Genomic DNA, 288,358 nt, shown 5'->3' with positions numbered 1-288,358 from the left:
CCAGTCCTGTGTATGAAATGCCACATCGTGGATCAATGAGTTGCTTTAGTGTGCACCGGTTGTACGCCTGGGATGTTGCGGGAGTAAGTGTGAAGGCCATTCCATGCAAGATAACTTTGAGCAAAGACTCCTGTGTGTGGGGTGTGTATACGTTGGTCTCTCGTCGGGCTGTGCATAGTGGGAGTCAGCATCAGCTGCTATAGTATCTGTCAGGGGTTGGCAGGCAGATGCAATTCCAAGGTCGGAGGTGCAGATGTGCTTCTGCCTGATATTTCAGACAAAGGAGCTTTCATCCCTAGTGTAAGTTTGGACTCTGCTTGCATTCATGAAATGTGAAGTGGCTTGTTGGGGGTGGGGTGGTATGTGTGTTGCGTTGCCTCACAGCTGCTCCTCCCTCCCCCGAACCTATTTACTTTTGTGCGCTGCGCGATTGCATCACTTGCATTGCTACAGCACAGTATTGTCATGCCTGTCTGCGCATGTCCACAAGCCTGACAACGACACTGCGATTTTGGCCGTTGAAGGTGGTGAGCCACATGAGTATAGGCCTATGGTAAGGATAGGACAGACACAGATGTAGAGTATATGCCTGGCTGAACTGGCGCAGCTAATGTGTCTAAACATTTGGCTCATGCTGCGGCGATACAGATACACACAACACTTGGCATGTATGATCCTGGACCCCCAGCGGTCTTGCGCTCCTTCATTACTCTATTCGTGCGAGCCCGCCATCGGGGGCATGCTACATTGCAACCTTTTCACTTACGGGGGGGAGCTTAGCTACATGTCCAAGCTCTTACCCACTGCCTGAGGTGACTTGGTCGTATCCACTCTCCACAACACTATAGACACCAGCAGTATCTGTCCACATGGACAGGTCTGTGCTCTGCATGCGGAGATCTGTCCAGCACATCACCACCACACTTGGCATTGTGTGCATTCTTAGTCATGGGTGACTTGCCTCCTTCAAACATTCTTGGTTCCCACCTCTGCCCACATTCTGCAACTGTGTGGCTGAGGGGCCATGCCGTTTTCGGAATGTCCGCTGTTCTGTTCTGCGCCGCCTGGGTGGTAGTCTGGGGGAGGGTTGATCCAGGGGGGCATGGGGGTGGGGGGCATGGATGTTGTGGACCTCTTCGGTCTCCGAGCTGCATGAACAGTGTCTCCATGCCATGTGTTGGTCTTCAGATGTGGCTCTGGGCTGGACTCCCTTTCATACTGCGGGTAGTCGTCCTGCTTCACACCAGTTAAAGGCAGGTGTTAAATCCCTGCAGCTAACGCGATCTGGCTGGTCATTGAGAATATCGCGAAGTGGTGTTTTCGTCTGTTTTTGCACGGGAACGCCTACTCTGCATATCATTAGCGTCAGTTGTCGCTCTCATCCAAAGGGAATGTTTTTGGCGGTAGCTATTGCTGGATAACTGGCGATATGGGCAGTTTGCACCAGCTTGAGAATGGGGGGATAATTCTTTCACTACTTTTGCTGCACTAAATTGCCGATAACTAGGCGATAAGTCCTTGAGAATATGCCCCTTGGAGTCTTGCTTGACTAACTTCAAGAAGTTTTGCTCCAATTCTGAACTCCCCAAATCATTCAGGCACCTTGAGTCTCTACTATTGGAAGGCAATATTAATATTTAGTCCCCTGACTGTAACCTGCTCATTTGGGGGCTACTTATGACCTCTCTATTTCCACTAGGTGGTAAGCAGTCTCATGATAAAAACTTACATGCTATTGTTAAATCTTTCATATATAAGTATATTTGGGAAAATGATACCTTGTCTTCCATAGGAATATGATGTTACCAGTCAGTTCAATACATATCGAGGTTGTTGCCACACACCAACTGCCTGTCAATACCTCCTAGATCAGAAGTCCGAAATACTTGCAGAGTGTTTTGTCATTTTGTCTTCTTAAAGGTAAGGAGTGGGGTTATTGGAGGAGTCCTTGGCATACATCCTGGTGAAATTCTGGCAGTACAGTATAAAAGTAATCACAAACATCATACGTAGAAGTCAGGTGGGTTTTGCAAAAATGAGAAATAACTCAAACAACTCAAGTTGTAGACTTGATCCTTACTTTGTTAGGGCTTGATGCTGAAAAGTCATTTGACAATATAAATTGGTCTTTTTTGTCAGAGAATCTCAAATACATGGACTTGATTGAGGCTTTACAGCAAGGCCCATAGAGAAAAGTAAAAACCAATGGTTTACTATCAGAAGAATTGGTAGAGCAAGACAAACAGGGCTTTCCCTTAGCTTGACATCAATTTAACATAGCGTGGAACTTTTAGCAATAGCCATACAAGGGATCAAGATTAGTTTGTAAAATTTAGGCATTTACTTTCTGCAGAAAATATACTGATTATCTTCTCTTCATCAGAATCTTCTGTACTGGCTCTCTTGGACCCTGGCTCAATATTTCGTTAATTTCAGGTTCCTACCTGAGAATAATCTGTGATCATGACAGTCTCATACATAGTCAGGAAGCTGGGCCATGATCTTTGGGCTTTCACGTGTAATCAAGGTGAAGATTATCTCGTAATTATATCATTAGATCCCCTAGTATTTTATGTTAAAATGTTTGGATTAAAATACATATAGATGTATCTGTCCAAAGATGGCTGAAACGTAATCTTAGCTGTTGGGGAAGGATAGATGTTTGGAAATGATTATTCTGTCATAAATGTGCTACCTATTCAGTAGCATTTCTACATAAACACATTCCAATACATTTAAAGTGCTCAAAAATATGGTTTCCTGTTTATTTGTCACTGCGCATTGAAGGGAAGGATTGTTACTGACAACATTAAAATTCTATTTGAGCAAGTTGGTTTCGGTTTCCAAAAACTGAAAGACTATCAATATTCGGTGTGGCTCTTGGAAGTTATGCAAAGATTCTACCTTAAGCACAGCAAGATTCCCTAATAGTTCAACAGTGAGCATTTGGAGGCATATCCTTTGCTCTCTTTTGTAGCCATTTGAATGGTATAGTGTTCACTTTAGATAGCAACACTTTTATTAAACAATTATTTGAAGGAATTATGAAACTATGAACAATATTATGCAGTGCCCTCCATCTGCTACTTGAAACAACCTGTTTATCACACATTCTAGGATAATGTCATTGAGTCGAACATGGTTTGATTGTGGGATCTTGTAATAGTATCTCCTAAAAATGGGAAGTAATTTGTTTCACTTCAGGTATTAAAGTTAATATATGACATGGAATTATAAAAGTTTGTAAAAACGTAAAATATTACTTCCATTAAACACATAGATAGAAAAGTGTTCTCGCAGGCTCTCAGCAATCAGTTTGTCATTATTAAAGATCTTAGACCATTGAATCTCTCAGCTATAGGTTAGGGGTGGGTGGAACTCGCAGAGTTTCACTCTGTGGAATTTGCCGAAGTTATATAAAAACCCTGTGAGATTCCACAGAGTTCCGTGAGCAGGCATAATTTGGTACATCTCACTGATTTTTAGCACCAGGCCATTGTTCACCAGAGTAAAATCAGCGTGAACAGCTCCATGCATCGCGTCAAAGGGCGCTGCCTCTTTCTGCTGCTCAAGTAGATTTCCTGCTCTAGCTGCAGCTTCCTCAACCCAAATGGTTGCTACCTGCCGTGACAGCCTGCATTGAGAAATCTTGCCCAGAGGCATTCTAGCACCCAAAAATCATGCTAGGGAATGCAAATTCTCACATGTGCTTGCCAACCTAATGTTGGCAGGCCACACACTACAAAATAATCCACCATGCAGTGGTTGGAGGAGTTTTGCTAGAACTCGGCACTCGAAGCAGAACTCAGAGTGGACAAAACTCTGAAAAATCCTCTGCTGGAGCTGAATTTATTTCTCTCCCCTACTATATGCAAGCAAATCAGAAAGTTTGAGAACAAGAACTGGATATAACAATATCAGATTGCCCCTGGAACAAGTTTTGTACCGGTACCACAAAATCGACTTTGAAACTACAAACTATCTATATTCAGCAAAGGATCCCATTACACACCTAATGGACCCCAAAGAAAAAGGGATTAGCAATGGAAACTGTTTGCTGTGTGAATCTCCCAAGACTTCTTTCCTTCACATGGAAGCAGAATATAGCAAGCTTACAAACTGGTGGTCTGATATAACAGAATGGATAAACCTTGTGACAAGTCTAGAGCAGCGGTTCTTAACCTTTTGACTTCTGTGGAGCTCACTGAATCATTACTGGAATCCGGGGACCACTGCTCTAGTAATAATTATAATCTATTATTATTTATAATCTATCATTTGAACTTCAAAATAATACACAAAAATGCAAAAACCAGTCTACACCCAACAGATGCTAAATTATTATTAGTTTGATTAATTTACAATTAACCATAAAAAAAGTTTCACATTTTCAATTTTGCTTCTTTATTTGTATATTATTTATTAATTTTAATTTATAAATTTTTATATAGTTTAATTCTGTAAAACAGTCACAGTCCCCCTGAGTAGGCATTGTTGAAAACTACTGCTCTAGAGAATAAATAAACCATATTAATGCTTGTGTTAATGATGACTCTGTTAGGGAAAGCTTTATCATTTCAAAAAATGGTGTACTCAATATTGCCTATGATGGCAAAACACCTTTCGTCAGGAAACAAAGTCATGAATCGCTCTCAATGTCAAAGCCTGGACGCAGAGGAGCTGTGTTTATTGTGATTGAATAATAGAACTTCACATTGAATAATGAAGAAGATTCTTTTATACAAGAGCTTTCTTAGACTTTTATTTATGATCTAGAATGCAATACATTATTGTCTAAATGGAGTCATTTACAATGGTATTGTGTAGTTCTACTGCATGCCCTTCACCTTTTTTATTTGAATGGAAATAATTTGTAGCTAGCCCGTTTGTTATGTGTGTGCACCTTATGTGTCTATTAAGTTCTTCACCAACATAAGATATTTTTTCTTGCTGTTACTTGTACTTAAACATTTCCGCTGTGCAGCTCTAATCAGACTGTATCTGTGGTTGATTAATGTGTTTCCTACCTTGCACCTTCCATGGTAATCCACACAGAAACACAGACAAATGATGTGTGGGAAACGATCAGACTTATTTTTTGTAGGAAGAAAATCAATGAGTCCCTACATGTGGGCACCTAGTCCCCAGGCAAGTTATTTACATTATTCAAATGCTCACCAAATCTGCCCCAATTAATTCACAATAGAGGTTTTTTATATTTTCTTTGATAATGAATAACATCATGTGTCTGTTTCTGTATGCTTTTGCCCAGATGGGTTAGGGTGATTAGGGTAAACCCCTGTTCTTTGTATACATTCCATGGTAATCCAGTCAGGAAACCTCAGTGACTATCGCCCGGCCCTAGACAGGGTCAGGTAAGTATCAGTCACTGTGACCTGGGAGACATCAATGCTGTCTTATACAATTAGAACAATTGAAATGTACTGTGCCCTGTTTGAAATTTTGCTAATACTAACATTGATGTTTCAGGGTCAATTCACAATTCTAATTTTCATTAGATCACAACAGCTGTTCCACTTTGAAAAGACCAGCCACTGGATGGGAAAGGTCGTCCTCAATTACTGAGGATATATTATTAGCAACATAATCACTGATTCTCCCACCTTAATTATAGTATCACGCTGTACTTGACCTTACAGGTTAAATATATATAGCGGCCCCGTTGCTGAATACTGAGTTCTTAGTTAATTTTAATAATTTCAAATACCATATCTCCATTTAACACAGAAATCTCAGCATTGTTTCTGACATCAAAGTTCACAGCATAAACTTGGCTTATTATTAGAAACAAAAGCAGCTGCCCCTGCATCTCAATCAATAATAATACAGGGCATATACCAGCACTTTGATGAAATGGTTAAACATGTAGCAATCCCACGCAAACATTGCAGTACTTTGGAAATAATTATTTTTTTGAAGTAATACTTCTTAAATCATTCCAAAAACTATTTTACATAACTACAGACAAAAGAAAACAGAGGTAATTGTATTGTCAAGTAACATGCTAGCATGAGAGCATATATGAACAAAGTCAAACTACTATTTTTGTCTGTATATTTAACATGTTTCCTAAAACATTTTTTTTTGGCTCAGTGTTTTAACAAACATAGCGACCAAATATTTAGTAGCAGCAAATAATGCAAAGTACTTCATGGAAGTGGTGCAGTGATTGCATTTCCTCTCCCCCACTTCACAGTAGAACTGTAATAAAAGACACATGCGTATTGTTTTTTGTTTCTTCGTGGACAACATCTGTAAATCATAATTGGATCAGCTGCTTTCAAATTCATCTGGTGTAATCAGTGGAACTAAGCCAATGTATGATTGATCTCAGTTATCTGATCTGTTTTTCATTGTGTTCATTTTGCTAATTTTATTTTGCTAATTCTGGAATGGGATCTGTCCTGTATTTGTGGAACTCAGTCTGGTCTAGTGGAATAACAAGTTCCAAATACCAACAAGCATTAATATATTGTAACTAAGAATTGTGTACCTGTTTGTAATATCACTATATCCCAAAAAGACCCCTTTACAATTTGTTTGCTTCTGCATAGTCCATATTAGAGGACAGTGAGAGTGCAATTCAATAGTGAATAACATACAATTGAGATTGCATTTTGTGAATGTAGAATCTGTAGCAAAAATGTGAATCTTTGACTGTAGAGATGAAAGAAAACTAGTGAGTGGACTCACTTCACTATCAATATAGTCTTTAGCTTCCTTCATCTTACGAAGTCAGTCATATGTCTCTGTACAACAGAGCTACCTTCCATATCCTCAGCAGCCAAACTGACATCCAAGAAACAAGTGGGAAGACTACATCCTATTAACATACAAAGGTGGCTATTCGCAGCAATGGTAAACATGCACATGAGTAAATCTACATGTGTTAGTTTACTTTTACACTTTGTAATACCTTTACTACTTTTGGCTATTCACCATTTATGGGTATACATTTACTTCACAGTGTGGACTTACATCTCTCCACCATCCTGAGACTAGGAGTGGAGCCTAAATCAGGAGTGCAAATTTGCTTCTTCTAATTTTCCATATATAGGGGGAGATCTTGGCATCGTGGGCAGGTTTTTCAGGAAGAGGAAAAGAAAATGAGTAACAGGTTTAGGGCCAGAGGGTACACCCTGAAGGTTCTCACTGCAGCATGTGGAAAAGCTGGCCTTCTCACTATAGACAGCCTCCTCACTAAAAGGATTAAGGAAAAACAGGACCCCAACCAGGTTAGGCTCATCACTACTATAAGGAACATGCTAGCCAGACATTAGCACTTGATCAAGTCTGACCCCGTGATAGGGAGTAAAGTGCCCGTGCCCCCTTTAATCACATATTGGAAACCTAAATCCATAAAGGATATCCTAGTACACAGATACACTGGTGCACAAGGCAGGAAGATTGGCTGGCTACAAGAACAGAGGGTTTTTTATAAGTGCGGTGGGTGTAAAGCCTACAAAGGAAGTAGCAGTCAGAGATCCTATCAGCTACACACGGGCAAAAAAAGCTACATTAACAAGTTTATTACGTGTGGCAGTGATTACTGAATGTCTGTTCTGGAATGCCCATGTGGCTACAGATATGTGGTCTGTACTATCTGCCCCACGAAGAAGAGGATTATAGAGCATTACATGGCAATAAAACACGATGATGTAAAGTACCCTGATGCCAGGAATTGGTTTAAGGTGAATAATCAGAAGCCTGATCATATGTCATTTTTTGGGACTGACAGGATCATGAGTAAACCTGTGAGGTGGGGAAAGAGAGAAGAAGCTCAGACTTCTGGAATCAGAGTTTACTATTCTGCTTTTCAGCAAGTCCCCAGGAGGCCTCAATGAGGATGAGGACCTTCATGAGCACATTGTCTGATGTGGACATTTGGCAGTGATGTTCCGTGCTGTTATATCTTTTTTCTTCTCCAAACCCACACGCCTCCCCCTTCTTTGTAGGGTTGGTTGTGGAAAACTTCTTTATTTCTTTGTTTTTGATGGAGTTTTACTAGATGTAGTTATATACATGTATGTATCCCGAATGGGGGTCTCTTTAAGTAACCTGATGTTCCTAGTTATTGGTTTTTTGGTTGACTGCTGGCTGCTGGCCTCAGCTCCTTTTGTCTCCCCACCACCATTTGATGCTTTAAAGCAAAAGCTCCCTTTGTAAGTGGGGTACTTAGATTTTTAGCTGTACCTCTGTTTTCCCGATAGTAATATATCTCTTTAGATGCACTCACTTTCATTTTTCATTTTTATTCACAAAATATTCATTTACATGTTTGTTGAGGGAGGATGTGATATGTCTGTGTGCTTGTAGAATCCCTCTTTGCTGGGGGGGGGGTCTTTGGGAAGAAACAATGAGACTTTTGTTATTCATCTTAGCTATGAGGCTTTTAACAAACAACAAAGGCATGAGATTACACTTGTAATTTTGGCCACTTGGCCTGTGATCTGCTCAATCTGCTAATACTAGAATTCTGTATATTGTTCAATACCTATAATACGACAATGACTATTTACCATTTGCTATGTATTTAATGCTTATTGTATTTCCTATTGTCTAATTCTAACTTGCAACCTGTGCACTTTAGCATTAAAATGGGTGTCACTAATAATAGGTATTATTGGTGCTAAATTAATTAAGTCGTATTTAAAATTTGATCTTCATTTTTTACACTTATGTTTTTTGACAATTTTCAGAAGTTGAAAAAAAAATTGTAAAGGCAAACTCCAATGGGGCACACATGTTTTCTATGTCTATGGTTTTGCATTTGTTTCATATTCCAGCTTATTCTCTCCCTCACAGATGAACCCACAGCCGCCAAGAGCAATTTCCACAACGGGATGAAGGCAGTCACCACCTGGATGAAGGACAGCTGCCTCGCACTCAGCTCAGACAAGACCAAAGTCTTAATCTTGGGCTCCACCTGCTCCACCTGTGACAACTTCTGGGGGCCAGCTGTGCTCAGGACCCCCCACACCCATAGACCATACACGAGACCTCAGCATTGTCCTGGACTCCTTGCTCTCAATGAACTGTCAAATCAACGCTGGTTCATCCTCCTGCTTCCACACACCCTGCCTGCTTTGTAAGATCTTCAAAAGGATCCCCACTGAGTCCAGGAAAGCGGTCACCCATGTGTTTGTCGGCAGCAGAGTTGACTACAGCAAGGCACTCTACACTGACATCACCCAGAAACTCCAATAGAAATTACAGAACATGCAGAATGCCCCTGCCAGACTCATCCTGAACATACAACACCAAATCCACATCACCAGCCACCTGAGAGACCTTCACTGGCTATCTATCAACAAAATAATTTAGCCTGGGCAAAGCACTACGCTACGCTCGCGTAGTTTGCGAAGTTCGCGCTACTTCGCACTACGCGAATTGCATGTAGCACAGTGCGAACACGCGTAGCGTAGTGTTGCGTAGTGCTTCGGTCATTTTTTGCTTGCTCGCGGTCCTCAACATCAAGTTGGCGACCGCGAGCAAGCAAAATGACATCGCGGCGAGACTTTTTCCTTGTTCGCGATCAGCAACATCAAGTTGGCGATCGCGAGCATGGAAAATAAACCTCCCGGCGAGATTCCCAACGCGAGTAGGTCAGGTTTCTCATTGAGAGTGGTCGCCTATGCTCGCGACCGCTCGCGATGAGAAACTACCAGTTCGTGTTGAGAAAGCTGCCGCTCGAGCAAAAATCTACTCGAGCAGCAGAAAACTACAGCTCGCACTGTGCAAGATGCCATTTTCAATGATTGCACAGTGCCGGTTGCTTGTCCGCACTGTGCAATCATTGAAAACGACATCTGGCACAGTGCGAACAAGGTACTACGCAGTTCGCGAAGTGCTACGCGTAGCTCACGTAGTGCGAACTGCACTTTGCGTAGCTTCGCGAAGTGCTACTTCGCGAACTACGCCCAGGGTTAAAAATAATTACATTCAAGGTCCTCATACATGCCTAAAAAAGCCCTCAACAACGCCGGACCTGCATACCTCAACCACCACCTCTCCTTCTGCACTCCCTCCAGAAATCTCTGCTCCTCCCAACTGGCCCTGGCTACCATTCCATGGATCCGCAAGACCACAGCCGGAGGAAGATCCTTCTTCTACCTCGCTGCAAAGACCTGGAACTCCCTGCCTCTGCACCTCAGGCAATCAATATTACTGCTGCAATTCAGGAAGGACCTCAAGACCTTTCTCTTTGACTGACCCACCCCTCCACCCCCAACACTCAGCACCGTGAGACCCTCACGGGTCAGGAGTTGGACTTTATAAGAATCCTGATTGAACTCAGATACTCACACACCAACTTATAGACACTGATGCACCCACTCACAGACAGAGTAAGACATTCATGCACTCACTCTCTGACCCTCTCAGACGGTCATGCACCCAGTCTTTGATCCACTCAGTCTCTCATGTTCTCATACAGAGACCCGCTCAGAGACTCATGAACCCACTCACAGATCGACTCCGAGACTTATTCACTCACTGACTGACCCACTCAAACACTCACACACCCAGTCAGAGACCCACTCAGAGACTCACACCCATTCGCAGACCCACTCACAGACCCATGCACCTACTCACAGACATACTCAGACACCCAGGCACTCACTCACAGACCCACTCAAACATCTATGCACCAAGTCACAGCCCTATTTAGAGACTTATTCATCCAGTCACAGACCCACTGTGGCACTCACACACCCTCTCACAAACCCACTTAGATACTCTCAGACCCACTCACAGACCCACACAGACACTCATGCACTCACTGACAGACCCAGTCAGACACTAACACACCCAGTCACAGACCTAATAACAGACTCATTCATCCAGTCACAGACCCATTCAGATACTGACACACCCACTCACTGATCTACTCAGACACTCATGTACCCATTCACCGATCAACTCAAACACTCATGCACCCACTCAGGCCCATTGAAACATTCATGCATCCAGTCACAGATCTACTCTGATTTTGACACACCCACTCACACAGTCATTCACCACCTTACAGATCCACTTGGAGACTCATGCACCCACTGATGTACCCAATCAAAAACTCACATACCCACACACTCACTAATCAAGAGACTCATGCATCATCTCAAAGATCCACTCAGACAGTCATGCGCCCACTTACAGACCCACTCAGACATTCATGCACCCACTCACAGACCCACTCAGATACTCACACATTCACTCAAATAACCCATCAGACACTCACTAAGCCACTTATGGACTCACTCACAGACTCATGGACCCACTCACTGACATACACACCCACTCACAGACTCATGCACCCATTCACAGATCCACTTAGACACTCATACATCCACTTATAGACCCCCTCAGACACTCACACATCCACTCACAGACCCACTCAGATACTCACACATCCACTCACAGACCCACTCAGACACTCAGTCACAGACCCCACTCAGACCCTTGTGCAGCAACTAGTGACCAGAACCTTCCCTGAGGCTAGCACCCTGCAGAGTTAGTATAGTTGTGTTTACCCCACCAGTGACCAGCACCTTTCCTGAGGCAGGCAACCAGCAGAGTTAGAATAGTAATTTTGCCCCCATCAGTGACCAGCACCTTCCCTGAGGAAAGCACCCTGCAGAGTTACAATAGTAAATGTTCCCCCCACCAGTGACTAGCACCTTCCCTGAGGAAAGCACCCTGAGGAGTTACAATAGTAAATTTGCCCCCCACCAGTCACCAGCACCCTCCCTAAGGCGAGCACCCTGTGGAGTTACAATAGCAATTTTGCTCCCCAACCACTAACCAGCACTTTCCATGACATAAGCAACTGGTGGAGTTACAATAGTAATTCTGCCACCCACCACTGACTAGCACTTACCTTGAGGTAAGCAACTGGTGGATTTACAATAGTCATATTGCCCCCCAGCAGTGACCAGCACCTTTCCTGAGGCTATCACCCTGCAGATTTTGAATAGTAATTTTGCCCCCAACAGTGACCAGCACTTTCCTTGAGGCAGGCACCCTGCAGAGTAAGAATAGTAATTTTACCCCACTAGTGACCAGCACCTTCCCTGAGGCAACCGCCCTGCGAAGTTACAATAGAAATTTTGCTCCCCACCACTGACCAGCACTTTCCCTGATGCAAGCACCCTGTGAAGTTAGAATGTTATATTGCCCACAACCAGTGACCAGCACCTTCTATGAGGCAAGCATCCTGCAGAGTTAGAATAGAAATGTTGCCCCCCACCAGTGACCAGCACCTTCCCTGAGACAAGCACTCTGCAGAATTAGAATAGTATATTTGCCCCTCATCACTGACCAATACCCAGTGACCAGCACTTTCCCTGAGGTAAGCAACTGGTGGATTTAGAATTGTAATCCCCGCACCAATGACCAGCACCTTCCCTGAAGCTAGCACCCTGTGGAGTTAGAATAGTAAATTTGCCCACACCACTGACCAGCACCTTTCCTGAGGGAAGAAGTCTGCCCCCAACAACTGACCAGCAGGAGACATCCATCACAGCGCAGGCATTACAACGCATTGCCTTTACAACGCAACTTTTACTTCGCAGACACCTTTACAACGCATGCTATTACAACACATATACTTTTACATCGCAATCCATTATAACGCATTGTAAGTATAGGATGGTGAGTGTTTCTTTTGTTGTAATTTGTTTTGATAATTTAATATTTAGGTAATATTATATTTAATATGTAATGGTAAAAGGATGTAAGTGTATATGTAAATAATTAGGTATAAAAGATTAGGAAAAATAGTTTATATTTAGTACAAAATAATACTCAGGTATTAATATTTATATTTTAAAACTAATAGTAAGTACAAATTAATTATGCAATGAAATTTAACAATAATAATAAATAGGTATAATCTACCATTTTTTATTTAAAAAAAATAATACTCAGGTACTAATATTAATACTTAATTTTTATTACTCACTATAAGTGGTATTTACTATTTTAAAGAACAACAAATAACACATGGGGCTGATTCCGATTCCGGCCGCAAAACGTACCGACCGTCACGGACTGAGAATGGAGACCGACCGACACGTACCGGCGCCGTACGACACGTGCCGTACAATGCAACGTGTGTGAATTACAACCGACACGTACGGAATACAAGCCGTACGACCGAGCCATAGGGAAACCAGTGATTTGCCCGGAAACGTGACATGATTCGCACTGACCGACACGCATCAGGAATGAACCCGACCAACACGTACCCGCGATGTCCGATCCGCGCAGTACGATGCAATACGTGTAAAACCAGACCGACTCACACGAAGCCCAAGCCACATGACCGTCACGCACAGAAAACAGGGACCTGAAGCAATAGAGATCCCCGCGACCGACGCGTATGAAACACAGAAGAAAGTCAGCGTGAAAGACCCAGAGAAGCCCTCACGAGCAACATCAGCGTCCGTCTCGGTCAGAAGAACGTCTCCTTCATGCCTAGAAAACCCAAAGGAAGAAATACAAAAAAAGGACCAAACAAGCAATGACAAAGTCAATAAATATCCAAAAAAAAAACTTGGAACAAAGACACACCCACAACTCCACCTATGTAAAAGGGCACCATTCACTACCATGATCCTTTGCAAATTCAAGAGAACAGCCAGCAGAGAACACCATCAGACAGCAACCACAGGCACACTCACAACTCACCCATCACACAACTTTCACACCATTAGCACCTCACCAAAAGCATTCACACATACACCTAGCAAAACTGACACTCACCCACCCTCACTTGCACCCTTACACACACATCACTCACCACCACCACCCATCACCATGCCCCCAAAGAAGAATCCAAAGTTCACAGATAGTGAGTAGGAAGTGCTGGCAGATGAGATCATCAGAGTAGAGCCACATTTGTTTGGTACATTGGTCCAAAGGACCCCCATGTCACAGAAAACAAAGATGTGGGTGAGGATCGTGGACAAGGTGAATGCACAAGCACCAATGTTGCGCACAAAGGATGATATCCAGAACAGATGGTATGACGTGCGCAGGAGGGTCAAGAAACTCATCGAGAAGGATCATGCCTTGAGTCAGCGCACTGGTGGTGGCCCTCCTGCCAAACCAGTATACTTCAGGTCCTGGGAGGTAAAGGTGCGGGAAATCCTACCACCAGACAGAGTCCATGGTCTATCAGACATACCAGAGCCTGGTTAGTACACAACCAATATACTCAATATTGTGTGGCAAGGGGACAGTGAAACCATGCACCGTTAGCAAAGCCACAGTAACCAATAGATAATCATCCCAAGATGAGTATGCTAGTCATACAAACACAATACCTGCCATCTCATAGTGACTTGTAACTGTGTCATGACATGTACAAGCCTACCAACAAATAGAGCAAGGCAGTGGCATAAAGCTAAATAAACACTGTCAGACAGTTTACCACCACAAACACACTACCTCACAGTGCAGCTGACTGACAGGAAGGAATAGTGGGTATGCAGGTGAAGTGAGTGTATCCAAAAGTAAGGGTGGGCGACAATTTCCGTTCCGCTCTCGGAAACTGCGAAATTTTGACATTTTCGCGTTCCGCGCGGAACGCGAAAATGTCGAAACATCCGCGATCCATGGCGGAACGGAAATATGCAGGGCAGGATTCATTCTGGCACGATGCTCCTGTCATTTTAAACCTCAACAGGAAGCACTTACAGATTTAAATAAAGCAGGTGCCCGAGTTGAAGGTCCAATTCAGTAACGCATTAATCAGCACAAAAGATTTGTGAGCACGGTGAAGGCTAGGCAGGTGTGCTTTCTCCCCATATCTACCGCCAACAATTTGCTGTAATCCTTGATGGAGGTCTGTGCATCCATGAGTTTTTCGAGCGCAATCCCCGTGTAGTTCCTGACACCAGGAGGTTCTGTCTCATCTGCTGCTCTGGTCGGTCTCTGACCCTTTATAAACAAGAAGCATGTGATCTGCATAGAAGCCCCGCCGTTTGGCCCCAGCCCACACACCAGCGGTGTGCAACGTCTTCCCGCCCTTTCCCCACTATGATGTACAGCTCACTCGAGGGACCCGGAGCCCATCAGCGCGGTGGCAAAAGTTACAGACACACATGGACGCTGGAGACAACTCTTCTGGCCCTTTACGCAGCTGTAGTGTAGGAAAAGCACTGTACATTTACCCACAAGGTAGCACTTACTGATTAGCCAGTAGAAAGTACTCCTGTTGAGTAGAGGTATTGCACAAAACGGTGGCATCTTCTTGGATAAATATCCAGGGCAGGATTCCTTCTGGCACGATGCTCCTGTCACAAAAATTAAACCTCAACAGGAAGCACTTACAGATATAAATAAAGCAGGTGCCCGAGGTGAAGGTTAAATTCAGTAACGCATTAATCAGCACAAAATCTCTGCGAGCACACCAAATTTTGCGCGTTCGCTGATATTTTTTGCCGTTTCGTGAAATGGGCACTTTCGCAAATTCTGCCCACCCTTATCCAAAAGCATGATGGGGTTTGTAGTCACAGATAATGCTCCCCCTCCCAATTGGCCCATCAAGACCTCTCTGAACCATGCCCACATCACAGGGAGTGGAAAATGACTGACAAGATGGCTGACACTGGGTCCTGCTGTGGGGAGCACAAGGCCTGGTAGGGGTTTGCGCAAATCAGAAGCAGGACACCACTGCCTGACATCGTGAAAGCCAACTTGCACGCCTTCCAATAGAAGCACGTTTCATGGTGGGATGTCTGGCCGGGTGGGAAGGAGGACTGACAGCTCTGACCATACTTACCAGCATGTGTAGACACACACACCCCTCAACACAAACTCCACACAACTCCCCGGGTATAATGCATTGATTCACACTGTAGTGAAATATCACCCAAAGATACACCGCACTGGGTTCTGTCGTGTGAACCACAGGGGCTCTCTTTGGACTTGTAGCCAAACAAACATCAGGACTTCACAGTCAGCCATCTTGCCATTGCTGTCACACTCCCTCACAGGGAAGCAGAGTCAAAAGGAAGGAAGTATGGGCATGCTGGGAAGGGGGGTGTAGCCAAAGCATGATGGGAGTTGCAGTCACAGACATTCCCCACCCACCCACATGGCCCAGCAAACTCACACTGTACCATGCTCACCTCACAGGGAGTGGAAATGAACTGACAAGATGTCTGACACTGGGCTCTGTTGTGGGGAGCACAAGGCCCTGCTGAGAACTGGGCACCAACAAATACCAGGACTGCACTGACTGATATCCTGAAAGTTAGCCTGCACCAACTGCAATGGTCATTAACCACCACAGGGGCAGCCCAAACCACCTGAACCAGGGGCATTCAATAATTATTCCAAACAAAGGGTTCAGAGTGTACAATTCGAAAACAAATATCCAAAAGCAGTAAAGACATGAATTTATATAAACAAAAAAAGGGGAAAGGGAAAAAGAAAAAGAAGAAAAAAGAGAGAGACCCTATTAGAAAAACATGCAAAATGTATTCAATAAAACAGCTCAGTGTGTTAAGCTGGTACATATAACATAAGAACATATACATGACCAGACAAGTGGCAGACAAGGAGATGATTACATAACAAGGGAGTTTACAAAACTTTTCATAAAACTCCAGTAAACAAAAAGTGTGTCCTCCAATAGTTGCGGCCACAATAGCGTCTACGGCGTTTCGACCTTTGGTGTTAATCCATGGTCATCTTCAGGACGTAAAGTATACTGAGCATCTTAAATAGGCAGTCTAAAATTACAAAAAATCCATAACATCATATAAATTTAAGGAAGGGCCAAAGAAACAGTGTTATTTTAAAAGAAGAGAGAGAAGAAAAGAAAAGAAAAACAAAGAAAAAAACAAAACATTTTGCAAGATTTTTGAGGAAAGAAACCCTCAACCATACCAAATTAGGAATTAATAGTAAAGAACCACCAGTGTACTTAAAATAATTATACTAGCCGTACAAGAGATACATAATAGCCGACTAGAAACCAATATGTGCAGTCAATTCATGCCACCTGTTAGCTTCAGGGCTTCAAAGATGACTTACTTCTATCTTAAACAAATTAGATACCGCTGTCAGTTCACTTCAGCAACCACAGCTTCAGAAGCCACTTAATAAATAATGGCTAGTTCAAAAGATCACTTCCAAAACAGCAGTTTGAAGAGCTCGTCAAAATGATTACAGTTTCAGGGGTCACGGAGCGAGCAAATCTTCCTCAACTTTTCCCCGTACTTAATCCAAGCTGACCAACAGAAAAAGAGGAGGGGGGGGAGGAAAAAGGGGGAGGAAAAGGGGGAGGGGGAGAAAGGAGGGAAAAGGAAAAAAGGAGGGGAGAGAGGGAGGGGGGGAAGGGAGAAGGGGGGGAAAAGGAGAGGGACAAACTTATTTAATGTCTAGCCCAATGTTTAACGTTCGTCAAGCAACGTAATATCCAACTTCAAATGTATGTAGAAACATTACTAGAACACAACTGGAACGCGAAAATGTCAAAATTTCGTAATTTCCGCGAGCGGAACGGAAATTGTCGCCCACCCTTACTTTTGGATACACTCACTTCACCTGCATACCCACTATTCCTTCCTGTCAGTCAGCTGCACTGTGAGGTAGTGTGTTTGTGGTGGTAAACTGTCTGACAGTGTTTATTTAGCTTTGTGCCACTGCCTTGCTCTATTTGTTGGTAGGCTTGTACATGTCATGACACAGTTACAAGTCACTATGAGATGGCAGGTATTGTGTTTGTCTGACTAGCATACACATCTTGGGATGATTATCTATTGGTTACTGTGGCTTTGCTAACGGTGCATGGTTTCACTGTCCCCTTGCCACACAAAATTGAGCATATTGGTTGTGTACTAACCAGGCTCTGGTATGTCTGATAGACCATGGACTCTGTCTGGTGGTAGGATTTCCTGCACCTTTTCCTCCCTGAAGTATACTGGTTTGGCAGGAGGGCCACCACCAGTGCGCTGACTCAAGGCATGATACTTCTCGATGAGTTTCTTGACCCTCCTGCGCACGTCATACCACCTGTTCTGGATATCATCCTTTGTGCGCAACATTGGTGCTTGTGCGTTCACCTTGTCCACGATCCTCACCCACATCTTTGTTTTCTGTGACATGGGGGTCCTTTGGACCAATGTACCAAACAAATGTGGCTCTACTCTGATGATCTCATCTGCCAGCACTTCCTACTCACTATCTGTGAACTTTGGATTCTTCTTTGGGGGCATGGTGATGGGTGGTGGTGGTGAGTGATGTGTGTGTGAGGGTGCAAGTGAGGGTGGGTGAGTGTCAGTTTTGCTAGGTGTATGTGTGAATTCTTTTGGTGAGGTGCTAATGGTGTGTAAGTTGTGTGATGGGTGAGTTGTGAGTGTGCCTGTGGTTGCTGTCTGATGGTGTTCTCTGCTGGCTGTTCTCTTGAATTTGCAAAGGATCATGGTAGTGAATGGTGCCCTTTATATAGATGGAGTTGTGGGTGTGTCTTTGTTCCAAGTTTTTTTTGGGATATTTATTGACTTTGTCATTGCTTGTTTGGTCCTTTTTTTGTATTTTTTCCATTGGGTTTTCTAGGCATGAAGGAGACGTTCTTCTGACCGAGACGGACGCTGATGTTGCTCGTGCGGGCTTCTCTGGGTCTTTCACGCTGACTTTCTTCTGTGTTTCATACGCGTCGGTCGTGGAGATCTCTATTGCTTCAGGTCCCTGTTTTCTGTGCGTGACGGTCATGTGGCTTGGGCTTCGTGTGAGTCGGTCTGGTTTTACACGTATTGCATTGTACTGCGCGGATCGGACATCGCGGGTACGTGTTGGTCGGGTTCATTCCTGATGTGTATCGGTCAGTGCGAATCATGTCACGTTTCCGGGCAAATCACTGGTTTCCCTATGGCTCGGTTGTACGGCTTGTATTCCGTACATGTCGGTTGTAATTCACACGCGTTGCATTGTACGGCACGTGTCGTACGGCGCCGGTCCGTGTCGGTCGGTCTCCATTCTCAGTCCGTGACGGTCGGTACGTTTTTCGTCCGGAATCAGAATCAGCCCCATGTGTTATTTGTTGTTCTTTAAAATAGTAAATACCACTTATAGTGAGTAATAAAAATTAAGTATTAATATTAGTACCTGAGTATTATTTTTTTTAAATAAAAATGGTAGATTATACCTATTTATTATTATTGTTTAATTTCATTGCATAATTAATTTGTACTTACTATTACTTTTAAAATATAAATATTAATACCTGAGTATTATTTTTTACTAAATATAAACTATTTTTCCTAATCTTTTATACCTAATTATTTACATATACACTTACATCCTTTTACCATTACATATTAAATATTATATTACCTAAATATTAAATTATCAAAACAAATTACAACAAAAGAAACACTCACCATCCTATACTTACAATGCGTTATAATAGATTGCGATGTAAAAGTATATGTGTTGTAATAGCATGCGTTGTAAAGGTGTCTGCGAAGTAAAAGTTGCGTTGTAAAGGCAATGCGTTATAATGCCTGCGCTGTGATGGATGTCTTCTGCTGGTCAGTAATTAGGGGCAGACTTCTTCCCTCAGGAAAGGTGCTGGTCAGTGGTGGGGGCAAATTTACTATTCTAACTCCACAGGGTGCTAGCTTCAGGGAAGGTGCTGGTCATTGGTGCGGGGATTACAATTCTAACTCCACCAGTTGCTTACCTCAGGGAAAGTGCTGGTCAGTAGGTATTGGCCAGTGATGAGGGGCAAATATACTATTCTAATTCTGCAGAGTGCTTGCCTCAGGGAAGGTGCTGGTCACTGGTGGGGGCAAGATTTCTATTCTAACTCTGCAGGATGCTTGCCTCATAAAAGGTGCTGGTCACTGGTTGTGGGCAAAATAACATTCTAACTTCACAGGGTGCTTGCGTCAGGGAAAGTGCTGGTCAGTGGTGGGGAGCAAAATTTCTATTGTAACTTCGCAGGGCGGTTGCCTCAGGGAAGGTGCTGGTCACTAGTGGGGTAAAATTACTATTCTTACTCTGCAGGGTGCCTGCCTCAAGGAAAGTGCTGGTCACTGTTGGGGGCAAAATTACTATTCAAAATCTGCAGGGTGATAGCCTCAGGAAAGGTACTGGTCACTGCTGGGGGGCAATATGACTATTGTAACTCCACCAGTTGCATACCTCAAGGGAAGTGCTACTCAGTGGTGGGGGGCAGAATTACTATTGTAACTCCACCAGTTGCTTATGTCATGGAAAGTGCTGGTTAGTGGTTGGGGAGCAAAATTACTATTGTAACTCCACAGGGTGCTCGCCTTAGGGAAGGTGCTGGTGACTGGTGGGGAGCAAATGTACTATTGTAACTCTGCAGGGTGCTTTCCTCAGGGAAGGTGCTGGTCACTGATGGGGGCAAAATTACTATTCTAACTCTGCTGGGTGCCTGCCTCAGGAAAGGTGCTGGTCACTGGTGGGGTAAACACAACTATACTAACTCTGCAGGGTGCTAGCCTCAGGGAAGGTGCTGGTCACTAGTTGCTGCACAAGGGTCTGAGTGGGGTCTGTGACTGAGTGTCTGAGTGGGTCTGTGAGTGGATGTGTGAGTGTCTGAGGGGGTCTATAAGTGGATGTATGAGTGTCTAAGTGGATCTGTGAATGGGTGCATGAGTCTGTGAGTGGGTATGTGAGTGGGTGTGTATGTCAGTGAGTGGGTCTGTGAGTGGGTCCATGAGTCTGTGAGTGAGTCCATAAGTGGCTTAGTGAGTGTCTGATGGGTTATTTGAGTGGATGTGTGAGTATCTGAGTGGGTCTGTGAGTGGGTGCATGAATGTCTGAGTGGGTCTGTAAGTGGGCGCATGACTGCCTGAGTGGATCTTTGAGATGATGCATGAGTCTCTGGATTGGTGAGTTTTTGATTGGGTACATCAGTGGGTGCATGAGTCTCCAAGTGGATCTGTAAGGTGGTGAATGACTGTGTGAGTGGGTGTGTCAAAATCAGAGTAGATCTGTGACTGGATGCATGAATGTTTCAATGGGCCTGAGTGGGTGCATGAGTGTTTGAGTTGATCGGTGACTGGGTACATGAGTGTCTGAGTAGATCAGTGAGTGGGTGTGTCAGTATCTGAATGGGTCTGTGACTGGATGAATGAGTCTGTGATTAGGACTTTGACTGGGTGTGTTAGTGTCTGACTGGGTCTGTCAGTGGGTGCATGAGTGTCTGTGTGGGTCTGTGAGTGGGTCTGAGAGTATCTAAGTGGGTTTGTGAGAGGGTGCGTGAGTGCCACAGTGGGTCTGTGACTGGATGAATAAGTCTCTAAATGGGGCTTTGACTTGGTGCATAGATGTTTGAGTGGGTCTGTGAGTGAGTGCCTGGGTGTCTGAGTATGTCTGTGAGTAGGTGCATGGGTCTGTGAGTGGGTCTGCGAATGGGTGTGAGTCTCTGAGTGGGTCTCTGACTGGGTGTGTGAGTGTTTGAGTGGGTCAGTCAGTGAGTGAATAAGTCTCAGAGTCGATCTGTGAGTGGGTTCATGAGTCTCTGAGCGGGTCTCTGTATGAGAACATGAGAGACTGAGTTGATCAAAGACTGGGTGCATGACCGTCTGAGAGGGTCAGAGAGTGAGTGCATGAATGTCTTACTCTGTCTGTGAGTGGGTGCATCAGTGTCTGTAAGTTGGTGTGTGAGTATCTGAGTTCAATTAGGATTCTTATAAAGTCCAACTCCTGACCCGTGAGGGTCTCAAGGTGCTGAGTGGTGGGGGTGGAGGGGTGGGTCAGTCAAAGAGAAAGGTCTTGAGGTCCTCCTGAATTGCAGCAGTAATATTGATTGCCTGAGGTGCAGAGGCAGGGAGTTCCAGGTCTTTGCAGCGAGGTAGAAGAAGGATCTTCCTCCGGCTGTGGTCTTGCGGATCCATGGAATGGTAGCCAGGACCAGTTGGGAGGAGCAGAGATTTCTGGAGGGAGTACAGAAGGAGAGGTGGTGGTTGAGTAGCACTTTGCAAACTGCGTAGTAACATGTTCGCACTGTGCAAGATGATGTTTTCAATGATTGCACAGTGCGGACAAGCAACCGGCACTGTGCAATCATTGAAAATGGCATCTTGCACAGTGCGAGCTGTAGTTTTCTGCTGCTCGAGTAGATTTTTACTCGAGCGGCAGCTTTCTCAACGGGAACTGGTAGTTTCTCATCGCGAGCGGTCACGAGCATACGCGACCCCTCGCAATGAGAAACCTGACCTCCTCGCGTTGGGAATCTCGCCGGGAGGTTTATTTTCCATGCTCGCGATCGCCAACTTGATGTTGCTGATCGCGAACAAGGAAAAAGTCTCGCCGGGATGTCATTTTGCTTGCTCGCAGTCGCCAACTTGACGTTGAGGACCGCGAGCAAGCAAAAAATGACCGCAGCACTACGCAACACTACGCTACGCGTGTTCGCACTGTGCTACGTGCAGTTCGCGTAGTGCGAAGTAGCGCGAACTTCGCAAACTACGCGAGCGTAGCGTAGTGCTTCGCCCAGGCTTAATTTTTACCCCCTCACCCCCCCTACCCCAACCTCCCAGTACCACCCACCCTTGCCCACCCCCAAGAAACCCACCTTCTATACCTGGCATTGAAACCGCCTATTGGGACCCCTCCCGGGAATGGCACAACATCTTATTCAAATAGAAAGCGAAGAAAAAAAATAAATCAAAACTCAAATTTCTATTAATATTACCCATTAACCATGGTGCACAAGGTTATCCAAATATCTAAAATACACAAACGAAACCCCTTCTTCCCATTTCCTATCTTTTTTCTTTTTTTTTGTTCCCCTCTTTTTCCTCCTCTTAATATATTCTAACTAGGATTCATCCAAACCCCCATCTTTCACCTATAATTGGTATTAACACTGGCTTCAAATACTAGCTTTCGGTGTATAACATACCATAGAACTCCTAACTACCCCCTCATCTGAGACAGAAGGGTATCTACGTCTTCAGGTACACTAAAGTTGTGCATCTTATTTTTCCACATTACTTTCAGCAATGCGGGAAACTTAATTTTAACCTGTGCCCCCAAACTCCTCAATTCAGGCATTCTGGAACCTAACTCCCACTGCCTTTGTGCTGTTCTCCTGCCTATATCTGATCGAATTTGGTAGGGCCCAGCCTGATGGTGCAAGGCCGGCCCTGCAAGGGACCTTCCCAAAATCAACTCTTTAACCGTATAGGTCTGAAAGTTGACTAAAATCTTTCTGGGGACCTTCCTATCAGGGTGTAACTTGAAAGGATCCCTGTGCACTCTCTGAATCTCTGCCTCTAAGTTAATATCCAGCCGGTCTTTCAGCACCCCCTCCCTCAACAAGTTACATACAAAACCCTTAATGTCCTCCTTCTCTGCCCCTTGTGGTATCTTAAGGATCCTAAGGTTGTTTCTACGGGCTTGCATTTCTAGCCGCTCCATATCCAGCTGTAATAATCGATTCTGGGCTTTTAAGATATCTATATCTTTTAAATTTCCCTGAACCGACTCTGATAGTGTTTTAACCTCAAGTTCAAGCGACCCAGTACGTGCACAGATATCATCTAGTTTTGACTCGAGGGCTTCACACTTATCATGAATTCCTTTCTGATTTGCTTCAGATATCTCAAATTTGGTCAACAGATCCCCCCTTAGTGCATATAGCAAGTCACCTAGCCCTTCCCTGTCAGTTTCTTTTTCACCAGACGCGTGTACCCTGTTGTCATTATGTCTTATCGAGTCTGAGGGACTAACCACGGTAAATACTGATGCCTGTGCGTGTGAGGTCTGTGGAACTTGTGTGATAGTATTAGGAAGAGAAGGGACCATGGTTGTATCAATGATCAGTGGTGTCAGTGATAGTATTAGGGCTGCCAACAGAATCCAAAAGAAGAGGGGTGTCATCAGAGGAGGTCACTGGTGGACTCACCGAGCCATCCGCAGTTATGTCAGGGTCCAAGATCTTCGTAAGGGGCAAGAAACGATTCTCCAGTAGAATTAAAGGGGCATCACATTGTGTGGCCGAAGCTAACTCCGTAGACCCTACAGCCTGCTCCATTATCTTGAAGTAAGCCTTAAGTGATGGAGTAATTTTTTGAGAGGGACGAATTCCTTTGGGTCCTTTCAATTTTTTAGTGTCACCGGATTTCACAGCTTTCCTTTTGCGTGGATTTATAGGAGCCACCCCTCCCGAGCCCTCTGTGGGGTCCACAATGCTCCTAGTTTTAAACTGACTGCAACCGCAGCTGGTATCTGTTTTTAATAGTGAAAGACTCCCTCCTCTGGGAGCCCTGCATGTGCACGCGTACTCCCACTCCACTTCCACTTCCACTTCCACTCCTCGAGGACCGTTGGACTGGGGTATCAGCCTCCCCCCAGGCGCTAGAATAGTTACAACTTCCTCAACTCCACCCCTCAAGGGGACATCTGGGCCGACAAGAGCGGAGTCTATTTCCATGCAGTCCCTGCAGTCCCTGCCACCCCACACACTCCCTATCGATAACCACCTTACCGGGTCTAAGCAAGATGCAAAGGGATGCTGGAGAAGTGAGGTAACTGCCAAATATTGTGGAGAGTCTCTGTAAACAAACCCTCGAAAGCTGACTCTCGCCGCTGCCGTCCGTGCCCGCGTCCAGAGCCTTACTCGGCGGTCTCCCGGACCATCGTATGCCGACTCCGCCTACCCGCCCATCCGTGGCTCCCGGTCCTACTGGCTACCACTGTTACTTTCTGCCTGTGGCCTTAAACATCAAAACATCAAAAATCTTCAATTCCTGGGTATCGTTACTCAGGGTTATTCAGGCATAATCTCTGCGTTTAGCTTAATTTTGCATCGTAGTTTTAGATGCCGTGCCGCCCCCGGAGCTCCCGCAACCGACGTCAGTCCGCCGCCATGTTCCTCCCTCCACCTATTGCGCTTAATTTGATCTACTGCAACTTACCTCTGTCAAAGAACAGCCTGGTTTCAAGATACTTCTACATGTTGGAGCTCTGAATTCTTTAAGAAGTATTAGCAATGTAAACATTTGACTAAACTTCTAATAAAGGAACTACTGATGAATATGCATCAGGCATCTGACATGCAATATAGAAATATTTTGGAGAATATTAGATTAGGAGTTTTGACAAAGGAGTTTTGACAAAGGAGGGGAAACGTACCTTAGAAACTCGACTTATCAGCAAACCTGTCCCTTCTAAGAACACAGCAGCACAGCTGATGATCAATTTAATTAACTAAGGCAAATCTAGAGTCTGTTTAATGCCCACACTTGAAGAGTGCTCAAATTTTAATGAACAATTACTAAAATTGGTGTAAGAACTTTTAAAAGTTACAGCTATTGACAAAATGGAACACTAGTGTGTAACAGTAGTGCTAACTGTAAAGCTGAAAACAAAATTGGAATTAATTTGAGAAATCTGCATCTAAGTCTGCAGGATAGAAAATTGTTTACATGTATGCAAAAACTGTAAAGTAATTTTGCATTGAAATTTAAGTGTTGAGGAAGGATTAGTAAATAGTGCTATGGGTATTTTTATTTTTTATTTTTATTTACAAAGTTTTATATAGCATGAATATGACCACCGATGGGATCAGAGCACTTTACAGTTTATGCACCAAAAGGGGTACAATCAAACAAAACAGAATCAACGAAGCGAAAAATTCACAGTCTTATAATGTCCGACAATCTCGTGAGCCAGGCAGCTGGGCCACAAATCAACGTCTATATCCCAGAATCAGATGGAGAGGCCTGATTGAGGCAGAAATGTCTTCATCAGGCGCTCTTTGACTTCATTTTTGAAGAGGACAGTGGAAGGGTTCACTCTGACTTCGGGGGGAAGGGAGTTCCAAATCCTCAGAGCCGTACCTGAGAAGGCTCGATTATAGGTAATTTTTTTTTTAATGTCGTGGTTTGAGCAAAACGGGCCTGGCACTTCTGGAAGGTCTCGAACCACATGAGAGCTCCAGTTTCTGAGCGAGGTACAGCGGGGTCTTGAAGTGGATGGCTTTGTGTGCCATTCATGCAATTTTTAACTGTATCCGAGCTTCATATAGCAGCCAATTCAGGGCCAGCAAGTTCGGGGAAATGTGGTTGTATTTTTACGTGGCTGTAATGAGCCTAGCCACGGAATTGAGGGCCACCCTAAGAGGAGCCATCTTCACTCTGGGCAAGCCGCAAAGTATTACGCTACCATAGTCCAGCTGTGAGATCACTACTGCTTGCACTGAAACCTTTAGGTCATGAGCAGGGAGAAAGGGTTTGAGCTTCCTTAGGATGCTGAGTTGGAAGTTCGCTCCCTAGGTAAGGGAACTGATGTGCTTCTGCATGTTCAGACTTTTGTCTAATATTATACCCAGAGAGGATGCTGAATCAACGAGGTTAGGTCTACAGTTAAGAGCAGTAAGCTGATTCAGCCATTGTTCCATCACCGGAGATTATTTGTGGGGTGAGATTAGGAGGAATTCCGTTTTTAGAGCATTTAGCTTCAGGTGGTTATGTGTCAGCCAGCTTTGTGTTTCCAGCATGTTAGACCTGCCAGCCTCTGGCTATTCCCTCCTCATTTTTTTTCCTTTTACCTTTTGCCCTCTAATTTTTCTGTCCATTAGTTTTTTTTGGGTGTTGACGTAGAGGCTCTGGGTGCCCCATTTTCACTAATTGAGGGTGAGGCGCAAGGTGCTTCTCTAAAATGGAGGGAGGGAGAGAGCTCCTCCACAAAATGGTGGACTGAACTGTTGCCTCAGAGCCTGGGCCATAGACTGTCATGAGGGGTTCCAGAACCTTCTGGACCACTCTGGCTAGTCAGGGCCCAGGCTATAAATAGAGGTGAGGTGCGTCGGCCATTTTGTAGAAGAAGGTGGGCTGTGAGGTAGACAGGAGAAAGGCACCTGAGTGGGGAGGTGGATGTGCCAGAGAGGGAAATTGACAGTTCTTAGGGTCTGCTTTTTCTTCCGCCTCGGCTGATACCACCCTCGACCTCTTGACCTGACCCTGCCCACAACCACTGACTCTGGGGTCACCTTAACCCTATGCGCTCTTGTTTAGTCAGGACCCCTGAAGGGAGACAGGGTAAAGAGTCACCATCTTTGGCCACATCCTCCATCTCCCTGCTGTTGCCTGGAATCTGGAATGACCACTACTCTTGACTGAACGGGAAGAGGATCTTCGCCATAGATCCAGGAAATTGCCTGACCGATTCGATTGCCCTGAGTGCAGATCACCCCCCCCTTAATTTTGGCCACCCCTGTACTGAGACCCCATCAAGAAACCCTCACCGCCGCAGCCCAGGGGTTAGAAGTTCGCTCCTACTGTCACCTGGGGGCCCGTGAGGAAGACCGGGGACCCATTGTGCTTGGATACGATCGCGCGGCACAGCCCAGAAGTGTGAGAAAGCCACCGCAGGGGAAGGGAAGCCCGCATCACTCAGATCACATGCAGGGGGGCGGGCTGTGGAGCGCCGCCCCCGCCATTGCCCGACTGTGTGAGGAGGCCGCGCCCCGGGAAAAGAAGGCCGGGTCAGGCCTTGAAGCCACACTCCTCGTATCACGTGCCGGGGGCGGACTGAGGAGCGCCGACCCCGCCGTTGTCAATTGTGTGAGGAGCGCCGCCCCCGCCGTTGTCGATTGTGTGAGAAGGCCGCGCCCCCGCAGGCCGCGCTGCTTCTGGCGGCTGCGGGCGCACCTCCCGGCAGTCACTGAGTCCGAGTGTATTGGTGCCTGGCCTTGGAGGGTGTTGTGTCCCGAGGACGACTCCATGTAGGCGTTGCCACCCCCAGGACACCGTCAGAGAGTGGGGCCTGCCGGTGTGTGGAGCTCTGAGGAGCGAGTCCTCAACCGGCTGAAAAATCCCGCAAGAGGCCCTGGACTCGCCCCTCCCCTGGGGGGGTCTCACCTTGAGTACGGAGAGCCCCCACTGCTCTGCAGAGAGAAGAACTCGGCTCCTGACCCTCAAAGCTCCCCTGAGGAAGACGTGGTACTCATATAGTAAGCCGGGCATTTTGGGGGTATACAGGAGGTTGTTAAATGAATGTCAGTTGATGTCCTGATAGACCAGTTTTCCTGCTTCACGGGAAAGCCATGTTATATGCTGCGAAGACCAGCCAGGCGTCGTGAGCATATATAAGATTATATTTTATGCATCAAAGTATTACAGAATTGAAGTGCCTTGTATAGTGCTTAATGTAAAAACCTGATCTCAAGCACATTGTGAGTTCAAAAGTATAGTGCTTAATGTAACAACCTGATTTCAAGCACATTGTGAGTTCTCAGTATAGCGCTTAATGTAAAAACCTGATCTCAAGCGCATTGTGAGTTCTAAAGTATAGTGATTAATGTAACAACCTGATTTCAAGCGCATTGTGAGTTCTAAAGTATAGTGATTAATGTAACAACCTGATTTCAAGCGCATTGTGAGTTCTGAAGTATAGTGTTTAAATATGATGACCTGATTTGAAGCGCATCATGTATGCTACTTGCAGCGCTTAATGTAATCACCTGATTTTCAGTGCAATGTAAATGTTATGTGGAGCGCTACGTTTGGTGACTTTATTCAATGCGCTATTGAGTTTACTCTGCTGGATTGGTTCACCAAGTGGCGCGCTTAATTTCCTGCCAGTCTGAAGTAGAATAGTACTGCTAATTTGGACACAATGACATGTTTTGAACCTGATATGCATTGGATAAAAATTGATTGACTTCATTCGATGAGGAAAGATAAAACTTTTCTACCTTTTCTAATTAGTTGGTGTAGCGTCATTTTTAGTGGTGGAACGCTGGAGTGTGAAGTGAGTGTGATGCAAGCACGACATGTAACTCTGGAGTAAAGCCTTTCTACCTGAGCCAAGCTACCCTAGGACTCTAGGTCCAACACAGCAGGTCTGAGTTGAGGGACTGGATGTCCTTGAGGGAGGCGATCTTCAAGTATAGTTGGGTATCGTCCGCATACATGTGATAGTGAATGCTGGATGATTTCAGAATTTCTGTCAGAGTCTCCATGAACGAGTTAAAGAGCGTAAGAGAAAGTGCTGAACCTTGAGGAACCCCCAGAGTGACCGTTGCAGGATGGGACAGGGATTGGTTCACCTTGAAGCTTTGGGATCTGTTCTGAAGGAACGAAGAGAACCTGTTTAGTACAGGCCCAGACAACCCCATCCTGTGTTCCAGGAGGTCAATTAGGTTATCGTGTTGACAGTATCAAAAGCTGGCGAAAGGTCAAGAAGGATCAATAGGCACGACTCATTATGATCCAACATTCTTTGCGCAACATCAAAAATGTGCGTTAGCGCAGACACTGTACTACGGCCCGGGCGAAAACCAGATTGGCATTGGTCCAGGAGTTGGAAATGGTAGATGTGGTTACAGAGTTGGGCGAGCACACATTTCTCCAGGAGCTTTGCCAAGGTGGGGATGTTAGAGATTGGGAGAAAGTTATGAAGGTCCGTGGGATCAGCAGTTGGTTTCTTTAGAATTTGACCCGATTATAGGCAGAATAGCACCTTGCCGAAGTGATGCATTGACGACCGTAGTCCACAATGTTAGTAAGGAGGATCTAACTTCCGGGAAAAGGTTTGAAGGCAGAGGGTCATTGTAGTGATTTGAATGTTTCAAAGTCAACAACATTTTGCATATAGTGCATTAACCCAAGGTTTGGAACAGACTCCAGGATGCATTGTTTGTGGGGAGGTAGAGCTGCACAGGGTCAGTGATATCCAAGCTTGGGGGACGGAGGATGATCAGTGGACTGATCGACAGGTGATCACGGGCAGAGCATGATTCAGTTTCAATCTTAATAGACTTATCTGTGAAGAAATCAGCAAATTCTTAAAAATCCGGTAATGTCTCTTGACCCAGTGACAAGAGGTTAGGATGGCTATTAGCTTGGGACTTGATGCGTTCAAACAATTTGAAAGCTGTGAAATCCGGTGACACTAAAAAATTGAAATAGTGCTTAATGTAAAAACCTGATCTCAAGCACATTGTGAGTTCAAAAGTATAGTGCTTAATGTAACAACCTGATTTCAAGCACATTGTGAGTTCTCAGTATAGCGCTTAATGTAAAAACCTGATCTCAAGCGCATTGTGAGTTCTAAAGTATAGTGATTAATGTAACAACCTGATTTCAAGCGCATTGTGAGTTCTAAAGTATAGTGATTAATGTAACAACCTGATTTCAAGCGCATTGTGAGTTCTGAAGTATAGTGTTTAAATATGATGACCTGATTTGAAGCGCATCATGTATGCTACGTGCAGCGCTTAATGTAATCACCTGATTTTCAGTGCAATGTAAATGTTATGTGGAGCGCTACGTTTGGTGACTTTATTCAATGCGCTATTGAGTTTACTCTGCTGGATTGGTTCACCAAGTGGCGCGCTTAATTTCCTGCCAGTCTGAAGTAGAATAGTACTGCTAATTTGGACACAATTACATGTTTTGAACCTGATATGCATTGGATAAAAATTGATTGACTTCATTCGATGAGGAAAGAAAAAACTTTTCTACCTTTTCTAATTAGTTGGTGTAGCGTCATTTTTAGTGGTGGAACGCTGGAGTGTGAAGTGAGTGTGATGCAAGCACGACATGTAACTCTGAAGTAAAGCCTTTCTACCTGAGCCAAGCTACCCTAGGACTCTAGGTCCAACACAGCAGGTCTGAGTTGAGGGACTGGATGTCCTCGAGGGAGGCGATCTTCAAGTATAGTTGGGTATCGTCCGCATACATGTGATAGTGAATGCTGGATGATTTCAGAATTTCTGTCAGAGTCTCCATGAACGAGTTAAAGAGCGTAAGAGAAAGTGCTGAACCTTGAGGAACCCCCAGAGTGACCGTTGCAGGATGGGACAGGGATTGGTTCACCTTGAAGCTTTGGGATCTGTTCTGAAGGAACGAAGAGAACCTGTTTAGTACAGGCCCAGACAACCCCATCCTGTGTTCCAGGAGGTCAATTAGGTTATCGTGTTGACAGTATCAAAAGCTGGCGAAAGGTCAAGAAGGATCAATAGGCACGACTCATTATGATCCAACATTCTTTGCGCAACATCAAAAATGTGCGTTAGCGCAGACACTGTACTACGGCCCGGGCGAAAACCAGATTGGCATTGGTCCAGGAGTTGGAAATGGTAGATGTGGTTACAGAGTTGGGCGAGCACACATTTCTCCAGGAGCTTTGCCAAGGTGGGGATGTTAGAGATTGGGAGAAAGTTATGAAGGTCCGTGGGATCAGCAGTTGGTTTCTTTAGAATTTGACCCGATTATAGGCAGAATAGCACCTTGCCGAAGTGATGCATTGACGATCGTAGTCCACAATGTTAGTAAGGAGGATCTAACTTCCGGGAAAAGGTTTGAAGGCAGAGGGTCATTGTAGTGATTTGAATGTTTCAAAGTCAACAACATTTTGCATATAGTGCATTAACCCAAGGTTTGGAACAGACTCCAGGATGCATTGTTTGTGGGGAGGTAGAGCTGCACAGGGTCAGTGATATCCAAGCTTGGGGGACGGAGGATGATCAGTGGACTGATCGACAGGTGATCACGGGCAGAGCATGATTCAGTTTCAATCTTAATAGACTTATCTGTGAAGAAATCAGCAAATTCTTAAAAATCCGGTAATGTCTCTTGACCCAGTGACAAGAGGTTAGGATGGCTATTAGCTTGGGACTTGATGAGTTCAAACAATTTTTTGGGACGGTTTTTTGCTTGGTCTAGTTGTGTTCTGAAAAAGGTGGCCTTCTAGCATCTGATGCATTTATTGTATATGCGTCTCAGAGATCCCAAGTGGTAGAGATGCTCAAGAGAGGGATAGGACTGCCACAGCCTTTCTGCAAGTCTTAAATTTCTTCTTTCGGAATTAAGACTATTATTGAACCATGGTTTGGAGAGTTTAGAGGAAATTCTTTAAAGCTGTAGTGGTGCAACCGAGTCTAGTACATAAAGCATAGAGTGGTTATAGTGGGCGGTAAGGTCGTGGACATCCGACATGTTCAATGGGGGGCAGGATTTTATCTTAGAGAGCAGTCAGATCTTGCAAGTTGATATTTCGTAGACATCTTTTCAACTGTTTTGTGTTCTTAGGCTGGGCTCTACTTGCTCTTACTGATTCCAGGACAAGGAAGATGCTTCAATAGTGGTCTGTCCAATCACATGGGAGGATCGAATCCAGGAGGATGGAGTTGGGTTTACCAATGACAAGATCTAAGGTAGTTCCTTTGAGATGAGTAGGGCTGTCACAGATTTGGATTAGATTGCGTTCAAGTAAGACAGATTTAAGGCTATTGACCACCACTTCATTTACATTATTCCAGTGTAGGTTGAAATCTCCCAGGAAGATCTGAGTACCATGGAAATCAGCATTGGCCGAGATAATGTCCATGATCTGTTCTGTGAAGGGAAAGTTGTCGCGAGGGGGTGGTAAAATGTGTGCAGTTTGCATGAGTGATTGTTGCAACCAGTCACTTCAATGCATTATAATTCACAGGATGGCAGGAGATCGGCATGTAGTACTTTCACTGTTAGATTGCTACAATGTAAACATTCGATGCCTCCACCTTGACCACTAGTTCTGTCCAACCTAATTATATCATAATTGGGAGGCATTAAAAAGTTCAGGATGGGAGCAGCTGAGCCATTTACTAATGTAAATTAGGTGGTTGATAACTATGTATTATATTACAACAACATATTGCCATTGTGTAAACATATGTATCGAATTGATGTGAAAATATTCTGCATTATTGGGATCTTAATGTTGTCGGAAGAAGTGGTTATTTGCATTATTTTGTAGCTACTGTACTGCGATGGAACAATTGACATCCACCTATAATGTTTAGCTTATTGAGAAATGCTTTAGGCTGGTTGAATGACGAAGGATTAACTAAACCATTGTAAGCAACGAATGGAACCTTATTCTTTTTGGCTTTATATAATAATGTTTAGCCATAGGAAGGTGTCTTTTCGTTTATATGTAATGCTGTAGTCAGATTTGCGGCACTGTGAGTATTTATTGTTACTTTATTGTATTATTTATAACAATAATTTGTTAAAAGATTGGATGACGAGGATTCAACTAGTTTGAGAAGATTAAAATGACTAAAATCTAATAATCCCCCTTTTTTATCTTTATTATCCCTTTTCCCTTTTTTTATCTTTAATTCTTTTGGTGGTGGTATTAATATTCAGTTTCTGTCCCTGCCCTTGTCTGGCGCTGGGGCTCAAAGAGTAGATGTGGATTTTCCTTCCCGTATAGTCATTTTTTATGTTAGCACTGCCACATTGGCGTCCCGAAAGCCTTGATATCTGGCAACTGTCCCTTGCAGCGTTGCGTTAATTGGTTGGCATTCGGATCTGAGTTTTACTTCCTCCCAATGGCGCTATGGTCCATTTCCAGTAGGTGCCTAAGTCCACTTTTTACTCCCTTCTTTAAACTCCTTTACAGTGCCTTCAACCCGGCACTGTTGTATGGAAGTCTTTAAATGCCGTAATCTGGCACTTTACGTGTGGTGCAATCGCGGTAAAATGAAATCAAAGGAAATCATTTTGGATTCGAGAAAATATCTTTTCAATATACGCTGCCATTTGCCTCGGTTGACATTTCACTCGAAGTTTGATAATGGGAATTAAGGATGTATGATTTACGAAATTAATCATTGATTTCGTGCGCTACGATACCATTCGTTTGATTTTGCCCGTTTCAATATGGCGCTGAGGTCCACTGCGGGAAATATGAAGTCCCTTTTCGCCTTCTATACCCCTCTACGGCGTCTTTAAACTTGGTGGAGACATTCTGAAGCACTGAAACGTCAACATTACAAGATCGAGATCCTGGACAAGGATGAGGTCGGCAATGTCAGCAACATGTTTAACAGCCGATCTACAGTTTAGGAGCACACATTTGAGTCTTATGTTGGTGTCCATTGGTGCAGGTAGAGTGGTGGTGACTCTCGTGAGGTTGTTCTCATTTAAAGTTCTGGTGTTTGGCCTAGGTTCCCTGAAGGGATCAGTGGGGATAGATTCAATTTGTTGCAAGTTTTATATGGTGGAGGGATGTGCCGGATCATATGAAAGTAGGAGAGAATGAATATCCCTATCCGACAGGGAGGCTCTACATCTGAAGGGGCGAGAAGTGTCATTAGAGTGCGGAGCGGAGGCCCACCTATGGGGTGTGTGGGTGATGTTGGATGGTGACCGCCGACTGTAGGGGGAAGGGAGCCAGGTACACCCGCTATTTGGGAGCGAGCGGAGATGGTGATTGTTCATAGTGGAGCAACTTAGTCTAGAGTAAGCTGACAGATCCTCAGTGATAAGTAAAAGACTGTGTTCCTCTGCCTTAAGTTGTTGTAGGCATAGTGCTATCTCGTTAAGTCGGCCATCCAATGAGGTGTATGAATGGGATTGGGAGGCTAGGTCCAGGGGACCCTGCAGAGGTAGAGAGCTTGTGGGGGAGGGGAAAAGTAGGGCAGGGGGTGAAGGAATGTGCCCCAAGGGAATGGACTCTGAGAAATGTAGCTGCGTGCTCGTAGGGATAGACGGATAGAGACTGTGGGAATATGTCGGCATTGCGGGTTGGGCTGGGGGAAGGCATCCTGGGGAGAATCAGGGCAGTGCTGTGAGCAGTAGGGCTAGGGGAGTTAAAGGTACCTAACAGTGGGGGGAAGCATGTGGATTAGCGTGATGATTTTGCTGTCACAGCTCGTTCACAATGGGCATTGAGGGGAAATTAATATTATGAGTTAAGGTAGATAGAAGAGGGCCCTTCGGCGCAGATGTGGGGTAGAGGATGGTGGTGGAGAGGTAGGAGATAAATTATGCAAAGACTGGGGGACCACTAGGGAACCAGCCCCTCCACGGGGGCGGAATTGCAGTTAGCCACTGTATTCAAGATGGTGGGGAAAAATCTGTCAAATACCCCTAGATTGTGATCTGAAGCTTGTATAAGGGTGGTTCCGTTATTGGAAAGGGAGATGGTGGCTTCAGCTCTGTAAGCTGAGGAGGACGCAACCATCAATCTAAGACCAAGTGGAGATCTTGAGCAGAGAGTAAATGGCCTTCCGCCATTGAGCATGACGTTTATAGTAGAAGATGAGATCATTTATGGTAACACCCTTTCTGATGGAGAAGAAGGGGTCTGAGATAAGGGTTTCGGGTGAGTTTTGAGTAGTCTGTGTTTGAAGTTTTTTGCAGCCGTTTTTGATAGGTTCGGGGGATATATGATTCGGAAAGGGTTATGGCCAGCCAGCTCCAGGTTGGGAGAGATGAGGTTCGAGGGTTTAGGATCCATACCAGCACACGTCTTGTCTCCGAACAAAGCGCAGGTAAGCCAAGAGTCTGGGTTAGAGGTCTGCTCCAACCAAAGGAGGTGTAGGTAGGCCAAGAGTCTAGGCAGAGGTCGGGGACGTGAAGACGTAGTTCAGTGTGATAGCAGAAGGAAGGTTTCAAGGGGTGAAGGTGGGGTGGGCAAATGAATCACACTAGCTAGCAACGCACCCTCTGGTTCCTTTGGGTAGACCAATAACATGAGAGCCAAATTAATTAGGGCTAACAAGGCAGGAGACTGGGCCATGATGACTTGAAGGCCATTCCTGGGATAGATTTACATCTTTCTATGGTAGACAGTTCAGACGGGCATTTAAAGCATACCCTTAAAGGAAATAACCACCTCAAACTGTGTGGTATTGGGGCAAACTAAGGCCCATGTGTGGGTTATAGGTAAAGTGACCTCTCCAAGATGGCCGCCATATGGTGGGTGTGGAGCAAGCTAATTTCTCTTTCCATGGCCTGCAGAGCATAGGTCCATAGTATAGATCCAGTAGTATTTTTTTCTTCTTCAAGGATCCGAGGGAGTTTAAAGATGGCCGCTTCTTTGTAAGGGTGTCCAGACTATGAGTCCTATTTCAGTTTCTATGATCATATGTAGCTTAGGCCTCTTTCCATTCTTGCTGCTGGCTAGCCCTGTGAAGGCCAAGGGATCATTCAGGGCCCAAATGCAGCTGCGCATTTAAAGTCTGATGTACTTCCATTCATTTAATTCAGCAGATTTGTGAGTAGCTCCAAGGTTAATTCATAGATTTGTTAGATTGGATAGTAGGGGTATTGTTAATCCCTCTACACTTTTACCATTTTCCTCACGGATCAATTCCAAATCAGGCACATACAATTGTGGATGTCTAAGTTGTCTGCGCACAACAGCTGATGACCCCAGTGGCATAAGGAAGCTTATCTCCAAATTAGTATCCAAATTAGTGGACGAGGCTCAGACCGTGAGCAAACCAGAAGCAAGCAGGCAGGCGGGGCCTGGCAGGGAAAAACATGGCACCGGGTGGAGGCCTCCAGCAGAGGGCCAGCCCAGGGCAATATTCCACAGGACTGAGGCAGCGGCCTCAAGCGATGAGAACAGCTTGTTCCAGGGCTGCAGCCGACCAGGAAAAATGAGAGACCGCCCCTCGGCAGAGTCTGCAGGCAGCCCACCCCAGGGTAGCACTCCGCAGAACAGAGGCAGCAGGTGGTGGCCTCAAGTGGGAAGCACGGCCTGTTCCAGGGCTGCACATGACCAGGGACAAGAGCTGTCACTCGGTAGGATCTACAGGCGGCCAAACAAGCGGTGCGATGGCCAGTGGTCACAGGAGCACTCAGCCGGTAACAGGCGTCCTTGTTCCTACGTCGCCAGCAGTCGAAACAACGCCACCAGCCCAACGCCGCAGGGGAGATCCGACGATCCAAGCTTCACCTTTCTCTCCAGTTGTACGACCCAGCAGCCGGCAACGTTGAGGAGGAGGCGATGCAAGACAGTCCCTGGGCCAAACCGGTATATCCAGAAGGTGAGCAGAGTCAGAGCAAATACTCAGCAGTATTGACATTGTAGGGGGAGAGTTGCAGTGAAAGCCCGGGAGGTGTATGGCAGGGTTGAACGGGGATAACAATCGATTCGGTTATCCCCAACCTGGAGCTCACTGGAGGGGCTCCTGTATGGCGACCATCTTTCTCCATCAACTAAAGGTATTGATTTAATTAATTTTCCAACTAGGAATGAAGTTGAACACCTAGCTATAAAATTTGATCAGATTGATGGCATCAAGCAGATTGGCCGATGTGGAGTATGTTTGTTTGCTAGTAAAATATTTATATGTCCGGCGATAGCAGTTCCCTTTGTCTCTAGTGTACGATGTAACTCTCCATAAATCTCAAGGTTTAAGTGCACACACAGCTTTTATTAATATTGGTAGTACTGTGTTTAAAGAAGGAATGGCATATGTTTTATTGTCTCGAGTGAGAACTTTGTCCGGTTTGTTTTTGGTTGATTTTGATAAAACAGGAACGTTCGTGCCGATGCAAGTTGTGTTAGTGTGTACAATCGGTTAAGAAGTGTGTATGATCCTCATTTAGGACAGTATGCCATTTATGAAAAATGTATAATTTGTCCATAGCGGAACCTAACAAAATAATTTAGAGATGTTGCTGAAAAGAAGGAAAAGAAGGATGACTAGGGAGATGTCAAGAAGAGAAAACTGGAGAATGAGAGAGAGATTGTAGATTACGAGTTGCCTAACACTTCTGGTGTCATCTGCAATGCAAATGTTATTCTCAATGTACTGTTTTAATTACCACCTCTTTTAAATGCCACAGAACAGGAAGCCAAGAGATTATGTTTGGCACTGTGTGCTTTGCAACAATGTTTACTTAGTAATAGGACTATAATACATTGTGCTTCAGGAATTCGAGATCTAGAAGATATAGGTGGTGGATCAGTACTATGTACTCAGAACACTCAACAAGATGCACCAGAATTTATAATGATCCGGTTTGGAGTTTCAAAAGATAAAGAAATATACATAGGATAATAATTTGGACTGAGTTATATACGGAACCATGACTGTGACATCACCAAATACAGATATGACCTGTCCAAATTGTAGGTCAGATGTTATGTCTGCCTTATAGGTACAAAAAAGCGTAAAATACCATCTATTAATGCGGCAAACTGTAGAGCATATGGACATAAATTGGAAACAGAAAACAAGCTTCAAAGCAGGACGAATATCGATTTATTGAAGAATCTATGCTGCTACGGCTATCGTCTTTCATGAAGGAGTTAATATAACATCTGGACACTATACAGTCTATTTAAAGAGTGGAACTGGATAGACAGAATGCAATGACAGCACCCTTAACCCCTTCCCCGCTCATGACGGAACCACTACGTCATGAGCCACGGTTGCGCTGTGCTCATGACAGAGTGGTTCAGTCATGCTACGGCCGTTGGCGGCCGCTCCGCCCACGCGGCGCTAATTCCTCGCCTGTGCGGGCGATTAGCGCAGTGGGCGGAGACGTGACGGAACCACTCCGTCATGAGCACAGCTCAACCGCGGCTCGTGACGGAGTGGTTCCGTCACAAGCACAGCGCCACCGCGCTGCCCCCAAACCCCCCCAGCGCCGCGGCGGAATTCCTGCCGCGGCGAAGGGGTTAAGTACACACCAAAACTGCCTTTCGAACTACAAAATTCTTACCTCTTGCTTCTTCAACCAAAGTTCTAAGGAGTACTTAAGGAAAAAAGTAATGGAAGCTGTTTTAACTACATGGATTGTCAGTGTTTTAGACATCATTAAGCCTATCAGGGGTGAGTGTTTTTTTTTCCACAAAGGAGTCAATATAATATCTGAATACTTCAGTGATTAATTAAAGAGGGAAACTTGATGGACACAATGCAATCACAGGAACAATACATTGAAACCAAAACTGCCTTTCAAACTACAAAACTGTACTACCTACTATTTATGGAAAAAACAAATGTATGGGATTTTGTCTAAATGGATAATTAGCATTTTAGACATCATTCAACACACCAGAGGTGATGTTCAAAAGGATTTGAAAAAAAGTATGGTTTATATTTATTAGTAGTATTGAACCAGCTATAATAATAAAACACATAGTTTTAATATATGTTTGTTTAGTGTACTAACTGCAAGTAAAACAACTGCTTAACGAATTGTAGTGAGTGCAATGCATAGTGTTAATAAATTACAGTAATATACTGTGCAGGTTTTTTTTCTACAATCTATATGATTGTTTTTTTCCCCACAAGGATGACGTTTCATACAGTACATCGTTTATAGTGAACAAGTGTGAAAGCTGAGAATAGCATAAAAGGGAAAATAAAATGATTTAGTATAATAGAAGAACTATTACAGGATAAGAAATGTCTGCTGTGTTTTTTTAAAGTTTATTATGCAATTTTGGAAAATGCAATAATAACTTATACTTATGTTTCTTTTCTTTTGAAACAAGTAAATGTCTTCCTATGTTGTTCAACAAACTTATATTGTCATGGTATACACTGAGCCACACAATGATACAGGTATTCACACACCCAGGCATACACTGCTACATATACTCACTTATCCTCTTACTCACCCATACATCCATTCGCAAAGACAATCACTAAGCCATACAGCCATTCAAACACCAAATCACTCACCCATACATCAGTGACACATCAAGTCACTCCCACATACACTGCTCATGTACCCAATCACTAACCCATACAGCAACTCACACACCAACAGACACATCCATGCATGTGCTCACATACCTACTCTGTCACCCATATATAGACTCCCACATGTATTCATTAACCCATACAGTGATTCACATACCCACTTACTCATCTATACATCCATTAATACATCTACTCACTCACATACCCATACAAGCACTGACACATTCACTCACTGATCTATACAGCCACTTACACACCCATTCACTCACTCAATCGGGCACTCACATATCCACTTACGTATCTATACAGTCACATACACTCTCACTCATACCACTTATAAACCTATTCATCCATAATGTACTAATGCACCAACTTACTCATCCATACAGCTACTAACACACCCAGTTATACATCCAGACAGCTCCTCACATACCCACTTATATCCCCATTCAACCTCATATGCCCACTCATATGTTCACACAAGCAGTCACAATACCCTTTCACAGACCCATACAACTATTCACACACCCACTCACTCACCCATACAGCCATTAACACGCCCACTCAATCATCCATGGAGCTACTCACATACCCAGTCAAACAACCAAACAGACACAAACACACCCACTCATACACCCATGCAGCCACTCGCACACTACTTCACTAACCTAGGAACGCAATTATACATGCACTCAATCTCCAATTCAGCCAATCACACTTAGTCGCACAACCATACATACACCTATACAGGCACTCACTCACCCATACAGTCAATGACATACCACCTACCAATAATCTACTCACACACCTACTCACTCACCCATACAATTATTCATACACCCTCCCACTACTCATACATGCACTTCCACAGGCACTCACTCACCCATAGAGACACTCACACAGGTACTCACATACCCATACAACCACTCATACATCCACTCACACACCCATACAGCTACTCAGATATCCACTCACTTATACATACAGCCACTCAATGATGGATTATTTGACCCATGCCAGCAGCCAGGCAGCCAAGTGACACATGCACTCACTAACCCATACAGCCACTGACACACCTACTTACTCACTGTTAAAAATGTGGGTCTCTAGTTTGCAATGGTATGTACCCTGTCCAAGCAGGGACCCTCCCTTCTAGTCAGGATAGCTTGGCACGAGCAATCAGGCCTGTCTCAGAGACAATGTGTAAAGTATTTTTACATAACACACTGACACAGTGAAAACACAACAAATGGACACCACACCAGTTTAGAAACAGAAAGTTTCTTTATCTGAACCAAATAAGACCAAACTAACAAAAATCCAATGTACAAAACTCAAAATATGACTTTTAAAAGGTTTCAGGCAATTCTGTCAATAGAACTCTATGGGTGCCGTGGTTTTATATAAAGTTCCTCAAATTCATCAAAATCCACAAGGCAATACTGCTGCAGAGGAGGGAAGCACAGCGATGCATCCCTGGGAAGCGAATCGTCAGTTCTACTGTATCCAGGAGAAGTGTTGCATCAAATCGGGACTGTGGGGGAAGCGATGCATCAAAATACAAGTTGGCTCTGGTTCCCAGCTGATGCCTTGGAAACCTGTTGCACAGGTGAGATGCGTGTAAGTCTGGACCCGCTGGAGATCGATGCGGCTGTGTCGAACAGGTGCTATGTCAGTTTCTTCAGTCCCGGTCCCACAATGTGTCCATCTTGTCAGCCCCACAGCAGGGCCTGCGGCGGATTTAGTGCGGTGGTCTCAGGCTTCAGAGACAGGGTGTGCTGATCTCGGGCAGCTGTGGTTTCTCTGGCTGCAATCAGGTGCTGGGTTGATTTCTTCAGCCACACGCCGGCAGTACATGGAAATGTTTCCCACACGGTGGTGATGCATTGGAAAAACCGGAACTATAAGGGCAATGCGTCCATTTTGATGGTTTCAAGCAGATCTTTGCAGCAGGAACAACCCCCTAGGGCCCAGAACTGGAATTGGCACCACTTGGCAGGTCATAACTCCCAGAAGTGGAATTCAACGATGCTGCAGATTAAGTCTTTCCTGGCCCTGAGACTTCTTAACAGGAGGCAAGCACACACAAGCCCTTGGCGAAACTTCAAAAGCTGGATGCAAAGCAAAACTCAGTCCTTTTCCTCTTCAAAGCAGAGACAGCAACTGCAGGCCCCCCAAGCAAAGCAACAGACAGCAAAGGGGCAGTACTCCTCCTCAGAGCTCTTCGGCTCTTCTCCTTGGCAGAGGTTCCTCTTGATCCAGAAGTGTTCTAAAAGTCTGGGGTTTTAGGTCCAATACTTATACCCCTTTTGGCCTTTGAAGTAGGCATCCATCAAAGGATCGTCTTTGTAGTACAAAGGTTCTTGTCCTGCCTGGTCTTGGCTCCAGTCACACTGCAGGGGGGGTGGATGGTAGGACAGGGACAGCCCTATTCAGGCGCAGGTAAAAGCTCCTCCCACCACTTTAGCTCAGGAAGGTCCATCAGCCTGGTGATGGGCCATCAGGATCTGCAGGGCATACCTCAACTCCCTTTGTGTGACTGTCTAGAGTGAATGTGCTAACAGGCTTCCGTCAGTTTGAACCAGACATTGATTCCACAGGCAGGCAGAGGCACAAACTGATTAAATAAGAAAATGCCCCCTTTCTAAAAGTGTCATTTTCAAACTCACAATTTAAAAAAACACCTTATCTAAAAGGTGTGTTTTTGAGTTCTGAACTTAGAGAGCCCACACTCCAATTCTCTAGCTGTTCTAAATTGAAAGTTGACCTTGCAAAATGTTACAAGGCAGCTCAGATGATAGCCTATGGGAGAGCTAGCCTTTGCCATAGTTCGTTCCGCTCACCCATAATTTAAATTCATCCATTGTGGGCAAAGCTCACAATTAAGATTCACTTTTCAACCATTAAATATTGAGACAGAGCTACATTCAAATTATGTGAAAGTGGCTCTTCATAGGCTCATGGGAAATATATTTTCAGAAATAAAAGGGACGAAAACTAATCACCAGAGGGAAGAGGTCATATCAATGATGCACTTGCACTGTGGTTTTTGGGCGCCAGTTTGCAATTTCAAATAGCAGTGACAACACCCACTGCCCTGGAACTGAAACCATGGTTGTAAAGAGCATATACTAAGATCCAAGACAGCAGTTTGAAAGCTTTTTTTAGAACTGGTGTCTAGATCTCCCAAGTGTGTGCATCACTGAAATGCTTTCTTTCTATGGACATTAATTTTTTACCTATTGTTCTGACATATGTATTTCATATCGAGCTATATGGAATCACTTTTCAATTATATAATTTTATTTAATGTCAGTGTTCAAGACTGGAACAGTAAAACCTTTTAATTCTAGTTAATACTACTACAGCTGGCATAAGGGATGCTGTCTAACACAGTTTAATCCACGTATTGCTCACCTCGTTATCAATAGCACACTCCAAGATTATACAGAATTGTGTCCTCAAACTGTGGCATTAAGCAGAGTAAACACACAAACAACACATGCACATACGCTCACACACATTCCTCTCCCTCCCTGCACCTGCACACACACACACACCGTAAGAATGCTCCTTTTGTAATAACCATTGAGATCTGAACCCTACAGAATCATAGCCCAACACACCACTAAATCTTCAGTACGGTCACACTCCAGGCAAACTTCCGACACAACACAAAAGACATGAAACTCAAGTACATCATCTGAACGATGCTTTCTCCCAAAAACGTCCCACTTCACCATTCTTCGATGCTGCAGAGGCATGGCATTCTGCCTAACACATTCAAAAATCATTTGAAAAAAAAGCAGCAGACTAATATTTTTATTACATGACTCAAAATGGTTAATTTGTTTAAAAAATAGTGACACTGTCATTCCAAAACACAGAGTCATTTATCAATCACCAATTACATGATTACCGCCAAACTCTATGTCCCACTTCTGATTAGGGGGGTGCATGTAATTTATGGGTGAAGATAGGCTCATTAATTTCGCTGAATTTCTTCTGGTGCAGTATTGTTCCCCTGCACTGAGGGAGTACTGGCCTGATACCACCATATGACCAAAACTTTCCCAAAGAATTTAGAACATAGAATAATAGATACACCCAGCTTTCTCTCTCTGCTCAAAAGCTATCTTGTTTTCAAATCCTCCGTTGCCCGGCTATGAATGCCTCTCGCTCTTCTTTCTGGTTGGGTCCTCTTCACACCCAGATCACTACCAGCTACTAGCTGCTTTCAATGTGATCGAACTATTTTTGGGTGGATGGGTTTAGTGTGTCCTTTCACTGCTAGGACTTCAGAGGAGGTTTATTTCAAATGCGAGCCTGCATGCTCACGGCTGTCATGAATAAACATAAAAGCAAGACGGAAAGTATACCAATCTCAAATTAACCAGTTAGGTGAGCGCGCCGGTAAGCTGAACTCCACTCCGCCGGCAGTTGACGGAGTTTTTTTTGCAAATCTCCACGCTCCAAGTGGAGCGAGGAGTTATCAAAACTCTGTGAACTCCATGGCGGAGCTGAGTTCATCGCAGACCCTTAACTTTGAGTACACATTCACATAGGATCTTTTCTTGTTGACCTCTCTAAATTTTGTTATTATATTTTTGGGCTGTAGAGATCAATGTGAGAATTACTTCATGACATATGACACATTTTCACCCCCTGTTTCATCTGGTTAAAATGTGCCTGCTAACATTTTGTTTGATGACATAACTCATTTTGAATCTTAGTGCCTGGTTCCTTTGAAATCTCCTTTTACATCTGGTTAACAGGTGTCTACTTATAGTTTGTGTGATGGCATAATTAATTTCAAACCATAATTCCTGCCTTTTTTTTGTCTCCTGTTGACTTTTTTAACCCCTTCAGTGCCCATGACGAGATAGTCTCGTCATGGAGCACGGTTGCGCTGTGCCCATGACGAGACTATCTCGTCATGAACCCCGCCCGCTAATTCAACACCCGGCACAGGGCGGGGAAAGGGCGGGGCACACAAGGGGTTAATGTTATTCAGTGGTGGAATTCCTTATAGAAAATCTCCATTGTTGATAGTACTCAATTATTCTGTTTATCCTTTCTAAGTTATTTTAGGCTCTCGATTTACCACAGGGATCTAAATTGTATACATTTGATCCAGCTTTAACTACTTTACCTCCAGTCTGCAATCAATGTCTAATAAGTTGTTATTCTATAAATGGATTGCAGAAACTGAATTCAATTTCAACGAAAAAACAACAAACTATTTAAATTCACACTAGTATATATTCTACTCTTGTGAATTTAAATGCTTAAATACTTTTGAAGAAGAGAGTCCTGAAGAATACAAACAATATTTTGAAGAACTGAAAATATCTAAGTTTTAGATGACCACTATTGTACTAATTTTATTTTTATTCATTTATTTATTTATAAAGTTTTATATAGCGAGAACAAGATCCCGAAGGATATCAGAGCACTTTACAAAAGGATGGAAGGAAGGTCATAAATGCAATATCGACATCAGTAAGAATACAAAACAGGAATAATCCCATAATTACAAGACAAATGATTTAAGGAGAGTAATTCAATAAACAGGTATATAGCGGGTTGCGAAGGAGGGCACACAATGAGGTAAAGAAGAGCAGCATCAAATGATGGTACAATGGTTGTAGGATCAATGACTACGAGCAGGTGAGCCTAGGCCAGTTAGGGTAAGAATTTGTTCATTAGGAATCTTTTGGCTTCCAGTTTAAAAGCAGTCGTTGAGGAGATTCTGCGTAAATCCGGTGGAAGAGAGTTCCATATCTTAGGGGCAGGATCGGAGAAGGCTTGGTGACAAGTTCTCTTTTTGCTAAGGATGAGTGGTTTCAGGAGAAAAGTGTTAGCGCTTCTTGAGGCTCTACTACCACTAATAGATTGATTGGCATATCCAACAGATAACAAATATACCTCTGTCCCAGAATCCTGTTGAAATCAGTACCACACAAGTCACTCCTCAAAGTATCAGTATATGAAAGATGAGGTTATCAATTCATTTGGTAACCATAGTGAGTAATTTTATGCTTGAATTTTTCATGTGGAAAATCCCTGCTCCCAAACAACAATTTCATTGTCTGAAATGATGGTACTTAAAGTACAAAAGTAGACACCAGGGGACAAAAAAGGGCAGACTGATCTTGGTAATTAGAAAGTACTGCATCGTATCATGGATTTGAAAGAGAGCAAAACTTGAAATTAATCAACTTTGACTGAATAAAAATGCTCCAACCTGCACAATGAACTACATACAAAGCATAATAACTGAAAGTGTTTAGAAAAGAAAAAACTATTTACAATACCAGTTACGGAGACATTTTGGTTCTTTTTCAAAATAAGAGCCTCTCTTAAGCTTCATGAGAGAGACCACATTTAGAGTGGTAAATATCTTTTTTACTGTGATGAGTTAAGTGAGTAGTAAATCATTTGCTCCTATTAAATTGCATTTACTACAGAGACATTGAGATTCAATGAGACATGGTGTTAACTTTTAGGGGCCTATTTATAGCTGGTTTGCGTCGCTCTTGCACCACGCAACGTGGTTCCATAAATCTGAAGTAAGGCAAAGCTGTGCAAATTGGTGCTTTGCCTTAATCTGCCCTGGGATGGCGTTCCATAGGTATTGCATAGGTGATCCCACGCAATGCCCATGGTTTTTGATGCATTCCCAGATTTACCAGAGCTAATAAACCTGAGACTGCACCATAAAGATACACGTTCCCAAGAGATGGATAACGTGGAGAAATATCTTTATCTCTCCTTGTTACATCCTCTTTCTATGGGCGCTGCATTCTATAGCACACATAGAAAGAGGAAATTGCCTCTCGATATTGTTTTTGTGCAATAGGTTGTCCCTTCCTGCACGAAAACAAACCTGCATCCAACAGAGACACCTTTGCACCAGGGTGCAAGGGTGTCTGCGTTAACACTAGGCTGCCAAAATGGCACCAGCACCCAGGAAAAGCTAGAAATGCACCATATTGCCTTAAATATGGTGCATTCCTGCTCTTTCCCTGTCACAAAGTACAGCAAAGCAAGGTGACTGCTGTGCTGCATTGCTTGATGCTTGACTATTTCATAAATAGGCACCTTAGTTTTTAGGTTTGGCGTTGGCCAAGACGTTGGAGCATTTTTATTCATGCTTGAGGAGGTACTACGCACTTCCATCTTTAATGATTTACTCAAGTTTTACCAAAAATGGGAAATAAATTGAGAGTCTTTGTCAGATATAATGATAGAAGGAATTCCACGTAAATGAATGATTTGCTGCATACATATCTGAGCAAATTCTACTGCAGAAGGAAGTTTCTTTAAGGGTATAACATGATCCATGTGAGTAAAATGGTCAATCACAGTTAAAATGGTAGTGTAACATGGTTTGGTATGAAGACGTTCCACAAAAAAATCAAGGGAGACAGTGTGCCATGGTTGTGGAGGTATCATTAAAGGACGTAATAAAGCACTAGGGGCTTGGTGTAAAGATTTATTTTGTGTGCATATGACACATGTGTCAACATGTTCTTGAATGTCATTAAACATGGAATGCCACCAAAATCTCTGTTTAATTAATTGGTAAGTTTTTGTGATCCCAGGATGTGCAGACAAAGGGGTATCATGATGTAATTGTATGACTTGATTTTGTAACTTTTTTGATGGTACAAATATTTGGTCATTCATTAACAACACATCATCTTTCCACTGGAGTGAAGGATACAATTCTTGTCATTCTAGTGCTGATTTTGTTTTTAATTCTTTTTGCATTTCTAATATAACATCTTTATTAGAGATGCTGGCTTGAAAGCAATGCGTGGATAGAATTGCCTGTTTCTCCTCGCGCTGTTTACAAATGTTATCATCTATGCCAATGCGTGATAAAGCATCTGCTTTATTGTTTTTTTGCCCTGGACAATATGTGATAATAAAATTTTATTAATTAAAAAACAATGTCCAATGAAGTTGACGAGCAGAGAGAGCTTTGTCAGATCGCAGAGTTCGGAGATTACAATGATCTCTATAAATCGTGATCGGATGTCTAGCTTCTAAGAAGAAGTGACGGCATTCTTCAAAGACAGATTTTATGGCCTACAGTTCCCTGTCTGCGATAGCATCATTTTGGTTAGCGGGGACAGCTTCCTGGAATAATAACCTATGGGATGCATTTGTCCAGTGTCTTTATACCTTTGTGACAGAATACCCCCTAAAGCGAACTGCGAAGCATCTGCCTCAACAATGAATGGGCGAGAAGGATCAGGATGCATTAGTATAGGTGCAGAAGTAAATTGTCTTTTTAACTCCTGAAAGGCTTTTTCTGCTGAATTATTCCATTCAAATTTCACTCGTTTGCGGAGAGGCTTAGTGATTGGAGTTAAAATCTTGAAGAATCACGGATGAATCGCCTATAAAAATTTGCAAATCCTAAAAAACTGGACTTGTTTAACAGAATATATGCTTGGCCCGGTAAGTACTGATTGAATCTTCTTTTTTGGGTCCATTTCTTTTCCTGAAGGACTAATGCTGTATCCCAAAAAGTCAACTTTAGAAGTGTGAAACATGCTTTTCTCTAAATTGACATATAAAGAATTTTGTAAAAGCTGTTGAAGAATGGCTCATACTTGTACATGATCAGTTACAGATTTGAAAGATATGTCTATATTGTCAATATAAACTACACAACAGATGTCTAAAAAGTCTCTCAATACTTCATTTATAAAAAATTGAAACGCAGCTGGAGCGTTGCAGAGTCCGAAGGGCATGATCTGATTTTCAAAGAGACCGAATTTTGTGTGAAACGCCGTTTTCCACTAATCACCCTCGCGAACTTGTATAAGATGGTATGCTCCATGCAAATCAAGTTTTGTATAAATTATTGCATCCTTTATTTGGTCGAACAAAGTTGGTAGTAAAGGAAGTAGGTAACGATTCTTGAAAGTTACATTATTCAAAGCGCGGTAATCTATGCACGAGCGTAACTCACCCCCTTTTTTGGGTATAAAAAAGAGGGGAGACGAGACTGGAGATTTTGAATGTCTAATGAAACCATTGGCAAGGTATTCATCTAAGTATGTTCCTAAATACTCATTTTCATTCTCAGTGAGGGCATAAATACGGCTGCATGGCAAAGTTGCCTAGGGCACCAAATCAATGTGACAATTGTAATCCCTATGCAGTGATAATGTGTTTGCCTTTTTTTTTATCAAAGACATCCAAGAGATCCGAATATTCTTTGGGAAAACCATCAAGGAGTAATATACTCTTGGAATCTTTTGGGAAATTGTAACCTTGTACAAGATGTTCCATTGCATGATGTTGAAAACAAACGTTACGACACCGATCTGAATTAAACAATACTGTTTTCTTTAGCCAATCAATCTTGGGGTTGTGTTGAACCAACCATGGAACTCCTAAAACGAGGCGAAACTGTGGTGCATCAATAACATTGAAAGTGATATGTTCCCTGTGATTTGTGGAACACATAATGACAAGGTTCGCAGTATGATGTTGTATTAATCCTGATGTTAATTCTCTACAGCTCTTACAATTTCTGGTATAGATTTTGGTAGTGTTTATATCCCTAAGTCCTGCAGAAACTGTGTGTCAATGAAATTACTGGTGGCACCTGAATCTATTAAGGCGTCTACAGACCATGAAAGGGCATTATTGTCTTGTGATTGTAATGTTACTCGAATACTAAGGGGATGAAAGGAGGTTTCAGGAGCTGTGGAGGCCAAACTAGAGAGTGCACTCGACAAACTGACCTCATCTTTCATCGAGCTTTTTAGTGTTCTGACTGTTATACAGCGACCACCTAAGAGGTCTTTGGTTTACTTTTATTTGGACAAGTAGGACATTCTTTTACAAAATACCCAGTCTTTCCACAGTAAAGACATTGATTTAATTGTTATCGTTTATCCTTTTCTTCTTTGGTGAGAGGTCCCCTAATTGTCCCAATGTGCATAGGTTTCCCCATATCAGGTTTACTAGTGTAATCACTTTTAGTACTATTCCTTTCTTTGATCAATAAGATCTTATGTTCTGTTCTACCTTGTTCACCTTTTCGTTCTGAAAAACGATGATTTAATTTTACCACCAAATCGATGAACTCACTACAGTCATCTGGTGAGTCTAAAATTTGAGTTACCATGTCTTATAGCTCCTCTCGTAGCCCTCTATAAAAGAGGGATTCACGTTTTTCTTCTGGCCATTCAGCTTCTATTACTAGCCTATTGAATATGGAAATATAATGGAGTAAGTGAGAAGAACCTTGCTTTAAATTAAGTAACTCATTGTCTGCAGATTGAACAAAAACATGTTTGGGAAACAGTTTTTTCATTGTGTCTTTGAACCATCTAAGATCGCATAAGAGTGGATCATCTTGCTCAACTAAAGGAACTGACCACAATGTTGCATCTCCTCCTAAATATGACAGAATAAATGCTACTTTGAGAAATTATCAGGAAAGGCTGTTGGCTTTGATATGAAATGTAAATGACACTGATTTAGAAAAATTGTAAATTTATTACTATCCCCATGACATTTTTCTGGGGGCGCTAAGGGAACAGAGACAAGGGTACCACTTGAATTTGTGCAGGTGGAGTAGCTGCAGTACTATTAAAACTCTGCATAACAGGCTGAAAACTAGGTGGCTTAAGGATTGGCTTTTGTGTTGAGAGAAAACTCGCTGAACAATCTTGCATATTACCTTGTAAAGCAGAGAGGTCTCTGCGTAGCACAGCATTTTCTGACTTAATGTCAGCTAATATGGTTTCAATATCCTGCAAAGATGTTTGCTGGGATTGATCCATAGCGTCTGGGCAAAACATTTTAGGTAGGCTTAGCCTTCTGTCAGACCAACCATGCACTCTTACCTGTTATGCGCACAGTTGAGTTTCGCAGACGTTATGGACCAACTTCCCAGTACCCTACCTCATAACCTGTATATCTAATCCCAATAGAGCTGTGCAGTAGGGTTCAGATGGGAGGGCCGGATACTGGACGCTGGAGGGCTCTTGTTGTTGACCTGCGAGGCAACAAGATTTAATTAAATTTGTGTTTTGTTGTATTTTTACACACAGTTAATTCCTTTCTTCCTATTTAAATGATCGCACTGTTAGGTATCTTTCCTACCTGCGAACTAGAGATGCTGTGCACCGCGTCCTAGTAGACTTGCGATGGTTTGATTTTCACTGTGTCGATTGTGGGGCGTGTTTTGGGTGTTCTTCAATTCTCTTCTCCTGAAGAAATAAACAGCAAAGTACTTCTATGCTCAATTACAGTAGAGTACAAAAATATACTAGGTTCTATATTTCTTCTGAATGTCGCCTTTTACGCATTCCATCACTAAGAAACAATATACAAATGAAGAAAACAAACAAACATTCTACATTTTACATTTGACAAGAATATTATGTCTTGATTGCTTAAAAAAGTATTTATCGTGAAATTGCTGCTCTTATTTTTGAAAGAATTTTGTCATCAATAACATGTCTTTCTTTACTTAAAAAGACTTTCCCAAAATTGTCTTTAAATTATTCATTCAAACGCTGTAGCTGGCATTGCTGTCTTGGGATGGGCGCCGTAAATGAAATGAATAAAGTCACTTAACATTTCTGCCACAGGTTTTCAGCTGAAATGAAGCCGAGATGCCACAGTGAAGCCGAGATGCCGCTTGCAGAGAAAACGGGAGCTGAAGAGATGCTGCATCGATTTCCAGGTAAGCGTCCCTGGATACAGATCTCGTCCTGAAAACAGGCGGAAGGCTAAGCGCCTTCTAGAAGTTGGGTGTGGCATTAAATAGTAGTGCCACACCCAAGATGGCCGCTACACCGACATACGCTCTACATGACATGGCATGCGGCATTGCTCAGTTCTTTTCTTTTCGCCTCAGCTGTGGAACGAACGCGGAGCTGAGTTCGCTCCGAGTCACAGCTTTCTTTTGCTTTGTGCATATTACTGAATGTGTTATTATTGACTTCAGCGTTTATAGCGAGTCTTTCAATCTGCTTCCTAAACATCATATGGCATCTAAAGTCCTCAATCATACCCTAATACAGGAATCTCCTATGTGAGTAAAACACTTGTGCTCATTACAATGCATAAACAGAACATGACGTACAGCGCTTGAACAGCCACAAGAATGTTTAAACATCACACATAAACCATAGATCCAGTTGTGCTGGTTGCATGGGATAGGGGAGGGTTTTTTATATAGTAACGACAATTTTGCAGAGAAATCATGACAGTAGAGGCTTTCAAAATTTCATAGGTTTTAGAATCCCATCAATATCTCCCCAACCAAATTCACATGGGTCTTTCTCTACATACGCATGATCCAAAACATTTACACATCTCCTTATCCAGTAGAATGCTATTTCAATGTCTTCATGGTAAACTAGCTGCCTTTGAGCAAAATGTTCACTTTTTCTGTGATCTCTGGATCGTATATTCTAGTTTCATATCTGGAGCTACAGCATTGAACCTTCCTTCTTTCTTTCACCACAAGATGTCTTTGGATTACTTTTCTTCAGAGGTATGGTTTTTCCACCTCTAGCTTCTTACCTCGTTCTAAATACCAGGACCCATAGCACAGGTAGCAATCAGTGACTCCACAGTCTTCACGTGCAGCTCCCAATCACCGTTCTGATCAGCATGTACCAAGTTTTTCACTAGAGCTATCATGTATAAAACATGTCCCAATACTTGCAAAGTTCTGATTTTTCTTCCCATTCTTTGTCAAACTTTATAAACTTGGTTTTCCAGTTTTCTGTTTCTTAACTGAGTGTATTGAAGATATCCTGGCTTTGAATTTTGTCTTTTGAATGTGATGCACCCTGTGCCTTGCTCACTCCTGAGATAAGATATGCAAAACCAAATTTGTCATTGTTGTTCAGGAAAGCATCCCAACGCAATGTTTCTATAGCCTCAGATATGATGAGCATACCATGTAACGAATTAACATAATGAGTTCCGCTCTATACTGACTGGACAATTTTGCTTCCATTGATTTCAGCCCCAATAAGTGAATTGTCTATGCCACATGTACTGAGATAACTTCCTGCACACTGCAACACAAATTTTGTCATGTGGAAAACACCCATCATTGATTAAAAATCATCCAATTCTATTGAATTGCTCATAAAAATGTCCGCTACAATACGGAAAACACTTCATCCCTGAAAATTGAAGATTAGGCTGGTCTTCAAGTGTAGGAGAGTAGGATCTGCACCTTATGTTGCCCCCACTTTTTTTCTGATGTTTACACTGGTTTCTGGCTATAGCCTGGTTGGGACCCTGCTAATCATGTTCTCTCTAAACAACTTGGAGTGCATATTAGGTGCACTAGTGATTGGATACAGTGGTACCTTATGAGCCCCTAGTATATAGTATCTTAGGTACCAAGGGCATAGGTACTTCACAAGCCTACCAGGGGCTGAAGCATGTATTATGCCACCTCTGGGAAGCAGACTAAATCTGACACCACAGGCCTACTACTGCAGCCTGGGTGAGGTAGTGTTAGCACTCCTTACTGAGATATAGGTTCACTATATCTCTCCCTGCAAACACATTTAAACCTATCAGTCACCCCTAAGGCAGACCCTATCAATCCTGAGGGCAGGGCGCTTGGTTTCCATGTGAGGGGGTGCATCTGCCTGAGCAGGGCCCCTCTGCAGCTCTCAGAGTCCATTCTCTGGGGCTGTTTGTGAATGAGGTCAAACCATATACTCTTAAGTGCATTATAACCTCGTGGTAAACGATAACTCTGGGATGGCTGCATCAAAACATGTCGTGTTTGGTGTCAAACGCTTTGGAATCATACCCCCACACCAGTGCAGACCAGAGTATGATCCCACCCTTCTAGAGGGATAGACATGTACCCACTGTGGAAACATGGTAGAATCCCGAAGAGCCCTGGCATCACAAAATGGATGCCACCAGTCACAGACACTGGGCTGTTCTCCTGCTGATGACCAAAACTCACTGTGGAGGAGGCCCAACAATAGGCATCCTGTCACAGGGAGGTGTGGTCACCTTCCAGGCTGGATTTAGTGTATTGAGTCTGGGTGGGTGCACTCCTAGAGTGCTTTGAAGTCCTGCACTGGGGGAGCAGTAGGCTCCTCTGTGCATACACCAGTTCAAACCGGCTCAGGGGCTACCTGCCCCTGCTCTGGTGCAAAACTGGACAAAGGGAAGTGGGTGTAGCCACCCACTCCCCTGACCCTCCCATAGTTGGGGTCATAGAGCTAGTCCCTCCCTTCCTTCTAGTATAAGTTAGGAAACCCTTGCCATTGCAAACTAGATATCCCTGGATGATGCTCTGAAGAAGAATCCTGGACCTTCGATGTTCCACTACCTCTGGAAGACGGAAGAATCTCCCTTGGAGTCAAGGAGTGACTCCCTTGCTTGGCAGGCACCCAATCTTGCAATCAACGGTCGCAAACAGTCCCGCTCCCTCTGGAGTTCCAAGTCCCTGCATCCCAGGAAGAGGATTTCCTGACTTCTCCAGGGCCATCGTGAGTCCCCAGTGACGCTGAGACAAGTGGACCCCACGAGTGATGAGGAACCGCAATCCCTGTGCACCACGCACTATTTTCGAGTGCAACCTCTTCACGACATTCTACGAATCTGTGCTTTAGACCACGTGTGGCCCAAGCCTCCAGCAAAATTTCCACTGAAGATCAGAGGACTACCTCATTCCGAGTGACCGTGGGCCCCTGTTGAGTGAATCCTCCCAAGGCATCTATGCAATCTCTTGCTGGTTGGCTTGTGGGTCCCCAGAAAACTTTTCTACAGTTCCAAAGGGCTCCCCTGATTGCTCCAGGCCTGCCCTGACTTACCTTCACTGGGTGAGTCCCTCAGACCTTGCTGGTCTGCACCGCTGACTTTTTACACTTTTCACTAGACTTGCTGTTGCCAAGGCTTTTTGGCTCCAATCTGGTCGCCGACATGACAGTAAGCTGCAGACTTTATGGAACACAGCGAATCCAGCTCCTGGTCATCATCGACATCTCCTGGACCTCGTGGCTAAAGAGTTAAGACACCAGTGGATCACCTGAAATCACCCGACGACTGTGGGCATCCATCTTCCTTGCCCCAGGTCACTGCAAAGTGACTTTGAACACTGTCCCCTCTGCTTTCAGGTCTTCCTTCTTCTGAATCCAGCCTTGGATTCCACCGGACACTTCTCCTGTCTCCACAAGCATCAAGTCTTCTTTGGCTCCCATTGAAAACGACGCCGCAACCCGACACCAAAAGACACCTATGCACCCGGCTTCCCTGGGTGAGGTAACTCCAGCACTACGGTGCTCCTGTGGGTGTTGGCTCTCGAACTACTTACCCTGTAAGTGACTTGCTTGTAGACTCTCCCGAAGTATACTAAAACTCTAAATTTCCAATTGCGACTTGCTCCATTGATTTCAATTGGGATCCGCGGCTGTGTTCTCACACTGCATGCATCTCCCGTGGGTCCTTTACAATCCTGCCTTGGGTGGATTAGTGAAACCCCAGCACCTCTGAAGGCCCTAGGCCTTGTCCCCTTGCAAGTCGTTATCTCTATGTCTCTTTTTTAGTATATGGTCTGGTACGCCCCAAGGGCGCAAGCCATATTTGTGCTTAACTTGTTGTGAAATGTTGATTTGTGCATATGTCCTTAACTTCTAATCTCATAAAGAGATTAGCAGAGAGTTGTTAGTAATAAATACATATATTTTATATAAATACCTGTGTGGTGTCCTTTCATTTAGTAATTCAAGAGATTATAAGGTAAAACAAGCTGCTTTACATTCCTCTAAAGACTTAGCCTGAAGGCTGCTCTCCACAGCCACCACTAGGATAGCTTTCTTTAAAAGTTTGTCTTAAACCTACTACCATAAGAGTCGAATTGTACTGGTGCAAGGTATCCACTTTAACTAGTGAAAAGCATATACCAGGCCAACTTCTCCCATTGGTGGGCAGAGCGTGGGATTACAGCTTGCCATTGTTTTACCAGAAAATCTCTTTTGAATTACTAACTGAAAACCACCATAGGTACTCAAGGTACATATAAAGTCAAGCTTAGTATCAATAAGTTCTACTGAACTTAGAGCTGTGTGTCAAGGGATAGCACACCCTTTCTACAGCTCAAGCTAGGATCAGTAGGCAACAAACTAGTGTAAGTAGTACATCACTGCACAACACTAGAATGTCCATAAGGGGTTGAACCAGTGGGTCCACCCAGCCTCAGTATAAGTACATGACTTTCTTTGACTTGAAAGCCATGTGTGCTGCAAGGCACCTGAGGATAGGTCCCTCCACACTAAACCTGATAGATCTGCTGACAGCAGATGATCTTAGATTAGCTCTAGGAGCTAATGGGTCTGAATCAGGGGGTGGGTCAATCACAGTGTCTGGGTCAGATGATGAAAATCAGGATAACCAGGACTCTGTGGTTGAAGGGCCAGACCCACAAGGGTCTGAAAAGGACAGAGGAATTCTCCCTAAGAGAACTGACAGAGTGGAGGAATGACCTAGGTCCCCTTCTAGGGAATCTGACCACTCCTATCACTCTGGCAGAGAATCTGTCCAGCAGAGGAACTCCTACCTTCCTAGCAGGGAGACTTCCTCTGACAGAATGTACAAACTGCTGCAGTATGAGGAAGTAAGATTTACCCTCAAAACCAAGCAGTTGGCATTAGACAGAGAAGCCTTTGAACTCCAGAGAGCTTCTAGAAGAGTGGGGTCAGAACCCCCTGGTGGCAGCAACAGTGTCCCTAGAGGTAGAGAATATATTCCAGACCATAGGAGCCTGAGAAAGGTTGTTCCTCCCTACCAGAGTGGGGATGATATCCACAAGTGGATAACTGCTATGGAAAGGGCCTATAGAGTACAACAGGTCCCCCAAAAGCAGTGGGCAGCAATCTTGTGGCTCTCCTTTTCAGATAAAGGCAGAGACTAGTTCCTCACTGTTAGAGAAGATGATTCTGATGACTATGAAGTCCTGAAGAGTGCACAGATAGATGGGTTTGGCTTAACTACTGAGCAGTACAGGTTGAAGTTCAGAGACACCCAGAAAGCACAGACTTAGGACTGGACTGACTTTGTAGATTGTGCAACCAAGGCTCTGGAGGGTTGGCTGGATGGCAGTAGGGTTACTGATTTCAAGGGATTGTATAATCTAATGATGAGAAAACAGATCCTTAATAATTTCCAGAACCTGTTGTTGCATCAATACCTGGTGGACTCTGATCTGACCTCTGCCCAAGAATTGGGAAAGAAGGCAGACAAATGGGTCAGAACCAGGGTGAGGCAGAAAACCAAGAACCAAGGGAGTGACACCAAGAAGCAGGATTCTAAGGGCCATGAGAAAGGTGGGGATAAGTCAAAAGACCAGAAGTCTTCACAAGGGCCCCAAAAATCTGCATCTGGTGGGGATTCACAGTCTAATAAGGAAACGGCCCAAAGAAGCCCCGGTGCAAATTCTGTAAACAGAAAGGGCACTGGACTTCTCACTGTAACAAGTCCAAATACCAAACCACCACCTCTCCTGCCCCTAAGGCACTTGTTCCCCCTAGTACAGCTACTGGTGGAGGTGGTACTCAGAATAAGGGTGTAGTAGGGTTGACCCTGGGTTCTGAAGTGGACTCTGGCCTAGTCAGAGTACCCACTCAGGCATTGCTGATTTGTGATGGAGACATTAATATGTCCTTCCTAGTGAGCCCCAGTAATCTGGGCAAATACAAACAGCAGCCTGTAATAAATGGCAAACAGGCTTTGGCATTCAGGGACACAGGTGCTAGTGTCACCATGGTGGCAGAGGATCTTGTGGACCCTGGGCAGATCATCCTGGGTGAAATGTATCAGGTTACCAATGCAAGCAATGTCAGGACCAGCCATAGTCTGGCAGTTGTGAATTTCTCCTGGGGAGGGGTAACTGGCATCAAGAAAGTAGTAGTCAGTGCAGACCTCCCTGTAGAATGTCTAGTGGGCAATGATCTAGAGACTTCAGCCTGGTCTGAAGTAGAGTTATGGACGCATGCTGAGATGTTGGGCATCCCTGCAGAGGTATTTGCTGTGACCAGGTCACAGGCCAAAATGCATAACACTGAACCAGCTCTGGATCCTGAAACCATGGACCAGGTGCTTCCCAAGAAGAGTAGCAGTAGGGTTAAGGCAGTGCCTTCCCCTCTGTATCAGATCACAGATTCACCTCTTGAGGGAGGAGAAGCAGATCCTGAAGAAGGAACTGCCCCAGAGGGATTTGAGCCTGATCAGGTTGAGTTCTTGGGGGTAGGGGGCCCTTCTAGGGAAGATCTGAGTAAGGAGCAACAGTGCTGCCACTCTCTTGAACCCTTCAGACAGCAGGCTGCTGCTGAGGCTGCTGGGAGGGTTAGTGGGTCCCATAAAGTTTATTGGGATGAGGGACTCCTATATTCTGAGGGTAGAGATCCAACCCCTGGAGCCACCCGGAGGTTGGTAATACCTCAGAAGTTTAGGGGGTATCTCTTGTACCTAGCACATGATATCCCTTTGGCAGGTCACTTGGGCCAAAACAAGACCTGGGACAGGCTTGTTCCACATTTTCATTGGCCACATATGTCAGAAGACACCAAGGAGTTTTGTCGCTCCTGTGTCACTTGCCAAGCCAGTGGCAAGTCAGGTGGCACAACAAAGGCCCCCCTGATACCACTACCTGTGGTGGGGGTACCATTTGAAAGGGTAGGGATTGACATTGTTGGTCCCCTTGACCCTCCAACTGCATCTGGGCACAGATTTATCCTGGTGGTAGTGGATCATGCCACCAGGTACCCAGAGGCAATTCCCCTGAGGACCACCACAGCCCCTGTGGTGGCAAGAGCCCTCATTGGAGTTTTCTCCAGAGTGGGTTTCCCAATGGAGGTCATCTCTGACAGAGGTTTAAACTTCATGTCACAATATCTTAAATCAATGTGGAAGGAGTGTGGTGTAACTTATAAATTCACTACTCACTATCACTCACAATGCAATGGGTTGGTTGAACGTTTCAACAAAACCCTAAAAGGAATGATTAAAGGGCTCCCAGAAAAGCTTAGGCGAAAGTGGGACCTTCTTCTTCCCTGCCTTCTGTTTGCATACAGAGAGGTTCCACAGAAGAGGGTTGGTTAAAGCCCATTTGAACGTCTGTTTGGGCATCCTGTAAGAGGTCCATTATGTTTTGGTGAAGGAGGGCTGGGAGTTACCTCTCAAACCTCCCAAACAGGATGTGATGGACTATGTACTTGGTCTCCGCTCCAGGATGGCCGAATACATGAAGAAGGCAACTAAAAACCTGGAGGCCAGCCAAGAATTACAAAAAACTTGGCATGACCAAAAGGCTGTGCTGACTGTGTACCAGCCAGGACAGAAAGTGTGGGTGTTGGAGCCTGTGGCCCCAGCAGCCCTCCAAGACAAGTGGAGTGGCCCCCATACCATTGTTGAGCAAAAGGGGAAGTCACCTATCTGGTGAATCTTGGAACTCCCAGGAGCCCCCTGAGGGTGCTCCATGTCAACAGATTGAAACCATATGTTGACAGGGCTGACATGGGCTTGCTCATGGCAACTGATGAGGAACAGGAGGAGGAGAGTGACCCTCTCCCTGACCTGCTCTCACAGAACCCTGATGACATTCCACTACCTCTGGAAGACGGAAGAATCTCCCTTGGAGTCAAGGAGTGACTCCCCTGCTTGGCAGGCACTCAATCTTGCAATCAACGGTCGCAAACGTTCCCGCTCACGCCGGAGTTTGAAGTCCCTGCATCCCAGGAAGAGGATATCCTGACTTCTCCAAGGCCATCATGAGTCCCCAGTAATGCTGAGGCAAGTGGACCCCACGAGTGATGAGGAACTGCAATCCCTGGGTAGCGTGCACTATTTTCGAGTGCAACCCCTTGATGACATTCTATGAACTTGTGCTTTGGACCACTGACAGATTTCCACCAAAGATCAGAGGCCTACCCCGTCCCGAGTGACCCTGGGCCCCTGTTGAGTGAATCCTCCCGAGGTGTCTTCGTGATTCCTTGCTGGTTTACTTGTGGGTCCCCAGAAGACTTTTCTACAGTTCCAAAGGGCTCCCCTGATTGCTCCAGGCCTGCCCTGACTTACCGTTGCTAGGTGAGTCCCTCAGACCTTGCTGGTCTGCACCGCTGACTTTTTACACTTTCCACAAGACTTGCTGTTGCCAAGGCTTGTTGGCTCCAATCTGGTCCCTGACACCACAGTAAGCTGCAGACTTCGTGGGACACACCGAATCCAGCTCCTGGTTGTCGTCGACGCCTCCTGGACCTCGTGGCTGAAGAGTCAAGACACCCATGGATCACCTGAAATCACCCGACGACTGTGAGCTTTCATCTTCCTTGCCCGGGTCACTGCCAAGTGACTTTGAACACTGTCCCCTCTGCTTTCAGGTCTTCCTTCTTCTGAATCCAGCCTTGGATTCCACCGGACATTTCTCCTGTCTTCACAAGCAGCAAGCCTTCTTTAGCTCCCATTGAAAACGACGCCGCAACCCGACACCAAAAGACACCTATGCACCCGGCTTCCCTGGGTGAGGTAACTCCAGCACTACGGTTCTCCTGTGGGTGTTGGCTCTAGAAGTACTTACCCTGTAAGTGACTTGCTTGTAGACTCTCCCGAAGTATCCTAAAACTCTAAATGTCCAATCGCAACTTGTTCCATTGAAGTCAATTGGCATCCGCGGCTGTGTTCTCACACTGCATGCGTCTCCCGTGAGTCCTTTACTTACCTGCCTTGGGTGGATTAGTGAGGCCCCAGCACTTCTGAAGGCCCTAGGCCTTGTCCCCTTGCAAGTCGTTATCTCTAAGTCTCTTTTTTAGTATATGGTCTGGTACGCCCCTAGGGCCCCAGCCATATTTGTGCTTACCTTCTTGTGAAATGTTGATTTGTGCATATGTCCTTAACTTCTAATCTCATAAAGAGATTAGCATAGAGTTGTTAGTAATAAATACATATATATTTTATATATATACCTGTGTGGTGTCCTTTCATTTAGTAATTCAAGAGATTATAAGGTAAAACAAGCTGCTTTACATTCCTCTAAAGACTTAGCCTGAAGGCTGCTCTCCACAGCTACCACTAGGATAGCTTTCTTTAAAAGGTTGTCTTAAACCTACTACCATAAGAGTCGAATTGTACTGGTGCAAGGTGTCCACTTTAACTAGTGAACAGCATATATCAGGCCAACTTCTCACATCAAGCTTAAAATGCACACTTTGCTAATGTTTTAGAGATATGCATACTGTAGCGTAGTTTATGACTGGAGATGCTGTTACTGGTAAAAACCCAACCTTCTTCAGTGGGAAGGTATTCTGGGAGATCAGAGCATGAATTCCAGCCCACGGAGGAACTGGCTTTTCTTCATCCTTCAGTACGCACTGAATAAGCTATACAATAAAGTCAGTTAAATCATCTTTGCGGACCGCAGCATCTGGTAGAAGAAGATCCATGCCCTCAGTCACTTTGAAAATTTCTGGTAGACTGGATGTGTTGATGGATTTTTGTGATGTTGCACACATCAGCAAGGCAGATGGGTTATACGTTTGTAGCTTCGTTTGTTTATGCCTCCATCTGACAACTTGTTTTCCAGCAACTACTTCATTGGTACAGTCTTGAAAAAGCACCATGGCTGTAACACATGTGCTGGATGTTCCAGACAAAAAAGAGCTGTCTTCAAAATCAAAATTATCAAGAGCAGCAATTGGAAATACTTTTCTGGTAAAGGGACTTGGGTGTGCTGTCTGATTCAGAAGATTTTACAGCAGGAGCTGCTAACAAGTTCCTGCTCTGTACTATGCCATTATAACTTGTTTACACACCAATCATCTTAATAGAAGTGATTAGCTCCCTACTTTTGCACTTGTCATAGATTGCGTGGTCAGTCATCATGTGTAGCAGAGTTTTCTTTTTGCCTTAATGTAATTCATAAAACATAATTTGATAAAGACAGTACAATTGCACTGCATAAACCTGTCAGTTCATGGGACTGTCTTCCACTTCTTTGCTTATATCTTCAAAGCCATCATCAATTCTGCCGGCTTCTGTTCCGAACTCAAAAACCTTAGTTTGTAACAGTTTTGCTTTGTTGATATTATACAATGATGTAAAAAATGTTAAGGCAACATAAGGCATTCTTGTTGACTCCCATGATTTGCTAGGCTCTGTGGAAGCACAAATGTTTTATTAAGTCCAAAATCTAAATCTTGCATGATGTTTCTTAAAATGGTTCCCACTGATTTTACTACATACTGTGATCTTTTGGCAGCAACAACTTCAGGAGTCAAATCAGCTGAGAACTAATTCTGTCATTGTACATTCTCACTATTATGGATCAATACAGTTTCATCAATGTTGACTATTATTTCTCTGATCTCACTGAGTGTGAACCTGTAGCCAGCACTCAGGAGGGGCTTTAAAACTTCAGGGCATATTTACAAGATAATGGCGGAGCATGGCGTTAAGGACACCTTCCTGCACATAAACAATCATTCATGGCAATTTGCTGTTTCTATGTGTGCTGCATTGTGTAGCTTACGTAGGCAAAAAAGTTAAGACCGTGGTTTTTTGGCGCTGCCCCATATTTATGGCACCCTTGTAAATAGGGGGCAGGGTTAAAAGCAATGGGTGTTGTGACAGAATGCTCACCACAAAACCCACTGCCCGCCCCTTTCACTCTGAGTGCTGTGTGAAAAGGGGCCTTATTCACATGGCGGTGATAAGCCAAATTAAGTGGCTTAATGCTGCTTTGTAAATAAGGCGAAGGGTTTATCACCTCAGAAATATCATAAAGATTGACATTCCTATGGCGATAAACTCTTGTACATATGCCCCTTCATTTGCTTTTTCAAGGAGTGCAAACTTAACTGAAGGCGGTAACGTTGCTGCTGGGAGCTCATTGAACATTCATATTTTCTAATGCATGGACGTATGCAGTTCAGGTGGGCATACAAATCTACGGCAAATACATTCACTTCGCTGTTTAGATCAACTACTTGGCTGAAAACTTCATCTTGGAAGAAACTAGCTGCAGATAAAAACATGTTTGCCCTTTGAGACTCACATACTTTTGGTCTTTGTGCTGGCAAAACCACAGATAACAAATTTAAGATCTTCTGCTTTCTGATCAGTTGTTGGAGGTGGATGAGGGGTAGCCATCGATCTTCTAAATGGGTGGGCAATGGGTTTGGTTTTGGTCGCTTTCTCTGAAGACTCGGATTCTTGCTGTGATTCACTGGCTTCTGCTACTTTTTTACACATTTTTTCTAGGCCTTTGCCAGTGTATACGACTTGTAGCACTTGTTGTTACAATGATAAAATATTTGATCCTCTTCACCCATCAGTTTACATTTTATGTGAACTTTTGTCTTGTTGAATTTCCACAGCATCTCAAACTCTCTTCTGTCCAGCTGCAGTTGATGTTAGATTTTCTTTCAGATTAGTTTGGCATATGACACAATTTTCTTTGTTGAAGGAGTCCTCAGATTTTGTAGTTAGCAACACTCTGTCATGAGGTAAAGATCCTCTGCTACCACCTGCTTTGATCATGTTTATGAATTTGAAACAACGGAAAACCTGAAGCAAAAACAATATTAAAATAAATTACCAATATCAAGGCTAAAACACAACATTATAGAGCCGCCCATTTGGAAAATGGCAAATGGGTTGCTCTTAGGAGTTAATTCCTGTCTCTATAAGACTACTTGACTCCCAAAACCTATGTTTTGACACCAAAATGAAGTATATAGGTCTCATGGTACCTGAAATATTACATCATCACTGCAACATATTTTCTATACATCTCTAATGATACAAAAACACAAATGAAAAATGAAAGTCTCTGGACAGCAATTTTCTTAAGGAGGTATATCAAGGGGCCAGAATTACTTCTTTCTTTCTTTCTTTCTTTCTTTCTTTCTTTCTTTCTTTCTTTCTTTCTTTCTTTCTTTCTTTCTTTCTTTCTTTCTTTCTCATTACTGGTTGAGGGGGGTGAAACCCTACTCAAGCAGCAACCACATTCTCTGTCAGGTTGAAACACAAGCAAACCCAAAATGAACCAGTGCTCAACACTCTGGTAGCTTGTCACAAAAGCAGACAGGCTTAACTTAGAGGCAATGTGTAAAGTATTTATGCAGCACATCAAACAGTAATAAAGTGAGAACACAATACAAGAAAAATACCACACCAACTTAGGAACATGAAGTAAAATGTAATACATTATTTGAGACCACAACACCCAAAATCAAATCAGTAGAACTGGAGATATGCAATTTTAAAGATTTCAGGTAAGTAGAGCACCTAAAAGCACAAGGCATGACTCACTGTTATCTGGTCGTGTGAGACCGCGTGAAAGTCACAAGTTCAGGCCGACCGCATGGAGTGCAGTCCAGATACAGGGAACAGGTTAGTTCTGCTGCAAGAGTTACCTTTTACAGTCCAGCATTAAGAGTTTCTTTCACTGTGGGGGGAACAATGAAGAGCAGAGAGAGTGTCGTTGATGGTTATCTCTGTGGCACGAAGAGTAGGCCGGGTGTCGTGAATGGTTGTTGCTGCAGCTTGAAGATCCTGTTGAATTGAATTGAATTGAACTGAAAAGACTCTTATATAGCGCATGGCTACTCGAAAGCATCCCAGCGCTCAGGAAAGATAACCAAGGGATAGTGAAAGAACCATTAGCTGATCTAAAATCTCTACTTTCTCGGAAAAAGCCATGTTTTTAGCTTCTTCCGGAATACAAGGAGAACTGGGCTCTTAACGAAAAGATAAAGGAAGAGAATTCCACATTTGGATACATTCAGTGAAAAGAGACGGCCACCAGAACGGGATCTATTGATTCGTGGGACCACTGCAAGATTCTGGTCGTTAGAGCGAAGGTTTAGAGAGGACTTGTAGGGCAATACCATATTTTCTAGAATGGGAGGGCCTTTCCCGTGAAAGATTTTATGTGCCATACACAATGACTTAAACTGGACCCGCTCTTTTACCGGAAGCCAGTGAAGAGCTTTTAATGCGGGTCTGGCTGATGTGCGATGGCTGGTGCCAGTGAGTAGCCTTGCCGCCGAGTTCTGAACTACCTGAACTTGTTTAGTCACAGAGACCGGGGCTCCTAAATAGATGCCATTCCCATAATCTAACCTGGATAAAATCACTGATTGTATTAAGATTTTTCTTGCTTTTTCCGGCAATAGAGGGAGGATTTTACGCATGGATTTCAGGAGTCCAAAGTAGGTTGCAGCTGTTTTTCGAGCCTGAGTTCTAAACGACAATTCTGCATCAAGCCAGAACCCAAGGCTTTTAATTTCAGACTTAGGGGAGGGGCCAGGACCCATACAAGAAGGCCAGAGAGTCGAGTTGTCAAATATAGCCTGTCGTCCCAACAACATCAGCTCCGTCTTTCCACCGTTCAGCCTAAGATGGGACTGATCCATCCAGCTTGCGACGGCTTCTAGGCAATTACACAGCTTCAAAGGAGAATGTGCAGTCTGATTCAAGGAGAACACCAGCTGGGTGTCGTTGGCGTAGCTCACCAAGTGAACCCCAAAGGGGGCCACTATCTCCGCCAGGGGTGCCATATACACATTGAATAGTGTGGGGCTAAGGGAAGACCCCTGCGGCACCCCACACTGCAACGGAACCGGGTGGGAGCAGTGATTATCCTCAAACACCTTAAAGAATCTATCTCCCAGGAAGGATTCCAGCCACTTGAGGGCCCTACCCGTGATTCCGATAATACTGAGGCGGGAAATAAGAATATGATGGTTGACCGTATCGAAGGCAGCGCTGAGGTCCAGGAGGATAATGGCCGCGCTGCCACCTGCGTCCAGAATCCTCCTGGCCTCCTCCACCACCCTCAACAGGGCTGTTTCAGTTCCCTGTCCTTTCCTAAACCCAGTTTGGGATGAATGGAGCAGATTATGTGATTCCAAAAAAGAGGCCAATTGTATGTTAACAAACTTCTCAGTCAATTTACTGATCCCCGGTAGCAGGGAAATGGGGCGATAGTTGGAGAAGTCCCCTGGGTCCAGGCTGGGCTTTTTCAACAAAGCCCTAACCATCACTACCTTCCACTCTCTAGGAACCACAGCTGACTCCATTGAAGCATTAACCACGTTCACCAAAGGATTACTAATGGCAGACAAAACTGAGTTTAAGATGTTCATCGGGGCAGGGTCAAGCGGTGAGCCACTCTATATGGCGTTCAGTAAGGGGGGTAGGAGATCCTCCCTAAGAGGAGAGAAAGAAGAGAGCCTAGGATGATCCAATTGATCCTGGATGGTAGGGATGGTAGATAATGATTGATGATCGATTAACGGTATTAAAGGAAACGTATCAATGATCTTTTGGATTTTTGTGCTAAAGAGAGTCGCCAAGTTGGGCGTTGTGGACGGTCATTGCTGGAGATTCGCGTTAACTCTCATTGGGAGCTGGTGAAGCTTTAGTGCGAAGTTCAGATCTCACGCGGCCATGTCGCTGGCGGTCACTGTGGTGCGAAGAATCAGGTTCACCTGAACTTCACATAGGTGGGCGGCAAGATCTTGGTGTGAACAGGCCCGTTCACGGACATGAACTGCTCAAAACTTCTTGATTTCTCCTTTTCTTGGTGACAGAGTACAACTGATGCCACACCAAGTGCTCAGAACCTGAGGGGCACCTCCTGGGGATCAGAAACTCACTCCAGCAGAGGACAGCAGGGCTCAGGCAGGTCCCATTGCAGGTCCAGGTAGCAAGTCAGCTGGGCAGGTGCAGGGGGGCCTCTGGAGCTTGTAACATCCCTGTTCCTCAAAACAAGAGATCAGTCAACTGAATCTGGGAGTCACTTCAGCTTGAGATGAAGGGTGCAGGCCCAGTTTTCCTTCACAGTAAACAGAGCAGCTTGCAGCACGGCAGAAGAGCAGGGTAAGGTAGTGGCGATCCTTCTTGCAGCAGCACAGCACAGCTGTCCTTCTTCTGTAGTATCCACAGGTCCAGAAGTGCACTTCACCATTAAAGAGAGTTTTAAATTATAATTCTTTAGACATCAAGTACAACCTTCCCACCTGCCCCCAATTGAGAGTACTTATTGAATGTAATAAGGTAACCCAATGTATCCAAAAGGAGAGCAAGGCCTTGCAGTAGTGAAAAACAAATGTAAGAGTTTTTCACTATTATGACATGTAAAACGTAAAAGTACATGTCCAACATTTTAAATCCACTGCACCCTGCCCTATGGCTGATTGGGGTCTATATAGGGGTGACCTCTATGTCTTAAAAAGGAATGTTTCAGCTTGGCAAAAGGTGGATTTTGCCTGGTCGAATTGACAGTTTAAAACTGCACACATGGACTGCAATGGTAGGCCTGAGACATGTTTAAAATGGCTACTTAAGTAGGTGGCATAATCAGTGCTGCAGGCCCTCTAAATGTTATTTACGCAATCACATGTCCTTGTAACTTGATCTATGTGGGGCAAACTACCCAAAAGATCAGAATAAGGATCTGCCAGCATAGAAGCAGGATCCGGTGCAAAACTGCCAATGCCCCAATCGTGGAACATTTCACAGCCTTGAGCCACACCGAAGATGAGCTCAGATGGCAAGTCATTAACGTGATCCAACAACCTGCCAGAAACACCAACATCGCAGCAATTTTGGACAAAGAGGAACTTAAATGGATAATTCGCACGGACAGCCTGCACACAGGACTGAACCGGTTGGAGGACTGGTCTAACTTGCTCTAACCTTTCATTATTGATGCCGTTTTTTGTCCTTGATCATTTTGTTCCCATTCCAAGCCCTCTGACTGTGCCTTGCATTGTTTATTGTGCCTTCTGCATTTGTCTCCCTATTTTCCCTTCCTTTCACCTTGGCCGACTTTTGTACTACTTGTTTCCCACTCCCTACCTTTCCTGTTCTATCCACTTGTTCCTCGTTATTTCGGCCCCCTTGCTCTCCCATCCCCCTGTCCCACTTACTTTCATTCTTACACATGGTTTCTATCCCCTCTTCCCATTCCATCATGGCTGCCCTCCTTCCTCACTTTACCGATTTGTCCCTCTTCTATTTCCTCTCCTTCACTCTTAACCCGCCCCTTCCTGCCTCATTCTCCCTCCACATCCTGCATCCTTGCACCGCCCTCCACGGCTCTCTTGGATCTGGCCTACGGACTGCCGTCCCTCGATGCCACTGCCGCATTGCTCCTTTCCTACACGAGGTAAGCACTCCTCCCATCGCCCCCCTGCCGCTAATCCCTTCTCGCAAACGCCGGTCCCGCGGTACATTGCCGCTTCTAACCCCTTCCCCCCTGCTCTCTCCCTTCCAGTGAGATAGGACATCGTCCTTCATCGTGCCCAGCAGTTCATGGAACCCTAATACCCAGGTTCCTTCCTTGCTGCTGCCTTTGCTGCCTGAACGGTGCGGATCGCCGCATTCTTACTCGCCTCCTGATCTCCCCTTGCCTTGCGAGGTAAGGATAGCTTCTCCCACTTCTTCGTCCATTCTGCTCCCTTGCCCTCTCTGCTCGTTTCCATTCAGTATTGATTTCCACCTTATCCTCCCCATTTTTTCACTGCAGCAACCAGATTACTCTGTCTTCTCGTGAGTCGGACTGGGCTCATCTCCTTACTCCCCTGGCCCCTGCGCCAACTGAGTGGCTGCTTCCTACCGCCCCTTACCGTGCGCATACCGAGTGACTGGTTCCTACCGCCCCTGACCGTGGATAGCACACCGGCATCCCCGGACCACTGCCGCTACCCTTATTCACCGGCTACCGCGTAAGTTCCCTTCTTATTACCCACACTTCACCCTTTCTTCTCTCTTTACTGCACATTATACGAGATATCTGTTCCCCCTTCCCTCCCCCTTTCCGCACTCCCTTGACATCTGCCCACCCTTATCCCTCCTGCTCCTTTTCACCTATCCGACGCTCTCATTACCCTTTCACTTTGCTACTTACCTTTTCCTGCCCCACTGTATATCCCCTCCCTTTACCCTCACCCTGTCCATCTCTACTCTTTCCCCTCCCCTCCACCCTTCTCTTCCCCCTTCTCCTGCTCTCCCCTTCCTCCCAATCTTTTCTTTTATTCTCCTTCATTATTGCTATTACTTTTAATTTTTTAACTTTTTATCCTTCCTTCCTCTCCCTTCCTCTCCCTCCCTCTCCCTCCTAGGCTACTTCCCAGGCACCCTTACTATTGCTTTGTCCTGATGAGATCCCGCTATTTATATAGGGATCGAAGCGTCGTCGACCGTCGTCTCTAAACTCATTTTCTCACTATATATTTGTTTTTTGAGTATGAGATGTTGATCTGACTTTTACATATTCTCACCCTTTACTTAAAGTCACCTTTTAGTCACAAGCCTGGGTTACGGAAATCGGCTGATTTCCTTTTAACCTCCGCACGGCTAGTTCACTTATTGTTGTGTTTATCATGCTTTGTGAAATTTCATCCTTGAACATTATTCTTCATAAAATTGTATTAATTGCTCCCTTGTATTCCGGTTTCTCATTTTAGAAATTGTGACAACTTGTTTTTCACCCTCCTTGTATGGGACCCTTGTTCGTTTATAAATGCAGACCCTCTAAAAGCATTACATTTACATGCCCTGGATACACGCAGTACCATTTTACTAGAGATGAACACGTAATTTAAATGCACCAATTGGGTGTAAACCAATTTCATCATGTTTTAGAGAGCGAGCACAGCACTTTAGCACTGGTTCAATCAATCAATCAAACACCATTTGTATAGTACAGCACTGTCACCCCTAGGGGTATTTGGGTGCTGTGCCTCTGTCGAAGAGCCATGTCTTGAGTCTCTTTCTGAAGTCTGCCAGCAAGGGGGATGTACAGAGTTGGAGGGAAAGGTCGTTCCACCTCTTGGCTGCTATGTAATAGAAGGAGCAGCCACCACCGTGTGCTTAAGGGTGAATGAAGAGGAGCGCAGGTGTCTACAGGTCTGGTGAAAGTTCAGTTAATGGTTGATGTAGTGGAGGTCTCTCAGGTGGGAGAAGATGTGGATTTGTTAGGGAGGTCCAGAATGCTTCTGGCTGCAGCGTTCTGTATAGTCTGGAGTCTTCTGAGGACCTGGGTGGAGATGTCGATGTGGAGGGTGATGCCATAGTCAAGGCGGCTGGTGATGTGGCTCTGAGTGACGGTCTTTCTGGTGTTGGTTGGGATCCATTTGAAGATTCTGCAGAGCATGTGAAGTGTGGTGCAGTAGGAAAGTGCACAGACTCCTAAGGCCAACAAAAATGAGATCATCAAAAATGGAGGAGAAAGGTAAAATATTTGAGGGAAGAACACCCTACGGCTGATAGGTCTAATATTGATTTTTTCCTTCTTTCTATCCTTTTGCCTTTTTTCTTCTTTCCCTTTTATTTCCTTCTTGTCTCTTTCTTTCTTTTTTTCCTCTTTGCTCTCCTTTCTTCTTTTTTCCTCCTTTGGTTCATTCATTCTTTCCTTTTGTTCTTTCTCTTTTCTTTTTTCCCCTTCTTCCCTTCTTTCTTTCTTTTATCTTTCTTTCCTTATTTCTTGCATCTTGCATCCAACTCAATGGACTCTGAATATGAGCTTATCTGTGTGCTCTATCTTTCCAACCCTAACTTTCTTTCTTTCTTGATTTGTTTCTTTCTTTTTTGCCTTCTGCCTCAAAAGTATGAGGCTAGCAGCCAATGCAAGGTCTGTGTTAGTCAAGAGCTTCTGATTATACCAAACTTATGTGTATAACATGCTTACTTTTAGGGATTATCAGACAGAATGTAACCATTAGTTTGTTGTGGCGTTCACATTTTTCTTTAATCCACGGCAGCATGCATTAAAGGGCAATGTGTCAGCCTATTTTGTCCATTGGCTGACTTCACTAATAATTATGGCATGCTGCCCTTTCCAAAAAGCACATCCACATACAAAGTAGTTCCGTTCACTGCTAGGGGGTAGAAATAGTAATGCCTACTATTTTGAGACCAAAAAATGTTTTTCCTTTAGCCATTGCGTTTTTATTTTTTTAGATTCATGTTGACCCGGTAGCTTTTGAAAAATAAAGCAGTTCGTAATCCATGACAGAAAACATAAATTGCCAGATGTCTGGTCACCAAAACCAGACCTATTGGCTTGCTTACCATGGGACATCTGCTTTGTGGATATATCTTCACATTAGATATGCAGGTAAATGGACAACCTCCCCTTTTGAGTTATACCCTCTTTGAGGTTATTTGGAAGGTGGGGATTTTAGACCTTATTTTGGGCCATTAGCGTCAGAATGGACCACCAAGCCAATAATGATCTAGTAACTTCTGTCTGATTACAGGATCTCTTAATGTACTTGGAGCTAGATGTACATGTGGAATTCTTTTTGTAATTGGGGATCTTATTAATTAAGGGGCATATTATCAAGGATGGCGTTAAAATTATCGCCACTATAGCGGCAGGAAACTGCCGCTAAAAGCGGCGATAATGGGCTTGATAATATGCCGCAGAGAATTCCACTAGAAGCCCATTGTCTGGCGTGAACATGGGCTTCTATTGGAATTCTCTGCGGCATATTATCAAGCCCATTATCGCCGCTTTAGCGGCAGTTTCCTGCCGCTAAAGCGGCGATAATTTTAACGCCGTCCTTGAGAATATGCCCCTAAGGGATCTTCCTCTAATAGTCTAGAAGACCATGCACGACAATTGGTATCCTAAAATACCAATTTGGTCTCCTTTCAACTGCTATATCTTGTGATTTACCTAATTAGGGGCAGAAATATTTACATCATATTCCCCAGAACAACATCAACAAACGTGGTAGCCTCATCGAACCTTAGCTCCATGTTATTAAGTGTTAAGGATTTCAGTGTTCCCACAGAGCCTAGATAGTATGAGTTTTATTGAGATTTGGGAGTAGGTTAATTCTTATAGTTGCCACATAGAGGTATTAACCATGCTGTGTAATGGGTGCTGTTGTGTGGCAGTTCTGTGTCCTATTGTCGAGATCTGAGATGAGAGATTGGAATGGACTTGTTTCCCCTTACATAAAAGGGCAGAACACTCCCTGTTTTGACAATCCAAATGCCATGCAATTAAGCTACATAACGCCTTCCAAAGTTTTGGCTCCCAGTGCCTGTATTATTAGGTGTGGGAGCTGGTTTGAGGCCTATGACATAATCACACTTTTGTAAAATCTGAAACATGAAGTTGGTGCCCCTAAATACTCCGGACAGCATATTCCGAGCCGGGTGTAAGGGTTTCAGAGTCAGCTTTGTTACGGAAACAAAAGGTTTCTACTTCCTGACATTCCATCGGCACAGACACAACAACAGAAATTATAAGGTTTAACAAATACTGCACAGGTTCCCCTAAAAGAGAATCAGCTGATTCACAAAACTGTTTATGAGTATGCGGAGTAGTACTAAAGGAGTGCCCTTTTACGTACTTGTACGTGCGTTTGGGAATTGGCCCGCAAAATGTCCAGCTCCTGATTAGTGAATGCACGAAGAAGACAGAGTCCTTTCAATATACACTAAGGGTCAAATTTATCAAATGGTTTCATGGCTCTTGCACCACACGATGGGGTGCAAGAGCAACGCAACTCTTAAGCTTGATTTATCAAGCCACTCAAGGGAGAAACGGCCTTTACACCGCGGGCTGAGCCATGTGTGGCATTTCCCTGCAAGCGTAACAACGCTTGCTTGAACCACGAATTTGCCTTAACCACGCATATAAGGCAGATAGCGGTCTAGTGTCCGGATGGGCGGGGAGAGGGAGGGTCGGAACAGGAAGCTCTGGATGAAGACATGTAAGTGGGGCTGGGGCCAGGTTTGGAGGGGGCAGTTTTTAGTGGTGGGGCAGTTTTAGGGCTCAGGATGGGGCTTTGGCGTAGTTTTTGGAAAGGGGCAGGGTTTTAGGGCCCAGGGCGGGGAGGGAGAGTCATGGTAGTTTTAAGAGCTGGGTCTAGGATTGGGGGTGTAGTTTTTAGGGGTGGGGTCAGTTTTACGGTTCAGGACAGGGGGCAGGTTTAAGGGCTCAGGGCAAGGGAGAGGTAGTTGTGAGGGCTGGGTTGGTGGGAGTTTTCAGGGGTGGGGGTCGGTTTTAGGGCTCATGGAGGGGGGTCAGGATAGTTTTTTGTACAGGGGCAGGGTTTTAGGCCTCAGGGTGGGGTAAGTGGCAGGGGTAGTTTTAAGGGCAGCATGGGGGTAAGTTTTAGGGCTCAGGGCGGGGGTTCTGTTATCGGGGTAGTTGTTGGTAGGGGGCAGGGTTTTATGCCTCAGGGCAGGAGAGGCAGAAGGGGTAGTTTTAAGGGCAGAGTCGATTTTAGGCCTTAGAGCGGGGGCAAGGTAAGGGGGATAGGATTTCATGGGGTAGGGCAGTGAGTGGGTCGGGTTAGTGGTGATCTTTAACACGATATCCCTTTATTAATCATGTCTTTACAAAGAAATTACGTGATAAAAGCATGCATGGTATAGACATGCATGGTTAAGACATGTTCGTAGTTCTGACTGCATTATAGAGCCACGCATGAATCAGCCATGTGCAGCCTCTGTCATACAACCCATGCAAGGCCAACTTGCGTGGCTTGATACATCTAGAGTAACGCACATCAGTGCAAGTCACTGTGCTCCATTAATCTGCCCCAGAGAGGCGTTCCATGGGTGGAATGTGGGTGTTCTCATGCATCCGCCCATGGATTTTGGTGCATTTCCAGATTTATCATTACTGGTAAACCTGGGAATGCGTCAAAATGCTACACCGCTCCAGGTGAGATGTAGCGAGGAGAAATATCTTTATTCTGTAGCGCACGTATAAAGAGGAAAAAGCCTCAGAGGAGTGTTTTTGTGCAGGAAGGTGTCCCTTCCTACACAAAACTAATTCTGATTACAACACAGGCACACTTGCACCATGGTGCAAGAGTGCCTATGTTGGTGCTAGACAGCACATTGTGGGCCAGCGCCAGGAAATGACAGAAATGCGCGTATATTGTTAAGTATGGCGCATTCCTGCCCTTTCCCTACCATGCAGCGCAGTGATTATTTGATAAATATTCCCCTAATTGTATAGAAATATTCACATTTTAAACGCATGTTAGGTGCTTTGGAGCCACTGCGCAAAGGCATGTAAGAGTACCTTAAAAAGTACTAATCCAGAACTTCTTTAGTACTCCAAAAGCCTCTATGAATAGGGCACATTGTATGTGACATTTGTGACATTAAAATGCTGGTAAAGGCCGGGTGGGGGGGAGATGGGGACCATTTCTTTGAAGCTAAGAGCAGTATTTTTGGATGAACTTTATAAACTTGGGGGCATATTATAAAGCAGGGCGTTAAAATTATCACCGCTTTAAAAGGAAGAAAACTGCCGCTAAAGCGGCGATAATGGGCTTGATAAAATGCTGCCGAGAATTCCCATAGATGCCCATGTTGACACCAGAACATGGGCTTCTATGGGAATTCTCTGCGGCACATTATCAAGCCCATTATCGCCGCTTTAGCAGCCGTTTTCTGCCGCTAAAGCGGCGATAATTTTAACGCAGTTTCTTGATAATATGCCCCCAAAGAGTTACACTGGGGCATATTATCAAGAAAGAGAGTGAATATTTTCTTAAATATTTGTTGTCTACGAAATACTTGGGTTTTAATCTTCCATTTTACTTAAGGTTGATGATGCAGTCCTCTATGTTGTTGCGAAACTAGAAGAACACGATACAGTTATTTGCCAACGCACGGAGAGGTATGAAGAACGGGCACCACTAATGAACTGCGGATGGCCCAGTATCATGGGGAGGAATGGACCAATAGGCAGCCTCCAGCTGCCTTCAACTAACAGTGTCACCGCTTTCGCGTGCTCCGAGTCCAGCCAATCACCAGCTGCGCAAGTCATGCAACGAGCCACATCTGTATACCTTGAAGGGTTTCCTGTCACATGCCTCTCACTCTGCAGACCATTCACAGAAACATTATGCGTGCAATAAACTTCCTACAAAGTCACAGTTGTTTCCCATTTAACCATTTAAAACGGTTACACGCATGTGCTTTCGAGTCAAGCCAAGTCACAAGGGCTTGATTTAAATCGCAAAACTGAAGCATTGTCTTGTTAATGAAAATGCTACACTGGAAACGCACGCTAAATTGAGCTTCCTATACAAATTGAATTGGGAAATGCACTGTACAATTCATTACTTTAAATTGACTCAGGGCCAGCTTCCTTTTGTACATAAACAACTTCAGTAGAGCATTTCCAAACTATGGCGCTAATTCACAGAAACATTTATAAATATGGGAAATAGTCCTACAGGCGTGGAGATTTTGAATTATTATGCCTCAGATTATAGTTTGCATTTTCAGGACCAGAAGACCCACACTTTAATCACTCTAGCAACTGAAATGAATGCCAAAAATAAATATGAAACTCAGCTCTCAGTTTAAGGGGATTGGCATTATCAACCACCATACATCAATCACAAAAAGTCGCCCTCAAGAGGAAATGCGGAGATGCTTCATAATGTATTGAACACTACTGTATCATGAAATAGGTTAGAAAATAATTATCTGATAGTTTTAGAAAGTACTATTGGGGATATTTAAAAGAAAATGCTGGAGCCTGGTGTTACAACGCTATATTTGGCAACCCAGCACGCCAACATTTTCAAAACGCAAGGATTCGCCGTATTTACAAAAATACGGCGCACCCCTCCGTTTACCTTAGCGCAAAAAAAATTGCCTAGTGCCAGCGCAGGCACTCTTGCACCTTGTTACAAGGGTGGCTGGGCTGCAGGGGCGATTGTTTATGTGCAGGAAGGGACATGGCGATTTGCTCTTTCCATGTGTGCTGCAGAATGATGATCTCGAGGTTGCAACTGGTTTGCTTTAGCTCTGCTAGTTCATCGATGAACCGCTTCTTGGTGGATTTTACGCCAAGTGTAAGATTTTTGGTTTTTGCTGGTATCAAGTTATTGGAATTATTATTGTACAAATGGTTCAGGGTCATCTATGTGCAGATAGTCTGTTTTGTTAGCCTTGTATATGTTGGTGTGCTGACATTTTGTAGTGTCTGATTGTTAAGGGTGGCAAGTCGTTTCTTTTGCAAGGAAGGGGCTGTAGTTCTGGTTTGAGGGGTAGCTGGGGATGAAAGAAAGATCTGACCAAGTTAATTGATTAAGTGACATTAGAGGACTCAAAATTGCACGTAAATACCAGGCCCAGTGCTTGTCTGGATGTGTCTGTTGTACTACTCACAGTTTAGTTGAAGCCTACGGTTTCTGTGTTTTCGAAAAAGTCCATTGCTGGTTTAGACTCTGGTTTACTGGCCCAGAAATAGAATCCACCCACTAACACTATTTATGTGTTCATGCAGAAATGATTAATTGTATCAATGGACTCAGTAGACCACTGCAATGACAAGGGTGCTTTAAGTGTTGATAATCCAGGGGGTGTTCATGCATTCGAATGAAGGGAAAATGTACGAGGTTGCCCTATGCAGATCATGACTAACCTGTCCTTTATATTAGCCTTACTATTGCAGTTGAAGATAATGTGGCCAGGAGAGAATAAGGCATCTGGGATGACTGTTAAAGTGTTACTGTAAGAAGTGCCTGTCAGGCTAACAGTGGCAGTTGGTTTCAGACAGGAGGAGGCCAGTGTATGAGTAATGCTTCTAGTCAGTGATGGTAAGACCCACTTTGCAAGGGGATCAGGGTCAGCTTGCCGTCAGTGGAGGTGACTGATTTTCTGGAGCTCCAGGTTATTTGGGGACATATTATCAAGGACGGCGTTAAAAATTATCGCCGGTTTTGCGGCAGAAAACTGCCGCTAAAGTGGCGATAATGGGCTTGATAATATGCCCTTGAGAATTCCAATAGAAGTCCATGTTCTGGTGTGCACATGGGCTTTTATTGGAATTCTCCAGGGCATATTATCAAGCCCATTATTGCCGCTTTAGCAGCAGTTTTCTGCCGCTAAACCGGCGATGATTTTAACGCCGTCCTTGATAATATGCCCCTTAGATGGGTGATATGGTGGGGTAAAGCTGGGCTGAGATCCCTGAAGATGAGAATTCAGCCCCAGAGGCTGAGGCTTGGACATTTTGTCTGAGAGTGCTGATATGGATGATGCAGTTGAGGCAAACGCCCTTGAGTTATTGACGTGTTGAAGGTAGAGGTAAGTGTCGGTGGACTGGAGACAGGCACAGCACAGAATTAAGGAATGACACAAAGACAGAGAAGGGGCAGTGTTCTGGTTTGTCTTTTTGAAAATTTGGACTTTTCCTTTGAAAGCCCTTTAGTTTATTCATTTCACGTGATGTAACAACTCATTTGGAGTAGATATTGATTGTAAATTTCTTGAAGGGTATGAGACTACAGACTGTGTTGATTCTAGCACATCCTTGGATTTCTAACTCCTGTTGGTGGTGTGTACATTTGGGAATAAGAACTTCCATGTTTTTTTGGCAGGTATAAGCATGGGTGATAAACGATTCTGGTACAAGTACTCCCCCCACTTGTAGTGGAGCTGACTGCCCCTACCTATTATGCTGGGTTAAGCCATGGTGTGGGATTGATGGTGGCCTTAGTGAGGTTTGGGGATTGAGGGTTTTATAAATGTCAACAGTTGAATCAATATATTGTCAGGTGAAAGACTTGCCAGTAAATAAAGGCATATAAGGTGCAGGAGACTCCATTCCTGTTAAGGTATCATTTTACAGATTAATGACATTCTCTCTTGTGGACTGATCATGCAAGATTGGGCCTTTTTTGTTGTTGCTGTCTAACTGAGAGCAGAGACTTCGCCCCGTGGGCGGAGAGAATCATCCAATCATGGGGGGGGGAGTGTGTGAAAAAGAGATACCGTTCATGTATTAAACCTGCAATGTGATATATGAACTGCATAAATATAAAAAAATATGAACTCTAATGTATGATACAAAAACATTCAATAAGCAAAATTACTATTAAAAACAAAAAAAGACCCCGTTTTAAACTCTTGGGCAATGCATTTAGGTTACATGCAATATGCAGTGTGAACAGAGGTGCCTCAGGATGGCATTTATGAACAGTGCGTTAAATGTCCAACATTTATTATTGACATTAGACTGCCGAACCACATAAAGGTGGTGGAAAAATTAGCAGCTCAAGAGAATAAAGAGTTGATCAGTTGATCATGCTTCTACAACTCGGATACCTGGATGAGGACCAATGTAAAGGTTCAGAGCAATCTGTAAGCCCTGTCATACTGCAAAGATTTACAACACACAACGGGGTACAATAATCTTGCACATGACTTCAGATGAGCACACCAGTACACTCCCTGTACTGTCACAACTTCCGAATTGTGGGGGGTATGGCTTGGATGGCAGAGCCGATGGCTACCTGATCCCGTCGCTCTGTCGGGTACGGAGCCTTATCGAAGGATTTCCCATAAGGATGTCATTCTTCAGTCTTGGCGTTAATGGTAATCGAGATCCAAGCTCTCCCGGAGTATGATACTGCTTCTATATGTTAGGAAGATTCAGGCACGAAGTGATGTAGAAAGATCCTTTATTAATAATACCAACACATGCTCCGACAGGGGAGGAGCGAATGACGACTTGCTGGATCGGCGATCAGCTGTCAACTGTCAAGGAACAGTTGGACAGCTGATGACCTCACTGGTATGGTGTCCGCGCAGGGACACATGGGTGGCAAACAAGAACGGTGTCCCAAGTGGAACATAAGAGGAACGTAACACATCTTCCCCCTTTGTAACAAACATTAAAGTCTGAAAACTACTGAAGGGTAAACAGGTCTCTGACAGGGTGAGGTTCACTCACAAACATAGTCTTTGAGCTTAACCGGTGCTCCCAACAACCTCCCTGCACGTGTTCTGCGGATTTGTGGTGAATTCCCTTCAAGCGGTGTGGGTGGTAACTTGCGCCGGTTTTCCTTAACAGCCTGATATTCGTTTGTTCTTATTGATGGTTCCATGGTGGTTCTTGTGTTGCTTCTTCCCACAGTCTTGGGTGTAGTAGGGAACTCATAGTCAGACTCGTAGTCCGAAAAGTCTATGGATGTCTTGTTGTCTTTGGCAGCTGTACAGTGATTGTCCATGTAGATCTCTGGACTGGGATCCTTCTTAGATTCTGCTTCAGTGTTTGCAGGATACTTGTGTGCCGACAGTGCTGAGAAGTGCCACACTCTTCCGTCGCTCAGACGTGCTGAGTTACCATAAACGTTCCTTACAGTCAAAGGGGGTGTATATCTATTCTGTGTTTTCCCCACATGACCACTTCTTCTCACCTTGACTAGATCTCCCACTTTGAGTTCTACATTTTTGCATCCGTGTTTTTTGTCATAGTATTCTTTTGTTTTGTGCTGGGCTTGCATAAGTCTCTCTCGGATTGTGTTGGCTGACCACTCCACTCTTTTGGCTGCATTTATCCAACCCACATTGTCTTTTGATAGTGGAGTTCTACCGCGCATAAGTTCAAATGGGCTATGCCCCATGGTGTCACTAGGTGTAATGCGGTAAGCCCACACAGTTTTTAACACTTCTTGTTTCCAGTCGAGATTATTGTTTGCAGCCAATTTGATAGTGCCCTTCAACACTCTATTAAACCTTTCGACTGCACCATTGGCAGCGGGGTGATACACAGATGTCGTCTTATGTTTAATATTGTGTCTTTGTATATAGTTTTGAAAAATGTGAGACATGAATTGTGCGCCATTGTCACTAATTATTTGCTTGGGAAGTCCTTCCCTGGAAAATGTCTCATCCATAAATTTCACAAGGTTTTGTGCGTCTGGCTTGCTGGTTATCTTTACTTCAGGCCATTTACTGAAGTGATCTTTAATAACTATCACATACCATTGTTCCTGTGCTTCCGTAATTGGTCCCATCACATCGATCCCTATTCTTTCCCATGGCATGGTGGGTGTGGTAATGGGTTGTAATGGTGGTCTGAACGTGACTTGTGATTTGTCTGCGTCCATGCACAATTTGCATTCTCTGATAGCTCTTTCAACGTCTCTGCTCACACCAGGCCACCAGTACATGTTTTTTACCCTGTTTTTCGTCTTAGCAATAACTAGATGCCCTTCATGGCATATTTTAAGAATCTCGGTGCGTAATGACTCAGGTGGTATGAATCTTCCACTTCTAATCAAAAATCCATCCTCCTGGCACAATTCATTCTTGACTTCCCAAAAATGTTTGAGTTTTTCTGGTAGCCTATTCTTTGCTGGCCACCCCCCATTAATTTTTCCCATTACTTGGACGATGGTGTCATCTTTCATCTGTTCAGCGAACCACTCATCTCTTCCAATCCTGCTGTCTTCATCAAAAATTTTGGCAATGCACATTTCTTCGTTTTCCTCATCAATCTGCTCCCTATTCTTCAAAGGCATTCTGCTGAGATAGTTGGCCACGACATTCTTCACCCCTGGTATGTAATGTACTTTGTACACAAAGTCAAATAAGCGTACAGACATTCTCGCCAACCTTGAGGATGCTGTGTATAATCCTTTCGTTGTCAGTACTTTGATTAGTGGTTTGTGGTCTGTGCACAGGTGGACCATCCTTCCCCAAATGTATTGTCTGAAATGCTCCAGTGCCCATACACACGCAAGTGCTTCGCGTTCAATCACGGAATACTTTTCCTCAGCTGGAGTTAGTGATCGCGAGGCGAAAGCCACTGTGTACTCTGTGCCCTTGGAGTCTTTTTGGGTTAGGACCGCGCCAATACCCTTGTTGCTGGCATCAGTTGTTAAATAGTTCTGCAAGGTTGAATCATATCCTTGCAATGGTAACGCCGTGCACATGTCGTTCTTTGGGTTTTGAAATGCAGTTTCACAGTCCTTATTCCATTCGAATTTGTTCTTAGTTTTGAGCTGTTGTCTAAGATCATAAGTTTTCAATGCAACATTTCTGATAAATTTGGAGTAAAACTCCACCAGTCCTAAGAATGATCTTACTTCATCCTTGTTGGATGGTACAGGGGAATCCTTAATAGCTTGTAACAATTCCATTTTTGGGCTAATACCATCACCAGTTATCTTATGGCCCAGGTAATTTACGGACTTACTTGCAAATTTGCACTTGGCATGTTCTGCGGTAAGACCTTTCCTTTCCAAAATTTCAAGAACTTGCTCAACCCTTTTATCGTGTTCATCCTTGGTCTTCCCCATAATCAGGATATCATCCCGAAATAGTAAAATACCTGTTACTCCCTTGAAGACATGGTTCATGAGTCTTTGAAACATAGCTGCCGCTGAGGCCAAGCCAAAAGGTACTCGGGTGAACCTGAAACATCCCTGTGGAGTAATGAAAGTGGTTAGTGACCTGCTGTCACGATGTAGAGGCACTTGGTGGTATGTGGACTTCAAGTCCACAGTTGAAAACCATTTTATATCCTTGGTGACAGCTAACATTTCGTTTATTTTTGGAAGTGGGTACTGTTCTACGACAATGTTCTGATTGAGGTCTCCAAGATCGACGCAGAGCCTCAATTTTCCGTTGGCTCGTTTGGCAATTACCAAAGGTGCAACCCATTCTGAGGCATCTATTCTTTCAATAATCCCTTCGTTTAAAAGTTGATTCAATTGAGATTCTACCTCCTCTCTGATGGCAAATGGGATATTTCTTGCTTTATGTATTACGGGTGTGTTAATTGGTTTGAGTTGTATTTTATGTTGATATCCTTTAAGTTCTCCTACAGTCCCACTAAATACTTTGGGGTATTTTTTGAGCAAGGATTCTGCGTAGTTTCCATCATCAAAAAGACTTAGAACGGGCTCCTCTCTGCTAGGATCAAGGATGATTCCCAGACTCCCCTGATCCATCCACCCCAAAACAGATGGACTAACTTCAGAAACATATAATTTGCTGTCTGAGTCACGACTTTTGTATTGGAAATTGAGTCTCTTATAACCACATACCTCAATAGGCTCTCCAGTAAATGACCTTATTTTTATATCTGGTTTCTCTAGGTCATTACCCAGTTTTGGTTCCAACTTATCCTTCCACACTTGTTTGTTGACTATGGTGTACGGTGACCCAGAATCTGCCACAATGTCAATATTTATTCCTCCAATTGTCATGTGACATATTGGTTTTCTTGTTTTGGTTATCTTTTTTGTTGTGTTTATTACATTTACGTTTTCGCAACTTTATTCATCAATATTTAGTACGTACACGTTAACGTCATCATAGTCATCTTCATTTTCACTTGAGTTCCCACTGTACTCAATCATTTTAATTTTTTGCGGTTTTCTTTTGTTGCAAGCCTTTACAAAATGACCCTTCACCCCACAATGCGTGCATCTAGTTTCTTTGGCAGGACATTTAGGATCATTTGCTAAGTGAGAGGGACTCAAACATCGATAGCAATGAATTCCGGTTCTGGTTTCATTTTTCTTGTACACCTTTCTATAGTTTTTTTGATTCACATTGGGTTTGTTATAGTTCTTTTTCTCAACCACTTTCCCAACGACATCACCTTTATTTTTCTCTTTCGTTTCCGCCAGAACTGCCTTGGCGCAGCGCCCTGTAAGTTCTGCCTTTCTGGCAATATCAATTATGTTCTGTAAAGGATACTCTCCTTTAGCCCACAGATTATCTTGTATGTTGGAATTAGATCCTTGCATTATTATCTGATCACGTATGAGTTCATCATGCAAGTCTCCAAAGCGACAATTTAATGCTAGGTTTTTCAATGCAGACACGTAGTCGTCAATAGATTCGTTGGCTCCTTGTTTTCTGTGGAAAAATTTGTAGCGGTCTACTCCGACGCATACTCTGGGTTTATAGTACCTATTGAGATCGTCAATGGCATTACTGAAAACGTCACCTTCATTTTCAGCCCTTATGTTTTTGTTTATAGCATTGTACACTTTTATGCCGCCGGCCCCCAATGAATGCATGAGTAGCTTATACTTCCTTTCGGGTTTAACCTCATCATCTTCTTCTAGTGTGGAAATGTAGTTTAAAAAATAATCTCTCCACTCTTCCCATCTGAGAACAGGCTCATCCCCTGCTCTTAAAAATGTCTCGGGAGGTGCAAGATTCCACACGTATCCTGATGCCATGACACTGAATATGTTAAAACTACTCAGTCAGAGTATGGCAGTGGAAGTATTAAGCAAGTACACGTGAAGAGAACTGGTACTGTGATCCTTCAGATAGGAAATGTGAAATGCGTTAATGGGATGTGCATCACAGTATCTGCCAAATGATATGGTGCAAAAGTGATTTACATAGTACACAACATGCCAGTGGATATTGTAAAATTTGGAGAATTGTAGAAAAAACCTACTACTTGTAATGTTCAGTTGGAATGTCCTCGTTACTCCGTGTCGATTATCCTTGAACACGCGCAGCACCGGTGAGGGTTTCGTTGCTAAATTCGGTGCGCGCGTTGAAGTTTGCTTGTGATACCAGGATCGTAGCGTAGAGCGTCGTAGACAGGACGATCGTCACGATGAAACACTAGACAGCGTAGTGCAGGAAGGAGGGTTTTCCAATATGGCGGCACGTATCACGTGAGAGCGTGATGACGTATGTTGCAGCTGAGATGGAAGTCCGTTGACGAATGACAGTTGACAGATGACAGTTGCAGCGGCTGAGTGAAACGTTGGATGCAGTCCATGAAAAGCTTGAAACGAAGGTTCTCCTCACAATCACTCAGCAACTACACGCTTAGTAGATCTGAAAGTTGTCAAACTTGCCAAAGATATATTTTTAAAGTGAAAGCGTCACATTGGCATATTTTCACTTCAGAGAAAGCTGAACATTCCTTGTTGTTGTTTTTTTAAACACGACCAAAATATGAATAAAGTTCACCGTGATGAAAGGTTTCTTCATTACCTTACGTACTGGGTGAATTCCTGTCGTAATTTCATTTAATTTATATTAGAATGTCCAATCCTTGAAACTGCAAGCCTCTTGTCAGAATAGTTATTTATTTCTTTTTCCGACGAACGTGGGTTCCGTGTTGGCACTCGTCGCCAAGTTGTTAGGAAGATTCAGGCACGGAGTGATGTAGAAAGATCCTTTATTAATAATACCAACACATGCTCCGACAGGGGAGGAGCGAATGACGACTTGCTGGATCGGCGATCAGCTGTCAACTGTCAAGGAACAGTTGGACAGCTGATGACCTCACTGGTATGGTATCCACGCAGGGACACATGGGTGGCAAACAAGAACGGTGTCCCAAGTGGAACATAAGAGGAACGTAACACTATATAATCTGGAAATTGGCAGAATTACGGTATCGAACCGTGTTTTGAGCTTCCTGGTGCGATGAGCTAAAATGGCGGACGGAGCGATTCATCGGAGAAAAGTTAGAGCGGCCAGTTGATAACAATTTGAGCCCTGCTGGGGATTGTCTCCACACTTCTGCAACTTTTGGAGAGGTCCGGTAAGACGCTTGTGGAATATTTATGGTCGAGGAGCTAATTTCGGAACTGCGCGTTACCCGGACTGACCCTAAAATGGCGGCATGATGCATTCGGCGAAACGAACGATCTGTGGCGCTGTGGTGGCTAACAGTGTGAAGGGCCCTTAATAAAAACGGAGTGCTGACAGAGAGCTGTCTGATGTGGGAGATGAGCGTGACACAATCAGAAGCGCCAGTGGTATTTCCAGAATTGAGGCTTCCTGAAAAACGGAAAAACGTGCACCAGAACGAAGATCTGTCCGGTTGGTAGAGGAGCATGGCGGGACAGCGCCGTGGGTTGCGGGCTTCGCGCTGGAGATGCAGAGGTCCTCGTAGATACAAACAAGTCGCAATGGGTGCCGATTGCAAAAGGAACCCCGCAGTTGCGGAAAGTTATGACAACTTCAGCAGAGCTGCAACGGGAAAACGATGTCTCTATTATCATGGAAGAGGTGTGGCTCAGCGGCCAGAGCGACTGATTCCGGAATCTGGGGATCACGGTTTGATCCCCAGTGGCAGATTAGCCCAGCACCATGTGATTCTGGGCAATAGCTTGCTTAATCTTCCCAACGGCGCCTAGAGACCCTTACGGGTGATTGTTTGCGCTTTACAAATGTGGATTATTATTATTATTATTATCATGGTGCATAAGTGGTCGGCACATCCCCAGTGTTAGCTGTTGGTGATTATCTTCGTTGGATTCAGGTTATAAGCTTTTCAAGGAAGGGTGGAACGATTTTTTTCTATTTCATCAGCGAGCATTCACAACTGAACATGAGCAAGTATTTGACTCTGACACAGTGAGTAGAGTTGAGAGGTGATGGTGCTGCTTAACTATGAGTACGGTCATGCTGCAAGTTAAGAAAATGGGCATGGTGAGATGATCTGGGTGAATACATGTTACGCACCAATGAATTACCTCTGGGAGGCTCCGCTTTGAGCACTCACTACTGCAATGTGGTCTAATGCTTGATTTGGACATGGTGTATTTACATGAGGCATCGAGACCGCATATTTCTTGCAGGCGGCCGTAACCAAGTGGACGAGTTGAAATAATCCAAAACATGGCTAGCAATGGTGATTGGCCTCAGATTTCACGAGTGCCGAGTTTTGCGCAAATGCTGAAGAAGAACTTGCCAGCCCAGACTTCTCAGACGACTGCCACTTTTACCACAGCAACTCCATTTACGTCTGCTTCTGCAGTGTCAAACGACGGAGCATCTAAACTAACACAAGTCACAGATACTGTGTACTGTATAGAGCTTCTGAATCTTTGATGAAGTCCAGAACACATGAAACGGTTATATATTGATGGGATCACGCAATATTTTACTGCCAAGCCCTGAAGAAGTCTCGATGTGAGACGAAACGCGTTGGCTATGATCTCTGGCTTCTTGAAAATAAAGAAAACTTTTTAAAGAGAAATAAAGAAGAAATTTATTTTATCAAGAAATGAAGACTCTTGAATACTTTATTCTATGATTGGAAACATGAATCTGGAATAACATATGTACATTTTATAGCGCTGAACCCTTTGTGTTTTTTGTGCTTATGATAGGACTTGTTCCTAAATAAGGAGTATAGAGGGGAGTACTCCTTGGTTCGTTGCGCTATTGTGTGGACTCAAAGACACCTGTCATTTGTTGGGTGCGGATTTTTATAGCCTCTGCCCTCTTTCTATTGTGTTTATATTTACATGAGGCTAATTGCTTGAAGCTCTTCATTCACAAATGGTGAGTTCACTTGTGCTTGATTCTTTTCGTGGCCAGCAAGTTCAATATTAAACCAGGTCCATGCTTCTGAATTGGAAGGGGATGCCGTTTTTGATTATACATTGTCTTCATTTTGGAACTTATGCTAAAATAGCCCTTGTTGTCTCTTACCCAATAAAGGAGGCCGACGGAGTTAGATCACCCCATTCTTGCTGATTTTCCGATTCAATGGGATACATGCTCCGAATAGTGGCTTTATTTCAGTAAAGTGATAATCTGATAAAGTAGGTACTGATCTGACACACAGGGCTTTATTAATACCACTCTGCTATTAGCAGTTTCTCTTGTGCGAATAAACCATAAGTTGAGGAGGAATTTTCCTTCCGGTTATCTTTTGGTATAATGGCTGAGAAAGTGTCCAGGGGGCAGTTAAAAAAAACCAAAGGGGAACCTTCACCATCTGATTCTCCTATAAAAGCGAAAGCTGACATGAGCAGTACGATGGATATGATTCTTAGGAAGCTCCCAGAGGTACATGACATCGCTAAATCCACCAAACTGAATACAGATTCTATGCAGCTAGAGCTTACAGCAATCAGAGCTGATGTGAGTGCAATGAACACCAAAGTGTTAACTATCACTAATGAGATGCAGAGTGGGCGTTCCCGTGCCAAAAGCCGCGACCACACCACTCCTCAACATTTTCAATGACCAGACAGATCTGCGATAAAAACACAAAACAGGCGATAAGGCGCGTTAGCACCAGGAAATCTGCACCTGCTCTGACCTGGTGTTAAGTCGGACGGCAGCCAGCACGACAAAAGGGAGACCAGCCCAGGGCCACATCGGAAGTGCAACAGATGTCAAGGAGCCACCCATCATGCGGCACGGACACCCAAGAGGGCCACAACACCCACCAACTCCACCCCAGTACCCCACCCTACACCCGGAACACCCCCTCACTGGACAACCACAGAGGCAGCGCAGACAAAGACAGCGGTACCCCAGGAAGTGTACCAGCCGCCCAGACCCAATCTTTGACAATGTCACCATCCACCACAGGCTGAAAGGGACAACCACCCCATGTATCCCGACCATCATTGCCCAACAGGCCTACGGCACCAACACAGCGGACAACCAACATCCCACCCCACACCAAGCTGCGGGCTTGGCTGCACCTGTTGGCCCCTGGCACCCCCCAACCAAAACCTGCCAGATTCAGAGGAGTCTTACTGCCAGCCACATCCAAGTCCCTCACACCTGTCCTGGAAATCACCATCACCCTGGTACCCCAGTCCCCATACATCTAACACAATGCGCAGGTCACGCTGGAGACCAAGCAAGGATCATACGCCATAGCAGGATGCACGCATGTGTTGGGGGCAATCCACAGCACACATGTCCCACCTGTGCCCCCTGGTGACACAGCACACAATCACCGCAATAGAAAGCACACGTCCCACCCCAATGTGCAGGCAACAACAGAACACCGTGTAACCTCCAACAATGTCGCCTTCAAATACACATCCAGTGTGCATGATTCCTCCATCCTTCGACAGTCCATCAGCAACCAGCATTCCCAGGATGGCACAAAGGGAAATGCACGGCCCCTTGGCAAGTTCCAAATGAACACTCCACTCACCTCAACTCCACAACCATGCAAATCACAACTCTGGCAATGCACACGTAATAAAATCACAACCAACATGCACAACAACATGCCCACCCACAAGACACGACAAAACAACTCACAAAGGTTACCTGGCCAAGCCGTGAACATGAGCCGTCAACGGCAAGGCACCTCAGCCACACAACAGCCGAATATGGTGAAAGGTGACAAACAGGCATGTGTGAAGGATGCAGTAGTACCTTGATTGGGAAAGTACACAATGCCAAGAGTGGTGGACATGTGCTGGACAGACCGCAGTATGCAACACACACCCATATCCATGGCAACATACACCTCTGGTGTATGGAGTGTAGTGGACAGTGGATGCAACCATGTCACCACAGCCAGTGGGGGACCTCAAGGAAATCTTGCCTGTTATGCCCCCCCCTAAGCGTGAACGGAGTGGGATGGCCCAGCATATGCCACACCAGTTTAGGGGTGTGAATAAATAGCACATTGCCCTGGGCGTGGTCCTCTTCCGGAAAGCCCAACATTTCTGCCAGGGCAGCGCCTCTTACCGGTAAACAACCTTTACAACGCAACTTTTACAACGCAATGCTATTACAACACATTTTTTACAACGCAAAAGCTTTTCCAACGCATGCATTAACAACGCATGCTTTTATATGGTAAGTACTTTTACAACGCATAGACCTTTACAACCCAAGTATATTAATTAAAAAAAAAAAAATTAAAGAATTTTTAAAATAAATAATGATTAATAATTGAGTATTTATAGAGTATTTCTTTAAAATGTAAGTAATAATATTAACAATTTAAAAATATGATTGACTAATTTTGGAGTATTAAAAAATAATAAAGATAATGTAAAATACTTGAGTATTAGCAACAAAAAAATAATTACAATAAATTTATTAATAACATTTTTTTTTAAAATACATATTTAATAAATGTATTATGTTAGGTCTATATCAAATAAAATACAAAAAGTTTTTAGTTTTAATGTACTAATAATAAAAATAAACAAAATATATATAAGTAGGATAAATAAATAATAAAAAAAAAGTTGTATTGATACAAAATATTAATATTAAAAAGATTAAATTAAAAAATAAATATATTTAAATATTAAAAAAAATATAATAAAAAAATTAATGATTTAAAATAAGAAATAATTTAAATATTATTATTTGAGTAATAAAACAAAAGATTACTTTTAATAATTAAAAAAAAAAGAAAAAGGAAAATAGAACATACTTGCAAAAAATTCCCACGCTTTTGTATTGAAGTCTATGAGAATAATTGTCCTTCATTTATTTTGGCAGCTTAAGAAGATAGAACCCGCGGAACAAGAAAGGAAGGAGTGAAAAAAGACGAAAAGTAAAGTTTGGAAGAAAAAAAGAAGTAGAGTCGAGGTAAGGATGAAGTTTAGTAAAATTTGAAATTAATATATATATATAACATGTTTAAATAACAAATTAATAATAAATACACATAAAGAAAGAAGGTGTAAAAAATAATTCTTTATTTAAAAAAGCATAGGAATAACATTAAGGTTTTAATCTTTTTATAACATAATGTACATATTTTTAAAAAATATCACATTATTTATTAATAATTTTAAACATATATTTAACGAAAAAATATATTAAATAGTCCCTTTTTATCATTGCAGCACGCGATGACGTCATGACGTGAACGTAAACGTAAGGCGCCATTTTGGAGAGCATCGGAGGAGGAAGCAGCAGGAAGCTGATCTGCGTCCAGGTAGGAAACTTTTTTACATTTATTTATAGATATAAAGTTAAAAATGGATACATATATAGTAAATAAAGAATAAGGAGAGGTTGCGGAATAACTAATTGATGTTTTAAATGTAAATAAGCATGTCCACGTTCATGTCATTAGTGTATTCCTATGTCGGGTCGATGAAAGTTAATTGTAAAAAAAAAAGTCGTGTTTCAGTGTTACATTGATTAAAGTTTGTAAAAAAATGTTCATAAAATCACTTTGGTTGAAATTGAAACGATTTTAAACTTTGTTTAGAAAAAAAAAACGTTTTGCCTTTTCGGCATTTGTGAAAAATTGAATGTATTTTTACTGTTGATTATGCTTCATTGAGCATTTCGTTTCATGGTTTGACATTGGGATATTTGAAGAGGTAGAGACATTTTGGCTTTTTTGGTGGTAGTAATTAAGGATGTTTACCAGTAATTAATTTCTTGAATTTGATAATAGGAAAATGGGAAAGATATTCTAGGGAATTTGTTTTTGATACTTTGGTTGTTTGGAAAAAAAGGAGATTACAAATGAAAAAGTAAAAAATAAGTAGACCCGACTAGTATTTTGGAAAAAATGTTTGTGAAAAATTTGTATGCCAATTGAAATTAATGGTTATTTAAATTTTATGCAAAGCAGGAAAGTAAGTAGATATCTATATTTAACAAGAAAGAATGTTAGCAAGATTTTCGATGTAGTCTAGAGCCACACACAACGTAAATTGTTGTAAAATACCCAATAGTCTCTCAGACATTTCCTTTGTTTTTAGAGTTACTCGTGGGTTTAGACTACCAGCTAGTGTTTGGGAAAGTCTCATTTCTTGAAAACTTTGCTTCTTCTTCAAAGTTTCCAAGAAAGAGTAGAAATTAGGATGTGGTTTGCCAATTGTATGGTTGAAGAAGTTATGCCATCCCTCAATGGCAATATTTGTTTTCGCTTCTCCCTCTAAACAGCTCGTGTAACAGTTCCACCACTCCACATGGAATCGTGGCTTCCTCCTGCGACCCGATCTGCTTAGGTGCCCAATCCATGTGTCTTCGAAATAATTTAAAATGGGTGCCAATTTTTCTTCATTACTTGTAAAATAATCAGATTCTGTAATAGCAGTGTAGTACTCGTCCACACTATCGGGAGGAACAAAACAAAGTGCTGTTAATTTTTTTAATTCAAACTGTAGTTTGCTATCTCGACAGTATTCTGCAACTAGGGATGTTTTTTGTAACTTACGCCAGAATGCCTGGGAAAAATGGAAAAAACATCCCTGAATTTGGGTATCCATGTAAGTTTTAGTGATCACATTGATCATGCTCAACTCAAAATCTACTATTATTTTCCTAGGACTTTTGGAAGTTTTATTTTTAATAACTGATAAAAGTTCAGAGTATGTTGCAGAAGTCTTATCAGGTAGCAAACTATATACTAAGGGTATTACATTAGTGTTAATTTTTGCATGTATAGTGTAAATTTGAGTGAAAGGATGGGGTGTACTTTTAAACGTCCCATCCATCATCCAAATTTCACTATTTTCTAACTTAGCAAGGTTACGTGGGGTACTAAAAATAAGAATTCGTTTTTGAGGGTTTTCGTTATCATGCAGAAGAAAAGGTTCATCAGCAAAAGAAATAGAAAGATCATGTGGAATTCTAATATCAGAAAATGTATGTGGTGTAGTTAATTGGATGTTACTTGCCTGCTTTTGTCTTTGAATAATTCGTCTCAAATTAGGAATTATAGGCATATTACTAGCAACATGACTGGGGACATGCTGTGCAACCTCTCTTAAAATGGATCCTGTAGAATCATTGGAGGTGCTTGCAATGGCTTTCATTTCATTTAATGTTTCTCTTATTTCTACCTCCATTGCAGAGGCAAAGTGGTTATGTTCTGTTGTTTTTACAACTAAATTATCAAGTGTAACTGCTCTGCCACTGCAATGGGAAGAGTAGTATTGCACACACCTCCAATGATTTCTAGGAAAACTTATTCTTTCTTTACTATATATGTATCCTGCATGGTTCAGTAAATTTTTCCCTTTCCTAGATTTAATATATTTTGCAGCTTCAAGAGTAGACATTATCTGTGAAGAGAAGAGAAGAAAAATAAATTAGTCTATAAACGTAAATACACTATCTATATTGCTGCACCTTCCTGGAGTTAGAATAGTAATTGTTACTCCTTACACCATCCCACACTTTCCCTACTGCTGCACCTTCCTGGAGTAAGAATAGTAATTGTTACACATACACCATCCCACACTTTCTATACTGCTGCACCTTCCTGGAGTTAGAATAGTAATTGTTACCCCTACACCATCCCACACTTTCCCTACTGCTGCACCTTCCTGGAGTTAGAATAGTAATTGTTACCCCTACACCATCCCACACTTTCCCTACTGCTGCACCTTCCTGGAGTTAGAATAGTAATTGTTACCCCTACACCAGCCCACACTTTCCCTATTGCTGCACCTTCCTGGAGTTAGAATAGTAATTGTTACACATACACCATCCCACACTTTCTATACTGCTGCACCTTCCTGGAGTTAGAATAGTAATTTTTACCCCTACACCATCCCACACTTTCTCAACTGTTGCACCTTCCTGGAGTTAGAATAGTAATTGTTACCCCTACACCATCCCACACTTTCTCAACTGTTGCACCTTCCTGGAGTTAGAATAGTAATTGTTACCCCTACACCATCAAACACTTTCCCTACTGCTGCACCTTCCTGGAGTTAGAATAGTAATTGAAACCTCTACACCATCCCACACTTTTTCAACTGTTGCACCTTCCTGGAGTTAGAATAGTAATTTTTACCCCTACACCATCCCACAGTTTCCCTACTGTTGCACCTTCCTGGAGTTAGAATAGTAATTGTTACCCCTACACCATCCAACACTTTCTCAACTGTCGCACCTTCCTGGAGTTAGAATAGTAATTGTTACCCCTACACCATCCAACACTTTCCCTACTGCTGCACCTTCCTGGAGTTAGAATAGTAATTGAAACCTCTACACCATCCCACACTTTCACAACTGTTGCACCTTCCTGGAGTTAGAATAGTAATTTGTACCCCTACACCATCCCACAGTTTCCCTACTGCTGAATCTACTTGGAGTTAGAATAGTAATTGATATTCCTACTACAACCCATAGTTTCTGTATTGTGGCAGCTTATTTTAATTATTAAAAAAAAGGTTAGTCTATAATATTGTTGGATTTATAAGAGTGTTTATTTAAAATACCTTTTGCTTTTTGAGTTTTTTTCTTGGTTTTGCTTCTGGTATGGTTTTTCCCTGCTGGCTGGAGTTTTTGGGTGTCTGGTCTTCTGTTTTTTGACTTTTTCGACAAAGTTGCAAAGATTTATCTGAGAAACAGAAAGAAAAAACAATTCACAAATAGAAAACTTTGTCAATGTTGGCAAAAATTGCAAATTTTGAAAACATCTGTGTATATTTGACATTTTATTTAAGTCTAACTACATCACAAATCACACATTCCCTGATGCTGCACCTATCTTTAGTTACATTAATACTTGTTAACCCCACCACATTCACACACTTTCTGTGCTGCTGCACCTAACTGGAGTTAGAATAGTAATTGGTGCCCCTTCACCATCCCACACTTTCCCTACTGCTGCACCTTCCTGGAGTTAGAATAGTAATTGTTACCCCTACACCATCCCACACTTTCCCTAATGCTGCACCGCCCTGGAGTTAGAATAGTAATTGTTACCCCTACACCATCCCACACTTTCCCTACTGCTGCACCTTCCTGGAGTTAGAATAGTAATTTTTACCCCTACACCATCCCTCACTTTCCCTACTGCTGCACTTTCCGTGAGTTAGAATAGTCATTGTTATTCCTACTACAACCTATAGTTTCTGTATTGTGGCAGCTTATTATAATTGTTAAATAAAAGGTTTGACTATTATATTGTTGGATTTATAAGAGTGTTTATTTAAAATACCTTTTGTTTTTTGTGTTCCTTTCTTGGTTTTGCTTCTGCTATGGTTTTTGCCTGCTGGCTGGAGTTTTTGGGTGTCTGGTCTTCTGTTTTTTGACTTTTTCGACAAAGTTGCAAAGATTTATCTGAGAAAAAGAAAGAAAAAACAATTAAGAAATGAACAACTTTGACAACGTTGGAGAAAATTGCAAAATTTGAAAACTTCTGTGTAAATGTGACATTTTATTTAAGTCTAACTACATCACATATCACACATTCCCTGCTGCTGCACCTATCTTGAGTTAGATTAATAATTTCTACCCCTAAACCATCCCAAACTTTTTGAGTTTTTTTCTTGGTTTTGCTTCTGGTATGGTTTTTCCCTGCTGGCTGGAGTTTTTGGGTGTCTGGTCTTCTGTTTTTTGACTTTTTCGACAAAGTTGCAAAGATTTATCTGAGAAACAGAAAGAAAAAACAATTCACAAATAGAAAACTTTGTCAATGTTGGCAAAAATTGCAAATTTTGAAAACATCTGTGTATATTTGACATTTTATTTAAGTCTAACTACATCACAAATCACACATTCCCTGATGCTGCACCTATCTTGAGTTACATTAATACTTGTTAACCCCACCACATTCACACACTTTCTGTGCTGCTGCACCTAACTGGAGTTAGAATAGTAATTGGTGCCCCTACACCATCCCACACTTTCCCTACTGCTGCACCTTCCTGGAGTTAGAATAGTAATTGTTACCCCTACACCATCCCACACTTTCCCTAATGCTGCACCGCCCTGGAGTTAGAATAGTAATTGTTACCCCTACACCATCCCACACTTTCCCTACTGCTGCACCTTCCTGGAGTTAGAATAGTAATTTTTACCCCTACACCATCCCTCACTTTCCCTACTGCTGCACTTTCCGTGAGTTAGAATAGTCATTGTTATTCCTACTACAACCTATAGTTTCTGTATTGTGGCAGCTTATTATAATTGTTAAATAAAAGGTTTGACTATTATATTGTTGGATTTATAAGAGTGTTTATTTAAAATACCTTTTGTTTTTTGTGTTCCTTTCTTGGTTTTGCTTCTGCTATGGTTTTTGCCTGCTGGCTGGAGTTTTTGGGTGTCTGGTCTTCTGTTTTTTGACTTTTTCGACAAAGTTGCAAAGATTTATCTGAGAAAAAGAAAGAAAAAACAATTAAGAAATGAACAACTTTGACAACGTTGGAGAAAATTGCAAAATTTGAAAACTTCTGTGTAAATGTGACATTTTATTTACGTCTAACTACATCACATATCACACATTCCCTGCTGCTGCACCTATCTTGAGTTAGATTAATAATTTCTACCCCTAAACCATCCCAAACTTTTTGAGTTTTTTTCTTGGTTTTGCTTCTGGTATGGTTTTTCCCTGCTGGCTGGAGTTTTTGGGTGTCTGGTCTTCTGTTTTTTGACTTTTTCGACAAAGTTGCAAAGATTTATCTGAGAAACAGAAAGAAAAAACAATTCACAAATAGAAAACTTTGTCAATGTTGGCAAAAATTGCAAATTTTGAAAACATCTGTGTATATTTGACATTTTATTTAAGTCTAACTACATCACAAATCACACATTCCCTGATGCTGCACCTATCTTGAGTTACATTAATACTTGTTAACCCCACCACATTCACACACTTTCTGTGCTGCTGCACCTAACTGGAGTTAGAATAGTAATTGGTGCCCCTACACCATCCCACACTTTCCCTACTGCTGCACCTTCCTGGAGTTAGAATAGTAATTGTTACCCCTACACCATCCCACACTTTCCCTAATGCTGTACCGCCCTGGAGTTAGAATAGTAATTGTTACCCCTACACCATCCCACACTTTCCCTACTGCTGCACCTTCCTGGAGTTAGAATAGTAATTTTTACCCCTACACCATCCCTCACTTTCCCTACTGCTGCACTTTCCGTGAGTTAGAATAGTCATTGTTATTCCTACTACAACCTATAGTTTCTGTATTGTGGCAGCTTATTATAATTGTTAAATAAAAGGTTTGACTATTATATTGTTGGATTTATAAGAGTGTTTATTTAAAATACCTTTTGTTTTTTGTGTTCCTTTCTTGGTTTTGCTTCTGCTATGGTTTTTGCCTGCTGGCTGGAGTTTTTGGGTGTCTGGTCTTCTGTTTTTTGACTTTTTCGACAAAGTTGCAAAGATTTATCTGAGAAAAAGAAAGAAAAAACAATTAAGAAATGAACAACTTTGACAACGTTGGAGAAAATTGCAAAATTTGAAAACTTCTGTGTAAATGTGACATTTTATTTAAGTCTAACTACATCACATATCACACATTCCCTGCTGCTGCACCTATCTTGAGTTAGATTAATAATTTCTACCCCTAAACCATCCCAAACTTTTTGAGTTTTTTTCTTGGTTTTGCTTCTGGTATGGTTTTTCCCTGCTGGCTGGAGTTTTTGGGTGTCTGGTCTTCTGTTTTTTGACTTTTTCGACAAAGTTGCAAAGATTTATCTGAGAAACAGAAAGAAAAAACAATTCACAAATAGAAAACTTTGTCAATGTTGGCAAAAATTGCAAATTTTGAAAACATCTGTGTATATTTGACATTTTATTTAAGTCTAACTACATCACAAATCACACATTCCCTGATGCTGCACCTATCTTGAGTTACATTAATACTTGTTAACCCCACCACATTCACACACTTTCTGTGCTGCTGCACCTAACTGGAGTTAGAATAGTAATTGGTGCCCCTACACCATCCCACACTTTCCCTACTGCTGCACCTTCCTGGAGTTAGAATAGTAATTGTTACCCCTACACCATCCCACACTTTCCCTAATGCTGCACCGCCCTGGAGTTAGAATAGTAATTGTTACCCCTACACCATCCCACACTTTCCCTACTGCTGCACCTTCCTGGAGTTAGAATAGTAATTTTTACCCCTACACCATCCCTCACTTTCCCTACTGCTGCACTTTCCGTGAGTTAGAATAGTCATTGTTATTCCTACTACAACCTATAGTTTCTGTATTGTGGCAGCTTATTATAATTGTTAAATAAAAGGTTTGACTATTATATTGTTGGATTTATAAGAGTGTTTATTTAAAATACCTTTTGTTTTTTGTGTTCCTTTCTTGGTTTTGCTTCTGCTATGGTTTTTGCCTGCTGGCTGGAGTTTTTGGGTGTCTGGTCTTCTGTTTTTTGACTTTTTCGACAAAGTTGCAAAGATTTATCTGAGAAAAAGAAAGAAAAAACAATTAAGAAATGAACAACTTTGACAACGTTGGAGAAAATTGCAAAATTTGAAAACTTCTGTGTAAATGTGACATTTTATTTAAGTCTAACTACATCACATATCACACATTCCCTGCTGCTGCACCTATCTTGAGTTAGATTAATAATTTCTACCCCTAAACCATCCCAAACTTTTTGAGTTTTTTTCTTGGTTTTGCTTCTGGTATGGTTTTTCCCTGCTGGCTGGAGTTTTTGGGTGTCTGGTCTTCTGTTTTTTGACTTTTTCGACAAAGTTGCAAAGATTTATCTGAGAAACAGAAAAAAAAAACAATTCACAAATAGAAAACTTTGTCAATGTTGGCAAAAATTGCAAATTTTGAAAACATCTGTGTATATTTGACATTTTATTTAAGTCTAACTACATCACAAATCACACATTCCCTGATGCTGCACCTATCTTGAGTTACATTAATACTTGTTAACCCCACCACATTCACACACTTTCTGTGCTGCTGCACCTAACTGGAGTTAGAATAGTAATTGGTGCCCCTACACCATCCCACACTTTCCCTACTGCTGCACCTTCCTGGAGTTAGAATAGTAATTGTTACCCCTACACCATCCCACACTTTCCCTAATGCTGCACCGCCCTGGAGTTAGAATAGTAATTGTTACCCCTACACCATCCCACACTTTCCCTACTGCTGCACCTTCCTGGAGTTAGAATAGTAATTTTTACCCCTACACCATCCCTCACTTTCCCTACTGCTGCACTTTCCGTGAGTTAGAATAGTCATTGTTATTCCTACTACAACCTATAGTTTCTGTATTGTGGCAGCTTATTATAATTGTTAAATAAAAGGTTTGACTATTATATTGTTGGATTTATAAGAGTGTTTATTTAAAATACCTTTTGTTTTTTGTGTTCCTTTCTTGGTTTTGCTTCTGCTATGGTTTTTGCCTGCTGGCTGGAGTTTTTGGGTGTCTGGTCTTCTGTTTTTTGACTTTTTCGACAAAGTTGCAAAGATTTATCTGAGAAAAAGAAAGAAAAAACAATTAAGAAATGAACAACTTTGACAACGTTGGAGAAAATTGCAAAATTTGAAAACTTCTGTGTAAATGTGACATTTTATTTAAGTCTAACTACATCACATATCACACATTCCCTGCTGCTGCACCTATCTTGAGTTAGATTAATAATTTCTACCCCTAAACCATCCCAAACTTGCCATACTGCTGCACCTTGCTGGAGTTAGAATAGTAATGGATACCCCTACACCATCCTTCACTTTCCCTACAGCTGCACCTTCCTGGAGTTAGAATAGTAATTGTTACCCCTACACCATCCCACACTTTCCCTACTGCTGCACCTTCCTGGAGTTAGAATAGTAATTGTTACCCCTACACCATCCTACAATTTCCCTACTGCTGCACCTACCTGGAGTAAGAATACTAATTGTTACACATACACCATGCTACACTTTCCCTACTGCTGCACCTTCCTGGAGTTACATTAGGAATTGTTACTCCTGCACCATCCCACACTTTCCCCACTGAAGCACCTTCCTGGAGTAAAAAAAGTAATTGTTACCCCTACACCATCCAACACTTTTCCTACTGGTAAAGTTAATGTTTTTATTTACAAAATTAAAATTAATAGAAGTATTAAGTAATTTACCTTCACATTAATAAAGGTGAGTCGTGTAGCTTGTGTTGAAAACAAAATTTGAAAACGATATGTTGGTTGTCATAGAAAAACAAATTCCTGTTTTAGGTAAAAAAAAAAGATTTCATAAGTTCGTATACATAAAAATTACTTAAAAAAAAAATATTGTTTAGAGTACATTTTAAAAAATATTTAAATTATATTTTCTGCACTGTTTGGATGGAAATGAAACATGAATTATGAGAAAACATGGTGTTTTAATATAATAGTAACTTACTTGTAGTAGGAAAGAAAGAATGCTTCTCCAATGGATTGCAGTGTTCTCTCAGTGTAGGAGTCAGAGGGTCAGGTTTTTGCGTCTGGTGTCTCTGGGAGTTGATAATCAACTGATTGTAAAATGGTGTCTTGCTGGTATTTATAAGTTTTAGTCAGTGTCATTATTAATTTTTTTAAAAACAGCGTTCGTTGTGTTTTTTAGTATACTTTTATTTGCTGTGGAAAATGATAATTTAAAAAAGCATTAAAAGATGTGTTGTTTTCACTTATTCGCTCCGTTTTGGCATCCATTTTGGAACATGTTTTTGCTATTGTTTTCATAGAAAGTGTTGTAGGACAAGTTTTAGAAGTGGGATGGTTAAAATGGCGACTATGTGTATGTGTTTTGTGTTTTAATCCGTTTACTTATTTTGTGATATAATCATGATTTGCATGTATATGAACTGTTGTTTAATTATTCGTTATTTGTGTAAAACTTTTAAATTTGTTACATTGGATTTTTTTTGGTAATAAGAGTATGCATTTTTATACGCGAGTATAAATTTTAATACTTGAGTATTAATTTTAGGACTTGAGTATTAATTTTACTACTCGAGTATTAATTTTGTAATGCATTTCAGTTAATTTACGTTCAGTTTTTCTCCACATTTTAATACACTTCCCCACCCAAAAACCCCAAATTTCCCTGCATCCCGTGCCAGATTTTATTGTACTTTAAAAAAAATATATATATTTTTGCGTTGTAATGGTATGCGTTGTAATTGTTTTCGTTGTAATTGCACTTTTAAGTAATTTACTCACTTTTGCGTTGTAACAGTATTCGTTGTAAAATAATGCGTTGTAACAGTGTTTGCGTTGTAAAAAATGCGTTGTCATGGCTTGCGTTGTAATAGTATGCGTTGTAACGTCATACATCCCTCTCACCCCACCATGAGGCCGACGCCGTCCTCTAGAGTGGAGTTGCCTGCAAAGCTGTGCGCCTGCCAGACCACGAACCCGTCAGGCCCGCCCCTGCGCAGCCAGGCCTCACTGATCACCTGCCGACACCGGTGTGTGTCAAGGAGGGCCCACCACATTCTGGCTCAAGCTCGAGGCCCGAGTCCTGCGACCTCTGTGCTGGTCAGGTCTGGGACCCCTTCTTCTGATATATTGGATGGCCCCTGAAGCGTTGGCCTTGGGGTCATCAACCCCATTTCTCTGTTGCCCTACGCTGTACGCAGCCTCTGGGCCCAACAGCATCCCACCAGGACTCACACACCAAATCGAGTCCTGTCCCGGCCCGGACGTGGTTCACTGCAGGAGGCACATGCCACCACCGCAAGGACCACCTCCAACAGCCATTTGCCAGAGCCAAAATGGTGGTCCTGACAGACTTACGGAGTTGCTCAGACCTGTCGTGGATGCCATCACGACCTGATACCCTGCTCAGCACTCCAGGTGCCATTGACTCAGTGCACCGCAGGTCATTGTCCGTTACTGATTGAGTTATGAGCTGTGGAGAGGTTGCGCAGCTATGTCACCTCAAACAGTGTGGGGGCCCAGTGACGTTGATGGGGAAGATGATGCAGGTATGACACACCCCATTGGATCTCCATCCGGTGTCTGTCTGAGGGAAATGATCCGAGAATTTGTCTTCAAATGGGCGCGGTCATCTCTAATGTCCCATCCCCAGTGCACTGCAACTCACGGACACTTCTGTTTGCATATTGGCTGTCCTCTGGACTTTCTCCAGCTTCCTCCATGTTGCTCAGCAGTTGACTCTTTTATACATGTGTTTTCTGTTTCCATTACACTTGTGTCTAATGTTCAAGTGGTTGCCAGCACCAGGCATTCCATGTGGAATGGCTTACACCCACCCTACACACATCCAGCACCGGCGTCACTGTACATGTGGCCCTGCTAATATAGGGGCCAGGCGCATGTGCCCATAGCCAGTTCAACATGGTATCTGCGTGTGTACCTGTGGTATTGTTTTATGCATGAGGGCCCTGGGGCCGACGCCATTACATTGTGCTGTGTACATCGGATGCAGACGTGTCACAGCAGGCAGCGGGTTGGAGCTTGGACATGTAGCTTTGTCGTCCCTCACTCAATTCGTAAGGGGAGTGGCCAGGGCCGTCGGAATATATCATTGGGGTGCGATGTGTGGGTGGGTGAAGTGTTGTGAGCCAGCTGTGCTTGCGGGTGCTTCCTGCTGTGTGGTCTGTTGCGAGCTGGGTGTTCTCCTCTGAGTAGCTTGGCTGTCCGGGTCCTGGTGGGGGGTTGCGTGGGATATCCATGTGCTGTTGTAGGGCGTTGGTGTCGACGGTGTGGTGGTCCTCTCCGGCATCACTGATGTGTTGTATTCTGTGGTCTACTGCAGGTGTTGTGTGCCCCTCTACGATGTGAAGGGGAGGTGCTTATTGACTTTGCATTGACATATATGTTGGCGCATTGTGCAGGTTTTGCATGCTGACTGTATGGCAATGTACATTGTGACTGTTAGGGGGGTGCTGGATTCTTCTGCGGGACAGTGTACATTTGGTCTACATGATGGATGTGATGTCGTACGTGTACATTTCCATTTCACAGTTTCCGGCTCCGTCAGATGTAGTAGGCATGTTTCTGTGCATGTGCGGAGCCAGTTGTGTCCTCTGTTCTGCAGTGTCAGCTATGCACCTTGTTCCTCGTTGTCGTCAATGTGGGTGTGCTGTTCGTGCTATGTGTGTGTGCTGCAGTGTGCCAAGGGGATCGGGCACATGGACCTGGGTGATTGTGGATGTGCAGTGTGCTACACCTCGTTGTGCCTGTATGCTATATTGCCCACTCCCCCCATACCCCCATTCCCTGTTGATTTTGTGACAGGTCCTCTCGAGCTGTGTCCATACTCCCTACTCCTTGCACCGTTTCCACAATGATGACTGAGTCCTGGGTTTCCTTCAGCTCCTCCGGTGGCGCTGGACTGCCACCTCCTGTAGCCGTTGCTGCCTTCCTGTTGGCAGCGGGTTTTGCCTGGTTTAGGTAGTCATGTCATGCCGGTGCCTATTGGCCTCCTGGATTGGCCTACTGGGCACTCCGACTGCAATCCAGGTGATCTGCTAGTGAGTCAGTTGCTGGTAGTGTTCTGTCACCTCCGTGGCGCTGGTCTAGTTTTCCTGCGGTCTGCACCCCGTCTTCCTCTCCCTCTTCTCCTTGGCCTTCCCTGACCCCGTTGTTCCTTGCTGGTAGTCTGTGGGGGTTGTGGGGTTTGGGTTGGCCCCTGCGCTGCGTCAGGGTGCATCCATGGTGCTATGCACTTTGGATTGTTTTTGGTGTATTTTTTCTGTGGTTTTTATGGGGCATAGTTCCACCAGACGTGTGGGATTTGGTGCTGTGGTGGCTAACAGTGCGAAGGTCCCTTAATAAAATCGGAGTGCTGACAGAGAGCTGTCTGATGTGGGAGATGAGCGTGACACAATAAGAAGCGCCAGTGGTAACTCCAGAATTGAGGCTTCCTGAAAAACGGCAAAACGTGCACCAGAACGAAGATCTGTCCGGTTGGTAGAGGAGCGTGGCGGGACAGCGCCGTGGGTTGCGGGCTTCGCGCTGGAGATGCAGAGGTCCTCGTAGATACAAACAAGTCTCAATTGGTGCCGATTGCAAAAGGAACCCCGCAGTTGCGGAAAGTTATGACAACTTCAGCAGAGCTGCAACGGGAAAACGATGTCTCTATTATCATGGAAGAGGTGTGGCGCAGCGGCCAGAGTGACTGATTCCGGAATCTGGGGATCACGGTTTGATCCCCGGTGGCAGATTAGCCCAGCACCATGTGACTCTGGGCAATAGCTTGCTTAATCTTCCCAACGGCGCCTAGAGACCCTTACGGGTGATTGTTCGCGCTTTACAAATGATGATTATTATTATTATTATTATCATGGTGCATAAGTGGTCGGCCCATCCCCAGTGTTAGCTGTTGGTGATTATCTTCGTTGGATTCAGGTTATAAGCCTTTCAAGGAAGGGTGGAACGATTTTTTTCTATTTCATCAGCGAGCATTCACAACTGAACATGAGCAAGTATTTGACTCTGACACAGTGAGTAGAGTTGAGAGGTGGTGGTGCTGCTTAACTATGAGTACGGTCATGCTGCAAGTTAAGAAAATGGGCATGGTGAGATGATCTGGGTGAATACATGTTACGCACCACTGAATTACCTCTGGGAGGCTCCGCTTTGAGCACTCACTACTGAAATGTGGTCTAATGCTTGATTTGGACATGGTGTATTTACATGAGGCTAATTGCTTGAAGCTCTTCATTCACAAATGGTGAGTTCACTTGTGCTTGATTCTTTTCGTGGCCAGCAAGTTCAATATTAAACCAGGTCCATGCTTCTGAATTGGAAGGGGATGCCGTTTTTGATTATACATTGTCTTCATTTTGGAACTTATGCTAAAATAGCCCTTGTTGTCTCTTACCCAATAAAGGAGGCCGACGGAGTTAGATCACCCCATTCTTGCTGATTTTCCGATTCAATGGGATACATGCTCCGAATAGTGGCTTTATTTCAGTAAAGTGATAATCTGATAAAGTAGGTACTGATCTGACACACAGGGATTTATTAATACCACTCTGCTATTAGCAGTTTCTCTTGTGCGAATAAACCATAAGTTGAGGAGGAATTTTCCTTCCGGTTATCTTTTGGTATAATGGCTGAGAAAGTGTCCAGGGGGCAGTTAAAAAAACCCAAAGGGGAACCTTCACCATCTGATTCTCCTATAAAAGCAAAAGCTGACATGAGCAGTACGATGGATATGATTCTTAGGAAGCTCGCAGAGGTACATGACATCGCTAAATCCACCAAACTGAATACAGATTCTATGCAGCTAGAGCTTACAGCAATCAGAGCTGATGTGAGTGCAATGAACACCAAAGTGTTAACTATCGCTAATGAGATGCAGAGTGGGCGTTCCCATGCCAAAAGCCGCGACCACACCACTCCTCAACATTTTCAATCACCAGACAGATCTGCGATAAAAACACAAAACAGGCGATAAGGCGCGTTAGCACCAGGAAATCTGCACCTGCTCTGACCTGGTGTTAAGTCGGACGGCAGCCAGCACCACAAAAGGGAGACCAGCCCAGGGCCACATCGAAAGTGCAACAGATGTCAAGGAGCCACCCATCATGCGGAACGGACACCCAAGAGGGCCACAACACCCACCAACTCCACCCCAGGACCCCACCCTACACCCGGAAAACCCCCTCACTGGACAACCACAGAGGCAGCGCAGACAAAGACAGCGGTACCCCAGGAAGTGTACCAGCCGCCCAGACCCAATCTTTGACAATGTCACCATCCACCACAGGCTGAAAGGGACAACCACCCCATGTATCCCGACCATCATTGCCCAACAGGCCTACGGCACCAACACAGCGGACAACCAACATCCCACCCCACACCAAGCTGCGGGCTTGGCTGCACCTGTTGGCCCCTGGCACCCCCCAACCAACACCCGCCAGAGTCAGAGGAGTCTTACTGCCAGCCACATCCAAGTCCCTCACACCTGTCCTGGACATCACCATCACCCTGGTACCCCAGTCCCCATACATCCAACACAATGCGCAGGTCACGCTGGAGACCAAGCAAGGATCATACGCCATAGCAAGATGCACGCATGTGTTGGGGGCAATCCACAGCACATGTCCCACCTGTGCCCCCTGGTGACACAGCACACAATCACCGCAATAGAAAGCACATGTCCCACCCCAATGTGCAGGCAACAACAGAACACCGTGTAACCTCCAACAATGTCGCCTTCAAATACACATCCAGTGTGCATGATTCCTCCATCCTCCAACAGTCCATCAGCAACCAGCATTCCCAGGATGGCACAAAGGGAAATGCACGGCCCCTTGGCAAGTTCCAAATGAACACTCCACTCACCTCAACTCCACAACCATGCAAATCACAACTCTGGCAATGCACACGTCACAAAATCACAACCAACATGCACAACAACATGCCCACCCACAAGACATGATAAAACAACTCACAAAGGTTACCTGGCCAAGCTGTGAACATGAGCCGTCAACGGCAAGGCACCTCAGCCACACAACAGCCGAATGTGGGGAAAGGTGACAAACAGGCATGTGTGAAGGATGCAGTAGTACCTTGATTGGGAAAGTACACAATGCCAAGAGTGGTGGACATGTGCTGGACAGACCGCAGTATGCAGCACACACCCATATCCATGGCAACATACACCTCTGGTGTATGGAGTGTAGTGGACAGTGGATGCAACCATGTCACCACAGCCAGTGGGAGACCTCAAGGAAATCTTGCCTGTTATGCCCCCCCTAAGTGTGAATGGAGTGGGATGGCCCAGCATATGCCACGCCAGTTTAGGGGTGTGAATAAATAGCACGTAGCCCTGGACGTGGTCCTCTTCCGGAAAGCCCAACATTTCTGCCAGGGCAGCGCCTCTCACCCCACCATGAGGCCGACGCCGTCCTCTAGAGTGGAGTTGCCTGCAAAGCTGTGCGCCTGCCGGACCACGAACCCGTCAGGCCCGACCCTGGGCAGCCAGGCCTCACTGATCACCTGCCGACACCGGTGTGTGTCAAGGAGGGCCCACCACATTCTGGCTCAAGCTCGAGGCCCGAGTCCTGCGACCTCTGTGCTGGTCAGGTCTGGGACCCCTTCTTCTGATATATTGGATGGCCCCTGAAGGGTTGGCCTTGGGGTCATCAACGCCATTTCTCTGTGGCCCTGCGCTGTACGCAGCCTCTGGGCCCAACAGCATCCCACCAGGACTCACACACCAAATCGAGTCCTGACCGGCCCGGACGTGGTTCACTGCAGGAGGCACATGCCACCACCGCAAGGACCACCTCCAACAGCCATCTGCCAGAGCCAAAATGGTGGTCCTGACAGACTTACGGAGTTGCTCAGACCTGTCGTGGATGCCATCACGACCTGATACCCTGCTCAGCACTCCAGGTGCCATTGACTTAGTGCACCGCAGGTCATTGTCCGTTACTGATTGAGTTATGAGCTGTGGAGAGGTTGCGCAGCTATGTCACCTCAAACAGTGTGGGGGCCCAGAGACGTTGATGGGGAAGATGATGCAGGTATGACACACCCCATTGGATCTGCATCCGGTGTCTGTCTGAGGGAAATGATCCGAGAATTTGTCTTCAAATGGGTGCGGTCATCTCTAATGTCCCATCCCCAGTGCACTGCAACTCACTGACACTTCTGTTTGCATTTTGGCTGTCCTCTGGACTTTCTCCAGCTTCCTCCATGTTGCTTAGCAGTTGACTCTTTTATACATGTGTTTTCTGTTTCCGTTACACTTGTGTCTAATGTTCAAGTGGTTGCCAGCACCAGGCATTCCGTGTGGAATGGCTTACACCCACCCCACACACATCCAGCACAGGCGTCACTGTACATGTGGCCCTAGCAATAAAGGGTCCGGGTGCATGTGCCCATAGCCAGTTCAACATGGTATCTGCGTGTGTCCCTGTGGTATTGTTGTATGCATGAGGGCCCTGGGCCCGACGCCATTACATTGTGCTGTGTACATCGGATGCAGACGTGTCACAGCAGGCAGCGGGTTGGAGCTTGGACATGTAGCTTTGTCGTCCCTCACTCAATTCGTAAGGGGAGTGGCCAGGGCCGTCGGAACATATCATTGGGGTGCGATGTGTGGGTGGGTGAAGTGTTGTGAGACAGCTGTGCTTGCGGGTGCTTCCTGCTGTGTGGTCTGTTGCGGGCTGGGTGTTCTCCTCTGAGTAGCTTGGCTGTCCGGGTCCTGGTGGGGGGTTGCGTGGGATATCCATGTGCTGTTGTAGGGCATCGGTGTCCACGGTGTGGTGGTCCTCTCCGGCATCACTGATGTGTTGTATTCTGTGCTCTGCTGCAGGTGTTGTGTGCCCCTCTACGATGTGAAGGGGAGGTGCTTATTGACTTTGCATTGACATATATGTTGGTGCATTGTGCAGGTTTGCATGCTGACTGTATGGCAATGTACATTGTGACTGTTTGGGGGGTGCTGGATTCTTCTGCGGGACAGTGTACATTTGGTCTACATGATGGATGTGATGTCGTACGTGTACATTTCCATTTCACAGTTTCCAGCTCCGTCAGATGTAGTAGGCATGTTTCTGTGCATGTGCGGAGCCAGTTGTGTCCTCTGTTCTGCAGTGTCAGCTATGCACCTTGTTCCTCGTTGTCGTCAATGTGGGTGTGCTGTTCGTGCTATGTGTGTGTGCTGCAGTGTGCAAGGGGATCGGGCACATGGACCTGGGTGATTGTGGATGTGCAGTGTGCTACACCTCATTGTGCCTGTATGCTATATTGCCCACTCCCCCCATACCCCCATTCCCTGTTGATGTTGTGACAGGTCCTCTCGAGCTGTGTCCATACTCCCTACTCCTTGCACCGTTTCCACAATGATGACTGAGTCCTGGGTTTCCTTCAGCTCCTCCGGTGGCGCTGGACTGCCACCTCCTGTAGCCGTTGCTGCTTTCCTGTTAGCAGCGGGTTTTGCCTGGTTTAGGTTGTCATGTCATGCTGGTGCCTATTGGCCTCCTGGATTGGCCTACTGGGCACTCTGACTGCAATCCAGGTGGTCTGCTAGTGGGTCAGTTGCTGGTAGTGTTCTGTCACCTCCGTGGCGCTGGTCTAGTTTTCCTGCGGTCTGCACCCCGTCTTCCTCTCCCGCTTCTCCTTGGCCTTCCCTGACCCCGTTGTTCCTTGCTGGTAGTCTATGGGGGTTGTGGGGTTTGGGTTGGCCCCTGCGCTGCGTCAGGGTGCATCCATGTTGCTATGCACTTTGGATTGTTTTTGGTGTATTTTTTCTGTGGTTTTTATGGGGCAGAGTTCCACCAGACGTGTGGGATTTGCAGACCTGTGGCTAATTTTCGGTACTTTTTGTACCACAGTTGGCCTCATCGCATGTTTTTTTGCATTTGCGTATCGTATTTATGCTGTGTAGCATTGATTTTGAAGCAGACATTTGGCGCGTTATCTGGTGACTATCGCATGCTACCACCTTGTTGTGTATCCCACGTTGTCACGGGGTTATTTTCTCGCGATGGGCTGCGATTTTAAAAGTTGCATTACGCTACTCTTGAGGTAGGTCTCACACGTTCTTGTGAATATACCCCTGAGATTTGACAAATCCCTTGGGGGAGTCAATTTAGCGGATTTTAAAGGGTATCAATCTGCGTTTTTGGCGAAACTGGGCTCTTATTGGATTCTGCCTCTGGGGCATTATAGCCCAGTGTGGTTGGACGTTGAAAAAGCCATTCTTAATAATCTTAACCCTCTAGCATTACTTACTTCAAACCAGCTTTACCCAAACAGTTCTAAACCCATTTTTAAAAACACGAAACTGGCACTCTGGTTGATAGACAAGAAATTGGATGTGAGTATTAAGGGTTGTAAATTAGACTCTTTATGGTTTAACTGTAGGATACAATACAAAGGGAAATCATTAAAGATTGATGAATGGATAAAAAGGGTATCTCTTTCCCACATCAGTTGGAAAGCCTTTCGTATCCGGTTACATTTGCTGATCTCCAATCCGGTTATAATTTGGATGATATCGAATTTTATAACTTTTTGAAAGTAAGAGCGGCAATAACGAGAGCCAAACTGCATAATGTACCCCCGTCTTTACCAATGTTTGTAGCGAAGATTAATAGACTGGGCCATCAGGTGTCACATATATACAATCTTCTTCGCCCTTAATCTTCTAGGCTTAATAATACTTTGATAGCTTTCTGGAATTCGCACTCTACTGACCCAATACCAGATTCTTCATGGCAACAGGTCTGGAACTCGATAACAAGACATAACATCTCTCCAGTTTTATCACAAACAAAATATTGGCTATTGCATAAGGCATTTTGGACCCCGGCACGTTTGTTTGCTCTAGGTATTCGCGAGGTCCCATTGTGTTGGAATTGTAAAAAGGAAACTGGTGATTTAGCCCATCTTATTTTACATTGTGAAGCTGTGTCGTCTTTTTGGGACAAAGTTTTTATTTTTCTTTACCAGGTATTTAAATGTGAGTTAAAAAGAGAGTTTTCTGTTTTAACTATTGATTTCTTGATGGTTGATACATGTTCTGATATGGGCAGAGACCTTTTGGATCTTCTAGTAATGTCAGCAGCGAAGATGGTGCTTAATAATTGGAGGGATACACACAAAACCTCATATAAAGGATGGATGAACTGGGTTACTCACCTTAGAGGGGCAGACAATATTGCCTTACATAATTCTCCATGGAAATCCCCGTTTAGGCCACTATGGAAATCATTGGACATTTATTTCAACACACAAACCTCCGTGATTATCCATGGTTTGTGGCCATTCTCTGCTATATTATGCCTACTATATTTGATGTTCGGATTATCAATATTTTTCTCGTATTTACAGTGAAATGTTCAATAATTATATTTTACTGTTATTTATTTTTTCACTATAGGTTGCTCTTGTTGTTCGTTGTTTAGGTTTTCTCTTTTCTCTTTTTTCTCTTTCTTCTTCTTTTTTCTCCTCTCTTTTTCTTCCTTCTTTTCTGATTGGATGCTATCAATTCTTCATCTTGGGGCTACATGGTTTAGAATTCTAAATTGGGTAGTTTGCATAATTTTATGTGTCTCTAGGATGTAGCTTTAACACAAATTGTCTGTTTGCTCTGTGCCCCAAATATGTTATTTTTTCGTTGATTTTGTTATATTTTTAGAAAATTTAATAAAGAACTTGAACTTAAAAACAACTTTCGAATTGTGAATTAAGGAGACCGAATGTCTGTTTAAAAATGGCTGGCGTACGAATGAGTACCCTGTTGCACCTCAGCTGAGATACTGTAGTTGGAGCTCTGTAGATGTGAGGAGATGGGGAGAGACAACATAAGCTGCATCACCTGAAAGGGAAAAATAAATAAAATTAAAGTGCTCTCTGTTCTATTTGGGGTTTGTAGGTAAACAGGCCATTGTGCAGGTTTCCCCCTTCCCCACTTTTTGTCCCTTTTGGACTATTGGCTGCTGTTTTTTTGACTCTGAGAGTGCACTGAGGCCTGCTAACCAGACCTCAGTACTAGTGCTCTGACTCATTACAAAAGGTATGTCAAATTGGATGTCCCCAATTGGCAAGTACTGACTTACTTATATTGGTACCAATGCATTTAAGCAGAGCGTCCACCCAAGGCTGCAGCACTGTTTGTGCCACCCTGAGTGTGACAAATGACAAAATGGTCACCAGCCTGTCACTGCAGACTGGAAGAGCAGCGTGTAAACCGCTAGTTTGACTTTGCCATTACCATTAACTGCAAAGCCCCCACTTTCCTTCATATAACATAAGAGATTGTATAAGTCTCCCCTAAGGAAGGCCGATGGAGCCCTAGGGCAACGATTTATATATTATGAAGTAGGACATATATTTTTAATATGTCTTAACATCAACACTTCTAAATTGTTGTTTTGCTGTGGACAGGCTAGTAGCCTCATTGGCTAACACAGAGTTACCGGCTGGCATTCCAGCCTGGCTAACTGCTAAGTGGGACTACCTAACAGGGTACGGTAAAGTATCAAATTAATCATGGCATTAAATCCAACTTAATGCCCAAGTCAAGATTTATTTTGAAGGAACAATGATTCACTGGGATATATATTTTTAGCAAAGTCGGAAAGTCTTCTATAATATGAAGACAACAAACAGAAACAAAATATTTGTGGCCATGGCACGTAAAACAACAGGCCGAATAGTGAAAGAATTGTTTACAATTCCATTTTTTATTTATTGATCATGTAAACAATGTATTTCTCATCCAAGAAAGAGATCTGGTGCTCACGCTGTGAATAAGACAAGCGGTGCAGTGCAGGGTGCTAGACTAAACAACGTCATGTGCATCACTACTAAAAAGGCAAATGACTCCTGCCCATACAAATATTCCACTGTCATTTGAGTCTATATAAGTCTGGTGTCTACAACATATTTACCTCTATGACTCTGAGGTCATCATCAGGATGGAAGCAAGAGCACCCAGCATCTGATAAAGTGATGAATAAATCAAATCTGGAGGTTCATCAATAATTAGGAACCACAATCAGGGCTGACAAAATGGTGCTGTGAAAAAAATCTGTGGTTACCACAGTAATTTCCACCTGATTAGTCAAGGAGCAAAGTACGGTAAGTACTGCGTGGCCAACCGGTCAGCAGAGACGGAGTGTAGCAGCCGCTAGCAAGTCCTCACACGACATGTCTCTCAACATAGGGGGGCATTGCAGACCTGGAAGTGCTATCAGAGCCTGGATTTGTCACCAAGAAGGGCACTAGCCCCCACAGCGGATATTTGCTGTGACCACTGTCGTGCAAATAGAGTGCCCAGCCGCAGCTGGCCATCTATTGTCGCAAAGAGGATGTCGTGGGACCCCAAGTGCCGTGGTCAAAGTCGCCTCAACCCACCCGTGATAAACTGCACCTCCAGGACCCTCTGGCGGATTTTGATGATACAGGACTCTAAAAATTCTTTAAAATATGTTCCATTTTTATAAAATGTTGTTGTATCTCTTTCTTGTTGAGTGACTTTCTTATTCCGTTGTTTGGTGCTGTCAAATGCTTTATACTAAGGGGCATATGCACAAGCCCCTATCTCCATGGGAACATCACTTTTTTTGACATTCCTGTGGCGATACAGGCTTCACCTTATTTACAAGGCAGCGTTAAGACACTTAATGTGGCTTAACACTGCCTTGTAAATAAGGCACATTTTCACACTATGCTTAGCGTGAAAGGGGAGGGCAATGTGTGTTGCGGTGGGTGTTCCACCGCAACACTCATTGATTCTGATACTGCCTCCTATCTACAAGGGAGGCGTAAATAAGAGGCAGTGCCAGAATTAAGACCAGGGAAAACCTGGTCTTTAACCTGGCAAAGCGGGAAGAAGTGTCTTATTTCTCCTCGTTTTTGTTGTTTTCATGTGTGCTGCATAGTGCAGCACACATGAAAATAGCAAAAGACCAATGATTGTTTATGTACAGGAAGGTCCCCCTTCCTGCACATAAACAATACAAATAAAAAAATGTTGTTTTGCAACTTCTGTGTGTGTAGCATTAAGCAGCACACATAGAAGTTGCAAAACAGCATTTCAAGATTGCTTATGTGCAGAAAGGGGGACCTTCCTGTACATAAAAAATCTTCCCCTTCATGCAGACACCCTTGCTATATTGTGCAAGGGTGCCTGCGTCGGCGCTAAGCTGCTAAATGTAGCACCAGCACAGGGGGAAACAGGGCTGCACTATATTTTTGTAAATATAGTGCAGCCCTGCATTTCAGAAGTGGCAGAGCGTTTCATTAAGCCAAGGAGGCTAACAACACGCTCCGCCACTTCCCTTGTACATATGGCCCTACGTTTCTTTGCCAAGCCTTACTGTTTGCAGCCCCAGTTATCTAGGGTTGTGCTAAGGTTACGTAAACAGCACTGACTTGACCCAAGACGGTATTTGCAAGTGCACCCCACAATAAAGCCCGACAGCTATATCATATAGTACACTCAAATCCTCACAGGGTTCATTATGTATGCCTACAAACTTGCAGTAAGTGTCAGGGTCATGTGTGTTGCTTGTGTTGAAGTAATTTTTTAATATAGTATAAATAAGATTTATAAATAACAACACTAGCTCTTTATGAGGAGTCATTACTGATCCAGAAGCCACATGTCACCAAATTCCCAAGCAACCACACAACATGCAAAAGGAGACCTATAGAAAATGAAGTTGTTCTGTGCATTGCCAGAAAATAGAACATCTGTTAAGCAGCCTCTGGCACCACAGACAGACCGCACGTTGATTGAGTGTGAGCGGTATCTGCTGCAGAAAAGGTGTGCTATGTCGTGGGTGAGGGGCTGAAGTGCCATAGGAGGTCAACCAATGTCATCTAGCACACAAGGGCAGTGGGAAAGGGCATACAAAATCCATAGCAATTCTTTGTCCTTTCTTCCAGCGACTATGGCTTTGAAATGTAGAGATGTACTATTCGGTATATGCATAGCAAGACCTAATGCAAGCATTAGGACTTGCTGGATTGTGAGATGACAACAATGTCATAGAACACCCTCTGGAATGATCCTGAGGCAAAGAAAATAGGCTGGGATAGCCCGTGAGCAGCGTGTTTCAGAATCCGTTTGGTTTTGCTCCCACTAACCAACAATGTCCAAGATGGCATCAGTTGTGAAGTGGTATCTGGAAATTACTGCTTGCTTGAACATCACAAAAATATGAATCCTTACCCTAAAAAAACCCTCTCTCTTATTCCCCTCCTTTTATTCCTCCTCAAAAGAAGGGACAAACCAACAATCACATTCAAAGACATAATGAAAGCAGTGAAACAGTTGGTGTGTGTTTATTATTTGTGGATTATGCCTGGCTCTGATTGGTTGCTGCTGTAATGAGATTCAAGTGGAGCTGGGCGCTAGACTTTTGAGAACAAACAAAACAAATATAGGAGGGTGTGCTGGATGTGTGTTAAACAGTGGGAAATATATACGAATGGTCAATATGTATCTTTTTTAAAAATGTGCATTTCAATAATTTAGTTTTAAAACATTTAAAAAATAATTATGCTCAGTAAGTATCCCAAAATGTTCTTTTCTAAAGTAGAATATTAAGAAAACAAAGATTAAGTTCAATTGAAATAAAGAAAATTCACAAAAAATAATTATGCTCAGTAAGTATCCCAAAATGTTCTTTTCTAAAGTAGATTATTAAGAAAACAAAGATTAAGTTCAATTAAAATAAAGAAAATTCACAACAATGGTTCAAAACTATTAATAAAAAAATATATAGGATATTTATTTTTGTTTAAAAATTCAGAAAGCATTATTTAATATCTGAGTTAGTAGCTGTACCAACAAACCGCCAAATGAGGTGCCAAAATTAGAAATTTAAATATTTTATTTCAAGTAGTATCTCTAAAGGTACATTTTGTTAAAACAAATGTATTTATTTTTATATTGGTGAGTGATGTTCCTCTCCAAACCGTTCCCTGTACAGCCTTAAACCCCTTCTTAATCCTGCCTATTCCTCTCACATTTTTATAATAATCTGAATCTTTATGCGCGCACTCCCCTGTGTCCCTTCCATATTTACTACCAAAACATATGCAGGTGCCAGCATCACCATGGTTATGTCCAATCTGGTGTCTCCAGGTCAAATCATCCCTGATGAAGTGCATCAAATAGTCAACTCTGGCAATGCAACAAAATCATATCCCACAGCTATGATAGACTTTGAATAGGGGGGGGGGGGGGTTTACTGGTCCTAAGAAAGTAGATGTGTCCCCTGCTATCCCAGTAATAGTAATATAGTAATAGTAATATATATTTATTGTACAGTTAATTAAAACCTTTAAAAAAGATGGCCATCTTTTATAAAACAGTGAAACATCAATTTAAAAGGCTGATAGCCACGATTAAGAACACACTTAATTGTATTGATCCACTCCTCCGGCCTTGGTAACCCATAGTCCAGTTTCTTCCTTTGTTTTACTGCTATCCCAGTAGATTGCATGCTGGGCAATAACTTAGAGACTTCTGCCTGGACAAAAGTTGAGACAAAGACACATGCAGCACTGCTGGGTCTCTCTGAGTGGGTTTGTGTCTCCACTAGAGCACAGAGGGCCTTAAGGGAGAGTCACGGAGTAATAGATCCTGAAAGTAAGGCCCAACTCCCTAGTACCAGGTGGAGAGGTAGGAAGACTGGCAAGGCCACTTCTACCAGTGTACAGGACCAGAAGAACCCTAGCCCCTAGGGGTAAGGCCTGGTCTTTGAGCAGGACGGTATTCCTTTGAAAGATTTGTCAGAACTGGTAGAACTTCAAGGAGCAGGTGGTTCCTAACATGGAGGTCTTAATCCAGAGACAAAAAACATGTTCCACTCTTGTGGGCCTGAGGCAGTGGCTGTCATGCAGGAGGAAGGTGATGTCAGCGGTACCCATAAGGTATACAGGGAGGAGGTAATCCTGTACATTGAGACAAGGGACCGCAAACCAGGGGCAACCAGAAAAATGGTGGTCCCCTAGCAGTACGGATAATTCCTCCTTAACTTAGCCCATGACATCCCCTTAGCTGGGCATCTGGGGCAGATTTAAACTGGGACAGCTTAGACAACCATTGTTACGTGCCTCAAATGTCAGTAAAGTCAAGGAGTTCTGTTGCTCCTGTGTTACATTCCAGGCCAGTGGTACTCCCTTTGAGAGAGTGGGGGTTGATTTTGTTGGTCCCCTAGACCCACCGACTGCATCTGGGCTTAGGTTCATCCTGGTGGTAGTGGACGATGCTACCAGGTATCCATAAGCCATTCCCCCTAAGACAGTCACTGCCCCTGCCATGACTGAAGCCCTGCATGGCATTTTTTCTAGAGGGGGGTTCCCTTAGGAGGTAATCTGAGCTAGGGGCACACTCTTCATGTCAACCTATTTGAAAGGAATGTGGGATGAGTGTGATGTGACTTGTAAGTTCACTACCCCTTGCCATCCCCACGGAAATGGCATTGTTGAAAGATTTAACAAGACCATAAAAGTCGTGATTATGGGTTTACCTGAGAAACTCAGGAGGTGGAATATTCTCCAGCCATACAGACTATTTCAATATAGGGAGGTTCACCAAAAAGGAATTGGTTTCAGCACTTTTGAACTACTCTTTGGGCACTCTGTAAGATGTACTTTAAGTTTAGCAAGAGAAGCTTGAGAGAGACCTCTCAAAGAGCCCAAACAGGATATATTGGACTATGTACTAGGCCTTTGCTCCAGAATGGCTGAGTACATGAAAAAACACAAACAGGAATCTGAAGGACAGACAGCAGCTTGTCAAGCACTTGTAAGTCTTCTATGGTGGAATACCAACAAGGACGACTGGGTTGGGTGCTAGAGTCTTGTTAGAATTGGGGGTCTCCAGTTGGCAGAGGTAGGTACCTTTGTCCAAATAGGGACCCTTGGTTCTAGTCAGGGTAAGGTGTCTACACTCCTAAATAACCCCTGCTCACCCCCTTGGTAGCTTGGCACATTAGGCAGGCTTATCTAAGAGGCATTGTGTAAAGCATTTGTGAACACATACAGTAATACAGTGTAAACACTACAAATGGACACCACACCAGTTTAGAAAAATAAGTAATCTTTACTAGACTTAACACAAGGCCAAACGACAAAACTCCACAATACTGTCATCAAAAATAAGTCTTTAAAATGGTAGAAAATAGCTTAGTTCAATGTAGATGGTAAATGCGACACTTTATTCTCAAAGTACCTTAGATGCGTCACGCAATGCAAACAAAAGGGTCGCAGGGAAGTTGATGCGCCGTTCCTTACACTCAGGGGAGTGGATGCGTCGGTTCCTTACTGCCGCGCAGGGGAGGTGATGCGTCGCTTCCTTACTGTGTGCGGAGTTGATGCGTTGTTTCTTACTGCGGCCCGGGGACAATGCGACAAGATTGCACCTTGATGCGATGTGGCGATCCAGTTCAATGCGACAAAATGGCGTCTTTGATGCGATGCAACAACGTTGGATGCGATGCATGCACGCTCGATGACCATGCGGCGAACTCGGTAACATCTGAGCCGCGACAGGCCCTGCGAAACGCTTCTCCGGTGATGCGACTGTGACCTCTGCAGCAGCGACACGCTTCTCCGGTGGTGCGACACGCTTCGTCGGTGGTGCGACGGCAAACAGCTGAGGCCACGGCTTGCTTCTTCGGCGTTGCGACGGCAACTGCTGCGGCGGCAACACGCTTCTCCTCGTTGTGTCGCGCTTCCAGCTCCCAGCGACACGCAGTCTTCTCAGAGCACCCAAACAACAGTAGGCACCTCTCTGCAGGTAAAATTCCCAGCAAGGGAATTCAGGGGAGCTGGTGGTGAAGTCTTTAATCCCTGAGACTTCAGGCAGGAGGCAAGCACACTTCAAGCCCTTGGAGATTCTTCTTCAAGATGATAAAAAGTTCACAAAAGTCCTCTTCTCCTTTCCTTGACAAATAAAGTAACCACTGCAGGCCAACCCCAGAAATAGCACAGCACAGGGGCAGCCTCCTCCTTCAGTTTTCTTGGTTCTTCTCCTTGGCAAAGGTTTGTCTTGATTCCCAGAAGGGATCTAAAGTTCTTGGGTCTCGGCCCCAATATTTATACTGCAAAATCCTTAGTCCTCTGAAGGCAGAGGGTGCCTCTGTCCAGCCAAAACCAGTTCTGTGCAGCTTCCTGGCAGGAGGTGGAGACAGCATTGTTGAAAGCAGAGCTGGCCCAGGTAGCTGAAAGGAAATCTCCTTGCCCTACTCTCTATTCTATGAGGGCTCAGGTCAGTGAAAGGAAATCTCCACCTCTATTCAATGCAGGTCCTACTCAGCCCAGTCGTGACCCATCAGACTGCTGGAGCCAAAGCCCTTTCCAGCCCCCTATCACTCACAAACCAGACATGGAATACACAAACCTAGCAGAGGCATGCTGGGTGGTTAGGCAAGAAAATACCTATTTTCTAAAAGTGGTATTTTCAAACACAGAATGTAAAAATCACCCACACTAAAAGATGTATGTTAACATTCTGAGTTCAGGCATACTAAACTTTATTTTCCCCTCTTGTTCCTAGGTTCAATTATGATTATAAGATGTTAAAATCAAACTGCCCATTCTGGCCTATGGGAACAGATAGCCTTGCAATAGTGAAAAACCAAATTGGCTGTAATTCACTGTCAGGGCATGCCACACACATCAGGGCATGTCCTACCTTTCACATACAAATGCACCCTGCCCATGGGGGTACCCTGGGCCTACCTTAGGGGTGACCAACATGTAGAAAAGGGAAGGATTAGGGACTGGCAAGTGTGTGCACTTGCCAAGTCGACATGGCAGTCCCAAACTGCACACAGGTTCTGCAATGGCAGGCCTGAGCCACACTTTCCAAGCTGCTTCTGTGGGTGGCACAATCAGAGCTGCAAGCCCACTAGCAGCATTTGATCTACAGGCCCTGGGCACACATGGTGCACTGTACTAGGGTCTGACAAGTAAATCAAATAAACAATCATGGAGTCACTAATCCATTACGACAATTTACAATAGAGAGCACTTGCACTTTGGCACTGAATAGCAGTGGCAAAGTGCACAAAGCATCTAGACCATAAAAACACATAGCAAAAATACAGGAGGCAACAGAAAAAAATGGAAAGGAGACCCACGCCAATGGTGCCAGGTCTAAGAAGTCTGTTGCACCCAGAACCCTCCAGGACAAATAGACTGGGCCTTACCCTATCCTGGACAAAAAGGGAGAAGTCACATGCTTGGTGGATTTAGGTACCCCAAGAAACCCTCATAGGGCGATCCATGTGAGCAGACTCAAGTTACAATATGACGGAGCAGTTATCACAAAACTCATGGTGACAGATGGTTGAGAAGATGAGGAGAGTGAACCTTTTCCATCCCACTGTCCCCTACTGTCAAAGATGGCTCAGTGGAATGAGTAGCCCTCTCTTCTACTCTGACCAAGTAATAGCAAAAGGACTGCTCATTCAGTTTGCTAGACTGTTTTCCTAGAACCCAGGTTTGATACATGATGCGCCCATGATGTGGACACAGGTGACAGATTACCTGTCAAAACCAAGATATACAGGTTGTCACACCAGGTCAAAGCTAGCATCAAAGCTGATGTTGCAAATATGTTAGGTGGCCCTGTGTAAGATTTTCCTCACTCGCGCTTGCCAACTTAATGTTGGCGAGCACCAGCGAGGACAAAACTCCGCTCCGCAGAGTTGTCAGAAATTTGTGTGCTACCTGGAGTGAGTGGGAAAAACTCAGCGTGCAGATCAGAATTTCAATCCCCAGGCCTACGCTGTGACATTGTAAACCCGTCCGCTAAGATCTAAATCAGGCTCTTAGTGACTGAAACAAACATGATGATATACTATGTGCTATGATGGAGGAGCAGGGTTGATCCTGCCATTCTGGACTTACTGAAAGGGATCTACTCATGCTTAACTGCCAGGGTGAGGAGTTGGAATGGAGTTTTCACTGGTTGATGTACTTGGTCTGAAAATAACCTATTTTAACATCTTACACTGAATTATTTTTATTTTTATTGTCTGCTTCAGCCCTACAGAGGAAATTGCTGTATCCATTAAGGAGGCTGCTTGTGCTTGCATCCCATAAAGGTTGCAATTGGTAGATCATCTGTCTGTTGACTGGTAATTATTTTGAAATTTATGCCAGCGGGAAGAGACATGGAAACTTAACAATGACCTGAATGTTAAACTCAGTTTTATCGATAAATGATGCCATGTGATTGTTATTTCTGATAATTGATTTTTATTTAAACTAAGCTAAGGATCATACCAGGGATTCTTTACTGTGATTGTTGGACTTGGTCCTTTCTGGATGGTCCTTGCAAACATTTTGCCTTCACCTTCCTGTTTTCAGAACCAGTGTTTGTTGGCTTTTAGGACTCTGTGCACTTTACCATTGCTAATCATGGCTAAAGTGCTTGTGCTCTCTTCCTTAAACATGCTCAAATTGGCTTACACCCAATTGTCTCACTTAATTTACATGTACGTCCCTAGTAAAATGGTACTACATGTACCGATGACCTGTATATTAAATGCACTAGTGGCCTACAGCACTGTTTGCACCACCCACTTAAGTAGCCCTTTAAACATCCCTCCGACCTGCCATTGGCGCCTGTGTGTGCAGTTTTAAGCTGTCATTTGGACCTGGCAAAACAAACCTTTTGCCAGGCCTAAACCTTCTATTTTTCATAAGTATAAGTCAGCCCTAAAGTAAGCCCTAAACAGCCCATACGGCAGGGTGCGGTGTATTTAAAAAGATGGACTCTTGAATTAGTTTTTCACTACTGCAAGTCCAACCTCTTCCATTGGAGAACATTGGGTCAGCCTATTATATTTAATAAGAGATGACTTTCAATTGGGAGCAAGTAGGAATGTCGAGTTTGGTTTCTAAACCCCTTTTAATGGTAAAGTTGGATTTTAAAATCACAATTCTGAAAATTCTACCTTTTTCTGCAGCCTGTGTCCTGGGTCACATGACTAGGTGTAGCTGGCAATTGATATTTGTGTATTGATGTCAGACAGTGACACAAAGGGGGAATAGATGTTGGCAGGATGGCCATCTCAGGCGTGAAGGGGCAGAGCTGTCACCTATCAGACTCACACATCACAAAGGCTCTGCCTGGGCACTCTCACAAAGGGATTGACACTAGTCTTTTGTGCCCCCAGACAAGCTGGGGCCAGGGCAGTGAGGCAGAATATTCTAGACACCTCTGGGGTGGAAGTCTATAGTACCTTCTCCTACTTCAAAGTTGGCACAAGGTATAAGAATTGGACTCTCAGGACCAACTCTTCGGTACACCTCCAGACCCAGCGTTCTGCTCTGCTGTCAGAAGGACTGCTACTCTGCTGCCTTCCTTTCTGCTACCCTGCTTGCTGAGAATTTGGGCCTCACTATGACTATGGCAGTGTGGCAGCGGGCCGCCATGCCAACGCCCAACTGCCAAAGCCATAATACTCCTGCCCGCTGGATTCTGACAGGAATTCAGGTCAGACAATCCTGCGGCGGCTGGCCCATGGCACTGCAGTTCTATGGCTCATACGTGAGCCTTAGAAAGGCAGTGCAATAGGAACACCATTGCATGTTCTTGCAGGGCATTGACTGTCAAGTACATGCCCTGCGGAACTGGGGGTGCATGCAGACAGGGGGGCACACCATATGCCTGCATGCATGCCTGGCGCAGGGCCCCCTTTGTTTCCTCACTGCCACACTTTTCATGGTAGGCTCACCGCCATAAAAACTGTGGAAATGAGGACACTCCTATTATGGTTGGTGGTGCTGTAGCAGCACCACCAGCATATTAGGGGCTCAGACGGCTGCAAGAACACGAGGGATCGCGGGTCTCTGGCGGCAGCAGCAGCCCCATGGCAGTCCAACCGTTCAACTTGTTATAGGGCAGTCGGACCACTGGTGCGGCGGTAGCTGCACCATCACTGTGGGTTTGATGGTCCATTTAGTGATCCATCAGAACTATAAAATAAGGCCCAAAAACTGGACCTGCACTTTTCATCCCATGCTGAAGTGACTCCAATAGTCAGCTGACTGACCTCTGTTCTAAGCTACAGGGAGACAACATGCTCCATAGGCCTCCCTACATCTGCCCAGCTGACCTGCTGCCTGGACCCACAACTGAACCTGCAACCGAACCTGCCTGAGCCCTGCTGGCCTCTGCTGAAGTGAGTTATTGATCCCCAAGAGGTTCCCCTTAGGTACTGGACATTTGCTGTGGCATCGGTTGAGCTCTATCTCCAAGAAAAGGAGAAATCCTGAAGTTTTGGGCCCTTTGGTACCAGGCCTGTCAGCACCAAGGTCTTGCCACACACAAAACCCAGCAATACAAATATCCAGCAACAACCATCTGCGATGGCCGATAGGATCTTTGCACTGCAGCTGCAACCATCTGTGATGCCAGACCTGCTCTTAGTGCTACAGCGAAGGCCATCCACAACGCTCTCCTGGCAACCTCCACCACAAACAGAACTACTCCTGGACCTTAGAAGGTAACTCTTTCAGCTGGACTAACCATGCCGTTTTATCTGGCCCATGCTCCATTGCTGTTGACCTGAGCTTGTGACTTTCACCCGGTCTAACCGCAAATGACACTTTGTGCTTTTAGGCACTATACTTACCTTAAATCTTTAAAATGGTATACGTCCGGTTTGACTGATTCATTTTTTGTCACTTTGGTCTCAAAATAGTTATTATATTTTACAGTGTTTTTTCTAAATAGGTGTGGGATTTTCATTGTGTTGTGTTCTTACTTTATTACTGTTTGAAGTGCTATATAAATACAGTTCAATACTTTTCTTACTGTTACTTATTTAGGATGGGAAGTATAAAATCTGACCTTGCTAAAGTATTGTTATGTCTATTTGTAAAGCACACTTTCACCCAATAGAGAATCCTGGCACATAGCAGCTGAGATTCTTGCCTCACCTACGGCGGGTCAAGAACTATTCGAAGAGCCAGGATTTCAGTTTCCCACAGAACTCAAGAAGTGAGAAGCAGACTCTGATGTGTAGTGAAAGATCATTCCACATTTTAGGGGTGATGTAGAAGAAGGCCCGAACTCCGGAACTGGTTCTGCATGTGCATGCGTGTCGTACTTTGATATTCGGGACCGCGTAGGGGACAGGGCCCTACCCCTGTCTATCTTGGTATTAGCGAACCGCAAATGGTAAATGCGGCATGTACGAGTGCTTTATATACCGTTCTAGCTATGAATGCACTGTGTACACGTTATTCTGCTCCACTACGCGGGTTCCATTTTGGAAGCAGTGGCCATCTTGTCATTGCCCTCACATAGGCTATAATGGAGTAAATACGGGCCTCACAGTACATGGGCTTTCCCTCTGACTTCTCTGTGACCTGGGCAGCTGGCTCTGCTGCCCTGGGTCAAACCGGTCTCACGAGCTCCCCTTCCTCCGTCCACCTGTGATTAGCATCAGGGCTTGACCCGTCATAAAACCTTTTCATTCTACACAATCCCCCGGCTAATCTCTTCCACACCTGCTTGTTCCTGCTTTATGACTTGTTTCCCAAAACAGGAGATGCTCATGTTTATTGGGGGGTCTCTTTACCTCAAACGTGGGATCTGAACCTTACTGTGTAAATCATTGTGGGCTGGCCGAACTGGAATGTGGGATGGTCATCATGACTCTGCTTTTTCGTTTGTAATGTATACCTTTATATGGCCATATCGTAAACCAAGGAATGTGTGCCTGGAGCATGATATTTTGTACTTAAGGAGAAGTCCGTTCCTATGATTTTCAGCAGTCTCCTGAGAACATACACGCTGTTGTACTTCTAGGATACCTGTCATTGGTCTGCAGCCAATAAACGATTCTTTGACTTCACCCAGAAGACTCTGTGTTTCTGTAGGTCCGGAACAGGGTGAAACCCAGAAGTCATAGGGTGTGTGCCCCTGCACCGCTGGGTCTAAAATACCCAGTACTTCAGTTTGGCGCCCAACGTGGGGTGATTTCAGCGGTACCAGTCCAAGCCAGAGGTTCGTGAGGAGCTTCGTGTGGAAATTCCGGAGGAAGGCCGCCACTTCATCGACCCCTGCATGTCGACGTGGTCCGAAAGTCTTTTCTGCGAGGTTCTCCGCGTCCCGACGGCTACGAAGGACTGCTGCCCTGATTAATCGACCTGTTTTGGACCCTTGACGAGTTTTGAGAGAGCGAAACAATCGAGAGAGTCTTCTGGTGATGCCATCGATCAGCAATATTCAGTTAAGTATAAGTGGAGCGTCTCCCATTTGTTTTGGTATCCTTCGGGATCATTTGAATTGGTACTTTGGAGTTTGCAAACGCCAAAACCAGAGGACTCGTGTATTCACGAGGCTATCGTAATCGATAATCCTTTGACGTTTGGATCTAGACTAGTGAGCGAAGATGCCTGGTTCTGGACTATTTGGTAGATTATTCTGTTTGGGTTGTGGAAAAGATTTCCAGCTAGAGGAATCATGTCCGGTTCCTCCGGTTGGAACTCCAACTTATGAGCTCTATGTGAAACATGGCGTAGGCCCCATTGCATATAACGAAGTGTGGATCCACTACACCAGGAAAGATGGTGTTTTAAAATGGCCCCAAAATGGTAGTTTTGATACCGATATTTTAGATAATCTGGAAATTAAATTGTTTAAGAAGAAAGCCCGGCCGGCGATGTTTGACTCTTTCCGCTTATGGCGAAAGGAAGCCAAACAGAAGGAAATTAAGTTAGCGAAAAAGAATAAAAGAGAGAGAGGTATGTCAGTAATGCAAGCAGCTGTACAATTTAAAGACAATGAAGAGGAGCAAATGAATGAGCAATTGCACAGGCAGCGTAAGTTAGGGATTGACAAATGTTACCCAGCTTTGCCACATTCTAAGCAGGATGAGTCAGAAGAAAAGGAGAAAGATCCCTTGATGTCACATTTGTTGAGTTCGCCACCCCCGTATGCTCAAACTGCCACGGCGCCTCCCCAGCTTGTAAATATGCCGCCTCCAGTGCATATACTGCAAGCCTTGCCGCAACCGCCAGTTGCTTTGCAGCCAGTTCCTATTCCTGTAGCGCAGCCCTCTCAAGTGCCGCCAGTTGTGCTTCCAACTGCACCGCACTTCCTGCGACTTTGCCTAATCCAGTAACTGCCTCCCCTAACACTCTTCCTTCCACCACTCCAGTACCTGTCTCTACATCCTCTTTTCTTCCCTCTGTTTTTCCCCCTGTTCTCGCCTCAGCTTCTCCTTCAGCGCGACAGCGCTTAGCTAATGTGGTTACTACATTAATGTCTCCTCTCTTTGGGTCATCTGGTGCAACTCCTGGTGTACAGCGTAAGCAGTTGCGCAGCCAATTGCCTAACCCCGATGAGAAAAAGGTAATAGATCACATGGCGCGTAGATGGATCGTTTTTCCTTCACTTTATGATGTGGAATCAGTTGTCAACACTTTCCATCAATGGGATGCCCCTAAACAGAGATATGTGTTCGAGAAAATGTGCGAAATTCTCTGTGAAGAATTGGAGGATAGTGGTAAAAATCCGAACCCGCAGGAGTTGTGTAGAGTGAGGTTCGATTTTGGAACTGGTATAATTGTGGACCGCGAAGTAGATAAAGCAGTTGCGGTTGTATTGTCACTTAGGAATGATGATTGCCAACAGTCATTGTTTGAACAAGAGGTCCTTGTGGGGAAAAAGGCAAAAGCGCGACAATACCCCATGAGAGAAGTTCCCCCGGTATGGAAGGAAGCGGTTGCAGCTGTCGGTGGTAACCCCGCTGTGGCAGCGCATTTCCAGCGTGTTTGGGTGCATGTTCCATGGAAGCGCTCTGAAGTGTTAGCGCTTAAGCAGTCCTTACCTGATCCCCGTAAGAACCCAGCAGGTTATTATAAAGAGTTGTCACAGACGGCAGGGTCATGCATTATGAATCTGGCCGATATAGACATGTTGTTTGGCAATGATGTTCCACAGCCTCTATGGGGATCAATTCGTAATGTAGATCACAATGCAGAACTAGGGGATACATGGGCCAACATTGTTGCTGCTGATGCTAGACAAACTGGTGGTGCGAAACCAGAACCTTTAGTAGCTGAATTGCCTGGTAGAATCATCACGTATATGAAGACAATAATGCCTGCGATGCGCGTAAATTGGGACAAGTTATCTGCATGCAAGCAGAAGAAAGATGAGACAGTGTCAGACTTCTTTACTAGGTTTGAAGAAACGTTTATTGACCACAGTGGGCAGGATATGAGTACTGAGGGTGGCCAACGGTTATTTGTGGATAAGTTTGTGCAGAATCTACTTCCTGACCTGTGTAAAAAGTTAAAAGATTCAGAGAGTTCCTGGGCTGTTTCTTCTTCAGCGCAAATACTGGCTACTGCACAGTATTATGAAAATAGAGATAAGGACGAGAAAGATAGAACAGAAAAGAAAACGAAGGAATTAAAGACAAAGGTCCTTTTACAGCAGGCCTATCCGCCACGTGGAGGTCAGAATAATTATAGACAACCACAAGGTGTCTATCACCAACCCCAACAGTTTCAGAACAACCAGCAAATGAATGGGTATTATCAACCACGTGTCCCTGTAGGTCCCAACCAATGTTCATACTGCAAAGAGGAAGGTCATTTTAAATATAGTTGCCCTAAATTAATGCAGCGGAACGGTAATATGTATGGCGCAAGAGGTAGGGGTGGTCAGCAAGCTCCTAGAGGCAGAGGGCGTGGAAATGCTCCCCAGAACGCGCGTCCTCTGCCGCCTCAAAGTGCCATCAATAGCTTTGATCAGCAAGCTAACGCGATTAGTAATACGGCCCAGTATTATAATAATGATTATTATGCAGAGGACGGTGATGCAGAAAGTAATGATTACTAGGACAGCCATAGACAGAGAGAGGGAGTTGTTTCAGTGCCAGTGGATCAGAGTGGACCGTATGTTGAGGTGACGACAGCAAATGTAACGGAGCCTTTTCTGCTAGACACTGGTGCTGCAAAGAGTTCAATCATGCATTCAAAACTCCCTGGCGCACCTTTGTCTGGCGATATAAATGTTTCAGTAGGTTTTTCTGGCGCCCCAGTTAGGAACCCGATTTCCTGTCCCATGTCACTTTCTGTTGGACCTTGCAAGCTGAAAGCACCCCTGATCCTGACAACAGGTTGTGGTGAGAATTTGCTGGGATTAGATTTGTTGAAAAGATTACACGCTACACTGTATTGTTCTCCTTCAGGAGTACAACTTACACTAGGCAAGAAAGTGATTTCCCCAATGTATTTGTCTAAAAACACGATGCCACCTGAATTGTCATCCCTTCCGGATGCCCTTTGGGCTATTGGTCCCAATGACGTGGGCCTCTTAGAGATACCGCCATATGTGGTGACTTTAAAGGCTAATGTCAGACTGCCACGTATTCCCCAGTACAAGATCTCTAATGAAGGGCAGAAAGCATTGTTAGACATTGTCAGCGACTTGATTCATAAGGGTGTGATTGAAGAGACAAGAGGCAACGTTTGCAATAGTCCGATCTTACCTGTCTTAAAACGAACGGATCCTTCACAGCCACCTGTTTACAGGTTTGTGATTGATCTTAGAGAGGTTAATAAGATTGTTGTGCCACAGTTTCCGGTTGTCCCCGATATAACTGCCTTGTTAACGATGATTCCAGCCTCTGCTGCATGGTTTTCGGTGATCGATTTAAAGAATGCTTTCTTTAGTATCCCAATTGCAGAAGAGAGTAGAGATATTTTTGGGTTTAGTCTGGGAGGCCGAAGCTTCCGCTTCAAACGCGCTCCCCAGGGCTACTGTGAGAGTCCATCCATATACAGTCAGGCCTTGAAAGCGCAGCTTGATGCACTTGTTTTACCTAGTGGCGCTATCCTGATTCAGTACGTGGACGATTTACTGATCGCCGCGGATACTGAGAAGATCTGTAAAGAAGCCACATTGTCACTGTTGCGCCATTTATCCGCTTTCCATCACAAAGTGTCTCTCTCTAAGCTGCAATATTGTCGACAAGAAGTGACCTACTTAGGTCATCTCTTATCGAAGGAGGGAAGGAAACTGACCCCAGAAAGAATTCAAGCCATTGCACAGTTGAGTGTGCCAAAAACACAGAGAGAAGTACGTGCTTTCTTGGGCATCACTTCATACTGTAGGCATTGGATCCCTAGTTTTTCTTTATTGGCAAAACCTTTGTTAGCCTTAACATGCAAAGACACACCGAATCCTATCCCATGGTCTGAAGAGTGCCAGAAAAGTTTTGTGGAATTAATGCATTATGTTCAGCACCTGTGTTGGGTACCCCCGACTACAGTAAGCCTTTTACATTGTATGTTCACGAGAAAGATGGATGTGCGTTGTCAGTGTTAACACAGCCTTTTGGTGACAGACCGCGCCCATGCGCATATTTTTCATCTACCTTGGACCCTGTAGCGAGGGCATTGCCAAGCTGTCTGAGAGCGACAGCTGCTGCAGCGATGTCTATCCGACAATCTGCTGGTTTGGTAATGGACAACACATTGATTGTTATGGTTCCACATGCCGTGGACACATTATTAAATAGAACTAAGACACAACACTTGACTAGTGCACGATTATCGGGCTACGAACTTACACTGTTAGCTAATCACATACACATAAAGAGATGCAATACGCTGAATCCAGCCACATTGTTGCCAATTCCAGCAGACTCAGATGAGATTGAGCAACATGACTGTCTGTTCAGGACAGAAGAAGAGACGAAAGGGAGAGTAGATCTAAAAGATACTCCCCTGACTGAGTGTGATGGCACTTTATGGGTAGATGGGTCCTGTTTCAAGCTCCCTAATGGTGACACGACTGCTGCCTATGCTATCACGACTTTGCACACGGTCGTGGAAACTGCACGAGTGCCACATAATTCGGCCCAAGCAGCAGAATTAATCGCCCTCACGAGAGCATGTGTGTTGTCTGAAGGAATGAGAGTGAACATATACACAGATAGCCAGTACGCCTTTGGCGTGGCTCATAATTTTGGGCGTTTGTGGAAAGAGCGTGGGTTCCTGACGTCACATGGAGCTAAAATTCAGAATGGCAAGTTGGTAAATGATCTCCTTGAGTCACTGACCCTACCGTTGCAAGTTGCGATCATGAAATGCAGTGCGCACAGGAAAGTCACAGATGATGTTGGACGTGGGAATGCGTTTGCTGATGAGACCGCGAGAGAAACAGCACAGAATGTGAAGACTAGAATGTATGTTGCAGGTCCCGCAAGATGGGTTAATGATGTTGAAATGTGTGAGAACACAATAGAGAGTGTGAAGTCGCTTCAAGCTGAAGCCACAGAAGAAGAGTTAAGCAAGTGGAGAGAAAGTATGGGTAAGTTGGATGAGAATTGTTGTTGGATTGATCTGACAGAACATAGGCGATGGTTGTTGCCTGATGCATATGTGCTTCCAGTGGTTACTATGGCACATGGAATGGCACATATCAGTACGAAAGGTATATGCAAGTTGTTGGCTCCAGTATGGCAGAATGCTGGGATTCCCAAGTGTGCAGAGAATGTGGTCAAGAATTGCATAGTATGCTTGAAGTACAACCCTGGTAGGGGAACCCCAACTCCGGCTGGTCACTTTGCACCCCCATCATGTCCATTTGAAGTTTTGCAGCTGGACTTTATTCACATGGAAAGATGCAACAACCTGAAATATGTACTGGTGGTTGTTTGTGCTTTCTCAAAATGGATTGAGGCTTATCCTCTGAAAGATAACACTGCCCTATCCACAGCCAAAGCCCTTGTGAAAGAGTTTTTCCCTAGGTTTGGGATGCCAAGAATGGTGTGGTGTGATAACGGAAGTGAGTTTGTGGGTAAGGTGATGAAGAATGTATGTGAAGGGCTAGGGATAAAGCAGAAGTTCCACGCTGCAAATCACCCCCAATCAGCTGGATTAGTAGAACGCTACAATGGAGCCTTAAAGCTCAAGCTGGCTAAAATCCAGGCAAGCACCGGTCTTAAATGGCCTGACGCTCTACCTCTAGCACTCCTGTCCACCAGAATGACCATACACTCACGAGTGGGACTTAGTCCCTATGAGGTCGTCTTTGGCCGCCCGGCTAATGTATGGGGCGTGCCAAGACCGGCGAAATTTAGTGAAATAAAACATCCAGTACTGCTCGATTACCTGTATGATTTGACGGTTAAACTGCGTGTTTTGCACCAACAGGTACATGATACTCTTCCCCAAGCCTCTGAACCTCCTGGACACCCTATCAACCCTGGTACGTGGGTGCTAGTCCGAAATTTCCAGCGCAAGAGCAACGACGAGCCTCGCTGGATCGGCCCTCATCTTGTTCTTCTTTCAACAAGATCAGCAGTGCGAGTGAAAGGGAAGAAGCACTGGATTCATGGTACCCACTGCAAAGTAGTCCCCTTGCCTCTGCCATGTGACCAGTGGGTCAAGGAGGGTATCGCCGACTCAGAGACAAACATTGTACCTCGTTTTGCACCATTCAGTGACGCACGCTTAAAAGGCACAGTTTCAGACCAAGAGAGTGACAATATTCTGCAGGAAGCTGTGCCACCATCAAATCGATTGGACACCACTGAGCCTGAACTTTTGTTTCAAGACCAAACAGCACCTGGCCGTCTCCGCTATAATTTGAGACCTAGGCCCATGGACAAATAAAGATTTCCTCATTATTTCCCTTTTGACATTTTTGCTCTCCCATCTGAAGGACTTTCTTGATTTTTGTTTTTCGAACCACCATCCGGGTTCTGCCGCAGGGTCGCGGTGCCAAGACTTTGGGGTACAGGCCGAAGACGCTAGGTCGACGGTTCTGGTTGGTCTAGGGCGTTTCCCTGGACTGACAGGCGTACTCTTTAGCAGAAGAAACTCATCCGCCGCGAGCGGCCCGAGTAGAGGATGGAGTTTTTTAAGATGGAGAGACCGATTGAGGAAATGAACTTTAACGCAAGGATGTGTAGAATTGTAAAAAGTAAATGTTTTGTCTTTTTGTGCCTTTTTACACTGTGTAGTATCATAATGTTTATTGTAGGATTTGTGTTTTTCTCCGCTCAAAAGCCCATTGCACCCACTCAACAGCCTATATCTCTTTCTACTGCCTCCTCTCACTCTTTTCACCCTTTGCCTGAGCACGAACAGACCAGACGATCAGAGTTTGTAAATAACTCGTTTATCCAACTCTTGCACCAGCACCAACTAGTAATGAATACGACCAATTGCTGGGTGTGTGGGTTAATGCCACATACCATTAACAAAGGTATTCCCTACCTGGTGCTACCGTACAGTTACAATGGATCGTCATGGGCATTCCAAACCATGTTTCTCTATGCCCTAGATACATACTCCCCTCGCCAACCGCGTTCCATCAGACCTATCACCAATAATAAGGCTTTGATGAAAGGAGTTGCCGATATGAGTAGAGATATTGATGCATACTCATCCATTCCCAAAGAAGAGCTGAGACCTTATGTAGGATGGAACGCGACGGGGTATAGTATTAGTCTGGGTGAAAGACAGCGAAAAATCTCATCTCCAATCTGGGTCGTACCCCACATGGGTCGGTTCTGCTTACAGGGTAATGGTCAGAATCCTAGAGCTCAACTGGGAAGAAGTGACTATACTGAAACGTACACTTTCCCGTCACAGTTTTCCCCTGCGTTTCTAGCTGCCAAGGGCACATATTTCATCTGTAATGACCGAGCATATACATGGCTGCCCCCTGATTTCTCGGGCACATGTTATATTGCGAACTTGCTACCGCCGACATTTACTGCCGCCTCTGACTATCACAAGACCAGAGTTGTGAGAGGTGTGATTAGTAAGGAAGATACTGCCGGTCAGGAAGCAGGAGACTTCTTCTTGGGTTTCCTGCCGTTTTGGGGACCTATGGTCAATAGTAGGAACCTGAGACAGCTGACACGTGTGGTTGAATCCACTGTCAATGTAACGGCTGGTGCCCTTAGTAATCTGACAGCTGAGCTCCAAGCGGATCGCCTTATGACTCTGCAGAACCGCATGGTTCTAGACGTTATTCTTGCAGACCGCGGTGGGGTATGCAAGGTCATCCAATCCAGTTGCTGCATTTTCATACCAGATAATGCTCCAACAGTGTATCAAGCCATCTCCAAACTCCATAAAATATCTGAAGCCATACACGTGGATAAGGGAGATTGGTCACTGGTGGGGTGGTTCTGGGAATTGATATCTGCCTGGGGTTGGAAAGTTCTGATGGTCATTGGAATGATCTTAGCCATTCTTTTCCTGTTCTGTCTGTGCACACAGTGTGCTCCTGCGATATGTGGCCTCTGTGCTACCTTATGTGTAAGGAAACCTGTATCGAGGGACGAGCTAAGTAATAGGATGATGCTACAGCAACATCTCCATGACTTTGCGGACATTGACCTAGACTCGGATTAAGATGAATATAGTAATTGCCTATGTAAGGGCAAAAGGAGGGTCTGTCGTACTTTAATATTCGGGACCGCGTAGGGGACAGGGCCCTACCCCTGTCTATCTTGGTATTAGTGAACCGCAAATGGTAAATGCGGCATGTACGAGTGCTTTATATACCGTTCTAGCTATGAATGCACTGTGTACACGTTATTCTGCTCCACTACGCGGGTTCCATTTTGGAAGCAGTGGCCATCTTGTCATTGCCCTCACATAGGCTATAATGGAGTAAATACGGGCCTCACAGTACATGGGCTTTCCCTCTGACTTCTCCGTGACCTGGGCAGCTGGCTCTGCTGCCCTGGGTCAAACCGGTCTCACGAGCTCCCCTTCCTCCATCCACCTGTGATTAGCATCAGGGCTTGACCCGTCATAAAACCCTTTCATTCTACACAATCCCCCGGCTAATCTCTTCCACACCTGCTTGTTCCTGCTTTATGACTTGTTTCCCAAAACAGGAGATGCTCATGTTTATTGGGGGGTCTCTTTACATCAAACGTGGGATCTGAACCTTACTGTGTAAATCATTGTGGGCTGGCCGAACTGGAATGTGGGATGGTCATCATGACTCTGCTTTTTCGTTTGTAATGTATACCTTTATATGGCCATATCGTAAACCAAGGAATGTGTGCCTGGAGCATGATATTTTGTACTTAAGGAGAAGTCCGTTCCTATGATTTTCAGCAGTCTCCTGAGAACATACACGCTGTTGTACTTCTAGGATACCTGTCATTGGTCTGCAGCCAATAAACGATTCTTTGACTTCACCCAGAAGACTCTGTGTTTCTGTAGGTCCGGAACAGGGTGAAACCCAGAAGTCATAGGGTGTGTGCCCCTGCACCGCTGGGTCTAAAATACCCAGTACTTCATGCGATGTGTGCAAATAGGAGTTTGGCCGAGTGGAGGTGTCTGGAAGGATTGTGAAAGGAAATGAGACTGTTGAGGTAAGCAGGCCCAATGTACAGTGCTTTGTAGGTGTGGGAAGGAGTTTAAACAGTGCACACTTGTGTAGCAGGAGCTAGTGGAACTCCTTGAGCTAAAGAGTAATGTGACTGCTACTTGGGAGGTTGAGGGTGATTCCAGCTGCCAAGTTCTGATTGGTTTGTAGATTTCTGGTGAGATTTCGGCGTAGAGGGTGTTCCTGTAACCTAGGTAACTAGTGACAAGGGCATGTGTGATCGTAAGTGAGTGTTGATCTGGGCCACTTGAAGATTTTCCTTAGCATTTTTAGCGTGTGAAAGCAGGACGCTGTGATGAAGTTTACTTGGATATTATGTCCAGTTTGATGTTGATGATGATTCTGAAGTTTTGTTTGCATGTAGTGAGGGATTGGTATGGGTCCTAGTTCAGATCACCCACCAGGTGGAGCCCATGGTAAAGTTTTTTTTACCAAGATCACGACTTAGACTCAGAGGTATTTTCCTCTTTCAAAGAGGTTGATTATGATGCCGTCCGGAAAGGCTCAGAACGGCATCCGATTAGGTCGAATCGGATTTAAAAGCCTTGGTTCCGACCGACACGGACACATTTCTAGATGACCGATCATGATGTCCTGAAAGCGTTCAAACTGTCTAACTTGGTTTCGAATGGCACTCGGAGTAACAATGTAATTCGGAGCTGACTCGTACAGGTGTAAGGGACGCGTTTCCGGACAAGCGATTAGGATGCTGTATTTGGACCGCTTTTTTGTGGCAGTTGTTTCACCATGGATCGGCTTCTGGAATCTGACTTCAGGGGCCCGAAGCAGCCCCCTTTCACCCGAGAACCTCAAAATCGGGCCCGTGGGCTACCCATGAGTCCCCACTTTCACTGCATGCACAGGGTGCAAGGTTTTCCCCAACCACCCCTTTTCTAAATGGGAGCCTGTGTTCTCGTTCGGAACACAGGCTCCCATTGAAGTCAATGGGAGTCCGACCGAACAGAGTTCAGACACACCGTAATCGGTCGGTTGGACTCTCTGAACCCAAGTCATTCGGAAAGCATTTAGAAACCTATTCGGTTGTACTGGTGGGATTGTAATCAGCCCCATAAGTGTGCTGCAGAATGTAGCACACTTAGAAAGAGAAAACAACGAGGAGAAATATGTATTTCTCCTTGTTGTCCCTCCCCTGGAGAGGTATGGCATTTTGATGCATTCCCAGGATTACCAGTGTTGGTAAATCTGGGAATTTCTCAAAATCCATGGGTGGATGGGTGGAAACACCCACGCTGCACCCATGGAACGCCTCCCTGGGGCAGAGTAACACAACGTAGTGATTTGTGCTGTGTTGCTTTACTCCAGATTTATCAAGCCATGCAGGACCACACAAGGTGGCCTTGCATAGCTTTATAAATCTTACTTTAGTGTTGCGTCGCACTTGCACCCCCCTTAAGTGGCACAAGGGTGACGCAACACATTGATAAATATGCCTTACATTCTTGAAGTTGATGAGAAATCCAAACAAATTTAGTACTTGAACAACCCTGGCAATTTCAAAGCAGAACCGAAAACCATGAGAAGATTGTCCAGATAAAGGAAGAATCTGGCTGTTAATTTCATGCAGAATAGCAATCACTAGGGCCAAGGTCTTAGGGAATACACTAGGGGTCGGCTTTCAATCTGAGTGGCAGGACCTGAAACTCTCAATGACTGCTGCTCACCGCAAACATCAGAAACCTCTGATTTTGAGAGGCAAATGTTATTTGAAGGCAAGAGTCCGGCAGATCTAGCAATGCAAGGAGGTCCCCTAAATGTACCATAGTAATCACCTGCTGAAATGAATTCATTTGAAATTAATTGTCTTGAAAAAATATTCGGGTCCTAGATTTCTATTATAGGGCGATATTCCCCTGAGGATTTTTTCAGCAAAAAATGGAAAGTACCAACCTTCGGTTCTTTTGGAATCTGGAACAGGCACGTTAGCTCTTTTTTTATAAAAGAAAAAAGCTATGATTCTGTAGACTTGGGGATTTAAGTCAAAAGAAAGTGACCCACTGGAGACACTGAAACTCCAGAGCCTCTGGAAACCACCTGAAGTACCCATTTGCCTCTGACTAGGGTCTACCAAGAATTGAGAAAGAGAAATAGCCTTCTCCAATAGCCCCCTCCAAGAGATCATCCCAGATATAGTCAGGAGCACTGATTGTTTTTTACCTCTAAGAGTTCATTGAATTTCCTCTCCCCCTAGGATATGGGTTGAAACCTGGCCCTGTTGAATGAGGAGGGGTCAAATGCCTTTCTGTTTAGGGTTGTGGTACAGCTTCCTTTTTATAGGAAAATTACTAGGCTCATGTTTGAAAGGAAGAATATGTTTCTTGCTTTTATATTGCTTGCAGGTCACGTTCTCTAATTCATCTATGTAAGGTTTATCACCTGAAAAAGGCATCTTCACTAGACACAATTTCTGAGAAGAATCAGTCTTCCATCTCCTCTGATACAAGTGTTGTTTAGCAGCCACCATATGGCTAGCAAGCATGACTGAAGCCTTCTGAATATCAATTGAAATGTCTGAGAGAGACGCTGCCTGTGCCAATAGATGACCATAGACTTCCCCGCAAAGTACAAGAACTCTCGCTACTTGCAAACAACCTTCAGAGAGCGTGACATGTCACGCTCTATTTCCAAGCAAGAGATTAATTAGCCTTGTGCCGGGTGCTCCACAAGGGAGGCTGTTTAACAGCTACAAAAAGGAGCTAATATGTTCAAAAACAAACCTAACATCTGCTCACAAAAAGGAGATGCCACCAGACATGCTCTCCTAGAGGGTAAAAAGCAGACCCTGTCACGCTAAAACCCTTGAGCTGGAAAAAACCTTATACAATGAAATATATTCAGGACAGCAGGCCCAAGCACTGATATCCGGCAGATAAACAAAGGTCCTAGCACTGTGCAGAGTGTACTTAAGAATCGCACACAAAAATTGAAAATTGAGGTGCTTGATAGAGGTGACTACAATGAGGAAGTTCCTCACAACTGCATGGAGTAACTAATGGTACGGGGATTGGATGAGGACATAATAAACACAAACCTGCCCAAAGTCCATCATTTTCTTTATTGTCGATTGAAGTTGGAATAGTAAATCTGACTTCTGCAAAGTCCAATACTTTTATTTTCTTGATTGTTGCTTAGATTGGATCTTGAGCAGTACATTTCTTTTTCTTTGATGTATGTGTTTTTTATAGATTTGGTTTGAATGAAGGTATAGTGAAATGTTTGTTTTTATATATTTTATTGTTTATTAGATTGAGGTTAGAACTGTACATATTTTTTTAAGTTGTTTGTATGCTTATTTATGTTTTTAGGATTTTACCAATGCTAGAATTTGTGAGTATTTTTTATTCAAATCTTTTTTAATTGTTTGGTAAATGTTTTATTATTTGTTAAAAATATTTTTTGATATGTGATTCTAATATTTTATTAATGATTTCTACATGTTGATTCTTTCTTTAATATTTAGTTTTATTATTTGCTAAATATTATTTTTACTGAGGTATTTCCTATGTCATTTGAATAATTTCTTATTCGTACTTATATGGAACAGTCACATTTGTGTTTATATTACCACGGTTTTATGTGTGTGCATATATACATATATATACACATATGTATGTGTGTGTGTGTACGTCTTTGTGTGTGTATTAAATATATACATATAAAATTGATTAATCTATTTTTAATATGTTCTATATAACTATACAAAGCTATAACTTGAGACTCTACGATGCACGGTGTTCTGAGAAAATATCTCAATTACGATGTCATAAGAATTGTTATGAAGACTATAATTTGACATTGTATAGCTGATTCCATATGCAAGGGTATAACAAGTGCATTGAGAAAGTGTGAGCGGTAGTTAATGTAGTATGGCGAGATAGGTGAGAACACTGCGCATGGAAGTGCATGACTTATAGTAATTTAAAGGGGGTGTGTTAAGTTCATATGTAAGTTATGAGTAACACTGTGCACGTAAGTGTGCGATTTATAGTAATTTGAAGGAGGTGGGTAAATTCTAAAATTATGTTATAAAAATAACTTTAGAATTTGTAATGTTAGTGTATTTTAAGTATTGTTTGTATGGAAAGAATAAATAGAATATTCCTAACTTTAACTTACCCAAAAAGTTTTGCTTTTTTCATTGAATATATATATAAATATATATATATATATATGCAAAAAAAGAGAGTTTCCCCTTGGGTGGAGGCACACATCAATCGTTGCTGGAGTCCCACACTTGTGATCACATTCAAATTCACCGCCGACGCGTTTCGGGCTGTTCCCCTTCTTCATGGGCGGTCTTGAACAAATGGACGGCACGCAAGGACCACCAGCGTTTTCCCTCATCTCTTTTTATTCATCCTGAAATATATATATATCTCTGTTGGTGATGTGAAAAAACGCTATTAAGCAGATTCAACACTTTCTCACACAGTTCAGGGTTTACTCGAACATTCAAGGTGCATGATAGGCACAGTAGTATTCTGCCTGAGTCACATGACCACTGGGTTAAAAGCACTAAGAAATCAGCATTACAACATTGCTCACCTGTGAACAAGGCTATCTTGAGCTGAAACGCGTAAGGATTGACATGCTGCCAAACCATTTTGACTAAATACCAATAAGTCATCTAGTTGTGGCTTCTTCACTCTTTGGTGTGTTTTGGCACGCAGCCGGTTATGGGATGCTCCATTCCCGTTCTGAAGCTTCCCTGCATATATATATATTTCCCGAGTGGGCGGGACTATGAATATTGAAAAAGAGCAGGAAATGCAAGGCAGCTGTTACTTTCCTCCTCAGTCTGCCATTGAAGAAGGGATGAATGTTTCGAGAAATGCGTAGGCGAAAAGCTGAAAGAAACTTTGCTTGTACTGTGCGCTGGCTGTTCGCTGCTGCCTTCTGATTAAACAAGGTGAAATCTAACGTCGAGTGGGCACTTCATTGTGTGAGCAATTTGCATATGGATGTGTAGTGGCCCGCTCCGGTCACAAAGCAGCCCCCCTGCTGACAGTGCAGGTCCGGTGTTTGAAGAAGAGAACACCATTAAGGAATGACGGTACCTACTCAGCCTGGCATAAGATAAGCAGTGAAAGCGGCGCAACAAGGCACATGCAACCTGAAGGATTTGAATTTTGGGAAGGTGTAGTGACAGCTGCAACCACAATGGTTATTACTTACCTAAGACTACATTAACCCGGATGCCATGCAATGTGCACGCCTGAGTGGGCGGGACTATGAATATTGAAAAAGAGCAGGAAATGCAAGGCAGCTGTTACTTTCCTCCGCAGCCTGCCATTGAAGAAGGGATGAATGCGGGACAACAGTGAAGGGTCTCACGTGTTTTCTTTTAACCACAAGCCTGTGAAGAAGAATGGGAATTTCGAAACGCGTCGGCGTTATGGTGGAGAACTGTGAAAGCATATCGGGAGGAGAAAGCCTTCATACCTGTGATGTGGGCTTTGCTTGAGGCCCGCTGTCAGTGTTCGAGTGCATCTCGCATCAGTATTCAAGCAGGAGCCATGATTGATATATATATATATATATATATATTACCTACTGGCGGTCGCCAGTAGGTAGTTATAGTTAGGACCCTGTTTCCATAGGAAATCCGCAACATTCTATTTTGAATAACTTTTGCGCCGGTCGACGAATCCTCACGAATGTTTCAAAATAGGTGGGGCGCTACGCTCCGCTCCTACCCTGAAAGTCTCGGGGGGATTCGTCAAGCGGGGGCTGAGATAAAAGGGGGGTCCCAAAACGCGTTTTTCCCATGCATTTTTCCATAGGACCTTTAGACACAGCTACAGCCCGAACGGCTGAACAGAATTACTTGAAATTTGGCAGAGAGGTAGTCCTCAGGTCAAGGAAGTGCCTTTTGTAGGTTTGGTGTAAATCTGTTCAGTAGATTCTGAGAAAATAGCCTTTAAATCAATATATATATCTGAGCCAGCTTACGGTGCGCTTACGGTGCGCTTACCGTACGCGTACGGTGGCGTGCGCGAGCGCGATTCTGATTGGCTCTTAGATCTTAGTAAACATTCGAATCGGTCGAAACCAGGAAGCGGCGGCCGCCATTTTGTGTATTTCACTCGGAAAAAAAAGGGTGATAACTTGAAAAGGGGGCAAGGAAGAGAGTTACAGACCCCCTAACATTTGTAAGGGGGTCAAAGAAGGACAGAAAAGTACAAAGAAAACATTTATTGATTTAAAAAAAAATCGCGGGGTACGCGTACGGTAAGCTCACCGTACGCGTACGGTAAAAAAAAAAAAGAAATGAAATGCAGATTTAAGTGTTTAGATATTAGGGGGCTCTAAAAAGAGCCGTTGTGTTTATGAAGGGATTTTTTATTGGTACCTACAAGTAAGTACCGATGCAGAGTCTAAGGTTCAAGAGGAAGACTCTGTTCCCTTCATCAGTGAAGTGTACACCATCTCCTCTATAAATGTCTTGCATGTTGTAACGCAAGTTGTTGTGGTAAATGGAACCCATACCATAGTCACGGAGGAAAGCAGAAACAGATTTGTTGACGTGCTTTCTTGCTTTGTCAATCTGCGGACAAAAATGATTGGACCAGTTCCATTTTTGCCTTTGGCATATGTTAGAAAACACAAAGGCAGTTTTAGGGAAAAGTGAAAACAGTTGTGTAAAGGTGTCCTTCATAAGCATTTCCAGACCTACCCCACTCAAAGTGCCTAGGTCATTGCCACCACAGTGCATTATTATGAGGTCAGGGTGTTGGATTTGCATGAAGGATTTCACCAATGGCATCAATTGGTGCCACTTTAACCCTCTCTGACCAATCCATTTAATGTCTACATTTGGCAAAGCAAGGTCTCTCACCATATCTGTTTTCTCTGCAAACTTTTCACTCCAGAAGACATAGCTGTGCCCTACAATCCACACTGTGAACATCTTCAAAGGAGAACTGGATGCACTCAGGAGGTGTAATTCAGTAGAATGGTAAAAAGAAATGAAAGACAGTTTGGAAATGGAGGCATACATATTTTTTTTATAAAAAAAAGAACTGATTGGCTGTTTCATACCATTCTAGAATAAAAACTAGGCTGTATGTGTAAATTTATAGAAGCATGTTTTGTATTGGTACAGAAAAATGTGTTACCAAAGAACAGTACTATGGATTTGCTGTTAGGTTTGAAAAGTCAAGCACTCCTGCTCTTTGGAAATGAAACATTGTGTGGCGAACTTCTGACCTAACTCCACACAGCAGTGTTCCATGAGCTGTTGCTATGGTAGCAGGCAGAAGTCAAGTTGGGGGAAGGGTACTAGGCAGAAGTCAAGTTGGGGGAAGGGTACTTTTGGAAAAGGGTTGGTTTTCAACCAATAGAAATGTGTGATTACATTTGAAAAAAAGGGGGAAGCACTGAGATTTGAAATTAACATGTATATGTGTGGAAAAAGAGAGGGAAAGTTTGCCATTATCTGGTTCTGCTGAGAGGAGAGAGGTGTAAAGAACAGAGATCCTGGCTCTGATAATCTGCTGTTTGAGTGCCACATTTATTTCACAACTAACTAATTTTAAAGGTGAGTTTAGAGTTTGAGAGGGGATGTATATGGTAAATTAAGAAATGAATAATAGAATTGGAATTCCTTTTGTTGAAGTTGCGTTTATTATTTTCTGTTTTGGGAGAAATTTAAATGTGAGGAACATGTAAATTAATATGGACTATGTTTTCACGATAAATTAAGGTGTACTGGTAAAAATAAGGAATACTTTAAGGGTTTGAGGTTGCACTCAGTAATGCAAATACATTCAGCATCAGTAAGGCTGGTTGCCCTTGCTGGAATGTAGTGAGTCACCCAGGTTACACATGTTGCTGGTCTCAGAAAGCTGTTTGGTATTGCTCTGGTGATTTTACATTTGCATTAGATGGAAAGGGGGTGGTATTTTTTTATGCAGAAGCAGACTTTTAGCACACAGCCAGCTGGTTATTCTGTGGAATCATGGATAGTATTCACAACCGAGTGGGGTTTGAGGTTTCAGTTAGTAATGCAAATACATTCAGCATCAGTAAGGCTGGTTGCCCTTGCTGGAGTGTAGTCAGTCACCCAGGTTACACATGGTGCTGGTTTCAAAAAGCAGTTTGGACATGTGCTGTTTTCAGAATCTGAAAAGTGGATTCAAAATGTGTCAGTCTGTAAAAGTGTTTATCACTTGCCAAAAAAAAGAGTAGTAAGTGTGCTTTCAAATTGACAAAGAAATTTCGTTTTGTGACTAATGTGAAAACATGACTCTGTGTGTAAATAGGAATTACAGGCATAGATTTATTGCGTATTGCTCTGGTGATTTTACATTTCCATTAGATGGAAAGGGGGAGGTATTTTTTTGTGCAGAAGCAGACTCTTAGCACACACCCAGCTGCTTATCCTGTGGAATCATGCACAGTAATGACAACCGAGTGGGGTTTGAGGTTTCAGTCAGTAATGCAAATACATTCAGCATCACTAAGGCTGGTTGCCCTTGCTGGAGTGTAGTCAGTCACCCAGGTTACACATGTTGCTGGTCTCAGAAAGCAGTTTGGACATGTGCTTTTTTAAGAATCTGAAAAGTGGATTCAAAATGGGTCAGACTGTAAAAGTACTTATCATTTGCTAAAAAAAAGAGTAGTAAGTGTGCTTTGAAATTGGCAAAGAAATTTCGTTTTGTGACTAATATGAAAACATGACTCTGTGTGCAAATAGGAATTACAGGCAGAGATTTATTGCGTATTGCTCTGGTGAATTTACATTTGCATTAGATGTAAAGGGGGAGCCATTTTTTTTGTATGCAGAAGCAGACTCTTAGCACACAGCCAGCTGCTTATCCTGTGGAATCATGCATAGTATTCACAACCGAGTGGGGTTTGAGGTTTCAGTCAGTAATGCAAATACATTCAGCATCACTAAGGCTGGTTGCCCTTGCTGGAGTGTAGTCAGTCACCCAGGTTACACATGTTGCTGGTCTCAAAAAGCTGTTTGGACATGTGCTGTTTTCAGAATCTGAAAAGTGGATTCATAATGTGTCAGTCTGTAAAAGTGTTTATCACTTGCCAAAAAAAAGAGTAGTAAGTGTGCTTTCAAATTGGCAAAGAAATTTCGTTTTGTGACTAATGTGAAAACATGACTCTGTGTGTAAATAGGAATTACAGGCATAGATTTATTGCGTATTGCTCTGGTGATTTTACATTTCCATTAGATGGAAAGGGGGAGGTATTTTTTTGTGCAGAAGCAGACTCTTAGCACACACCCAGCTGCTTATCCTGTGAAATCATGCACAGTAATGACAACCGAGTGGGGTTTGAGGTTTCAGTCAGTAATGAAAATACATTCAGCATCACTAAGGCTGGTTGCCCTTGCTGGAGTGTAGTCAGTCACCCAGGTTACACATGTTGCTGGTCTCAGAAAGCAGTTTGGACATGTGCTTTTTTAAGAATCTGAAAAGTGGATTCAAAATGTGTCAGACTGTAAAAGTACTTATCATTTGCTAAAAAAAAGAGTAGTAAGTGTGCTTTGAAATTGGCAAAGAAATTTCGTTTTGTGACTAATATGAAAACATGACTCTGTGTGCAAATAGGAATTACAGGCAGAGATTTATTGCGTATTGCTCTGGTGAATTTACATTTGCATTAGATGTAAAGGGGGAGACATTTTTTTTGTATGCACAAGCAGACTCTTAGCACACAGCCAGCTGCTTATCCTGTGGAATCATGCATAGTATTGACAACCGAGTGGGGTTTGAGGTTTCAGTCAGTAATGCAAATACATTCAGCATCACTAAGGCTGGTTGCCCTTGCTGGAGTGTAGTCAGTCACCCAGGTTACACATGTTGCTGGTCTCAAAAAGCTGTTTGGACATGTGCTGTTTTCAGAATCTGAAAAGTGGATTCATAATGTGTCAGTCTGTAAAAGTGTTTGTCACTTGCCAAAAAAAAGAGTAGTAAGTGTGCTTTCAAATTGGCAAAGAAATTTCGTTTTGTGACTAATGTGAAAACATGACTCTGTGTGTAAATAGGAATTACAGGCATAGATTTATTGCGTATTGCTCTGGTGATTTTACATTTCCATTAGATGGAATGGGGGAGGTATTTTTTTGTGCAGAAGCAGACTCTTAGCACACACCCAGCTGCTTATCCTGTGGAATCATGCACAGTAATGACAACCGAGTGGGGTTTGAGGTTTCAGTCAGTAATGCAAATACATTCAGCATCACTAAGGCTGGTTGCCCTTGCTGGAGTGTAGTCAGTCACCCAGGTTACACATGTTGCTGGTCTCAGAAAGCAGTTTGGACATGTGCTTTTTTAAGAATCTGAAAAGTGGATTCAAAATTTGTCAGACTGTAAAAGTACTTATCATTTGCTAAAAAAAAGAGTAGTAAGTGTGCTTTGAAATTGGCAAAGAAATTTCGTTTTGTGACTAATATGAAAACATGACTCTGTGTGCAAATAGGAATTACAGGCAGAGATTTATTGCGTATTGCTCTGGTGAATTTACATTTGCATTAGATGTAAAGGGGGAGCCATTTTTTTGTGCAGAAGCAGACTCTTAGCACACACCCATCTGCTTATCCTGTGGAATCATGCACAGTAATGACAACCGAGTGGGGTTTGAGGTTTCAGTCAGTAATGCAAATACATTCAGCATCACTAAGGCTGGTTGCCCTTGCTGGAGTGTAGTCAGTCACCCAGGTTACACATGTTGCTGGTTTCAAAAAGCAGTTTGGACATGTGCTTTTTTAAGAATCTGAAAAGTGGACTCAAAATGTGTCAGTCTGTAAAAGTGTTTATCACTTGCCAAAAAAAAGAGTAGTAAGTGTGCTTTCAAATTGGCAAAGAAATTTCGTTTTGTGACTAATATGAAAACATGACTCTGTGTGCAAATAGGAATTACAGGCAGAGATTTATTGCGTATTGCTCTGGTGAATTTACATTTGCATTAGATGTAAAGGGGGAGCCATTTTTTTGTGCAGAAGCAGACTCTTAGCACACAGCCAGCTGCTTATCCTGTGGAATCATGCATAGTAATGACAACCGAGTGGGGTTTGAGGTTCCAGTCAGTAATGCAAATACATTCAGCATCAGTAAGGCTGGTTGCCCTTGCTGGAGTGTAGTCAGTCACCCAGGTTACACATGTTGCTGGTCTCAGAAAGGTGTTTGGTATTGCTCTGGTGATTTTACATTTGCAATAGATGGAAAGGGAGAGCTATTTTTTTATGCAGAAGCAGACTCTTAGCACACACCCAGCTGCTTATCCTGTGGAATCATGCACAGTATTCACATCCGAGTGGGGTTTGAGGTTGCACTTAGTAATGCAAATATATTCAGCATCACTAACGTTTGTTGCCCTTGCTGGAGTGTAGTCAGTCACCCAGGTTACACATGTTGCTGGACAGAGAAAGCTGTTTGGTATTGCTCTGGTGATTTTACATTTGCATTAGATGGAAAGGGGGTGTTATTTTTTTATGCAGAAGCAGACTCTTAGCACACAACCAGCTGCTTATCCTGTGGAATCAAGCACAGTATTCACAACCGAGTGGGGTTTGAGGTTGCAGTCAGTAATGCAAATATATTCAGCATCACTAAGGCTGGTTGCCCTTGCTGGAGTGTAGTCAGTCACCCAGGTTACACATGTTGCTGGTCTGAAAATGTTGTTTGGACATGTGCTTTTTTAAGAATCTAAAAAGTGGATTCATAATGTGTCAGACTGTAAACGTGTTTATCACTTGCCAAAAAAAAGAGTAGTAAGTGTGCTTTCAAATTGGCAAAGAAATTGCGAATTCTGACTAATATGTAAACATGACTCTGTGTACAAAGAGGAATTACAGGCAGAGATTTATTGCGTATTGCTCTGGTGATTTTACATTTGCATTAGATGGAAAGGGGGACCTATTTTTTTTGTGCAGAAGCAAACTCTTAGCACACACCAGCTGTTTATCCTGTGGAAACATGCACAGTATTCACAACCGAGTGGGGTTTGAGGTTTTAATCAGTAATGCAAATACATTCAGCATCACTAAGGCTTGTTGCCCTTGCTGGAGTGTAGTCAGTCACCCAGGTTACACATGGTGCTGGTCTGAAAAAGCTGTTTGGACATGTGCTGTTTTCAGAATCTGAAAAGTGGATTCAAAATGTGTCAGACTGTAAAAGTACTTATCACTTGCCAAAAAAGTAGTAGAAAGTATGCTTTGCAATTGGCAAAGAAATTTCGTTTTCGGCCTAATTTCAAAGCATGACTCTGTGTGCACACAGGAATTGTTTTTAGATATTTAATTTGTGATGGTGTTATTGTGATTTTCATTTATAGGAAAGGGGTTTATAATATTTTAAGATTTCAAAAGATCATAAAAAATGTAGTAATATATTTAAATAAAATAAAGGAATTTTTTTTTAGTTTTTTTCAGGTATTGCTGAAGAGCAGTGAACAAAATTTAAGATGCCCACAAAATCCAGACTAAAGAAAGACCACAAAAAAAACCTATATTTGAAGACAACTGGAGGACCTAAGTTAGTTGGAGATGCTCATGTTGGGAAAAAGAAAAAATCTTCTGGTAAGCAGACAAAAGATTTTTTAAAGAACATCTTCAAAAAAAGGAAAAATGTACAAAATGTCTGTACTGGAAAGAATGTTTTCAATAGAAAAAAACAGGCAAAAATTGAGAATTTAGTTAATGCAAATATACCTTCTGCAACAATAAAGATTAACTTAAACAGAAAAACAGCGTTTAAAGAGATACGTAGAAAAATGTTTCAGAGAAGAGTTATGTCCAATTTGATAAAGGATGTGAAGAAATATAAGCAAAAGGCAAAATATTACAAGAGAAAAAAAGAAATTGAAGCCATTGCAGCAAAGGCCTTAGAATTAAAAAGGAAACTATTCATTTTAATTTTGAATAGGATGCGTACATTAGATAAAATGGTTAATGTACTGAAATCACAAAGCAAAAGGAAAAGAGTAGTGAACAGAACAAACTTTTGTAAAGTGTTTTTAGGAAAATGGATGCATAGTTCAAGTAGTGAACCTTTTTTTAATGAAGAGAATTATTTTCAAAGTAATAGTTTGCTGCATGCAGTTGACACCAGAGGTCGTGCTTATGAAGTGAAAAATGGTTGCACAATGGAGAAGGAGATAATGGTTCCAAGAGATGAGGTACAAGTGATGGCGGATGAGGCTATGGGGAGACGTCCTAAAGCCCCAGTGTACACTTGGAATTGTAGTAGTATTTGCACTGTGCGTCAGGAATCTATTGATAAATTTCGTGAGTTTCTAAGAGAATATAGTAAAAAAAAGTGTAAAACAGAAGATTAAGGTGCTTCAAAGTCTAGATCCATGCAGAGTGAGAGAGAATACTGGTTTGCAGGGTCATTCTCTGGCTTGTCTATCTAGAAAAGTGTGTAATAGTGTTTTCCATCATTTTAGGATGCTGGCTGTTCATCATACTGAAATGAGAAAGTTTGTGAGACGGTTGTATTTTGCTAAAAGTCCAGCAATAAAGTTAGATGAATTGAATAGGGCTCTGTTCCGTGGATCGGTATCAGATGTAGAGAAGGTTGTTGATGAAATTCAGTTTTGTTACTTTGGTCCTGAACAAAACAGTGCAGAAAAGGACACAGTAAATGAGGAAGAAGTGGAAGAGAATGGTAGTTACCCTCTGTAAGTAAGACATTTAATGATCACATAACAAAATTTGCAATAATCTCTAATGAAAGACCAAATATTACTTGTATTTGTTGCCGCAGAACTCATTATAGAAAACAAACTAGGAATGTTGATCTCTGCAGAAAGAGTGAAAATGAAGGTAATTATAAGTGGAAGGATTTTGCCACATATATATTTCTAGAAAATTGTTTTGAATTGGGTGAAGATCAGCGTATTTGTAAATACTGTTACAACAAGTTAGAGGAAAATAGAATGCCGACCAGAGCTGTACATAATAATTTAGAATTGGATGCTATTCCTGCTGAACTTTCTGAATTAAATACATATGAGTCTATACTTATTCAATGTGTTCATCCGTTCCAGACCATAGTACGTATGGAGCCCAAAACTGGTAAATTACCTCCTTCAGATTTACTGAGAGGTTTAAAAGGTAGAGTGGTGTATTTGCCCTTGGATTTGAAAAAAAATATGGAAACTATTGATGCGGATACTTTGGAAACTGAACCATTAGTTATTCTGGTTAATGGTGTACCTACAAAGAATAAGAAGATTTGGCAGGAGCTGGTAGATGTACGGAAAGTACAAAGAGCAAATTTGTATTTGAAAAGGAATAACAAATGGTATGAAACAATTAATATAGAAGAAGAAGAAGAAGATTTACAAGAAGACACAGAAACACCAACTGGACAAATTGAAAAAGTGGACAAGTCAAAGGAAGAAGAAATTTATGAACATTTTAGCATACATCCTCTTCATTCAAAAGAAGTTATGGGAGACAATATTGATCTGTTTCAGATGAAGAAAGCAAAAGGAACTCCCGTGAGTGTATGGGAGGAGAGCTTGGAAGCTCGATGTTTTCCCCAGCTGTTTCCTAAAGGAAAAGGAGGACGATACGATGAACGTCCGGAACAGATTCCAGCTTCTGAGTATCGGACTACAAGACTATATGCTGAAGATCCCAGATTTCGACAAAGTATTCCTTATTTGTTCCATCTTTTATTTGAAAGCGACTTGTCTGCACTATCTTATGCAGTAAATCACATTTTAAAAAGTGGAGTACATTTACAAAATGTGTCTGCTAAGGATTTTATGGAGAAAGTGCAGCACCGAGATGATCATTTGGAAACACAACTGATCAATCTGATGGCTTGTCAGCGTGGGACAAATGAATATTGGTACCGACGCCATGGTGAATTAAAATGCATGTTACGAAATTTAGGAACACCAACATGGTTCCTTACCCTAAGCTGTGCTGAGTACGCTTGGGATGATTTACTGGATTTTCTACGAGAGGCAAATTCAAACATTAAAAACATCGAATACAAGACAGCAGGAGAACTGTGCTCATTGGATCCGGTTAATGTTTGCAGATATTTCAATCATAGATTTGAGGCTATGATGTCCTTCATCTGCAATAAAAAAAATCCACCTCTAGGCGAAGTAGTGGATTTCTTTTGGAGAAAAGAGTACCAGGCAAGAGGTGCTCCTCATATTCATATGCTGTTGTGGATCAAGGATGCCCCAAAGTTTGGAACAGATACTGATGAAGCAGTGTTATCTTACATTGAAGAATATGCAACATGTGCTATACCAAAAAGCACAGAAGAGAAGAAGTTAAAGGAGCAAGTTTTACGTTTCCAAAGTCATCGGTGTGGAAAATACTGTCAACGGAAATACAAGAGCAAAGATAAATACTACACTAAATGTCGATTTGGATTTCCTAGACCTGTTCTTTCAAATGGAAGAGTAAACAGTTTTATGTCATCTGTGAGACATACTATTACAAGAAGATCACCTAAGAATACCTACAACCTAAAAAGAAAAGAAGAATCAAAAAATATAAATGACTACAACCCAGTCATTTTATCCATGTGGAATGCTAACATGGATATACAGTATGTAGCTGACAATTCCATTGCTGTTGCTCGATATGTAACGTCTTACATTACTAAATCTGAAAAAACTGAATTGAAAGAAATGTGGGAAGAGATTTCTCACGAGAAGACTGTCAGTAAGAAGCTGTACAGTTTCAGTTTAAAGATGTTATCGCATCGAGAAATTGGATCCTACGAATGTTCAGATAGGTTATCTTCTGCAAGTCTCTACTCGAAATCAAGAAGAATAATTTGGGCAAGTTTAGGCCTTGCAGCAATGAGAAATCGGGTACTGAAATCTGTTGGAGAAATTGAATATTTGGCCGAGAATGACCCAGAAAGTACAGATATTTTGAAATCAAACATGTTGGACACATATTATCCCAAGAGAAGTCAACATCTGGAGAACATGTGTCTCTATGAAGTGCTGCAGAACTACATTTATTCACGGAACGCCGCAGAAGACATCAAAAATGGAAAATATAAAGTCATTGGTGAGGAAGGATGTTTGGTGAAGCAAACAAAAGGAAGTTTGATAAATCACCGGAAGCTGAGTTGCGACACTACTGACAAAAAGGAATTTTACTACTTAGCTCTTTTACAGCTGTTTAAACCATGGCGTTCAGAGGATGAACTACTGGGAGAATTTCAAAGCTATGAAGATTCATTTGATGCTTGCAAAGACAGCATACAATGCAATACATTCACAACTTATCTGCAAATGTTAAATGAAGAAATTGAACAGGAAACTACAATTGCAGCAGAAGTAGCTAGAGACAGTTCTCAGGACAGCCAAAGTTCAGGAACACTCAGTCAAGATCCCCTAGGACAACCAATCGTTGAAAATGAAGCATCAATAGCCATGAATGAAGTGGAAACGGCTATGAATCAAGCTCAAGAAGAATTTATAGACTTACAAAATTTGGAAAGACAACTGAACGAAGAGCAGCAACAAATTTATGAAGAGATCAGAAACAAAATTGATCACGGATTTCTACATGAAAAAAAAGAGTGCTCATGCACATCATTTCATCCAATCAGGATGTATGTAAGCGGACAAGCTGGAACTGGAAAAAGTTTCCTAATAAAAGTCATCAGAAGCTACCTACAGCAAAAAACGGATTCTACTTTGTCTTGTGTGGTTACTGCTCCAACTGGGTTAGCAGCATATAACATAAAAGGAATCACCTTACATCGTTTGCTAATGTTACCAGTGGAGCATGAGAACAAAATACAATACAACAAGCTAACTGGAGAAGCATGCTTGGAAGTTTCAAGAGTATTGAAGAAGATGCAAGTTCTCATTATTGATGAGGTGAGCATGGTATCAAACTTAATGCTTGCCTTTGTGCATTTAAGAATGCAGCAAATTCTAAGGACAGACTATGACATGTTATTTGGTGGAAAACATGTCAAAGTTTTTGGGGATCTTCTACAGCTTACTCCAGTTAAAGGACAACCAGTGTTTAATACTGTGACACATGAAGACACAAAGAAGTCATTGGGAAGCATCGGTAATGCAAATATTTGGTCCTTCTTTGAGTACAAGGAACTTACTACTAATATGAGGCAAGCAAACGATGAAGAAAATGGAAGTATTCTGAAAGATATCAGGATTGGACTACTCAGAGAAGTTGGCAAAAAAGCATTACAGAGTCGGCTGCTACATAATTTATTTCCAAAGGAAGAAATAGTTGCAGAGAAGATATACAAGAACATTGCAGAAAAGAAAAGTGTCATCTGCTTAATGCCAACTCTACGTGAATGCTCAATATTCAATGAGGAGCTTTTAAAATTGGAAAAGGAAGATATCAGGAAATTGGAAGCAGTGGACAAAATTGAGGATGGAAGAATTACTATCACATTAACAGGCACACTGAAAAATAAATTGGATTCACTAGAGAAGAACATTTCCAAAACAGCTGGATTAGAAAAAAATCTATATGTTTGCATGAACTGTAGAGTATTTTTAAGGAGAAATTTGGATGTTGAAAAGGGTTTAGTTAATGGAGCTATGGGAAGAGTTGTGGGTTTTATTAATTATGAGAAAAAAGATGGAATTGAATGTTTAAAAATAAAATTTGATCACATAGAAGAAGTTAAAGATATTTGTCGTTGTTCAGTTCGTTTCATGCTTGTGAAAGACTTATATGTACGTAGGAAGCAGTTTCCGTTTTCTCTAGCATATGCTGTAACTATTCACAAGTCTCAAGGATTGACTGTAGATTGTTCTTTTGTGAACATTGGTTCAACTGTGTTCAAAGAAGGTATGGCTTATGTAGCTTTGTCACGAGTGAAAACATTATCTGGTTTATTCATGATAGACTTTGATGACTCAAAAGTTAGTGCTGATACAAATTGTGTAAAGGAGTATAATAGATTAAGAAGAACCTATGCTGCTCATTTAGGTCAGTATCCTGTGTTGGAGAAACGTGTAGTTTCTCGTAAAAGGAGAAATGAGAATATCTGTAATGAAGATGTAGAGAGGAGGAAAAAAAAGAGCAGTGATGTAATTGCAAGCAAAAAGAAAAAGGAAAATGAAGAAGAGGTTGTAGGATGTCATTTTGAAAATAGCTCTGGTGTCAACTGCTACGCTAATGTAGTGCTGAATGTTGCATTTTATCTGGAAAGTGTGCAAGAGCAGATAATAGTAAATCAGGGAAAAAGATTCTGTTCTGAGTTGAGTCTCCTTTTTCAAAAGCTGAGTAATGATAAAACTCAAATAGAAAGTGCTACTGAAATTAGAAATCTTTTAGATGTATGTTCAGGACGAACACAGTTTTCTCAAAATGTACAGCAAGACGCACAGGAATTCTTGATGTTTTTTCTTCAGGTACTGGAAGAAGAAGGGGTTCCCATTGAAAATTTGTTTGGTCTCTCTTATAAATGGGAACATAGTTGTGAAAACTGTTACAATATATGTGGCTCTAATGTTGATTCTGAAAGGTTTATTTATTTAACATTGCCAGAAAGTAAAACAGTCTCTTTTGCTAAATTAGTTAAAGATGCTAATCATAGCATGGAATGCAGTGAGTGTAAATCTGAAATGTTTTCAACGTTAATTTTAAAGAAATACGGACAATATGTAATTTTAATGATGCAACGATGTAAAGCTGATGGTTCAAAATTGGATACTTTAATAAAGAAGTTTACAGGACAGCAATTATCAATTTCAGGAAAAACTTTTATAACAGTTGCAATAATTTTCCATGAAGGACCTACTGTTACTTCTGGACATTACACAGTTTATCTTAAATGTGAAAAAGGCTGGACACTGTGTAATGATTCAAAATTGATTTTCAAGCAACGTTTGCCTTTTGATTTAGCAAATTCCTATCTAATCTTCCTGAAACCAAAATTTTAGAGAGACTTGGCAAGATCTGTACAAAACAATTTTACCATTTTATTGGATTACCATTGGAATTTTCAAAAAAAATGATTTTACAAATTATCATTTGGCCTAATGGAAAGGTAACCAATTGTAATGTGGACTTTTTAAATTTTTAATTAAACTTTGGAAAACCAAAAATTTAGACAAAATCGGTAACATCTGCACAATTAAAATTTTGGAATGTTATTGTATTGCCATTGGAAATTTATTCAAAAAAGATTTTTAAAATTACTATTTGGCCATGAGGAAAGGTAAACAATTCTATTGTGGACTTATTTAATTATTAATTAATCTTTCGGAAACCAAAATGTTACAGACAATCGGTGAGATCTGTACAATTTAAATTTTGGAATTTTATTGGATTAACATTGGAAATTTAATCAAAAAAGAATTTTAAAATTACTATTTGGCCTAAAGGAAATGGAACCACATGTATTGTGGAGTTATTTGAGATATAATATTTTTGGGATTATACTTCTGAAACAAAATTGTCAGACGGTATTTTAAAGAAATAAGTATTGATATTTGATGATATTTTTTAAGAATATTATGCATTTCTATAAAGTTATGTTTATGCAAAAAGACATTCTGGGCTTTTTTAAAACAATCTTTGAGATTGTTATTTTTTTTTTGCCCGCTGTTAAATGATGAATGCAATTGCTTTCACAATTTATAGTGAAATGCAATATATTCTGAAAACAGCAAAAAAAAGGCAAAAGAATTTTGGGGAAAATATGTAAATATGTGTACTGTATTATAAAATGTTTTATTAAATATTAATACTTTTTTCTTTTTTTTCAGATTGAGATCGAAAATTTTCGAAAACTTGAACCATTTTTAAAGCAATTAAAATTAAATTTAAATTAATAAATAATTTTTTGAGTGGGTATGGTAAGTCAAAAATGTCATGGTCCCTTTTTTCCACTTCTCCACAATCACATTTTCAGTTTTTCATTGTAGTCTCTCAAGGACCTTGTAATGTGATAATTGATTTTTAGTGTTTTTTTTAAAAATAAAAAAAAATTACGCATACCGTACGCGTACGGTAAAAAAAGAAATTAAAAAAAGTTTAAAAAAATATATAAAAAAAAGTTAAAAGGTAAGGTTGGCTCTTAAAAGAGCCGTTGTGTTCATGCAGGGACAGAGGAAAGAAAGAGTGGGAATATTAGTCTCTACGACAAATGTGCTGATCTATTAAATTGTTCACTAGGGCAACACTGGTCTCCCTATGACAAATTAGATCATGACAAGTGGCGCACCGAATTAAAACCCTCAAAAACCGATGGTTGATTTCCAGAGGACGAGAAAAAGGAGATGCTCCCCCCACAGATGAAGGGCTCAGCTGACCTGCCGAAGATGGACTCGGCACTGCAGATGATGGACCAGGCTGAGCTGCTGTGGATGTGCTTGGTTGACTTACTGAAGGGTTACCTTCAGTATGTCGAGCAAATGTCCTACCGTGTACATCTTGAAGGTGTCTCAACATGGTGTGATTCCCGAAGGAATACTTCTTGTTGGGATTCCCTCTTGAAAGTACACGGCCACAAAGCTTACAAGTCACTAAGGGTGCATTTACCTTTTTCTTGTCCTCTGGAAAAGAAAAATACTCCCATATGAAAGAGCTCTTTTGTTTCCTCCTTCTCTGCCTCAAGGTAGTGCTGCTAGCCTCACTCTCAGAAGAGTTCTGCTGTTCTGCCATCGTATCACAAAGACAACTCGGCTCCTTCTCCTAAGGGATCACAAGCAGAAATGAGGGGAATGGGTGTGGTGTAGGAGAGTTCTAGAACTGAAAGTAGTTTCAACCAATCAAAAGTTGTGTTTCATGATCACATGACCCACCGTGCGCGTACGTTACGCTTACGGAGCGCTTACGGTGCGCTTACGGTAAAAGTACGCATGCGCGTAAAAAAGACACGCGCTCGCGCGCATGCGCAAAACAGGCACGCCCCTTCACTTCCGCGTAACAAGCGCGTGCAGCGTACGCGTTACGCACTGCGCGCGCGTGACGTACGTCTACGCAAATTGCGTAAATGAACGCAAACAGCGTAGAAATCTAACGTAATGAAAGCAAGACGTGCGCTTACCGTACGCGCACGTTAAAAAAAAATAAAAAAATAAAAAGGGGAAAAAAAAACCCAATATGTTATACTAATACATCTTACCTGTTTATTTTATAAAAATGGTAAAAAAAACATATTGTAGAATTTTTAAAATTTAACCATAGTCTTTAAAAAAGGATAGAAAATTAAAATAAAAATATGTTAAAAAAATAGAAAAAATAAAAAATTAAAAAATAAATAAAAAATTAGCATTTAAAAAACCTTGCAAATTCACTGAAAAAACCATGGGTTTCACACACGTTATAGTTAGGAATTAGCATTTAAAAAACCTTGCAAATTCACTGAAAAAACCATGGGTTTCACACACGTTATAGTTAGGAATTAGCATTTAAAAAACCTTAGAAATTCAATGAAAAAACCAAAGGTTTCACACATGTTATAGTTAGCTGGACATTTCACTCGTAAAAAACCAATGAAATTCCCCCGTTATAGTTAGTTCAGCTAACTATAACTCGCGCGCCCGCAATGCACTACTGATGACGTCACATATTACATCACTCATGACATGGTCACTGACATCACTCATGACATCACTGATGACATCTCAAATGACATCACTGATGACATCATCCTTGTGATAGAGTGGCAGACCTCCTCTTCCCCTAATATAACCTTTGATACACACATTCAAAAATAGAAACTAAAATTTTCAAAACAATGGACATACCAATATCAGTTACAACAACCTATTCAGTAATTCTAAGAACCACATACACATCCACTCATTCACCAACAGTCCTATACAGTCACTCATACATGCACTCACTCATCATATGTACTCATACACCTATACATCCTGTTACACAATGCCACTCATCCATAGAGTTACTCACACATACTCACTCATGCTAATAAAGAAACAAACATACATGTATTAGCTTATACAGTTATACACACACAACCACACTTACTTCTACGGAAACTTACACATAGTTAGTCTAAAAAACAATCACTTATAGAAACACATACTTATTCATACAGGAACTCTTTCAATCTCTCACTCTCACATATACTCACGTATATACACCAATAGTCACATATACTAGTTTAATAGATATGTAGTTACTCATAAAGACACTATTGAGACAGTCATTCACTCACTAACACACCCATACACACACTCATCCACCCATACAGTCCTGCACACATGTTGTCTTCAACACATACAAAGAGTGAATCACTCATTCATGCACCTATGCACTACATAATACCCCCCACCGAACCATACAGACACTCAGACTGATACTTAAAAAAACAACTAATAACCTATATAGATACCCATGAAGCTACTCACCAACCCATGCAGCCACTTATACACAAAGTGAGAGACTGATACAGATATTTTCATATTTAAACATTACTCAGTAAGCCATGTATTCACTATGATACACTTAATCAGTCAGTTACACAAAAATATTTTTTTTAAAAAAGCATCCATTTAGACACTTATATACCCATTTATTCTTCCATTGACCTTGAGATATACATATATAAAACATATTTAATTTTCAGAAAAACACACATTCACTGGATGATGTCATCAGTGATGTCATCAGTGATGTCATTTGAGATGTCATCAGTGATGTCATGAGTGATGTCAGTGACCATGTCATGAGTGATGTAATATGTGACGTCATCAGTAGTGCATTGCGGGCGCGCGAGTTATAGTTAGCTGAACTAACTATAACTCGGGAATATATATATATATATATATATTCACTGAAAAAACCATAGGTTTCACACATGTTATAGTTAGCGGAAATTTTACTGATAAAAAACCAATGAAATTCCCCCGTTATAGTTAGTGCAGGCAACTATAACTCACGCGACCGCAATCCTCTGCTGATGCTAATACTGTATTTAGACACTTATTTGCCCATGTCTTCTTCCATAAATTTTTAGCTATACATATATTACAAATATTTTTTTTTCATAAAGACACATATGTCATCAGCAGAAGATTGCGGTCGCGTGAGTTATAGTTGCCTGCACTAACTATAACGGGGGAATTTCATTGGTTTTTTATCAGTAAAATTTCCGCTAACTATAACATGTGTGAAACCTATGGTTTTTTCAGTGAATTTGCAAGGTTTTTTAAATGCTAATTCCTAACTATAACGTGTGTGAAACCTATGGTTTTTTCAGTAAATTTGTACGGTTTTTTAAATGCTAAGTTACTTTACGCCATTCGTGGCGTGCGCGCCCACTTAACGCAGTTCGTTCCGTGCGCGCACGGTGCGCTTTGCGCACCGTGCGCGCACAGTGAGCAAGCGGTGCGCTTCGCGCACCGCGCGCCCACTTTACGCAGTTAGTGCCGTGCACGCACGGTGGGCACGCGGTGCGCTACGCGCACCGCGTGCCCACGTTGCGCTAGATGGGCCATGTACGCACGATGCGCTTCGCGCACCGTGCGCACATGGAGGGCATATGATGCACTTCGTTTTGAAAGGTAATATTTAAATTTTTCACACCTCTCATAAGCCTTGCACAAATGGTGCCCTTCGGGCACCATTTGCACACGGGGTGGGGAGAGTGTGGACGCGTACGGTAAGCGTAATCGGCGAAATTAGCGAAAAATTAAAATTTCCGTTTTTGGCCTTGGGGGATCTTAGGGGAATCCCTCAACATGGCTAGGTGTTTTGGAGCAGTCGAAACAGCCCCTTTACATGTTTTTGTGCGTAGTATTTTAATCCACACTCTCAGTGCGAGAGAGAAAATGGTGGCCGCCGCTTCCTGGTTTCGGCCGATTCGAATGTTTACTAAGATCTAAGAGCCAATCAAAATCGCGCTCGCGCACGCCACCGTACGTGTACGGTAAGCGTACCGTAAGCGCACCGTAAGCTGGCTCAGATATATATATTGATTTAAAGGCTATTTTCTCAGAATCTACTGAACAGATTTACACCAAACCTACAAAAGGCACTTCCTTGACCTGAGGACTACCTCTCTGCCAAATTTCTAGTAATTCTGTTCAGCCGTTCGGGCTGTAGCTGTGTCTAAAGGTCCTATGGAAAAATGCATGGGAAAAACGCGTTTTGGGACCCCCCTTTTATCTCAGCCCCCACTTGACGAATCCCCCCGAGACTTTCAGGGTAGGAGCGGAGCGTAGCGCCCCACCTATTTTGAAAAATTCGCGAGGATTCGTCGACCGGCGCCAAAGTTATTCAAAATAGAATGTTGCGGATTTCCTATGGAAACGTGGTCCTAACTATAACTACCTACTGGCGACCGCCAGTAGGTAATATATATATATATATATATATATATATATATATATATATATATATATATATATATATATATATATATATATATATATATATATATATTATCTACTGGCGGTCGCCAGTAGATAGTTATAGTTAGGACCGTGTTTCCATAGGAAATCTGAAAATTCTATTTTGAATAACTTTGGCGCCGGTTGACGAATCCTCGCGAAATTTTCAAATCTAATGGGGCGCTCTGTTCAGCTCCTACCCTGAAAGACTCGGGATGATTCGTCAAGCGAGGGCCAAGAAAAAAAGGGGAGTCCCAAAACACGTTTTCCCCATGCATTTTCCCATAGGACCTTTAGTCGAAGGTACAGCCCAAACGGCTGAACAGAATTACTTGAAATTTGGCAGAGAGGTAGTCCTCAGGTCAGGGAAGTGCCTTTTGCATATATGGAATCAATCTGTTCAGTAGTTCCTGAGAAAATTGCAGTTAAAGCACATAAATATCTATAGCCGTGCACCGTGCGCGCACGGTGCGCGCACCCTAACGTGCGTGAGCGTAATTCTGATTGGTGGTTACATGTCAGTCAATGTTTGAATCGGTCGAAATCAGGAAGTGTTGGCCGCCATTTTGTTTGTTGTGGGTGCGAGAGTGAAAAAGAGAGGTGGCGAACGTGAAAAGGGGGCAGGGTAGAGAGTTCCTGACCCCCTAGCCTTTGTCAGGGTGTCCCTAAAGGACCGCGAAGGGTGAAAAAACATTTTTTTTTTTTTTTTTAAATCGCGGGGTGCGCGCACGGTGAAAAACCATTAAAAAAAAAAACGTACAAATTCACTTAAACAACCATAGGTTTCACACACGTTATAGTTAGGAATTAGCATTTAAAAAACCTTGCAAATTCACTTAAAAAACCATAGGTTTCACACATGTTATAGTTAGGTGGACATTTCACTCGTAAAAAACCAATGAAATTCCACCGTTATAGTTAGTTCAGATAACTATAACTCGCGCGACCGCCACTCTATCACAAGGATGATGTCATCAGTGATGTCATGAGTGATGCCACTGACCATGTCATGAGTGATGAAATATGTGACGTCATGAGCACTGGATTGCGGGCGCGCGAGTTATAGTTATGGTGAATGAGTGGATGTGTATGTGGATCATAGAATTACTGAATAGGTTGTTGTAAGTGGTATTGGTATGTCCATTGTTTTGAAATGTTAGTTTCTATTTTTGAATGTGTGTATCAAAGGTTATTTTAGGGGGAGAGGAGGTCTACCACTCTATCACAAGGATGATGTCATCAGTGAAGTCATCAATGATGTCATTTGAGCTGTCATCAGTGATGTCATGAGTGATGTCACTGACCATGTCATGAGTGATGTAATATGTGACGTCATCAGCAGTGCATTGCGGGCGCGTGAGTTATAGTTAGCTGAACTCACTATAACGGGGGAATTTCAATGGTTTTGTACGAGTGAAAAGTCCAGCTAACTATAATGCCCCTGAAACCTTTTTTCAGTGAATTTCTAAGGTTTTTTAAATGCTAATTCCTAACTATAACTTGCCTGAAACCTATGGTTTTTTCAGTGAATTTCAAAGGTTTTCTAAATGCTAATTTCGAACTATGCCTACAGAGATAGGACATGTGAAGAAAGAAGAAAAAACGCACAGAAAGAAAAAAAAGAAATGCAGTAAGAAGCAACAGAAGTCCTCAAAGACGAAGAAAAGTGCAGGGAGAAGTATAACGTGCAGAAAGAACAAACAGAAGAGCAGAAAGAAGCCTTGTTGCAAAATCATCCTGTCCCCTCAACTGTTTAAGACGGATACTGGTGGTAACTGAGTCTGACTAACCAGTCCTAGAGCCAGTGCTATGTTAAAAGACACTCAGAATACAGTGAAAACACCTACATACACTAGGGAACACTATGCGTTGGGGTCCCCCTGTGATTAGCATGACCTCCTCTGTAAGCCCCTAGTATATAATAGGGCAGGGGATTAAAACTACCTCTTAAAATGCGCCACAGGGCGTGTTTGCACACGTCACCTCAGGCCCCGTCCCCTCCCTTCCCCACTGTGTAAACACGCCCTGTGGCCGTTTTAAGTTGGGAGATTAAATCTCCTTGAATCCTGAGGGTCCCTAGGGTCCAAGTAGACCACTAGATACCTCCAGTAAGCGCCACAGAGCTGCGTTGCAGAGAGATGTAAAAAAGGGCACGGCCTAGACCACCTCTCTGCAACGCAGCGCAGTGGCGCTTACTGGAAGCACCTGGTGGGCTAGTTGGCCCCCAGGGTCCCTCAGGATTGAAGGGGAATTATTTCCCCAACTTACAACGCGCCACAGGGCGTGTTTGCACACTTTAACTCAGGCGCCGTCCCCTCCCTTCACCACTGTGTAAACACGCCCATTGGCCATTTTTAGTTGGGAGATTAAGTTCATTTGAATCCTGAGGGTCCCTAGGGTCCAACTAGCCCACTAGGTACCTCCAGTAAGCGCCACAGAGCTGCGTTGCAGGGAGGTGTAAAAAGTGGCACGGCCTGGACCACCTCTCTGCAACGCAGCTCAGTGGCGCTTACTGGAAGCACCTGGTGGGCTAGTTAGCCCCCAGGGGCCCTCAGGATTGAAGGGGAATTAATTCCCCAACTTAAAACGCGCCATAGGGCGTGTTTGCACACGTCACCTAAGGCCCCGTCCCCTCCCTTCCCCACTGTGTAAACACGCCCTGTGGCCAATTTAAGTTGGGAGATTAAGTCCCCTTGAATCCTGAGGGTCCCTAGGGGCATAATAGCCCACTAGGTACGTCCAGTAAGCGCCATTGCAGCGAGGTGTAAAAAGGGGCACGGCCTGCACCACCTCTCTGCAAAGCAGAGCAGTGGCGCTTACTGGAAGCACCTGGTGGGCTAGTTGGCCCACAGGGTCCCTCAGGATTGAAATGGAATTATTTCCCCAACTTAAAACATGCCACAGGGCGTGTTTGCACGTCACCTCAGGCCCCGTCCCCTCCCTTCACCACTTTGTAAACGTGCCCTGTGGCCGTTCTAAGTTGAGAGATTAAGTCCCCTTGAATCCTAAGGGTCCCTAGGGTCAAACTAGCCCCCTAGGTACCTCCAGTAAGCGCCACAGAGCTGCGTTGCATAGAGGTGTAAAAAGGGACGTGGCCTCAGAACACCTGTCTGCAACGCAGCTCCCTGGCACATACTGGAGTTACCTGTTGGGCTAGTTGGCCCTCAGCGACCCTCAGTATTGAAGGGGAATTGATTCCCCAACTTACAACTGGCCAGGGGGCGCGTTTGCAGAGTGCTGCAAGTAGGGGGCGTGGCCTCTGGCTAGATGCCGTTCTTTTATTTATTTTCTTTTTTTAAGAAGGAGGGCTGTGTGGCCCCCCTTCTTTTTCTAATTTATTGGCCCTGGGGACCCCATCCCCCAGGGCCTGCACCCTAATTTTTTTTGTTGAAAACAATTAATTTGGAAGGGGGCCGCGTGGCCCCCCTGCCAAGGCCTTAGTCGGCCCCGGGGACCCCAACCCCCGGGTCATGGCCTTTTTTTTTTATTCTTTAGGAGGGGGGCTGCGTTGCCCCCCTCCTCAGGCCACTTATGGCCCCGGGGACCCCATCCCCCGGGGCCGGCCTTTGTTTTTTATTATTATTTTTTTAAATATATTTATAGAAACACCTAGGACATGCAGGACAAACCGTATGTACCTATCACCATGACGATTTGCGGGATATTCATTAAAAGGCAACTATGCATACAATGAATCCACGTGGAATGTATTTACACCGCTAGTGAAGCTCTGACGTGTCTGATGCCCTACCGTGCCTAAACTCGGCGCCCCCGCCGGTGGGTACTCTCCAAGTAGACACCCTTGTCGTTTATTTATACAAACATGGGTAGCTATTGACGGGCCCATTTAATACACACGCACACCAAGCCATTCAAAGGGGATTCGACAAAAATTCGACCAAACTATGCAAGAAACCCCCCTCACGGTTAATAAAACACACATCCACCACCGGATGTGTAATACTTTTTATTTTACTCTCTGGAAAGGAGACGAACCTCACTTGAGAGTCACAGCATGCTCCTGGCTGAGCCCAATGCTGTTTTACACCCACCAGTGCCCGCCGAGTGCCACACACCTCTGTGTTGTATTCCACCAGCTAGTGTGTATGCTATGACACTCTCTAGCCCATGTGCACTGTAACACCACCCCGTGAATATGTCATGCCACACTTGCCTTCGCACGGGTTATATTGCCTCATCTAACGTACCTTCCTCGATGTCTATGTTATAACGCACAGCGCTATGCCATACATATTACAATCTGTGATCCATATCTTTGTCACAGTGCATATGCAACATTACACTACCCAGCACATATTTTATATTACAACTTTAGAGACTAGTTAGGTTACACAACACTGCCCTGTGCATATTACACTCCAAGGCGCATATCGCATAGCATGCGCTAGTGCCTGTGCTATCTCGCGCTCTCCAATGAATCTGTCATTGTGCACAATGTATTGCATATTATATTTCACGCCCCGGTTCATCTTATATCACACTTTTTGGTGCATAGTTTATACCATATACTATATCTAGTGTTCATTTTCAATCGTGCTCTCAGGACTATGTTCTATATAACACTGCGTCCACCTACCCTTTTCACGGGCATTACATTTTGCGATGGGGGTTGGAGGGCCAGGGGGTGTTTCTGCCAAGTGAGCCCGGAGTCACAGTCACAAACGTCCTCTTCTTCCTGAATAAAAGTGAGATTGTGCTGCATACTTGTTCATATTTTAAGTACTTCCCCACTGTTTAAACACGCCCTGTGGCCATTTTAAGTTGGGAGATTAAGTCCCCTTGAATCCTGAGGGTCCCTAGGGGCATAATAGCCCACTAGGTACGTCCAGTAAGCGCCATTGCAGAGAGGTGTAAAAAGGGGCACGGCCTGCACCACCTCTCTGCAACGCAGAGCAGTGGCACTTACTGGAAGCACCTGGTGGGCTAGTTGGCCCACAGGGTCCCGCAGGATTGAAAGGGAATTATTTCCCCAACTTAAAACATGCCACAGGGTGTGTTTGCACATGTCACCTCAGGCCCCGTCTCCTCCCTTCACCACTTTGTAAACGTGCCCTGTGGCCGTTATAAGTTGAGAGATTAAGTCCCCTTGAATCCTAAGGGTCCCTAGGGAAAAACTAGCCCCCTAGGTACCTCCAGTAAGCGCCACAGAGCTGCGTTGCATAGAGGTGTAAAAAGGGGCGTGGCCTCAGAACACCTGTCTGCAACGCAGCTCCCTGGCGCATACTGGAGATACCTGTTGGGCTAGTTGGCCCTCAGCGACCCTCAGTATTGAAGGGGAATTGATTCCCCAACTTACAACTGGCCAGGGGGCGCGTTTGCAGAGTGCTGCAAAGAGGGGGCGTGGCCTGCGGCTAGATACTGGTCTTTTATTTATTTTATTTTTTTAAGAAGGAGGGTTGTGTGGCCCCCCTTCTTTTTCTAATTTATTGGCCCTGGGGACCCCATCCCCCAGAGCCTGCACCCTAATTTTTTTTGTTGAAAAAAATTAATTTGGAAGGGGGCCGCGTGGCCCCCCTCCCAAGGCCTTAGTCAGCCCCGGGGACCCCAACCCCCGGGTCATGGCCTTTTTTTTTTATTATTCTTTAGGAGGGTGGCTGCGTTGCCCCCCTCCTCAGGCCACTTATGGCCCCGGGGACCCCATCCCCTGGGGCCGGCCTTTGTTTTTTATTATTATTTTTTTTAATATATTTATAGAAACACCTAGGACATGCTGGACAAACCATATGTACCTATCCCCATGACGATTTGCTGGATATTCATTAAAAGGCAACTATGCATACAATGAATCCATGTGGAATGTATTTACGCTGCTAGTGAAGCTCTGACGTGTCTGACGCCCTACCGTGCCTAATCCCGGCGCCCCCGCCGGTGGGTACTCTCCAAGTAGACACCCTTGTCGTTTATTTATACAAACATGGGTAGCTATTGACGGGCCCATTTAATACACACGCACACCAAGCCATTCAAAGGGGATTCGACAAAAATTCGACCAAACTATGCAAGAAACCCCCCTCACGGTTAATAAAACACACATCCACCGCCGGATGTGTAATACTTTTTATTTTACTCTCTGGAAAGGAGACAAACCTCACTTGAGAGTCACAGCCCAATGCTGTTTTACACTAGGCCTGGGCAGTAAATTCCGTTCCGTTCGCGGAATTTGGGTAATTTCGCGTTCCGAGGAGGACGCGAAATTGCCCAAAGATCTGCGTTCCGCAACTTCGCGAAATTTTTTGCTTGTTCGCGTTCTCAATATGCGTGTTCGCGAGATATTTCACCCCGAGCACGCAAACAGCGATCGCGAACAGGAAAAAAGTATCGCGAACAAGCAATTCCGCATGTTCGCGGAATTTCTGCATGTTCGCGGAGATTTTTTACCGTTTCGCGGAGATTTGCGTAACGCGATTACGCAAATTCCGCCCACCCCTATTTTACACCCACCAGTGCCCGCCGAGTGCCACACACCTCTGTGTTGTATTCCACCAGCTAGTGCGTATGCTATGACACTCTCTAGCCCATGTGCACTGTAACACCACCCCGTGAATATGTCATGCCACACTTGCCTTCGCACGGGTTATATTGCCCCATCTAACGTGCCTTCCTCGATGCCTATGTTATAACGCACAGCGCTATGCCATACATATTACAATCTGTGATCCATATCTTTGTCACAGTGCATATGCAACATTACACTACCCAGCACGTATTTTATATTACAACTTTAGAGACTAGTTAGGTTACACAACACTGCCCTGTGCATATTACTCTCCAAGGCGCATATCGCATAGCATGCGCTAGTGCCTGTGCTATCTCGCGCTCTCCAATGAATCTGTCATTGTGCACAATGTATTGCATATTATATTTCACGCCCCGGTTCATCTTATATCACACTTTTTGGTGCATAGTTTATACCATATACTATATCTAGCGTTCATTTTCAATCGTACTCTCAGGACTATGTTCTATATACCACTGCGTCCACCTACCCTTTTCACGGGCATTACATTTTGCGATGGGGGGTGGAGGGCCAGGGGGTGTTTCTGCCAAGTGAGCCCGGAGTCACAGTCACAAACGTCCTCTTCTTCCTGAATAAAAGTGAGATTATGCTGCATACTTGTTCATATTTTAAGTAGTTCGCACAGACACACATTTTAAAAACAATTAAGTTCCTAATACCCACCTTCTCTGAACAGTTAGCTTGCTGCCCATCCTCCTCCTCCCTATCCTCTGTTGTCTGAATCAATGGACTAGCCTCCTTCCTCCTGTCATGCATGGTCTGATGTGCTGCCACTGCCCTCCATTTAGCATGATGTACCAGTCCACTCCTCCTGCCCTCCATTGCCCAATTCTATGGCCCATCATTGACCTCCTGCTTAGCCTCTGTGCTTGCTGCCACTATTCTCCTTCCCCCTGCCCTCCGATGTCTTTGTGCATGCCCCTGCTCCATTCTTTTTGCCCACCATATTCGATGGACCTGCCACTCCTATCTACTCTGAGTGTTCTGTTGAGCTGCACTCCCCTCCCACCTGCCTAGCATTGACAGATGACTGTAACCTGTCCCTGCCACCTCCACCCTGCCTGTCCACATGTCATGCCCTTATCCCCTTCCTCCTGTCCTCCATGGTCCATTTTACTGCCACACCCTTCTGCCCTCCCTGGTCTGTTGTGCTGCAACTGCTCCTCCTGCCTGCCCCAAGCGGTCTGTTGTGAGGCCCCTTCCCCTGAACTCTCTTGTCTATGCCCAGGCCCTGACCTGCCTTTCTATCCTCCATGGTCTTTTGTACATGCCCCTGCATTCTCCTTCTTGCCCATCATAGCCATTGTGCTGCCACTAACCCTCCCGCTTGCCATGCATGGTCTTCTGTGCTGCCATGGCCACTCCTACCTTCCCTGTGTGGTCAGCTAGCTGCCCCTGACCCCCTCCCACCTTCCCTCCATGGTCTGTGTGTATGCCATCATAGTCTCATTGTTGCTCTCCATGGTGTGTCTTGTTTCTAGTGCCCATCCTGTCTGACCTCCATGGTCATCTTGCTGCACCTGCCCCCTTGCCCCCAGCCCTCTGTTTCCATGTGCAGACCCCTATTCCTCCCTCCTGGCTTGTCTGTTCCATTGTAATGCCCCTGATCCGTCCCTCCTGCCCTTTATGGTCTGTTATGCTGCAGCTTTCTCTCCTGTCTGTCCATTATGGTCAGCTAACTACCATTGCCTCTTTCCCCTCTATTCTCTGTTTCCATGTGCATGGTCCAGTCCCCTCCCTAATGCTTTCTATGGATTGTTGTGCTGCACTCCCATCCCGCATGCCCTGTGTGGTGTATTGTGCTGCTGCAAACCCTTATGCCTGCCCTGTAGGGTCAGTTTGGTGCACCTCTCCATGTCCCTCCTGTCCTCTATTATCCAAGTCCATGTCCCTACCCCAATTCCTCCTGCCTACCATGATCCAATGTACCATACTTGCGAAAATGTTGAACTTGGTAAAAGGGAGATTTTGAAAAACAACTGAGGTATTGATTTTCCCCTTTGAGTTTCATTGAAAAAGAGGACATTGTAGACAGGAGACAGATCAAATAAAGCCCAATTTGAGCTTAAAAACATTGGACGTTTCCTGGCTGAAACGGGTCTGTTGGCAGGTATGGTTGTACTACCACTGCCTCTTCCTTCTGCCCACAATGGTCTATTATATTGCCACAGCCTCTCTTGCCAGTCCTGTATTGTTGGTTTGTTGCCCCTGCCCCCCTTTCCACTGCCCTCCATAGTCTGTTGTGCTGCCACTGCCCTTCCTGCTTGCCCAGTGTGGTCAAATTGTTGCATCTGCACTCTCCTACCTGCCTTCAATTTTCAGAGTCCGTGCCCCTGGCCTCTGCCTCTCAACAGTATCCCAATGAACAACTAGATTGCTAATATTCTATATTTATTACAAACGTGTGGGGCGTCTGACGTCATCTTGATGTAATCAAAACTGTACTACCTAGAGCATATCCTTTAGAAATTACATATATGAGAGGGTCTTATTTGCATCAAAATTATGGTTAGTGCTCTAAAAAACTAAAATGAGGACATATTTTCTGAGTTTTCAAATAGCGACAAAGAACTTTTAAATTATTTGTAATCTTTATCTTTTTTTATCCAGTTGACCACTTGATTAAATGTTGTACCTAGGGGAGAGGATGTGGTGTTACATCCAGAGCTGCAGACTTTGCAACTGGGGAACCAGGTTGGAGTTTCTGCTTCAGCTCAACATTCTGTGATTCTGGTCAAATCACTTAAAATCTCCCCATGTCTACAACCAAAATGAATTTGATCTTGTGTGATGTAACCAATGCTCATGTAAAGCACTCCAATACCTGACAAGTCTGCACTATATAAAACTGCAAATACACAAAAAATAAGTGTTTTGCACACTTCTGTCATTGGGCTACATGTGGGCTACATCTGGGTGATATTTGTGCTGCATTTGGGCTCTTTTGTCTCTTGTGGCCATCTTGGGAGATTTATTTGTTATGAAGTGTCCTTATTTCCTCACTTACTGCAGTCTCCTCAGTAGAAAATGCTTTCAGTTTTTTACTTTGATTCCATCAAGAAGGTATTCAGATGTGTCACACATTTGCCATAAATTCTGAATGTTAGCACTCTAGTTGCTCATTAGATCACTGTAGTAAAGCTACTGCTCACGACGGAAGTCTGCTGCTGGTATTAAAAGTGCATGTTTCAGTCTGCATATCAGAATTTTTTAATGAAATTGAAGAGGATTTGAGAAGTCACTCAAAATGTGCCCTAATTTTTCTTTCTTCAGCACTAATCATAATTTCTATGGCAAAATGAACCCCCTCATTGTGATCCTTTTTAAATTAAATGTTTTAAGTGGTACCAGTTTTTTCCAATCAAGATGGCTTCAGGTGTACCATACTTTTGTCATGAGTAAGACAGTAAGCGCTGTAGTTGTTATTAAGAACACTCTGGGACATTCTGTCATTGGGCTATACTTGGGCTACATCTGGGTGATATTTGGGCTTCATTTGGGCTCTTTTGTCTCTAGTGGCCATCTTGGGAGATTTATTTGTTATGAAGTTTCCTAATTTCCTCATTTACTGCAGTCTCCTCAGTAGGAAATACTTTCAGTTTTTTACTTTGGTTCCATCAAGAAGGCATTCAGATGTGTCACACATTTGCCATAAACTGTGAATGTTAGCACTCTAGTTGCTCATTAGATCTCTGTAGTAAAGCTACTGCTCACCAGGGAAGTCTGCTGCTGGTATTCACAGTGCATGTTTCAGTCTGCATGTCAGAATTTTTTAATGAAATAGAAGAGGATTTGAGAAGTCACTCAAAATATGCCCTAATTTTTCTTTCTGCAGCACTAATCATACTTTCTATGGCAAAATGAACCCGCTCATTTTGTTCCTTATTAAATTAAATGTTTTAAGAGTTACCACTTTATACCAATCAAGATGGCTTCAGGTGTGCCATACTTTTGTCATAAGTAAGACAGTAAGCGCTGTAGTTGTTCTTAAGAACACTCTGGGACATTCTGTCATTGGGCTATACTTGGGCTACATCTGGGTGATATTTGGGCTACATTTGGGCTCTTTTGTCTCTAGTGGCCATCTTGGGAGATTTATTTGCTATGAAGTTATCTAATTTCCTCATTTACTGGAGTCTCCTCAGTAGGAAATGCTTTCAGTTTTTCACTTTGGTTCCATCAAGAAGGCATTCAGATGTGTCACACATTTGCCATAAACTGTGAATGTTAGCACTCTAGTTGCTCATTAGATCTCTGTAGTAAAGCTACTGCTCACCAGGGAAGTCTGCTGCTGGTATTCACAGTGCATGTTTCAGTCTGCATGTCAGAATTTCTTTTATGAAATAGAAGAGGATTTAAGAAGTCAAAATGTGCCCTAATTATTCTTTCTGCAGCACTAATCATAATTTCTATGGCAAAAAGAACCCCCTCATTTTGTTCCTTTGTAAATTAAATGTTTTTAGTGTTACCACTTTATTCCAATCAAGATGGCTTCAGGTGTGCCATACTTTTGTCATAAGTAAAACTGTTAGCGCTCTAATTGTTTGTTAGAACACTCTGGGACATTCTATCATTGGACTATACTTGGGCTACATCTGGGTGATATTTGGGCTACATTTGGGCTCTTTTGTATCTGGTGGCCATTTTGGGAGACGTATTTGTTATGAAGTTTCCTAATTTCCTCATTTACTACAGTCTCCTCAGTAGGAAATACTTTCAGTTTTTTACTTTGATTCCATCAAGAAGGCATTCAGATGTGTCACACATTTGCCATAAATTCAGAATGTTAGCACTCTAGTTGCTTATTAGATCACTGTAGTACAGCTACTGCTCACCAGGGTAGTCTGCTGCTGGTATTGAAAGTGCATGTTTCAGTCTGCATGTCAGAATTTTTTAATGAAATAGAAGAGGATTTGAGAAGTCACTCAAAATATGCCCTAATTTTTCTTTCTGCAGCACTAATCATACTTTCTATGGCAAAATGAACCCCCTCATTTTGTTCCTTTGTAAATTAAATGTTTTAAGAGTTACCACTTTATACCAATCAAGATGGCTTCAGGTGTTCTATACTTTTGTCATAAGTAAGACAGTAAGCGCTGTAGTTGTTCTTAAGAACACTCTGGGACATTCTGTCATTGGGCTATACTTGGGCTACATCTGGGTGATATTTGGGCTACATTTGGGCTCTTTTGTCTCTAGTGGCCATCTTGGGAGATTTATTTGCCATGAAGTTTCCTAATTTCCTCATTTACTGTAGTCTCCTCAGTAGGAAATACTTTCAGTTTTTCACTTTGGTTCCATCAAGAAGGCATTCAGATGTGTCACACATTTGCCATAAATTGTGAATGTTAGCACTCTAGTTGCTCATTAGATCTCTGTAGTAAAGCTACTGCTCACCAGGGAAGTCTGCTGCTGGTATTCAAAGTGCATGTTTCAGTCTGCATGTCAGAATTTCTTTTATGAAATAGAAGAGGATTTAAGAAGTCAAAATGTGCCCTAATTATTCTTTCTGCAGCACTAATCATAATTTCTATGGCAAAAAGAACCCCCTCATTTTGTTCCTTTGTAAATTAAATGTTTTTAGTGTTACCACTTTATTCCAATCAAGATGGCTTCAGGTGTGCCATACTTTTGTCATAAGTAAAACTGTTAGCGCTCTAATTGTTTGTTAGAACACTCTGGGACATTCTATCATTGGGCTATACTTGGGTTACATTTGGGTGATATTTGGGCTACATTTGGGCTCTTTTGTATCTGGTGGCCATTTTGGGAGACTTATTTGTTATGAAGTTTCCTAATTTCCTCATTTACTACAGTCTCCTCAGTAGGAAATACTTTCAGTTTTTTACTTTGATTACATCAAGAAGGCATTCAGATGTGTCACACATTTGCCATAAAATCAGAATGTTAGCACTCTAGTTGCTTATTTGATCACTGTAGTAAAGCTACTGCTCACCAGGGAAGTCTGCTGCTGGTATTGAAAGTGCATGTTTCAGTCTGCATGTCAGAATTTTTTAATGAAATAGAAGAGGATTTGAGAAGTTACTCAAAATATGCCCTAATTTTTCTTTCTGCAGCACTAATCATACTTTCTATGGCAAAATGAACCCCCTCATTTTGTTCCTTTTTCAATTAAATGTTTTAAGAGTTACCACTTTATTCCAATCAAGATGGCTTCAGGTGTGCAATACATTTGTCATAAGTAGGACTGTTAGCGCTCTAGTTGTTCTTTAGAACACTCTGGGAAGCTGCAGTAGAACACAAAGGAATCAACTGACAGTCTCTGCCCTTGTTGGATGTACATGTTTTACTGAGAATGTCAGACTTCATTCTCACATGACTGAGAAAGACAATGTGAATTTACAGAAAATATGCTCTCAGTTTAGCTTATAGATCACCTTCCAAACCTCTGTAAGAAAAGCATGAGAAAATAGTTTTCTCTCAAACATGATTCATGATATCCCAGCAGAAGGCTTTTTCACATGGTAAAATCACCTTAGAACATACCACAATTCCTAAAATGAGTATTGTACCATCAACAAATGATTTATAATGTAACTAAAGTCTCAAAACCTTCTATTAACTGCAATGCTTTTTAATGAGGTGCTATCATGTATATTGGTCCCAAGATGGCTGGCAACAATTTTTGGATGAAGTACTGACAGCCAATCAGATCTCACGATGAGATGTGTGGTTAGGCTCCGCCCAGATATATCTATCTTTTTAACTCTAATTTTCTCAGGAACTACTGAACGGATTTACACCATTTTAGCAAAAGGCACGAGTCTGAACTGAGGACTACCTCTTTGCCAAATTTGGTGTAATTGCGTTCAGTAGTTCGCGCTGTAGCTGCGTCAACAGGTCCTATGGGAAAATGCATGGAGAAAATGCATTTTGGGACCCCCATTTTTCTCGGCCCTCGCTTGACGAATCACCGTGAAATTTTCAGGATAGGAGCGGACCGGAGCTGGCCAAAAGTTTGGAAAATTTCACGAAGATTCGTCAATCGGCGCCAACGTTATTCCAAATAGAATGTTGCAGATTTCCTATCGAAAATAGGTCCTAGCTATAACTACCTACTGGCGACTGCCAGTAGGTAATATATATATATATTACTTACTGGGGGTTACCAGTAGGTAGTTACAGGTTACAACCATGTTTCTATAGGAAAAGCATTTGACTTGCTAATATCTTTGACGCCGGTTGCCGAATCGTTATGAAATTTTCCCTTAAAATGCCCTGGTGATTCTTGTTGCCCATGGAAAGTTTCTGGTTGATCTGTCAAGAGTGGGGCCAAGAAAAAGGGGGTCAAAAAACATGCATTTCTCATGTCAATTCCCATAGGAATTTTGCACATGACAGAATTACACCAAATTTGGCAGAAAGGTAGCTTTTTGTCCAGAAAGTGATCTTTTTGCAAATTGGCGTAAATCCGTTCAGTAGTTTTGAAAATATTAAGGAAAACCCAAATTTGTATATATAGTGACGTGGATCTTCCGAGGATCTGACAGTCCCCCTGCTTAAATGTGATTGGCTGCCAACACTTCAAACCAGAAAGTGTTGACTGCCATCTTGGGACTCGGCCGAGTCCCAACAAAAAGAAAACCAAAAAAAGGAGAAGGGGCAGGGTAGGAATACCCTGACCTCCTTTGCCTCTTGGCCGGGTCCTAGAGGGACCACCATCTCCATGGGGCCAAATTGTATTGTTAAAATGGGACCACCTCCCGTGGCAGGCCCTACTAAATCAAAGTAGTCGGACATGCGGCTCCCCTCCTGGAGTCATAGGTGGACCTGGAGTCAGCCACCCCCCAGGTCCTTCTCCTGCAATGTCCCAGGGTGCCCACCCAGATACATAGCTGTTTTCTGAGGCTTGGCAGGAGCTTTAACTGCTTCCAGCAAGTGTGAGCAGTGAAAATGCTCTTGCTTGCTTGAAGCGGACGTTAGTCTGTTTCCATGCCCAATGTCAAGCATGCAGGGAAACAGACGAATTGCCTTTAGACATAGGGAGCTGCATGTTTAACAGCTCCCTGTATCTGAAAGCAATACTGGCTCCAGCAGGCGGGCAGCAGGCAGGGACTGTGGGGGATTTGAGGCTCCCCCACAGTCCCAATGCAAACTAGGTGCCCTCAGGGCACTCAGCACTAATGGCCAGGCTCCAAGGGATGGGATCTCCATGGCACAAATCCGCCCAGGGAGGAGGACCACTCTTCGCAGTTAAAGACAAGCAAATTAAAAGGCCAGGCCAAGGAGATGGAGTCCCCGAAGCCGAAATTGGCTAGTGAGGGGGGCCACGCAGCTCACCTCCCCTATAAAAAAAATACAAACCCTAGGGGATAGGGTCCCTGGGGCCGAAATCGGCCCAGTGAGGGTGGAGCAGGACACCTCCCCATTTAAAAATGAGATTGTGGAAAGCTCATCAGAGGCCCCACCCCCTTTATCCACTACTCTACAAATGCGCCTTTGTTGCGCACTACTGATTAAGGGTTAAAGTCCCCTTGGATGCTGAGGGTCCTTTGGGGTCAATACGACATATATATATTACCTACTGGCGGTCGCCAGTAGGTAGTTATAGTTAGGACCACGTTTCCATAGGAAAACCTCAACATTCTATTTTGAATAACTTTGGCGCCGGTCGACGAATCCTCGCGAATTTCTCAAAATAGGTGGGGCGCTACGCTCCGCTCCTACCCTGAAAGTCTCGGGGGGATTCGTCAAGCGGGGGCTGAGATAAAAGGGGGGTCCCAAAACGCGTTTTTCCCATGCATTTTTCCATAGGACCTTTAGAACGAGCTACAGCCCGAACGGCTGAACAGAATTACTAGAAATTTGGCAGAGAGGTAGTCCCTAGGTCAAGGAAGTGCCTTTTGTAGGTTTGGTGTAAATCTGTTCAGTAGATTCTGAGAAAATAGCCTTTAAATCAATATATATATCTGAGCCCGCTTACGGTACGCTTACCGTACGCTTACCGTACGCTTACCGTAAGCTTACGGTGGCGTGCGCGAGCGCGATTCTGATTGGCTCTTAGATCTTAGTAAACATTCGAATCGGCCGAAACCAGGAAGCGGCGTCCGCCATTTTGTCTCTCGCACTGAGTGTTGTTTATCAAACATGATGGCCAAAAACATGTTACGGGGCTGTTTTGACAACTCCCTCCCACATAGTCATGTTGAGGGAGTCCCCAAACATCCCCCAAGAGCAAAAACGGTTTTATTTTTTTTTCGGCAATTTCGCGGGGTACGCTTACCGTACGCTTACCGTAAGCTTACCGTACGCTTACGGTAAAAAAATAAAAATAAAAAAAACACTATCCACACTTACCCCACCCCCTGTGCTTTTGGTGGCCGCAGGCCACCAAATGTGCAGGGCTTATTAATAGAGAAAAAAAACGTAATTTTGGCAACATGAAATTATAAAATCGAAATAAAAAAAACACTATCCACATTGACCTCACCCCCTGTGCTTTTGGTGGCCGAAGGCCACCAAATGTACAGGGCTTATTAAAGTTGATAAAAACCGTGCACGGAACGAACTGCGTTAAGTGGGCGCGCACGCCACAAATGGCGTAAAGTAACTTAGCATTTAAAAAAACGTACAAATTCACTGAAAAAACCATAGGTTTCACACACGTTATAGTTAGGAAATAGCATTTAAAAAACCTTGCTAATTCACTGAAAAAACCATAGGTTTCACACATGTTATAGTTAGCTGGACATTTTACTGATAAAAAACCAATGAAATTCCCCCGTTATAGTTACTGTAGGCAACTATAACTCACGCGACCGTAATCCTCTGCTGATGACATATGTGTCTTTATGAAAAAAAAATATTTGTAATATATGTATAGCTAAAATTTAATGGAAGAAGATATGGGCAAATAAGTGTCTAAATACAGTATTAGCATCAGCAGAGGATTGCGGTCGCGTGAGTTATAGTTGCCTACAGTAACTATAACGGGGGAATTTCATTGGTTTTTTATCAGTAAAATGTCCAGCTAACTATAACATGTGTGAAACCTATGGTTTTTTCAGTGAATATATATATATACACCAAGTGGTGTCATGGCGATGTTTCATTGACACCCTCTTTGTAACTTGGAAGTGGTCGAGGTTTCTGCCAAGGAGTTTATCAATCAAATGAACTACAATCAGTTATACTTACATTTTAGTAATACAATAAGTAAGAAACAGGTTGAATTCCTTGATTTGCAACTATATGTGAAGCAGTGGGAAATACAAAAGCAGCTGTTTAGGAAAGCTACTGCAGGAAACTCCACTCTCCATGCAGATTTCTATCACCCAATTCAGTTGAAAGCCAGTATCCTCTTTGCGGAGCTCCTCAGGCTAAAAAGAAATACTAGCTTGATTGAGGATTCGCACACTAGCAAAGATTACATGATGCAGTGTTTCAGAGAACAAGGTTATTCCTCGCAAACTTTAAAATCATCACTGATCAAGGTACAAGCCACAGACAGGGAAACTGTTACATTTTGTGGTGTGGAACTGTGTGGATAGCTTTGCTTTTTGGTGACAAAAAAGAACAAATAGATAGGAGCTAAGCAGCAGATGTGTGTGTTTGAGTGTTTAAATAAGTGTTAGAGCAAATTGCATTGTAATGTAAATATATCTTACCCATGTGTTATGGATTGGAGTGGATGTATGTGGTGTGTATGGGCATTATGTGGGTTGGATTGGAATTGCTACTTGTGGAAGTTTCTGGTGTTGAGTGGATTTGTGTAGTGGAATTATGTGGCATTGTGTTCAGTTGTATTTTGTCAATAGTAATTATGTGTTTTTGAGTGTAGTAGAATTATGTGTAGTGGGGTTCTGTGTTATGGAGCGTAATTATGTGGGATGGTATTTTGTGTTGTGGCGTGTTCTGCAGTGGAGTTTAATTATACAGTGTGCTGCTGAATTGTGTGGTATGATGTTAAATAAAGTGTTGTGAATTGGATATGTGGTGTGTAGTGTAATTGTGTTGTGGAGTGAAATTATGTGGTTTGGTGCTTAATGATGTGGTCTGAAATGTATTTGTATGGAGTTAAATAGTGTGGCATGGAACAGTGTGGTGTTGAGCGAAATGATGTTGAATGGAATTATGTGGAATCAACACTGCTCGTTGAAGGAATGCTGCTCAGGTTCCCCTCAGGCACTAAGCATAAGCACTTAAACTGAATTATATTGAAGACTCATTCACAAGGTGTACTTCAATGGGTTTAAAGGCACTAAAAGTGCGGCTAGTTTAATATTCATAAATCTTTACCAGTATATACACGCTGAGTTTAATTCCATATTGCTCCCTGCCACCACAAAATAGCCTGCTCTGCCATGCAGTGAGCATTTAATGAATAATGCATCCCCACACATTCTTGCCTGAACAGCTCAGCTCTGGCTTTTTCCCCAGAGAAAATAACCCTGCTGAAAACCTTAAAACATGATGGAGAGGAGGTTAAAACGAGGCAGAATTACTTTCTCCCATGTAACCTGCAGCCATGGTGTTAAACTACATTAATAGAGAAGAATCATGGCAGAGTAGATGCTGGGTACACTCTTTTATCATCACTCAGAAGAGATGCAAAGAATATCCAGTGTCAACCAACAAAATGACAGTGTGGGAGAAGGGGGCAGATAAAATGCGGGTTAGTGTGTAAAATGAAACAGGGCACTGCCAGTCTTGCCAGCCTTGCACTTGCCAAAGGTCAGGCCATTATTGCTGCTCATTGTCTGCTGCTGTGAGAAGCGAAGTGCCTGCTTGAAAAGTTTTAACATTGTTGTAAGTTTAAATGCAGCTTAGTTGAAAACCACATTTATCTTTCTGAAATCTCACTATAGAGTGTTGGTTTTCTGTCCCTCATTTAAGGGCTGCTGCATCGTGTTGTATTCATGTGGGTGACTGGCTGTCTTGTTTTTTAAATCCCTCGTACTTCCCACCTTACAAAGAAGACAAACTTGTCAATATAAGGAGCGTTTCTTATGCCTGGGTCTGCTCCAGAGCTGAATACAGTAGGAGTGATGACGTGTCAGCCAGGCGAAAAGTATAACTTGTATTTTAATAACAAATAAAATAAAATAATTTTTTATTTTGCATGGAATCAGTGGGTGTATGAGTGCCTGTTAGATGATTCAGTGGGCATGTTACTGACTGAGTGAGTGATTAGTAGCCTCAGTGATAGATGGATGAGTGACTGGTTGTGTGAATGTCTGTGTCAGTCTGCCAGTTGGTATCTAAGTGGCTGTATGGGTATGTGAGGGGGTACATAAGTGACTGTATTGGTGAGTGATTGGTTGCATGAGTACTTGTATGGTTGTCTGAGTGTCTGTGTGGGTGGGTGAGAGGGTGTGCCTGTTTGGAGGAGCAAGTGGGTGAGTCAGTGCCTGTATAGGTTAGTGAGTGTATATGTGAGAGGCTGTATGGGTGAGTGTGTGTATGACTGTGTAGGTGAGTAAGTGGATGTGTCAGTGGCACATGGGTGAGTAACTGAGGATGTGAAAGGCATTATAGGAGAGTGATGAGGTATATGAGTGACTGTATGGGTGAGTGAGTAAATATAAGAGTGGCTGTATGGGTGAGTGTGTGCTTGAGTCAGTGACTTTAAAGGTGAGTGAGTATATGGTAGTATCTGTATGAGTAATTGATTAGGTGTGTGTCTATCTTAATGGGTAAGTGGCTGTGTGATTGATTGTATGGGTGAGTGAGTAGGTGTGTGAGTAGCTCTATGGGTGTATGAGTAGATATGTAAGCAGCTATATAAGTGACTGAGTGGCTGCATGGGTGAGTGAGTGGATGTGTGTGTAGATCTATGAATCAGTGAGTGGGTTTGTAAGTAATGATATGGGTCTGTGAATGGGTTTGTGAATGGTTGTGTGGAAGTGGGAGTGGTTGTATGAAAGTTCTATGGGAATTTGAGTGGGTGCCTCAGGGATTCTGTGGATGATGACATCAGTGATGTCATTTGAGAAGTTATCATTGATGTCACTGACCATGTCATGAGTTATGTAATATGGGAGGTCATAAGCAGTCCATTGCAGGAGGCACGTGTCATAGTTAGCTCAGCTAACTTTAATTGAATTTCACTGGTTTTGTATGAGTGAAATCTGAGCCTAACTATACTGTCCCTGTAAACTTTGTTTTTTTCAGTGAATTTCTAGGGTTTTCTAAATGTGCATTCCTAACTATAATGTCCCTGCAACCTTTAATTTCTTCTGTGAATTTCTAAGGTTTTTAAAATTCTAATTCGTAACTATAACGTCCCTGTAACCTTTGGTTTTTCAGTGAATTTCTATGTTTTTTTTAAGTGGTAGTCGTGTTTGCAGAGTGGTGGAGAAAGGAGGTGGGACCTCCGACCAGCTCTCAGAAATCCCACTGTGTAGGACTTACGGGAGGTACCAGGAGGGCTTCTGGCCCCTAAGGTCCCTCAGGAGTAAAGTGGACTTCATTCCTCAGCCAGTAGTGCACCAGGAGCTTTGTTTGCAGAGTGGTGGAGAAAGGGTGTGTGGTCTCCGATGACCTCTCAGCAATCCCACAGTGTGGGACTTACTGAAGGTAACAGGAGGGATAGTTGGCCCCCAAGGATGTTGAAGGATGGATTTGTTTTCACTTCTTTTTTTCTATCTTTTGGGAAGCATGGCCTCCCTTCCCTGAGCCGTTTTGGGCCCCGGGACCCCATCCCCTAGGGCCGGCCTTTGCAATAAAATAAAATTGAATAATTCTAAGGGGAGAAGGACCACCACCCCCCACCCCCCACCCCCCACCCGGGCCTATTCAAGCCCCAGGGAACCCAGTGCCAGCCCCATTTAAAAATCTTTTTTAATTAAAAAAAGGGCAGGGCCATGTTGCCCCCATCCCAGGCCAAATTTGGCCCCGGGAACCCTCTCCCCTAGGGTCCTGGGGACCCCATTCCCTGGAGCCTGCCCATTTATTAAATATTTTTGGGGGGGTTTTTTATAGGGAGGGAGTCTTCGTGTCCCCCCCAGGCCGATTTCGGCACTAGTGACCCCATCTTCCAGGGCCAGACCTCTACTCTGGATGCCCTGGTCCCACCCAGGGTACCCACTCTTTCCTGTTGGAGGCTGTGTGGGGAGCCTCAAGGCCCCCGCCATTCCATAACAGCTCCGTTTCCTGTGGGAGCCAGCATTGCTTTTGGACAGAGGAAGCTCCTAACATGCAGCTCCCTCTGTCCAATAGCAATACTGCTCCGCTTTGCAGCAAGCAAGAGAATTTTACATGTTCTGACTTGCTGAAAGCGGAGCAGTGTTTGCTATGGCTTGGCAGGAGCACTGACATAGAAAACTACAATTTCTCCAAGGTGGGCACCCCGGGATATTACAGGAGCTGGCCCTGGGGTGGTAGTCCTCAGGGCCATCTATCGCTCTACATGGACCCCCTACTTTCTTCTGGGAGGTGGGGGTCCCCGGGGCAGCAGGGGTGCCGGGCGGGTACACCTGCTTTCCTATTGTTAAGTGCCATATGAAGGTGGTGGTACGCGGCCTGCGGGGAGGGCCTCGTGCCGTCCCACACTATTTGTGATTGAAGCCCCGTGGAGGTGGCGGTTCCCGTTGGCTGTGTGGGGACATGTCCCCACACTTTTTTCAACCCCCCACTTATAAAACCATTTATATAACCATAATTGATTTCCTTTTTGCTGATGTCATAGGTAAATCTTACTCATTGCAAGCTATTGTTTAGTGATTTCAGGAAGGTCTCAAAAACATTCCATCCCCCTTTCCAAACAAAAAATAAGTTGTTGATGAAACAAATCCATAAAATTACTTATTCCATGGTAGGTGTCTTCTGTTCATTCTATGCGACTTCCACCTTCCACCAACCCATCAGTAAATTTGCATAAGTTGGTGCGAATGATGTCCCCAAGTAGTCATTGCTCAATATAAACACATTATGGTGGAGACAAAAGTCCATAATCTCTAGTAGCATGTTTGAGTGCTCTAGAAGGTATACTGAGCAGGATTTCAATAGATATTTGCATGCTTTGAGCCCATCTGCATGCTGAATAGACGTTTACAAGGAATCCACATCAAATGTGGTCATGAGAGGGCTTGGCTTCCAAGGTTCCTCATTGATTCTGTTGTAAAAGTCTTGTGAGTCTCTTAAAAAGGATGGGAGACTGACTACGTATGGAAATAAGACAATATTTATAAATCTCGAGGTATTCTCAAGTAGTGATCAAATTGAGCTTACCAGGGGTCTCCCTGGAGGGTTTACACTGTCCTTCTGAACCCTTGGAAGGAATATATATATATTGTATGCCGAAATGCATTATGCTGTGGACTAATCTGTGAATAAAAGGCTACCACATTGCACCCCGCTGTGTCCTTGGATTACTCTTTAGAAGGTGATCGTGTGGCAATTATTTCGCGTCTGCCAGGAACGCGATACTCGGAACCGTGCAAACAAGTGTCCAGGGACTTTGCTGCCATTGTGGTGTACATTAATCAAGGTATTGATTGATTCCAGGACCGCCTCAGGAACGGGCCAGGCAAGTGGACGCTGTCATTGGCAGCCTGTGACTTCACAGGGAGACGGGTTGATTTCCTCCCGCATCACTGCCCGGTTTGTTTCCTAACTTGGAGCTTTGGACGTTGGGGACTTGAGAAAGCTTTTAAACACTTAAATAACTGGGCCACTAGCCGCTACACGGCCCCCCCTTTGCGAGGCAAAACCCAGCACTTACGAAAGTAACATCGGATCCAGCTGCCATTCTGATTCCATCTGATGTATGCTGGGAGCTGTAGTTATCATGAGACTACAGCGGTCCCAGGTAGCCGGGTCAGCTGATTTCCCACCAATGGGAGTGCCCTAGTATCTTCAAAGGAGGGAGGAAGTGACACCCGAGGTTATACCAGCATCTGAAGAAGGCTTGTATGCCGAAATGCATTATGCTGTGGACTAATCTGTGAATAAAAGGCTCCTGCATTGCACCACGCTGTGTCCTTGGATTACTATTTAGAAGGTGATCGTGCGGCAATATTTTCGCGTCTGCCAGGAACGCGATACTCGGACCCGTTTAAACAAGAGTCCAGGGACTTTGCTGGCATTGTGGCATAATTAATCAAGGTATTGATTGTTCCCAGGACCGCCTCAGGAACGGGCCAGGCAAGTGGCCGCTATCATTGGCAGCCTGTGACTTCACAGGGAGGCGTGTTGATTCCCCCACGCATCACCGCCCGGTTTGTTTCCTAACTTGGGGTTTTGGACGTTGGGGACTTGAGGGAGCTTTTAAACACTCATATAAAGGGGCCACTAGCTGCTACACAGCCCCCCTTTGCAAGGCGAAACCCAGCACTTACGAAAGTACCATCGGATCCAGTTGCCATTCGGATTCCATCTGATGTATGCTGATTGCTGTAGTTGTTCATTAGACTTCAGCTGTCCCAGGTAGCCGGGTCAGCTGATCTCCCACCAATGGGAGTGCCCTAATATCTTCAAAGGAGGGAGTAAGGGCACCCAAGGCTATACCAGCATCTGAAGAAGGCTTGTATGCCGAAATGCATTATGCTGTGGACTAATCTGTGAATAAAAGGCTCCCGCATTGCACCCCGCTGTGTCCTTGGATTACTCTTTAGAAGGTGATCGTGTGGCAATATTTTCTCGTCTGCCAGGAACGCGAAACTCGGACTCGTCCAAACAAGTGTCCAATGACTTTGCTGGCATTATGGCATAATTAATCAAGGTATTGATTGTTCCCTGGACCGCCTCAGGAACGGGCCAGGCAAGTGGCCGCTGTCATTGGCAGCCTGTGACTTCACAGGGAGGCAGGTTGATTCCCTCCCACATCATCGCCCATTTTGTTTCCTAACTTGTCGTTTTGGACGTTGGGGACTTGAGGGAGCTTTGAAACACTTAAATAATGGGGCTACTAGCCGCTACACGGCCCCTCCTTTGCAAGGCAAAACCCAGCACTTACGAAAGTAACATCGGATCCAGCTGCCATTCAGATTCCATCTGATGTATGCTGGGAGCTGTAGTTGTTCATTAGACTACAGCGGTCCCAGGCAGCCGGGTCAGCTGATCTCCCACCAATGGGAGTGCCTTAGTATCTTCAAAGGAGGGAGGAAGTGACACCCGAGGTTATACCAGCATCTGAAGAAGGCTTGTATGCCGAAATGCATTATGCTGTGGACTAATCTGTGAATAAAAGTCTCCCGCATTGCACCCCGCTGTGTCCTTGAATTACTCTTTAGAAGGTGATCGTGTGGCAATATTTTCGCGTCTGCCAGAAACGCGATACTCGGACCCGTCCAAATAACTGTCCATGGACTTTGCTGGCCTTGTGGGGTAATTAATCAAGGTATTGATTGTTCCCAGGACCGCCTCAGGAACGTGCCAGGCAAGTGGCCGCTGTCATTGGCAGCCTGTGACTTCACAGGGAGGCGGGTTGATTCCCTCCTGCATCACGGCCCGGTTTGTTTCCTAACTTGGGGCATTGGACATTGGGGACTTAGGGGGCTTTTAAGCACTTAGATAACGGGGCTACTAGCCACTACACGGCCCCCCCTTTGCGAGGCAAAACACAGCACTTACGAAAGTAACATCGGATCCAGCTGACTTTCGGATTCTATCTGATGTATGCTGGGAGCTGTAGTTGTTCATTAGACTACAGCGGTCCCAGGCAGCCGGGTCAGCTGATCTCCCAGCAATGGGAGTGCCCTAGTATCTTCAAAGGAGGGAGGAAGTGACACCCAAAGTTATACCATCATCTGAAAAAGGCTTGTATGCCGAAATGCATTATGCTGTGGACTAATCTGTGAATAAAAGGCTCCTGCATTGCACCCTGCTGCATCCTTGGATTACTCTTTAGAAGGTGATCGTGTGGCAATATTTTGGCGTCTGCCAGGAACTCGATACTCGGACCCGTCCTAACAAGTGTCCAGGGACTTTGCTGGCATTGTAGCGTAATTAATCAAGGTATTGATTGTTCCCAGGACCGCCTCAGGAATGGGCCAGGCAAGTGGCCGCTGTCATTGGCAGCCTGTGACTTCACAGAGAGGCAGGTTGATTCCCTCCCACATCACGGCCTGGTTTGTTTCTTAACTTGGCATTTTGGACCCTGGGGACTTGAGGGAGCTTTGAAACACTTATATAGCGGGGCCACTAGCCGCTACACAGCCCCCCTTTGCGAGGCAAAATCCAGTGCCCAGAGATTAATCCTGAAAAGACTGCATTAAGTGTTTCAATGGAAACGAGCGGCTAAACTGAAAAAGTGGATACTTTGTCTCTGTTGAAACTTGACCGCAAAGTAACAAGTGAAAGATTCTTTAACCATTCCAACGTGAATCAAGGAAGTGCTGCTTAGTTTGTTTAAATAAAGCTCAAAAGAAATATAAGGATACCAATAGTGAAAGCCAAGAATTATTGAAAAATGGGATGCCAAAAGAAATGAACTTATGAGCACAATGTTTGAAAAAGGCACTGACGCAGAGAAGGAAACCCAAATAAAAATCACTGGGGGAAAAACTGACACCAAAAGCAAATTGAGAATGTGGGAGAAAATGAGCAGAAAGGAAATAAATAAATCGTGGGAACTAATTACACTGAAAAAGTACTTGGAAGTGCCCTGGGGCTTGAGAATACTTCTAATGTCTAGTAACCGAGACTCAACAAATGAATCACTTCAAGAATGGGGGGATTTCATCTTAAATTCTTCATTAGGTTTAATGAACATTCTGATTAAACAAATTGAAATAAGTATAAATAAAGTCAAAGAATAGTTGTATGAAATGGAGAAAGAACTACAAACACTCAAACTTACACCGGATATGACAAAGTTTAAAGAAGAATTGGAGGGACAAATTGAGAAACACGAAGAAATAATAAGAAAAAGAAAACAAACTAAATTCATACGTGATAAAAATGGCTATACGGAGGGACATATTTTCACGTTCACCAGAAAATATGATGTCTTCAAACAACAGGAAAGAACCACAAGTGCAACACGAATTACAAGTAGCCTATCCTCACTGACATCAACTGAGGCAAGTGAGGGGGAGCCAGAAATACCAATAGATCCAACTTAATTGACTTTCTTAGGGGATATGCGCCTCGTACTACAACAGAGGCAATGGGAAAAAAACCGAATAAGTCAACAGATTTACTGAGGCAGGGGAAGAGAACGTACCTGGAGACCGAGAAACCAAAGAGAAGAGGTAAGAGAACTAAACAAAACAACAGAAAAGATAGGGGCCAAAACAAGAAGCATGCGGCAGAAGAAGAATCACTAAATTCAATGGATGAATTACAAGTAATCAACCTATCGCAAAGACAAATGACGGAGGCTGAAATCTCATTATTAAAGCATGGCATAAACTTGTTCCCGACACAACAGGTAGACATTGCACAACTTAGAATTTATTTCTATAAATATGTTGGAAAATTCAAATTGGCGAAAATCTTCCAAGAAAATCAAAACACATGGACAAAAGAAAAACCATGATGAGACCAGTATCTAATTTGAAAGCAAAGGACTCTGAAAGCTTCATGACCCTACTAAACCTAAATACTGAGAATGAAGATGAAAATATTTCCCTACAAGCAGCATGCACCCAAATGGGAGCAGGTTTAAGTGAGAAAAAAGCCAAATCGAAAATGTATCCCCAACTCACACCAGGGAATAAAGTTTCCAAGAAGCAGTAGAACAGGATATACATAAAATGAAAATAACAAAATATATGGACAACTTGACAAAAGCAGAAAGGGAAGCACTTATATCCCTCACACAGGACAACCAAATTGAAATAAAATTGCTGACACAGGAGGCAATATAGTGATCTGGGACCGAAGTGCCTATGTTATAGAAGCACACCGTTTGCTAAAAGATGTTGAATATTACGAAAAATTAAAATCAAATTCAACCGCAGATCTCAAAAGACACTTGGATAAAAGACTTTCAGCATGGGCCTCAAACAATTTGATTGATGAAGATGAAGTAAAGTACCTTACAGTACAATTTCCCATAACAGCAATCATTTATTTCCTCCCTAAACTGCATAAAGATCCCAAGAGACCACCAGAGAGGCAAATTCTCTCTGCAAAGGGTTCCCTGCTGGAGCCTATAGCGAATCATATTGACTTCTTTTTAGCACCATATGTGTGCAAGTTGGACTCTTACATAAAGGACACAACAAATTTATTGAAAAATTTGCAAAATACCCCCTGGCAAGAAAGTTATCACCTTATCAAAATGGATGTCATAGCCCTTTATACTAACATTGAAAATGAAATGGGCAAGAAGGCATGTGAATCATTCTTAAAAGAAAGAAACATACACTATAGTGATCACAACAAGATGGTGCTAGAACTTATATCAATCTGTCTCACGCAAAACATCTTTGTCTTTGGGGAAGAAATCTACCGCTGAAACATGGGTACAGTCATGGGTTTTTCCTTCAGTCCAAGCTATGCTTGTCTAGCGATAGGCTGGTGGGAATAAGAGGTGGCCTGGCATCCAAAACATGATCACTATGTAAACAAAATAGTAATGTGGAGCCGCTTCATAGATGACCTACTAATAATTTGGGATGGCACTAAAGCATATGCGCTGGTGGGAGGAGCAAGTACTCATGAAGACTCAAGGAGACAAAATGGCGGAAAATATGGTCCTATATGTCAGGTACACTGACGACATCTTTATCCTGTGGCAAGGGTCCTTAGAAAGTGCAAACATCTTCTCAGAGGAAATCAACAGCAACTCTCTGAATCTCACTTTCACATGCAATACTAGTACTAAGAGCATACATTCCCTAGACCTCGAAATCTTTGTAGAGAATAACAAAATCCAATCGAGACCTTTCAGAAAACCCACAGCAGGACACGCCATACTCCATGCTAACAGTTTCCACCTAACCTCACTAAAGGAGAGCATACCGTACGCAGAATGCTTACGTATGAAACGGAACCGTAGTACCATTGAAGGTCTAGAACAGTCCACTAGTGATCTCTGTAACAGATTAGAGCGCAGAGGGTACAGCTCAGTTGTGAAAGCAAAAACGAAACCAGCTAACATACTGAGAGGGTCCTTCTATTTAGGAAAGACAAGAAAACTGAAAATGTCAATAATTCCAACAAAATCGACACCCCTAGACTCATCACAGGATTCAATGCCTATCACGCTAGTGTACGTAAAATATTACACAGACACTGGAACACTGTACGCAACGACCCAGTTATAGGCCCCGTTTGTACTAGAACTCCACAAATCACATTCAGGAGGGCCAAATCAATTTGCCAGGAAATAGTCAGCAATGCTCGGGCTATCACCAAAAGTTGTACCTGGCTTAAAGCATTGAAGGGTTTTCACAAATGCGCGAAGTGTAAGGCGTGCAAACACGGTGTCAATACTAGAATTGTCCAGATGTCTTTCCGACAATCCCCTTATGTAGTAAGAGGCAGTTTCACATGCAAATCGGACTTCGCTGTCTATGTTCTGTACTGCACATGCGGTATAAAAGGGGGTGGTGATGGACGGAGCATCAAAACCAATCAAACACTCACACCCAGTCAACAGATCTGGGTTTGATCCATCACCGTTCTTTAGCCCACTCTGCCACCCCAGTTCAGACATGGCCATATGCAAATCAGTCTGACCTTGTGCCTCATGGGAACAGTCCAGCCCGAACTGCCAAGCCATGCCTTCCCTGGACCAGAAACAAGCTTCCTAGGACCGGTTTCTGGCATTTCAGCCGTCTTCAGCCAGGCTTGCTTGAATCCAGTGGCAAAGTGAGCAAGGGACTCACGTCTGAGCATACCCTGCCATCTTATGGCGAACAAAGCGGTATAAAAGGGGGTGGTGATGGACGGAGCATCAGAACCAATCAAACACTCACACCCAGTCAACAGATCTGGGTTTGATCCATCACCGTTCTTTAGCCCACTCTGCCACCCCAGTTCAGACATGGCCATATGCAAATCAGTCTGAACCTGTGCCTCATGGGAACAGTCCAGCCCGAACTGCCAAGCCATGCCTTCCCTGGACCAGAAACAAGCTTCCTAGGACCGGTTTCTGGCATTTCAGCCGTCTTCAGCCAGGCTTGCTTGAATCCAGTGGCAAAGTGAGCAAGGGACTCACGTCTGAGCATACCCTGCCATCTTATGGCGAACAAAGCGGTATAAAAGGGGGTTGTGATGGACGGAGCATCAGAACCAATCAAACACTCACACCCAGTCAACAGATCTGGGTTTGATCCATCACCGTTCTTTAGCCCACTCTGCCACCCCAGTTCAGACATGGCCATATGCAAATCAGTCTGACCCTGTGCCTCATGGGAACAGTCCAGCCCGAACTGCCAAGCCATGCCTTTCCTGGACCAGAAACAAGCTTCCTAGGACCGGTTTCTGGCATTTCAGCCGTCTTCAGCCAGGCTTGCTTGAATCCAGTGGCAAAGTGAGCAAGGGACTCATGTCTGAGCATACCCTGCCATCTTATGGCGAACAAAGCGGTATAAAAGGGGGTGGTGATGGACGGAGCATCAGAATCAATCAAACACTCACACCCAGTCAACAGATCTGGGTTTGATCCATCACCGTTCTTTAGCCCACTCTGCCACCTCAGTTCAGACATGGCCATATGCAAATCAGTCTGACCCTGTGCCTCATGGGAATAGTCCAGGCCGAACTGCCAAGCCATGCCTTCCCTGGACCAGAAACAAGCTTCCTATGACCGGTTTCTGGCATTTCAGCCGTCTTCAGCCAGGCTTGCTTGAATCCAGTGGCAAAGTGAGCAAGGGACTCACGTCTGAGCATACCCTGCCATCTTATGGCGAACAAAGCGGTATAAAAGGGGGTGGTGATGGACGGAGCATCAGAACCAATCAAACACTCACACCCAGTCAACAGATCTGGGTTTGATCCATCACCGTTCTTTAGCCCACTCTGCCACCCCAGTTCAGACATGGCCATATGCAAATCAGTCTGACCCTGTGCCTCATGGGAACAGTCCAGCCCGAACTGCCAAGCCATGTCTTCCCTGGACCAGAAACAAGCTTCCTAGGACCGGTTTCTGGCATTTCAGCCGTCTTCAGCCAGGCTTGCTTGAATCCAGTGGCAAAGTGAGCAAGGGACTCACGTCTGAGCATACCCTGCCATCTTATGGCGAACAAAGCGGTATAAAAGGGGGTGGTGATGGACGGAGCATCAGAACCAATCAAACACTCACACCCAGTCAACAGATCTGGGTTTGATCCATCACCGTTCTTTAGCCCACTCTGCCACCCCAGTTCAGACATGGCCATATGCAAATCAGTCTGACCCTGTGCCTCATGGGAACAGTCCAGCCCGAACTGCCAAGCCATGCCTTCCCTGGACCGGAAACAAGCTTCCTAGGACCGGTTTCTGGCATTTCAGCCGTCTTCAGCCAGGTTTGCTTGAATCCAGTGGCAAAGTGAGCAAGGGACTCACGTCTGAGCATACCCTGCCAACTTATGGCGAACAAAGCGGTACAAAAGGGGGTGGTGATGGACGGAGCATCAGAACCAATCAAACACTCACACCCAGTCAAAAGATCTGGGTTTGATCCATCACCGTTCTTTAGCCCACTCTGCCACCCCAGTTCAGACATGGCCATATGCAAATCAGTCTGACCCTGTGCCTCATGGGAACAGTCCAGCCCGAACTGCCAAGCCATGCCTTCCCTGGACCGGAAACAAGCTTCCTAGGACCGGTTTCTGGCATTTCAGCCGTCTTCAGCCAGGCTTGCTTGAATCCAGTGGCAAAGTGAGCAAGGGACTCACGTCTGAGCATACCCTGCCAACTTATGGCGAACAAAGCGGTATAAAAGGCTTGGCAGTTCGGGCTGGACTGTTCCCATGAGGCACAGGGTCAGACTGATTTGCATATGGCCATGTCTGAACTGGGGTGGCAAAGTGGGCTAAAGAACGGTGATGGATAAAACCCAGATCTGTTGACTGGGTGTGAGTGTTTGATTGGTTCTTATGCTCCGTCCATCACCACCCCCTTTTGTACCGCTTTGTTCGCCATAAGTTGGCAGGGTATGCTCAGACGTGAGTCCCTTGCTCACTTTGCCACTGGATTCAAGCAAACCTGGCTGAAGACGGCTGAAATGCCAGAAACCGGTCCTAGGAAGCTTGTTTCTGGTCCAGGGAAGGCATGGCTTGGCAGTTCGGGCTGGACTGTTCCCATGAGGCACAGGGTCAGACTGATTTGCATATGGCCATGTCTGAACTGGGGTGGCAGAGTGGGCTAAAGAACGGTGATGGATCAAACCCAGATCTGTTGACTGGGTGTGAGTGTTTGATTGGTTCTGATGCTCCGTCCATCACCACCCCCTTTTATACCGCTTTGTTCGCCATAAGATGGCAGGGTATGCTCAGACGTGAGTCCCTTGCTCACTTTGCCACTGGATTCAAGCAAACCTGGCTGAAGACGGCTGAAATGCCAGAAACCGGTCCTAGGAAGCTTGTTTCCGGTCCAGGGAAGGCATGGCTTGGCAGTTCGGGCTGGACTGTTCCCATGAGGCACAGGGTCAGACTGATTTGCATATGGCCATGTCTGAACTGGGGTGGCAGAGTGGGCTAAAGAACGGTGATGGATTAAACCCAGATCTTTTGACTGGGTATGAGTGTTTGATTGGTTCTGATGCTCTGTCCATCACCACCCCCTTTTGTACCGCTTTGTTCGCCATAAGTTGGCAGGGTATGCTCAGACGTGAGTCCCTTGCTCACTTTACCACTGGATTCAAGCAAACCTGGCTGAAGACGGCTGAAATGCCAGAAACCGGTCCTAGGAAGCTTGTTTCCGGTCCAGGGAAGGCATGGCTTGGCAGTTCGGGCTGGACTGTTCCCATGAGGCACAGGGTCAGACTGATTTGCATATGGCCATGTCTGAACTGGGGTGGCAGAGTGGGCTAAAGAACGGTGATGGATCAAACCCAGATCTTTTGACTGGGTGTGAGTGTTTGATTGGTTCTGATGCTCCGTCCATCACCACCCCCTTTTGTACCGCTTTGTTCGCCATAAGTTGGCAGGGTATGCTCAGACGTGAGTCCCTTGCTCACTTTGCCACTGGATTCAAGCAAACCTGGCTGAAGACGGCTGAAATGCCAGAAACCGGTCCTAGGAAGCTTGTTTCCGGTCCAGGGAAGGCATGGCTTGGCAGTTCGGGCTGGACTGTTCCCATGAGGCACAGGGTCAGACTGATTTGCATATGGCCATGTCTGAACTGGGGTGGCAGAGTGGGCTAAAGAACGGTGATGGATCAAACCCAGATCTTTTGACTGGGTGTGAGTGTTTGATTGGTTCTGATGCTCCGTCCATCACCACCCCCTTTTGTACCGCTTTGTTCGCCATAAGTTGGCAGGGTATGCTCAGACGTGAGTCCCTTGCTCACTTTGCCACTGGATTCAAGCAAACCTGGCTGAAGACGGCTGAAATGCCAGAAACCGGTCCTAGGAAGCTTGTTTCCGGTCCAGGGAAGGCATGGCTTGGCAGTTCGGGCTGGACTGTTCCCATGAGGCACAGGGTCAGACTGATTTGCATATGGCCATGTCTGAACTGGGGTGGCAGAGTGGGCTAAAGAACGGTGATGGATCAAACCCAGATCTTTTGACTGGGTGTGAGTGTTTGATTGGTTCTGATGCTCCGTCCATCACCACCCCCTTTTGTACCGCTTTGTTCGCCATAAGTTGGCAGGGTATGCTCAGACGTGAGTCCCTTGCTCACTTTGCCACTGGATTCAAGCAAACCTGGCTGAAGACGGCTGAAATGCCAGAAACCGGTCCTAGGAAGCTTGTTTCCGGTCCAGGGAAGGCATGGCTTGGCAGTTCGTGCTGGACTGTTCCCATGAGGCACAGGGTCAGACTGATTTGCATATGGCCATGTCTGAACTGGGGTGGCAGAGTGGGCTAAAGAATGGTGATGGATCAAACCCAGATCTTTTGACTGGGTGTGAGTGTTTGATTGGTTCTGATGCTCCGTCCATCACCACCCCCTTTTGTACCGCTTTGTTCGCCATAAGTTGGCAGGGTATGCTCAGACGTGAGTCCCTTGCTCACTTTGCCACTGGATTCAAGCAAATCTGGCTGAAGACGGCTGAAATGCCAGAAACCGGTCCTAGGAAGCTTGTTTCCGGTCCAGGGAAGGCATGGCTTGGCAGTTCGGGCTGGACTGTTCCCATGAGGCACAGGGTCAGACTGATTTGCATATGGCCATGTCTGAACTGGGGTGGCAGAGTGGGCTAAAGAACGGTGATGGATCAAACCCAGATCTTTTGACTGGGTGTGAGTGTTTGATTGGTTCTGATGCTCCGTCCATCACCACCCCCTTTTGTACCGCTTTGTTCGCCATAAGTTGGCAGGGTATGCTCAGACGTGAGTCCCTTGCTCACTTTGCCACTGGATTCAAGCAAACCTGGCTGAAGACGGCTGAAATGCCAGAAACCGGTCCTAGGAAGCTTGTTTCCGGTCCAGGGAAGGCATGGCTTGGCAGTTCGGGCTGGACTGTTCCCATGAGGCACAGGGTCAGACTGATTTGCATATGGCCATGTCTGAACTGGGGTGACAGAGTGGGCTTAAGAACGGTGATGGATCAAACCCAGATCTTTTGACTGGGTGTGAGTGTTTGATTGGTTCTGATGCTCCGTCCATCACCACCCCCTTTTGTACCGCTTTGTTCGCCATAAGTTGGCAGGGTATGCTCAGACGTGAGTCCCTTGCTCACTTTGCCACTGGATTTAAGCAAACCTGGCTGAAGACGGCTGAAATGCCAGAAACCGGTCCTAGGAAGCTTGTTTCCGGTCCAGGGAAGGCATGGCTTGGCAGTTCGGGCTGGACTGTTCCCATGAGGCACAGGATCAGACTGATTTGCATATGGCCATGTCTGAACTGGGGTGGCAGAGTGGGCTAAAGAACGGTGATGGATCAAACCCAGATCTTTTGACTGGGTGTGAGTGTTTGATTGGTTCTGATGCTCCGTCCATCACCACCCCCTTTTGTACCGCTTTGTTCGCCATAAGTTGGCAGGGTATGCTCAGACGTGAGTCCCTTGCTCACTTTGCCACTGGATTCAAGCAAACCTGGCTGAAGACGGCTGAAATGCCAGAAACCGGTCCTAGGAAGCTTGTTTCCGGTCCAGGGAAGGCATGGCTTGGCAGTTCGTGCTGGACTGTTCCCATGAGGCACAGGGTCAGACTGATTTGCATATGGCCATGTCTGAACTGGGGTGGCAGAGTGGGCTAAAGAATGGTGATGGATCAAACCCAGATCTTTTGACTGGGTGTGAGTGTTTGATTGGTTCTGATGCTCCGTCCATCACCACCCCCTTTTGTACCGCTTTGTTCGCCATAAGTTGGCAGGGTATGCTCAGACGTGAGTCCCTTGCTCACTTTGCCACTGGATTCAAGCAAATCTGGCTGAAGACGGCTGAAATGCCAGAAACCGGTCCTAGGAAGCTTGTTTCCGGTCCAGGGAAGGCATGGCTTGGCAGTTCGGGCTGGACTGTTCCCATGAGGCACAGGGTCAGACTGATTTGCATATGGCCATGTCTGAACTGGGGTGGCAGAGTGGGCTAAAGAACGGTGATGGATCAAACCCAGATCTTTTGACTGGGTGTGAGTGTTTGATTGGTTCTGATGCTCCGTCCATCACCACCCCCTTTTGTACCGCTTTGTTCGCCATAAGTTGGCAGGGTATGCTCAGACGTGAGTCCCTTGCTCACTTTGCCACTGGATTCAAGCAAACCTGGCTGAAGACGGCTGAAATGCCAGAAACCGGTCCTAGGAAGCTTGTTTCCGGTCCAGGGAAGGCATGGCTTGGCAGTTCGGGCTGGACTGTTCCCATGAGGCACAGGGTCAGACTGATTTGCATATGGCCATGTCTGAACTGGGGTGGCAGAGTGGGCTTAAGAACGGTGATGGATCAAACCCAGATCTTTTGACTGGGTGTGAGTGTTTGATTGGTTCTGATGCTCCGTCCATCACCACCCCCTTTTGTACCGCTTTGTTCGCCATAAGTTGGCAGGGTATGCTCAGACGTGAGTCCCTTGCTCACTTTGCCACTGGATTCAAGCAAACCTGGCTGAAGACGGCTGAAATGCCAGAAACCGGTCCTAGGAAGCTTGTTTCCGGTCCAGGGAAGGCATGGCTTGGCAGTTCGGGCTGGACTGTTCCCATGAGGCACAGGATCAGACTGATTTGCATATGGCCATGTCTGAACTGGGGTGGCAGAGTGGGCTAAAGAACGGTGATGGATCAAACCCAGATCTTTTGACTGGGTGTGAGTGTTTGATTGGTTCTGATGCTCCGTCCATCACCACCCCCTTTTGTACCGCTTTGTTCGCCATAAGTTGGCAGGGTATGCTCAGACGTGAGTCCCTTGCTCACTTTGCCACTGGATTCAAGCAAACCTGGCTGAAGACGGCTGAAATGCCAGAAACCGGTCCTAGGAAGCTTGTTTCCGGTCCAGGGAAGGCATGGCTTGGCAGTTCGGGCTGGACTGTTCCCATGAGGCACAGGGTCAGACTGATTTGCATATGGCCATGTCTGAACTGGGGTGGCAGAGTGGGCTAAAGAACGGTGATGGATCAAACCCAGATCTTTTGACTGGGTGTGAGTGTTTGATTGGTTCTGATGCTCCGTCCATCACCACCCCCTTTTGTACCGCTTTGTTCGCCATAAGTTGGCAGGGTATGCTCAGACGTGAGTCCCTTGCTCACTTTGCCACTGGATTCAAGCAAACCTGGCTGAAGACGGCTGAAATGCCAGAAACCGGTCCTAGGAAGCTTGTTTCCGGTCCAGGGAAGGCATGGCTTGGCAGTTCGGGCTGGACTGTTCCCATGAGGCACAGGGTCAGACTGATTTGCATATGGCCATGTCTGAACTGGGGTGGCAGAGTGGGCTTAAGAACGGTGATGGATCAAACCCAGATCTTTTGACTGGGTGTGAGTGTTTGATTGGTTCTGATGCTCCGTCCATCACCACCCCCTTTTGTACCGCTTTGTTCGCCATAAGTTGGCAGGGTATGCTCAGACGTGAGTCCCTTGCTCACTTTGCCACTGGATTCAAGCAAACCTGGCTGAAGACGGCTGAAATGCCAGAAACCGGTCCTAGGAAGCTTGTTTCCGGTCCAGGGAAGGCATGGCTTGGCAGTTCGGGCTGGACTGTTCCCATGAGGCACAGGATCAGACTGATTTGCATATGGCCATGTCTGAACTGGGGTGGCAGAGTGGGCTAAAGAACGGTGATGGATCAAACCCAGATCTTTTGACTGGGTGTGAGTGTTTGATTGGTTCTGATGCTCCGTCCATCACCACCCCCTTTTGTACCGCTTTGTTCGCCATAAGTTGGCAGGGTATGCTCAGACGTGAGTCCCTTGCTCACTTTGCCACTGGATTCAAGCAAACCTGGCTGAAGACGGCTGAAATGCCAGAAACCGGTCCTAGGAAGCTTGTTTCCGGTCCAGGGAAGGCATGGCTTGGCAGTTCGGGCTGGACTGTTCCCATGAGGCACAGGGTCAGACTGATTTGCATATGGCCATGTCTGAACTGGGGTGGCAGAGTGGGCTAAAGAACGGTGATGGATCAAACCCAGATCTTTTGACTGGGTGTGAGTGTTTGATTGGTTCTGATGCTCCGTCCATCACCACCCCCTTTTGTACCGCTTTGTTCGCCATAAGTTGGCAGGGTATGCTCAGACGTGAGTCCCTTGCTCACTTTGCCACTGGATTCAAGCAAACCTGGCTGAAGACGGCTGAAATGCCAGAAACCGGTCCTAGGAAGCTTGTTTCCGGTCCAGGGAAGGCATGGCTTGCAAGTTCGGGCTGGACTGTTCCCATGAGGCACAGGGTCAGACTGATTTGCATATGGCCATGTATGAACTGGGGTGGCAGAGTGGGCTAAAGAACGGTGATGGATCAAACCCAGATCTTTTGACTGGGTGTGAGTGTTTGATTGGTTCTGATGCTCCGTCCATCACCACCCCCTTTTGTACCACTTTGTTCGCCATAAGTTGGCAGGGTATGCTCAGACGTGAGTCCCTTGCTCACTTTGCCACTGGATTCAAGCAAACCTGGCTGAAGACGGCTGAAATGCCAGAAACCGGTCCTAGGAAGCTTGTTTCCGGTCCAGGGAAGGCATGGCTTGGCAGTTCGGGCTGGACTGTTCCCATGAGGCACAGGGTCAGACTGATTTGCATATGGCCATGTCTGAACTGGGGTGGCAGAGTGGGCTAAAGAACGGTGATGGATCAAACCCAGATCTTTTGACTGGGTGTGAGTGTTTGATTGGTTCTGATGCTCCGTCCATCACCACCCCCTTTTGTACCGCTTTGTTCGCCATAAGTTGGCAGGGTATGCTCAGACGTGAGTCCCTTGCTCACTTTGCCACTGGATTCAAGCAAACCTGGCTGAAGACGGCTGAAATGCCAGAAACCGGTCCTAGGAAGCTTGTTTCCGGTCCAGGGAAGGCATGGCTTGGCAGTTCGGGCTGGACTGTTCCCATGAGGCACAGGGTCAGACTGATTTGCATATGGCCATGTCTGAACTGGGGTGGCAGAGTGGGCTAAAGAACGGTGATGGATCAAACCCAGATCTTTTGACTGGGTGTGAGTGTTTGATTGGTTCTGATGCTCCGTCCATCACCACCCCCTTTTGTACCGCTTTGTTCGCCATAAGTTGGCAGGGTATGCTCAGACGTGAGTCCCTTGCTCACTTTGCCACTGGATTCAAGCAAACCTGGCTGAAGACGGCTGAAATGCCAGAAACCGGTCCTAGGAAGCTTGTTTCCGGTCCAGGGAAGGCATGGCTTGCAAGTTCGGGCTGGACTGTTCCCATGAGGCACAGGGTCAGACTGATTTGCATATGGCCATGTCTGAACTGGGGTGGCAGAGTGGGCTAAAGAACGGTGATGGATCAAACCCAGATCTTTTGACTGGGTGTGAGTGTTTGATTGGTTCTGATGCTCCGTCCATCACCACCCCCTTTTGTACCGCTTTGTTCGCCATAAGTTGGCAGGGTATGCTCAGACGTGAGTCCCTTGCTCACTTTGCCACTGGATTCAAGCAAACCTGGCTGAAGACGGCTGAAATGCCAGAAACCGGTCCTAGGAAGCTTGTTTCCGGTCCAGGGAAGGCATGGCTTGGCACTTCGGGCTGGACTGTTCCCATGAGGCACAGGGTCAGACTGATTTGCATATGGCCATGTCTGAACTGGGGTGGCAGAGTGGGCTTAAGAACGGTGATGGATCAAACCCAGATCTTTTGACTGGGTGTGAGTGTTTGATTGGTTCTGATGCTCCGTCCATCACCACCCCCTTTTGTACCGCTTTGTTCGCCATAAGTTGGCAGGGTATGCTCAGACGTGAGTCCCTTGCTCACTTTGCCACTGGATTCAAGCAAACCTGGCTGAAGACGGCTGAAATGCCAGAAACCGGTCCTTGGAAGCTTGTTTCCGGTCCAGGGAAGGCATGGCTTGGCAGTTCGGGCTGGACTGTTCCCATGAGGCACAGGATCAGACTGATTTGCATATGGCCATGTCTGAACTGGGGTGGCAGAGTGGGCTAAAGAACGGTGATGGATCAAACCCAGACCTTTTGACTGGGTGTGAATGTTTGATTGGTTCTGATGCTCCGTCCATCACCACCCCCTTTTGTACCGCTTTGTTCGCCATAAGTTGGCAGGGTATGCTCAGACGTGAGTCCCTTGCTCACTTTGCCACTGGATTCAAGCAAACCTGGCTGAAGACGGCTGAAATGCCAGAAACCGGTCCTAGGAAGCTTGTTTCCGGTCCAGGGAAGGCATGGCTTGGCAGTTCGGGCTGGACTGTTCCCATGAGGCACAGGGTCAGACTGATTTGCATATGGCCATGTCTGAACTGGGGTGGCAGAGTGGGCTAAAGAACGGTGATGGATCAAACCCAGATCTTTTGACTGGGTGTGAGTGTTTGATTGGTTCTGATGCTCCGTCCATCACCACCCCCTTTTGTACCGCTTTGTTCGCCATAAGTTGGCAGGGTATGCTCAGACGTGAGTCCCTTGCTCACTTTGCCACTGGATTCAAGCAAACCTGGCTGAAGACGGCTGAAATGCCAGAAACCGGTCCTAGGAAGCTTGTTTCCGGTCCAGGGAAGGCATGGCTTGCAAGTTCGGGCTGGACTGTTCCCATGAGGCACAGGGTCAGACTGATTTGCATATGGCCATGTCTGAACTGGGGTGGCAGAGTGGGCTAAAGAACGGTGATGGATCAAACCCAGATCTTTTGACTGGGTGTGAGTGTTTGATTGGTTCTGATGCTCCGTCCATCACCACCCCCTTTTGTACCACTTTGTTCGCCATAAGTTGGCAGGGTATGCTCAGACGTGAGTCCCTTGCTCACTTTGCCACTGGATTCAAGCAAACCTGGCTGAAGACGGCTGAAATGCCAGAAACCGGTCCTAGGAAGCTTGTTTCCGGTCCAGGGAAGGCATGGCTTGGCAGTTCGGGCTAGACTGTTCCCATGAGGCACAGGGTCAGACTGATTTGCATATGGCCATGTCTGAACTGGGGTGGCAGAGTGGGCTAAAGAACGGTGATGGATCAAACCCAGATCTTTTGACTGGGTGTGAGTGTTTGATTGGTTCTGATGCTCCGTCCATCACCACCCCCTTTTGTACCGCTTTGTTCGCCATAAGTTGGCAGGGTATGCTCAGACGTGAGTCCCTTGCTCACTTTGCCACTGGATTCAAGCAAACCTGGCTGAAGACGGCTGAAATGCCAGAAACTGGTCCTAGGAAGCTTGTTTCTGGTCCAGGGAAGGCATGGCTTGGCAGTTCGGGCTGGACTGTTCCCATGAGGCACAGGGTCAGACTGATTTGCATATGGCCATGTCTGAACTGGGGTGGCAGAGTGGGCTAAAGAACGGTGATGGATCAAACCCAGATCTTTTGACTGGGTGTGAGTGTTTGATTGGTTCTGATGCTCCGTCCATCACCACCCCCTTTTGTACCGCTTTGTTCGCCATAAGTTGGCAGGGTATGCTCAGACGTGAGTCCCTTGCTCACTTTGCCACTGGATTCAAGCAAACCTGGCTGAAGACGGCTGAAATGCCAGAAACCGGTCCTAGGAAGCTTGTTTCCGGTCCAGGGAAGGCATGGCTTGGCAATTCGGGCTGGACTGTTCCCATGAGGCACAGGGTCAGACTGATTTGCATATGGCCATGTCTGAACTGGGGTGGCAGAGTGGGCTAAAGAACGGTGATGGATCAAACCCAGATCTTTTGACTGGGTGTGAGTGTTTGATTGGTTCTGATGCTCCGTCCATCACCACCCCCTTTTGTACCGCTCTGTACTGCACATGCGGCAAAGTGTACGTGGGTAGTACCATCCACCCATTGCAGGTCCGCATTCTCCAACACCTTAGGGCCATCTCTAATAATGACCCTACTTACCCTGTTGCCAGGCACATAACATACATCTACTATTGGTAAGGCACAGGATCTAATCTTCTATGTGATGGACACCATTCCCAGAAACCCTAGAGGAGGGAACAGAAGGATTGAACTTCTTTGTTGTCATCATTTCACGGAGTCAGTGCCTGTCTGTTCGCCGCCATCAGGATTGGTGTAAAATGTGTGTATATATATAAGAGCATTTTTTGTTTTGCTTATAACTTTGGCGTCGTTTGATGAATCTTCATGAAATTTTCCAAACACATTTTTGGTTCATATCAGCTCCTATGTGGGGAGTTTGGGGGTGATTTGTGCAAGGGGGGGCCGAGAAAAAAGGGGGGTCCCAAAATGTGTTTTCTCCATGTTAATTTCCATAGGAAACTTTAGACAAGGCTACAGGTTGAATGGGTGAATGGAATTGCCCCAAATTTGGCATGGAGAAGGGTCTTGGTCTATAAAGCACACTTTTGTTTATTTGGTGTAAATCCGTTCAGTAGTTTTGGAGAAATATCTAAATTTACAGATATTGATATTTGGGAATTCTGCCATCTGATTGGCTGAGGCGTTACGAGCACGAGCTTTCTGCTTATTGGCTGTGAGCGCTGTGAGCGGTTGCAACTAGGAAGTGATTCTGTTGAAATGAGTAAGGGGGAAAAAAGGCAAAAAAAGTAGGAAAGGGGAGTGTAGGAGCACTGTAATCTCTGTGGGGTGTTTAGGGTGTGCTATACAGGGAGTGTGAAGTGAAGTATTTAGTCCTGCCGGTGTGAAAGTGCTGTTTTGCCAAGAGTGAGAGGATGCTGAGGTGAGGTGCCAGTACACTCGGGGATGAAAGCGTGCGCCTAAACCGTGAGCTGAGTGGTGTAAACTGATGTGGTATGGGCGCTGTAGCATACTGCCCGCTGTAGGATAGCTGTGTAGCTGGTGTTGGTATGCCTTTAGAGTATAGCGGGAGTGGGAAACAAACTACTCACTGGTACAGGTCTGAAGACTCTGGGATGAAACCATGAGCGTAAGCCGTGAGCTGATTGCTGTAAAGTGATGCGTGTGGGCGTTGTAGGATACTGGCCGCTTTAGCATATCTGTGAAAGTAGTGTTAGTATGCGTTTACACGATACAGGGAGTGGGAAGCAAACTACTCACCTCTACTTTCTAAAGACTCAAATGCAGTGTTTTTGGATGCAGGAATACAGAAATAATAGTGAAGAATATAAAGCAGAATGTTGCAATGCCACAGAAGAGCAATGGTGAAATCAGGTGTGTCTAAGAAAGTGGGTGTGTGTAATAGGCAGGAGGAATTAAGAAATAATTGTGAAGAATATAATGCAGAATGTTGCAATGCCACAGAAGAGAAATGGTGAAATCAGGTGTGTCTAAGAAAGTGGCTGTGTGTAATAAAGCAATGGAGTCTGAAAGTTATATAAAGAGTGTCTTTATTTAAATGCCATAAATGGATCCACTGGTGCAAGAGGTAAGGCATTCAGTTGAGGCAAATTCCAACCGCTTCTGCTGTATTCAAACGTAAGCTCCTGCATCAGTGAATTCCACATTACATGTTACAGTTCCATGTGACATAAACAATACCTATTACACTTGAATGACTCGAAATTCTATAATGAAAATAAAGGTAGGATATGATTAGCACATGTATCCTTTCAGAAAAGAAACAAAAACAAAATTGCAAAGTGTAATCATCAAACTTCTTTGGTACCCTGGTACTCCTTTGTTGTAACACAAAATTATCAACAGTTGAACAGTCAGCAATCTCTTGTACGGTAGATTCAATCTGGTGCGTGTCAGAATTGGTAATAGTTCTAGTCACAACGGAACTTTGAGGAGTAACACAAAATTGTGCTTCTGAGAAGCACATTAGGTACCCTTCTCGTCAAACCATACATTATTGTCTTCAGCTCTTTAAAAAAAAATTCTTGTGCAAAGAGCTAAGGCACTGAGCTGAGGCAAACTCCAAACGATTCTGTTATTTTCAAATCTGAAGCTGCTGCATTAGTGAATTCCACATTACATGTAACAGTTCCATGTGACATAAACAATAGCTATTAGACATGAATGACTCAATTCTATAATGAAAATAAAGGTAGGATATGATTAGCATAACAGACAGGCAGAGAGACGTCTGCACAAAGAATAGAGGGGCATATTATCAAGACCGGCCATAAAATTATCGCCGCTTTAGCGGCAGAGAACTGCCGCTTAAACGGCGATAATGGGTTTGATAATATGCTCTATGGAATTCCAATTGAAGCCCATGTTAGATAACATGGGCTTCAATTGGAATTCCACAGAGCATATTATCAAGCCCATTATCGCCGTTTTAGCGGCAGTTTTCTGCCACTAAAGCGGCGATAATTTTATGGCCGGTCTTGATAATCTGCCCCAGAGATGGTTTCAAAATGGATGTCGGGTTTAGGCTAATTAAGGAAGTAAATAGCGTATTTGGATAGGCCATACATCACCCATCCCTTGTTAGACTGGAGACGTAAGGGACAATAATGAAAACAGAGTTCAAATGCCTGAGCATACTTAAAAAGCTATTATATGAAAATAGTTCAATTGAAGTGTATTAAAAAAATTGAAAGGAAAAACTCACAAAAGTTGATAAAAACCAATCCAAGAAGAACGTGAATTTCTTACAAGTCTTGTAGATTGCAGTCCGGAAGTTCTTCAGTGGCTTGACATGCGTAATGTTCCAAGAGGTCATTGTTGCCATCGTGTGAGAAAAGCGAAACGATCAAATTCATATCTTCGAAGGGACAGTAATGTTTCTCGAATGTTGTAGCAGCAATTTGAATTGGCAGGCAATCTGCGATGTTGTCAAAGGTCGTACGTTGCAGTAGATCTTTCAAGGCTGTGCAGAAATCCCATTCCGCCACGATACCTTTTGCGTTGCATCCGCCATTGCTCTACTGCCTGATCAATCGAGTTCATGGATTTCAAGATACTCCATTACCTACTGGATATCGGGAGTGATTGTTGGGATGTTGGCAGGGCATACATCCATTCGCCAGTCGAATGGGCAAGTTTTGCAATAGAAAGATGGTTGCACGCAGATTGTATATGTGTAAATAAATGTCATGTTGTAGCTGGCTCTGATAATAGATAGAGGCAGGCAGCCGAAAAGTTGTTCCATTTTTTCACGGTATTGATGTAGCTTCGCGTAGAGGCGTATTCTGTCGGAAATGCTTGTTACCACAGGGAGCGCAGTCATTTTTTACAAGCAAAAATAGTAGTAGGATGGCCGCAAAGAGAGCGAGAATTTTGGGCACGTTCCTGTTATTCCAGAGATGATCGAATAAACGAAGTGTGGTAGTATACGAAAAACAGTTTGAAAGGATGTGAGAAGGCCGGAGGAGACCGTATTAAAAAAGTGTGCCAGACCTTGATTGTGAGATGTGTTGAAAATTGGGTAACAATTCACAAAGTGTAATGGGAGGTTCAAATTTAAAAGGGACTGTATTTTACTGGGAGTTTGTGCTATCTGCAGGCGATATTTTTGTTTCTGCAGAAGTGAGGGACACTTCTGTTGTGAAGAAAAGTGATTAAGGGGCATATTATCAAGAAACAGAGTTAAAATTTTCGCGGCTTTAGCATCGGAAAACTGCCACCAAAGCCGCAATAATGGGCTTGATAATATCCCCTTGAGAATTTCCAGAGAACCCCATGTTTTAGTGACAATATGGGCTTCTATGGGAATTTTCTGCGGCATATTATCAAGCCCATTATCGCCGCTTTAGCGGCAGTTTTCTGCCGCTAAAGCGGCGATAGTTTTAACTCCATGCTTGATAATATGCCCCTTAGTTTGGTTAGTTTAATGAAATCTGTTTGCAAAGTAGGGACTCAAAGCCAAGTTGAAGTTTGGGAGTTAGTTTGTGTGGGAGTAGACATTGCTACAGGAAGTTACTCGGTTTGAAACAGTAAGGACATACGGTATGCCACCTCACATTCCGTAGGAGTGCGTGTTATTGAGAAGCAGATAACTGCAGTTAGAAAGCTGTGTGAATGTTGGTGTGATTGTGGGAGTTGGCGTGCTTTCAAGAAAGCAGGCAAGATTGGGGACTGTAAGCTTAGAAGTGTCGTGCAGTTGGAAATTCTTGCATAGTAATGAATGACTGCCACAGTTTGCACCTGTGAGAAAAACTTTTGTATGCTCTTTAAGACAGCGATATGTAAATGGGAGAAACCACTGCTCGTGAATAAACGCGCTACCTTATATAATTGCATACAACATGACAAACAACATGTACACCTATCACACACAATGACACTACGTACTGTGGGAACCGTGGCTAGCCATGTACACAAAGCAAACATGGCATAGCACCTCTGTTACACAATGCAGAATGCGGGGAGAGATGGGAGCAAAGTATGTACGAAGGTGGCAAGTGATTCTCGATCATAAAAGTATACAATGCAAAGCGTTGAGGGGATGTGCCGGACTGACTTGAGTATGCAGAGCACACACATGTACATGTGAACATACACTGATGGTCTATTGAGTGAAGTAGATAGTGGATGGAACCATAATAGTACAGTCAGTAGGGAAGATTTTGAAAACATAGCATGTACGTGCCCTTTCCCCTCAAAATCTTTAGCGTAGTTGGCTGGCTCGGCGTACACAAGGCTAGCGTAGGGGTATGAATAAAAGGCACGTTTCTCTGGGAGTGGTTCTCTTCCGGAATGACGAACTTGTCTGCCAGGTCTGCGAAGCTTACACTGCCACAAGGTTGAACTTGTGAGTGAAGGTGGCTGCGTGAATGATGCTCTCAGCCTGCTAGTACTCAGAAACTGTCGTGGCCACTGCGATGCACATATGCACCATAGTTCACCTTTCGCTACCGCATTATGTAAAAGAGGGCCCACCATGTGCCGGCGGAAGCTCCTGGGGCGAGGTCTGCGAGGTCGGAAGGTTCCTCAGATCAACGCTGGCTACCGCGACACAGGCACACAGCGTTCAGTTTGAGGCCCAGCAGCGTGGAGTCCTCTGTATACTACTAACACAGTAGTCGAACACGTACCAACAGTGGAACAGTGTCTTGATCCCACAATGGATGATGTTAGAACTGCATCTGAGAGTGGAGATTAAGGTACTCTCTTGGAGCAGGTGCAACCAACTCTAGGTCACAATAGTGGAATGGTGTATTGATTCCAGAATGGATGATGTCCGGTATTACTTGCTAGTGGGTTTTCACATAACTCCTTCTGTTCACGTGCATCAGACTCTGTGCTACCGTAGGTAATTGCTGCACATGATTATTGGGCTTGGCTGACTGCAGTGGCTGGAGTACACCTCGCTATAGCAGGTCCGAACAGTGAAATGGGGTCTTGATCCAACAATGGACGATGTTAGAACTGCATCTGAGAGTGGAGATGAAGGTACTCCCTTTGAGCAGGTGCTACCAACTCTAGGTCCCAACAGTGGAACGGTGTCTTGATCCCAGAATAGACGATTTCCGATATTACCTGCTGCTGAGTTTTCAGAGAACTCCCTCCGTTGAGGTGCATCAGACTCTGTGCTTCCGTAGCTAATTGCTGCACATGATTATTTGGCTTAGCTGACTGTAGTGGCTGGAGTACACCGCGGAACAGCAGGTCTGAACAGTGAAACCTTGTCTTGATCCCACAATGGATGATCTAAGAACTGCATGTGAGAGTGGAGATAAAGGTACTCCCTTCAACCAGGTTCTACCAACTTTAGGTCCCAACAGTGGAACGGTGTCTTGATCCCACAATGGACTATGTTAGAACTGCATCTCAGATTGGAGATGAAGGTACTCCCTTCCACCAGATGCAACCAACTCTAGGTCCCAACAGTGGAACGGTGTCTTGATCCCACAATGGACGATGTTAGAACTGCATCTGAGAGTGGAGATGAAGGTACTCTCTTCGAACAGGTGCAATCAACTCTAGGTCCTAACAGTGGAATGGTGTCTTGTTCCCACATTGGACGGTGTCCGATATTAACTGCTGCTTGCTTTTCATAGAACTATTTCTGTTGAGGTGCATCAGTCAGTGTCTGTGCTTCCGTAGTTAACTGCTGCACATGATTATTGGGCTTGGTTGACTGTAGTCGGAGGACTGCACCGCGGTACAGAAGGTCCGAACAGTGAAACAGGGTCTTGATTATATGATTGAGGATGTCAGAAGTTAAAGTCTGTGATGATTTCTGTGTACCCCCTCCAACCAGGTGCAACCAACTCCGTGCAGCCGAATCCAAAGGCACGTGGCTGTGAGGTGTTAATGACTACTGCCTCTGGCTTACACTGTGGTCAGCAGGGTTCACAATTCAGATCGAGTTGTGATTGTTTAATTACAGAACTCAGTAGGCAACTAACTACAACGTATACAGAATATTCTTTTAGTATATTTGCTTGAAGAATTTTTTTTAGATGAGTTATATGTTTAGTACAATGGTGAAATTCATCTTGCAAGTTCAAAGGAACACTGAACAGTCTACACTGTGGACAGTAGAAATCGCAATTCGAATTGTTTTGATTTATTTATTGCAGAGTTTTCTGTAATTTATGTTGTTGTATTTTGGGAAGAGGAAGTGAGAAACAGTATTAATGGATGTCTGTGTGACTAATGCCTTCAATTTACACTGCAGACAGCAGTGTTCACAATTCAGATCGAGTCGGTATTGTAGATGATGCAGTCCTGTAGGAAAAGTCATTGCTGCAGTGCGCTGTCCGTACCATGCATATGCGTTATCGCCGGCTCCGCACATGCTTTTTTTTTTTTGCAAATCTGTTTTTATTGGTTTTGTAGTTTTGGTAAAAGAATACATGTTACGGCAGCATACTTTACACACAGTGATTCATAAGCATATACAGATTGGCAAGCCGTGCCGGCAGTCAAGAGAATATAACCTGCTGTCGGGTTATGCGCCAACCACCACCCGCTTAGGAGCCGGCTACATTGTCCTTATCAGTGCTGGTGTCGTCTCTTGAGAAGGGGCCATCGCCACCACCTACCAGCCACAGAGCCGTGCATGGAAACTTATATCGCCCACACAACTTAGGCGTCAAAAAAGACAGAGAAGTTACATACAATGCAAAAGAAGAACCGATAACAGAGGCAGCGTGAACAGTGATTCACATAGTTTGCTCCTTCCCCCTTCCTACCCCGACTCCCCCCGGCTCCGCACATGCTTTTTCTTGCTTCGCGTACGACGTCCACCTTACGTAGCTGTGGGTCTTTGCTGACCGCTCTCTCTGGCCTACACTGCAGAGAGCAGTGTTCACAATTGAGAACGAGTCGCTATTGCAGATGATGCAGTGTTGATGGCAACAGACATTGCTGCTAGTACGGCCCGCTCGCAGCACGCTTCATCGCTGGCTGTGCACATGCTGAATGCTTTTGATGTGGGTATCTGAGTGCACTAGAACTGCTGGACCCTTTATGATGCAATCTTTTTGTGTATTATTTCAGATCTACTGCCTGTATCTCAGTATACCACAAGTATGGTTCTTTTACGATAGAATCTTTTCTGTATTATTTTACATCAACTGTCCCTACCTTACTGCAGCACAAACTATCCCTTTTATTATTGAACCTCTGTGTGTGAGCCAATGATTACTACTGTAGTTGATGCTAGCAGCAACCATTCCCTGAGGGCTGGTTTACACTCACCGCACACGCATCCAGCACAGACGTCACTGAATATGTGACCCGGGTAATAAAAAGGAGTCGAGCGTACGTGCCCGTACCCACTTCCACTATCTATCTGTGTCCATGTGTTCATCATCTATGCATGATACTGCCCCTGGGCCGTACCACAATACATTGGGTTGTGGACAGCGTATGCAACCATATTACCTCTGGCAGTGGGGAAAAGTTATGTTATGTAGCTGTTAGATGCATGGCAATCACAGGTGGAAGGCTGCTTTACAGAGCATGAATATTGATGAAGATGATGGTTTTATGTTGTGTGTACTGTCAGATATGTGTACTTAGCAAAAAGTTTTCAAAAAGCTCTGTAAGCAGAAGAGGAGTCTCTCATCAAACGCTGTAGAGAGAATGGTGAAAATGGGCGGGGTCCTCCAACTGTTACAATGGGAAATGTTATGAACCAATCAAATGCTTTTCTTTAAGGTCACATGGGAATCACGCAGTGAGCGTGCAAGGAGGCGGCACACAACGCGATTTTGAGAAAATATTACCATAATATAAGTTCATTACAGTTAGAAATATAGAAATGTTTAAAATATTTTAGATTATCGCTTGCTTTCATATACACTTTAAAGTTATGTAGATATAGTTTTGAGACATACAAAAAAAATGAGGGAATGGCGTACCCGGCGGGGCACCATACGTCTATGATGTAACACAGGGCCTGGCAGCGTGCAGTCGTTGCATACGCAACGCGCAGCGGGAGTGACCCCATACGTACATGACGTAATGCACTGCTTGGTATTCCGTACCTGTCGCATACCAAAGTAGCAGCTGGCGCGACCTCATACGTATATGTTCTTACGTGGGACATGGTGCCACAAACTCGTCGGATGCGAAATGCGCATTCATCATTGCAATATGGCGGATATGATTCGTGTGCTGATGGAGCTTGGTAGACTACCGGTACGGGACTCTAGTTTTCTCATAATTTTTTTTTTATATAGATTATTTTTTTGAAGATAAAAAACATTTCATAATTTTTAAAGTTAAAAAAGGTCTATGGAGTTCGTAAATATTATTTAAAAAATTAGAAAAAATATAGGTTTTATCAATATTAAAATATGAAATTAACATTTAAAAAAAATCACTGAAAAAACCATAGGTTTCAGGGACGTTATAGTTAGTTGGACATTTCACTCATAGAAAACCATAGAAATTCCCCTATTATAGTTAGTTGAGCTAACAATAACTCGCGCCCCCGCAATGCACTGCTGATGACGTCACATATTACATCATTCATGACATGGTCAGTGACATCACTGATGACATCTCAAATGGCATCACTGATGAAACCACTGATGGCATCAGACAGTGAATGTGTTTTTCTTTAAAATTTAAATATGTATTATATAAATACCAAGCTGTATTGAAGAATGAGTGGATGTATAAGTGTCTGGATGGAGGATTTAGTAGGTGTGTGACTCACTGTTTAAGTGAGTGATTAAATGTGTCATACTGAATACAAGGGTTTGTGACTAAACTGTGTGAATGTCTGTATCAGTCTGTCTGTTGTTGTATAACCTGCTGCATCAGTTGGTCAGTAGCTCCATGGGTGCCTACATGGGTTATTGATTAGTTGCCTGGGTAATTGTATGGGAGACTGAGTGTGTGTGTGGTTGGGTGGGGGTGTGTGACTCTGTGCATAGATGTGTGAGTGGTTGATTGACTGGGTGTATGACTTTAAGAGTGCATGTGAAAACAGTTCTATGGGTGAGTGAGTGTGTTTATGGATGTGTTGGTGGGTGACTGGATGTCTCAGTAAGTACAAAAGTAAAAGGCAGTGTATGTGAGAGTTGGAAAATATAAATGACTATATGTGAGAGTCAGTGATTGTGGGAGTGGCTTTATGGATGAGTGTATACTTGTATTACTGATTATATAAAAGAGTAAGTATGTGTTAGTATCTGTATGAATAAATGAGGTGGTGTGTGTATAACTGTGTAGGTGAGTAAATGGAACTGTGATTGATTCTTTGCATGACTGACTAGAATAAGTGCATGACTGACTAGGATGAGTGGTGGTGTGTGAGTGTCTGTATAGGTGTATGAGTGCATATGATAGTGTTGTATTGATCAGTGACTACATGTATGAATGGTTGTATGGATGAATGAGTGCATGTGTGTGTAGCCCTAGGAATTAGTGAGTGCATTTGTAGTAATAGACCTAGGAATTAGTGAGTGCATTTGTAGTAACTGGTATTGGTGTGGCGATGGTTTTGAAAATGGTAGTCTGTATTTTACAGGGGGTGTATCAAAGGTTATATTAGGGTGTGAGGAGGTGCATCAGATTGGCACGTTGATGATGTCATCAGTGATGTCATTTGAGATGTCATTAGTGATGTCATCAGTGATGTCACTGACCATGTCATGAATGATGTAATATGTGACGTCATCAGCAGTGCATTGCGGAGGCGCGAGTTATAGTTAGCTCAACTAACTATAAGGCCGAATTTCTATGGTTTTGTATGAGTGAAATGTCCAACTAACTATAACGTCCCTGAAACCTATGGTTTTTTCAGTGAATTTCAAAGATTTTTTAAATGCTAATTTGTAACTATAATGTTCCTGAAACCTATGGTTTTTTCAGTGAATTTCAAAGGTTTTTAAATGCTAATTTGTAACTACAATGTACCTGTAACCTATGGTTTTTTCGTAATTACTCACTGTCACATATAGTTATTTATATACACCATCACTCACATAAACTGCCGTTTACATATGTAGCTACTTACATGTACCACTGAGATCTACATTCACTCACAAACACTCACCCAGTCATAGAGCTGTTTCCACATGCAGTCTTGAACCCATACACCCAGTGAACCAACTAGTCACACATCTATGCACAGAGTCACACACTTCCAACCCACCAACACGCACGCTGAGGCAATGCTATAAATACTCAGGCAAACAGTCAATAACCCATATTAACTGTCATGTAGCTACTGACTAACCCATGTACTAGCTGACACAACAACAGAAACACTGATACAGACATGCATTCAGTAAGACACGTTTAATCAGTCACTTATGCAATCAGTCACACACCTTGTAAATCCTTCATCCAGACACCTATACACCCACTGATTCTTCAATACAGCTTGGCATATATATGAAATATATTTAAACTTTTCAGAAACACACAGTCACTGGATGATGTCATCAGTGATGTCATCATTGATGTCATTTGAGATGTCGTCAGTGATGTCATCAGTGATGTCACTGACCATGTCATGAATGATGTAATATGTGACGTCATGAGCAGTGCATTGCGGGTCACGAGTTATAGTTAGCTGAACTAACTATAACGGTGGAATTTCTATGGTTTTGTACGAGTGAAATGTCCAGGTAACTATAATGTCCCTGAAACCTATGTTTTTTTGTGTGAATTTCAAAGGTTTTTTAAATGGTCATTTCTAACTACAACGCCTGTAAAACATATGGTTTTTTCAGTGAATTTCTAAGGTTTTGTAAATGCTAATTTCTAACTACAATGTCCCTGAAACCTATATTGTTTTTAAGTAAATTTTAAAAAGACGTGCATACTTTTTGTAGGTTAAAACTAACTGTAACAGTCGTCTTTTATAAGTTATAATTTAACAATGTTGGAAACATAATTAGCAGTAATTAACATATCAGTATGGAAAAACTGTGACACAGCAGCTATAATACCTGACTTCGAACAACAGTGTTCACAGTTCGATTCCCGGCTCCAGCGGCACGTTAGCCCACCACCAAGTCACTGTGGGCAACACCTTGCTTAATCTTTCCGATGACCCCGAGCGCCGGCACACCTTTCCAGGGGTAGCTGTATGCTTTACAAGTGCTCGCATTTTTTTTATTTAAAACCATAGTGATGAAAAATATTAGCACATTTTTTTTCCTTTATTTCGAAAGATATTTTTTTTTATGTCTTCTATTTAGAATTACGGCAATTAATAGATGTATTTAGTCATGAGAATGGAAATGACACTGTTTGCAGGTATCAGTTTTTAAGCTCTCCAACGTATCTACATATTAAGAACCTTACACGTGTTACGATGGAAATCGAAACCTTTTCAGCTTCACATTCTGTAACTTTACCCATCACGTGCACAAGTTAAACAGTTAAAACGTGAGCATGTGTAAACTATAAAACGTGACATCTAAATAGGCAGAGCCGCATCTTCCTTCCATCGACTACTCAATAACCAAAAAGTATATAAACCACTACCATTGTTCGATTAGTTTCGTTTTCGCAAGTTTTTTATCTGTGTCCATTCTGTGATGCAGGTTCCCTTTTCTACCGTCGGATTCTTGTTTTGCGGCAACAAAACATATTTCAGAGTTGTAAGTTGTTTGATTATGGCATAGTAGATATTTAGAATACGTAGCTATTTGTCAATATTTAAACAATTATATCTAGAAAAAAGTGTTATTGCATGTTTTAGCCTTTTTTTCTGTAACGTCAGCAGCTTGTTTTCAGAAACAGACAGATTACAGCAAACATTGCTCCTTTTCTGGCTCCTTTCAGCTTATTTATTGTGACTTTCTATATTATAATATTGACACTGTACTTCACTTCAGAGGTGTTGGTGATCTATCGGCGCAAACCCTAAACATTTATAATTAACATCACCAGCTTCCGGTTGTTAGTCTGTTTTCCCCTGGGGATCATATACTGTCAATATGTATATTATAATATGAACAGTCATGGTGAACTCAGAGGAGTTCATGACCCGTTGGCGCAAAGACTAAAGATATATAAGCAACGTCACCAGCTTCCGTTTTTTAGTCTGTTCCCCCCTTTTGATCATATACTGTGAATATGTATATTATAATTTTCACAGTCATAATGATCTCAGAGGAGTTTATGACCCATCGCCACTAAGATCAAACATTTTGAAGTCCCGGAGAAAAGAAGCTCTGAAAATATTCACCGCTAGAAAGTATTTCGGTATTGATCTTCTGTTCTATTCATAACTTTATTTTCCTTTTCTTTTACTGTAACAATGATGTCACTTGTTATATTGTATTAGACTGTTCTATTGTTACAGAAGAGGAATTGGAGATTTGACGGTGCCATCTGAAATACAGCTTACTAAGCTTTATAACATACTTGTTCAGATATTTTTTCAGTGAGCTTTTATACATACTTTCTTACATTTGATAAACCCTACATTTCTGAATGTTATTTTCTAATTTCTATTTTGCTCGGTTGCGGTTCCTATTCACCTTCTCCCTATTTTATCTTTCTCCCTTGTCTCTTTTCCTATTGTTCTGCCTCCCTCTGCCACTGCCCTCTTTCCACCTGCTTCGCAACATCCGCATCTCATGCCCTTTCTGTCGAGAGAGGAGGGATAAAGTGAAAGAGAAATTGAGAGAAAGAGGGGGCGGTGAGAGGGACAGTGTGAAAGGCATACTCTTGCTGTCATGAAAGGGTAGACGAGTCTTAATGATAAAGTGGTTTCTGCAGGTGTACTGTTTCAAGATGCTGTATGTGAACGCCAATTACATCAACCCCATGATATAAACAATGGTAAACAAGTTCCAAGCCTCCTTGTGCCCGAAATCGTCACGCATGATCACAGAGAGTCCCACTTATTTTTCCATTGGAATCTGAAGACAGAGCTACAGTTTGTAGACATGCAGAAATCGCCACATCACCACGGGATGAGAAAGGGTGTCGATAAAATGTTGATAATCCCTTCTGCTGGTGGTGACATCATATCACCTGCTAATGTCCTGATAATGCAGAGTGTGGCGTCTCTCCTGCACGTGTTAACTAAAGCGCAGTGTGTACAGCCGGCATGATACCGCTTCTGCTGTCATTTAAACCACACTGTACTTTTATGCACCTCCTCAAGCGACCCATGTCAGCCAAAAGGCCTGGGGTGGAGAAAATAGCTCAAGAGGAGAAAGCGCCTGCTGCAGGGATTCGTGTAACCGCAAGAATTGCAGTAACGTTGCTCAGCAAGTTAAGCCCCGTATGTGTCAATCTGTTCACAAACTGTAGGACACAGGTACTTAGCTTATTGGACATACTCATTTTTTCACCCTCTTGATGAAAAGAGTACAATTAATTGAGTTATGTAAGCAGCAGCTACTACCTAAATGTTTAAGGACAGTATATTTTCTTCTAAGGCGCTCTAAAATGGATCGTTTTATATGATCTCTAAAATGATCTTGGGTGCGTAGGCTGTAATAGAGCACATTATGAGGAAAGCCCTGGGGAGGTGGAGGTCCCCGGGGCTGTGGGGGCTCCCACGGGCCCCCAAACCATAATTTTAAATTGCCCCCGGGACCAAGCCCACCCAGGGGCCTAAAACAAATGAAGCACGGGAGCCCGCGCTTCTTTTTTGGGTTTTTTTTTTGCCCCGATGCGTGCACATAGCAAGAATTTGGACGATTTAAAAAAAAATGCTTTTTTTGGCCCTGGGGGTTCTTGTGGGACCCCCTGATCAGGCCTAGGGGGTCAGAGTGTTTCTACCCTGCCCCCTTTTCTTGTTGTTCACCTTTGTTTCACTGTTTTCTTGTGACTCTGTTCTACCGAGTCACAAGATGGCTGTCAACACTTCCTGGTTTGGAGTGTTGGCAGCCAATTACAGTGAACCTCGTGGTCGGAAGGGTTTTCTCAGCAACTACTGAACGGATTTACACCATTTAAAAAAAATGTCTCTTTCTTAACCAAGCACTACCTTTTTGCCAAATTCCGTTCAGCAGTTTGGGCTGCAGCCTTGGCTAAAGTTTCCTATGGAAAATTGATTTTGAAACTTTTATTATTTGAATTTCTCAGTAACTACTGAACAAATTTACACCATATAACAAAAAGGACTCTTTCTGAAACAAGGGCTACCTTTTCACCAGTAGGTAGTTATAGTTAGGACCTAGTTTCCATAGGAAAAGCGTTTATTGTTTTCCCAATAAGTTTGGTGTTGTTTGACGAATCTTCACGAAATTTTCAAAACTAGTGACCTGCTCCGGTCAGCTCCTGTCTTGAATGTTTCAGGGTGATTTGTCAAGCGGGGGCCGAGAAAAAATGGGGATCCCAAAATGGGTTTTCCCCATGTAATGTTCCATAGGAAACTTTAGACAAATCTACATACCGAACTGCTGAATGGAATTACACCAAATTTGGCAAAAATGTAGCCCTTGGTTCAGAAAGAACCCTTTTTGTTAAATGGTGTAAATCCGTTCAGTAGTTGCTGAGAAATTAAAGAAAGAAAATGTTTCGATATCTAGTGGTGCGGTGGGTTTGTGAACCCTCCCGAGCACAAGCTTTATTCTAATTGGCTACCAACACTCCAAACCAGGAAGTGTTGGCAGCCGTCTTGTGACTCGGTAGAACCAAGTCACAAGAAAACAGAAAAAAGAGGTTAAAAAACAATTAAAGGGGGCAGGTTAGAAACACCCTGACCCCCTAGGCCTGCTCAGGGGATGCACAAGGAGGGCCAAAAAAGCATATTATTTTTAAAAAGGCAGAATTTGCACTGAGTGCACGAATCCTGCTGATAATTTTTTTTTGAAAACGAAGCGGGGGCTCCCGCGCTTCCTTATCTGTAACCCCCTGGGTGGGCCAGGTCCCGGGGGCAATATTTATTATGTATGTGAAGTGGTGCCGGGAGCACTCGTTACTCAGACACATGTGGAATATGAGAGAGTGAAGGGAGGCAATCTTATCTCCAAACCGGAAGACGCGTCAGAGTGGAGGCTTAATCAACCAACCTGGGGAAGGGATGAATGAATGGGTGTATCCTGAAAACTGGTAAAACATATAATAATCACATTTCGATGATGCTCCTTTTGTGCAAACTTTGCACCCGCTTTTGATGATGTTAACCTAATTGGCCCGTATTTTGAGCCGTAGAATGAAAACACCTTCGGTTAGCGCCTCTGATACTGTTGGGCGCTGCGCCAGTTACATAATTTGCCAACTTCAGAATGTATCGTTACAGGTGGCAGTTCCGACTAATTCCTTCAAGTCTCATTTTACAGAAAGGTAAATGTAATTACGTATTTTAGAGAGATTTCTGGTAATTGCATCAACCCAGCCTCATAGCCGGTTGCACAGTGCTACCTTGGCCATGAAAAGCTCTCTACCTGTGTGAGAGACCCAAACTGCAGGTGAGGTCCTATACCACACAAGAGGGCATTTAATATCCATTGTCTCCCAAGCCAAAAGGGCTATAAAGCTATTAGAGCTTTTCACCTGCTAAGGGGAGTGTGCTCTCATTTATACAGGGAGAACCAGTAAGACAGTCAAGCAAGTCTATACCAGCCATTAATGCCACCCTGCCACCCCCTTGTCTTCAAAGCAGCTCCCAATCAGTGGTGTAACAAAACTTGTGCCCCCCCTGCAAAGTGTTAACCCTGCACTCATGCAATCACCCAGGAACTATCTATGTACTCCTTCAATCAACCAGTCAGTAACCATGCCATTATGCAATCACCCAGACATTATCCATGTACTTTTTAAACCACTCAGACAATACCCATGCACTCCTACAATCACCCAGACACTACCCATGCACTCATACAATCACTCATCCACTAGCCATGCACTCATACATGCACTTACGCACTTCTGCTGCACTTATACAATCACTCAAACACTACCCATATAGTCTTCCAATCATCCAGACACTACCTGTACACTCATGCAATCAACCAGGTACCTGTTATGAACTCTTCCAATCACACAGAAACTACCCATGCACTCCTACATGCAGCAGGACTCTACCCATGCACTCTTCTATGCACCCAGCAATTATCCATGCACTCCTCCAATCACCCAGACATTACCCCTGCATTCATGCAATCACCCACGCATTACCCATGCACTCACCGAGGCAGTGCCCATGCAGTCTTCCAGTCATACAGACACTACCTGTACACTCATGCGATCACCCAGGTACTTCTTATACACTCCTCCAATTACCCAGAAAGTACCGATGCACCCCTCTATGCACAATGCACTACTCATGCACACTTCCATGCACCCAGGCATTACCCATGCACTCCTCCAATCACCTAAACATTACCATTGCATTCATGCAATCACTGAAGAATTACTTATGCACTCCTTCAATCACTCAGGTAGCACCCATGCATTCGTCCAATTACCCAAATATTAACCATGTAGTCCTTCAATCACCCAGACATTACCTCTACATACATACAATCACCCAGCCATTAGCGATGCACTCTTCCAATCACTCAGGCAGTACCTATGCACTTCTCCAATCATACATGTACTACCCATGCACTGCTTCAATCACCCAGGCATTAGTCATGCACTCCTTGAATTACTCAAGCATTACCTATGCAGTTACAAAATCACCGAGGCATTGCCAATCCACACATTTAATCACTCAGGCAGTACCCATGTACTCCTGCAAACACCCAGACATTACTCCTATACTCTTACAATCACTCAGACATTATCCATGTGCTCCTTCAATCATCCAGACATTACACCTACACTTATGGAATCATCCAGGTATTAGCCATTCAGTTCTGCAATCACCCAGGCACTACCTATGCACTCATGCAATCACCCAGACATTACTTATGCACTCCTTCATTCACTTAGACAGTACTCATGCACTCCTCCAGTCACCCAGACATTATCGCTGCATTCATGCAATCACCCAGGCACTACCCATGTACTCATGCAATCTCTCAGAAATAACCCATGCATTTCTTTAATCACTAAGGCAGAACCCATGCACTCTTCCAATCAGCCAGGCACTGCCCATGCATTCATACATTCACCCAGACATTACCCATACATGCATGCAACCACTCATGCATTACCCATGCATTCATCCAATCACCTTCACATTACCTCTGCACTCACACAGTCAGCGTGGCGTTACCCATGCACTTACCAAATCACCACACATGACTCGTGCACTACTCCAATCACCCAGGCACTGCCCTTGTACTCATGCAATCACTCAGGAATTACTGATGCACTCCTCCAATCACCCACACATTACCTCTGCACTCATGCAATTACCCTGGCGTAACCCATGCAGTTACAAAATCACCATTCACTACCCTTGCACTACTCCAATCACCCAGGGACTACCTATGCAATCACCCACGCATTACCCATACACTCCTACAATCACTCAGGCAGTTCCCATATACTCATCCATTCATCCAGACATTACCGCTACATTCATGCAATCACCTAGGCATTACCCATGCACTCCTGCAATAAGCCAGGCACTACCCATGCAGTCATGCAATCACTAAGGCACTACTCTTGCATTCATTCATTCCCTCAAACACTATCCGTGCACTCATCCAATAAGTCAGGTAATATTGCTGCACTCATTCATTCACTCAGACACTACGTATTCACTAAAAGCATGACTCAGACATTACCCTTTCACTCATTTTAAATCTTTCTGAGTTTTTTTTAACTCTTTTAGTAATTTTTTGGGTGTTTTTTTTAAACAAACAATTAAAAGAACAAGGAAATTAACAAACAAATCTTTTGAAAACATTTTGCAATTGGAAACTCATTGTAAAAAGAAAAAAGACAAATTTAACAATGATGATTGTTTGCAGCAAAAACAATAGCTCCAACAGATTGCTTGCCTGCACAGAGACGTTTCTTGCACTTTATGCAGTGCTGTTCTAGTCCTCTGAATTGTGGTATAATATGTAAGGATGTAGTAGATCCTGGAGAAGTACTAGGTCCTGCGTCCTGATCATTTTGCTGAGACTCTTGCATTTGACGCTGATGTTGTTCACGCGCAAGATGGTTTGGGTGCATAGTCTGGAGGTGTTTTAGCACTGATGGAGCCCCACAGGAGTACTTTTTTTCAGATCCACGAGATAAGATGTTCTTGCAAATAGTGCAGGTGACTTTGCGAGCATTCACATTTTTTTCTCCTTTAGGGCTAGAGAAGAAAGCCCATACAGTGCTTTCCTTTCTTTTCTTGATTGGTTCTTCCACTTCCTCTTCATCTACAGGAATATCCTGAGCTGGATTTTCAGATGCCATTTCCTTTGTTTAGAAAAAAACACCAAACAAATCAAACTAAGAGGGACACAAAACACAAGAGGTGTTTCTTCAAAAGATGCTCCTGGAAGAATGAAAAAAAAGGGTGGGGGTCCTTCAAGTTCTAGAATAGAAAGCTTCTAAACTAATAAAATAGTTTCTTTTGAAGTCACATGGGATATGTGCACCAGGCGCACAACGTGCGTGCACCCAGCGCAAATTTCGAAAAATATATTAAACAGTAATATATCTTTATTACAATTTGAAATATATAATATTTACAGTTATATTAACTAATCTCCTGGTATTATATTCTTCTCCCACGGCCTGCCTTCGGGTGAATGGCTCCTTGTCTCCTCCCATCCTGATCACACATGGCACTCGCCAGAGGTGCCCTTTGTCCCCGCTATTATTTATTATAGCAATGGACCCTCTGGTCTGCCACCTTCAAGAAAAGCATTTGTTTCGCGGCCTGCAATTTCCTAATGGTCCACTACTCATGTCCTTGTATGCAGACAACATTCTGCTTTTCGTCCGGCACCCCCGCAACAACCTACAACCTTTGGTGGAGGAAATTGAACGGTTTGGCGCCATGTCTGGTCTTAAGATTAACTGGGGAAAGTCAGTTTTGTTCCCCATCACAGACACGGCACTGGCGGACGAGACGGAACATCCTCTGCAGGTAGCTAAAGATACCACGAAATATCTAAGGGTGCATCTACATAGGGACAAAGGCCAGGTACTACAGCTAAACTATGGACCGCAGTGGAGCAGCTCACCTCACAAGTGGAGAAGTGGATACAATTACCTCTCTCCATGGTTGGTCGCATAGCACTCATTAACATGAAGGTGTTACCTCGTTTTCTTTATTTTTTTCGCACAATACCTATCCCTCTTTCTAAAGCCTTTTTCGCGCAGCTATGCGGCCTCCTTATTCGATTGATATGGGCTGGCTGCAGACCTCGGGTTGCTTAGGACACTCTCACATTGCCCTATGCACGGGGAGGGTTCACAGTCCCTGATCCTCAACTCTATTTTTTAGTGGCACAGGTCCAATATGTGCACCACTGGTTCCACCCGGATGTTCGCATACCATCCACAAAGCCGGAGAGGGAAATAGTGGCCCCTACACCAATTGGGTCGCTACTCTTCAAAGGGGCCCCCCTTGATCTGCAGGATATCCAGCCCCTGTCTACCACATGTTGGGCTTGGGGTCAGCTCAACCTATTACTCAGTTCTGGCCCTCTTTATTCACCGGCCCTCCCACTCACCCACAATCTGTTCCTACCCCTAACCATCGGAAAGGGGATCCTAGCCACTATTTCCAAACTAGGGTTGGACACCTTTGGCTACCTATTCCCTGACGGACAGGCACGTAAGTTATCTTATTTAACACAGCTCCCAGGGATGACCGGCGTTGACAATCTCAATGTGGCCCGACTACAGGGGACATTACGCACCAATTTCTCCACTTTTCCCTCCCCGACCACAGAGTTTACCCCGCTCACCCTGCTTATCACAGACGACACCGGTTCACACCTGGTCACCAAACTGTATAAAGCCTGTTGGGCTTTTAGGATGGGGCGGGACAGGGGTACCCGGCAGCGATGGATGGACGCTTTGGGTCAACCTTTAACTGACAAAAAATGGTCCTACTGCCTCAACCAAACTCACAAAGTGTCCCCCAACCATAGGCACAAACTGCTTCACTTCAAATTTGTGTACAGAGTTTACATTACCTCACGACATCTAGCCAAATTCGGTCCTTCCAAAACCACCAATTGCCCTAAAAATCCCCTTGATGCTGACTTGCACATGGCCTGGGCTTGTCCTCACATTTCGGCATACTGGCAGGGAGTATTTTTAGAAATAGCACAAATCATTGACACTCCCCTCTTGCCCTCCCCAAAAATGGGTCTGTTAGGATTGGTTAACCGCATTAAACTCTGCTATAGGCGCATTGTGGCAATAGCGTTATTGTAAGCTAAATTGGATGGGTAAGTAGCTACATGAGTGTTTAAATGGGTTATCAATTGGTTGTCTGAGTATCTGTATGGGTGCCTGAGTGTCTGTGTGGGTGGGTGGGGGGGTGTGACTCCCTGTATGGATGTGTGAGTGGGTGATTCACTGGGTGTATGGGTTCAAGAGTGCATCTGTGATTGCCTGTATGGGTGGGTGAGTGTGCGTATGACTGTGTTGGTGAGTGAATGGATGTCTCAGGGATACATTAGTGAGTAACTACATATGTGAAAGTCAGTATATGTGAGTGTTGGAGTATATAAATGACTATATGTGAGAGTGAGTGATTGTGAGAATGGCTGTATGGATGAGTGCTTGCTTGTATCAGTGATTGTATAAGTGAGTAAGTATGTGTTAGTATCTGTATGAGTAAGTGAGGTGGTGTATGTATAACTGTCTAGGTGAAGAAATGGGAGTGTTATTGATCCTTCGCATGAGTGACTAGGTGTGTGAGTAACTCTATGGGTGAGTGGATGTGTGTGTCTCTATAGGTGTATAACTGCATATGATAGTGCTGTATTGATGAGTGACTGCATGTATGAGTGACTGTATAGGTGAATAAGTGGATGTGGGTGTAGACCTAGGAATCAGTGAGTGGGTATATAGTAACTGGTATTGGTGTGTGTATGGTTTCGAAAATGGTAGTCTGTATTTTAGAATGGGTGTATCAAAGGTTATATTAGGGTGTGAGGAGCTGCATCAGATTATCACGTGGGTGATGTCATCAGTGATGTCATCAGTGATGTCATTTTAGATGTCATCATAGACGTTACCAGTGATGTCACTGACCTTTTCATGAATGATGTAATATGTGACGTCATCAGCAGTGCATTGCGGTTGCGCGAGTTATAGTTAGCTGAACTAACGATAACGGCTGAATTTCTATGGTTTTGTACGAGTAAAATGTCCCATTAACTATAACATCCCTGAAACCTATTTTTTTTCCAGTGAATTTCCATGTTTTTTAAATGCTAATTTCCAACTATAACATCCCTGAAACCTATGGTTTCTTCAGTGATATATATATATATATATATGTATATATATATATATATATATATATATATATATATATATATATAATCTACTGGCGGTTGCCAGTAGATAGTTATAGTTAGGACCGTGTTTCCATAGGAAATTTCAAAATTCTATTTTGAATAACTTTGGCGCCGGTTAACGAATCTTCGCGAAATTTTCAAAACTAATGGGGCGCTCCGCTCAGCTCCTACCCTGAAAGTCTCGGGGGGATTCGTCAAGCGGGGGCCGAGAAAAAAGGTGGGTCCCAAAACGCATTTTTCCCATGCATTTTCCCATAGGACCTTTAATCGAAGGTACAGCCCGAACAGCTGAACAGAATTACTTGAAATTTGGCAGAGAGGTAGTCCTCAGGTCAGGGATGTGCCTTTTGCATATATGGTGTCAATCTGTTCAGTAGTTCCTGAGAAAATTACAGTTTAAAGCACATACATATCTATAGCTGCGCACCGTGCGCGCGTAATTATGATTGGTTGTTACATGTCAGTCAACGTTCGAATCGGTCGAAATCAGGAAGTGTCGGCCGGCATTTTGTTTGTTTTCAGTGCGAGAGTGGAAAAGGAAGGTGGCGAACGTGAAAAGGGAGCAGGGTAGAGAGTTCCTGATCCCCTAGCCTTGGTCAGGGGGTCCCTGAAGGACCCCGAAGGCAGAAAAAAACATTTACATTTTTTTTTTTTTAAATCGCGGAGGTGCGCGCATGGTGAAAACCCATAAAAAAATTTACAAAAATGTTTAATACGTAGTTTATTGAAAAATAAATATATAAAAAAATATATAATACATACATAACTTAGCATTTAAAAAAACGTACAAATCCACTGAAAAAAACATAGGTTTCACACACGTTATAATTAGGAATTAGCATTTGAAAAACCTTGCAAATTCAGTTAAAAAGCCATAGGTTTCACACACTCTATCACAAGGATGATGTCATCAGTGATGTCATCAGTGATGCCACTGACCATGTCATGAGTGATGTAATATGTGACGTCATGAGCAGAGGATTGCGGGCGCGCGAGTTATAGTTATCTCAACTAACTATAACGGGGGAATTTCATTGGTTTTTTATGAGTGAAATATCCACCTAACTATAACATGTGTGAAACCTATGGTTTTTTAAGTGAATATATATATATATATATATATATATTATATTATATATATATATATACACTCACTAAAAAACAAAGGTAAAGTAAGGTCTAGTTAGGTGAATATGTCAATGACAATATTAACTTTTTGAACAAAATAAACCACAGAAATGTACTAGTTATATTTAGCAGAGCTAACTATAACTTATGCCACTGCCATGCCCTGCTTATGACCTCACATATTACATTACTCATGAGATGTTCTAAGATATCATTTATGACATCACTCATGACATCTCAAATTACATCATTCATTTTGCCCTGAGGGCCCTCAGCTCCTGGTGCCCACCCCGGGCACCCACCATACACTTGTTAGGGGCCATGTGTGAGCCCCAGGGCCCCCAATGCCCCAGCCGGCACCCTGCAAGCTACAGGAGCCAGCTTTGCTCCCGCCTGCAGGAAGCAGCTATTTCTGCTGCTCCCTCCGGGCGGTAGCATTATCTTGATCTGTTTCCCTTCCTACTTCAGTGTGGGCAGGTAAGCAGACCAAAAGTCTGCTCCCAGCCAGCAGGAGCATTTTCAAAGCACCTGCCTTCAGGCAAAAGGTTTTGTGTTTGTTACTGTTTGGTAGGAGTTTTGAAAATACTTGGATGGTGCCCCAAGGCCACTAAAGGCCCAGATGATAGGCCTTTATTCCTATTCAACCTGCTCATCGAGATACGGAAACCAGACTAGGTCTCAGAGAGCTTGTTTTGGGGCATCAATTCCATGATGTCCTTCGTGGGCCACTTCAATAATTTTATTCCGCAGACTCCCTGGAATCAGGATTCTCGATCCCTGCAAAATAACTACTTCCTGGGTTATGGACAGTTCATCGTTGACATTTTTGTATTTGTGCTATTCACCGTCACTGGTGAGAGGTTGAGGGTGTTGAGTACCTGACTGATTTGTGATTATATCTTTCAGCTTTAGCTTTAGCATGTCACTATCATTGCTCGTAGCTTTGATAATTTGGGCTAACAAAATGTCAGCCGGCGTGCGTGATTTCTCATTAATATTGATATAGGATTCAGCCATCTTGGATGGCGTACCATGACTTTCTATAGCCAAAAGTAGTCATCAGGGTCCTGATCCTTCCCTGGATGATGCACAATGTTATAATAGTACTCTTGTAGACGTAGTCCCCATTGTTCAAAGCAGAGTCATCTAGGCCTTTGTGTTGCCAAATATAGTTAACAAAGCTGATGATCCTTTACAGGCATAAAAGGCTTTCCATACAGGAATATATGGAAATGTTCATAAGCCCATACAACAGCTAAGCTTTCTTTTTCAGGCTGTGAAAAAGCACATTCTGTTTGGGACAAAGTCTGATGTGCTGTGCAAGGATGTCACCTTACCCGACTGGGGTAGCGTCGACAACAACTTCTGTTGAAGTTTCAGATTGAAATATGCCATTTCAGTAGCATTTGCACTGGGTTGTTTGATCTTTTAAAAACTTTTCCCACATTCATGTCATCAATGAAATTAAGCATTCTTTTTATCAATTCTCTCAATGGAGCACTTACAGTGGGAAAGTCTTGTATATATCTGGAACAGTAGCTGACCATGCCAAGAAATTAACACACCATAGAAACATCTTGTGGGGGATCAGCATTTGACAATGCTTGTACTTTAGCAGGATCGGGTATCATACCCCCATCAGAAAAGATATGGCTAAAGTATTTTAAATTTGTCTTGTGGAACTCACATGTATCTGCATTTAAATTCAAACCTGCATCTGCAAATAATCGCCATACTTGTGTGAGAGCTTTATCGTACACTTTTTGTTTAGCTTTGAAAACCAATATGTCATCGCAATAACTGAAAGCATTCATGACAGGCTGTATGGTACATCGAATGACATCTTGAAAAAGTTCGGCAGACAATGACATACCAAAACATAGGACCTGATTTAGATCTTGATGGACGGGTTGCTCCATCACAAACATTATGGATGTCCAGTTTGCAGAAATAAAAATCCTGGTATATCCTATGGGATTTATATTTCGGCAGACAGGATATCCTTCACTATTGTGATGGAGCAACCCATCTGCCAAGATCTAAATCAGCCTCTTAGTCTTTTTTAATCAAAACAGGCCAACATGAGTAGAAAAGTTTCAAATCAATGCGAGAGAAGCCCTCTGCACCATTTAATTGCGCTATGTCATCAATGTGTGGACCTGGATGTTGCACTTGTTTAATTGCTTTAATTGCCTGTCATGTCAGTGCATATGCATACAGCTCCTTCACTGTCTCCTTCTCACAGCCTTTACATGTCTGTCCAATGGCAGAATATTTACCTTTATGTAGAAACAAAAATCCACACCTACAACACAACTTATTTTTACAAGTAGACATCACCTTGTGTCCTTCAGTCTTTTGGCTTTAGCTTACTTTTCATGCTCATGACTGATCAATTCTAGGCACCTCTGGCCTACATGTCAGCAGCTTGACTCTTGGCCCGCTCTTCAGATCTGGCAAACATTAACACTTGCTCCAGACTAAGAGTTTCTCACAGCATTTGTCATCTGAATGAATCTGACAAGCATCCATCAATAAGTCTAAGATGTAAGATATATGGGTTCTTCATCATTAAATTAATGGAACTTGCAGAATTTGATGAGTGTGTGAAGTATTTTGACAAATTCATAGATTGTTTCAGCAACATTCTGTCATTCTTGACTGAAAATATATCTTTCGTGATCTACATTGGGCATTGGATTCATTTGAGATTCAAAGTTTCTTTAATTTTATGGTATGTGATTTCTTTGTCAGTTTGCAGCATCTTCATATGACTTCTTTTACACCATCACCAACAAGATGTTTTAGGTATTTGATAATATTGTTGTTATTAGTCTCCTCAAGTGCATTAATGAAATCATCAAATGTCTCTATCCACACAATACATCTATTGTCAATGTTTTGCTTTTGGCGATATTGAAAGGTGGTGGTGGTTTCAGGAAGGCTGCAGCATTGTAACCATTTATAAGAGTGGCTGACATTGAGGGTGACGCTCTTTCAAAGATTGTTGGTTGTCCATTAGGACCTGCATCCTCTGCACCATCTTTGAGGCTGTGCAATGGATTGGCCTCCGGATTGGCCTGGACAGTCTATGGTATGATAACCTCCTGCTTGGTCTCCATCATAGCCCTTCACTTTCTGGAGACCCTCGGAGTTGTTCTGAGCCCCACTCAGCAATTTTGGTGGCTAGCCACTTCGTGAATGGATGGCTCTGTAAGCACAATTTTGAGCATGTCTGCTTCACCCAGTGCATTGGTACGATGACTCTCTCTTTAGTGATTTCGGTAAGTCAATTATTTCTTCTTTTCTAAATGTCAATTTGCACTTTCTCACACCTAGTTGATCTCCACCTTGCAGTGCTTCTGTTCACAGCATTGTTTTGCAGTTTTTGATGTTCAATGACTTCTTTGAAATCCTGGTTGGATATGCTTTCAGCGTTAGCACTCCGTATAATGTATGACTTATCTTGCGTGGCAGTGCTGTACCTTTATGGATGACCTGACCAGAAGGTTCTCGGCAACGATGTGTAGATTCTCTGCAATGCTTTTTTTATTCTTCAACTGCATCACAGCGTCTGGAGCTGCGCTTTGACTCCGCATGCATTAAGTGTCAATTCTGTACTTTGACTACAGCACACATGGCATGCATGAGCTATTTGCTTGGACCCTAACAAATCCTCTGGGAGAGCACTGTTGATCTTCAGGTTACTTATCCCATATCTCGTTCCCATTTCTAGTGTCTTCCCAAGCCTGGGTACCCGCCAATGACCACACCACACACACAGCTTAGTATTACATGTCTTTATTCTTCTGTGAACTCAACATTCTAAATCAGCCTTCATTGCATTTCATTTTAACACATATGTTACAGCTCTACAGCGTCCGTCAGGAGCCAAAAGGGTTCTGTCATTGCTAACTTGCAAGACACTACACCATCCATTGCCAATGTTTTGCTTTTTGGTGATATCGAAAGGTGGTGGTGTTTTCAGGAAGGCAGCAGCATTGAAACCATTTATGGGAGTGGCTGACATTGAGGGAGGAGCTCTTTCAGAGACTGTAGGCTGTTCACTAGGACCTGCAGTAGGAAGGTGGAATCTGACTGCATGGTTACCCCAATTTTTTTCCTGGTGTTTTGCTGGTTTTCGACTTAGTCTGACTGGGATACTGCTAATCAGGACCCCAGTCTATCTGCTTTCTCCCTAAATTGGTTGTTTATGTACTTTAGGTACACTCCAGATTGGATTCTGGGGTACCCTTATTAGTCCCTAGTATATGGCATACTATGTACCCAGGGCATGGGTACCCCAGAGGCCTCTCAGGGGCTGCAGCATGTATTATCCCACCCCTGGGTGACCATTCAAAATGACACATCAGGTCTGCTACAGCAGCCTGTCTAAGGTGGTGCATGCACCCCTTACTTAGATACAGGTTCAATATATCTATCCTTATCACTGCACATATAAACCTATCAGTCACCCCTTAGGCAGGCCTTATCAATCCTGAAGGCAGGGTGCTAGGTTTTATGTTAGAGGGTGTCCCTGAATGAGCAGAGCCCCTCTGCAGCCTTCGGAACCTCTATTCCGGGGTTGTTTGTGATGCAGCCAAGCCATATATACTTAAGTGCATTATAATCTCGCGGTAAATGCTAACTTTAAAACGGCTGCATGGAAACATGTTGTGTTTGGTGTCAAACACCTTGGAATCATCCCTCCACATCAGTAACTGGTGTGGGAGGTATGATTCCACCCTACTAGAGGGAGAAATATGACAACACCGGTACACCCGGTACCAGCTTCACAGAACCCTGGCATCACAAAATGGATGCTGCCAGCCACAGACACAAGTCTGCCTTCCTGCTGCTGGATGAAACTCCACCAGGGGAGGCTGGACAATAGGTTTCCTGTCACAGGGAGGGGTGACCACCTCCCAGACAGGCTTTAGTGTATTGGGGCTGGGTGGGTGCACTCTGAGAGTGCTTTGATGTCTGCACTGGGGCCACATTTGGTGTCCCTGTGCATAGTCCAGCTCAAACTGGTTGCAGGGGCTATCAGCCCCTGCTCTGGCAAGAAACTGGACAAAGTTTGATGTGTAGATTCTCTGAAATGCTTTTGTTATCGTTAACTTCTTCACATCAGCTGGAGCTGCGCTGTGACTCCAAATGCATTAGGCATTGATTCTGTACTTCGACGACGGCACATGTGGCACGCACAAGCAGTTTGCCTGGACCATGGCAAATTCTCTTGGAGAGCACTATCGATCTTTAGGTTTCTTATCCCCTATCTCATTGCCATTTGCTGCGTCTTTCCAGCCTTAGTACCCGGCAAGGACTATGCCACACATGGAGCTTAGTATTATACTTCTTTATTCTTCTGCGTGTAACTGCGAATTCAACATTCTAAATCAGCCTTCATTGCATTTTGCTCTAACACTTACGTCAAAGCTCTAGAGTCCATCAGGAGTCAAAAGGGTTCCGTCATTGCTAACTCACAAGACAACACAGTTTCCATCTGTACACCTTAGGATTTTAGTAAATCAAAAAACAAAAAAATCTAAATAATATAAAGTGATGCTTGTGTTTACTTATTAAGCTTGGTGGTGCTCTGATCTCACTGTTGTACTTAAATCATTCCATCTCAAAGGCTTGGGTGACTTACTGTCAGAGCCACTGCCAATGAGAAGAGACTTGTGACAGGGCTGCCGCTTCTCACACTTTTTATTTGTGCTTGCAATGGAGCCCTGGCCTCCCATGCGCAAAGGTCAGGTGCCATTTATGGATCCCCTTATCGAACAGAAACCATGTAATCTCACTATACGCGAATAAAATACTATTTTATATCAGGGACCTAGGAGGGGATAACTCTGGGATCTCAAACCTCCTATCAAACATCAAGACATTATCAGGCCTCTGGGTCAGTTGGGACAAATCTTGTCTGTTCCCCCTGACCCTATGTGGCCGCACAGGCCTCTGGGTCAGTTGGGACAAATCTTGTCTGTTCCCCCTGACCCTATGTAGCCACCCCTCTCTCCTGACCCTCCCATAGGTGGGTCCCCAGAGTTTATCCCACCACTTCCTTGGGTATAAAGTAGAAACCCCTGACTGCAGGACTTTAGATTTACCTAGACAAAACTCTGCTACAGAAACCAAGTACTTCGACTATCTACACTATGCTGGATGACTGAAGAATCTCCCTTGGAGGAAAGGAGTTACTCCCCTGCAAGGCAGGCACCTTGAAACACATCTGACAGGTTTGTATCTACACAGCTCCTTAAGGACTCTGAAGATTTTTGCAATACAGGAGGTTGGCTCCCGTGGTCTCTGAAGTTGATCCGTGATCTCAGCAATTCTGAGATCCGCATCCCTTATGGGGACCGTGTAACCCGAACCACTGGGCACCGTGTACATTTGCAGCAGCATATACTTTTTGGCGATCCCGGAGGCTGTGCTTTGGGCTACTTGTAGTCCAGACCCCGAGCAGTATTTCCACTGAAGAGTTCCGGCCTACACTCCACGAGTGTTCCGTGTGCTGGAATCAGCTCAAGGTCCCTTCGTGATCCCTGGTCCATCGACCTGTGGGTCCCTGAGAAGGGAACTTTGACTTTAAGTAGGCGTTCCTGGTTGCTCCAGACGTGCCCAGACTCTCCATTGCTTGGGGAGTCCCCAGGACCTTGTTGGTCCCCACCGAAGCATCTTTTCTCTGACTGCGTGGGTTGCAGTTGCCAAGGTTTGTTGGTCTCCAATACAGACGCTGACCCCCCAGCACTCGACATCCTTCATGGGAAAGCTCACCTGCGGACTTTGGTCATCGTCGGCGTCGCCTGGTCCCCGTGGCTGCAGAGTCAAGCTTCACCTCATCTCACCTGAAACACCCGACATTGGTGGGCATTCGTCTATCTTGCCCCTGGTCACTGCGAAGTGACCCAGACTCTGTCCCCTCTGCTTTAAGGTTCTTCTCAGCTCCGATCCAGGCTTGGAACACACCGGACACTTCTCATCTTCCCGGCAGCAGCACTTCTTTGCATCACGCCATTAAAATCAACGAGCGTTTACGTCACTACTTGACCCCTATGCACTCGGCTCTCCTGGGATAGGTAACACGGGTACCTTGGTACTCTCAAGGGTGCTGGCCTTAGAACCTTCTATGTTCCAAAGGGTTTGCTTGAAGTCCTCTTCTAAGTGTCCTTAATCTTTAAAATTCCAACCCTGACTTTCCCATAGGATTGTACGGAGCTCGCGCCGGTGTTCTCACGCTGCATGCGTCCCCCGTGGGTTCCCCGTGTCACTACTTTGGGTGGTTTATTGGGGTCCCAACAATTCTACGTGCTCTAGGCAAGGTGTCTAGTCAAGTCGTGGTTGTTATACCACTTTCTTAGTATATGGTTTGGTCTCCTCCTGGAGCCCACTGTGTATTGTGCTATTTACTGTCGTTCTAGTGCTTTAATATTGTGTGCCTTGCTCTCTAATTTCATAAAGAGGTTAGTAGAGAGTGTGTAGTAATAAATACATATATTTTATATATACCTTGTGTGGTTCTCCTTTCATTTGGTCATTCAGGAGGTTATAATCTGGTAAACCAAGTTGCTTTACATTCCTTCGAGACTTAGCCTGAAGGCTGCTCTCCATAGCTACCACTAGGATAGCTTTCAATAAAGGTTGTCTTTAACCTAATCATCAATAGGAGTTGTTTAGACTGGTGCAAGATGCCCACTATAACTAGTGGACAGCATATACCAGGCCAACTTCTCACACCTACATCATCTGCCCCATCTCTGAGGCCCTGCAACGGATTCGCCCCCGGATCATCCTGGACAGTCTGTGGAATGGTGACCTCCTTCTTGGTCTCCATCAGAGCCCTTCACTTTCTGGAGACCTCTGGAGGTGTTCTGAGCTGCCACCTGGCAGTTTTGGTGGTGTGCTACTTCTGATATTGGACAGCTCAGTAAGAACAACTCTTGTGCTTTTTCTTGGGTTTCCTCGCCTGGTGCTTAGGTCGTAGAGCTCCACTTATCTCAGCTCTGGTAAGTGCAATGACAGTATGCTTTCTTGTCAATTGTTTTGTCAGCCAGCGCTTTATGTATTTTATTTGTATTTGACTACTGCAGTCCTTAGCACTTCTTTTCTGTATCTGTATGTATCCACCTTTGACAGTAATGCTCCATATAACGTATTAATTTATCTGGCGTGGCAGCACTGTATTTTTATGTATGCCCTGACCAGCAGGTTCTCTTCCAATGATGTGTAGATTCTCTGAAATGCTTTTGTTATCGTTAACTTCTTCACATCGGCTGGAGCTGCGCTATGACTCCAAATGCATTAGGCATTGATTCTGTACTTCGACGACGGCACATGTGGCACGTACAAGCAGTTTGCCTGGACCATGGCAAATTCTCTGGGAGAGCACTATCGATCTTTAGGTTTCTTATCCCCTATCTCATTGCCATTTGCAGCGTTTTTCCAGCCTTAGTACCCGGCAATGACTATGCCACACATGGAGCTTAGTATTATACTTCTTTATTCTTCTGCGTGTAACTGCAAATTCAACATTCTAAATCAGCCTTCATTGCATTTTGCTCTAACACTTACGTCAAAGCTCTAGAGTCCATCAGGAGTCAAAAGGGTTCCGTCATTGCTAACTCACAAGACAACACAGTTTCCATCTGTACACCGTGGGATTTTAGTAAATCAAAAAACAAAAAATTCCAAATAATATAAAGTGATGCTTGTGTTTACTTATTAAGCTTGATGGTGCTCTGATCGCACTGTTGTACTTAAATCATTCCATCTCAAAGGCTTGGGTGACTTACTGTCAGAGCCACTGCCAATGAGAAGATCCTCGTGACAGGGCTGCCCCTTCTCACACTTTTTATTCGTGCTTGCAATGGAGCCCTGGCCTCCCATGCGCAAAGGTCAGGTGCCATTTATGGATCCCCTTATCGAACAGAAACCATGTAATCTCACTATACGAGGAATAAAATACTATTTTATATCAGGGACCTAGGAGGGGATAACTCTGGGATCTCAAAACTCCTATCAAACATCAAGACATTATCAGGCCTCTGGGTCAGTTGGGACAAATCTTGTCTGTTCCCCCTGACCCTATGTGGCCGCACAGACCTCTGGGTCAGTTGGGACAAATCTTGTCTGTTCCCCCTGACCCTATGTGGCCGCACAAGTGAATTGACTTTGGGGGGAAGTGTGATGGAAAGCCTCATCCCTCTGATACCTTGGGATCTAGATCTTTCATGACAATCAGGACCTCCTTAATGGTAACCTCCCTCCATTCCCAGGTTCCAATTTGGGTATCACTTTCCCTGTCCCCATTGGGCTGTATTGCCATCTCTGAGACGGTTAGGCTACCTCACTGTAAGAAATTGGGTTATTGGCTGAGGGGAGTGAAAGCTCCTCTCAGTAACAACTTCAGTCCTTGTCAGGTTGAACCTCAAAAGCCACTAAATTATCCTGTCCTTAACCCTCTGGTAGGTTGGCACAAAGCAGTAAGACTTAACTTAGAGGCAATGTATACACTATTTATGCAGCACACAAACAGTAATAAAGTGAAAACACAAAAGAAGAAAATTCCTACACCAATTTAGAAAAATAGAGAAAATTGCGATAAATAAAATTACACCAAAACGAATAAAATCCATTCAGCAGGATTAGAATTATGAATTTCAAATTTTTACGTGTAAAATAACGCCTAAAAGATCAAGCGCCAACTGTGTATATCTGTACGCCTCGATACTGGGGAATTATCAAAAGTGAAGGCCAACATCGATGAAAAACATTTCGGCTACAAGAGGTGGATCAGACTTACCTTTGGACTTATAAGAAATTTGAAGAAAAGTTCCTGAGAAGGTAAAGTACAACTGGGCAAGGCAGCAATCAGTGGCTGAGGAGGATGAGGAGACATTGTCGGGGAGCTGCTGGAGAGAGGTGCAGTGAAGATTTCCACGTCCAACGATATGAAGCTGCAGGCTGAAGCTGATGAGGGCTTCATGAGGTCGATACAGTTGTTCAGAGGTAGTGTTGAATAGGATTTGTTGCTGCAAACAAGAACATAGAGGGAGCTTCTGAGAAGTCAGGCGAACCGGTGATGCACCTCAGGCAGATCGGCAGACAGGTAGGTCCCAATCTTAACTCAGTTCTCAGGCCACCTTTTGGTGAAAAATATTTTAAGACCCAACTTTTAGGACTAGTGAGGAGCAGTACCTTCAACACCACAACCAAGAATCCAGGAGTTGATCAGCACTACTTGGAGGCATCTGAAATCACTCCAGCAAAAGCCAGGTGCAGGGTTCAAGGTCTCTGAAGCTTGTTATGGCCCTGCAGCTTACACAGGAGATTATCCAACTAGTCCTTGGAGTCACTCTGGTAGTCCTGGGTTTAAGCAGCAATCAGGCCTCAATCAATATAGCAGTCCTCTAAAATACAAAGTAAGCCCCAAGCAGCAAGGGTGTCCTTTCGGGGCACAAAGCAGTCCTTCTGAAGTCCTCCACAGGTCCTGGAGTGTACTAAAGAGTGGCTCAGGAGGTCCAATATTGATACCTAATGCCATCCTTTGAAGTGGCGGAATCTTCTCGTCTATTTTCCACATCTGGTTCTGAAATGATCTCCCCATCCCCTGCCAAGGCTCCATGAAGTCTAAGGTGACAAAAGGCTGGTGTCAAGATCCTTTGTGAGTGTGCTGGAGGCAGCCCTTTGAAATATAAGTGTTACAGGGTATAGCTCTGCCCCTCCAATGTTGGCAGGATGGCCCCTCCTGCCAGCACCTAGTCCACCTTTGTCTCACTGACTGGGAAGAATAAACAAGGGACAACTGCCATTTATTCACAGTCATGTGACCCAGGATACAGGCTGCATGCACCAGAGTGTTGGGACAAGAAAATGCCTACTTTCAAAAAGTAAAAGACACACAATTGATGGACAGAATGCAGAAAAAATCAAAACATTCCCCCCCAGTCAAGAGATCTTGGTTAAATCCATCATTCCTTTGCTCACCATGCCACCTCAGTTTAGAGCTGGCCATATGCAAATCAGTCTTGACACTGTGCCTCATGGAAGCACTCCAGCCTGAACTGTCAAACCAGGTCCTCCCTGGACCGGAAACAAGCATCCTAGGACTGGTTTCAGGGTTTCAACCCTCATCAGCCAGGATAGCTTGATTCCAGTGGCACAGTGATCCCAGGACCCACGTCTGGGCTTCCTCAGCGCTCTTAGGACGAGAAAGCAAAAGGCACACAAATGATGGACGGAATGCAGAACAAATCAAAACATTCACCCCAGTCAAGAGATCTGGGTTAAATCCATCATTCTTTTGCTCACCATGCTGCCCCAGTTTAGACCTGGCCATATGCAAATCAGTCTTGACGCTGTGCCTCATGGGAACAGTCCAGCCCGAACTGCCAAGCCAGGTCCTCCCTGGACCTGAAACAAGCATCCTAGGACCACTTTTGGTGTTTCACCCCTCATCAGCCAGGATAGCCTGATTCCAGTGGCACAGTGAGCCCGGGACCCACGTCTGGGCATGCCCGGCGCACTTAGGGCGAGAATGCAAAAGACACACAATTGATGGATGGGATGCAGAACAAATCAAACATTCACCCCCAGTCAAGGGATCTGGGTTAAATCCATCATTCTTTTGCTCACCATGCCACCCCAGTTTAGACCTGGCCATATGCAAATCAGTCTTGACCCTGTGCCTCATGGGAACAGTCCAGCCTGAACTGCCAAGCCAGGTCCTCCCTGAACCGGAAACAAGCATCCTAGGACCGATTTCGGTGTTTCACCCCTCATCAGCCAGGATAGCTTGATTCCATTGGCACAGTGAGCCCGGGACCCACGTCAAAAAGTGGCATTATCAGAATTGGGACTTAACATCTAACTTTAGGATTTTAAATTTAATTTATATGAGGCCAATCATGATACTTCTATCTGTACTGAATCAAATGTTAGCATTCATTAAATATAATAACTTTTAATAACGTAACCTAATGTTATCCTACGGGAAAGGTAGGCCTTACTGTAGTAAAAAAATAATTTGGGAGTTTTTAACTACCAGGACATGTAAAACTTAAAAACACATGCCCAACCTTTTAAATACAATGCACCCTGCCCTTTGGGCTATTTAGGTCCTACCTTAGGGCTGCCTATCTGTATGAAAAAGGTAGGTTTATGACAGACAAAAGGTTAATTTTGGCAGGTCAAATGGGCAGTTTAAAACCACACTGCAGGCTGCAATGGCAGCCCTGAGACATATTTTAAAGTGGTACTTAAGTGGAGAACACAATGAATGCTGCAGACCTACTAGTAGCCTTTAATTGACAGGGCCTGGGTACATGTATTACCATATATTAAGGACTTATAAGTGAATTAACTATGTCAATCAGATGTAAGGCAATTTTTCCATGTTTTAAGGAGAGAGTACAGGCCCTTTAGCACTTTTTAGCAGTCATAATACCAACAAAAGCAATTTCAGAAAACAGGAGGGGTGAAGCAAAAGGTTTAGTGATGACCTTGCACTCGCCTTTCATCTTTGTCAACATTCCACTGATTCTTTCCTGGAGCTTTTACTAGGATCTCAATAGCACACTTGGCATGCTCACCTGGCATAACTCGCGTCCTCGGGTAGTGTTATGTTCTGTAATATATCGAGCATGGTACAGTGATGCTGTTTCCAGGCAACGTGGATGCTTCGAATTCTGGAATCTGGTGTGTATATTCTGAGAAGGTGAGCAGGCAGACGGATGCATGATGATACATTGCAAACTAAATGTCACGGCTGCCGGACAACCGGGAGCCGTGCAAACTACTAAAATGGCCGCTGCACGGGGGATGCGCATGCGCAACGACCAAACAGGTTAAACCGCAGACGTCCCCAAGCGGCAGTCCTTTGCGTTCCTATCTTCCGTGTTGGGACTTACCTTCCGGGTTACTTCGGCTCCCCAGGACATCGGGAGTCGGATGTTTTCTCCGCGTTCTTCCATCCTTCAGCGAGCAGCCTTCTCCTCCCGGACCTCTCTCTGTTTTCCAGCATTCGGCGCTTTGTCATCTCCTCCCGGACCTCTCTCTGTGTTCCAGTCTTTGGCGCACTGCCCTTGCCTCCAGTCCTCCATTTTCTTCAGTTGGGGTGCCCTGAATACAACAGGGAAAAAGACAGAAAGCTATATTACGCCTACATACGGTAACAGCGCTTTGCGCTGTCATTTACTATTGTTTTCTTAACCCCTGATACTTATCTAATCTAGTGTTCCTGTTTATTTGGGCATCCGTTCCTTCTTTAATTTTTTTTTGATTTAGTGACCTGCGATCAGACAGAAAAATACATTAGAATGTTGCCTGAAATTTAAGGCGGTGTTTAATTTCCTACTTCGGCACTCTGTTTTTGAAGTTTATTTACATTCAGGAGTCTGGTGAATAGGTGGGTTTTAGTCAAGAGTCTTCTCATTTATTCATTCTTTATTATTGCTTTTGCTCTAACTAATAGTACCCTATTTTTCCTACCAGAACCAGACACTTCCCTGACTACAGTAATTAATTGAAGGACTACGAAGAAGGGAAATCTTTAGGTATTCAATAAACCCATTAGAGAGATTAGACACTAAGGGCCCGATTCACAGAACTAACTTAAGACAAAATCCTAAACTTACTACCATTTTGGTATTCACAGAAGGCACTTACTCATTTTGGTATTCACAGAAGGCATTTACTCATTTCGGTAGTCACAGAAGTTAGGAGTCCTAACTTTAGGACTCCTAAATGCCTTCTGTGAATACCTAAAGTCTTAAAATTAGGATTTTTCTCAGTTTAGTTGTAGTATAGTTAGGACTCCTAACTTTAGGACTCCTAAATGCCTTCTGTGAATACCGAAAGTCTTAAAATTAGGATTTTTCTCAATTTAGTAGTAGTAAAGTTAGGGGGCCTGATTCACAGAACTAACTTAAGACAAAATCCTAAACTTACTACCATTTTCGTATTCACAGAAGGCACTTACTCATTTTGGTATTCACAGAAGACACTTACTCACTTCGGTATTCACAGAAGTTAGGAGTCCTAACTTTAGGACTCCTAAATGCCTTCTGTGAATACCTAAAGTCTTAAAATTAGGATTTTTCTCAGTTTAGGAGTCCTAAAGTTAGGACTCTTAACTTTACTACTACTAAACTGAGAAAAATCCTAATTTTAAGGCTTTCGGTATTCACAGAAGGCATTTAGGAGTCCTAAAGTTAGGAGTCCTAACTTTACTACTACTAAATTGAGAAAAATTCTTGTTTTAAGATTTTCTGTATTCACAGAAGGCATTTAGGAGTCCTAAAGTTAGGAGTCCTAACTATACTACTACTAAACTGAGAAAAATCCTAATTTTAAGGCTTTCGGTATTCACAGAAGGAATTAGAATTGGAATTTCAGGTTAGGAAGGGCGAAGGGAAAGTGTATGTGGTTGAGAAAGGAAGGTCTTTATTGGGATGGAAGAAGCAACAAGCGTTTAACATGATCTTCAATCTGAATCACCCAAAGCAGGTTTTGTTGATGATGCCACGAGAGGAGGATGCGTGGGTCACTATGTGTCCTAAGTTATTCAGGAAGGAGGTTGGTTGTTTAAGAAAGTTTGAACACCACATTGTGCTGAAAAAAGAAGTCATGTCCAAGATGCACAAGCTGCAAAATGTTCCGCTTGCTCTTAGGGACAGGTTGAAAGAGGAGCTACAAAGGCTGTGCAAGGAAAGGGTGTTTGAGCCTATTGAAGCATCGGAAAAGTTGAGTCAGATAGGTATTGCTAAGAACCCCAACAGAAATATTCCAATGTGTGTCCACTTGAGAGATCTAAATGATAGCAGTTGCATTGACCGCCATCCCCTTTCACGTATAAATGAAATGTTGGCAAGCGTGAAAGGAGGAATGTGCTTCACTACCTTAGACTTAACTAGTGAATGTCATCAGGTGCAATTACATGAGAGATCCAGGCATTTGACGTCTTTCATCACACCTGAGGGAGCTTTTCAATTTGTTCGCATGCCCTTTGGCTTGCCTCTTCATCAGCTGTTTTTCAGAGGTTAATGCAGGGTGTTTTGAAAGAGCTGTCAAATTTGATGGTGTTCCAGGATGACACATTGGTCTGGAGTGTGGGCAAGAGTCAGCACAATGAATTTTGTGGGAGGAGCTGCAGAGTTTGGAGAAGGCAGTGCTTACAATAAGTCGCGAGAAGTGCAAGTTTAGCCTGAAGGATGTGGAGTACTTGGGGTATATGATGACCCAGGAAGGGGTTAAAAACAAATGCAGTTTTGCAAACACAGTCCCCAGCATATGTTGGGTTGGCCTAGGCCGCATTATAGGGAGATAGGTGGTTCTCTCTACCCTGCAGCTCCGCCATAATATATTGTCTAAAGTAACAGATTTATTTGTGGACTCTCCCAAGTGGCGCTATCTTTCCCTATATAAACACCACCGACTCGGTTTTATCTCAAATGCAGTTTTAGAGAGGCTATAGAGAAGGCTCCTTCTCCGCAAGATAAGGACCAGCTGAGATTGTTTCTATGTCTTGTGAAATATTATGCAAAGTTTGTACACCATTTTATTGATAAAGTTCAAGCTTTACGTGTATTGATGAAAAAAAGGGTGATGTTTGAATTGTCAGAGGAATGCCAACAAGCTTTTGATAAGGTGTAAAAGTCCATAGCCAAAGTGGTTACTTTGAAGCCTTTTGATCCCGAAGACAAGACAGTAATAATAACAGATGCCAGCAACTATAGGCTAGGAGCAGTCCTGATACAAGTGCATGTTGGAAAAGTGAGAGTGGTAGCTTTCCATCATGTGCGTTAAAGGTGGTAGAAACATACTCTACTGTTGAAAAGGAGTCTCTTTCATGCTGGTAGAGGGTGCAGCACTTTTAGATGTTTGCATAGGGGTGAAATTCGAACTTCAAACAGATCACAAACCATTGGTAGATCTCTTTACAGCAACAGGCGCCAGGAAAGCTACACCTCTCATGGTGAAGTGGTTGTACCATCTTCAGGAATACATGTGTGCTGTGAAGTATGTGCCGGGCGTGAAAAACATCAATGCAGTCCATTTATCCAGGTTTCCATTAGTGGACAATGAAGGGTGTGAAGAGGATGAGTAGATCATAGCAGAAGTGACAGATGTCTGTTGAGCGATTGATGAAAATAAATGGAAAGAGGTGATCTTGGAGGATCCGTTATTTGTGAGATTGATAGAAGCGTTGCAAAGGGCACATGGTTGGAAGTTGGAACAAGACCTGGAAACATTCAAGTATGTTTGGACAGAGTTGCTCATGATAGACAGAGTTGTGAGGAGAGGTGAAAGGTTAGTAGTCCCTACAAAACTGAGGGAAAGATTATTGATACTGAACAAGAGAGGAAGGCAGCCAGGTAGCCCAATGCCACACCACCTGAAGTAGTCACTAAATCAAAACGAGACCGTTGCCCACCTCAATGGCCAGCTACACATTGAACACATATTAAATATATTTTTCAAACAAAATAAATAGGCAACAGAAACATTTGTGGATGGACACACTCATTATAAGATAAATGCTCGTAGGTCTTGGTTATCGGTGTAGTACTTTCTTTTTATTGTGTGTTTTCAAAACGAAAGATTATTGATACTGCTTCAAGAGGGACACAGGGGAATGTCAATGATGAAAAGGAAAGCTCAAGTGGATTTCTGGTGGCTGGGTATGGACAGGCAAATCAAGAGATTTGTTTGCAACTGTATTCCTTGTACTTGTAGTGACAAGTTGCATGTGGTGGTCCAGGAAACTACAATACGTCTGGTAGCACTGCCCAAACGTCCCCTCGAGAGGATTGCAATCGATATTTGTGATCCATTTGATGGTTTGAACTTGAGTGTGAAATATGCCATGGTCATAATGGATTACTTATCAGAGTGGCCCAAAGTTGCGTTTGTGAGGGATGTAAAGTCAAGGAGTGTAATTTCATTTTGTGAAGGCATCTTTCACAGGGAAGAATGCGCTGCTGAGATACTGATGGACAATGGTCCCCAATTCATGTCAGAGGAGTTCAACACATTTCTCAATAGATGGGGAATTAAGGATTGTAAAACCCCTGTATATCATCCTAGGGAAAATGGTTTATTGAATGCTTCAACCAGTTGTTGGGGGAATGCATTCAATTGGCCATTTCAAGTACTACGTCTTGCAAAAGTCAAGTAAAAGACATGTTGTGGAACTACAGAACCACTCCATGATTTGTGATAGGGAAAATATCTTTCTGTTTGCTCAAGGGAAGAGTACCATGTACCATTGTGGGGCCAGCTTGGATGGCCAGATCTGGTCATTGGAAGGTTGACCATTGATGGCTGTGTAAGAAAGTTGAAAAATAACAAGCTGCCTCCGGCCAGTGACATAGTGATCAAAAAATAAAAGTGGCAAGACATTTATGCAAAGAATGCTTGTGAGAGATTATCCCTGGGCAATCTGTTGAGAAAAGATTGCTCCAAGTTATCTTCTCCAAAGAAGGTGACGGAAGTGAGGGGCAACAACCTTAAATTGTCAGATGACAAATGGTGGAATGCCAGAAAGGTATCTGCCTGCAGTGAGGCAGAGCAACAAGAGTGTTTGAGGGTGGGTGGTGACCTTGCATTTGTAAAGGATGGTGTCGAGGAAGGTGGGAAGCCATTAAAATGGAACTCAGCACATGTATAAAGACAAGACCTAAGTTGCTAGAGGATTGCATTTGTACTTAATCTTTATTCTATTGTTTGCGTGATTTTTGTTTGGGGAAACATTATATTAAGGAAGGGGAATGTGGTATGTTCTGTAATGTATCCACCATGGAACAGTGATGCTGTTACCAGGCAAAGTGGAAGCTTCCATGTCTGGAATCCGGTGTGTGGATTCTCTGAAGCTGAGCAGGAAGACAGTTTCCGGGCAATCAGGGACTGGCCAGGGGTCATTGTGTGCAGCCAAATAAACTTACAAAGTTCTACAATCCCATTGTTCTGTCGTCCCAAAATATACCTCTGTCCAAATTGTTGACCTCTACTACTTGGTAGTCAAGCTGCAGTGGCCAAAACGCTGGATATCTCGGGTCTACCTACAGGATATCCGTATCCTGAATCCCCCACTGTCATTAAAGATGATTTTAGCAATACTGGCTCCCAGAGCTTGTTGTTCAGTCGACCCCCTTTGACTTTCACTGGCAGATGTGAGGAGCCTCGCAAGAGGCTTTTGGGTTACCCGGAGCTTCCACTTTACGTCATAGCATTGCTCCTACTGGGACTCCCGGTAGGACGGGAATATTTGAGTAAACTGGATCTGCATTATTGGGGCAGGCGGCGGTCTTCACACTGAGGGCGCTTCTCAGAGACGGCTGAGTCTGTCGAATGTTGGGGGACCTCAGAATGCATGTGGAATCCAGACCAGCCACTAACCAGCTTTATAATACCCTACACACTATTGTAATGGGGCGTAGACTCGTTACCTGGCTGTAAAGTGCTTTGGGTATAGGGCCCTGGGAGCCCATTCCCAGATATACCTGCAAACCCGCAGTCCCTTGCTGCCAACTCTATTCCTGTACCTACCAGGGTACAGTTTCCCTCTGTCCACTTGGACTCTCGACCATGAACCAGTTACCCTATTTTTCACACATTCTTTACACAGACCACAAGTAGTTGTGGTTGAGGTCATTGTCCTCTTCGTCCCACTGGGCCCTTTGCAGCATTGCCGGGATGGGTGGGCATGGACCGATCCTTTCGCCCCACAAGCAGACGAAGTGATGGCAATGTATGCTATGACTGTTGTGACCTGATGTATGGTATAAGTTGAAAACCTCAATTGAAATAGTTTTAAAAAACCTTGATGGTGCTCTGCAAGTGAAAATAGGCATGGCCGACATAGCTGGGTGCTAGTGTTCTGTATAGCAGAGACTCAAAGCCCTGTCCAATTTAAATGCATTGATTATTAAGTGCTTATTATAGGTATGCGCTAATGGTAGAAATAAATGATATTGCTATTCTCAAAAGTAAAGAGGATTTCTGCACCATTATATCAAAGAATGAATTCCGCCAGCACAAGCCAGTTGGAAGCCAAACAGAAATGAATACAGAACAATGTGTTACAAGTGCTAAAACAACCCATGCCTCAAGTTTGCTCTTAAAATCTGTTTCATGTGGTAATATCAGTACCACATTGCGGTAATACCACTGCATTTCTTGACAGTTCTGGGGCATATTCACAAGAAACTATCGCCGAGTCAACGGCACTTTATCGCAGCCAAAGTTGCGATAACTCCATTGCCACAGAGAACCCGTGCAACTATCGCTAATGAGATGCAGAGTGGGTGTTCCTGTGCCAAAATCCGCGACAAAAGCACACCACAACATTCTTAATGACCAGCCACATCGGTGATAAAAACACAAAACAGGCGATAAGGCGGGTTAGCACCAGAAAATATACACCTGCTCTGACCTGGTGTAAAGTCGGACGGCAGCCTGCACCACAAAAGGGATACCAGCCCAGGGCCACACCCGAAGGGCAACAGAAGCCGTGGAGCCACGCATCATGCGGGCCGGACACCCAAGAGGGCCACAACACCCACCGACACCACCCCCAGGACCACCCCTCCCTGGCACCCCCCCCACCAAAGGCATGCCACATCAGCTACATCTAAACATGCACAAAATAATCTGCCTGACTTCGCACAATCACAACTGGTGACATGCATGTGTCGACACAGAAAAGAGCAGCAGACATTCACTTTCAAAGCAACAAATGAAACTTTATTAAAATGAACACTGAAATGAAATGAAGACACATGGCTGCTCCTCTCAGACAATCAGTAGGTCCCAGCCTGCAAGACAAAAATCATGATGAGAAGGTGTGTCCTCCGTACATCAAAGGACAGCGAGAGAGCGAAGGGGAAAGAGGAAGAGAGGGAGAGGGAGAGAGAAGAAGAGAGGGGGAGAGAGAGAGAGAGAGAAAGAGAGAGAGAGAGAGGAAGAGAGGGGGAGAGAGAGAGAGAAGAGAGGTGGAGAGAGAGAAGAAGAGAGGGGGAGAGAGAGACAGTGCTGCCACTGCGCACCCAGGCCACACTGCTCACTTGCTGCCACCGGTGTGTCTCCAACCACGTGCAAGTATATATCGCAGTTCACCAGGTCACACATCTGAGTCAGAGCCGCCAGCTGAAACAGAGTCCAGATATATGACTGGAACAGTATACACACCTGCACAAGACAACATCGCCTGCCCGCCCATGCACACCCAAGCAGAAGGACCCCAACCCCTCTTGCCGCCCATCGGAGCATGCCCGCCCATGCACACCCAGGCCTCACTGCTCACCTTCTGCCACCGGCACGTAGACGGGAGGTCCCACCACGTGCTGCTGCTAGCTACAAGCACAGGGCCCGCTGACATTGCACCCTCCACACCATGCAGCCATGCTCCGCAGGCCAACATGTCTCACTTTTGGTGCTGGGTCTTGATTACTCCATGGCAGAGGACATACCCGTGCACCTGGCAAAATCGCAGGCTGCACACCCGCTCAGCCCAATGGGTGCTACTAACTCTGGGATCCTGGAAGCGACGCCACGTGGCGGTAGGCCCACGCTGCCCGCTAGCCCTGGCCTACACTGCGGTCCAGCAGGGCAAACACAAAAACTTTGCTGTTCAGACCGCCAGGACAGGGCATCATTGCAGGCTGCACACCCGCTCAGCAGCTTAAGGTGCCACTGACTCAGTGCACCCAAAGTCACATGGCGGGGAGCCTGTGCCGGCCGCAATGCTCCAAGTGCCACTAACCCTGTGCAAACCCAGTCAGCACCATGTGGCGGTAGGCCAGTGTCCTGCGCCAGGCCTCAGATGCCACCAGCCCTGTGCACAACAACTCATGGGCCCTTTATGAATGAGAAGCGTGGAGCGGCCGTCATCCGGTCACCACTGGAAGAGGGGAATGTGACGTCTTCGTCCCCTTATGTTGGCGGAGTCACATGGCCAGTGACGCCTGTCCCGGATGGGTGTGGTGTGTGTGCAAACCTGCCCTCAGGGAGTGGCTGTGACATGCTGACAACTAGACCAGTGACCTGCACACCACCAGCGAGTACGCCTGCGACGGGTAGCAATGATGGTCCCCCCTCGGTGCGTCATTGGAGTGGTCTGGCCTGCTGTACGCCAGACCAGCGCAGGGCTTGCCACAATGACTTGTGTGCTCGGGCGTGGTCCACTCCATGTCCGGACAAGGAAGTGACTGATGCGTGTGTCCCTGTTGTAGTGTTCACTGGGCCAGGTACACAAAATGCAATGTCGCACCCTCGGACTCGCATCCCACAGGATGAACATCATTGACGCAAGGGAAGGCACTGTCCCCACATTCATCCACACATCCATACCTGAATGATGTAAGACATGACACAGCAGTGCATCACTGGATGTTTATTTGCACATCCAGTGCAGTTCTGCAGCTCGAGCGGTACAGGGCAATGCCGAGCACACTACACAATATGGGCCCATGGAGGGGCAGCCAGAGTCCATCCGGGGATGACATATACTGTGGAAGAGGAAGGGTACAGTTTGCAGTCTGTCCGTCGTGTCATTGGTCGTCAAACAGGATGTGGCAGTCAATGTCGCTGTCCAAGGTGAGTGCATTGGAGTGTATCGGGAGTCAGTGGAAGGTCATGAGGCCATGTGTGGCACCAAGCAGAAACAGGCCAGGTGGCGGAAATGAATGCTAGTGCCTCCTGATCACAAACCCATCCATGTCCTCATCCCCGTATGTGTGCCCTGCCCCCCCCCGAGGGTGTTGCAGTCCCGGCTGCGGCACTGTGTGCCACTGGCACATCAATGGGTCTGGGTGGATACGTCTGCCGCACTGTGAGGCACTGACACACCAGGGGGCGGGGATGTGGATGATGTGGGGCAGCAGCATTCATCAGCACCACGTCTCGTGGCGGCAATGCCAAGATGTAGGTCTGCATGGCATGATAGATCCGAGCTACATTTCGATGATGTGCAGCGGTGGCTGCCATCCTTTCCGCCTCCATACGCACCATGTCCTCCATGAGCCTCCGCATGTGTGCCAGCTCACTGCTGGTATCGCTGGAGCCACTGTGAGTGGACATCTGTTCTACTCACCACGTCATGACTCCAGAGATGTCAGTCAGGGCTCGTTGGAGACCATGGGGCGGACATAGACACCCAAGGATGGCGTCCAGTTTGGCAGCCATGAGTTCGAACCCCACCTGCACCTGCTGAGCCGTCTCCCTCTGGCCCTCCAGCATATGGAGTTTGAAGGCCATTTGTTGTTCCTGGGGGACATGGGAGAGTGCCGGGGCTGTGGGTGCCTCCTGCTGGGTGGTTTGGGTGGTGGGTGGGGTCTCCTCAATGTAGCTGGGCTGCCCTGATCCTGGAGGTGAGTCACAAATGAGGTCAATGATGTCTAGGAGGGCTTGTGCGTCTATGCTGGTGTTGTCCTCCTCGTCATCAGTGAAGAGTGTCTGGGACTGCTCTGCAGGAGGTGTTGACGATGCCCCTGTAATGGGGGAGATGCTGGATTACAATGTGTCCACATGTATTTGGCCGCATGGTACATGTTGACATTCTGACAGCATGGCATTGTACATTGTGACAGTCTGTGAGTCTGGGCGAGGTGCCAGGGTCATTGTGGGTGTGTACTGTGCCCTGCTTGATTGTGCATGTGTGCCATCATGGCCACCTCCACCCATCCCCAGTACCTGGTGGTCACTCACCCTGTTGCGGTTGTGTTGTGTCCTGTCGAGCAGTGTCTGGTCCCCCGACTCCGGTCACAGTATCCACACTGATGACTGTCGACACCAGCTCCTCCATGTCATCCAGCACGAGGTGTGGCACTGGGCCCCCACCTCCGGTCTGCGTTGCTGCCTTCTGGTTAACTGAGAGTTTCTCCATGGTCTTCCGCTTAATGTCATTCCATCGCCTCTTGACCTCGTCCATTGTCCGCTTGTGCTCTCTGACAGCATTCACCTTGTCAACGATGTCCCGCCATATTCCAGTTTTGGTGCCCAATGACACGTTGGAGTTGACGAAGAGTTGTTGGTGGTGTTCCATCACATCCGTGACTATGATCCTGTTCGCCTGCGGATTGAACTTCGTCTTCCTCGTCTCCTTGTCCTTGCCCTTCCCTGTCCCCAATTTCCCGGGCTGGTTGTCCGGGGTGCTTGTGGAATTGCGCTCATCCTCTGCTCCTGCTCCGGCTGCCTCCATTGTGCTTGGGTGTAGGTCAGTTTGGGTGTGGGTGTTTTTCATGCTTTTATGGTGATTTTTTCAGGCCTGCCCGTTGTGTGTTGCAGGTCTGGCGCTGCTTATCACTGATATCCTCATCGTGCTATGGCCCATCGCGTGTTTTTTGGGGTTGTGGTTTGTGTTTTTATCTCCGTCGTGGTGGTTGTACCGCAGTGTCGGCGGACTATCGCATGGTACTGCCTTGTTGTGAATTCCACGTTGACACAGGGTTATTTTCCCGCTATGGGCTGCGATATTGGAAGTTGCGTTACGCTACTCTTCTGGTAGTTTTCACACGTTCTTGTGAATATACCCCTCTTTTTCTTGAAAATGTATCTTTTATTAAAGCAGGCTGCTTTATATAACCCGTTGGATGGGGAATCCACCTTGAAAGAACCCTTCGGTCGGCTTGCAAACCCCATCCTTTATTTGTCGCAAGTGCAAGACATATCTTTTGTTCTTCTGATACTTCATTCCTCTTTACTGAGGCAAAAGTAGCAAGGCTGACTGCCCAACGCACTTAATACGACAGAGTACTTTAACATAGGCGTTTTCTGCTTCTATTATGTAATTCCTTTGCTAATTACTGCAAAGTAAAAGGATTCTAGGTAGAAGAGAGAGATCTTCTTGAAGAATGGCTTTAATATGTCTGTAGTGTTGGACAGAGACCTCAATCTATCTTGTGAAGTACATTTGTCCTACCGCCTTAGCGTTTCTTCCGCGCAGGCGCAGTAATCTGTGACATTTGTAATGCGAGCAGAGGCAGTAGTTTGGGAAGGACCCCAGCATTTACATTAGAAAAGTTCTGTTGATGAATCCCTGCTGCCTACAGGGGGCAGATTTACAAGCCCCTTGCGCCACTTTTGAGTCCCTTTTTCACATGGGGAAAGTGACGCAAAAGTGTTGCAAGGGGCTTGTAAATCTGCCCCAGGGTATTTTAACTTTAACAAGAGAATGAAACTGCTGCTGAAAGGCTGCCACATTACCTCTGGCCTCGCTTTTTTAAAGATACCATTATTAAAATCTCAACACCTTTTTGGCTAAGACACGGGTGCTTAAAAAGAGTAGGAAGATATAATAAATTCTTGCAAGAAATTCCGACCAGAACTTTATGAGACAGACGAAGCTGAAGTACCTCATCGAATGCCACTCTGCCTGATTCCAAGTGGGTCTGTTTTTCCACAACTGGTGGGGGCATATTATCAAGTCCTGGCGATAACTATCGCCAGCGCCAGTTAGCGGGAGTTTTTTTATCGCCTTCTTTCCCTGATAATTATCGCCTTGTTATCGATGTATTATCAACACGTCGGTAACAGGCGATGGTGTCAGGGAACGGCGTAGAAAACTCACGCTAACTTCTTAGCGATGGCGATAGGTATTTAGGTGATACCTAGCGATCGCCACGTTAGCGGCTGGAAAAGTACTGCTAACGCAGCATTAAAGGGCTTGATAATATGCCCCTATGTCCATTGTTTCAGGGGAATGGAACCTTTTAATTTCCTGCAGATGGTTTTCTGCAGAGATTGTGAGCATTGGTGCCAGAGAGCTGCCCTGGGTGCAGCAAAAACCTAAAAACAAGGCCCGCGCTACAATCACGAACAATACCCACACATAGGAATGTGCTACAATGATATTACAATTTATGTGCTCGAGTCACCTGATCATGGGAGATTAGGCCTAAGCAGCGTACTGAATGATGGCTTTATGCATTCTGAGTGAGGTACTGAGAAAACATCAGTAATAAAAGAATTTGTTGCCAGTTTACAAACAGGCATAAGTGAGATGTAAACATAGAACAAGCATTTGCAATGCAATAGGTCTCGCATTTACGCGAGTTTGAGCTATTGACATTGCAAATGACACTGCCTTTTATTTTTATTTTCGTTTTTAAAACATAACTAAAAGGCATTTTCATTTACAACGCCAATAGCTTAAACTTGCGTAAATGCGAGACCTATTGCATTGCAAATACTTGTTAACTTATGTAACAAAAAAGCACAAAAATGCTGTTCAATTACAGAGTACAGCTCATCTTTGGTTCTCCCATGCTTCAGTCAGAAACTGCTTTGCAGAGCAGAGTGAGCGTGTCAATAAAATGCTTGCACTCTGGGCACAACGGGGCAGATTTATGTTAGACTTGTGCCACTTTTACGCCATCGTTGCGTCACTTTTGTGACGCAGCCTCGGCATAAACCCTGCGCCACGTTGCGTTCTATTTATATCGTGACGCATCTATGGAGATGCGTCATGGTGTAAAGCCCTGTGCCACATGAAACCTGACGCAGGTTTCATGTGGGTGTTTCTATGCAGGGGGGGCGTTCCTGCGAAGGAACGCCCCTGAAAAGTGACTACAAGACTACAAGATTTCACTGAGTCACTTATCCAGCGCTGATGCGTCAAAACCCTGCGCCTGCTTGAAGCAGGTGTAAGGCTTGACGCACCACGTTACAGATTGGGCAAGTTGGAAGAGTGCTGGAGTTGCGTGTCGCACGCAACACTACTTCAGCACTGCGCCAATTTTACGCCACAGATGCGACACGCATCTGTTTATTCCTGCGCCATGATGCGCCGCAGTGTAAATGCAAAAGACAATGGTCCTGGACCAATTATTAACACAACGCAAAAATCCTATTCAATTAAAACATTCTCCAATTTAGAGCTAATTAAACAGAAGTTATTCGGAATAGCTCATGATATTCAATATAGCATTATAACATAGAGGCATGCAACATCCAATTCTTGAATCACCATATATTTATTTACAAAATCTCATAGATTCAATGATGTTTGGCACATGGTTGCTCCAGAGGGAACGTGCATAAAGCAAAAGTGCTAAAGAGTGAGTAAGTGAAGAGGAAGTGATTGAAGGACAGTAGAACAAACATTGATATATTTTACAAGGGAAACGGTTGTAAATCACCGTTTAGGAACGAGCCTGGTCACGTTTAGGATATCACCAAACAATTAAGCATTTCATAAACAGAATCTGATTCTTGATAAAGCACGCTAGAGAATTGCGTGTCCCAGGCTTTGCAAATGGGGGGCGTCGACGTTTCGACCCGTCTAATGGTACAGAGGTATTTTGAAACCTTGTCCGTGCGGGTCTTCTTCAGGACAAGGGAGGGGTGGGGCAACCTGACGTAGTCCTCAACTTGACTGTGTGTCTAAAATTCAAGAAGGGAGTATGTGATAAGGATGTTGCATTGTTGCTAGTACTACAATTGGGTACCAACAGGAGAAAGGTTGGCTTACCTGGTCTAAATCCAGGTGTCCTATTCCAATTGGTTACGTGTCAGAGACAACTTGCATAATAGTACTGACTCGTGTGATTAACAGACTGTCAAGCTGAAATGGAGTAAAATTTGGAGTTAAGGAGAGGGCCTAAGAGGGCATACCCATAATTCAAGAGAACAATGAGCACATCGTATAGATTAAGAGATACCTGCAGTCGTAAGGGTCAGTCAAATCTGCAGTAACAAGGACTTTAGAGCCAGGTCCTTGACTTTTAGGGTTACCCCATTTTTGTAATGGCTACCTTTGTGCAGGCAAGTCCTGCGAGGGTTTATATGTAAATTTATGTTGATTGTTTAGTATGTTGTAATTGTTTTATGTTCTACGAGGCCATTAGTCTAGATATTGCGGTTAGACTATGTCTGAGACATTGTCTTATAGTGAAGACTACATTGACAAACTTTTGCAACAGCAAGGAGGAAATACTTTCTTGGGGATCACTACCACCAGTGTAGATTTAACACTTAATGAAAAGATTTCTAAACTAGAACGATTGGAGAAGAAACTTATTAGAACACGGCTACATGGGCACACTTTAGCCAAATATCTCCAATCCAATGTAATACCAGTGGGATTACAAGTATGAAACGAACCAGCAATTTTCCTTGATAATCCCAAATTCAAGGAGAATTTCAGTTTTGTATCTAATAATTGTTCCAGGCACTGGATGGTCCTGGGGATCGAGACTGCAGTAGAAGAGGTAGGACGTTTAACCAAGGAAATCCTTGATTTAAAAAAAGAAATCATTGAGGATAGGTCACTACTTAATGCAAAACAGGCTTTGGAAAGATTAGAAAGGACCATCTAGGAGTTTGATGTATACACACAGGCAACTAAGCTAGATAAAGTGGCAAGGGACATCAAGTTTTATGGCGAGAAAGTTACCTATCCGTATCTCCAGGAAGGCTATTATATAAGGGAACAACAGGGTACCTTTGCAAGTAGAAGGAGGAGTGGTTTCAGGAGGTACACTACCTTCTCGGGATCATCATTGGGAAGCAGTTCCGATAGTGACATAGAACGTCCAGATCCTAGTGGAGGAGCCTCTACGGCTGGGCCTAACTACTCTAATCAACAAACTTTTTTAGCGGAGGAACCATGGTGGGGGCAACGAGGACATGGACGCCCCTGGGGCAGACCCAGGGGTTCCAGAGGACAGATGTAGAATCAGGGCAGAGGCCAATCCAAGAAACAGACACATTTTCAACAAGAATCACATGGGGAAATACAGACACGCCGCCAACACTACAGATGGTGACCCGTAAATCTGATAACCCCATAGTCAATCTATCTGATCATATACTTACACCGGATGAGCAAGGGATTCTCGAAAAGGGACTCTCCTTCGTGCCAACTTGTTTGCCCAATAATTTTAATTTGAAACTTGAACTGCACCATTTTTTCAGGAAAATTCGCCTAAAACAGTTCTTTCTTAAAACTCCCTACAACCCAGTGTTCTCAGGGAGTGGTCTCAGACCACCATCCAAGTTCAACCCCCCTGTACATCAAATACCGCATAAACTGCTGGCTTATGAGCAAGTGGTCATGAGGGACATTGACAGGGTATTATCTAAACGACAATATGTCAGATATAACGTAACTAAACAGGAACGTGAGGCTTTAGAATCCTTGAGGGTGAATGACAATATAGTGATTAAACCCGCGGATGAGAGTGGTGCAATTGTGTTGCAAAACACAGAGGACTATAAGAAAGAGATCCTCTCACAGTTAACTGTGGAAGGCAACTATTCCAAACTCAGCAAAGACCCCACGCAGGATTTGAGTAAGATGATAAACAATGTGACCAGAGATGCCCTGGGAGAAGGTTATTTGAGTAAATTGGAGTATGAATATCTCAACAATAAGCACCCCAGACGACCTACAATCTACACCCTCCCCAAAATACATAAACGGATGAAAGACCCCCTGGGAGACCGATAGTCTCCGGATGTGGGTCTATTCTGGAACCCCTGTGTAAATATATCAATGTGTTTTTAAAACCTCTAGCAGAGAATACTCCCACCTATTTAAGAGATAATATGCAGACTATTCAACTAGTGGATAGTTATCCTTTTGATCCAAACACTAAATTGCTCGCAACGATGGACATAACTGCCCTGTATACCAACATTCCCCAACATCTGGCACTAATCTGTATGGAATTGGCACTCAACACCAGACCTGCACCACATCCAGTCCCCACTGAATTTATTATCAAACTACTCGAAATTGCCATGACTAGGAACTACTTCAATTTTCAGGGTCAGTTCTTTGTTCAAACAAAAGGCGTAGCGATGGGGGCAAGCTTTGCCCCAAATTTGGCTATAATTTATATGAATGATTATGAACAGCAATACATCTTCAGTGAACTCAATCCATACAGGTCGGGTATAGAACTTTGGCGCCGTTACATTGATGACGTGCTCATCATTTGGCGAGGCGAAGAGGAAGAACTCCAAAAATTCCAACAGTGGCTCAACACTTGTTCTAATGATATACAATTTACCATCGATTTCAACAGAGAAACCATTAACTTCCTTGACATTCTTATAAAATCTGAATCTGGCAAACTCCACACTAGCCTTTATAGAAAGAGTAGCGAAAGGAATACTCTTCTACGTTACTCTAGCCATCATCCTCGCAACCTTAGGGACAATTTACCCTTCGGCCAGTTCCTGAGGTTGCGTAGGAATTGCTCCAAAAAAGAAGACTACTTCGAGGAATCCGCGGGACCTGTAGCCCGCTTACTCGACCGGGGCTACCCTATCAGATTACTTAAGAAAGCACGCAAACGGGCATGGCATTACCATAGGGAATTTCTCTTGACCCCGAAATCGAATACAAACACCAAGGAAGAACGGCTGGTGTGTGTTACTACCTTTAACACAAAAAGTACTGCCATTAAAAAGATAATTAACCAACACTGGCACCTAGTTTCTGATGAATTGGGGAACATATCTACTCCTTTACATGCATTCAAGAAAGGTAAAAATGTAAGAGATCACTTAGTCAGATCTCTATTACCCATTGCTTGTAATGCGGGTCAGACTACCTTATGGGGTATTCCTACGATCGTGGGACATCACAAGTGTGGATCATGCAAAGCCTGTCCCCTGACCAAAGAAATTAGCGAATTCTCACACAACAATCAGACACATACATTAAAGGACTTTAGCAATTGTAACACCTCAGGAGTTATATATGTAATTGTCTGCCCATGTGACTTTATGTATGTGGGTCAGACGATTCAGAAAGTCAAATGTCGAATTCTTCAACATTGCAGCCGCATACGCTGCAAGACACCAGGAGCACCCCTGGTAGACCATTTCATGAGCTTTGGTCACACGGCAGACAGTTTTAAATGGTGGGTTATTGAAAAGATCAAGCCCAACCCCAGGGGAGGAGACTTCAGCATGGTACTGAATAGAAGGGAATGCAGATGGATACATTCCTTAGACACAATCAACAGAGGATTAAACGAATTTGAGGAAATTAACAGGCAGATTTCCATTATAAGTAATGGTTAACTGGGTTCAGCGATAATACCCCCTCTGCTTTTTTCTTTTTTTCCAATCACTATGTTGCAACTGGACAAGGTTAACACTTTACTCTTACTCATGTAACATGTTGTCAACACTGTATATTAGACCTATGTATTGACATCTTATGGACCTCTTCTTTTTAATTATGTGTATGTATGGTTTTATTGTATAAAATTGTGACCTCGGTCCTATTGATTGTCATGTTTGTGTCCTTCCATTGTAATTATCCATTGAATGACTTTAGCACTGAATAATTGTATGCTTTTTGAATAGGATCAATTTATAGGATCCCGAGCGAGCTGTGGGTTAGAATTCTTGCCCCTCGTATATTTAGCTTCATATAATCACATCCCCATGGTCCCGGTGAGTCTTTCCACCCTGGCAGTCACCGACGCACCGTCACTACGTGGACGGTTGCCCCGGTGATTTCTTTAAGAACACCAACGGTGAATGCGCTCCCGCCTCAATCTGGTGAGACGCTACGGAAGACGCTACGGGAAGCGCTTAACCACACGGACTGAGGTAAATTCCATGCGTGAATCCCCCACATTGAATTTTTGATCCTGTGCATTACGGGACCCCGTCCTTATGCATCTTCAATCTGTTCTCTTACAGTTCGGCGGATTTACCGTACGCGAGATGATTAATTGATCTCCGCTCTAAAGTCCTTGTTACTGCAGATTTGACTGACCCTTACGACCCTTAAGACATAGTCTAACCGCAATATCTAGACTAATGGCCTCGTAGAACATAAAACAATTACAACATACTAAACAATCAACATAAATTTACATATAAACCATCGCAGGACTTGCCTGCACAAAGGTAGCCATTACAAAAATGGGGTAACCCTGAAAGTCAAGGACCTGGCTCTAAAGTCCTTGTTACTGCAGATTTGACTGACCCTTACGACTGCAGGTATCTCTTAATCTATACGATGTGCTCATTGTTCTCTTGAATTATGGGTATGCCCTCTTAGGCCCTCTCCTTAACTCCAAATTTTACTCCATTTCAGCTTGACAGTCTGTTAATCACACGAGTCAGTACTATTATGCAAGTTGTCTCTGACACGTAACCAATTGGAATAGGACACCTGGATTTAGACCAGGTAAGCCAACCTTTCTCCTGTTGGTACCCAATTGTAGTACTAGCAACAATGCAACATCCTTATCACATACTCCCTTCTTGAATTTTAGACACACAGTCAAGTTGAGGACTACGTCAGGTTGCCCCACCCCTCCCTTGTCCTGAAGAAGACCCGCACGGACAAGGTTTCAAAATACCTCTGTACCATTAGACGGGTCGAAACGTCGACACCCCCCATTTGCAAAGCCTGGGACACGCAATTCTCTAGCGTGCTTTATCAAGAATCAGATTCTGTTTGTGAAATGCTTAATTGTTTGGTGATATCCTAAACGTGACCAGGCTCGTTCCTAAACGGTGATTTACAACCGTTTCCCTTGTAAAATATATCAATGTTTGTTCTACTGTCCTTCAATCACTTCCTCTTCACTTACTCACTCTTTAGCACTTTTGCTTTATGCACGTTCCCTCTGGAGCAACCATGTGCCAAACATCATTGAATCTATGAGATTTTGTAAATAAATATATGGTGATTCAAAAATTGGATGTTGCATGCCTCTATGTTATAATGCTATATTGAATATCATGAGCTATTCCGAATAACTTCTGTTTAATTAGCTCTGAATTGGAGAATGATTTAATTGAATAGGATTTTTGCGTTGTGTAAATAATTGGTCCAGGACCATTGTCTTTTGTACTGATCTTACACCCAGGTCCTTGACTTTTAGGGTTACCCCATTTTTGTAATGGCAGTGTAAATGCGGCGCATCATGGGTGGCGCAAGGGTAAACTTGCGTGCCGCATCTTTTCTGGCGCATCCCTCCTGATTTGCAGAGATGCGCCAGGCAACATAAATCTGCCCCATATTGTTTAAAAGAAACCCAGCACTTCTAGTCCTGAAACGTAAGGTTTTTCATTGACCACATTCGCAATGTTAGAAGTTGTTTACACGAAAAAAGTGGCTTATAATAAAGAGAGATGAGTCAGCTTTTCACTAGTCAGTTTCCTCGAAGCATGCCATGGTGTAGAAATCATGAATCCACATGGAGTGGAGCAAAGTCTGCTCGCTTCTGCCCCGGTTACACAGGGACCAGGCCCTGGGTTAAGTAGGGCTGCTCTTCAGGGTACCTCGGTTCAAAGATGCAATACTAGCGGCTCCGCTAGTGTTAGTATTCACAATGGATTTTGCTATAGCGCACAATTCAAAGTGAGTCTTGCTATCTTTTGCCAACTTGCAAACAGTTACAACCAGGAGTATAAATGTATTTGTCATGTTTGGGCAGATTATCCATTAAACAACCTTTTGCACAAAATGTGTTATCCAGGAACTATTCCAAAGCCTAGGGTGCGGGTGGAGTTGCAGGAGTTCTCCCTCAATAGGGTGCTGCAAACATTCTATTACAGGAGATAATTGGTTTATACCACAGAAAGAAGAGCCCAGAACACGTGGCAAAACTCGCTGTGCTATCTGTAGATTCCCATAAATATTACAAATTCGGTAATCTGTTTTACCTTTCTAAATAATAAAACAGTTCCGTATTTTGTTAAATGTCTTTATAGATTCACTGCTATTGCTGTGCATGAGGCCAACTCATTTATTAGCAGGAAGCAATTTCAGGGACACTGGAACAGGAACACGCGTTGAGAAAGGTGGAGAGTGTGGCACTTGTGGTGTACATAGTGCACAGTTGCCACTGGTGGGGCATCACTGCACTCTTGCCATACACAAGGGGCACGTGTGGGATTTGACTCTGTTAAATGTGGAAAATGTAGGGGGTTGTGCGTCAGGGCCAGGGTTGAGCTCCTCAGGGACTGCGGCAGATCACGTGCTAATGGTGAAGGTGTCACAGAAAGGCCAAAGAGTCGCTTTTCCGGTCTTCATCCAGTGGACCTTTTGTGAAGAGCTCAGTCCCCTCCTGCTTTGCCAGACCCATCCAGATGAGGATGATGCAATAGGCTTGGACCCCAGTGGTTTGTTGGGAATACCCGCGTGTGAGAAACCGAAAGGCAGCTGTACATTTCACACACAGAAATACTCACAGGTAAGCATGCAGTCAGCGCAACATACCTAGGGAGTGTCTGTGCATACACGGCCCAACAAATATGCAGCTCAAGGCAGAGGCTGACAACAAACACAAAACATGCGTCGTCTCAGCTAACAGACATACATGCAGTGAATGAAGATGCGCGAATGTGTGAGCATATGGATCCGTGAATAGAGCGTGCATGTATGGATAAACTGCTGATGAATATACGGGTGTATGATTGAACAACAGAAAGAAATATATTTGGTATTCACGGCGTTGGCATTTTAATTCCATCCCTGCTTTCAATGAGCGTTGATAGGTTTTCAGTGTTTTCATTCTGCAGCACTATCTGTGGTTACAACGTTCGAGTAAACCTTTGTTCCTTTTGCACAAAAAAGTTTCTCTGAAAAGACTAATGGTAATGTATATGCACAATGTTCGTCCTGCTATGATAACACCCAGCAGCGAAACATACAACAAATGGTTTTAACGTGACAGCAGAAACACGAACCAGCGTGTGAATAAGTAGAACCGACCTTGCAAAGAAAACAAGCGGTCTGCACTTTTAAAGCACTCGTGCTTGTGGCGGCATCCACCTTGTGGGAGCGAGCAGCGGCACGGCCACGTTACTTACAAACATATGGCCCATGCGCGCCGCTGCTCGCTCCCGCAAGGTGGATGCCGCCAGAAGCACAAGTGCTTGAAAAGTGAAGAAAGTGAAGACTGATTGCTAAAGGCCCTCTCCTAGTGCACCGCATGCGCGCTGCCTAGGCGAGACCTAAAAAGGGTGCAATGTGGTCATGCAAGTAGGTTTCCACATTCAAGTAAAATTCAAATGGGTATGAAAAAGTGTGCCACCCCACGGGTGTGCCCGAGGACTGGCAAGGAATTCCAGTAGTTCCATGTATTATCCAAATATTTAGTTACATTTAGAAATGCACTTGCTCACTTTTCTGAGCAGCTCATTTATCCCAAATTCCATCTGTCAGATGGGGAGCAGTGAGTGTCGGAAGGTCATCCATCATTTGAGCTTTTTCCCGGTGTGGGAACAAGTGGTGACATTAAACAAAGCGTCCATATGGTTAGACAGATATATAAGAAACAAGTTGGCCTGAAAAAAAGTTAATATTGGAATGCATTATGACACGAATCCTTTGCACATTATTTCACTTTATACTCTACGAAATTACATCTCTTTAGTTCAGGACCCTCTTTTTAACAAATTTTGGACCTCAGGAACTTTGACATCTGCTGTGGACTGAGGCCTGCGAAGCAGCACCAGCAGCGGGTGCTCTGCTAGTGTACTTTTCTTCCCTTAGTGCAGCCCTTGATACAGTGCCAATGGCCATGACCTGCTGGGTAGAGCTTATTTTGACACTGGAAAGCAAAAAATAATTGCTAGCATTTTTTGAGGTAAGAGACAGCTGCAGCTAACCTACAGCCTTTGTGTTCAAGTGAAGTCAAATCACTTTGGGGCATATCAACAAGGGCTTTATCTCTGCTTTTTTGGCTTTAAAAGCCAAAAAAGCAGAGATAAAACTAGCGCCCTATCAACAACAGGGTGCTAACACGCAAATTTGCATGTTAGCACCCTTTTACTCTACGCTTCCCCTTGCATCTCTAATGAGATGCAAAGGGGGCGTTCCAGAGTAAAATAATAGGAGAAATGTCGCTAAGCGACATTTCTCCTATTAACAAGAATGTCGCTAACCCTGTTAGAGACAAAAAAAGCAGCGCTAACCGCGGTTAACGCTGCTTTTTTACGTCTGCTAATTTTCAGACTTAGCCATGATATCCTATGGAAGGAGGATATCATGGCTAAGTTTGCCTGTCCCTATCAACAAGGTAACGTGTGATTATCGCTGGGTTTCCAGCGATAATCTCACGTTAGCCTGTTAGCGTGTAGATTTTTATCGCTATTGAGATAAGCGTTGCTAATAGCACGCTATCTCAGCGATAAAAATTCACGCTAGCCGGCGATAATTATCCTCACGCTAAGAGCGCTGAGCGATAATTATCGCCGGTTGTTGTTGATATTCCCCTTTGTTTGGAACACAAATGTGACCATAAACGTATACATGGTGAATAATACAATCCAACAATTTTAGACAAAATAAATATATATAAAAAGAAGTTTAAAAAACATATAAATACCAGGAGCAAGTAAAAATCCACAGGTACAATAATCAATCTCAAAATAGGCAGTAAATCACACACAGGCAATAATCTTGCAAAGCAGAAGGATTCAAATGAAGTGCAGTGCATTGTGCCAGGATAACAAATTGTGGGGATATTCTCAAGGACGGGTGATAACTATCACCCACGCCAGTTATCGTCAGTTTTGTTATCGTCGCCCAATCCTGAAAACTATTGCCATGTTAGCGGCATATTAACAAGCAGTCGCTACATGGCGATAGTAACAGGGACGGCGGTTAAAACTCACAATAACATCTGCGCGATGGCGATAGTGAAACCGGCGTTAGCCGGCGATATATGGCGATCGGCCCATTAGTGGCAGAAAAGTGCAGTCCGTCCACCTCGAGGATGCAGAGCGACATTTTATGTAGATGAGGAGTGCAGGAGCTGTCCTCGAGGGCAGGCAGCCACACGCCGCTGAGGCACTCTGCAAGCACAGCACCCAGTCAGCATAGCACCCTCACATCCACTCGCCCACAGCACGGTGTCAGCGTAGCACCCTGGCTGCCCTGTACCTGCACCTACAACACTCCATCAGTCACAGTAGCCTGCAAGCATAGCACCGCCAGCTTAGCACCATGACTTCCCAGCACCTGCATCCACAACATCCGCCAGCCACAGCACCCTGAAAGTAGAGCACCCAGTCAGCATAGCGCACAGTATTCCCTGTGCTTGCAGCTATAACACCCCACCGGCCACAGCGCCCTGTCAGCAGAGCAACATGGCTGCCTCGCACCCAGTCACCCACAGCGCCCTGTCAGCTTCCAAACATATGGCCAGGCCTGCACCTTTCACTCCCACACCCTGGCAGCCTCCAAGCACCCTTTCAGCCACAGCACCACGTCAGTCTCCAATCACGTCAAACTCCAAGTATAGTTTGGCCACAGCATCATTGTCAATCTCTAAGCACCCTATCAGCTACCCACGGTGCCTCAGTTCCCCCTTCCGACCTCTCTCATCACCAAGCGATCACCAGTACTCAATGAGCTCCTGGAACCCTGTCGGGCTCAGACAGCCTGCCATGCCCAGGTGACCCTGCCAGCCACAGCACCGTTATCCCCGGCCCTGCCAGGTCCCACAACCTGTCACCCTATTTTTATGTGAACAGCAATTCCTGTCAGCCCTTCAAGCCTGGGGCACCACTCCAGCTTCAGTGCGCCCTGCCAGCTAAAGCACCTTGCAGATTCCGCTCTCAATGAACCCCCTTATCACGTGAGCACCTTCACCCATGTACCCTGTTAGCCACAGCACCCTTTCATCCTCCAAGCACACTGTCAGCCACAGTGCACCCTGGGCCCCCACTACACTGCAAGGAACACCACACGTTCAGGGAGCCATAGAGGCGCTGCAGTGGAGGGTTATATGGCGTTTGATAGAGGGGCAAGGTCATGTGTAAGCACTGCAAAACCACAGCTACACAGAGCGAGGTTGTTTGAGATGCCCTATAATAGTATCTGAGATGCAGCAGTCAGGTAAGTCATCCATTCATAAATCTGTGTTCAACTTGCAAGTCAAGGGTTCAGAATTGATTGTAACTGCAATTGTATTTCAATAGCACATACTACCCCTGACTAGGCGTCGAAGCGCTTTTCTGCAAGTGGCATGCATTTCAAGAACCCAAAAAGGACAAGTGGTATATTAGAAAATGTTGTACTATTCCTAATAACACCCTAGGCCAAACATAAGGAGCACATTACACCTGGCTTGCCTCTCATGGTTTGCTCATTTCATCTCATCAGGGCAGAAGTCCCTAAGTACATTTTTAGGAACTCAATTCAAATAATTGCCTCTCAATGCACTGATATAATCTATTCTACTAAAGTGACACACTCCCACAATCCATATCCTATGGTTACATAATGTGTGTTGCATTATGTACATGTGAGATATTTTCTTGGCTCGGCTCGTGCACAAGCTCTTACAGCTAAGCCAGACTTTTGGCTCGACTGCGGCTCATCTCTATTAATGTGCTAGCTCGCCCACCCCTAATGGCACAAACTCCATGCCCCCGCCTCAGGATCACAGCTGACTGCTCACAGCGTGACTGGAGTAGCACGCATCGTCGCTCCCATGACAAGGAGGCTAGATACGCATGTCAGCGTTGTGATTGACTCAGGGGAGGGAGCCTGGCTGCCAAATTCCTGTTCCTAGAAGCAGACGCAGGTGAGCAGGAGCTATGAAGACACGGTTCTGGATTCGAGGTAGGACTTCCCTCATTACAATATTTGTGACACTCGCTCACACACACATGCCCGTGTCCACGCACCATCCAGTAATCTTTGCGGCGTTTAACACCTCACAGCTGTCCAGCACACCTCGCACTTCTCATTGGTGGCCGCTGTGCGCCCATGCACAGCGGGCGTACCACTTGTGTGCCAAAGGCACATGCGTAGTTGCGATGCATGCCATCACCTTGCATTCCATTCCAATGCATACTAATACTAGGCACATTGCAACAGTGGAGTGGGTGTGGCATAGCAGAGACATAAAGATCACTTTTCCAACTTCAGTGAGTGCAAACTAACCTTTGCACCACAAACCCAACCGTGAACCATGGAATTCCTTTTTTGAGCCCCCAATACAAACACAAAAATCACATTTGAGACAAATGCACACCTCATTTTTCATATTTTACCCCAACAAACACCCGATTTTTCATATTTTACCCCCAAAACACCCAATTTTTCATATTTTACCACAAGAAAAATGTACATTTTCAAATTTTAAATTACCCCATTACTGACCTCACAATGCGTTGTGATCAAATGCGATGTTAAGGCACCCGCTTTGTCGGAGTTGCATTGTGAACGATCTACTGCCTGCATTGTAATGGTTGTCTCCCATGCCAAAGGCAACCCATAGCCTACGCCGTTTGCTTCCGTCTGCCCCTGGACCTCGCTCAGCACCAAGGAGCATCCTCTTGGACACTCCACCGCTACGACGCCAGCGCCCTCCTCGCCATCAACCCTGGACGCCACCTCGCCTGCCAGGACCAACCTCTGTTCTATGCTAGACATCACCTTTGCCATTACTGACGGCTGCAGTATCACCCGCAAGGAGCACCCCGACCGTTAAGGAGGAGGCATTGCCGTCACCTACAGAGGCACACTCCGACTGACAACGCACTCTAATGTGCCAAGGGTGACCATGGACCACGTCAACTCCCAGATGTGGACCAAGCCCAAGAAGATTCTCTGCAGCACCCTGATGTGGAGGCCCCCCGGGCCATGGCCCCCCATTCTTCAATACCATTGTAGACCTCATTGCACACCAGGGTCTCCCATCCACCGACGACATCCAACTCGGTGAACTCAAGTTCCACCTGGACAACCCCAGTGACCAGAGTACCACCCCCTCCTAGGGAGGGTCACTGACATCAGACGCAAGCAGTAGGTCACCTCAACAGGCCACATAGCAGGACACATGGTCAAGCACTTCACCTCCGCCAGCGGGTACTTCACCTACAGCCACAACCCCGGTCTCCTGGACTGACCATCATTGGTAACATCACGTCTTCACCTTGCCCACCGGATGCCACTGCCATCATTGCACCCCCTCGCAGCTGGATCAAGGGCAGTGAAGAACATCTCATCAACTCCCTCCGCAGCAACACCCCACCAATGCTTCCAAACGATGACACCGCAGCTCGCAACCACCACCGATGGATCTCCAACAGCGCAGACATTCGGGCACCCCTCATGAACAGCACTGCGTCAGGCATGAGGGTGAGGCAGTGCCACATGGATAGGCTGGCCCCATGCATTGCTGGAGTTGCGTCATGGTTGTGAAACGACTGCAGCAATGAGTGACTTTAGCACAGGCAGGTACATCAGGATTCGTGATGTATCTTCCATTACTTGGGTCATGGAGCACTGTCCAGTGATTACAGTACATCCATGCTGTCGCAAGAAGGGCGTAGTGAGAAGTGTTGCAACGCTGTCTTGTCGCAGCGCAGAAACACTTTTCATGACTGTGACACAGGAATGCGCACTATCTTATTGATTGTGTGCATTCCTGCACTGTAGTTTTGTCACAGGGCACTGCTGCAACATTGCTTGCAGTGCTGGCCAGCGCCAAAACCTGCAGAGATATGGGCCCAAGTTTTATCACCATTTTTAAGACCAGCTATTTTCTGGTCTTAAGTAACTGGCTCTAACTACTGTTAGAGACAGTTTTTTGGCTCTTCAGAATTTCAAGGAGCCCCTTGATAATATGGAGTAGTGGTGTTTGCGTGCCTTTTTGCACGGGAACGCCTACTTTTCATGTCATTAGCGATAAATATCGCTAACATGCTTTGAGATTTAAAAAAACGGCCCGCTATCGCCCAAAACCTCACGCTCAGGCCTGTTAGCTGCAGCTTGTTAATAGGGCGGAAAAATTATCGCCGCTAAAGCGGTGATAGGCCCTTGATATTATGCCCCGTGGTTTCTCTGAGTGTGGGAGAAACAGACCCAATTTTACTGTGTGATAGTTCCATAGTTTAAAATCGAATGAGGCTTTGGCTGAATCAGCAACAAAGTCTCCTTGGACATTTTTTTCCAGAGGGGGCTGTTTCCCACTACTAGAAAACACCCTCTTACATTTTACAGGAATACAATTATCTCTGGTTAAATGTCCTTTTCGAAGGAGATTTCAAACTCATACTGTGATCTTTGGATAATTCTGGATTTTGACTCTGGGCTGAGTTACGTCAGAATAAAGTTATAGTTCAAATAAAAAAGCTAACATATCAGCTTCAAAATAAAGATATTTATCAGAGCAAATTGTGTTAAACCTTCTGCAGACTAGATTATGTTCTGGTCCCTGGAAGTATGGCGGCTGTGAAGGAAGCATATGTTTTTGATGTCATCGTCTCATTTTCTACGAAAGTTAGTATCCTTTAACCTGGCGTCTATGCACTGCCGATAATCTCTTGACTGGGCTCGATTACTGTTTTAAACGAAGACTGCCAATCTATACAAGCATTTTAGAGATATTTTAGAGATAAACAAGGGCTTGGTGCATATAGGTGTTGTCTGGGGTAGGATGAAGGCCACAATACTTGTGGTCTGCCTACCCCAAAAATTAGATGAATATTCACTCTATGGGAAACTGGTGGATTAATTGATACAGAGAATGGTGACCGTCCCTTCTTAAAATATGTAAGAGAGACTTTGTCATGAAATTATTTTGTGTCATGAAACAAAGCAATTATTAAATCTCATTGGTATAGAGGACTCATTTCTCATCATCCATCAGGAAGCAACATCACTGGGTTTCCCTTAATTCATCTGCACAGGAAGTGACAACACTGGATGTCTCATCATCCATCTGCACAGGAAGTGACATCATTGGATTTCCTGTCATCCATCTGCATGGAAGTGATATTAATGGTTTCCTACCAAAACTCTCTTCTCTTAATTGAGTTTGCTCACTCCCAGCCCATGTCCAGCCCTCGGACCCCCATCACTACTCTACCATGCTGCTGATGCAATTCACTGCCTCTCCTTGCCACCTGCCATTTCACATGCACCCTCATGCACTCACCTCACTCCCCCATGCATCTCACCCATCCAACAAACTCAGCACGCACAACCACAAACCTGACCCCCACTAAGCCACACTCCTCCCTGTCCTCCATACTCCTCACCACTTGGCTCCTCACCAAACACACTAGCAAAATTTGGCATTTGCCACATGATTGCTCAGCAAACCTGCTCTTCCTGACCAAAACCTGGTTGATTCCCTCATCGGCCCCTGTCATCACCACAGCAATCCAACTCCTCCCCCACCCCCACCGATACAAGATCTCAAGACAGGATAGGACAAACAGATCCCAAGGCAGAATCACTGACACCTTCAAAGAATCCATCCAATGCTCTACTGCCTCAGAAAGCAGCACAAGCAACATGGAACACTTTACTTTCGAATTCTTCATCAGCACAAACTACACCCTGAGTGGCACCCTTGTCTACTGTCCTCCTGGGTCACCCACCACCTTTGACAGCACCATCATTGACTTTGTCACCCCCTCATCCTCAACTTCAGTGCCTTCATTCTCCTCAGCAACCTAAATTACCAACTGGAGGACCTCACCAATGCCAACACGACCAAACTCCTCGAGGATTTGCCCAACCTAGGACTTACCCAGTGAGTGGAAGGCCCCACACATGCCACCAGATATCTACTGAACCCTACCTTCACCAGCTTCAGCAAAATCACAGTAGACAAGCCCACACTGATCACCTAGTCCACAGGACTGCCTCAACAACTTCAGCATACCCATCCCACAGCACTGCAGAAACAGCATCAACAAATCTTCACATCAGGACTGAAACAAGATTTCAAATGTATACTGGTCTTCCGAACTCCTACACCTCCAGCCTCGACACAACAATAGCAACCCCCTCAATTTTATCTCCAACTTCAATGCCTGAATCACCACCCATGCAGAAACCGTGGCTCCTCTCAAACCCAACAAAGCTGAGAGAACCAGACCGCAAACAAGCTGATACACGGAGAGCTCACTCTCACCAAATGCCACTTCAAGCAACTTGAACGCAGATGGATACAGTCAGAACGACGCGACAAGAGCATCTACAGATCCGCTGTCACACGCTACCATCAGCAAATCAGAGCTGCCAACCATTTCATGCTTACTGACTGCACCAAAAGTAGCACCTACAGAAAGAGCATGACCAGCATCTATGAAACCTTTGAGTCCCAACCAGACCCTTCCATCCTCACAGCACTCCTGTCCATTTATATCAACACCCAAAGGACCACCTGACCACATGGCCCATTATCATTACTCAAGAAACTGCAAAAACTAAGCAGTCCGTGCACTCTGGCGCACGCTCAGAGACTTCCCCTTACCACACCTTCATCTAAGGACTGAACCTCAACAGTGTAGCCCTCACCCTGATCATAACTGACTGAATCATCACAGCCATTTGCCCTGACACCTTGAAACACCCCCACAATACTCACTAACCTCAAAAAAACACTTCAGCATACCTGAAGATGCTAGTCAACTAGTGGCCTATTTCCCTGCAACCCTCCACACATAAAAAAAATAATGGAAAAGATGATAACAGCCTAGCCACCCAGCTCAGGGATAATCACCTTCTTGATACCTCTCAGTCTGGATTCAAACCCAACCACAGTACAGAGTTCCTCCTCATCGCTACTGCAGACGACATCGGGATGATCATGGACAGAGGCGATACTTCTGATCTCATCTTACTGAATCATTCTTCAGCCTTTGCCACTGTCTCCCACCCCATCCTTATTCAATGTCTGCATGCACTGCCTTCCAAGGTCATGCTCTTCACTGGATTTGCTTTTTCCTGACAGGCTGCGCCCAGTCAGTCAGCCTGGCCCCCTTCTCTTCGGGTGCTCACAACCTCATCTGCGGAGTTCCATAAAAATCCTCACTCAGCTCCACTCTGTTCAATGCCTACATGACTCCACTCGCCAGTATCACCATGCCTATGGAATAACATCATAGCCTAGGCTGGCACACCCAGCTCATGTATGTATGTATAAATATTTGTAAAGCGCACTGCAACCCCACGGGCATCCTGGCGCTAATGACATAATGAAAGGGAAAAGGGGGGGGGGGGGCTGGGAGTTAAACTCTGGGGAACAGCCAGGTCTTAAGCTGCCCACGGAAAAGTGTCAAATCCTGGACCTGTCGTAGCTCCAAGGGGAGACTATTCCACAGACGCGCAGCCGCAGCGCTAAAGGCTCGGCCTCCCAAGGTAGCTCTCTTCGTCTTGGGAATCATGGCCTGCCTAGTCATATGCAGACCTGGACCAATTTATCCGCCTGCATGACCGAAATCGCCAAATGGATGAAAAACAACGTCTTCAAGCACAACACAGACAATATGGAAAGAAATATCTTTTGAAAAAGACACCTCAATCCGGGAGTCCACCTGAGGGACAGCTGAACTCATACCTACACCCCTCCCAGCAACCCTACGTAGTCCATTCTCCCGGGTTGTCAGTGAAGCAGCCATTTACGACATATAGAGGGGCACTACGCGACCACGTGGTGACCAACTCTAAAACGACTGAAGCAAACCCTATTGTGTTCGCGGCAAACATGTTGGAATCATATTTCCACACCGGTAACCGGTGTGGAAGGTATGATTCCACTCCTCAGAAGTGAGCTTCATGGGGTCCCTGGTGTTCCCAGTACCAGTCTTCTAGTCTCGGGCTGCACATAATGGTGGCTGCTGACCAGAGACACATGTCTTCCCTCCTGTTGCTGAGCCAAGCTCGATCTGGGGAAGGCAGAACAATAGGCATCCTGTCACAGGGAGGTGTGACCACCTCCCAGACAGGATTTAGTGTATTAGGGCTGGGTGGTTGCGTTTGCCAGCGACTGAATGTCTGCATGAGGGGCACATTTGGTGTTCCTGTGCATTGTCCAGTTCAAACCAGTCCTGAGAGCCATTGGCTCCCGCTCTAGCGCGAAACTGGACAAAGGACATGGGAGAAACCTCCCCCCCTGTCTAGACCCTCCCCTGGAAGGATCCCCTGAATATTTCCAACCCTCTCCCGTGGGTACATAAGGGCTAAACTGGCTGCAGGTCCTTAAAATCTACGTGGACAAGATTCTGAACAAGAAACCGTTGCACTTCGACCGTGTGGACACTCTGGAGTTCACTGGACTTCATTTGGGCTTGACTTTGTCTTCCTCTCAGTCTGAAGCATTGTCTGTGCCTGTGCACCATACAGGTTCTGTGTAGGACCTATGGAGCATCAAGGACAACCAATCTCCCCTGGAGTGAAGGAGTCACTCCCCTGCATTCGCAGGCACCTCCACACTGCTGACTATTCTACTGATCCCAAGCTCCTGAGGACTCTGAAGGCTCAAGCAACACAGGAGGTGGGTTTCTACATCCCTCGAGGCCCAAGCTTCTCTCTTACCAAGTTTTAGGCTAGTGTCCCTTGTGAGGGACGCGATACCTGAATCCCTGTGTACTGCGTGTATTTGCAAGTGCATGTGCTTGTTGGCAATTCCTGGACAAGTGCATTGGGATCCGAGTAGCCCCAACCACTGGCACCATTTGCTACCAAGATCTTTGACCTCCTCCCATCGAGTGCTCTGTAGGCTGTTGTTTGGTGAAAACCCTCGAGGTCCTCTTGCGATCCCTGTACCTCCGGCCTGTGGGCCCAATTGAGGGTCAACTTTGCTTTTCTGGGGTTCCTCTGGTTGCTCCAGGCTTGCCCTGACTCCCCTGTGGGTGGTGAGTCTCCTGGGAATTGCTGGTTTGAATCGTAAACTGCCTTGACCTTCTGCATGGGTTGCCGTTGCCAAGGCTTGTTGGTGCTCCCATCGAACACCCGACCCCTCAGTACTAGACATCCTTTTGGGACAGCTCGCATCCAGCTCCTGGTTGTTCTTGACGTTTCCTGGTCCCCGCAGATGCAGAATGAAGGACTCCATCAACCAACCTGAAGCACCTGACATCGGTGGGTATCGTCTACCGAGCCCCTGGTCACTCCGAAGTGACCCAGACTCTGCCCACTCTGTTTTCAGGTACTACTCGACCAAAATCCGTCTTTGGATTCCAGCGGACACTTTTCTCCCTTCCAGCAGCGGCTCCTCTTCAAAGTCCTCCATTGGGTTCGACAGCGGTTTACGACCTCAATTCAGACCTATGCACCCAGCTTCCCTGGGATAGGTAACTTGGGTAACTCGGTATCCTGGGTGGGGTGGCTCTCCAACCTTCTGTCTTCCACAGGGTTTCTTCAAAGTCCACTGGGAAGGGTTCTTAAACTCTAAGGGGTATATTCACAAGAACGTGTGATAACTACTGCAAGAGTAGCGTAACGCAACTTCCAATATCGCAGCCCATCGCGGGAAAATTACCCTGTGACAACGTAGGATTCACAACAAGGCGGTAGCATGCGATAGTCTGCCAAAACCGCAGACAATGTCTGCGATAAAACCACCTAGATGGAGATAAAAACACAAACCACAACAGCAAAAAACCTGCGATGGGCCAAAGCACGATGAGGAAATCAGTGATAAGCAGTGCCAGGCCTGCAACACTCACCTGGCAGGTAGGAAAAATCTACATAAAAGCAGAAACAATACCCACACACAAACTGACCTACACCCAAGCACCATGGAGGCAGCTGGAGCAGGCGCAGAGGATGAGCGCAACCCCAAAAGCGGTACAACCACCACGACGGAGATAAAAACACAAACCACAACACCAAAAAACACGCAATGGGCCATAGCACGATGAGGATATCAGTGATAAGTAGCGCCAGACCTGCAACACACACCGGGCAGGCTGAAAAAATCACCATAAAAGCATGAAAAACACCCACACCCAAACTGACCTACATCCAAGCACCATGGAGGCAGCCGGAGCAGGAGCAGAGGATGAGCGCAATTCCACAAGCACCCCGGACAACCAGCCAGGGACATCAGGGACAGGGAAGGGCAAGGACAAGAAGACGAGGAAGATGAAGTTCAGTCCGCAGGCGAACAGTATCATAGTCACGGAGGTGATGGAACACCATCAACAACTCTTCGTCACATCCAACGTGTCACTGGGCACCAAAACTGCAATATGGCGGGACATCATCAACAAGGTGAATGCCGTCAGAGAGCATAAGCGGACAATGGACGAGGTCAAGAGGCGATGACATCAAGCGGAAGACCAAGGAGAAACTCTCCGCCAACCAGAAGGCAGCAATGCAGACAGGAGGTGGGGTCCCAGCACCACAGCTCGAGCTGGATGACGTGGAGGAGCTGGTGTCGACAGTCATCAGTGTGGATACTGTGGCCGGAGTCGGGAGACTGGACACTGCTCGACAGGATACAACACAACCGCAACAGTGTGAGTGACCACCAGGTACTGGGGGGACGGGTGGAGATGGACACAATGGCACACATGCACAATCAAGCAGAGCACGGTGCACACCCACAATGACTGTGGGTCATCGTCCAGATCTACAGACTGTCACAATGTACAATGCCATGCTGTCTGAATGTCAACCTGTACCATGCGTCTACACACATGTGGGCACATTGTAATACACCATCTCCCCTTCACATCGCAGGGGCACCGTCAACACCTCCTGCAGAGCAGTCCCAGCCACTCCTCATGGATGAAGAGCAGGTCAACGCCAGCATCGACACCCAAACCATCCAAGACATCATTGACCTCATCCACCACTCACCTCCAGGTTCAAGGCAGCCCAGCTACATTGATGAGACCCCACCCACCTCCCAAACCACCCAGCAGGTGGCACCCACAGTCCGGCACCCTCCCAAGACCTCCAGGAACAACACATGGCCGTCTACCGCCATGTGCTGGAGTGCCAGATGGAGACTGCTGAGCAGGTGCGGGTGGGCTTCGGCATCATGGCTGCCAAACTGGATGCCATCCTTGGGTGTCTATGTCCGCCCCATGGTCTCCAATGAGCCCTGACTGACATCGCTGGAGTCATGACGCAGAGAGAAGAACAGCTGTCCACTCAGAGTGGCTACAGCGATGCCAGCCGTGAGCTGGCACAGATATGGAGGCTCATGGAGGACATGGTGCGGATGGAGGTGGAAAGGATGGCAGACACCGCTGCACATCATCGAAATGTAGCTGGGATCTATCATGCCCTACAGACCTCCACCATGGCTTTGGCACCACAAGGCATGGCGCGGATGAATGCTGCTGCTCCCACACAATCCACATCCCCGCCCCCTGGTATGTCAGTGTCTCACAGTGCGGCAGCCGGATCCACTCAGGCCCCTGATGTGTCAGTGGCACAGTGCAGCATCCGGATCCACTCAGGGCCCTGATGTGTCAGTGGCACACAGTGTGGCAGCTGGTTCTGCAACACCCACAGGTTGGGCAGGGCACCCACCCAGGGATGAGGACGTGAATGGGACCGTAGTCAGAAGGACCAGGCACTAGCATTCATTACCTCCACCTGGCCTGTTTCTGCTTGGTCCCGCCCATGGCCTCATGACCTTCCACTGACCCACAATACACTCCGATGCACTCAGCTTGGACAGCGACATGGACTGCCATTTCCGAATTGATGACCAATGACACAGCGACAAGGCTGCAGACTGTACCCTTCCCTTCAGCAGGACTTGTCCTCCCCGGATGGACTCTGGCTGGCCCTCCATGGGCCCACATTGTGTAGTGTGCTGGGTATTTCCCTGAAATGCTCCAGCTGCATAACTGCACTGGATGTGCAATAAACATCCATTGACGCACTGCTATGTCATGTCTTTCATCAGTCATGTATGCATGTGTGGATGAATGTAGGGACTGTGATTTCGCTTGCGTCAATGATGCTCACCCTGTGGGTTGCCAGTCAGAGGGTGCTACATTGCATTTTGTGTACCTGGTCCCGTGAACACTCCAACAGGGACACACGCTTCAGTCACTTCCTTGTCCGGACATGGCCTGGACCATGCACCGAGCCCACGAGTCATTGTGGCAAGCCCTGCGCTGGTCCTGTGTAGTTGTCAGCATGTCACAGCCACTCCCTGAGGGCAGGTTTGCACACACACCACACCCATCCAGCACAGGCGTCACAGGCCATGTGACTCCGCCAACATAAGGGGCCGATGATGTGACATTCTCCTCTGCGCGTGGTGACTGGATGACGGACGCCACGGTTCCCAATCATGAAGGGCACAAAAGTTTTGTTGCACACAGGGTTAGTGAGAACCCAGGCCTACGTACGGCACGGGTCGACCACCACGTGGCGCTGACTGGGGTTGAATAGGTTTAGTCACACCTGGCGCATTGCGGCAGGCACAGGCACCTTAAGCTGCTGAGCGGGTGGGCACCCTGCGATGATGCCCCGTCCGGGCAACTCAGGTTTCATGTGCCCTGCTGGACCGCAGTGTGGGCCAGAGCCAGCGGGCAGCGTGGGCCTACTGCCACATGGCCTCGCTTCCGGGTCACAGACTTAGTGGCACCCATTGGGCTGAATGGGTGTGCAAACGACACACAATTGATGTAAAAATGATGAACAAATCAAAACTGAGCGGTGTGCGGCCTGAAATGTTGCCGGGTGCACTGGTATGTCCTCTGCCAAGGAGTATTCAAGACCCAGCAACAAACATGAGACCTGGTGGCCTGCAGAGCATGGCTGCATGGTGTGGAGTGTGCCATGTCCGCGGGCCCCAGGCTTGTGGCTTGCAGCGGCACGTGGTGGGACATCCTGTCTACGCGCCGGTGGCAGAAGGTGAGCTGTGAGGCCTGGGTGTGCATGGGCGGATATGCTCCATGGGCAGCGGGTGCCTTTGTAATGCCTCTGCCTGGGTGTGCATGGGCGGGCAGGTGCTGTTGTCTTGTGCAAGTGTGTGTACTGTGCCAGTCATGTATCTGGACTCTGTTTCAGGTGACAGCTCTGACTCAGATGTGTGTCCTGGTGCACTGCTATACATACCGGCACGTGGTTTGAGACACACCGGTGGCAGCAGGTGAGCAGTGTGGCCTGGGTGCACAGGGGCGGCTCTCTCTCTTTCTCTCTCTCTCTCTCTCGCTCTCCCCCTCTCTTCTTCTCTCTTTCTCTCCCCCTCTCTTCTTCTCTCTCGCTCTCCCTCTGTCTCCCTCTCTTCTTCTCTCTCTCTCTCTCTCTCCCTATCTTCCTCTCTCTCTCTCTCCCTCTCTTCTTCTTCCCTCTCTCTCCCACTCTTCTCTCTCTCTCTCTCTTTCTCTCTCCCTCACTTCTTCTCTCTCTCTCTCTCTCTCCCTCTCTTCCTCTCTCTCTCTCCTTCGCTCTCTCTCTATGTCCTTTGATGTGCGCAGGACACACCCTCTCATCATGTTTTTTGTCCTGCAGGCTGTGACCTATGGACTGTCCCGTGGGGAGCCGCCATGTGTCTTCATTTAATTTCGGTGCTCATTTTAATAAAGTTTTATTTGTTGCTTCGAAAGTGAATGTGTGATGCTCATTTCTGTGACGACACATACATTTCAACTGTTGTGATTGTGCGACATCATGCAGAATATTTTGTACATGTTTTTGTGTAGCAGATGTGGCATGTCTTTGTTGAGGGGGTGCCAGGGAGGGGTGGTCTGGGAGGGTGGTGTCGGTGGGTGTTGTGGCCCTCTTGGGTGTTCCGGCCGCATGATCTGTGGCTCCATGGCATCTGTTGCACTTCCGATGTGGCCCTGGGCTGGTCTCCCTTTTGTGGTGCTGGCTGCCGTCCGACTTAACACCAGGTCAGAGCATGTGTAGATTTTCTGGTTCTAACGCGCCTTATCGCCGGTTTTGTGTTCTTATCGCCGATCTGGCTGGACGTTGAGAATGTTGAGGTGTGGTGTGGTCGCGGCTTTTGGCACGAGAACGCCTACTCTGCATCTCATTAGTGATAGTTGCTGGGATCCTCTGTGGCGTTGTGTTTTGCGGCTGCTATCACGGGCAAACTGGTGCTGTGGGCTGTTAGCACCAGCTTATGAATGGGGCGGTAAATTTATCACGACTTTGGCTGCGATAAAGTGCAGTTAATTCGGCGATAGCTCCCTTGTGAATATGGCCATAAAACTTCAACCGCGACTTTCCCATAGAGTTGTATGGAGCACACGGTTGTGTTCCCACACTGCACCTGTCCTCTGTGTGGTCCCTATCACCTCACCTTGGATAGTTCCTTGGGGTCTCAGCAATTCTACATCCTCTTGACACTGTATTGACTCGAGTCGTGATTCTTATACCACTTATTTAGTATATGGTTTGGTCCCCCCTGGGGCCAACTGTGTATTAGTGCTCTTTACTGTCATTTCTATGCTTAAGTATTGTGTGCTTTGTTATAACCTCCTCATAGGAGATACTGTATTGTACTAGATAGTGTTATAATAATACATTCATATTTTTATAACTACTGTGTGGTTCTCCTTTCATTTACCAATACTATGAGATTACATTCTAGTAAAACAAACTGCTTTACATTCCTTCAGACTACGCCTGACGGCTACTCTCCACAGCTACCACTTGGATAGCTTTCTAAGGTTATCTTTGACCTTTTAAATTACCATAAGAGTTGTTTGTACGGGTGCAAGGTGCCCACTTTAATTACTGGACAGCTTATACCAGTCCAACTTCTCACAGCAATCAACAACCAACTCACCATGACTGGCCAATAAGGGAATGCAGTCTCCATTTCCTGCCTCCACACACTCAAGATGGTCAGGAAGATCTTCATAGGCTCCACAACATTACTCACAGAACCATCACCCAAGCCCTTATCACCAGCAAACTCAACCACGGCAATGCTCCAGAAGACTCCAGAGCACCCAAAACTCTGTGCCAGCCTCATATCACCCCAAGCTCAAAGAGCTCCTCTGGTTCCCAATCATCAAATCAGCACTCTTCATACTCCTCACACACACATACAAAGCCTTACACAACATTGGTCCCATGTACCTCAACAACTGAATAAACCTTTACAAACCTACCAGAAACCTCAGCTCAGACAGACTCCTACTCGAACATACCCCCAAATACGCAGAACCAGATCTGGGGGTTGTGCCTTCTCCTACCTTGCTCCTAAAGCCTAGAATGACCTACCTCTGCACATCACAGCCTCCTCCTCAGTTCTCAAATTCAGCAAGAAACTGCAGATCCCACTCTTCACTTAGCCCCGACCCTGGCTTGGCCTATACAGATTCTGCTTCAGTGCCAGGATACCATCCCAGGTGAGTTATGTACTATATAAATTCACTTAACATTACATATGGACCAAAACCGTATGAGAAAATAAATAAAGTTGTGAGGCATATCAAAACAATAAGAAGATGTTCTTTAATTTGCATAGAATGTGATACAATGATTCACTAATTACTGATAAAGTTGTATTTTTGCATAATACCCTAGTCACAAAATTGTGAGGCACATGCCATCTGTCTTACCATTGCATTCTTTTACACTGAAGTGTAGAAGACCATTTAAGTGCCTCCTGTTTGGAAAGCTCCCACTCCAGATAGTTTTGGCAATGAATTTTGCACAAGTATAAGAGATTATTTAGACCCATATTTCTTGAAAGTGTACCAATATGTATTTTCTGAACTAGGGTACTCACCAATATTCCAAGATGGAGCTCTTTGTATCTTTTTTAAATCTGACAAAAACCATATAACATGTGGATGATGTCAACCATTATGCTCCTTGACATTGATTGTAAAATATACATTCAAATCTTAAATAACAGATTAGTCACAGTTATTGACACCATAGCGGAAGTAGATCAGATGGCCTTTATTCCTGTCAGGAATCTCTAAGCTCAAAAACATTTTTGGTGGATATTGCAGCGATACTCAAAAGAGGCCTGATCTCGTTCCCTCAGTACTGAAAAGGTCTTTGACCTGGTGAACTTGGACTTCCAATGAGGGGTATAGAGAAAAATAGGTGTTTATTCTCAGTTCTCCAGGTAAATCACCTCCATTTAAAATAAGACTTAGCCTAGTCAGATCATTAAGGGTTGGTGGGAGAAAAATAATTTTGACCTGGGGGACAAAGTAGGACTGCTTTCTATCCACCTTTTCTTTGTCTAATGTATCAAGCCCTTAACAATTAGAATTAGAAGAGATCACATTCATTGAAACATGGGAACATATGATAGCAGATATTCCTTGTTTATTTGTTATATTGTTAAAGTAATGACCTTAGTCGGAGGGAGGGGGTGGCCCCTTTTAGTTTTGCATTCATGCCCTCTTCCATGTTTATAAAGGCAGGACCATCTTACCTCTTTATGTACATTAGTGGCTAGAAGTCTCATAGTCAAAAATGGAAGGCGAAATCCCCACATACTTTTAAATAAAGAGAAACAGAGATAAAAATACAGGCAAACTTGAGAGGTGTGAATATTTGATGAGGTTGAATAACATTGAGAAAGTGTGGAGCTACTTATAATTTAAATAACAAACTAACAATATTTATTGCATTGGTATCAGATGGTTCTTAGAATAATAGCTTGCTTGAAACAGAAAACACGTTAAATGAAATGTGTTAGGAATTCTCCCTAGTTTATATCTTTTTAAGAGACTGTTAAAATGCTATATCATTAAATATCTTTCTATATAGTATGACATTGTAGGTAATTGTATTTCTTGCATCAATCTTTTTTTATGTAATCAGAGACTAATAAACAAAAAGCATGAGTGTAAAAATGTGGGTAAATTGGCCCACAATAACTTGCATCCAGAGGCTGAGAAGGTCATTGTGTGCAACAAACAGAACATCTGCCTATTTTATCAGGGGACCTTTGTGACCACATACACCGCTCACAATATGTTGTCTCAGGCTAATGTCCTTGGCAGTTCCAAAGCACTCTAGGCCGACTCTGTTTACCATTGTGTGCTGTGGTTTAAGGAGACCCTTGCAATCACATGCACAGGATGGCATGATCAGAGACATGTGTGTCATCGTTAAGGTTCTCCTGTACATGGGGCAGACCCTCTATTTTGAATGGACGACCCAGTATACTACTGTGCCAGAGGGATTTACTAATGAATTACAGCCCTTTCCATGTGAGGTGCCTATTAACTTCCTTCTTGAGGAGGTTAGGATTGACATTGAGGGACTGTCCCAGAATAAGGCCCCAGGAACGGATGGGATCCCTCCGGACTTGTACTGGAACAATATCGATGAGTGGGCCCTGGTTCTGACCAGGGTGTTAAATGCTTCAGTATCATCATCTATGACTCCATCATGGTCTACTGCCACTATTGTCCCAATCATCAAGAAGGGAGACAAGGATAATCCACCCCATATGCTTGATTGACTCTATTATCAAGGTTGTGGGTCTGGTTTTATTAAATAGGCTTCTTAGTCGGCAGACAAAAATCTAATCAACTTGGAGGTCCAATATGGCTTCCATACAGTAGATCAGTGTCTGAATCTTTATCTTTTGATTTCCAAATATACTATCGCCAAAGCGGGACCACTCTACTTGGGTTTTATTGACATTACTGCAGCATTCGATAGAGTGAATCATAACAAATTGTGGCTGCTACTTGGTGAGTTAGGAGTTGAGCCAGAAATTATAAATGTTTTAATGACTCTTTACGCCCATACCAAAGCTGAAGTCAGATTCACCCAAGAAGGACTCACTGATAATTTTAAGTACTCTAGAGGGGTGCATCAAGGGTGCATTATTGCCCCTTTTTTATTTACCTTATAAAGTAATGGATTGGAATTAGCCCTGACATCTCTACGGGCCGATACACCAAGATAGGCGGGAGAGCAGTGCCAGTTCTGCTGTACCCGGCGACGCTGTGCCCATACTGCGTACACCTGGGGCTCTGCAAGTCCTAATAGATGGGTTTGTCTCCTTCATGAAGGGGTTGGATCTGTCCCCTAATTTTGCTAAATCATTTGTGATGGAGCTAGGTTGTCGAGGAACTTGATCAAAAACATATAAGGTAGGCACTCTTAGTCTAGCCAAGGTCCCGGCTCTCACATACCTCGATGTCTTATTCGATGACAAATTAAATTGAAAAAATTTGAAGGATGAGAAGCTAAGGGATATGAAAAAATCCTTGGGAGCTATTGCAAAATATGCACACAGATTAGGTACTTGGTTTCCCGGGGTGATTTTATAATTATATCAGTCTTTTTGCATTTCTAAGGTCCTGTATGGGAGTGAGATCTGGGGGTACGTGTCGGTCGATAAATGACAGACGGCGCAAAATAAATTTTTAAGACGGCTATTGAAAGTCCCTCAGTAAACCCTTCTTGCTCTGTACATGAGGAACTAGGGACCAAGTATATGACCGACTTAGTTGCGGTTAAGCCTTTGTTGTGTTGGGTAAATGTCTGGCCAATGAGGAGACATCTTTTAATCAAGCAGTAATTTTGGATTGCCTCCACTTGTCCAAGCTTTTAAAATCCCTTGATTAAGATATGTAAAGGAAACTTTTTTGGCCTTGGGAAGAGCAGACATTTTCACGAAATATGACACAATGAAGCAACAGGACAAAAAATTGATTAAAGACTTGTTTTAAAAAAAAAGCCATTGCAGACCATGAGGGCATGGATCTCAGTAAACCCATGGTAAGAGGACTTGTTCTAGTCAAATCAGTACAGGGCATGGACACTTATCTCACCATTTTAAGTAGCGCCCATGATCGATTTTTAATCCCTCGTTTTAGATTAAATATATTCCATCATTTAGTGGCCTCTCCTTCAGGCTTAGTTTTATGTGGGGAAGATAGAGGCCCCTGTGGCTGCGACAATAGGTCTCCACAGGATATTCTCCATTTTGTATTTCTATGTAAATATTTTACCTATCCTAGGCGACTGTATCTTAAATCTTATTTAAAAGAATTGGGGGGGGGCGTGGCCAAGATGGCGGCGTGAGCGGACGCTTTCCCTGCCGGCTCCCGCTCCGTTGGGCCCCTAGCCCTGGTTTAGTAGCAGTATCTCCCCCCATGCAGCGACAAGAACCAGCAGCGGAGACGGCGGAGCACAGGCGGGAACCGTGAGGAGGCTCGGGACCCCCAGGAAGCCTCGGCGGTGAGCAGAGAGCCGCTGGAGTTGAGGCGCCGGGAGGGGGCGGAGCATCGAGCTGGGCCGGGCAAGAGCGCTCTCGGCCAGAGGTCTACGCGAGAGCCCGGACTTGCTGGCGGGGCCTCGCGGAGTGCGGCGGTGAGACGTGATCTCTCGCAGCGGGGATCGAGAGCCGGCCCTGGTGGACGAGCGGCTGCCCGGCGGCCACCGGAGGAGAGGTCCGGCCCTACAGGCTGTGCGGATCTGTCGAGGGTGACCGCGAACAACGGAGGCAAGAGAGACCCCCCTGAGGACAGTGGACACGGGGCGCGGTGGCGGTATATACGAGCCTGCTGGGGGAAAACAAACAGGAAGCTAGCTGCGGTGCAGGTGAAGGGGGAAGAAAGTTGGAGAGGTGAGAGGACGTCCCTTCGGCCGGCTGCCGGGCCTCTTGGCCCCCGGACTTGGCGCTAACACGGATCCCCCCCCCGGCCTAGCGGGAGACGGAGCAGCGGAGACGGCGGAGCACTGGAGGAGGCTGTGCCAGGAGCTGAAGCGCACAAACACGCCGACAGCACCCACCGGATCACCGGGGGGGAGACACCGAGATGAAGCGAAGTGCCAGGCTGGATGCGGAGAGGGCGTGCCCAGACGCAAGACCACGCGAGGGCTGAGCCTGATGATGAGGCCTACAGCCCAGCGATACTGAGGACCGGATCCCGACCGCGAGAACCGGCAGTGGCCCAGGAGGGGTGATCCCACCATCGGCGGCGGGCAGGGGGTGACCAGGCCCCGGACGGCACGCGCCCTGCTTTGGGCTGGCCCCGAGAGATGGCTACACGTGGAGCGGAGGCCTGAGCACGAGGCGCCGGGGCGGTGGCAGGGCCCGGGGGCTGGTGAGGAGACTCGGGCCGTGGGGTGCAGCGGAGGCCGGTTCCCAGAGACGACAAGCGAGTGGACACACAGACGGCGCCCCCACCCGGTGGGCGCTGCGGCCGCGAGAGCGCGGAGGCAACGGGGAGGAGCTTGGTCGCACAGGAGATGGCCGGAGAGGGGCTAGGACAAGGTGCACTAGGAGTGACGTGCTTTATGGCGGACCCCCACGGGAAGAGCTGGAGATGGCCACAGGCGCCTGGAACAGGTAACGAAGGATCCGGCCCCCTCTCCCCCCCCCCCAGGATTACACGGGTTGCGCGGAGGACCGCCGGGGAGGAAGAAGAGGAACTGGAATCCTCATGACTTCCGGACCGGGGCGCTGGAGTTGGGGAAGCGGCATAGCGGCCGGAGTGACTCGGAGGAGAGCCAGGGCAGACCTGAGGCGCGAGGGAGACTGACAACGCAGGGAGCTCGGATCCAGCTGCAGCCAGGTTCACCCGAGCACCGGCCTGGGAGGAGGTAGCCGAGTGAACGCGGGTTGCCGTCGGGCACGCGGTGTTTCGAGCCTCAGACGGACAGGTGGCATGGCCTAAGGCGTGACGCTTGTGCAAACAGAGGAGAAGGCCAGGAGGACGAAGGAGAAGCGGTGCGGAGGGGGTGCACGGCGGCGCAGAGCCTAGGCGACGGACCCGGCGAGGGACCAGCACCGCGGAAGACTCGCCTCGCGCCCGGCCCCGCGGACATGGCAGGCAGCAAAGGAGGGAGGAAGGGGGAGCGCACCCTCCCCGAGCTCTTGGGCCGGCAATCGCAAACAATGGACAGAGGGCAGCAGTCGCCCCACACCTCCAGCAATGCCCCGGACCCCGACGGGTGGAGCCCCCGCTCACCAGGTCTTTTATAGAGTCCCTCTTCGGATCCCTTAGGGAGGATTTCCAAAGCCTGAAGAAAGAAGTGGCCAGTGAAGTGCGGGAAATCCGACGAGAAGTGGACAGCCTGGGCGAGCGGGTGGTCACGGTGGAGGATGCAGGCCAACGGAGGGATGAGGAGTTTGAACAGCTACAACAGGAGGTGCTGCGACTCAGGGACCAGCAGATTGATCTCCAGGCACACGCCGAAGACCTAGAAAACAGGTCTCGGCGAAACAACATAAGGGTTCGCGGAGTCCCATCTGCGGAAGAGGGAACGGACGTAGCAGGCTACCTGAGAGAGCTGTTCCAAGAGGTCCTGGGGGAATCGGAGGAGTTCTCCATCCGAATAGACAGGACGCATAGAGTGGGGGCACAACGGAGGGCGTTGACGCCACCCCCGGACATTCTAGCCTACCTCCCGGACTACCCACTTAAAGAGCGTATAATGATCACAACAGCCTACTTCAGCTTGCAGGTTTGGGGGCCGGGGGGGGGAGGGGGCTGGCGGGGGGGGAGGGGAGGGTGGCTTAACGTCCACTGGAGTGCTTTACCAAAGACTTGCTCCCTTGGGGACCGGACTTGGACTATGAGGACCCGGGATCTGGGGCTAGGGAGGGAAGTACAGAAGGGAAGGAACTCAATGTTGAAGGTTCGTTGCTAAGGAGTGGGCTGGTGGGTGGGAGGGGGTGGAGGAGTTGTTTTTGATGTTGTTAAGGTTGGTTGGGGAAGGGAGAGCGAGAACTCCACGGGGGAGGGGCACGGGAGGGAAAGGATACGGGAAGGGGGGGGCATTGTCCAGTGCGGGACCGACTCTAAGGCCACTGATATTGTCCATGGCACACGGAGGGCACAGCGTGCCGGGTGTGGCGTCTAAGGGATACCTTATTATACAGAAGAGACGTAACCAAGCAAGTGACGACCGCGATTCGGGAATATCAATCCCACAATGAGAACTCGGCAACCTCCAGGGCGACTCAGTGGGCTGCTCTGAAAGCAGTATTGAGGGGGGAATTCATCGCGATATCGGCGGCAGATAATGCACAAAGACGGAGTAAGCGAGAGGAACTCACGCAGACGGTCCGAGAACTGGAGCACATGCATCGCCGAACGGGGGCTCCCCGGATTTGGCGGCAGCTTCAGGGGGCGAGAAAGACCCTGGTGGCTCTGGATATGGACTGCGTAGAATACGCAGCGCTACGCCTCAAGCACGCCTACTACACCTGGGGAGACAGGTGCGGCCGATTGTTGGCGAGTAGGCTCAGAGTGGCGAGACAGAAACACCTGGTGAAGATGATCACCGACCCCACAGGGTCTGCAGTCACGGAGGACGCTCCTATTGCAGAACTTTTCCGCCAGTATTACGCAGACCTGCATGCCGGGGACCCCCCGGATGCACCCGCAACGCAAAGGTACCTAGACTCGGTCTCTCTGCCATCGCTGACACCTCTACAAGCGGAGAGTCTGGACAGGGACATTCGAGTGGAGGAGGTGATCTCCGCCATTGCCAAACTCAAGTACGGTAAATCCCCGGGACCGGATGGCTATACCCCTCTCTTCTACAAAACATTTTGCACCACACTCGCACCGATACTCACGTGCCTTTTTAACACCTTCGCGGAGCCGGGGGCCTTGCCGCCGGATCTGCTGCGTGCGTCACTGACGGTCATCCCTAAACCGGGAAAGGACAGATCACAATGCGGCTCTTACAGACCGATATCCCTCCTGAATGTTGACCTTAAACTGTACACAGGGATCTTGGCAGCCCGCCTAGCTCCCCTCTTGCCAGGGCTTATAGACCCGGACCAGGCGGGCTTTGTTCCGGGGGAGGCAGACGGTGGACAACACCAAACGGATTACACATATTATAGAAAAGGCGTCACGGATCCGGGGCGAGAGAATGTTGAAGGCAGTGGACGCCGAAAAAGCATTCGACCGAGTGCACTGGCCTTACCTAGAGCGGGTGCTGGAGAAAATAGGGATAAGGGACAAGTTCCGCAACATGATATTCAACTGTTACGGATCCCCGACCACGGTCGTGAGGGTTAATGGATGCAGCTCCGGGAGTTTTAACATCGAGAGAGGCACGAGGCAGAGATGCCCGCTGTCGACGTTACTCTTCGCCTTATACATGGAGCCATTCGCACAGCGTATAAGGAACAAGCCAGAGGTAAAGGGAGTGAAAATGGGCGGGTTTTATCATGCAGTCAGTTTATACGCTGATGATGTGATCTTCTCCCTGGAAGATCCGCTCCTGGCCCTGCCGGCTTGTATCGAGGAATTGACTACCTTTGCGGCGGTATCAGGATTCCGGATGAATATGGGGAAGTCGGTCGCCTTGGATCTGTCGCTCGCGCCGGCGACCAGGACACTCCTGCAGCGTCAAATCCCGATAGTCTGGTCAGCGGACACAGTACCTTATCTGGGAATCCAGTTGGCGCCCACCCTGCCCGCTATGACGGCAGTCAATTACGCCGCTTTGAGCAGGAAGATACGGGAAGAATTGGCTAGGTGGGACCGCAGTACTCTTTCATTACTGGGCAGAGTGGCGGCCGTTAAAATGACCATCCTGCCTCAGGTGCTCTATCTGTTTCGGGCGCTTCCGCTGCAGCCGCCGGTGGGGTGGATCCGGCGGACACAGTCCGAACTGGGGCGCTTCGTCTGGCAGGGTAAGAAACCCAGAATGAGGAGGGCGCTCTCACTGGTGGCGCCGGAAGCGGGAGGTCTTGGCATCCCAGACCTCCGCAAATATTTTCAGGCAGCCCAGTTGCGCTACCTCGTGGAATGGAGCAGGTGGGAATCGGATAAGCACTGGCTCTTTCAGGACCAGGCGGTGGCGGGTAGACCACTGCAAGAAGTGCCGTTTCTACGCAGGAATCATCGCCCCGCTAATCTCTATGCCTCCTTCATCACTAGAGTACCGCTGAGGGTGTGGGACACCACAAATCTCACACACGGGCTGACCACGTTCCCCTCCCCATTGACGCCCCTGCTGGATAATCCGGACTTCACCCCAGGGACGCAGGGAGGCGCGTTCGCTCACTGGCGTGCGGCGGGATGCAGGGCTTTGTGTCATCTGTACACCTCAGAAGGGGTCATTCCCTTCACAAGCTTCCGACAGGACTATATGCTTCCGGAAACTGAGAGAATGCGCTACCTGCAGATCCGCCACTGGGCACTGAGCCCACAGGTGAGAGAGACAGCTGATCGACGACTATCCCCGTACGAGCGCTGGCTCCTGACGCGTACGTCAGACGCGAAGCTCATAAGTGATCTCTATAAACTCATCCAAAGGCCCTCTTCGCACTTCTATCATCTGGGAAGGGAACGCTGGGAGACAGAACTGGGCAGGTCCCTAAGTCACACAGAGTGGGAACAAATAGCGTACAGGGCGAGACACTCTGCATATCACGCAGGCCTTACCGAAACCCTCACGAAAGTTTCCACGTACTGGTACTACACACCGGACCGCATACACGCAATGGACAGCAGCAAAGAGTCCGCCTGTTGGAGGGGTTACGAGCAGGTGGGAACGCTGACCCACATATTGTGGGAATGCCCTCTTTTGGACGCTTACTGGAAGGAGGTGTTAGACACGGTGGACTCCCATTTCAACATTGAGCTACCACGCTTCCCAGCCTACATTCTTCTGGGTCTACCTAACGCGCTGATGTACCCCCTAAAATCCCGCAGAGGCCGGCAGATAGCAATAGCGCTGGGGTCGGCTATCCAAAACTTTATCATACACTGGCGAACACCCACACTCCCCACAGTCACTGGATGGTTGCACACACTATGGCACGTGCTCGGAATGGAGAAGATGTCGCTAACAGCAGCGGGGGAGGTAGAGCAGTTTAAAGATATCTGGCAACCGTTCCAGTCCCTACTAGCCACGGAATTTAGAGAACTGACCTGTCCCAGATACCTCAGACTCTTGTGGCTTACTGGGCAGGAAGGCCCGGATTCCTGATCTCACCTGGGTAAAGGGGCTCGGATGGGGAGAGCGGGGAGAAGCGAGGTCAATCGACAACCGCACTGGACGGGGGAGGGGGAGGGGGGCAGGGGATTTGGGAGCTGGGGAGGAAGGGTGGGGGGGGGCAGTTAGGAGAGGTTAATGTTTGGTTGTTTATAAATTTTGGAACGGATGGGTGTCCTCAGGGACGGGTCTTAGCCACGGGGCCTACCGCCCCGGCCGGAGCAGCTACAGCCAAAGGAGGACACTCTTACATGTTGGGTGTCACCTGGACAGGACAACAGAGCCCACGAAGGGCTCAGGAGGAGCAGATTTTTAAAACGATACCTTGCCGGCCCATGGGGTTGTAGGCTAAAGATGTGGATGCCATTGATGATATTCTTTTGATGTTGATAATAAATAAAAAAGATTTAAACCTAAAAGAATTGGGATTCAGGCATGCTCACATAGCACTCTTGCATTTGAAACTTTTGCCTAATATTCGCACAATTTTTGCTGTCACAAATTTTTTAAGAGCAGTATTAAGATCAAGAAATTCGATACATGATTGATTTATACAGGGACCCCCACAATTTTGTACAGTGATGATATATTGTTTTGATGTATTTGTTATTAAATTCCTATCTTTGTATCTTTTATGGCTGTGATGACTGCTGAATAAAGATCATTATTATTATTGTTGTTATTATTATTATTATTACTGTGTCACTGTTTTCCTTTCACACTATGATGAAGCAGTTTTAAAATGTCAGTCTTCCATTTCTAATGGAGGACCAAGTGCAATACTATGCCACTATTTTCTCTCATTGCCTGTTGTTAAATCTCAAGAAATTAAAAAACTACCTGTGACATAAGAAGGCTTCTGAAATTACAAAAGAGTGAGGGGCCCAATTGTTTTTTAAAAGAAAGTTAACTTTTTTGGTTGACTGGTCAAATATGGCGGCCTGCATGTCATGTGCATTCTGAATTGTCATAACCGGCTATAGCTTTATTTGAACTAAGCCTTCTGCTGAGCACTTAAACTGGACTCTGGGAGGAAGGGTCAATGAAGCTGGTTTTTTAGTAGCTTTAAAGCAGTCTCCCTTCAGGATAGAAGAATGATCAACATAAAGGCTTTTCTCCTCTAGATAACAGATGCATGAGGATTATGTTAGGTATTTTTAAAGTGTGAAATATATGCCCATCAACTTGGCTAAAAGTGAGGGTTGCGTTCACTGTAGATCATGTAGGAAAAAGAACGAGGGAGGGTGTACATTTCGATATGCCACATATATTAAAACCGGATTTAGTAGACGTTTTTAGGTATTTTTTGCATTCTCTTTTATATGATTTGAAGGTGTTAAGGCTATAATTTTCTTTGCAATTATTACTTACATTTTCTGCAGACATATACTGTTGAATTATAAAGATTTTTAGATCCAACGGGGCCAATTCACAAAAGCATTTATGAGTATGGGAAGTGGAACTCTTTTACATAAACTTACATGCATTTGTGAACTGTCTCAAAACACCAAGCTTCATATTAATAGAAGTGTAAAGAAGGCACAGTCCTTTCTATATGCACTAATTGTACATATATAATCCTTCCATATTTCCAATCTATTCCAAATGTAGGTGTTTTGGGGCCTATTCACAAAGGCGTGTAAAAGTACATAAAAGAGTACTAAAGGCAGACTACTTTACACACTCCAAAAAAGCTATGAATAGGTCCTACTATAACTGTGTTCCTTGACTTCTGAGATCCAAGTGGGGCCAACGCCTAAAATAAACCAGCAAGTGTCTCAAGCAGGTCTGTGTATTCTAAATTCCCCCAGGAGATGTTGGGTGCCTGTTGCAAAGTGTGATGGGGATGGAGTACTGCCAGTTATTAGGCTGGCAGATCGAGTTCAATCAAATTCAGCACAAGTGACCACAGCAACTGTGGCAAGCAACAGCAGCAGCAACGTGGGGTCTGGTTCACAGCCTGACTATTGTCTGTGATAGACTAAGGAAGACCACATTGTGGAAGACAATAGAAACCAAGGGAACTCCCCAGCAAGGGCTGCAACCCTTCCTTGGAAAGCGAGAAAGGGGGAGAGGATGTGGTGCAGTGGCCAGAGCTGCTGACTCGGGAGCTAGGGATCCTGCCTCACGTCTCAGCATCGGCTCAACATTCAGTGATTCTGGGAAAATCACCTAATCTCCTTAATGGCATGGACAGCGCCTGGATACCCTCACAGGGGATAACCCCGGCTGTAAATATCTACAAATTACATGGAAGAAACTGATTAGCCCGGTCATTTTGCTTGAGTCCAACCAAATGCACCTTTGCCTCTGAGAGAATATCCAGGTTCTGGTGTAGGAGGCTAGGTCACCGGCTGCGATCCCTGGTTCCTGCCAGCCTAGTAAACATTACGGGGGAGATTTACTACTTTTTCACAGAGCGCAGTGTAGCAGTCGTAAATGCTGCACCGCGCTGCTTGAAAAGGAGAGAGGAGGAGGGCACCAAATTTACTAAAACAAGGCACTCTACTGCCCCCTCCCTAGCGCCGACTCTGAAATCAGCTGCCATGCGCCATGGAGACACCTTTGTGCCAGGGTGCAAGGGTGCCTCCGTGAGTCTAGCATAGGTTTTGTACTGGAAAGGTACCCTTCCAGTACAAAATAATAAGCTAAGACTCACTTCAAGTCTTTTCCCTCTTTAGTATGCATGCTATACAGTGCAGCACACATGCAAAGTCAAAAAAGGAAGGAGAAATGAAAGCATTTCTCCTTTGTTGCGCCTACTTTAAAAGGGCACAGTTTTCTGATGCTAAACACAGTCTACTTTGTTTAGTAAATTGGGTTTAGCGTCAGAAACCTTGGGTGGTTGCATGGGAACGCCCATGCTCCAACCATGGTACGCCCCCTTGGTGCTAAATAATGCAAAGGAGCGCGCAGCGCTCATTTGCATTACTTTCACATTATTAAACAAGTTTAGCGCTGGAAAGTAAATCATGAAAAAAAGATTTTGTGCGGATTTTTATCACTTCTGTGGTGCAAACAAGGCATAAACTCTTTGTAAAACCCCCTAAACGTCAATTTCCTAGTATACAAGACAACCCTCAAATGTTTTGTGAGGAACTGCATACTGTATTTGAATGTTATAAACACAATTGTGCTCATGTAAATCGGCTGTGACATATCAATATGCCAAGTGAAGTAAAAGATCGATTGTTGGGTGTTACATCTTTCTTTCTTCTTCCCTCCCTTTTTCTCCCTCCTTTCCCCTCGTGCTCTGTCCCTCCTTGGAACATGAAACCGTGCACCTGCGTTGTACCATTTTTATTCCATGTTCCAGAGCCCTTATTCTACAGTTACTGCCTCCGATTTGCATTGTACTATTGCACTGTGTCGCGCTCTTAATAAACTTTAAATTTACTTACTACACCGGAGCCTCTCATCTTAACAAGTGGCGAAGACTGGAAGAAGACTTCGCCTGCTACCTCTTTCCTGTGACACAGGTGCAGCGACGTCTTCCGGACCTTATCTTCGTGCTCCTGATGTCTCCTTCCAACCGGAACGGCTACAATTATTTCTTGTGATCTTCCCAGGTACTTTGCTGAAAACCTCATCTTTTTCACACCTCCGATATCCTTCTGGTGAATTTTTACACTTTAACTCTTGGATACCATGCATTTTAGCCTGTTCTTTACGGTGACAGGCACGCCTTGGCTATTTACTCACTTGTTATGCAACGTGTCAGCTTATTAACCTCACTGTTTTAAAGCTGTTATCTACTACAGCAGACTACATTTTTGTAACTATTACTTTATAATTATTACTTTTTGCATATTTTGTATATATTGTGTCTACTATATTTACTATGCAGTTTGATCCACCAAGTAAGTTTCTGCAAAACAAAGGGGAACCCCCCATTCTATGGACAAGGTGGAAAGAGAAGTTTATCACCTATTTAAAGGCACTTGATGGCGAAAGCATGTCGGCTGAGAGAAAGAAAAACATTTTCCTTCATTGTTTTTGTTCAGAGGGACAAGTAGTTTACAGGACTCTCCCTTCTGTCAGGTCTGGAGGAGATTATAATGTGTACGATTAAGCCATTTTGCGTATTGAGAACAGATTTAAACTGACTACTAGTGTTCCCCTTAATAGGTTTAAGTTTTACACTAGAGCCCAAGAAGAGGGAGAAAGTTTTGATGAGTTCCTTACTGCCCTCTGTGCTTTGTCTTTGCTTTGATCACCGATGAGATGATCAGGGACCAAATCATTGTTCATTTGAGAAGTAAAAAAGTTCAGGAGCAGCTTTGGGTAATGGCCAACCCTAACTTGGAGGCTGCCATCAGCACTGCCAAGGCTTTGGAACAGTTGGAAAAGTGGATGAAGTCCCTCAACAAAGAAGTTAAGTCTTCCACTTCAAGTGAAGTTAGTAGTGTCACTCTTAGCACTTCTAAAGGCCCCTACAATGCCAACTTTAAGAATAACTCTAATCCCAATTTTTTTACTGCTACAGGTGTTGCAATCCTGGTCGCTTGGGAAAAGCAGAATTAAGGGATCCAATACAGAAGGACTTTTATGCCAAACAAAAAATGAATGCAGCCTAACTGATTGAATTATGAGCTTGCCTTAAAGAGCGAACTTACAACACTCTGGAAGACACCACCTCAAAAGATCTCCTTTTTCAAAAAACCTGGACGCTTGAACCCTACAGTACTGAGATACAGGCATTACCATGCCATGCTTATAAATCAACTTCTTATGCTGTAAGAAGCATCTACACTAGGATTCTATTCCTGGCTGACAAGGAAATAGCAGATCGTAGGAAAAGAAAACTTCCTAAGTACTCAAACAGGATTCTTTCATCGCACCTCTGCTAGTGAGATTAAGAATAGAAAGTGGATGGCCCTGAGGAAGGTGGAGACAAACTAATTGAATCCACCAAAACGTACGTTGGCTAGATGTACTCCTGGCTGACGGCCACACCATGAATGGATAAATAGGATTTCTACCATGTAGTGTAGTAGCACGTCTTTTCAAGCCTGGTGGTGAAAGACAGGTCGAAAGTCTGGTTTGAGTGATGGTAGAATGGCGTGGGAGGTGCGGTATGCTTTGATTTTTCTTAACAAATTTCCTTTTTTGTTTCTCTTGATGGGGATAAAATAGATAATTATCATATCATTGAAAGTATATTTATGTGTACTGATATTCGAACTATGACATGTGCTGTTTGTATGTTTGTCTTGTACAAAATTGTATATATGTAAAAATATTGCTTTTCTCTTTATTTACAAATATGATGTTCTATCATGTTTCATTTTTTTTTAAAGTGCACTATAGAGTAAAAATATTAAACAAACCTAAAAAGAAAAATATGTTCTGAACAAAATATGTAAATGAAAAAATTTGTTTTGAATAAAATATTTAAATGAAATCTTGTGGTAGGATTTGATCTGCAAAGATTAGGAAGTCCACTGGAGCTTGTGACAGCCGCAATTAAATCACTATAGGTCGTGTGGGAGTATTTTGTTGTAATCCTGGTCACTTAGCCTCTTTCCCACGTTGTCCTGCCATTGGGAAAGAATGTAGTAAGTGTGGACGTTTGGGCCATTTCTCCAAAATGTGCAATGATACGAAGAAAAGTGCCTCTTCTTTTTCTTCTTCCAATTACTCCAAAGGAAACATTTCTTGAGTATCTCGTGATCCGTCCTTTTGTGATGATGTCCAGTGTGATTTAGAGACTGGAATTGTAGTTTCCATTCGAGATTCATTTGATGATTCCAAAGCTGACAAGATTGGCCCACCTAAATGTCTTGTTTGTATTCTTGGAAGGAACCTTGAGCTTCTGGCGGACTCTGGGTCACCTTGGACCATTATCACAAAGGAATGCTGTTAGTTTGGAGTCTTTTGGCAACTTGCTTGACTTGATCTCCTTATGTAAACCTGCTATTGTGGCACAGAATTTCGATGGCTCCAATATTGAGTTTATAGGTTTCAAAGAGGAGTTTATTGAATTCAATGAAAGCTGTGCTTTTATTAAGCTTTATGTGGCCCTCAAAGGTGTAAATGTGATAGGGTTGTGTGACCAGGCCAAGCTTGGTATTGTGTTAAATCCCAAGGAGAAAGAACCTGTGTCTGTTCTTGCTATAACTTCTTCCAGTGCTGATGATTTTACAAAATTGTTTCCAGATGTGTTTTCTGAAGAACTTGGAAAGCTTAAAGGCTTCAGCCATAGGATAAAAGTTAGAGAGGGATCTGTACCTGTCAAGCAAAAGCTTAGGGGGGTCCCCATCAGTGTTAGGGCCGAGTTAAAAATAATGTTGGATGACATGGTTAAAGGTGGTATAATTGAAGAGATTGAGTCATCCGAATGGGTTTCTCCAATTGTTTTGGTCCAGAACCTTGACAAAAGCCTTAGGCTGTGTGTTGATATGAGAGCGTTAAATGCCACTTTGGTTGCTGATTGCCACCCTCTTCCTAATATCAACGTGATGGTGTGCATGTTGGATGGTGCCTGCATTTTTTCCACCCTTGACCTTCCCTCTGCAAACCACCAAATTGAGCTCATTGGGGACTCCAAACACTTCACTTCTTTTATCACTCCCCATGGATTATTTCTGTTCAAGAGGATGCCTTTCGGCCTAGCGTCAGCTGCATCTGTTTTTCAAAGGGCCATGTACCACATTTTTAAGAATGTCGGTAATTTTGTGAAATGTGTCCAGGACGACATCCTCATTTTTTCCAAGAATGAAGAGAATCATTTCCACCATGTCAAGGAGGTTTGCCTAAGGTTGGGAAAGAGTGGTTTGACATGTAAGGCTGGGAAATGCTAATTTTTCTGCAAGTCGGTGGAGTATCTTGGTCACAATCTCTTGGGTGATGGGGTGTGGTGCCCAAAAAGTCTTTGGTTGATGCCATCATCAATGCACCTTCTCCTGACAACAGAGAGAAACTCCTCTCTTTTGCGTGTCTCTGTGAATATTATGGTAAATTCATACAGATAGACAGGAAATAGCTTTTAAACAAATCAAAAGTGAGATTGTAAATGCTCCCACTCTCAAGTATTTTGCCTAAATAAAAGATGCATTATTACCGTTGATGCTTTATGGTCTGGGGGGGTACTTAGCCAATGCTCTGGGAAGGAAGAGTGCTGTGTAGCTTTTGCATCATGACTCTCTCGGCTACTGAGAGAAGGTATGCTGTGATCGAGATGGAATTATTAGCATGCATCTGGGCCATAGAACATTTCCGCAACTATGTGTGGGGAAACAGGTTTCTACTTAGGACTGATCATAAGCCCCTCATCTGCATCTTATCTCCGGGGGGGGGAACTCTACTCCTCGCATTGCTCGGCTCACGTCCATACTACAAGAGTATGATTTTGAGGTTGTGTATATCCCTGGCAAAAGCAACGTTACTGCTGATTTCCTCTCCAGACTGCCTTGTTCCAATGATTGTGTTCTTTCTGATAAACAAGATGTAGACATAGTTGCCACTGTTGAGGATTTTGTCTCTGAAGAGTTTTTGAGTCTGTCTGAGTCTGAATGGGAGACAAAATGAATAATGCGTTTGTGTGTCAACTTGTTATTGACTGTTTGAAAAAGAGCTGGCCTAAAGAAAAGTCCGCCAGTGCTGATATTGCCCCGTTTTGTCAGGTTTCTGACGAGATTGAAGAGGATGGCGGTCTACTCTTCAAAGGGGGAAAGATTATACCTCATGTCTCCATGCAGAGTAAGATTTTGCTACTTGCCCACCAGGGACATCTTGGTAGGTCTTCGATGAAACGCCTTATCAGGGCCAATTTTTGGTGGCCTGGCCTTGACAAAATGGTCGATAGAACCATTAGAGAATGTCCCGAGTGCATCAGTAGTGACAAGATGCTCAGGTTTCCTCTGCTCATCTCAAACCTGTCTCTTGGCCTGTGTTTCCTTGGCAAAAAGTGGCCTTTGACATTTCTGGCCCTTTCAATCACTTGCCTTATAATGCACGTTTTGCTGTTGTGGTGGTGGATTACCATTCTAAATGGCCAGAGGTAAAGTTTGTGGCAAGCGCCACTACTCAAGTCATCATTACCTTCTTCAAAGAGGTTTTTGCGTGTGAGGGGTCCCCCGAGGTCCTTGTGACGGACAACGGAGTACAACTCACGTCACAGAAGATGGAGAGTTTCCTCCCCATGGTTGGTGTTAAGCATATGACCACATCTCTTTATGAACCAAGGGAGAATGGCCAAGTGGAGCGATTCAACCAGGTTCTAAAGGATGGTATTGATTCAGCTTGTAAGTCCAGTGAGCCCTGGAGGGATGTGGTAAGAAAGAGGATGTGGATGTACCGCATCACCCCCCACTCGGTTACTGGGGTAAGTCCTTTCAGACTTTTGAAGGGCAGAGAAGCTATTTCTGATATCTGCCCATGGTGGATCAAGAGAGTTAGCAAGGCTGTCGACTGTGTTGATTTGTATCTTGTCGCTAAGCGTGTGGAAGTTAAGCAGGACAAGATGAAAGTGTTGTTTGCTCGAATATGAATGTAAGAGTTCCTGCCTTTACTGTTGGTGAGTGGGTTAGGTTTAAAAAACCTGGGGGCATATCAACAACAACCGGCGATAATTATCACTCAGCGCTCTTAGCGTGAGGATAATTATCGCCGGCTAGCGTGAATTTTTATCGCTGAGATAGCGTGCTATTAGCCACGCTTATCTCAATAGCGATAAAAATCCTCACGCTAACAGGCTAACGTGAGATTATCGCTGGAAACCCAGCGATAATCTCACGTTACCTTGTTGATAGGGACAGGCAAACTTAGCCATGATATCCTCCTTCCATAGGATATCATGGCTAAGTCAGAAAAATACCAGACGTAAAAAAGCAGCGTTAACCGCGGTTAGCGCTGCTTTTTTTGTCTCTAACAGGGTTAGCGACATTCTTGATAATAGGAGAAATGTCGCTTAGCGACATTTCTCCTATTATTTTACTCTGTAACGCCCCCTTTGCATCTCATTAGAGATGCAAGGGGAAGCGTAGAGTAAAAGGGTGCTAACATGCAAATTTGCATGTTAGCACCCTGTTGTTGATAGGGCGCTAGTTTTATCTCTCCTTTTTTGGCTTTTAAAGCCAAAAAAGCAGAGATGAAGCCCTTGTTGATATGCCCCCTGGTTTCTTGCCTAA

This window comes from Triturus cristatus, chromosome 6, assembly GCF_964204655.1.
Source record: "Triturus cristatus chromosome 6, aTriCri1.1, whole genome shotgun sequence".
Taxonomy (NCBI): Eukaryota; Metazoa; Chordata; class Amphibia; order Caudata; family Salamandridae; genus Triturus; species Triturus cristatus.
The sequence above is the reverse complement of the archived record's forward strand: the minus strand, read 5'-3'. Positions refer to the sequence as shown.